Source organism: Scomber japonicus, chromosome 12 (assembly GCF_027409825.1).
Source record: "Scomber japonicus isolate fScoJap1 chromosome 12, fScoJap1.pri, whole genome shotgun sequence".
In the NCBI taxonomy this organism is placed as follows: domain Eukaryota; kingdom Metazoa; phylum Chordata; class Actinopteri; order Scombriformes; family Scombridae; genus Scomber; species Scomber japonicus.
In genome coordinates this window covers 15,925,638-16,173,062 of record NC_070589.1, presented here as the reverse complement: position 1 = coordinate 16,173,062, position 247,425 = coordinate 15,925,638, and the positions used below count along the sequence as shown (strand labels likewise).

General features: G+C 40.2%; 12 protein-coding genes across 15 annotated transcripts; 8 read left to right on the top strand and 4 right to left on the bottom strand.

Annotated features, from left to right (window-relative positions):
* The first annotated feature begins 11,460 nt into the window (after positions 1-11,460).
* On the top strand, positions 11,461-41,647 carry kcnab1b (potassium voltage-gated channel subfamily A regulatory beta subunit 1b). The gene is made up of 14 exons (XM_053329338.1): positions 11,461-11,675; positions 20,105-20,148; positions 24,447-24,484; positions 25,198-25,277; positions 25,757-25,801; positions 27,335-27,379; positions 30,178-30,221; positions 34,043-34,129; positions 39,369-39,454; positions 40,475-40,595; positions 40,673-40,767; positions 40,888-41,008; positions 41,179-41,267; positions 41,380-41,647. Exons 1-14 carry the CDS (start codon positions 11,461-11,463, stop codon positions 41,467-41,469), a joined length of 1,200 nt encoding a protein of 399 aa, XP_053185313.1. The 3' UTR covers positions 41,470-41,647.
* Positions 41,648-46,190: 4,543 nt separating this feature from the next.
* pask (PAS domain containing serine/threonine kinase) lies at positions 46,191-57,022 on the top strand. The gene is made up of 20 exons (XM_053330707.1): positions 46,191-46,389; positions 46,612-46,841; positions 46,946-47,116; positions 47,279-47,413; positions 47,577-47,711; positions 47,893-48,145; positions 49,023-49,204; positions 49,288-49,417; positions 49,612-49,783; positions 51,399-51,586; positions 51,772-51,922; positions 53,592-54,106; positions 54,277-54,419; positions 54,631-54,798; positions 54,926-55,051; positions 55,187-55,321; positions 55,427-55,626; positions 55,930-56,063; positions 56,192-56,341; positions 56,716-57,022. Exons 1-20 carry the CDS (start codon positions 46,191-46,193, stop codon positions 56,877-56,879), a joined length of 3,681 nt encoding a protein of 1,226 aa, XP_053186682.1. The 3' UTR covers positions 56,880-57,022.
* Positions 57,023-57,941: 919 nt separating this feature from the next.
* On the top strand, positions 57,942-61,596 carry mterf4 (mitochondrial transcription termination factor 4). The gene is made up of 4 exons (XM_053329334.1): positions 57,942-57,974; positions 58,241-58,649; positions 59,158-59,342; positions 60,701-61,596. The coding sequence occupies exons 1-4, from the start codon at positions 57,948-57,950 to the stop codon at positions 61,088-61,090; spliced, it is 1,011 nt and encodes a 336-aa protein (XP_053185309.1). The 5' UTR covers positions 57,942-57,947; the 3' UTR covers positions 61,091-61,596.
* A 1,394-nt stretch (positions 61,597-62,990) lies between these two features.
* Positions 62,991-63,944, top strand: LOC128368505 (probable G-protein coupled receptor 148). Its single transcript, XM_053329335.1, has one exon. It carries the CDS (start codon positions 62,991-62,993, stop codon positions 63,942-63,944), a length of 954 nt encoding a protein of 317 aa, XP_053185310.1.
* A 2,310-nt stretch (positions 63,945-66,254) lies between these two features.
* Positions 66,255-85,561, top strand: klhl24a (kelch-like family member 24a). The gene is made up of 8 exons (XM_053329333.1): positions 66,255-66,481; positions 67,975-68,093; positions 68,208-69,052; positions 70,935-71,119; positions 75,713-75,831; positions 82,240-82,428; positions 84,584-84,772; positions 84,859-85,561. The coding sequence occupies exons 2-8, from the start codon at positions 68,019-68,021 to the stop codon at positions 85,057-85,059; spliced, it is 1,803 nt and encodes a 600-aa protein (XP_053185308.1). The 5' UTR covers positions 66,255-66,481; positions 67,975-68,018; the 3' UTR covers positions 85,060-85,561.
* Positions 85,562-90,965: 5,404 nt separating this feature from the next.
* yeats2 (YEATS domain containing 2) lies at positions 90,966-115,462 on the top strand. Of its 3 annotated transcripts, none has more exons than XM_053329332.1 (30): positions 90,966-91,072; positions 91,486-91,591; positions 91,698-91,795; positions 91,971-92,063; positions 92,157-92,387; positions 92,505-92,623; positions 95,722-95,883; positions 97,300-97,411; positions 97,772-97,816; positions 97,901-98,066; positions 98,681-98,923; positions 100,234-100,401; positions 101,413-101,504; positions 102,245-102,430; positions 102,554-102,782; positions 103,951-104,109; positions 105,651-105,775; positions 106,644-106,790; positions 107,089-107,277; positions 108,610-108,982; positions 109,103-109,237; positions 109,731-109,871; positions 110,191-110,341; positions 110,584-110,660; positions 110,788-110,867; positions 112,742-112,946; positions 113,566-113,801; positions 114,012-114,086; positions 114,242-114,315; positions 114,725-115,462. In XM_053329332.1, the coding sequence occupies exons 2-30, from the start codon at positions 91,492-91,494 to the stop codon at positions 114,831-114,833; spliced, it is 4,320 nt and encodes a 1,439-aa protein (XP_053185307.1). In that variant the 5' UTR covers positions 90,966-91,072; positions 91,486-91,491; the 3' UTR covers positions 114,834-115,462. The 3 variants fall into 3 exon arrangements, 2 of the variants coding, with proteins under 2 accessions (XP_053185307.1, XP_053185306.1); XM_053329331.1 differs by having other exon boundaries at positions 92,154-92,387; XR_008321967.1 differs by lacking the exons at positions 113,566-113,801; positions 114,012-114,086; positions 114,242-114,315; positions 114,725-115,462 and having other exon boundaries at positions 92,154-92,387; positions 110,598-110,660; positions 112,742-112,794.
* A 2,834-nt stretch (positions 115,463-118,296) lies between these two features.
* Positions 118,297-125,057, bottom strand: map6d1 (MAP6 domain containing 1). Its single transcript, XM_053330706.1, has 3 exons — positions 124,504-125,057; positions 123,298-123,625; positions 118,297-118,374 (listed from the first exon to the last, which is right to left on the bottom strand). The coding sequence occupies exons 1-3, from the start codon at positions 125,055-125,057 to the stop codon at positions 118,297-118,299; spliced, it is 960 nt and encodes a 319-aa protein (XP_053186681.1).
* Positions 125,058-132,194: 7,137 nt separating this feature from the next.
* On the top strand, positions 132,195-201,568 carry ece2a (endothelin converting enzyme 2a). Its single transcript, XM_053329336.1, has 4 exons — positions 132,195-132,400; positions 134,225-134,387; positions 167,199-167,482; positions 200,997-201,568. Exons 2-4 carry the CDS (start codon positions 134,228-134,230, stop codon positions 201,285-201,287), a joined length of 735 nt encoding a protein of 244 aa, XP_053185311.1. The 5' UTR covers positions 132,195-132,400; positions 134,225-134,227; the 3' UTR covers positions 201,288-201,568.
* An 8,770-nt stretch (positions 201,569-210,338) lies between these two features.
* Positions 210,339-211,483, bottom strand: camk2n1a (calcium/calmodulin-dependent protein kinase II inhibitor 1a). Its single transcript, XM_053330200.1, has 2 exons — positions 211,315-211,483; positions 210,339-210,557 (listed from the first exon to the last, which is right to left on the bottom strand). The coding sequence occupies exons 1-2, from the start codon at positions 211,481-211,483 to the stop codon at positions 210,487-210,489; spliced, it is 240 nt and encodes a 79-aa protein (XP_053186175.1). The 3' UTR covers positions 210,339-210,486.
* A 7,473-nt stretch (positions 211,484-218,956) lies between these two features.
* mul1a (mitochondrial E3 ubiquitin protein ligase 1a) lies at positions 218,957-222,679 on the bottom strand. 2 transcript variants are annotated; one of them, XM_053329840.1, is made up of 6 exons: positions 222,626-222,679; positions 221,571-221,724; positions 221,349-221,436; positions 221,115-221,235; positions 220,255-220,486; positions 218,957-220,148 (listed from the first exon to the last, which is right to left on the bottom strand). In XM_053329840.1, exons 2-6 carry the CDS (start codon positions 221,685-221,687, stop codon positions 219,639-219,641), a joined length of 1,068 nt encoding a protein of 355 aa, XP_053185815.1. In that variant the 5' UTR covers positions 221,688-221,724; positions 222,626-222,679; the 3' UTR covers positions 218,957-219,638. The 2 variants fall into 2 exon arrangements, with proteins under 2 accessions (XP_053185815.1, XP_053185817.1); XM_053329842.1 differs by having other exon boundaries at positions 221,571-221,712; positions 222,626-222,663.
* A 90-nt stretch (positions 222,680-222,769) lies between these two features.
* Positions 222,770-227,116, top strand: alg3 (ALG3 alpha-1,3- mannosyltransferase). Its single transcript, XM_053330317.1, has 9 exons — positions 222,770-222,959; positions 223,753-223,852; positions 223,957-224,104; positions 224,342-224,502; positions 224,610-224,730; positions 224,825-225,030; positions 225,635-225,712; positions 225,897-226,040; positions 226,138-227,116. Exons 1-9 carry the CDS (start codon positions 222,776-222,778, stop codon positions 226,316-226,318), a joined length of 1,323 nt encoding a protein of 440 aa, XP_053186292.1. The 5' UTR covers positions 222,770-222,775; the 3' UTR covers positions 226,319-227,116.
* Positions 227,117-227,588: 472 nt separating this feature from the next.
* On the bottom strand, positions 227,589-237,691 carry vwa5b2 (von Willebrand factor A domain containing 5B2). Its single transcript, XM_053330310.1, has 21 exons — positions 237,553-237,691; positions 236,502-236,714; positions 235,481-235,706; positions 235,164-235,321; positions 234,855-234,986; positions 234,639-234,763; positions 234,337-234,513; positions 234,116-234,226; positions 233,242-233,444; positions 232,092-232,206; positions 231,732-231,917; positions 231,423-231,636; positions 231,004-231,341; positions 230,599-230,836; positions 230,172-230,510; positions 229,928-230,065; positions 229,624-229,752; positions 229,496-229,546; positions 228,928-229,039; positions 228,422-228,545; positions 227,589-228,341 (listed from the first exon to the last, which is right to left on the bottom strand). The coding sequence occupies exons 1-21, from the start codon at positions 237,689-237,691 to the stop codon at positions 227,589-227,591; spliced, it is 4,221 nt and encodes a 1,406-aa protein (XP_053186285.1).
* Between the last annotated feature and the right edge of the window lie 9,734 nt (positions 237,692-247,425).

Sequence of the window (247,425 nt, the reverse complement as noted above, 5' to 3'; positions counted from 1 at the left end):
CATTTATACATCTATTCTACATCATAGGGGATGAATGGTAGAGATGGAAGATGTCTGATGTGAGGCTTCCATACTTGTTTGGTTTTCAGGCACATTCACATTATTAACTGCCAAGATATATCAGAGCTTTCAGACAAGTTTGGCTGTTCTGGCTGTAGTTATAACTAAGCCAATTTGGATTATATTGGGGCTGAATCCATTTCTGACAAAATGGTCATTTAAGACAGAAGTGGCCATGATTCTACTTGCGTTGGGGTTATTTTGATGAATTTTGAGTCAATTTAGAGGTTTTAAAGAATGCTAAATCAATTTGATTTATTTGAATTTTAAATTAAATTTTGCACATGCATTTGTTGGGATTTTTCCCCTCTGCGTTTAAGGACCTGTATTGCACTGAGTTGCATTCAGACCCTCTAAAGTTGTGTAGATAAACTGAGGGGATAAATACTCACTTAAAATGTTTAGTTTTTTCTTCTGACATCTTCAAAGTGAATGTTTAGGTTATTCCTTTGTGACAATACACAATAATCATCTCATTTTCTCCATCGGCTCCAGTCCCATTGATCTAGAGTAGTGGTCACCAACCATGCTCCATTGCTCCTGGAAAACTACTGCCCTGAATGTTTTGGTTATCTCTAACACAACTGACTCCATTTATCAAGTTCTCGACAAGCTTCCACTGCTTGTGTTAGAGCCTTGTGATAAAAAATGCACTTGTACTTTCCTCATATATGGGGATATATTCAAAAGTAGGCCATAAAATGCAATGACTTACACACACCACTACAGTAATATTTTACATGAGTCACCAGTTGACAAAATGGAATACACATATATATGTGAAATATGAACCACAGTCAAACTGTTGTCAGTGTTTTTCTTCCAGGCCTCCAGTTTTCTTATTCTGTTTGTACAACCCTAGGCTGGGTTGCTGCTAGACACCTCAGCCACAGGCCAGTGGAATAGACATAAAGCCACCAAGGCCTTCATCTTTGAATCTCTTCTGTTCATCTTGATCAGCTAATTCTCTATTGAATCAAGACTGTATGTAACTGTATTTCTCAATTCAGTTACATACTCCATTTTTACGGGGACTGATCCCATTGGCGCAGTTGACAAGGATATGTCTTTCAGACACATCACTACAGTACATGGCCCACGCATGTTGTATATAAAGCCCAGGTGTGCATGTCACTGAGTAACATTAATTGGAATGGAGCCTTGCCCTGTAAAGATAGTCTCTTCACTCAGGGAACCAAGGGCACAGTGTAATCAAATCTTCAAAGCCATACACAACCACAATGAAGAAACGCCCTTGACAGTGAGAAAATTAAAAACCTGTTTTTCCTGAATAAACAATCCAAAATATTATTATAACAACTTATTATACTTATTATAAGTTAACATGCCAATGAATTTCTTAGTTGCTGTTTCACTTTTACGTCTACTAAACCTTGATAATTTAACCTATTAAATAGTGATTTATGATGGCTTCAACAACATAAAAAGGAATACCAACATTTGAGGAAAGGAACATAAGACTGCACATGGATACAGATAAATGTTTAATGCAAACCAAGAGTAAATGTCAATTGTGGAGAGGAAGTCAAGGCATTTACAAGGCATTGATCAGCTGCAGTGGCATTAGACTTTAAGCGTCTGATTTTTCTAGCAGTGTTGCCTTGCTGGCTGCAGGAGTTATATTGTGTATAAGTGTGGTTGAGTCACTCTGGTCATACAGGAAACAGTGGAAGAAAAGACCTCACATATCCAGGTACTGAAATAAACTACATGCTCTGCGTCTGCCTCTCACACTGCACACTGAGTCAGAGGACATAGCAGACACACAGAGGTGCTCTCAGCTCCCCCACATTCATCCAATATCTTATCTCCATTTTAAGCTTATACTCTCAAATGTTTAGGCCTCTGAGAGGGAGAGAGAGAGAGAGAGAGAGAGAGAGAGAGAGAGAGAGAGAGAGAGAGAGAGAGAGAGAGAGAGTGAGAGAGAGATAGCCTGTGTGTGTGTGTGTGTGTGTGTGTGTGTGTGTGTGTGTGTGTGTGTGTGTGTGTGTGTGTATGTGTACATATATATTATATATATATATATATATATATATATATATATATATATATATATATATAAATATATGTAAAACAGAATTTATTTTGGAAATGGTTGCTACATCCTCTCTGTCCACATGAGGGCAGACCGGTTCCAAGATAGAGGAGGGTATGAATAAGACAGTAAGATGCAGGTTATGTACAGCCTATTTATTCTACATATTTAGGTAACACTTTACTTTACTTAGCAGATATTTTATTTTTTAGAACATTTTACTGAAAGGACTAGGCAATTTAGTAGGAATTATAAGAAAAAGTTTGTCAAGTTGTAATTTCACATGTAGTTTTCCTAAAGCTAGTTGCTGTGTAACTGTTTATTCTTAAAACGCTTGATTTATATAATTCAATATGGGAAATGTGAGAGTTTTTAAGAAACAATCTAATATGACACAAATGTGTTAATTTCTTGTTTTACTTTTGTGATCAAATAAACACTGAAATGCTACAAGAGAGGCTAAAGTAGCAGAAATAAATGTAGAGTCATAAATTCAGTGAACTGATCAAGTAATCTCTCTACAGTTTACTGACATTCATTAACATTAGCCACCAAATGCACCAAAGTGTAAATCAGGCTGTAGCAGTAGAACCTCTGAATGTATTGAACTGATTGAAGGTTTGTCTTATTGCTCACAAATTGTACTTCTCATTTGTAGAAGGAAAATTGTACTATTTCTTTTTTCAAAGGTTGCATGGTTTAATAACTCCTGACATGCTCAAAAAAAAGTTTCCTCTTCAAATGTGGAGTTCCCTCCAGAAAAACACAAGTATCTGTGCATTCACCATTTACTAAAAATCTTGTTCATGTTCTTGTTCTTGTGTGCACTTCTGTTGTCATTTAATCGTTAGCTTTAAGGAAATGTCGCCAGAGCAGACTACGTGGATCATATTTTGTTCTGAGCTGCAACTTGAATCGGCTGTGCTGCATACAACAGATGTATTTCTGACAAGTAGACAGAAATATCCCTCTGGCTTTGTTTGGCTTCCCTCTCAGACAAGCAGGCTTCTCTCGCCGGAGTCACCAGGAGCTCAAACAAAAAGCTGCCTTTGTCATTTAATTTGTCAATCATCTAAGAATAAAGTTGACATCACAGGTATGGCACAGGGATGTTTCCACCCTCCTTTCTGTTATCTCCTTTGATGCTGTAAATAATAGCTTGTTAACTTTATTTGTGTGTGTCTGTTTGTCCGGCTGCCTTGGCTTTGTCTATGCACATATGCACTTTGTTTGATATATCTATGGAAACTGTGTCAGGGTATTGCTCTGAATCATTCTGTTGGCCCAAGACATGGCAAAACCTCTCCAGCCAACAAATACAGATAAGCCCTGTGGTCCCGCATGACCAGCATTGCATTGTACTTACATGGAAATGTTTTTAGGCCAGATTCTCTCCGCAGGACAAGTAAATATATTGAAAAGGATTTGCTAACAAAAGAAACTGTCCTGTCAGCCCGTAACAGACAAGGTTGATTCAAACATGTATCTCAAGGCAGCCTGCAGTGAGATCCCTGTGTCTAGGCAGAGAGGGGGGCCAAGGCTGGAACGTGGCTCCAGTCTCATCCAGCAGAGGCAGGGGGCAGGAACCAGGGTATACCCCTCAAGCCCCACCAGCTGCCTTCCAGGAAGCTTCGATGCCAGCAAAGTTCGAGAGCAGCACAGTTTGGAGGAGCTTCTTCATGTACAGAGCCATTTTTTCCAGGCGTCTCCCCAGCCTTGTGTCAGCATGGTCTACAGGTATGTTCTGAAGAGGGGTGCATGCACTCAAAAATACAAAGCACATTCAGAAAAGTGCTATAAATTCAGCTCATAATCTTGTATAGTCATGAAGAGCTTGTAGATTTAGAGCTACAGTGCACATGTTTTGCATTGCTTACATTTGACATCATTTTGGAGTATTTTTCATGCCAGCTTTGCACATCATGCTGTATTCCGTATGCTGCATGTTTTTGTGCAACTTTTAATCTGTTCAAGGGTAAATTTGAGCCTAAGCCTGAGCCTAATCAGGGCACATAGCGGCTGTTTGCCAATTCACTCCAATGTCTACCATTTATAAACCACTGAAAGTTAGGATTAAAGTTTAACTCTGCTCAGTGGGGTCCCTGTCCTGTTAAATACCTAATGCTTTTCATCATCTCTTGATAAGGAAGAGTCCTCAGCACAGTGACACCCAGCACTAATTCCCCTCCGTAATTAGACTTGAAGTGAAAGGCACATGAGGCCACCATCAGACATATTGCAGTTTTATGTGTTTTTGGCAGGTTTCAGTGTACTGTGAAAAGATTGAGGATTTGAATAAGTAGCGAGGCAGGCTTCACATTAGAGCTGCAAAGCAGGAGATGTGAGCAATACTAATCAGATCTGATATTATTAATTATTAATTTTACAGAACTGAAGAATTGTTGTTTCTGAAATGCTAAAAACAGGAAGGATATGTGGCTGGGGTATTCAATTAGACCCACTTACTAAAGTCCAATTATCGTTCTCTCTTTCTCTGTGAACAATATATTATATGTCTCCAAATCCTCAGTATACTTACCAGCAGATGTGATTGTAATTGATTGTGTGAAGATGAGCAGTTATAATCCTATGAGTGTACATCTGGACTCATTCTTTAGATTGATACCACCACCACTTTTGGCTAAATATGAAGGTCCAGCTTGGAGATGGTTAGCTTAACTCAGTATAAAGACTGGGAGCTAAGGGGGAAAAGGCAAATTAGCTCTGTTTTAGAAAATCAACTTCTCTCTCTAAACTTAACTCATTAGTGCATTATATCTTGTTCATTTAAAGTTCACAAAAACCAAAGTGTAAATTGTAGTATTATAGGAGTTTGCCTGCTAGGTTACTTTTTGACCAGGCACTGTGACTACCATACATTTTTTATATGTATAGCTATAGTGAGTTAATTAGAGCTTTATATATTAGTGTTTTATAGTAAATCCGTAAATGAAATCCTGTCCCCAGAGCATTTAAGATGAGCTGTTAGCAATAGGCTAAACCTCCAAATGTAGCTTGTGAACCATTTCTCATACTGTCAATACTGTGCAGGTGGACTAACATCTCATCAATATTGAATCTATGAACCCCTGAGTGCTTTACCATTAGATATAAATGATTACCATAATTCAATATCACTGCTCTAAAGCCATTTGCCTGCTAGGCAGACATGTATGCATGTGTAGAGGCCGTCACAATAAAGACGTCACCATACATCAGTGTCAACATTTGCAGGGGATTCAAACCTGCGGTAGATAAGGTTGTGGCAAAGAATGGACCAATAATGACTCTGATGGTGATAATGAAAAAATATTATGATGATGGTGGTCAAAATGATGATGATGATAATTGGAATAATAGTAATGACATGATTAAGATGAGGAGGAAGATGATGATGCGGTGGTGATAATATCAGTTGATTACAAAATGGAAGGTTTTTGTGCTGTTGATGAAATATGGATGTGGTAGTGGTTATGGTGATGATGGTGATTAGGCATTTTCACTCATATTTTCAGCTTGAGAGCTTCATCATCAGTATTTCATGCATGTTTGCTGGCCCGTAGTGAAATTTGTAGCGCTTAACAACTGTGACCATTATGTCTGCACAGAGTCACTGCCACCCTATTAGGGCAGATTAAGCAACCGATTCTTCCTCTGTGGTGTTGTATGCGCAGTGCATCACAATGACTTGGGCTCCTGGTCTAATCTGTAGCACAGGGGAAAGACTTAGGACTTGAAATGAGAGAGAGGGTGTTAAATGGTGAATGTGAGTCGAGAGAGGAGAGGGGGATGAGAGAGGAGATAACAGATGGACAGAGGATGCGAGCAAAAGGTCGAATGCAGAAGAAAATACATAGAGAAAGAAGTGATCGAGCAGAGAGAGAGAGAGGGACTGCAGCAGCAGTGATGTCACAGGCAGCTTGGAAAGGTTTTCCCCCTCATTATCTATCATTTTCTCAACAGGAGGTTAGTGTTGATAAGGAAAACTATCTATTAGACACTGAATAGCCTTTTGAGGACACAAATAAAATGTGGAACAAGGAAATCTTTTAGTCAAGCAGCAGACTGTTTACAAGGCTGTAATTATGTGACAGAGAATCTGATGTTACTCAGAGCTTTACTAGGAAAGGCAATAATTGCTCTCTGTTAAAATGGATGTTGTATTTTAGTAAAACACAGGCAGTGCTATCAAGCTACACTAACAGATGTTTCAAACTGTAGGGAATTAAGTGTTAGATTAGAGGGATTTATCAGTCTCTTCATTGCAGTGTCATGGTCTCTTGTCTATTTCAACATGTACGTACTCACCGTACAGAGGTTTTTGTCATAAGTTTCAGAAGTCTATTATAGAGTCTTACTGGAGCAATTAAGGCAGAGCGGTTTGCCTCAGGGTAACAGCGATATCGCCCACTGGGGATTCCAGCCGACAGTGTGTAACAGTTCTAGTTGACGCTTTTGACTGACACACTTTTAAATTGGATCGACGAGGAGGAAGTTGTAGCCTTGGAGGTGCTGAGATTAGAAGGATGTTTGCAACTTAGTCCTACCGTGCCATTAGCTCTCCAGAGCATCGCTCAGAAACATGATCAAGCCCAAAGCTTTTGGGCAGGCATAGGGGCTGAAGAAGCTGTAGAAATAGCAAAACACCAGAGCTATGGCAGCTTAGTATTTCTAAAAGGGAGAGTGGTTTTAAAGGGACATTCCGCCTATTTCCTGGATCAAGTTTTCCTAAATCTGTAAAAAAAAAAAAAAAAAAAAAAAAAAAAAAAAAGATTTCATCAGGGTTATTCTGGCTTGGAATTGTAGACATCATAAGCTTTATATGAAGATGGATGTAACTAGGTATGATGTCACCCATTGGTTTGGCTACCAAGTCTCATGCTCCAACCATGAGACTCACACAATTGACACAGATTTGAAGATCTCACACCACACATGCTTTTTCTCATGGTTTCTTTTCATCTTTATTTCCTCTGATATAGGATTTGTGATTTTTAAACAAATGAACAGCATTTTCTTTTCCAAGTTCAGATGGGCTGGGGAGTGGAGGGTTTAACAGGGTTAAGGCAGAACTTTTCAGAGGTTGTCTTTGAATGCACCAATCATTATTTCTTTGAACCAAAAGTATGCAACAACAAGTCATTGCAATGCACGTTCCAGTTCATTACAGTATTTGGATAGACTTGAGAGACTAAAGAGGGGAGTGTCGGATTGTGGGAGCAACTTGGTGAGAGGTAGCCAATAGATCTTTCTTATCCTCTCTTTGAGAGGGAGTTAAATTATTTTGACATTTATTTAAATCTAACTCTAGTCAGACATGCAATTTTATTCTATATATTAATATTAACTAATACTAAATTACTGGAATGCCCCTCTCAGGACTATGTAACTTCTTTCAATAATTACAATAGATTGAAAAGATGGGCAAACTATAACACAGGTTATAGACACAGTTTTAGAGTGTAACTTCCCATCAATTACCATGTCATTTCACAGAACTTATGATGTAACTTCCTTGTATGAATGCATACAGATTAAATACTTACCTGCTGGTACTTAAATATAGGTACAGCAGAAGAAAAGAATAAGGGAGTAACATTTATCATGTAATATCGCAGAACCTATGGTGTAACTTCCTTTTATGAATCAGTATATATGTGTATAAATGAAGTGGAAGAAAAACAAATGTTTTTGCTCTTAGCTCATGGCAGTAGTGACAATCATTTCTAATGCATGTGAGTTTGGCAGGCAAGCTTCACCGACACTGCAGGGATTTATTATGCTTATATATTTTAATTCAATGTATGGATTTGAATAAGAACAAGTGGAGAAATTGCTCTATACTTATGTCTAAAATTAGCTCCTAGCAGGCATGTTGGTCCAACACTGCAGCAGCTCAAAACAGGCAGGCTGGTGTCGCAAATGTATTTCACTCCAGTGCACAGCTATGGCAGGCTTGTTTTTATCATATTTTACTGTTATCTAACATAACAGTAAAATAATAATATACACTGTATATCTTTAATTGCAGCATAATGAGGGACGCAGGAAGTTATAAAAAAACTGAATTTATTCTTTAATTACACAAAAACCACAATGTATGCTCTGGTCTCCCATTCTTACACTGTGAGGACAAACTACTTTCTCTATAAACTGTTATAATATATATTTGCAGTGTAAGAAAGTGAAAACAGTGTAAACTTCATAATCCAGCCCACTCACTGTAGTAAGTCTGTACCTACAGAATAAGAACAGGGACAACAGCATATACATTGTTGTTTCTGTGTAAATAAAACAATTATATAATGTCCTGCATACCTTATTATTGTGTATTTAAAGATAAACTATATATTACATGACTGCATGTTAGTTTTTTATCTTCTGATGATAAAACAAGCCTGACATAGCTGTGCACTGGAGAGAGGCAAGTTTGCTTTCGACTCCAGCCTGCCTGTTATGAACTGCTGCAGTGTTGGACCAACATGCCTGCTAGGAGCTAATTTTAGACCCATAAGTATAGAGCCATTTCTCCACTTGTTCTTATTCAAATTTGTACAATGAAGCAGAAGACATAAGTATAATAATTCCCTGGAGTGTGGGTGAAGCTTGCCTGCCAAACTCACATGCATAAAAAATAATTGCCACAACTTTTATGAGCAAAGGGCAAAAGTATTTGTTTTGATTGAACTTCATCTATATACATATGTACTGATTCATATGAGGACATTCTGGGAAATTACTTGGTAAGTGACACAAGGTTACACTCTAAAATGCGGGCTGTATTATAAAGTGTTAAGAAAGACAAAATCATGATTTGGTGTCAAAATTCACAAATGTTTGTATCAACCAAAGATCACTTGCCAATAAAGTTTGAGCAGAATTTTATTGGATTGAAATCTGTCACGTTCATGTGCATTACAAGCACATGAAAGGGACCTTATATCAGACATTTCATCACACAACATCTTGTTTCTCAACATGTTTTAATATGTTACCAGCCATCCCCAGCCCGCAGGGTGAACTCAGGATGGCCCTGCTGAACTGATTTTTCCATGATAACCCATTATCAAATGCAATCACAAGGATATAAATAAGAACTGTATTGGCCTCAAGGTTTGTGGATGTTCAATGAAGCATGAAATCCTGCATTGTCACATTACTACCCGGTGGGGGAGGAAAGTAAGATGCTTGCCTGAATACTGCCTGGTTTATGCTTTATTTCACTGTGCCACTTCAGCCAGTCTTTGCTTAACATCAGCTTTGAGAAGCCATTGTCAGGAAGGTCTCCCTTGGTCCTTTTCTAGCCTGAAATAAAGGGTTTGTACAAGGGTCATAGACTGGAAGTGACTGCTCGTTACATAATTGCAATGGTAACTGCAGTGTAAAGAGGGCATTGACTGTAATGGCAGACAGCATAAAGAGGGGGTAGCAGCAAGTAAAATGCCTCATATGTCACCCACAGTGAAATGAAGCAAGCCTGTAATGTTCACGTATAGGTTACTGTAATCAGTCACAATATGCCAGCATAACATACTGCCTGAGGCATTTTTCCGTAAATAAATGAACACAAACACACCAACTCAGCTCAGCTCTCTAGATTTCCATTCAGACTGTAGCACTATCTCTCTTCCTCTCTCTCTCTGAGTGTGTGGCGCCATAGCGAAAAACGCTGCAGATCTTTCAGCCAGTCAGTCAGAGCCAGTAGCCTATACACACTATCTCTCTCCATTCAGCCTCTGGCTCCCTCTCCACGCTCAACACGCGCTGCTCCTCGCCTCCTCACTGCATCTGTCCTCTTTTCTCTGAAGTGAGGTGCACCATGCATCCTCCTTTCTCCTCCTCTTTGCTTGTCCATTACCATTCTATGGTCAATTTATCAAACAGAGCATTTTTGCTGCACAGCCGAGGACCATAAAAGCTGTGTTACTTGCTAAGGGACTTTGGAGACGGGACAAGGCTTGTTGCCAGGTCTGAGGACAGCAGCTGGAAACGCTGCTGCTGCTGCTTCTGTTGGGATGTGGATCTGTCTGGGACCTCTGCTTGCTGTGTAACACCGCTGGATTCATCTCAAAGTTGCAGCAGGGCACATATCAATCAAGAATCATCTTGCCTCATCTCTTTTCTAACGGACCACTGACAGCTCACTTTGCGTAAGAGCACTTTGATCAGTGAAGACCTGGCATTAGTGTGTGTATTATGAGTGTGTTGTAAGTGGACGCAAATCCAGCTGTTTGCCAGAGAAGATTTGTGAGTGCACAGTACATATTTTAAGTGCATGCTTTTCTGTGAAAGCATGACTGTAATTTTTAGATGTGTGACTAGAGAGTGTCTGTGTGTGTCAGTCTGTGTGTGTGTGTGTGTGTGTGTGTGTGTGTGTGTGTGTGTGTGTGTGTGTGTGTGTGTGTGTGTGTGTGTGTGTATGTGTGAATGTGTGTGCAGTGTCAAAAGCACTGTGTGGTGGTGCAGTGTTATTTCTCCTCACTCCAGGTGTTTGACTAAAAGGCTTAGCCAGTTGGAGAGCGAGAAAGACTCCCCAGACACCTACAACTCCAGGCAACCTGGAGAACACACACTCGAAACAGGAATATGTTAAAGAAGGCTTTAGAGAAAGACATTGTAAGCAGAAACTTACTAATCAGATGAGAAATGAATTGAATTTTAGTTTGAATATGAAAATCACATAACATGAATGAGGTGAGGAAGATAAAACAGGATAGAAAGAGAAAGAGTTAAAAAAGACAAGCCAAACTAGGGCAGAATCGCCCTCATTCTTCATATTGTCAGGTCAAAGGAGCTTAGAAATGTGAGCAGAAGAACTTAAACTGGAGAAAACTGTACGGAAAAAGAAAATACAAAGAAGTTTCAAGGGTTTTTCTCAAAGTTTTAACCCTCACCCTTTTAACCTCTGCGACATACATGCTTTCTAGTGTATTCCTTCTCCCTTCTTAAATTGGCAACTCTTTAAGCGACTCATTCAGTACCTCCTCTCCTCCATTCCTCTCTCTCCATCTCCACCCCCTCTCATAATTTCAGGTGGAGTCAGACCTTCGAAGGATCCCAGCCTCAACTCCTCACACACTGACCAGGACCGTACTGCTGCTATGTTTGATTTTGACATAACATCAGCTTGAGATTCTTCATGCAAAACAAACCGAGTAATCTCATGCTCCCTCATTCCTGCTTTTGACTGCCATATGAGATTCAGCAGCACCAGGCAGAGCTCTTCTGGACCACTGACTTTCAACTTCACATAAGAACATCTGAATTCCCGGGAGAGATAAAAAGGACACAAAGCTTTGCTTGTCTTGGAGCTGTTTTGGTGGCTTTTGTTTCTTCCAACAGCCATGCAGGTGTCTTTTGCATGCACGGACCACGGGCTTAAAGCCCCACGTAACGGTGAGCACAGTAAGCAGAACGCTACCAGCCCCAACACAGCCAGCCAGGCCCGTGCACGCTTCCGCACTGTGGCCCTGATAGCTCGCAGCCTGGGTTCCTTCACCCACCGCTACCATCACAACCTCAAGGAGTCCACGGCCAAGCTCACTGGCATGAAGTACCGGTACGTAGACTGATGATGATGATGATGATGATGATGGAGACTGTGTAAGCAGGCAGAGTGAGGAAGAAGGAGGTGTGCTTAGTTTAATGTTTTCTCCTCTTCCCAGTGCATGCTGGGGAAAAACAACCCTGCCACAACTTTGAATGTGAAGCAAAGAAAATGAATCAAACAACATGAATGACAACATAACACAATATAGGAAAACATGGTAGAAAAACAAGACAACTAAAAATGAGAAGAGAGATTCATAAATTGAAAGACCCCGGATAGAGACAATGAAGATATATGGGCAGTAACAGGTGATGAGTGGGAGGGTGTTTGTGCATGTGAGTATCTGTGTGTTGAGAGACATTTTTCCAAGATGGAGATTTATTGGCAAACATATATAATTATTCAATAGCTGGTAGTGTCTGTAGCAAATTACAATCTAGTAATTCTGGTGCACTCTAGTATCTAAGTAAGACATTTTGGTTGGGGACCAGTGCTTAAACACACAGAAAACACGATTTCCTTCAGTCACACAGAAAACTTATCAAAAACCTTTATTTAGTCAAGCATACTGGTTTAAAATGTAGACAGGGGACCTATAAGGTCTTGATCATGGTTGAAATGGTAGTACTGACATTAAGCCATTATCATGAAATTGCTAACAAATACAAACAAAACACCTGTCACATTGATACCACTGTCAGGAAAGTAAAATAATAAATTATCATAGGCAGTTCAATGCACCATATAACACAAGTACAGATTTGAGATGCTGACAATGAAGCTGGAAAACTGCACAACATCATTGCTAGTTATTTGCAATGACAAAATCTTGTCTTTTAAGTGTTGCAGAGTTTGGTGACGGATAGGGAAGTACATTCATTAATTTATTCATTCATTATCACATTCCATGACTGAAAAGAAAAGTAAGAACATCTTACTTTATACAGATAAATATGTATATATTTGGTTAAATTTGAATTCTCCATAATCACCTGATACATGCTGGGCATCAAAAGTGTCTTCTCACTATCAGAGCAGAGTTTGATCTTTATGGTCTCTCATGAGCTTGTTCAGCAGCTTGTTGATCCTGACCATACCATAGGCACATCTCAGTAACTGTCCGCAACCATACAGTACAAAGTGTGACAGAGGCGTGCAGAAGAGCTCTCCATGTGTGTCTGTGTGGGAGTTGCAACGAGGCTGGGCCAAGTAAACAATGCTCTCTTATCTCAGTGAGTGGGCTCTTAACCTAGACCACAAGAGCAAAACAGTAGCTTTCACCTCACACTGTTAACTCGCTGGAGAGGGTGACATCATCGTTTGCAGTGTGGGGATCAAGTGAGAAACAGAGAATGAGAGTAAGAGGGGATGAGAGGAAGGGATGAAGCTAGAAAGAAGAAATGAAGGAAAGAATGAACAGAAAACTGAGAGACAGAATGAGAGACTAAATGAAATGGATAAATTGGGGCACATGGGTTAGCTCACAAGAAATGAGGCAATTAGTAGAATCTGGGCAGATTGGATGCAAAGCAGCAAAAAGTGATAAGTGTCTGCTTGTCACACAATAATATCTCGTTTCCATAACAACATTGACATGGCTAACATCAATCTGTTCCCATCTCCAAACAAGCTTGGTGACGCCATTGTGTTAACTGTTTCATATATCCTATATATAGTTGAACTCAATTGTTTCACCTTCTCAAAAAAAGTAATCTAAAGTCAACGATTTCAAGAGGATTTGTTCATTCTTGTTGCTGCTTCTATAAACAGATGGAGGATGTTAACAATAAAGCTCCTTACAAGCCCTTAGCAAATCGCCCATTTTCACCACAGACAAGCATATATTGGATGAAATCTTCATCTGTCACATCCCCTCCCTGCTCCCTGTTTGACAAATATTTTCTGTTTCTTACTCACTCTCCCTGCTTTTAAAAACTCTGACTCAAAGCTGTTTGCTTTAAGATGATACTAAATTGCTTTGGATGCTTTGGATGCCATCAAAGTGGGAATCTCTGTCTCCTGATGCGAAGCCAAGTCCACAACTAAATCTGTGTTTTACAGATTGAAGTTTTCTTGAAAGTTGGCACTTTCTCTCCAATATAAATTGTGTGTGTGTGTGTGTGTGTGTGTGTGTGTGTGTGTGTGTGTGTTAGTAGGCGTATCCATTGGCACATTTCATTACATACATGAGTGCATGTATGTGCATTAGATGTGTGGTGCATCGAGGCACATTGGGAGCATCTGAAGGAGTAGTAAGTTGAAGCAGAAGATGTGGTATGCAGAGCGAGTGAGCATAAACTAATAATACCACCATCTGCAGCATTTTCAGTTGTCATGGAGATCCAAAAATAGTGTAGTTCTAATTGCAGTGTACCCTAGTTGCAACCTTCCGAGGCTATTTGACCTTTTCTTACTCCTTAAATGGCATACACAAGGAAAAAATAGGTGATGGAACCAAACAAGTAGCACAGATTAGTTCTGGTTGCTGGTGGGGGTCATCTCCATTGAAGTCCATAATGGTCATTAGACAGCAGAAGGTCTTTTGACAGTCCAGGAGTTTTGGGGAAGATTCCGCTTGGTTGGTTCAGGGCTGCACTGCAGATGGACATGCAAAAATCCCTTCTGTCGGTTGTTTCAGATGGAGGCTTATCAGTGGACAGCAGAGAGAGAGGCACCCTCTGCTGTGTATGCATCTGTGTGTGTAGAGTGAGTGAGTGAGTAATGTATAAAGCAAGCATGTAATGTGTTTGTTTGTGTGTGTGTGTGTGTGTGTGTGTGTGTGTGTGTGTGTGGTGGTCATCATGCACACAGGATAGTCAGAAATCATTTCAACGCTCCTCACTATTTTGTACACACATTTATCTCAGTGAAGTTTTGGAGGAAACTGTCCTATTTGTTTGTTTGAGGCAGCCCCACAGCAAATGTCACTTTTGCATTCATGGATGACTCTGCTGTGCCTCTAACTTGATCCTTTTAATTAAAAATCTCTCACTCTGTTGAATCCCTCTATTTCATAAACCAGCTATCAGACCTTAAAGGAAAAATACTTGTTAGTGAGTTTTTGATTAACACTTTAATTTCTCCTGAGTCAGAAATTGATCGCAGAGGATTCCAGCACATTGTCTATGTTGCTCAGATCTCCAAAGTCTTAAATTTAGTGATGGCATGCAGAATTATTGTAGAAAGAACTTCCTTCTTCAACATTTATTTGAAGGTGTTAACTTATTAAACCTGGTCAGAGAGACGTTCAGTACAATAGCTCTATTGCTGCAGATTATTTCATATCAAACAGACAAGAAACCGACATCTTTCTTTGGACTACAAATATTCCTGTGGGCTTAGACAAGATGTATGGAGGCTCATGTGATTGAAAAGTACTCAAAGGCCTGCAGTTTTTCACAGCTACAGTGAAATCTGTCTCTGTCTGCTTGTCCACAGAAAGCTAACATATATTCTGCTGCTGTGTGTGTGCACCATAATTCATCATTTGTTTAGGTGTTGCTCTCTGTTTGTTTTTGTGATGAACTTCCAGTATGTGTGTGCATGCATGTGTGTGCTTGCATGGCTTCATGCATGTCTGCATGCCTGGAGGCCATCTTGCCGCTTTTGCTCTGATGCACAGCTGGCCGCTGTGTATCCAGCTGTCTGAGTTGCTGTTTTTGCCCAGTTTTACGTCATATATCAGGAGTCCTCATCACTCTTTGACAAAATAGATTTGCTTTATGTTCCGACGCCATTTACTTAAGACCTCATCTCGGCCATTCTGCTGTGATGTGCAGTTCTAATAACATGAGCTAGGGTGTTGCACAATGGAAGCCCTGTAGTGTGGAGCTCCATTCTGCCTAAGACCAAACTAGCCCCCAAGGATAAGAACAGGCCAATCTCTCAGTTAAACAAGCAGGAAGTTTGCATGGGTTCTGCATTTTAATTAAAGGTCAAAACTAAAATGGTTTTCTGTAAGTATAATGGTTTTATAATAGCAGCACCTTGCAAACACAATTTAGTCTTTTTCTCCTTTCTGGTAAACTAATCACAAAGACTATTAGAGCTGATAAAATAGGAACAACACACTGCAGTGTGTGTGGAAGTGATACCAATTGAATATAATGACTGTAAATTGCACAAATAGGGTTGTTGATGGGACTGAATAAGGAAAACATAGATCTCACCTCTCTTTATTCCTGTTGTAAGATTGCACAACACCAAAGTAACTGACCTTACAGAAGTTACTGAAGAAGAAGATACCGTATCTATATTTGAGTTTGTCTATAATTGTAATGTCACTAGTAATTGCATTATTGCAAACCATTGTGCACAGGTTTGTTGTTTACATTAACGCTAGTCATGATTTGTGAGGCATTTTTTCACTGTGACTTCTATTGATGCCTTCGAGTGGACAGATAATTTCACCTGAAGTGATATTGTGATTGTATGAGTGCTGTGCAAAGGTTTTTGTAGTTATCATGATAGGCTCTTTTTTTCTCTCCCTACTTTGCCAAGCTCGCTTTGAAATTCACAATGCACTGATTCAACCACTTCAGATCTGCCCACATGTTTTCCAATACAGTATCAACCCACAGGCCACTGGCTTCAATCATGTGTCTCTGCCTAAAATACAGCTACTCTGTGAGAGATTCTCGGGTTTTCTCACATACGATGGTCAAATCACAGTTTGGGAAAAAAATAGGGTCAGAATATTTCGAATAGACTGCCAGATCACAGAAAAAAAATTAAATTTAGAATCAGGGTCTGAGTATACTGCATAAATAGTGTCAACTTTGGCCCTTTGGAAAAAGAAAGCAAAAAGTCCCATCCACCCACACACAGACACAGACACACAGACACACACACACGTGCACACATTACACAAACATTCACACTGTGCAGGACCCTGTAGGGAGCTGTCATTTCATATTTCCCATTCTTTGCCATATAGAATACTTTATCTGTAGAGGGCGTTTGATCTGCTTAGACTTGGGGCTTGGATTTGCAACATGTCCAAGCCTCAGTTTATTGCTGGTGTCTCTTGGTTACTGCCTGCATACCTCTCTCTCTCTTCATAACACTCCAACCATGCTTTTCTCCTTCCTCCGCCGTTACTGAAGATTCATCCATAAGGCCTGTTAGATTCATCACTGATTTTTCTCTCCCCAGCAACTCTTCTGCAGCTTTTCCTTCATACTTACAATTTTTTTTCCCTCAAATTGCTTGATTTCACTTCCCTACTTTCTTCCCACCCACACAGGCCCTGGCTTGATATATTTAGACTATATTCCCCCACTCCCCACCCCGCACTGAATTATTTTGATAACAACATTACGGTTGCCATCAGGGGAGCGATGGGAACCAAGGAGGTGGGTGTTGTCTAATCCCTCCGCCCATCAAGGTTGGTTTGTGTGGGTTTGCTTAGTCTACATTAATCCCCAGTGAGTAAGGAGTTTTATCTGTTTACTTTCAACTTTGACAAAAGTCCTAGCACATAAATAGTGATTTGCACAATCTGTTATCAGGAAATAAATCTGAAGAAATGCACCAGTGTGACTTAAGAACCATATACGTGCTTTCCAAGACAAAAGAAATCCTCCTACAATATGAGGTAATTCCTCACAAGATTTTAGCACAATAACTCTAGATGTTCATTTGATGTTTTAGACTGGGGATCCACTAAGAATAGAACAAGCTACATACAGTAGAAGCACGCAGGATGTTCATAAGTGGTGACAGGTTTGTGTGAGGGGGCGTTTTCAAATGACTCATTTGTCATTTTACTTCAAGGCCTCTTTTGGGCATCATCCAAGCATGAGGGACCAAGCCACACTAACTGGCTTGCAAAGTGGCTTATGTGCAAGTTTGTAAAGACAAGGTGTCCTTTCATTAGCGTGCTTATTTTGCCATTTAAAATGTAAGATAAGAAGTACTCTCTTTCTTTTGTGCCTCTGCATCCTCACACACCCGCATTGCTTTTCTCTGTCTTATACAAATGCACAAGCACCCATTTTCCAAGTTATTTCTTTTCTTTTCTTTGTTGCAAATTGCATGCTGTAATCTTCTGAATCATTAGCTTCTTTAGCATTGTGCCTCTGGTGGCACCCACTTCCCAGACCTAGACAGATCTATTAATACACTATAGCAAGGCTGTGTGGTTAATAATCACTTATGGCCAATGCTGCTGCTTCCCAGCTCTCCAAAACACTGGGGAAAACAATGCAGGGGCGAGGCGGCTTCTTCAGTTAGTGAACACAAGCTTTGTTTTTCTCCTCTCACTACGACAGCCTGTATGTGTTTATAACAGCACAAGGACACTGTAAATGTAGCTTTATGGAGGATTTCGAAAAAAAGAAAGGATTTTTGCAAAGACAGCCAGCTTTTTCTTTTGGAAATGCAAAGTGCCTTTGAGCTTAATTGTTTATTGTGGAGATGGTGTGCATGAGCTGGATGAGCGGCTGTAAACATGAGAACAGTATCAATGAAGACCCAAGGCAAATGTATGTACAATTTACAACCATTGCAAATGTTTAGCGGCTGCTTTACTGACACTACCTCGATTTACAGTAAATACACCAAGAAACATTCCTCAACATCAACACAGTTTGTCCTCATTAACCCTCAACCGAACACACACTGATTCAGTCAATATCACACTTCTGACCTGCAGTACAGCCCCTCTGTTCCGACACAATTTCATGGATCAGAGCTCTAACTCTATAATACATCAGAGATACGGTGCATACAATATTGAAACTCCTCCACCATATCAGAGATAAAAAACGCAACCCACAATTTGTGACTGCAGTTACATCTGTCACCTAGTTTTCTCCTCATGTGGTTATCAGCACAGCTTTCGATCCAAAAGATTATATAGATATTCAGATGTAAATATTTACATTACAGTATGTGTGTTTAGCTTTATTGCCTGTGCAGCTTGGCTGGACAGCTGATTCGATGACTGATGCTTCCCCATGTTGGATTCCTAACTGAATAGGCTGAGGGCATGGTTAGATTGCACAGGCTTGGATTAGTCCACCTTCATCTCGGCAGCCCATCACTTGTCAGGCATGAGAAAACCCACACATAATTGTAGGTTGTTTCTGTGTCAGGAAACATGTATTCAGACATATTCTTCTCTCAAAATACATTGTGTGTGTGTGTGTGTGTGTGTGTGTGTGTGTGTGTGTGTGTGTGTGTGTGTGTGTGTGTGTGTGAGAGTGTGAGTGAGATGGAGACTTTGATGGTTCTGTAACAACCAATATGTCTCAATTTCACAGTGCTTGCTTCAAATCATTCCCTTTTTCAGACAACCATGACTGCCTTTGCAAGGTTGTTGATTCCCCTGTCACAGTTTCCTTTAACTTACAGTCCACATATGTCACACTGTGGGAAGACACCTGTGGTGACTGGAGGGAGAACAATCTGCTCTTGCTGTTAAAAGTCAGTGTTAGTCATTAAATGCTTGTGCCACATGAGTTCACCTCTCAGTTGGATTTCATGCGGCACAGATTGTAAAACTAGATGTGAATTGGAGATCAGTGACTCTGAGTCAAGGGATGTCTTAGTCTATCTTCTGTGGTGTTAATGAGCGTGGAAAGTTCTGTACTAGATTGCTGCAGATCAGCTCAACTAGATGTACATTAACTGTTATCAAGGAAGCATACATCAAGAGGTGTGGCACTGCACAGTTAATAGGTAGAGGGATATATTGAGCAAGGAGAGAAATAAAGACTGAGTGAGATAAACCGGGAGCTATCTTGAGAAATGCTGATAAGAGAGAACCACAGTGCTCGAGAGCGAGCAGGGTTGTCTGCATTTTGTGGGGAGGACAATAACAGTAAAAAGCCTGAGGACTGAAGTGCTCCCTGCTGTAAGAGGATGTCAAAGGCTCTGAGTATAAGAAGAGGTAATTGAATAAAGAATAAAGGGGAGAAACAAAGGGCACTTGTCAAAAAAAAGTAGTGAACCACAATTCTCCACTGCTGCAGTACAAACCAATATTGGATTATGAGTAGAATATTTTTCAGGGTCTTTAGTGGGCCTCTATCTTTTCCCAGAGATCCATATTGATGGAATAAATCAACTCTCCTCCCCCCTGTAATCTCCCAGTTCTGACTCATGATTGCAGATGTGATGAAGGTGACCCTCACTCTCAGGGATTCTCCTCTCAATCAAACATCAGAAGCTACCAGCCATCATTATTAAACTCTGTATCATGCAATTACAATTGATTTTTTTGCTGCACAGCAGTAGAATTGCTGAGTTCTTTTGATTTCAGTCTCTTGAATTATGGTGCAAAAACAACATAGATTTTGGTTTTGTGTAGGCAGAAACTCTGTGTTCGCCCTGAGCAAAAAACAGGAGAATGGTCACTTAAATCACATTTGAGTGATGATGTCTTGAGCCTAAACAACACTGGTTATGTTAATTATATTCTTTTTTTTTCATAGGAATCTGGGGAAATCTGGGTTGCGGGTTTCCTGTCTGGGGCTTGGTGAGTACATTTAATTAGCATTAGGGGCAAGTGTCTAATGATTTCATAAGCATCCAAGTGCAATTGAGCTCTGTGTGTGTGTGTCAGAGAGAGAGAGAGAGAGAGAGAGAGAGAGAGAGAGAGAGAGAGAGAGAGAGAGAGAGAGAGAGAGAGAGAGAGAGAGAGAGAGAGAGAGAGAGAGAAAGAAAGAAAGAGAGAGAGAGAGAGAGAGAGAGAGAGAGAGAGAGAGAGAGAGAGAGAGAGAATCTGCAAAAGAGCGAAGCAGAAGGGAATAGTCTTTTTAAATTTAATTATATAATTTCATCCTGTGCATCTGTGTAGTGTGTTAATATTTTCCCTGTTAATGTTTAATCAGTCGCACTGGTTTCAGCAAACAAGTAGCTCAATTATCGCACATACTCAATGCACACAGAGGGTAAACACTCTCAGTCATCCTGGCAGATTCACTTAGTAAATCTCTCTTCTAAATGATATGGATAAATTGGGGCACAAGAAAAGAGGCAAGAATCTGGGCAGATTGGATGCAAAGCAGCAAAAAGTGATAAGTGTCTGCTTGTCACACAATATTATCTTGTTTCCATAACAACATTGACATGGCTAACATCAATCTGTTCCCAGCTCCAAACAAGCTTGGTGACGCCATTGTGTTAACTGTTTCATATATCCTATATATAGTTGAACTCACCTTCTCAAAAAAAGTAATCTAAAGTCAACGATTTCAAGAGGATTTGTTCATTCTTGTTGCTGCTTCTATAAACAGATGGAGGATGTTAACAATAAAGCTCCTTACAAGCCCTTAGCAAATCGCCCATTTTCACCACAGACAAGCATATATTGGATGAAATCTTCATCTGTCACATCCCCTCCCTGCTCCCTGTTTGACAAATATTTTCTGTTTCTTACTCACTCTCCCTGCTTTTAAAAACTCTGACTCAAAGCTGTTTGCTTTAAGATGATACTAAAATGCTTTGGATGCCATCCACAACTAGTCCACAACTAAATCTGTGTTTTACAGATTGAAGTTTTCTTGAAAGTTGGCACTTTCTCTCAAATATAAATTGTGTGTGTGTGTGTGTGTGTGTGTGTGTGTGTGTGTGTGTGTGTGTGTGTGTGTGTGTGTGTGTGTGTGTGTGTGTGTGTGTGTGCGTGCGTGCGTGCGTGCGTGTGCCAAGTAGCTTGAAGGTAGTGTGTCTCTGAACACAAAAAAACTTGACACAGCAAAAGAAGAATGCAGTCATTTCTCAGACCAATGCAGAAACTGAAGCACGCCTAATGATAGAAAATAAAGTGAATGAGTTAGGTAATCATCTCTGTAGTGATTTCTTTAAAGACTTAGCCACAGCAGATTGAGCAGCAGGGTGGAATAGTGAAGAGGAAGGCCATCCTGCGACTTCAGGGATTAGCTTCAAGCCTCGATATTGGCAAGCCTGAGCCATGAAGTACTACCCTTGAGCAAAACATTGATTCCCTCCTCCTGTGCTGATTTTCCATAGAAGGGAGCAAGGAAAAAGATAATTTCACAGTCAGCAATAAATCTGTCAGATTGTCTGTTTCAGTGTCTTAACTGTGCAATTTCACTTTTAAACCAAGACAGTAAATAAAAGTAATTGATGAGTACTTGTTTTTTGTTTTACCGTAGAAGAATCAGGCTGAGCCTCGGCTAAATGCTGCTACTTCTGGTGCTGTTGGCTCCAGATTTTACACCGGCCTCTGTATTACGTTTTATTAGTGAATGAGAGATGACAGAAGATTGGCTGAAAAAAGAGGGAGAACAGAGCTTGGCATGGCTTCTTTACACTAGCACACAAGACATCATTGCAGTGTTTATATGTGTGTATATGTGTGCATTCGCTTGTGTGTGGCAACTCTAAGTATGAGGATCTCACATGACCTCATGAAATCTGACACCTGGGTGTTTATTGATAGCGTACTACTAATACTGCTATTACTTATTAAACTTCTTTTTTTAGCTTAGTGACAGGTGCTGTCTGCATGTTTGCACCAACCCATTTAAGACTAGAAGGAAAGAATGAGGAAAAGAAAGGTTAAACTAAGGAATACAATGTTAATTCTTAGATGCTTTTAACAGTTGACAGTTGCTGTTTGACAGTATGCACCAAGACATTAGATGCTATAAGAATGAGGAAAAGTAAGGTCAAGCCAAAGATTAAACAGGTTTCTGACACGAAAGTCAATTTCCCCAGTCAGTTCTTCTGAAATAAAGCTGTTGAAAGGTTGAGGAAGTGAAGAATAAATCATAAACATAAACCGGAACATCTGCCATCTGAGAAGTTTCAGTAATTTTCCGCCCTAGTTGCATACTTGGGCAGCAGATAGTATAATAATAAAAACTGATAGTTTTGTTCTATTTGAGCATTGCCAGCTTAGAAAAAATCAGGCTGAGCCTACACCGATCTGCTGCTGTACCTCTGGTACAGTTGGCTACACCAACTCCTGCATTATTCCTAATTAGTCAGAGATAACAACACGCTGCATGTGACAGGATCAGGTAACAGAAGATTGGGAGAAGAATGAAAAATTCTAACAAAAACTGTTCAACTCATACTGATGAAGGAGGCTGAAAGTATTTCTCTCCACATTCGTTGATACCTCACATCAATGCAATCTGTGCATGTTTATTTGACAGGAACAGTGCTCATTAACTTAGTTTAATATTCAACATTCAAAATACAAACCTATTATGCGCGTGAACCATTTGAGTGATTGATGTCAAACCAGCTGTATAACATACAGACTAATATCCCTCATGTGCCTCAAGGATTCTTTTTTAAATATATATTTTCGTCAATTTAAAAATATGAATAACATGCTGCTTTTCTGCACTTTTGGAGCGATTACTCTCAAGATGTTCTTGAGCTCAGGAGCTTATTTTTATTCACAGATTTTCTCAATGGCTTACACACTATAACTGGGCCTATTACCTAAACATCCCTAACCATGACACAGTCTACCAAAAGACAGACCCATTCCCCAAAACTATAAACACCATTCCCCTGTCTTCATGTGCTCATTTAGAAAACAAATGCATTCAGTATAATTAACTCAAGGAACACAATTAACACACCAGTCCCCACAGGTGGAAACACTGAGAGCCAAACTTGTTCACACCTATCAGAACCTCAGAATAGATGACAGGGCTGTGGGTCAGTTCACTAGAGATTGAATTGATCTCACCAGTGTGTCATGGCTGTTTTGATGACAAAGTTTGGTTGAGATGTAAGATTACTTGGTTTTGACATGGAAGTTTGAAGTTTGTGAAGATGAGTGTGTAGTTATGCATTTGTGTTAACAGATACTTACACTCAGACATTGCATCTTTTGCCCTGATATCAGAATATCTGGTTCAGGAGTGGCTGTTTTGAGAAGAAAATACTGTTTTGGTGCTTTTGATTTAAGTTGGCCAGTTTACGGTAGTAAACGTTAGTAAGTTTGGGAGCAGCGCACTCTTTTTCAAAAATGATGTTTTGTGTTAATTCACAGATGCACAACTATTATAAATAGCCAAACCTCTCAGCTTTTGACAGTTGACAGGTGCTGTTTGTCTATCTGCACCAACACATTTGAAGCTATACAAATAAGGAATAGTAAGTTTAAGTCAAACAATAAAACAGGTTTGGTTTCTGATATGAAACTGAATATCAGTTCTTCTGCAATGGAACAACTGTAAAGGATAAAAATCTGAAAATAAACCAATGCACCTGTCATTCCAGATCTTTGCAGCTGCTTTGCAGATTAATAACAAGTGGTTTTGATAAAGACCTGGGCAGAACAATGGTTGGGCCAACATACATTTTCTCAAAAAGACACAAACATAATGTATACACATGCAAGAATCCCTTCACTGGGAGAAACACTAACATGTAAATGTTGAAAATTTCCAATGCTGGCACCCTCTAGTGGTAGTATCTAAAAAGACACCATGGCACACAGCGATGCTGTACCTCTTCAGCACATTTTTTGTAGTACTGTCTCACCTTTCTACAAACAAATGTCACTGTAATTACTTAAAATACACATATTCTACACATATTGGCTTTAACACAACAATCTCATACTGCAGTGAACATTTGCACTTTAAACCAATCAACACTCAACTTTGACATTTGGCTGTGACGGTTTTAGGACAGGGATGTTCTGTCATGTGTCCATGCCAAAATGTCAAAGTATTAATTAATGCACGATTAAATATCGGTTGCCCGAGTGTGGTTTTACAAGCAGAGGTTGCTGTATGTTTCTTTTTTTCCCCAAAGCATTTAATTTGACATTTCCTTCAACAGGCACGTGGGTGACATTTGGAGGTCAGATCTCTGATGAGGTAAGATGTTCTATCAAATCTATCATTCAGTCATCACAGCTCACAGCAGACGTTGTCCTTCATTATTAAAACCACCATTTACAATTAGTGACAGTTGTGACAAACAACCCTCAATTTGCACACTTCATGTGAGCCAATTGTAAAGTGCTCTGAGTGAGAGGAGATCACAAGATTTGTTCCAGTATCTTTTCCAAATATCACTGCAGGCTGCTAGGTCCCTGTTGGTTCTACCAAGGCTAAGTGCTCAGGTCCTATTCCTCCCTGTCACACATCAGTGCGTTGATCAGGCCTTGAAAGAGGGGAAACACTGAACTGGAGCCAACTCATCACTGTCTGATGGCCAGTGGGACTAACTAACAGACATAGAGAAACAAACTTACCTACCAAGACAAAACAGGAGCTGGGTACAGAAGGAGAAAGTTATCTTGATAAAATTGGCCTTTCTATGGACAGCTCTAAATAAACTGTAGGCCCTGCAGTAACTAGGCCTAAATAGACTTGGAAATATATTGAGCAGTAAACAACTTTAATCAACAAGCAGCCAGTACAGTTTTTCTAGTGATTTGTATCTCAGCAGCAAAAAGATTTACACTCCTTCAGGTTCTTCAGGGAATTTCCTGGCACATCCTTTTTCAAGAGTGTGTTGGGTAATATTTATAGTGTATTATACCACACTGAGGTCCATAAGGGGAAATTTTTCTTGTCTATGTCAGGTGGCAGAGCAATTGATGACTATCGCCTATGAAAGCGGGGTCAACCTTTTCGACACGGCTGAAGTGTACTCCGGGGGGAAGTAAGTGAAGTATCTGATTTGTTATCTATGTCACCTTCACACAGCACTTTTCTGGTCCTGTCAGCTCTTTTCCCTATAGGACACAAGATGTTAACAAGGTTTAGCCCGAAACTAGGAATTACTCACCTGCAATGCCAAAAATGAAAGGAAGTCGTGACTTAAAAGCGATTTACATAATCTAATTCATCACTGGAGGCTCAGCATTATTTTCACAACTCAATCTAACTTGATAGGCCTTGGAGTTGTGTTGAGGAATAATGCAGGACACGCCATAGCTGCATGGAGATGAATATTAATTTCATGGTTACTGCTGAAACCCAAAACAGGCGTTTATCCTTTATCTTGTACTCCTCCTGATTTTTAATAAGGAATTCATGCTGCAGATGTGTGGAAGATAACAGTCAGGCATACGAGCTCTTATGTAATGACAACCTGAGATCTAATCACATCATATCTGTGGGTTGTTTCTTTCTTCACAGGGCAGAGATCATCCTAGGAAACATCATCAAGAAAAAGTGCTGGAGGTAAAGCCTTTAAACAAAGCAAAGGATTTTAAATATGTTCCAAGATTATGTTTTAGATTTTAGTATGTGTGTATACTATACATACCAACACCTACACCACAGGCCAAAATATTTAACCATATAGGTGCATCTTATTCAGAAATGCCCCTGCCTCTGCTTTTCTGCACGATTACTGTACGATTTTAGAATAGCAGCATTTAGCCACAAAAGTACTCACAGTGAGGCTGTGCTGTAATGTCGACCTTGCTCACAGTCTGCATATTCCAATTTATCCCAAATGCGTTGGATGAGGTTGAGGTTCTTTCACACCAAAGTGTGAATCCCATTTGCTTTGTGCCTGGCGACATGTTAAAGCAGGAACAGAGCTGTCCTGAAACTATTGCCACAATGGTGAAAACAGTAGTTACCAATGTTTCCAGCTTGTGACCCTTTAAAATGAAGCATTGTCTACTTGGGACCTCTCAATACAGGCTGGCCTCAGTCTGGAAAAGGTTAAGTTACATAGTGACTTTTCTTTCTAAGATTGTGTCTTTCAATGTTTTTTTTACTTTTGTCCAAAGGGGTAAAAGTATATGAAAGTTTAAAAAAAGAAAGAAAAAAAAGTAACTTAAAAAGTCCCAAAAATATATTCCTTTTTCTTATTCCTTCCCTCTTCTATCTGGTGACCACTTAGGGGTTAACAAACACTTGAGGGCTCTAAAATATGATTGTATAGTATAGCATTAATATGTTTCTTCAAGATATTGGCCATATATTATGTAGTGTACAGTGTCTGTGTGCAAGATTGAGGTTTTTAAGCTTTTGCTAAATATATGCTGTGACAGGATACATTTATGAACAGATGGGTGACCCATGTGTAGCCTTTTGGCAACTTCATTTAATTTCCTGTTTTTTCCAATGCATATGTTGAATTGAGGCGATGGATTATAAATAAGCGCTAACTCAAACATCTCAAAACCTATCCATGAAATACAGTTTACCCATTTCCATGTCTTTACCACTGAACCAGTGAGCTGGTACTGGTGTGAGCAAACCAGCACCCCTGCACCACTGGAAATATCAGTATCAGACAGCTATACTGCATGCACTGCCACACTGCAAGAATCACTCATGAACCTTCTCAACAATTCATGCTAGCTCTCTGCCTGTCTTCACCTCAAGTCTGGGTACAGTTAAATAATTGATATTAAAGCATAGGGGATTTCATAGTTAGGGAGCTATCTTGTTAAACTTCAGAGAAAAGAGACCCTGTGTGATTCTTCATACTAGATAAGTTACACGCTTGAAAAAGGAGTTCAGCCCATCTGCCACTTCACACTGCAGCATGTAAGGTCACTGGAGGATACTTTTATCTTTATTAACAAAAGTAAATATGATAGGTACACTTGAAAGTGCACACACATGTAGTCGTGCACACATGGAGGACATGATGGCATACACGCACGCACACACACACACACAGACGTCTTTTTGAGGACAACTTTAAAGTCCTTTTTCATGGTCTTTTGATGTGTCTGTTTTTTCTTCCCTCAGGAGATCCAGCCTGGTGATCACCACGAAGCTCTACTGGGGGGGAAAGTAAGTGTATGTGCATGCAAGTGAGTGTGTGTCTGTCCAGCATGTACATTTGTCACTTCAGATGTTTGGAGTATCTCACCAACAACAGGCTACACATTGAAACGTTTGCCTCCAGTCACAGAGCATGACATGGGATCGAACATCTTCAAAAACTCACAGGCGCACAGGCAAGGAGAGACACACTCAATATATGACTGACACACACACACACACACACACATACATACAGTGCCTATAAAAAAGTATTCAACCCCTTGGATGTTTTCCCCATTTATTGCTTTTATAAATTGAATCCTGGTCAATATTATTTGGCTTTTTAAAAAAAGAATTTACAAGAATTCAAGTCAGTATCTAGCAGATGCCCCTTGGGCTGCAATCATAGCATTGAGTCTGTGTGGATAGGTCTCAATCAGATTTGCACATCTGGACACTGCAATTTGTCTCCATTCTTCTTTGCTAAACTGCTCAAGCTCTGTCACGTTGCAAGAGGATCAGACGTGAACAGCGTTTTTCAAGTCCAGCCACAAATTCTGCATTGGACTGAGGTCTGGGCTTTGACTGTACATTCACATTCTTGTCTTCAAACCATTTCTATGTAGGTTTCGCTGTATGCTTCAGGTCATGGTCTTTCTAGAAAATAAATCTTCTCCCACGCCGCAGTTCTCTTGCAGACTGAATCAGATTGTCCTCCAGGATTTTGCGATATTTTGCTGTATTCATTTTACCTTCTACCTTCACAAGCGTTCCAGGGCCTGCTGCCAAGAAGCATACCCACAGCATGATTCTGCCACCACCATGCTTCACAGTGGGGATGGTGTTTTTGTGGTGATGTGCAGTGTTTGGTGTCCGCCAAATATAGCGTCCAGTCTGATGGCAAAAAAGCTCAATTTAATTTAATTGACATTACTTTGTAGAAATCTGTTTTCACTTTGACATTAAAAATTAGTAAATTATTTTTTTAAAGCCAAATTATATTGACCATGATTCAATTAATAAAAGCAATAAAAGGGGAAAAAATCCAAGGAGGTGAATACTTTTTATAGGCACTGTACATATGTATTACAGCATGACCACGTCCCCACCCCCTCTTCCATCCCTTCATAGTCTTCCTCAGCCTCCTTGCCAAACTGCCACAAGTCATATCTGCATCTACTGTCATGCTGGAGTATTTTGCTCTCAATCTACATTAGTAACATTCCCTAGGCCTCCAAAAGTCTTACTGAGGCAAGTGGAAGCTCCACCAGTACATCCACATACTTCTGGAACTCCATCAAAGTAACTGATGTAGATCAGTAGAGTAGGGCATGGGTGTCATTGTGTAAATTTAATTTAAGCTCACCCTCTCAGTCTATCGTCACGGTATCAAATCGGCCTCCATGCCGAATGGATTTAGATAAGAACTACTTAACCCCTCTGATAAGCAAGCTGTGAGAGTGCCTGAAGGGCTTGTCAAGCATCTCACTGTCCAAACATAGGGCCTGATTTACTAAAGGTCTGCGTGTGTAAAAACGTGTGCAAACTTGACATCACCCGCAAAAAATGTGCAAGCTGATCTACTAACGCAGCACACTGAGGTTTGTGTCTTTCAACTGTGTAAGATAATACGCACTGTCCATTTAGCACGGTTGCTATAATGAATATGTAATGTGGGGCGTTTCAACCCCAGTGTGCAAAATACAGGGAGGAGAAAATGCAAATATGTTATTTAGCACACGCATTGTGATTTACCAAACCTGAAGATAATTTTACTGACGGAAACTACGTCTATAAATAATATCTTTGAAGGGCAGGTATTAACCAGCTACGCACTGAGCTCAGATGACTTCTGTTACTGTGGAGAGGAGGAGAATGAGGCACAATGACAGAATACACACAGGATGGAGTTTTTCCACCTGTGTTTATAATTTTGGAGTGGAATATTTTTGGTTTTACTAACAGCATTGACTTTGTCACAAATACTCTCCCATATGTCAGTTTTTCTGTTAATATTAGTTTTTGTTATAATTCAATATATTTGTTAACCTCTTCCACTAGAGCCTGATCACATTTCATTGTGTGCTTGCAGGCTTAAACCCTAATTTAAATACTGATGTCTCCACCCTGTTGCACCTGTTTTCATTTACACAGTTACATGTATTCTTAGTAGATCACCCAACGCACGCAAACGAAAGGTGCACCTATTGCACTGTGCACGCAGTTTAGTACCCTTTATTTGGGATCTTAGTAAATCAGGCTCTTATTTGGCAGTAAGACATGATTACATGGAGGAGAGATGGTATGATATTGTGATTGTAATGGATTACAGTTACCTAAACAAGCTGGAAGAAAAGAACTGTTGAAAGATTGCAATTTATTATTCCTCAGCTATGCATATAGGTAGGCCATGACCACACAACATTTGGTTGAAACATTTCATATGTTCTCCCACATAAGCATTTTTAAAAGTATTAAAACGACAAGTAACCTTGTCAACCAAATGTTTAAAGTATTTTGCCCAGTTTTTGCCCATATTTCACCTGCAAATCATCAAATTAAAGCAATGTTCAGTGAAGTCAATGAACAGTGACAATAAGCCTTGTGTTGGCCCACTGCACATACACACTGTGCAGTTTGTTCTGTAGCAGCAGGCACACTACAGACCAATGAGTTGTTGTATGTCTCCTTTGCTGGCAGTTACTTATGTAGGCTCTTGTTTCACATGTTTAATAATCTGTTTCCATTCATGGGAGTTGTATGAATATGCATGATCGTGCATGTATTGTCACCCTTAACATGTATATCTTTCCTTCCTTTTCCAGAGCAGAGACAGAGAGAGGCCTCAACAGAAAACACATCATTGAAGGTAACAAGTTGATATCTTCTGCTCCGCTCTGTCCTTCGCATCATCCCATCACTCGGAGCCCGTCTACACTCCTATATCCTCCTTCTTTTATCTTTTCCACCCCCATCTTTCCTACTCTCTACGTCTCTTCTCTTGTCTTTGATATTGCTCTGCATGTGCACCCAGCTGAATTTGTTGAAAGTTGTATTAGCCAGTGGTACATCAAACTTCAACAGATGATTTGTCTGCTTGCTTGTAAATGTTTTCACAGGTGTCTTTCTAAGAAACTATTACTAACTCGTATCCTTGAATGCTCCTATCTTCTGCTCTTATGGCCTCATACTTGTTTATAATGACATACCTTTCACTTACCCTTGGCCTGATCCATCCCACTCTCCAGCGAACTCGCCATCCGATCCACAGCGCAATGCACCTCTTGCAGTGACTCAGCTCTCTCCCATGTTATTAGCATTCACGGCAGCCTCTGCAACCCCCCCCCCCCCCCCCAAACAAGACTAGGGGAATAGACTATTAGAGAGGGCTCGAGGCGAAGGACAAAGAGAGAGACAGAATAGAAGATATAGAGGGGGTAGGAAAGGTGGCAATTAACTAAACCCAGTGTACCCATCTGGATGATAGGTAGCATCAGTGAGAGAAAGGTACAGTGCTCCTGTCACCTCTGGTATGGTGTATGTCACTACAGATTAATGAACAGGCTGAGTATAGTGTGCTCTGACACCATCTTTCTTAGCACTGGTTGCAGGCACCGTCACAGGCCAGTCAGTAAATCGTTTTGGTTAGTTAAGTGATGTGGTGTCAAAACCTAACAATCAATGTCAGAGATCAGCACTGATGGCCTCTGAGGAGACGGTTCAAGTAAATGTCTTTCCAATAACAAGCAAGCATTTAGCCACAGGACAAAGAAATTACTTGATAATTGGATCATTTCAAAGAGACTTTAGTAGAACATATAATTAAATGCATTATTCATTGCGGACACCAGTAGAATAGCTTTGTTGTTCAACATCTCTTCTCATTTCCAAAAATAGACTCTCTTAGCAGCCTGTTAACTCCATCTAATCCACGACACAGCGGAAACTGCTTGTGATGACGGTGCAGCCTCAGTTTAAGATCCATGTAATGGGTGTTTTTAAGATCATGGTAGTGCAGATGACAGAAGAAGGAATAAGTGCTCTCAACTGGGATTAACAGGCAATGATGAAGCCTCTGGCAGTAATCTGCCACACACACTCACATACACTCAAGAGCACATCTTTTGCCTTGTCTCTCTATTACTCTGCTGTCCTCCTTTGTGACAGTCTACTGTGCTCGCCTTTCATCTTTCATCTGGTCTTCTCTGTGTGTGTGATTGGGGATTCTCAATACTTTGTTGCCATCTCTTATCCCCTCCTCAGTATATAGTGTGTCATTTCGAATAAATATTGAAAGAAAAAGAAACAAATGAGTGCGACCTTTCCTCCAATCATCCGTCTTTCATCTCATCCTCTCGGCTTTGAATTGTGCAGCTTCTCCACCAACTGTCAAAACAGCATTCACTTGCGTAACAAGGATAAAGGCTTGCACAGGTGGAAATCCCACCCCACCCACCCTCCTAAACACTCATCTTTCATATCAGGAGATGTAGGTGTGAGCTAAGTTTGATTCTGATTAATCCTGAAATTACTTTTAAATTCTCATGTTGACCTTTTAAATTCTTACTCTGAATCAAATCCAAGGGCTATTTCTGCTTTGAAAAAGATGACACTGAAGCTGAGTAATGGACAACTAACTAGTTTTGAAAATAGCTTTAAATGAAAACAATAGGCTCTTTGTCAAACAAAAAAGTATATTTCCCTTTTCAGTTGATCATTTTGGAATTCTTACTTTAAGCCACTTCTTGAGCCGCTTCTTGTTTAGTGGGTCAGCCATGAAAAAAGAGTTGAAGTTGAACAAATAATTTGTTTAATCAAAACAGACTATAGAATAGATTCTGATGTTTGAAGTATTACATTTATCTGAGGTACTGAAATGTGTCATAGCATGAAAAGCACATGACTGCAGCCATAATTAACTCTATTTTTTACAATTGCTCTTTTCTATTACCAGAATCAGCTTCATCTCATTGAACCGTGTCTCTCAGCTTAATAACAGCTTTTCCATTCCTGGCCATAAAGCCCATGAAAAAAAATCAGTGACTAAACTGGAAAAGATATTCTGAGATTTTGGATTAACCTGTCAAACTCTGGTTGCGAATTAGCAACTCTGAATATTTAGAGTCATCACACAATATAGTATAAGACACTGGGAGTATCATCCTTCTTAAACATCCAGTGAATTATCTCTGATTAGATTATACTGTCAGAAGCTGGGCATTACTTTCTATTTGCTGACGGTACACTAGGTTGTATTTGAGGGGATCAAGTCTGCATTTATTCTGTAAACAAATCTAGCATTCCATTATTTCAAACAGTCCCATAACCATGACTCCTACTAGGTAATCCTGACTAAATATGACAACACAGATTCATGTATGAGCTGGATCAAAAGATGTGGCAGGTCAGAGCTGGCCTTGAGGACATTAGTTCAACTGTCACTTTGCCATGTTTATGATCATGTTGACTTTAAAATCCCCCAGGATCCAGTTCACCCTGTTTTGCCTTTTACCTGATGCTGTGGTTTAAGTGTAAAAAGAAAACTAAACCTCTTGAATCACATATTTTTGTGGGCCCCACAATGAAACCTTTTGTGGAATGCTTCAAGGAATCCTTTTTTAGTGTTACGTTGTTACTTCTGTATATCTTGCCTATGTGGCAGTGGTAGATAAATACCAAAAACTAAGTGAGGGGATTTACATGTGCAAGGTGATTATCACTCTTCCCTGCAGATTCAGGCCAACATGTCCATTTCCCAAGGTGTCAAGAGACAGGATTTCTTACTTGCCTGCATGTCTGAATAATACTTTAATAAGGCTCCTAAATCCACTGGTATTAGTACAAGTTTATATGAATGGAGGATGATACTCCAGGCTCATAGGCTCTGCTGAGTTCTTATTCCTTGTATGTTAAAGCTGGGGTAGGCAATGTTGTGGAAAAGGAAAAGAAAAATTGAAAATGTAGCTGTCCTCCTGCAGCTTTCCCCCCTCTCCCCTCTGTCCTAAGCCCCTCACACCAGATGAGCATGTGCATATGTACACACTTTACACATATGGTACACAACACAACGGTGTTTACTACTGCACTCCTCCACACACACAACTTCATTTCAAGGCACAACAATTTTAGTGAACAGTAAACCATAAACAGGACCATCTCACACCTGGTCGAGGTCTGCCGCAAAAGTTATGAATATGCCATGTTCTTACCTAAAATCAAGTGATATTACATTTCATATCTGGGAGCCTTCCATTGAAAGTATCTGACTGCAGCATTGTTGATAAGCGTTCAGTTCAGTTTCCCCTGCACTACAAGCAATAGTCCAATTATTGCATGTTGCTTTTCATTCTGCTTTCTATTGATGTTCCAACTTTTTCCTTTTCTCCTTCTGCAATTAATTCACAGATATTTGATTTTTTTTCTTTTTATTGTTAGAGCATTTGATTTATTGATTGCTGTCACGGTGTACAGAGAATTTTAACAAATAATATAAAAAAATGCTTTTAAAATTGATGACCTAACCTAGCTTTAAAAGAAATTGGAAATACTGACTGATGCATAGACATTATGCATGTCTATTCCAGCACTATAACAAATATGATCAGCACTCGTAATTCAGTGTGTTTTCTTTATCTTTGATTCATTCAGCCTATGTCTCTCACACAACCCTTCCATATGATGTCACTGTAGGTTTAAGGGGGTCCCTCCAGAGGATGCAACTTGAGTACGTGGATGTGGTTTTTGCTAATCGGCCAGACAGCAACACTCCCATGGAGGGTGAGTGATCAGTGAAGTGGCTCTGGTGGGATGGTGGAGGGTCGAGGATGGGACAATGCATGTTGTTCTGCAACATGAGAAGGTGAGAAATAGTGGCGGGACTGCTGCCCTCAGTGGACCTGCGACCTTTGCCTTCCACCAAAGGGGTTTGTCTTTGAGTGTGTGTCTTCCTTTGACACACATTCATACACTACATTTGAAGTAATCTGACAATCTTGCCTCATCTCTTGTCCTCTATTTTTGTCTACCAGTCACCCTCTCTTTCTCTGCGCCCACTCCCAGCCCTCCCTGTTCTTCAGAAGCAGGATTATCTGGCCCCCCCGGAGGAAGCTGGTGTATTTTTGGGCTGGTCTCACTAGATACAAGCCCTACTGCGCTTTCTATTCCTTAAAAACTCCGTGCAGCCTTTCCCACACATCTACCTTATGTCACCATTTATTTCTTTTACACATTTCCAGTTTCTTCCTCAACAACATCTCTCATGTGATGTGGCCACCAAAAATACTTGGGCACCCTCTTCTATTTTTTCAACCCCTATCCCCAGGAAGTATTTGGCTGAAAATATTAAGTCCCACTGGGCTCACTAAAATATTTTCCAGTCTTTCCCCTTTGCCCGCTATGCTTCCTCCCCCATGGACCAGCAGACTGTGGGAGGCCAATCTGTCACTTATCATTCCTGAGGCCGTTGCTGTCACTGGTAATACTAGTGACTGGCAGGCAGACCCTGCAGCCCGCTCTGTCAAACCTTCTATAAACTGACTCTCCACATAAAGTCACTTCACTATTGACAACTGATGTAGAGTCTAATCTGATTGATAGACTGACTGATAGAGAGTCTCGCGGGCTGATGGAAACTGAACAGAGAGAGATGCTAATTAAAACCAGACACTGATAAATATAAAGACAGATAGGCTGAGTATGCTCTGCTTTCAGCACCTCTACTTCACAGTTGGACAATTAATCAGTGAAAAACACTGTCCACATTTTATTCATTCTTCATTACAATGGAGTACGGCCACTGTCATAAATCATTGTGTAGACAGTCAGTCACCTTTAACAAATTTACAATGACCGGAACCACATGTCCACACACACACACACACACACACACACAAACAAATGTGTGCCCTCATGCATTAGCACTGTAATGTTTCAGTAGCTTCTCCTGAGGATGGAATAGCAGTGCTAACATGTAATACAGTAAGTGTAATAAGGGATTTTTACATCTCTGTGGGCGTTTGCAGTACGTAAGACTTGTTATGTATATGTCTATGGTATAGATTAACACACAACACTTGTTCTGAAACTAAAACAGGATTAAAAGTATCAATGTAATGACCAAAAAATAGCACTTGAGCACCAAATGTCTTATTAAAATGAGAATGTTACTAGTGTTAAGCAGTATAGCAGGTGTACGTTCACGGATGTGGGATTTGTATTTTGTGTTTGTTCTCGTGACTTTAACTGCCTCCGACTTAGTGTGAGACAACTCATGTCCCCTTGGGGGAAAAAAATGTGATGTCATAGCCACAAAGTCTTCTTTTGTTACTGTCACAGCCTTTCTTCACCCATCCACTCATCCCTTCCCTTTTCTCCTGTTTATCCGTTCCTCCCTGCTTCTTGACTTGGTCTGTGTTTTGGCTTATATCAACTTGTTTCACCAAAATCCTCCTTCCTCCTTGTTTGCCAAGCTCTGACTCCCCTTTCATTTCCTCTGCTGTTCTTTACTGTTGCAGCTGCAGGGCTTTAAGCCGGCTTTTTATCTAATTTGACACCAAATTATGTAGTTCGTAAAATACTCACGTTATTGCAAATATGATGAGATGGTGCTTGAAGGAGGGGTAGGAAGAAGAGCCTGAACATCTGTGCTATACTCAATTCATTGTGTTAATAGGCATACCATATAGCCTGCAGAGTAAACTGTCCAAGTCTCAGCACAATGTCACTATCTAGCCACTCAACATCATTGTTTTTATTTGACAGAGCAATATGCAGCAAATTGGATCCATTCAATCAACTGAATATGAAAAAAAAGTTGAGTGAATAAAGAGTGAATAAAGAGTAGGAAGCAATAGAGGCAGAGGAAAAAAGCAGACTTGCATCAATAAACCATAACAACAATCCCTCTAGGCACAAGTTTTTCACTGAAGAGTAAATAAAGTGGTACTGCCACAGAAAGCAGAACACCAACCTAACACCATCCAGTCAGGATGTTCCTTTGCATGCCAGAATATCACCTCTTTCGTCTAAAATGTACAACAATAAAGAAAACCATAGTGTCCTTTTAAGCATACAGGATGATCTCACCCACTCATTTCCTCAATACTTATCTTATGTTTGGCTGCACATTCAAAACCCTCTTTTCCTGTGACCATTGAACCAAGAAACAGCATTCAGACTTTCAATGGCAGCCATGCAGCCATTGAAAGTCTCCTCTGGTGTGACATATTGATTACTGCCCCGTATACAGGAGGAAAATAAACATTGGTTTCAGAAGGAGAAGCACTTCCCACTAACAGAAAAACTCACAAAGACAGTTAGACCTCCACACCTGCCCAGAGTAATATAGATATCAGTATGTGTTGTACGCCTTCTTCCACATCCTCGCTGCACTCTACAGATGTAGATTGCGATACCTGCTGGCTGATTGACTTACTGTTCCTGACTCAGTGGCATCTTGCTGCTGTGAGAAGGCTCAAGGACAGGCTGATATTGGCCAGCAGCCAGGCAGTTTGCAAATGTCTAATATACACTTAACACAGATAAAGAATTTTACCCATATGTCATGCATCTACAAATACAGAGCACATATAGTGTAACAACTTCACTATGACAGTGTGAAAAATAGTGATACCTGCTGGCTGATGTTGACTTAATGACCCTGACTCAGTGGTGTCTTGCTGATGTGAGAAGGCTCAAGGACAGGCTGATATTGGCCAGCAGCCAGGCAGTTTGCAAATGTCTAATATACACTTAACACAGATACAGAATTTTACCCATATGTCATGCATCTACAAATACAGAGCACATATAGTGTAAGAACTTCACTATGACATTGTGAAAAATATAAATAATAATAATATATTAGCACAAAGGAAATAGTGGTAAACAGCTAGCATGGCCCTGTCTAAATGTAGCAAAATCCACCTACCAGCACCTCTAAAACTCCCTAACATATGTTATATCTCCTGGGATGTAGTTCAGGAAGTTACAGAACCAGGCCAAGAAATAGTCTGGCACCCTGTAAAACCACAATGTGTCATTTTTACACTTCTGTATTTTAAACATGTTAATTAGTCAGCTTTAGAGATGCTGGTAGGCAGATTTTATCTTATCTTTGAACAGAGGCAGGCTAACTGTTTCCTTCTGTTTACAGCCTTCTGACTTAGTTAAACTTAGCAGCTGCTAACTGCATTAATTTTATTATCTAACTCTTGGCAAGAACGTGAATGAGCATATGTCTCTAAACTAACTATTCATTTAATTCAGTATTCGTTATTAACTTCCAAACAAGTCTTAGTAAGGTTATATGTTTTCCTGGCAAGAGACAGAGAAGGAAATAGCAAGCCTGGCACTGTCCTTTGGCCAGGCACTGTAACTTCCTGAGGTCTTGTCGGATCCCAACTATAAAACTTATTAAGTTAGTTTTAGTGCCTGTTGTTGGATTTTGTTAACATTGGGCAGAGCCAGTATAGCTGTGCAACCCCTATTTCCTTTGCGCTAAGCTAACCAGCTGCTAGTTGTATCCTATAGCTTCATAGTCAGTGTACAGACATGATTGTCAATTGCCTCATCACACTGTCAGCAAGAAAGCTAATAAGTATTCCAAAAATTCTGAACAATTTTATAATTTGGGTTATGCTCTAACAATATCATTAATTCAAGAGCATTATAATACAGTACACGCTGTTCATTTGTGCATGTGCCCACAACTTCACCCACAGCATCCTTGAAAAGTTGCAGTGGGCTTGTGTGAGTGGGGTGCTGATTGTGCACACTGGATATTTTGTGTGGCATCTGTTGTTGGAGTTGATGACTCATTGTGGCCTCATGAAAATAAACTTCATGATAAGACTGGCCAGTAGGTAAGCAAGGGTGTTGCTGTGAATCAAATTGCCATCCTCCCCTCCTGGCAAAAAGGTGGATTATTCATATATTCACCAACTCCTGAGCTTTGCGTGCCTCCAAGGTTCCTACTTCGTTCACAATTTTTCACTCTGTCTTTACATCCTTCCAAATTCCTCACTCCCTCCCTTCCTCTTGGGGTAGATGTACTGTTATTCCTCTACCCTCCCACCTGCTTCACCCACACATACACTTGCTTTCTGTCTCTCACTGAGCTACATTTTGGTCCAGAGAGAGAACTACTGATGAAAAGAAATCACTCTTTTTTTTATCACACTCATTCTGCTTCATATTTTGCATCCACAATTCGCATTATGCTAATTTTGCAGATGCTTCATTAATGCCTTTTAAGAGCAATTACAGACAACAAATATTCACTTAGTTTACTTTATCACCTTGCTGTTGTTCCAGCAATTAGAGGATTTGTGCACTGCATACAACAGACATTTTATATAATAGCTTTATTACCTCATTTGGATTTTTCCCTTTTGCTCCTTTGAGAAATAATTTCACACTAGTTTTGATTAATTTTATTTTTTCTTATCCATTACTTTGTATATCATTGGTTTTCTGCTGCGTGCTCAACTACAAATACACAAACCACTAAAGGCTGCTATGACTTCAGCCTCTTTCATTGTAAAGTTTACTTCCTTTGATTTGTTCAACTACACAAGCAACATTCATGGTTGGCTGACTCTTTTCATTTAACCCCTGTAGCATGTGGCCACACTAAGGAGTTAGACCCCAGCAACTAATATCTGCTTATACATGGGTTTTGAAAGGAGAGAAGCCTCACAGAGAGGCTGGATATATTTAACTTATTTCCTCTGTTTTTGCCTGTCCTGGAAGTGCCGGTTTGGCCCAGTTTTTTTACTGTTATCTTTTTGTTAGTATTTTGTATTTCTCTGATGAAAAATAACACCTGAACCTAATTTTTCTGTGATATGAAAATGTGAAAATAATGTAAGTTAAAGTATTTTAAAAGATATACAGTAAATCAACATCAGTATAAGTAGAGTTTTAAAAATGGTTTTCTTCCAGGTTATGTATAAGTGGCGCCACCCACTGTTCAATTATTGATAATGAACTATTTTTTTTATTTCTGCCTGTGCAGAGATCGTGAGAGCGATGACACATGTGATCAACCAGGGGATGGCCATGTACTGGGGGACGTCACGGTGGTCTGCCATGGAGATCATGGTGAGTGATGTAAAAATAATTGTATGCTTTGAACAAGCAACATGACATAATAAGTAAATCCCATGATATTTATTATGTATTGTCACTCTTTCCAGTCATAATGAGGAATTGTGGGGGGGGGGGAAACCAATAGATGTCTTTTTCTAAATTACCAGACATCATCCAATCATTTAAGAAATATTTGAAAAAAGCAGCTGAAGGTTACAGTCACAGTTTAGCCTCACATTACATGCAGTGTAACATCATCCAGACAACTTAAAGACTGTGTAAAGTGAATTCAGACATTTTCTTCTAAACACATTAAATAGGTCATAAATGTATTTCTAAAAAGGTGTAAAAAGCATTTCAACCATTTAGATTTGAATTGTGGAGCTAGGCTTCACAAACTGTGTTTCAAGATTTCTGTGTTCAGGATTTAGTGGGCGGGTCTGAAAATCACTGCTGCATAAACCCGCCCCTGGTGCTGTAGAGGTATAACTACATTCAGCACACACTACTACTACTAGTACAGTCCACAGTTAGCCAGTTCGCCGAGCTAGCCGCTGAGCTAGCCACTGAGTTAGCAGCAGAAAGCGGTGGTGACTTTGATTGACAGGTGACACTTGGTAGTGGCCGGGGTTTCAGCTAACTCGGCAGGCATGCCCACAGCGTTTGGGAGCAGAGAAAGAGGCTGATTTTGACTTTGAAGCCTAATTTCATATATATATATCATTCAAATTTGGCAGGATGGTTAACAACACAATTTTCTGTGGTATGTCAAACTCAGAACACATATTTATTCCTACTTTACATGGACTTTAACATTCAATTTTAATTGGCTAAACAGATATTATAGTACATAGTGATATAGAGTGGCAAGTCCTCTGGTCATCACTAACAAAGCTGTCAGCACTGCAACAAACTAGCAGTCTTTGCAAGGCTAGAAATCCTTTAACATGAAGGTTTGTGTTTGTATACATTTTCCTCATCTTGTAACCATTGTCTCCTCTTTCTTGTAATTCTTTCTTCATGCTACATTAGGAAGCATACTCGGTGGCCAGACAGTTTAATCTGATTCCACCAGTGTGTGAGCAGGCTGAGTATCACTTCTTCCAGAGGGATAAAGTGGAAACCCAGCTACCAGAACTCTACCACAAGATAGGCAAGTCACATCATCCAACTTTGGAGAATAGATTTAAGGCTTCACATCATCATATCCTTATCATTGCTCCATCTCAGGTGTAGGTGTGGTCTCTTGGTCCCCTTTGGCTTGTGGAATCATCACTGGAAAATATGAGAATGGAGTCCCAGAATCTTCCAGGGCCGCAATGAAGGTACAGATTGAATTTAATGTTTCACTTACACTACAACCATATAAGATAATCATGTTTTTTCTGCCTAATTTTGCTGGGGGAAATTCTAACATTTTCAATTCACATTTGCTGCTGCTCTAGCCGTACCAGTGGCTGAGGGAGAAAATAATGAGTGAAGATGGAAGAAAACAGCAAGCCAAGCTTAAAGAACTGGCTCATATCGCAGAGAAGCTCAGCTGTACTTTACCACAGCTAGCCATAGGTAAGGGACAATATGAACAGACCCTCAACTTTTCATTCCTTTTAAAGAGAACAAAGAAACAAAACAACAAAGCAACACTTTCTAATTTAATTTTTTCTCTATGTGTTTTCTAATACCTTTATACCTTAATGCCAACTGTCAAAAACCTATATTTTGTCTGTAATCTTTAGCCTGGTGCCTGAGGAATGAAGGAGTCAGCTCAGTACTGTTGGGATCCTCGAATCCAACCCAGTTAACAGAGAACCTGGGAGCCATTCAGGTGCAAAGATCATTTTCTGAGAATTAGTAATACTGAATTTTCAATTAGTTGGTCTTACAGGACAGCTTTGCCAGTATTTGATTGTGTTCTATTTATGTTTTGTGAACCACAGGTAATTCCAAAGATGACAGCAGGCATTGCCACAGAAGTGGATCATTTACTGGGCAATCGTCCACACAATAAAAAGGACTACCACCATTAGGATGGACCCCCTTTTAGCAAACTATGCTCCAAAAGCTTATCAAAGCTAACTCTCACAGCCATAGCACAATAAGTCCGTGCCCAACTTTGCTCGTGTGCGCGTATGACTGTGTGTGTGTGACTGTGTAAAGTGCTCTGCTTGGCTCCTTGTGTGTATGAAGATCAACCAGTACTCATTGTCGTGAAAGTTAGCTACTTGACAAAGCATGCATGCTCAGTCTGAACAACAGCTAGAAGATCCAATGAGATGATTTATTGTGTGAAGTTATTTTCTGCTCCAACAAATTGTGCAGAAACTGCTGAGCTATTTATTCCAAGAAGCAAAATATTAGATTGTTGGAGAATAAATCTTAGTTTAAGCATGGGCCGGTTACTAATTATAACAAGAATGATTTTCTGTGAATATAGGTGTCAGTATATTAAGTTTAAAGGCACTTATTGTCCCAAAAAAGCATCATATAAGCTCATGGCAGCACAGTAATATACAACAAAAAGATGAGGTGTATCAAATTGTACCTGATGTTCGAGAAATATAATTTACTAGATGGTTGTGATGTGTTGAAAAAAATCAGTGATGACTTGTGTAATTGGGCCTGGTCTCAGCAGACTGGATGCTATGCTAATACTTCCCATTGCAGCTGGAGCTGATCTGTCAACGTGATGAATTGTTTTAGTACTGAATGAAATGAAATTCTGCACACTATGTTGTTGCAAATACCAAGAGAGCTAAGTTCAACTAAAATATGTTTCAAAAACATCTGTACTGACTGTTATATATGTTCCTTGATAAGCTGTTCTGTAAAAAAAAAACACTTTTCATCTCCTCATGTTTCTTTTTTCCTCTGTACTTATGATGCAAAAGTACGGTAGTGTACTTTCCTATTGTGCCCCTTAACTTCTGTATAATTTAAACTCTGCCAGACTTCCTGTCAGTGGTGATAATGTCTGATTCATTTAATTTGCATCCATGTTGTGGCTAAAACATTTGTTGAGTTAAAAGGGGGAGATGATCTCCCTGAGGGGAGCTTATGGATTTAACAAACAAAGCCATGTAGCTAACGAAGAGACTCAGTAATGAATAACACCATATGGACCCCTGGAGTCATTACACCATGAACACACTAAAATCTTACTCAACTCCTCTCAGATGCCAGTTTTACATAATAGGATTGTTATGTCCTGTCTGTTCAGACATGTATTTTGGTGTTGTTCTTCAGGTTTGTACATACAAATAAAGAGCTTATAATTCTCATGTGATATGTTTTTAAGATCTATAGTATTTTTTAATAGTTTTATGAAAGCTTTTTTTTTTTTTAGCCGAGTAAAATAGATTAAATGAAATAGCCTTGCTAAAGTAGACTTTTTTTTAGCAGACTGTTAACCCCAGTCAAAGCCTGTGACTTGAAACTTTCTGAAGTAGTTATTGCTGTTTGTTTGCTGATTATTGGGTTTCCTCTGTGTTTCCCTGTTTGATAATAAAATAATGCGTGAATTATTTATTAGACTTGTGAAAAGTACATATGCTGTTGAGAAGGTATCTTTTGGTTATTCAGTTTTCTTTTCAGAAATTGAGTAGCCTATTTAAAAACAAAAAATGAGTGGTTATTTGATTTTTGTTTTAAAATACAAAAGATGAAATTGAAATGTGAGTTGTTTTTATTTTTCCTTGTTTTTTATGTTTTTTGTTTTTCAGTACTCATTCCTAAAAAGCATATCCGGTAGTAAGTTGGACTTGTTTCCAGTGAGGGTTGGACTCCGCCAGGGCTGCCCTCTGTCACCGATTCTGTTCATAATCTTTTTGGACAGGATTTCTAGGCGCAGTCAGAGCGTTGAGGGGGTCTGGTTTGGTGACCTCAGGATTGGGTCATTGCTTTTTGCAGATGATGTGGTCCTGTTGGCTTCATCAGACCGTGACCTCCAACTCTCACTGAATCGGTTCGCCGAGTATGAAGCGGCCGGGATGAGAATCAGCACCTCCAAATCCGAGTCCATGGTCCTCAGCCAGAAAAGGGTGGAATGCACTCTCCGGGTCGGGGATGAGATCCTGCCCCAAGTGGAGAAGTTCAAGTACCTCGGGGTACCTTGTTCACGAGTGAGGGAAGGATGGAGCGGGAGATCGACAGGCGGATCGGTAATTGGTAATGCGGGCTCTGCACAGATCCGTCGTGGTGAAGAGAGAGCTGAGCCGAAAGGCGAAGCTCACGATTTACCAGTCGATCTTCGTTCCTACCCTCTCCTATGGTCATGAGCTTTGGGTAGTGACCGAAAGAACAAGATCGCAGGTACAAGCGGCCGAAATGAGTTTCCTCCGTAGGGTGGCTGGGCTCTCCATTAGAGATAGGGTGAAAAGCTCGGTCATCCGGGATAGGAGGAGCTCGGAGTAGACCCGCTACTCCTCCGCGTTGAGAGGAGCCAGATGAGGTGGCTTGGGCATCTAGTCAGGATGCCTCCCAGACACCTCCCTGGTGATTTGTTCAGGGCACGTCCCACCGGTAGGAGACCCCGCGGGAGACCCAGGACATGCTGGAGATACTCTGTCTCTCGGCTGGCCTGGGAACTCCTCGGGATCCCCCGGAAAGAGCTGGACGAAGTGGCTGGGGAGAAGAAAGTCTGGGTTTCCCTGCTTAGGCTGCTGCCCCCACAACCCGACCCCAGATAAAGCGGCAAGAAGATGGATGGGGATGGATGGCATTCCTAAAAAGAAAATACTATGACCAAAAGCTACACGGGTCCTTGTATCATTTGTTCATTTGATATTCATTTGAGAATCCAAAATCAAAGAATCAAAAAATGGCTTGTTATTTCATTAGCCTATTTGTTTGTGAATGTGATACAAAAAAGGAACTGCATGACACATTCAGGTGCGCACAGTGGAGCATGCACAGACTCACACTCTCATTAACACCTGATCGATCAGGATATGATGGTGATTAATATTCTGTCTTCTGCTGCACATCTACACGGATCAGCTGTTACACATAGACTCAGGTTTGTACGTGGGATTGTTTCTAATAAAGCAGAACTTATAGATGAACCCTGAGCTCCATCAGAGCTGTCAGGACATTTTTATATTTAAGTAGCCCAGAGTCTGACTGAAGATAACATCCATTACATCATTTAATATCAATTCGATATCATTCAAGCCTTTGAGAGAGAGAGAGAGAGAGAGAGAGAGATTCTGAGCACAGCGCCAACTATCTGGACACTTTACCATCTCCACCCTAACTGCGCTTTGTCAAATAGATTTCTACAGGGCGGTCGTGTTAATACATTCATATTTGTTGAAATGTGGTGATTATTGTATATAATGAGTCCCAAAAATTACAGCCGACAGAGGGAGGACGGTTGATAAAAGAATACAAAATGCTAAATATGTAAAGCAGCTAATAGTCTGGGCAGCACTGTTCTGTGAGACCAAGGGAATAATGTCATATATTAAAATGCTACACATTAGAATTAGCAGTAAATCACCAAAGAGTTGCCCAGATCGGTTCATTGGATCAGCTTCTCTCTCAGATGACCGGTTCGTCATCTCGAGATCAGAGCAGAGGTTGCTATCAGGTGAGATGACCGAACGGACGGTTTCACATGTCGGTCTGAAACATAGACTGTAGCTATATAAGAAAACGTTGCAACAGATTTGCAAACAGGAGTTATTTTTGATAAACTGACCACATATTTGAAATCTACAAAGTTGCTTTCTTGCCTAAAAAACATTAAATATTGATATTGGTCTTTTGGTCTGGTCTCCGATCTCTCAGCCCATCACACATCCGAAGAAGAAATCAATAAATAACTTCCGGGCCACGGAAATTGGAAAAATTAAATATCGAAACAAATTCGGCCCTGGGGCCGTTTTGTTAATTTTCTTTTTTTGACCTGACCCTAAAATCAAAACTTTCAAACTCAAAGCTTAAGTTCCTTTTTTTGTATCACAGTCATAAACAAATCATGAAATAACAAGTCATTTTTTATTTTTTTATTTTGGATTATCAAATGATTATCAAATGAACGAATGATACACGCACATGATTTACACGCAACTGAGACATTTTTCCTAAATTGTTGTTTACTTTATTGCAAATTGTTGCTTTTGGGGCACTGTTTCCATGGAAGCAAAGGCGGGTGTTTCCGGTGTATTATCCAATGGAATTTTCCTGTTTGGAAACGTGACATTTGATTGGCTGCAAGGGACTTCCTCAAGTCATCTGCTCAGCTGACGCTCGAAGCCCGCCGTTTACAAAACAATGCTACACGATGAAGTGAAATAAGAGCAATAAAGTGTTCTTTCAAGAAAGGGTAAACTTGCTCATGGTGTGGAGACCGTCAACGGAATAAAGTCGTTCAAATTGCGGCGACAGTCTGCTATTTCAAAACCAATCAGCAGCTCGACTAGTGTTGTTTATGTTAGCAGTAGCAGAGAGCTAACATTAGCTAGCAGGATAACATAGGGGGAGGTAACGTTACCTTGTCAACTGTTGTCAACTAACTGTGGCCATTATCTTCTTTGCTTCCGACTTGAAGTGAGTACAGTTTCTTTTGTTTCTTATTACGTCGATCCAAACATTTCTAACTTAGCAAATCAAATATTATCTATAAATTGTTACTCTCAAAACTACCTCAATAAGCTGACTATCATCGTACACTATCATAATGCTGTAATCCATTAATTATCTCTTCATGGGTCATTTATGGCCAACCCCAGCTGGACAACCTAAAGCAATGTCGCTGTCGACTGAGGCTCGTTTTATAGCAAGCGTCAGGGGTAAAGGAGCAACTATTTGTGTGGTACCCGATCTCTCCTCTGATCTCCTGGACGATGACTTCGACCTGAATAAATCCTACCCATGTGCTCAGAGACTTCTGCAAAAGAAGAGCCTTTTGGCACTGCAACGTCGTTATTATTCTGGTTCCTTGACAAGTGAGTATAAGGTGCCACATTAGATCACTGTCCATGCAAGACAAGTTACTCTTTAGGTTGTCATTGTAAGCAGAGCTGAAATCTTCTGGGCCCGACTTCTTCAGATGACAACATTTGCTGTTTTTCTTGTTTATCTTAATCAATAATAAAAAATATTATTTTAATTATTAAGGTGGAAAAGATTATATTCTAATAATATGCATCATCAATTGTTCTTTACAGGTGAACGTTTGAATATATGCAGTTCTGTCGCAGCCAGAAACCATGAAATCTCAAGCTTGCATCCTTGCTCCCGCATATCCGTTAACACCCTGCCACACCCGTCCACAGTATCAGAGACAGAGGAAAGCCTGTTCAGTCAGCTTATCTCTGGAGATTTTGGGCTGCCGGTACCTCCGTCTGTCCTCAACCCAAACAAAGCAATTCTTACCATAGAGGACAGAACCAGAGAGGTAATGTATGTGCAGTCTCTTGACATGACCAGTGTGGCCTGAGCTACATTAGTCAGACAGTGCTGTATCATGACTGTACCCTGAAAATTATGTTTGTTTTTCAGATTTTGTCAGCTAATGAACAGGCCTGCAAACTGTTTGAGTGCACTGCTAATAAGTTGACAGGAAAAAAGCTGTCATGTGTCTTGAAGAAAACCACTCAGGTCTTGGAAGAAGCATTGGATGAAGACTTTCTGTTAGTGGATGGATCTGTTGCAGCTGTGTCTGGAAAAGTGGTATGAAAACTGGAAATTATGTGGATTTTTGCATTGCAGAGTCTGAATATGTTTATCTTAACCACTGTTCAATCAAGTGTCCCTACACCACTAGTTTTTGCTTTTATATTTTTTAAGAGTATTAGTGTGTTTTGTGTCTTTAATATGCTACTATTCCTCAAGGTGGACGTTGTGACATTGTCTGGAGAGGTGCCAGTTTCAGTGTGTACCCACAGACTGTCAGAAAACGGAGAACGCTGGCTTGTTATGATTGAGAATGTGGAAAGGGTTTCTGCTTTTCTGTCCTTCTCACAAGATGTAAGTGCATTATACTATACTATATACACGTGTGATGTTTCTGTCAAGTACTTTCTTGTTTTTTAAAGTAATTACTCTGATCACTCCAATTATGTACTAGTAGGTCAAATACAATAATTGTTAACCTATTGCTTTTGTTGCACATTTTTGATGTTATCTCTAGGGCAGTATCCTAACTTGTGACCTTGCGTTCGCTCATCTCCATGGATACCACCATCCTGATGAGTTAAAGGGGGTGTCTGTTAAGGAGCTAATCCCTACTTTACAAATCCCCCTACACAGTCATGCATTGCCCAAAGTAAGCACACTTTACAACAAAAACTGTCTCACTCAGCTGAGGAAAGCTCCCTTTCATAAGCTCTGCTTTCAAGTTTCCAGTGTGCTTAAGTAGCATACAGAAAATAAATCATATCCCAACATTTTTAAGCTCAAATATTTCTTTAAGTATGTCATATCTGACTTTTCTTATCTCTTCTCAGATGCTGAGGGTTCAGAGAGTGTACGGTAAAAGCATAGAGGGTGCATCTGTCCCGCTCTGTATTAAACTTCAGGGAGCGGTCATGTGTGGAAGAACCCAACAGCAAAACAATGGGACTGGATACACCTGCTCAACAGAGAGTCTCCAAGAAACGGATGCACAGGACAAGCAGCCATGCTCTCCTCTTAACTCCCCTGTTTGCAAGCCTGAAGACTCACAATGTCAGCAGCCTTGTGGAAAAGAGGCATCCTCTGGTAATGTGTTTAGTTTGATGTTTTTAAGACTAGGCTGGCACCTAAAGCTAGGTCACAAAGAGATTAAAAAGACACTCAAAATTATTCTGGAAAAACTGGTACATAATTTACTGTGTATGTTATACTCCCCATGCATTTTAATAGGAAAACTATACAAAGGGTAGGCAAAATAAGGTAAAACCCTGATGGAAAATGAATCAAAACTGAAGTAACTGACAAGGATTGCTAAAAGTTGAATGTAAGTTATCAAAGTTATTTGGTTTCCCAAGAAATGGTCCCCAACCATGATAATATATGCTAAAAACCTAGAAGCTGTGTCGAAAGATAGACAGCCGAGGCAGTATGTATTTGAGCAGTTTTTTCACCGTTTTAAATAATAATGGATACTACATTAAAGTGCCAAGCCTTAATTTAAGGTTTAGTTTTACATCAATATTGAAAGAGCTGTGTGGGAGATGTAGCCCTTTTATCACATAGTGCCATAATTAAAACTGAGACATGGCACTTTAATGTAGTATCCATTTTTTCATTTCACATTGAATGTGCTGTGAGGCACAGAGCCAAAAGAACAAAAACACGTGTAACTGTCTAAATACTTACTGCCTGGACTGTATACAATAGAAGGTGACAGTTTCTTATTTATTTTTTTTTTTTCATGGGGGGCTTTATCGGGCCAATGTTTACATGCTTATGTAGCCAATAGCCAATAGTATCCTCAAATTAAGTTGAAAATTTGCTTGATTAACCTATTCAGTGTGCAGAAAAATCTATATGGGGGAAACACAAGACATTATTTGTCCAATCAAGTGTTGAGTAGAAGAAGTAGTTTTACAGATTACAGTACCCTTTGTTTATTATCAATGTGTGTCTCTCACAGGCATCAAGATGGACAGCAGTGTCCTCTTGCCCAGCCCTGCACTGGAGTACTCTGGAACAGTTTGGTTTTTTGCTCCTTTGGGCGGTCTCCTCCTGCTTCGACCTGATGGCTCAATTGACAGCATCCACAACCAAATGGCTCTCAGTCTGTTTGGCTACAGCAAGGACGAGCTGCTTGGAAAGGTTAGACAACACGACCAGCTGAACAAGGCCGTTTTGAATTAATGCCCAACCCTAATTTCTCTCTGCTGCTTTGTCATCAACAGTGTGTCACTTTCCTGATGCCTGGTTTCTATGGATGGATGTCAGACTCAGACAGAAAGGCCAGCCCCTTCCCTGATTCTCAAGTAGAGGCTAGTAAAAGTACAGCTTTGTCCAAAATATCCAGGAAGTCTGGTAAGTGTTTGGACATATTTGTGATGTGCCATACATAGCTGTGTTTCACAAATGACTAGTCATGTGTCTGTCTAACAGACATTTTTTATTTTAGTTTTTTCCCCATTTGTGTTCTTATTTTGACGTGTCATGCAATACTAGTTGTCTGCACCATGTGTGATTTATTCATCCCTTTCTTTATCTCATCAACTTAGACCCTTCCTCACTGGTGGCTGGAGACATGGTCATGGTGCAACAGGCCATCCTGGGAAGAACCCCAACAGGAAGAGGCAGGATCTTCACCGGAACCAGCATCGGACTAGAGAATCAGGGTAGCGCTCTGTCTACTCTTTCTCCTCCAGCTGTCACCTCCACACGTGTGGTTGTGTAAGTCCATGTGTGCTTGTTTTTCTATATGCTCAAGAGCTCAAAGACTTCATATTCCAAAAAGATGATGAACGTTTTCAATATTGCAGACAAATGTTATATGCCAGTAGACCAAGGCAACAGACTGCATGTATTAATGTGGGAATACAGCAGCTTTATGGCCAAGCCTGGTGCACTCTCTGTGTCAATAAGCCAACTGAGACACTAATTAAGTCTTTAAATCAAATCTTTCCCTTTTCAAATAAGGTGTTTCGACTGCTTATTTCTGTCTTTCAGTCTGCACTGGAATTTTCTAAAATTTTAGTCAGGACCATAATTGTTTAGATGTTGGAATTCAAGATCAAATTGGTTTATTAGTCATTTATTACATAGTCAAGATCAAATTATCCTGATTGTGTTATAGGGAGGTGATTGTTGACCTGTTGGACAAATAATGTCAGCACATGTTTGGTCAAAAAAGATTGATTTACAGAGGATAATGAATTGTCCAATTTTCAGGTTTGGTGAAGGAGATAAATGCGACACACAGAGGGCTTAAGGGAAACTTTATGTCTAAAGAAATATTACCACTGCATTGCTGTTGTGTTGTTTATGTCAGTTAATTTACTACCAAGACAAACTAATAGTCCTCTAGTGTTTCACTGTTTTTAATAATGTAGTTCTTGCAGTGACATTAATCATTACAATGTTCCTCAGACAGCTATTGTTAGAGAATTTTCTTTATGCAGCCCATACATCAATGGAGAGAGTAGACAGGAGTCCAGGATTGGAAGGTTTATTTACTTGGCCAAGGAGAAGTGAATGAATGATCAGTACACATTATGTTCTGATGCTCCCTTCAATTCTGAAGTTTCTGTCCTCCTGGGATAGACTTTAAACCACACAGATAATGCCACAGGTTGAGCCATGCCCAAATATGGGCAGATTCAACACATCTACTGTACAATATACAGAATTTAGTCTACTGGTCTATGACAAAACATTGCTTAGACGACACTGAGGCCCTTTGTCCTACTTCCAACACGATATCAAACCTCTGACTCCAGTTACCTCTACCCCATTCAGGGAAAAAAGTCAAAGACATATCTGACCTTGACTGCTAATCATAATTGAATGTGAACAATTGATTATTTGGCTGTTGATATACATTTACTCACCCTGCAAGGCAAAATAAATCCTCAGTGATTTGGTCACATCAAATTTAACCAAAAGAATCAGTTGGAAATCTTGTAATGCAATAATAATGAGCAGCAAGACATTATTAAATATTACTTATTTAAGTTACCTGGTTGTATAGCAATATAGCAAACATTTAGTACACTTTTGAGACTGCTGAGGTTTTTCACAGGTGGTCATTATCTAGTAATACGTAAGCCTGAATCCTCTGGACATCTAGAAATATAGAATTATTTTTTTCGTGGACACAATGTTTTATATTATCACTGTGCCAGACAGACCTTTACAAACAAAGTCATGCTTCAAACTCAAACCACCTGAAGCACATAAGTGAAAGATTAATTTCTTATTAGGCAAATAGATTTCCATTATTTGTTTTAATTTTTACAGAAATGTTGTTTGAGAATAATTATCTTAAACCCAGCATTTGTTTCTACAGAGCTGATGACACTACAGAACTGATGGAGGAAGCAGCCCAGGTAGCCCCCTGCAGTGCCCACTTGGACAGTGCAGATACCACCGAGGCACTCCTAAAGACATTTACCTTGGTGGACCCTTCAGACGGAGACACCTGCTGTCTTACTTACACTGAACCACCACAGCATTTCCGGGAACAGCAGCTTGGCAGCGAGGTTCAGAAAAAAAATCTTATTGATGTTATATCAGGTATAAGGTGATATCTATGTTTTCTTTACATTAGTTTGTCTGTAGTTATTCACTGCAACTCAGAAACTGATCAATAATGTGTAAAGATTACTGTGTGTTGTAAGTATATGAGCAGTCTTTGAAACTTTATTGAGCATTCTCAACAGGGTGTTATTTTCCCTCTTCAGACGCTCCCACTCAGAACGGATATGCAGTCGTCAAGGTGGCTGGCACCTCCCCTGATGTAGGCAAAGACCACCGTTCATATGCCTCTGTCCTCCCAGATTCCAGCTTTGAGGTCATCTCACTGGAGAGCAGGTGAGAGGAGAGGTTGCCATTGTCACATTTCTTCACCCCACATTTAGCAGTAAGACAATATTTTATTGACCTTTTCATCATCTTATACATTTTTGTCAAGTTAACTCATCTGTTACTGTAAGTTAAAGGGTAAGGAGAAATTAATAGTTTTGTGTAGTTTTCAAGTATTTTTTTTATCTGTTTTATTCTTTCTTTTACCTTACAGTTTAGGCTCACCTCATGTGGGTTGAAGTTTCACTGAGGACAGGGACTTAAATGAACTATACACACAAATACACACACGTATATTTATTAATGTGTATATATATGTATGTGTGTATAGAAGGAAGAATTAAAGTCTGTAATTGGTCTTAAAGAGGTACTGCACTAACTAAATTATACGACAAATTCTGATGGTTAATATTAACAGTGACACTAAATTTATAAAAATCAGCATTTCATGGTCTCAGGTTGGTTCAACCTGTCATCTGCTGTTTAAAATCAGCCCTGAGAAGGCGGTGCCAACGCTGACTTAGAGTCGACCGTTTGGGTGTTCTCTACATCATGACATTTATATAATGGTTAAATGATAACACCCATCTCTGTCAGCCCTGTGCTCATTTTCATTTTTATACTCATCGGTCGGTAGCTACAGCGGCACTGGCCTGCTGGAGGGGGTCTGTCCATAGGAGGAGCTGCTGGCAGCCACAAAAACAGAAATCCTCCTTGCATCTTGCCATGCAGCTTTTCTATGCGCTGGCTGTCTGTTCCTGTGGTTATAAGCTGGTTAATCGTGTTATAAAGCAATAAATCGCACCGTAACCGGAGCTCCACTAGAACAACCTCTCCTGTCTGTCAGCTGAATCCTCAGAGCAGAGCTGCATAGTTGTGGTCGGAAAGGTTCAGGAATGCTTTGTGTTGTTTTTGTGGCTGCCAGCTCTGACTTCTGGCTTGTTTAACTGTCGTTGAACTGTTTGTCTTCTTTTCATTATTATTGTTACATGTCACTGAGCAGATCCTGCCCGACTGCCTCACACAGCCACGCTCCCCTCTCCTCTCCTCAGCCCCTCCCTGCCCCCTCTCAGCTTCTTATCCACTTTAGCTTTTTTCACAATTATACAGTGGGTGAAATTAAGTTATGGGTGCAATTACACTTTAAGTTTAATTTACAAAAGTCATAGACATTTTTCTTGTTTATGATAGGCAGTAATATTAGTTATAGAATCCCTATCATAAAGAAGGAGTAAGGAGTCTGCATCGATTTATAATTATTATATAAATGCAACAAAACACCACATTACCTGCTGCTTGCATACCATGAGAAGTTAATTTTAAATTATTTTTATTGAATAATCAGATGTCTAATTGTTAAATTAGCTAATGTATTTTGGCTGGTACAACAGGTATTAAATTAGATTCTGTGTAATATTAATGAGTCTAAAATGTAACTTTAAATGCTGCAGAAACTTTTCAATTACATCATTTAAAAACAAATAACCCTTAGATGAGCTTCAAAGCTTCAAACTTCAAGGACATTCCAGTTTGACATCAGGCAGACAACAGGGAACACTCTTCAGTAATCTCCATATTTACCTACCTCAATATCTTAAAATAATTTGATCTGGATATATTTATGTCTGAAAAGATATGCTAGTCTAGTGCCATAATCAATTGAAACTCCATTTCTCAGGTCTTCCTCTGGATTCTGTGAAAATTTTGCCGGCCATGGTGGTTCTGGTCCATTCCAGGCAGATGATTCTCCTTCAGCACACATAGTCGACTCAGCCAGCTGTTTCCTGGACCTCAACAGCAATGGTGATCTAGTGACCCGAGCCCTGGCCGACCTAGATCTGAGTGGTAGTACGGAAATCCTCAGTGGCAGAAGTTACAATGATGATAACCAACACTCCATGACCTCCTGCGATACAGCTGAGCTCCTGCGTACACCCTCCCCATGTGTAGTAGGTTCTGATCAGGAAACTGAGCCCGTTGAGACTGCCGATGCTAATGTAGAGGCTGATAAAGAAAAGAGCCAGGAATTCTCTGTGCAAATTAACGGTGCCATTCAGTCACTGATAGACATTCCTGCTACATCTACTCCAAAGAAACAGAAGGTAAATGGACACACACTGTCCTCAGACTCTACACAGATACTCGAGGGGCGATATGAAGGAAGTGGATACCACAGAGATGGCACGAGAGTAGGTTGGTACTAGCAGTGTTCGCTGTTATTCTAATTTCCTGATAAAATCAACAAATATTGTTAAGATAAATCTTTATTGTCATTGCACAATCATACCAAGTACAATAGGACAACAAAATTGGACTGTTACATAAAGCAACACTATTGAGAATCCTCTTTTTTATCTTTTCAGATGTGCAGTGTGATGTTTGCAGGACTGATCTTCCTGATGGACACTCTATGTTCTGTGTGTGGATAAGCAGGCCTGGTCAGCAGAGGACACTGTTGCAAACAGATGCATCACTGCACAACGGATCAGGAGTAAGTCTAGGAGAGGTCAGTAGTGGTAGTGGCAGTAAAGCTTTATAGTGAAAAGTCAGTATAGCACATTATATCTCTTTATCTAAACATAAAATGGTTGTTCTCCTAATCTCCTGCTTTCACAATTTTATTTTACAATTGAATTCTTTGTAGTTGTTCACAGCCGTCTATCTACATATGAAGTGTGTATTTATATGCCTCGTTTATCCATTGATCCCTTCTTCAGAGGATTGGAGAGGCCAACCATGGAGAGGTATTGCGCTCCACCATGGACTTGGATCACTCTCGAGCCTGTGATGGGCAGTTTGAAGAAGAGTACCAGCCACTTAAGGCTGTTGGTAAAGGAGCCTTTGGTTTTGTCTGGAAGGCAGTAAGACACAGTGATGGACAAGAAGTAAGAAAACACTTACTTCAATGCAGAAACATACCATTTCTGTATAAACAGTGTTTATCAATTTTTAGGTATTTGAAATTATTCTGGTAAGATTGTGATGATATGACCAAATTGTTGAAATTTACAGGTGGTGGTGAAATTCATTAGCAAGGCCAGGATTGTGAGTGACTGCTGGGTAGATGACCCCATGTTGGGAAGAGTTAGCCAGGAAATTGCCATACTGACACGAGTGCAGCACCACAACATTGTCAAGGTAACTTCACATTAAAACACTTAATATTTGTCAAAACACTTAATTTTAAAGGTTTTAGGAACTGGCGTTAATGATGTTAGATGCCTTTGTTCTACAGCGATATATCTGTATGTGTGTGTGTGTGTGTGTCACTAGGTGTTGGAGGTGTTTGAGAATGGGTATTACTTCCAGATGGTGATGGAGAGACATGGAGATGGTTTGGACCTTTTTGAATTCATAGACATGCAGCCAAGGCTGGATGAGCCGCTGGCCAGCTACATCTTTAGACAGGTATGTGAAGGGATAGTTGGAAATGGCATCTGACAGGGGAATGGACACTGTAATATGAGAGGTAATTTGTTACTTGTTAAACTGCTGGTTCTCTCTCTTTCCCAGCTGGTGGCAGCTGTCTTCTATCTGAGGAATAAAAACATCCTTCACAGGGACATAAAAGATGAGAACATAATCATTGACAAGTGTTTCCACATCCGACTGATAGACTTTGGCTCTGCTACCATGATGGCTCCAGGGAAGCTCTTTTACAATTTCTGTGGAACTCTGGAGTACTGCTCCCCAGAGGTGCTTCAAGGAAATCCGTATGTACACAATACCAGAGAATCACAAGTGATGTTTGCTCCTTTATTTTTAGAAACAGCCCTGTTTTATTGACAATGGAGGTTAAAGAGGGAATAGCCCTGTATTTTAACAGCTCACTCAGAGCATTAAACCTGCAGTTGACCTGTTAATCTTTATGATATACGTTTAAATTGTATTTAGCCTCAAAAAACACCAGTCATGAAACTATTCACAGAGCATCCAGTTTTGCCATGTTTGCTTTTTGCCAGATAGGAGCTTGTTTTGATAATTTGGTGCAATTAATCTTTGCCTTCTTTCTGTAGATATGAAGGTCCAGAGCTGGAGATGTGGTCTCTGGGGGTTTTGCTCTACACTCTGCTGTTCAGTGAGAACCCCTTCTGTGGTGTGGAAGAGATCCTGCAAGCCAAACTCAAGCCCCCATTTCCCCTCTCTCCAGGTATACTGCTGTGCTACTGGCTGGAAATAGTTTCTATTTCACCTTATCATTGGCTGCCACAGAAAAAGCACCATTTCTGTTTTCTTTTACAACTCAGTGCTGAAATCTCTCTCTGTCTACAAACTCAGAGCTGCATGGTGTGCTACGTGGGCTCCTGCACCTTGATCCCACCCAGAGGATGACACTAGACCAGCTGCTGCTGCAGTCGTGGATCAGTCAGCAGATTTCGCTATCAGAGTACACCTGGACAGAGGTGGTCCTAGATAATCAGAATTATTGTGAGTACACTTTAACACTAAGGTTAGACCAAAAATAGCCAGGTTTGTTTTCCACTTCAGTGTAATTTTCACCTCTGACCCGTGCAATGAAATATTTGTTTCTTTGTGCATTTCATTTATTCATTTAATTTGCAATTAATTTGTTGACATCCAAAGATTGTAAATCCATCCCAAAGTTTACAATCAAGCTTTAACAAGCTGCTTAACTCATCTAAAGTAATTCAGTGTGAGGCTCTCCATGACAGCTACTGGTGGCATTAATTTAGCAACATCAAAACTGTAGCAGCAGTTTAACCATTTTTAAAATCTGCAGCATAATCTGTATTCACAGCAGTCCAAATGAATGAAACTCAGAACCTTTTCTTATTAAACAGGCTCTCCACAGCAACAGTTCAGTCCCAAAGCGTGCATCGGGCAAGGCTTGTTTCCTGATCACGGTGATGAAACTCTTCCTGATGAAGAGGAGGAAGACGAGGATGAGCGGTTGTCAATGGTGGCCCTAGAAACAGAGCTTCAGAAGTACCTCCATGATGATTAAAGACTGAATGAAAACTAGGAGGAACCTAACTGTCTGTCCAGCTTTTAGTCTGCAGCGATTCTTAGAGGACACAAAGTGCAAAATGAGAAAATGGAAGCTTGTTTTAGTCCATGGCAATAATTAAACAGGGCTCTGTCTAGTGTAAGTCTTTTGGAGAAAAATAACCCCTTTTTTTCATGTGTAAGGTGCCTTGCTATCATGTATAATGAATATAATTGCCAAGCTGTTAGGTTGGTCAAATGTGCTGGTTGACACATTTGTGATTGCAACTCAATGCAAAAGTATAATAATGTAGCAGCAGTTTTTTTGCATGTTCATTTAATCTATTGTATTTATTCTCTCACATTTGGGAAGATTTGAAGCATCAAAATCATAGTAATAGTACACAGGGATCCAGCTTTGCCACCAAAGTGACCACAACGTTGAGTTGTTTACCTCACAGAAACCATATAGAGAACTGGAATAGTTTTCCTGATCCAGCTTTTGCTGCTGATTGTAATATTGATTTTTTAAATTAAAACTGTAAGTATATTTACAATATTTTATCTATTTATTTTATACATCAATAAATATTTGACCACAAAAAAATGCTTGATTTATTTATTTTTTCTGTGTAATGAGGACTGTGGGATGTTTTTTTTTTCCAATGAAAACCTTGTACTTCCTTTTATGTAGTGTGTAAACAATAAATCAAGGTGTTTTTTGTTAATTTGTTTTTTTATTTTCTAAATAAGGTGACAACATCCAAGATTTATTTCCAAGTCAATTTACCATACAAACTGCAAATACTCATATAAATGAGGATGTAGATTTATAAACAAACAATAAGCTATTTTGCCTTTTTCAGCTTAAAAGTAGATGTACCCAGGTATTAGGAGGACTTGAGTAAAACTCTCAGGTGTTCCACCCATATACAGTATAATATACCGTCATCCTCAAAGCGTGACTACTATGGTGAACAAAATACTGTACATGGGCTATATAAAAGAGCTTTTTCGTCAGGCACGTAGCGGAACTATTGTTGTCAAACCCTGTTTAAAGGCGGAATTATATCTACGACGGACAAGCATGGGCACCAGCGTTGCTGCACGTCAGGTACATATGAATGCCACAAAACAACAGTTTTATAAGTTCATTTTTAATGCAATTATTTGCGGTTGTAAAAACGTTTTAAATGGTCCGCTTACTTAAAACGTGTAGTAGAAATTACAGCCGAAGTTTTCCACAAACTGCTATAACCTTGATGTTTGCTAACTCAGGCTAATCATAACAGAGCTGGTTTATTAGCATCTCTTCTGCTTACTTTCCCTCTATAATTGTTCTTTGGTCATAATAACGTAACATATTTGACTGTTCCATAGGTTTTTCGGTGGACTGTGAGAAATGCCACCTCCTCTGTATGCAGTCCACTCCAGTTTTGGATTTACCCCCTGCAGCCACTGTGCACCCAGTGTAGATTGTTCTGTTCCTCCAGCAGCACTCTGCCGTCAGCTCAACGCAGCAAGCCAGTCACAGAGCTGTCCCTGCGCTCTTTAGCTGATCTGGGATTCACAGACATCCAAGCAGAGCAGATATATGACTCTGTGTCCAAAGCCAGAGGGGGAAGTGCTCCCAAACATGTTCTGTCAACTCTCACATCTCTGTTTGCCATGGGCCTCAACCCCTCCAGTGTGCTGAAGCTGCTGGAGAAATGTCCCGAACTTTACACTGTCAAGGAGCCACAGCTTCAGCAGCGCATAGACAACCTGCGGAAACTAGGTTTAGTTGAAGGTGAGATCATGAACTGTATGCAGCAGTGAGTCAGAACTTTGTTGAAGGACTGCTTTAACCCTTACAGTTTATACTCCGATCCTTCACAGTATTCATTCATAAGTTGTCTCTATACCAAATTTCTAAACCACAAATCAATATAATTAATTCATAAATACATCATCATTCATTAATATATGGGTGATTAACCCCTAATGAACCTGTTTACTGTCCAGTGTTACTTAAAACAGCCATAAATATTTTAATGTGAAGAGAGAAAAGGCATTTTTAATGGTAATTTTTTAATAACTATGGGTCAAATTTAACCCAGATCACCCTGTATATACAAACATATCTTAAAAGTCTTAACATTATCAGGTTAAAAGAATGGTGTCCATGGTGTTTTTACTGCTCTCAAATGTAAAGACAGATCAAAATTGGCCCAAATAGTATGTAAGGAATAAAGCTATATGTATTGGGTTGTCTGAATGACTATTACTGAAATATTCCACCTTATATCTCCTTACAGGCAGTCTACAGAGAACAGTGTCTCATCACCCTCAGATCCTGACTCTGCCTGTGAAGACAATAAAAAATGTGGTGGTGTTCCTCAGAGAGAAGTGCCTGTTTACAACACAGCAGATCACAGACATCCTCAGAGATAGTCCGGCCACACTTCAAGAAAACCTGGATCAGCTGGAGTACAAGTTTCAGGTCAGCATTTAGACCAATTGAGAGAGAAATTAGACATATATATGTGTGTGTGTGTGTGTGTGTGTGTGTGTGTGTGTGTGTGTGTGTGTGTGTGTGTGTGTGTGTGTGTGTGTGTGTGTGTGTGTGTGTGTGTGTGTGTGTGTGTGTGTGTGTGTGTGTGTGTGTGTGTGTGTGTGTGTGTTATAATTGCATTTTAGGGTCGTTTTATTTAATTTTTAATTTTATTGTTGTATACATTTGTTTTTATTCTATATCAGTATTTTTTTTTAGCTGCTGTAGCAATGAATCCCCACTGTGGGATCAATTAATTTATCTTTATACACTTTAGATCAATTTATTAAGAATTAACAAGAAAATTAATAATTAGTTTCTGGCCTCATTGAAACACACAATTTAGTTGAACTTGCCACTTTGAGGCAGGCTACAGTGTCCATTGTCATTGCTGTTCTCATGGTAGACAGCAGATTTATTGACTTCCTCAAAACTCCTTCAAATATTATGGCCAAGCACACCGTAGCCGTAAAAGTCAACAAGCCTGTAAAAGGCTTTATGGTCAAATGGGCTGTGTCCCAATTCCGAGTAGATACCAATTTTAATAGATACGTTCATGTTTTTTTTCCCAGTCAAGTTGAGTACAAGAAATAAATGTACTCAACCACCTGCAGCAATGTATGCCAATCAGACTACAACTTTGGGATGTCATGATTCATTCAACTTAAAAAACAGATAGGAAAATGTGTTTCCATTGTTTTAGGAGTTGTATTTTTCCTATGAATTGTTGCTCAATCAGCAACAATTGCCTTACATTTTTCCCACTGTGAAGATCCACTTTATTTCCTTTGTGCATTGCATTCTGGGACAATTCAAAATCAACTGTGTTTATCGTGCATGCTGAGTTTCTTGAGTTATTGAGTCACTTTTCCAGTGTGAACATCTCATAATCAACACATGCGTAAAGGCAGTGTGTAGTATAGAAGAGGTACAGCTGTAGTACTCCCTCTGGTGGCCATAATTGAACTCCACAGCTCTTAGGCAATACTTGTTGTGAACAGACTACAGCATTATGTCCTCAGTTGCATGACTTGGCCACAGAGTAGTGCAAAAACTATTTATTTCAGGTTATGATATAATTTTATTGAGCTGATCTAGCAGCCACCTGATCAGTTCAGATAACAGATCATCTGATTTTGTGTCCAGAGAATATTATGTCATATCTGCTGAGTTACTTATTATCTATTTGAGTATATTGTATTTGTGTACCATCTTAAATTCTAATGAAATATTTGTCAATATCTTATAATTGGAGTTTTTTCTTGTTTGATGCTTTTAACAATGTATATTAATCCATCTCTCTACAGTACGTCTACTTCAGAATGGGAATCAAACAGACAGAGATGGTGAAAACCAGGTTATTCCGTTTCACTCTGGATGAGGTGCGCTGTCGACACACTTTTCTGGAGCGCAGGGGCTTGTATCAAACCCCAGACAAGAAAGGACAGACAGCCATCATCAACCCCAAACTGGACAGTGTCCTTAACATTGACCTGGACACCTTCCTCTCAAATGTTGCCATGGCGTCAGCGGAGGAGTATGATGTGTTTCAGAGATTGATGGCGAGAGAATGGCAGGAACAGGAGCATTATGGCAAAATCGAAGCTGATAATGATGACAAAGAAGAAGAGGATGATGATGATGAGGAAGAGGAGACTAGAGGCAAGAGTGGCTACAGCAAGAGAAGAAAGAAATGACAGTGAAGGAAGGACAAATACACATACATACAAATAATATAAAGAGGAAGTGATATGATAACAGAACTGACAAAGGTATCAATTGATTGTTTGTTGAACTAAGGTTTGTCATTGGGAACCATAGACATAGATTATCTAAAACACACATGGGAACAAAATTATTACCTGGTTTGTCCTTTCATGAACGTACCCATGATAACGGCAGACTGTGTTGAACCCTCTGGTCTGAAGTTGTTTTCTATGTTTATGTAAATGGCCTCATGTGGATGTGAGATGCACTAACGTCTGTGTTAGGTCAGGCCAATTGATGACATCTCTGTACTAATGTGTTACAGCTCACAGGTGTGAACATGGTGAATAATATATCCCACATATTCTCTTAACAGCCCAAAAAACACTTTCCTTTAAGTGATCTGGACCTTAAAGTAATTTCATGGACTTAACTGTGTTGATGCTTGATGTATTGGCATTAAAAGGAAATGTGAAACTAATCAGTGTAACCTAGATGATTTTCAAATGAATTCTTACAGCAAAGTCAGATTTCAAACATCGAGGGTAGTTGATATTGGAAAAGCAACAGCATGTGGAGCGCGAAGGGGACGGAAGCTCCACCCTGTTACTACGTGACGGCCAAGTGGTTGTAGCTTTCTGCATCCCTATGTCATCTGTGTGAGTCAACAAAGAGTACATTAGATAAGACCAGTGGATGACTCAAGTCGAACAAAACACCCATCGATTTTATAGAAGCATTAAGCCTAATGGATGTGCGATGCTGACAGGTTTTTCTGCTCTGGACATCAGGTAAGAAAACTCACCTTTGGTCAATCAATAATTAGTCAAAAGGTGTGTCTAGGCAAAGTTTGAATTGAACCAAGTGATTTTTTGTTCGTCCCGAGTGTTTGACCATTGAACATTAAATATATTCCTGTTCATGAAGGGGATAGTGGTGTGAAAAGTAATCAAAAATGAAATCCTGGTGCGCTACTGGATACCTTAAAGTCTAATTTGTGTGTAATTTGTGAATGATACAATTAACTAAAGTTTTCTTGCATTGAGTTGATGATTTCCATTTTTTTATGAATTTGCATTGATTTGAATTTGTTTTGCTTTAGTATATGACACTCATGGGGCAGAGTACATGGTTTCATGCTGTTCATATTTGAATATTACCACAAACATGCAGTTGCTTTACAGTATTATACAGTCAAGCCCGAAATTATTCATACCCCTTTTGGACATGCCACTTTTTGTTCAAATGTAAATAAAAGCTGACTGAAATATTTTTTTTACCACAATGATGCCTTTTGTACATCGTCTTTTTATCTTCTTGGAGACGCCAGTGTCACTTCCGGTCAAAAAACAACTTGCTGGTTGAATAAAAGTAACTTTAAGTCAAAATTTGCCAGGGGTATGAATAATTTCGGGCTTGACTGTAACTGTTATTAAATGCTGTACGAAGGCCTTTACAAAAGTCATATAAATGCATTTTTGATGAAGACTGAATCACCTAAAGCATAGCTTGATAGTTATAAATACATGTTTGTCCAGCTGGCAATAAATCAAGATGATTGACACAGTAGCCTATATGGTATATTGTTTACAGTCCATAGTTCATAATGCAGATTTACTGCTTTTATTGTCCCTCCTGAGAAGACCCATGTTTGCTTGTAGCTGTTAAAAGGTTGCAATACCTTGCAGCTTATATAAAGTAGTTCCCCACCCAAGTATAATACTGCATATTTGTATGCATTTACATAGATGCATTTTTAAGGTGGTCCACTCTACTTGTTGATCATTTGACTGCATTTTCATCCACAGGAATCTGCTGAAGGAAGTAGTCTACACCACAAAATACACCTCAGTCAAAGCATCTGTGTCTTCTTAACTCCTCAAAGACAACATGGCATCAGAAGTTTACATTTCAAATCTCACACAGACATGGGTGGAGAGCCTGCAGAGGTGGCACCTCGAATTATTTTTCATCCCTACCTCTGTGATCACACTTGCCACTTTGCTAACCAACCCTGTTCTCTTGGTATGCATCTTTCTGTCCCGTGCCTTGCGTCAGGAGACGCGTTACCTGCTGGTGGCCAACACATTGACAGCAGACATGCTCTTCCTCATCCTCAACCTGGCCACAATGATTTGCAACGCTGCGAGAGCTGAGGTATCCTGGCTAGTTTGTGAGGTGGTCACAGCTGTCACTGTCACTGCCTACTGCTGTGCCATCCTCACCGTCACACTCATGGTGGTCGACACCTACACTGCTGTTCGTTGGCCACTCCGTTACCATGACCTTCTTCCACCTGCCCGTGCCCACTGCATCCTGGTTGGGGTGTGGGTTCTGGCAGCTATTTGCCCATTCACCCTGGTGATCATGGTTGAGATGAAGAGGGGAAACCCCCACGAAAAGGTGGCTGTATGTCTAGCCCTCATCTCCCTCGGCTTTATTGAGATCAACGTGATAGGGATTCACATCTACTTCTTTGTAGCAGCACTCATCTGCACCTTTCTCATTTTTTACTGCTACATTCGGCTCTACATGGTGACGAGGGCCCAGGGTATCTGGCAGAGCCGCTTCTCCAGAGCCCGTGTCACACTGCTGGCCCACGGGGTTCTACTCCTACTCTACTTTGCCCCCGGCTTTGTTTTCACCCTGGAGCTCTACCTGTTCCACCGGACAGACATAAGTCAAGATGTCCGTGTATGGGTCAGCACAGTCAATATGTGCGTTTTTATGTTACTGCCCAGGGCGTTTGCTCCATACCTGTATGGGCTGAGGTACAGAGAGATCTCTGATACTCTTGTGCATCTGTTGAATCGGCACAGACTCAGTCAGATCACAGTAGCATAAATGATTCTTCAGAACTGTGAAGTATACATAGCATATGATTATTTCAAAGAATTTCCTGTTTTGATTAACTTAAGTGTCTGTCTCATGTGAAACATTAGGGCACAATGGTCATTGTTCCCTGTCCCTGGCAAATGTGTTAAGCCTCTCTTCAAAGTGCCCACCAACAAACAAGCTATAACCTCAAGGATTTTTGAAATACTGAGAGTCGGGATTCCTCCTATGCAACCCCCATCCCCTAAGTAAGTGAGTGAGTAGCCACTAAAATGTCTATCATTTTGTTTTCACATTTTCTGTATTTATTATTTTTTTCTGTAAATGTCAATATGATTGTCTAAATGCAGTTTCAACACACTCTCCACAACACAAAGAATTTAATTCTGATGGAGAAAGACTGCAGTTCTCTCACTTTAAATAAAAAAACTGTAAAATTTAAGAACAGTGAGTCTTGTTCAAAATAACATATCAGCTTTTGTGAAATGTAAATGAATAATTCAACATCCCTGACAACTATCTTCACTCTTGTGTGATTTTATATGTTTAAAGCACTTGACACCTAAATATGCTGAACTCTAAATTATGAAAAATGTATGTCTCATTATTGAGGCATCATTAAAGCAGTATTTTAAAGATAAATCATTCATGCCAAATATGTACTTTATCATCATTTAGTAATGTAAAAGCCAACACTAACTTGCCTTCTGCACTGTGTTTTCTGACCAGAGTCACAAAGCACTTAACTCCATTTTCCTTCAAGGCCTTGTTTGTCTTTAACTGGATATTCAGGGAGATCATTAACAAATGGCTAATTGACTCAGGACTAGCGAAAAGGAAAGAGCCCCTTCCCTCCTTAATGAAGGTCTGGTAAATAATGGTGAACTTGTGCAAATTAACAGCAGAGGCTCTGTTGAGCAGAGGCTGAGATATCAAGTGTTGTTTTGAGTATCGATAGAAGAACCAAAAAGGTTTCATCTCATGTAAAATCCCACTCTGGACATGAGCACGCTGCTTAGTGTATGCACTAAGCAGTACTGTACTGCTGTTGTCTGTCATCAACTTGTTAATTCAGGGAATTAACAGAATAAAAATGTGTATTTATCACTAAAAACTGTGTTGTGTTTAACTGTATCTGTTCAAGTGACATAGGAAAATGGAAGGAAATTTATGTTTGGAGATTAATTTATTAATAGTTACATATGTAGTCAGAAGCAAATGATTAATAATACACACACTCTATAAATCATAGTATTATTTACTTCTAAATAATTTATTAGCCTGGTGATTCTGAACTTGGTGTTGCTAGGCATTGAAGCCAAATTGTATGGTATTGCTCAGCCCTCATTTTTACATCTGCAGGCAGAAAATAAATCACAATAATTTGACAGATTTGCACATACGTGTTTAGTCTTGGGAGCAGTGGTTAACCTCTTAATTTTTTACATCTACTCTCGTTTGCTGTAACATGGTTTCGTATTGCTTAACTCCTACAGCAGACACGTGCACACCAGCAGCCCCCCTATATAAAAGGGCTACGCAAAAAGAGCACTGTGTGTATCTGATCAGTATTCTAGATGCCTTTGTGTCCTAAATACAGAGTAATATTTAAGAGTAATATGATGATATGATGTGTAAAGGGGACAGTTTTCTTCAGTGCTGGTAATAACAACTCACTGTGTAAAACTGGATAGTGGTGTGTCTGTTTCCCGGAACTCAGTCGGGAACTCTCAGAAATATTTTGCAACTAGGTAAGAACGTTGTGACATCCTTTGTTCCTCCAAAACTCCTCCTTCTTTCTCACCTGAAAAAAGCTTGCCGATCATCTTGTTTTCACGTCTATAGGATCACATTATACTTACTTTAACTTTAAAATGAACACAATTATGTCTCATGTTTTCGTTTTTAATCGTATCTCTATGTATGTCTATGTGCCCATCGTTGAAATCCTAAAGTTTGTATTTTATAGAGGTCAGAAAGTGTTTTTTAATGGCAGTAATTTACGATTAATATTGTAGTATGAACTGTTCATACAAATAAAGCTATAACCGATGTTTCCTTGGGTGTATTGCTCAACTGCTGTCACAGCTTGTTATGAACTTTTTCTCCCCTAAAAGTTGCGTTTGTTTGCAAACAAAGGACAGCCACGTGGAGAACTGCAGGTGCTTGGGAAGTGATGTTTTTCATTGAGCTAAAAGTTAAACGGAGACCTGTTGACTGAACTACGTTACCCAGAATGCACCAGTAACTCCAGCAGAGAGGGCGCAGTGATGTTTTTTTTCTCTCCTGACAAGTATATATGGCTTCAGTGTTTACAGTTAGCTAGTTAGAGCTCTTTGTTTTTGTCATCACCCCAAAGTCAAAATGTCCTGGCTGTGTAACAGTCTACGTTGTGTCCCATAGCTATTCGAGGATAGATATTGTAAAGGATAGCCTACTGATAAACTTTTTCAGACAACAGATTTATTTTCCTCAGTACTTTTTTTTTGTTTTTGTTTTTTTCCCCCTCCGCTTGTAACTGAAGAGGAAGGAGACTTCTGCCTAAGGTAACATTTTTTCCTCTCTAAACAAGGATGTTGACAATGCGTATGGGTGTTGAATCTTTATTAATAACTTACTTTTTCGTGTAAAATTGTGTGATAGTTATAACTTACGGAGTAAAGCCAACGTTGTCTAGAACTAACGGTGGACACTTCAAGTCGTCTAACAAAACAAAGCTAACTATCTTTTCTGCTTTGTGAAAGTTAACCACCGGTTCACATAACGTTATATTAATCATTATTACTTGATTAATACATTTCTCTCTTGGTATTTGCAGTATTTAGTATTAGTATTTTTATTTAATATGTTATTGTTAGTATCATTTTGTATTGAAAGCAATCAATAAGACCATTTAAACAGAAAACAATCAAATTACTTTTATTTATTTTGTTTTGCGTTTGTGTGTGTGTGTGTGTGTGTGTTATTGTACATTATTTTTTAATTATTTAATTTTATTGAATTCCCAATTGTTTGTGAGTCACAGAGTAGGCTAAACATGCTTTGATAATTATTTCACGCATAAGGACACCTCTGACTAAACCTGTCCTCCAGTCTACAGAACCTCAAGGAGGTGCTGCGCATGAATAGGTTGAATCTGTTGTGCTTGAGCCAAAGTTAAAAATAACTTGTAATAAGTGATCTCACTGGAGTAAAGGCCAAGCACTGCTAGATTTAACACGGCCAATGGCCATAGATAAGAGATACTAGTGTTATGATGAAATATGTAAGGTTTTTTGAATTTGCATATTCAGCATGCAAGGACTGCGAATCCTACAGTCTTTGTGGATGTGAACAAAGCTCAACTCATGGGGCAGCTTTGTAGTACTATGAGTAACCGATTTCTTCTTCTATGAGTAACCGAGATGTTGAAATGCTTCAGGTGCATTTGAAACACAAAATATGCCTCGAGGTTATCAGAAGCCAGGTCTTCACACATGTTGTTCAAACAATGATTGTATAGTGTCTCAAAGCATCCCTGCCCCCACTCTCTTTCAAAACAAACCTGACTGACATGTAGGTTGGCTCACCAACCGTTGCTCAACCTCTCTCCCGCCCGTGTGTCTTTTCTTCTGACTCCATTGTGTGGTAGAGCACGACTGTTTAGTGGCAGTAATGAGCAAGAGGAGGTGTCATGCAAATTTTTGTGGCACTCAGATTTCATTCCTTGAAAACTAGTTTTCCTCAACCCTGATGCAAGAAATTTTAGCATTGCCCCATGGGGTTTGAGAAAAAAGTGTTTGGGACTCACATGTTTTTGCCAACTTCTGTACACATGCTTTGTGGCTTTGCTGTGGGAGTGCTTTGTTTGCCTGTTCTCAATTTGTACGACAGAGATCCAATTAGGTTTCTATTTATGACTCCATGACCTTTACCAGGAAGCCCCCTGATGCCACATTTGAAAGGATGCAACTGATGATATTAGTAAATAATACCATCTAATATGTCATGGAAACACACTCTTTATAATACCACTGTACTACTTTCTCATGATCTTCAGGTCGTCCTAAAGTTAAGAGAAGGTCTACATTGAAGGTAGCAGCCATGGTGTTGATTCTGGGCAGACGGATGAACAGGGAGGACTCTGGGATCAGAGACTCACCAGCTGTCAAACGCAAGGTGCAGCTAAACAAACATATATTTTGTTTTTGATATGTTTTATATTTCACAACATTTGTGATAACTGGTGAAACTTCCACATTTGACATATCTTTATACATGTTGTCTCCTAAGGTGTTTGAGGTGGACTCCAAAACTTTAGCCACCCAGGATGTGTTGGACTTTTGTTCTGGCTCATCCCACTCAGAGGGCATCCTGCAGGTATTCAATGAGTTTCGTGACTGCCGCCTGTTCACTGACGTGGTCATCAGTGTGCAGGGCCGCGAGTTCCCCTGCCATCGTGCTGTGCTCTCTGCCTGCTCTTCCTACTTCAGAGCCATGTTCTGCAATGATCACCGCGAGAGCCGCGAGATGCTGGTGGAGATCAACGGCATCCTGGCTGAGGCGATGGAATCCTTCCTCTCTTATGTTTACACCGGCCGCGCTAAGATCACCACTGAGAATGTCCAGTTCCTCTTCGAGACCTCCAGCCTTTTCCAGATCACCACACTGCGTGACGCCTGTGCAAAGTTCCTGGAGGACCAGCTTGACCCTTGCAACTGCCTGGGCATCCAACGCTTCGCCGATGCCCATTCCCTTAAGCAGCTAGCCAGCCGCTGCCGCAGTTATGCCCTGGCCAATTTCTCAGAGGTGGGTCAGCATGAGGAGTTCCTTGACCTACGCAGGGAAGAGCTGGAAGAGTACATCTGCAGCGATGAGCTATCCGTAGGTAAGGAAGAGGTGGTGTTTGAGGCGGTGATGCGATGGGTGTACCACAGTGTGGAGCACAGGAAGCCCTTGCTGAAAGCCCTGCTGCACCATGTGCGCCTGCCCCTTCTGCACCCCAACTACTTTGTCCAGACGGTGGAGGGAGACCTGCTAATCCAGAATGCTCCAGAGTGCTACCAGCTCCTCCATGAGGCCAGGCGTTACCATGTGCTAGGAAATGAAATGATGTCACCCAGGACCCGTCCACGCAGGTAACTGAAATGTTGGTTTACTGGTTCTACCTTCTGTGAGGAAGGTGACAGATAATCTCTCCAAGATGTTATCTCTAAGAAGAAACAGACACTAGATAATCAGTCAGTTTATCATGTCCAGCATACTTGGCTCATGGAAGAGGTAGTGACCGGTAGTCTGATTAAAGACTGACAGTATGTACTGTGCTGCAGTCACATGGGTTATGAATGACTTATTTCTGCTGCCTTCCAACAATTATTTTATATTGGGGAAGAAAACAGATTTTGTTTGATCTTTTTATTCAATCTTAATCATGTTGTGTTCAAACACTCATTTCCACTGTGATGACATTAGAGGTTAGAGTGAGGTAAGAAAACTTGCCTTTATCTAGTCGCTTTATGCCTTACATTTACAACTTGAGGTTACAACTTACGCATGAACTTGATCTGGTGACCTGGCAGTGTTGTTGTTGTATGTCTGTGTGCGTGTGAGTGTGTGAGACACAAGGAGTGTTATTGTGCTTAACAGTGTGTGTCGTTGACTGAGCTTTGTTTTGTGGTTCTATTTTGAAATGGAAATGATAATGAAGGAGGCAGGACATGTTCGTACACAGACTGGTTGGTTGGGAAGAAAAAAAAAAAAAGATGTGACGCGAGAAACAGCAATCAGGAAATGTTGAGTCTTGTTATCATACCAGCAGTTTAACTCACCTGAAGTGTTTGAGTTGTTAATGTCCTGCGATTTCACTTTATGCCTATACACTGTTACTATTATAAATGCCATTATTTCTGCTGTGTTTTGTTTGATGTCATAATGTATTATTTGTTAAAGGACAAAGGCTGCTGCTGATTGAACCTCATGAATGAGATACAAAAAAGACCATATGGTAGCCTGCTGTACCGCAAACAAGAGTGCAGCTGCTCTTCTGAGTTAAACCTGATTTTAGGGTAAACTGGAACAGCGCCAGGTGTCAGTTATTATGGCTGTGATGTGACGTGTATTTCAGGTGTATTTTGTCAGTATCCAGGCAGATCTGTTCAGATGCACAAGCCAAGCAGGCAGTTTGTACCCGCACTGTTGGCTTCGTTTGCCCTCAGGGCCAGATCCTCTCCTGCTCAAAACAGATGCCAGATTCTCTCCCTTCTGGGTCTACACCAGTGCCTCTGTTCTCTTGGGAAGCCACTAAAATCTAATCAATCACATATATGCGTGCATAGACTTGTAAAGCTAAATAGCTCCTGGGATAAAGTACCTCATAGATGTATATGTGAAATAGTCTCACTTTCCTACCTATATGACCTACATTCTATCACGTGCCAAGTAAAGAACAGGGAAATGTGGGGGAAAGTGCACACTTTGAAAACATTGTGCTACATTTAAAATGACAGTGTGGCCTAGAACATACATGATTAGGATTTCTTTATATGGAAAAAAACACAAGTAGTTTTTATTTGGTATCAGTATTTCAGAATGGTGCAATAAGAAAAAACTGTAGTTTGCTCCACTGTAGGAAATGTGGTCATATCAACGGCATGTGTTTTAAGCGGCCAAATAGGAAAGCTTTGTGATCATGGAAATTCAGTTAAAAGGAAACCTCAAGTGTGTTTTTGTTGTACCTTAGATTGACACCTCTTTACCACATCTAAGATAAATGAAGCTGTTCCTATTCAAACCACACACAAATATCTACCCTCAAATGATGTGTTGACATGTGTATGTTTATATGTCTTCATGGCACTGTGTATGTCTACAACTATAAAGTACTTTAATTATATGACATTACCTTTTAATTACCTTTTTGATTTGATTACCTTTCAATTTCCAGTTATGTTGTTACTCTCCCTCCATCTCTGATGTTTTGTCACTCCGTTTGGCTGACCATCCTCATTTCCCTCTGTGCAGGTCAACCGGCTACTCTGAAGTGATTGTGGTGGTGGGGGGTTGTGAGAGGGTGGGCGGCTTCAACCTGCCCTACACTGAATGCTATGATCCAGTAACTGGAGAGTGGAAATCACTGGCCAAACTGCCTGAGTTCACCAAGTCAGAGTATGCCGTCTGCGCCCTCCGCAACGACATCCTGGTGTCAGGTAAGAAAGACTCTGCTTACATTATTATGTTATGGCCCTAATTAACACCTGGAAGCTGCCAAATATAGGTATCCATTAATTACGGTAGATAATAATAAATATTATTATATTATTAACCAATTTAGACCTATTTCCTAAATGTCTCAAATTATTTCTGTAGTTCTTTTTTCATCATAGAAATGGATCAGTGACTCACAGATAGTGTCATTTCAGAAAACTTTCACTTTAAAATCCTCAAGTCAATTTCAAGCTATGGTCCAATCCTCATGTACAAAAGTTCAATTTCTCTCATTTACTATACGATTGTACCTCCCCCAAAAAATCACATGCATACACGTGCATTCTTAAGGGACATATTCAGTGTCTCTCTTTGCTTGACTTGCCATGTAATCCCCCAGTGGAGTGGCAGGAAAGGCTGTAGTGGCGGTTTGCCTGGTGTTATTTTTACAGCCACAGTCTGTTTGAGTTGAAGGAAAATATGAGAGCAACATCTGGATGCACTCTCCAGGCTCAGTGCTGGAAGAGCCCTTTATTGGCCAACTGGAGCTTTCTTTCTCTTCCTATTGGCCAGTCATCGGGGTCACCACCTTTCCCATTGGCTCAGTAGCTTTCTAAGATGCCCCGTGTATGAGTATTTGATTTTAAAATGGGCCAATAAGTTGCGGTAGGATTAGTTTTAAAATGAACCCAAATATGAGACATTATCGCTATCATGTCCTCCTATCATGGCAGCTGCATTTTTTTTAAGTTAATGTGTGCCAAGTGTGGTGTAATCCTCCTTTTGGTGAAAAACAGACCTAAATTAAACAATTATTACATCATTCATCTTGACTAATGAGCTCAGGATAAAGGTAGGTGCTGTGTATAGGATGCTACTCTGTATCAGTGTTGGATTTGGGGCATTGAGGCTGTTTTTGTTTTTTTCTTTCTGTTTTATTTCCAAGAATATGTATTTTCCAGAAGTTCAAATGTGCCTTCTAGGATAGTTCATGCTCAGACAAGCTGCAAAAAAATGACCGGACAGAAATGGCAGTTGAAAAATGTACAGAAGGGAGAAAAAAAAAGGAAACGTATAGAAAAAAAAGAATGTTCTTCCCTCTCAGCCAAGAGTGTGCAGTGTTTATTCTCTTACTGGGCCAAGTCCTCACGTGTGTGCTATCAATCTACTCTCAAGCACTGCCTGGAAAAGTCAACACACCCCTCCTCCCGTGTCTCTGTCTCACACATATACACAGACATTGCGTTATTGCATACTTTGATCCTCATTGAGTTATTTTCCTTTTTTTGTTACCCTGTCAGTCTTGATATATTTAACCTTCTTTAATTAACTTTATTTTTCACTTGCACTCTCTACATTACATTCCCAAATCTGTCTGTCTGTCTCTGTCTGTCTGTCTGTCTGTCTGTCTCTGTCTGTCTCTCTCACTGGGAACAAGTGTGAATACCTTTGTGGGCCTCCAGTCTCAAGCTTCGCTGCAGTAAGCTGTGGTCTTAAATAGGATGTACCTCAGATGGATATACATAACCTCTTAGGTCTGTCCGTCCCAGCATGGAGACTTGGGCTGCTGCTGTCTCACATCTTAAGCATTGTAAGCACCCACTTTTTTGAGTGGGTATGCTGGATAAACAGTACATCAGGTTACTGTCAGAATGATCAATTTAGTAGCATAACATAAAAAGCCAAAAAAGTTTTAGCATTCATTTGAAAAGGTACTGGTTGATTAAGTATTGAGCAATGATCTAAGGAAATGTCTCAGTCTTTACCTTTTGGAAGAAATTACATACACACTCAAATACAAAAAATATAGATTTCAAGTTGTGGGGGACATTATAAACTATGTTAGGGACAAGGGTATGTCTCATATGTTGGGTATAAGTCTGGGGGAAAATAATACCCTCTATAATAAAGGTTATTTAAGCAGCTGTTGAGCTGATGATTGCAGCACATTTAACTGATGGTGAATATTTTTATATATATTTGAATTCATACAATATTGTTTGTCCATTAGTATGATATACAATATACCTTTTTTATAAAATATTGAAAATTCAAACATATTGCTAAAAAATATCACAAGATAAATTTGGTTTAATGTTACAACATGAAATAAATCTGTCTCTTCTGTAGGTAATTATAGACATTTGGGTAATGTGTTACAGAAGCTTGCATGCCATAGTCACATGTGGCTTGACTTCTCTAATTTCTTCCTTAGACAACAGGGATTGTATAACACACTGAACTGGATCATTAGCATTAGTAGTATTAAAGCTGCAAGCAGCGTTGGGCAGGACCTCGCACCCTTGCGCACATCGGGCTGTGGCGAAGCGGAAAGGTTTGTGTTAGGGGCATTTAGATGCCTTCAGACCCGGGCATTTATCGGACACTGCAATAAGTAGATATACATTACATACACACACACTCACACATATACACACACAAAGACATACACAGACACACACACACACACACACACACAAACACACTCTGTCTGTGTAGACATTTAGACTGAGCAACTGAAATGAACTGCCAATACTTTCAAAGTCAAGCAGGAGAGGAACTTATTTCCAGTGAAACCTGTAGATATGTCTGTAGGTCATGCTCTTGTACTTTGGTTTGATCTAGACTTTGGCAGCAATGTCAGTGAAGTAGTTGACAGACTGCACAGATATCTAAAAACATAATACGGTAATAATCAATAAACTGTGGCCGTTTTACTATTTCTAGGTGGCGCTAGAGAGTTTGACGTTGTCTGTTTTTCCATTTTATCAAATTTTTCGCCAGACCTGATGTGCCTACAAAATTTGGTGAGTTTTCGGACATGTTTAGGGGGTCAAATTGAGACTCAAAAGTGTCAATAGAATAATAATAAAAAACAATACAATAACAATGGGGTCCCTGGAGGCCCTCTCGCCTTTCAACTCGGTCCCTAAAAACTACACATAACTATAAGCAATGAAAACGTGTCAGGGAGTTGTCACATAAATCATATTGGGACCTCCTCAAGTCGCTGCCTCTGGTTCCTAAGAACAGTGATTAGCAGCAGTGGACCTCCCCATCTGAGCTGGTTGGACCTGACCAACTGATTGTTTGGTGAGATAAGACCACGTCTCTGCAGGTAGTTTTAAAGTAGAGCTCTAGGTTCACAAGGCTCTCTTTGAAGTAGCACCTCCTCTCTGTCATCTCGTTCCTTTCATGCAAATCTCTTAAAACGGAAGTCACAAGAGTAGCAGACAGTCTGGCTCTTTCAATATCCATCAGATAATCCAATACATGTTGGAACTAACTTCCCTTCCTTCAAGGATTAATATCTTTGTCTATCTTAATACTTGTCTCCTTTCATCTGTGTGCCATGGTGCAGGGCTGTAGCTAACCATTCTTTTAATTATCCAGCAATCTGTTGATTATTTTCTCAAATATTTGAGTAGTCATTTGGTCTAAAAAATGTGCAACCATCACTCCATTAACCAAATATATTCACTTTACTGTCATAGAAAGCCTAAGAAACTCTTTTTTTATGACCCTAAAATGGTTTCTGATTCAATTTCTACCGTTCAACTAATCAATTAATCGACTAACTGTTGCATCTCCACTACAGTGTGATTTAAAATAACTGAATTACTGAACATTAATTACCTCATATTTCCCCCAGCAACAAAAAGCAGTAGAGGCAAACCGGTAATTAGAGCTGATTTATATTGAGATGAAACACAATCCTGACAGCTCTCTGTCTGTCTAGACTGTTTGTCAGCTTTCTTACAATACTGAAAAAAACTCTTGTACAGGAATATAGAACAGACTTAGACACCTTTTGTTTACACTGGCAGGTTTTCTTTATAACTTAGCATTGTTCCATGTTACCACCCACATGTCTTTGAAGCAAAGAATACACCCAACAGCAACTTGCAAACACTGACAGAGGTGTGATTTAAATGCAGTTGTTATTCATTTTCATAATCTTCATTAACTGATATAACCGCCATGTGACCGGGTTTGTTTATGTGCTTGTTGGTATCCGTGCTACACCTGTGCTCCAACATATATATACTTCTCCTGAACTTTTTTTATGAGGGGAAAAAAGCCATAAGACAGAACTACAGTGGTGAAGAGATTGTGTAGGTGGTAGGTAGGAGTGTAGGTATCACACACAGCTTGATAAAAACATGTCTGGGTCACACTGTAACTCAGTCTGGTGAATGCTAAATTTCTATAGCTCTTTAGAGTGCATGTTTGCTCAGGGACAATTGGCAAGGAATGTAGACATATGCCAGCGCTCTGTTTGCAGCAAAAGATCCTGATTGTGTATGTGTTCACCTTTTATAAGAAGAAAATCAGATAATCAGATAAGACTCATGCAACTGCTCCAGTTAGGAGATAAATCATTGCCCTGACATAAACACACCATCTAAAGCTGGCTTTTCCCCAAGAGCAACTCAGATTTATTTTTAAACTTCATACTTATATCAAATCTAATACCTGTAGTAGTAATAATGATCTGGCTTATTTAGTACTTATGTGCTCTTCCACTTAAACTGAATACCCATAGTTTTAACCATTGACAACAACTGAAATGTTTAAATGTTGGTGTTTTTCAGGTGGTCGTATCAACAGCAGGGACGTGTGGATGTATAACTCTCAACTCAACCTGTGGATCAGAGTGGCTTCTCTTAACAAAGGCCGCTGGAGACACAAGATGGGCGTCCTACTGGGAAAGGTAAGGATGGACCTCAAGCTGGATTTATGCTTCCGCTCCAGGGTGCATAAGATCCTCACCATAGAGGAGATTATTTATAATCCAGTGTCAGATTTTACCGCTTAATAGCACCATCGCACCATTAGATAGTTGTGGCACAAATGATTTGGCCAGTTATAGTTCAGACAACCTCCACAAAGTATCTCATAGCCAGCATGACCCTGACATGTCACGTTTATTTAAAGATATACTCATCAATGTTTGTGTAACCTACAATACGGCCACGGAGATCTACAAGTGTATTAACAGAGCTACGGTGTAACCCTCCATCACACAAGTATAAATCCAGCACATACACCTCCAATAAAGCAATGGTTGAGATTTTAAGGAAAATGTAAGGCACGCTTGTAGAAACTGCAGTCAGGGGAGCTTTGGAGGATTAAGATAACGATGCATTGCATAATCATTCTCTTAATTACCGGTTGCTACCTGTCCTGAGGCAAACCACAAATGTGGGTATTTTCACATTTAGTTTTTTCTCACTGAACAGCAAGCTGTTGTACCATGTACCATGTCAGTCTCCATTTTTTAAACATCTTGTTTCCCCATGAGATAATGTGAGGTGGTGCTTTGCTCCCTCTGGCATGATAATCTTAATATCGTGTAGTGTGTGATTTTTCAAATCTTATAGTGTGTGCATGTTACAGATTAGAAAGAAGAATGTCTGTGAAGTTTCTGCTTATGTGTGTAATGCAACTCAATTTCAAAATCGTTTAGGGTTTTAAAACTACTGTAATCTGAGCTGGTTTCACCTGTAGGCCTGTTTTTAGACATAACAAAGGTTTTGCATACTCAGGGATGATTGACATTAAGTATCTAGTCAAAGACTTCAGTAACTCACACGTGGCAGAAAAGCTACTTCATAGAATTCACATTTGACTATAGTCTGCTGTCGGCTTGTCATTGATCATCCACATTGGTCTGTGAGGTCACCTTGTAACAAGAAATGACACTATACATGTTTAGTGTGTGACACATCCGTTTGTTGCTCCAGGGTTTGTAAACAATGGGTGGCAACTCGTCCCACATCCTGGATAAGCAAAATTGAACAGAGAGCAGGAAGTTTGCCTTCATTTAAAACTGACTCACTGAAGCAGTGCAGGTGATATATTACTTACCCCACACATAGAAATTAATTAAACATTAAACCGTCACTTCTATTAATTCTATATTAATTTAAACATTTTCATTTCAACATTTTGTCATATATCAGTTGAATCATCATATATATAATTATTTCACATTGCACATTTGTGATCTTTGATCATCTTGATGTGATTATTAGAAATATTAATTGCACACCGCATATGCTGTTTACATCTGGTCAATATTTTGTACATGGCATCTCATTCTCTTTTATTTAATGTTTAAAATGTACAACTGTAACACTCTTCTCTCTTAGAATATCTTTTACATATTCAGACATTATTTAGGATTATTTACTATTGTGTAAGCTTTTGAATGTCATGCACCACAAAAACACCAAGGCAAATTCCTTGTGTGTGCAAATCTACTTAATAAAGTTGGTTCTGATTCAGATATATATGATATGTCAAGTGTCACATTATAACCAAAGGATGGGCACCAGTAATGAAATCTGAGCAAAGTTTCTATCTACTCGTGACCTGGTTACTGATCCTCGATTGCTGCTTCTGCTCTTGAGCTGTTTTATTTAGAGTGTAGTAGAGGGTCAGGTGGACATTCTTGTTTCAGGGCATTGGGAGATTAGTGGACGTGTGCCAGTACCTCACACTTCCAAGTTCAGGACTAGCTCACTCCAACATCCTGTATCATGCTTCATGTGTCTCTGCTGTGCTGGGTTTGCACACGCAGGCATAACACAGCACACTTAAATGAATACAGTGCAAGGCTGTTCAATGCTCCTGTGGGAAGCTGGGTCCTGTTTTTTTAGTTTACAGCGATACTCTAACATTTCATGTGTTTTAAACTACAGGGTCAAGTAGCAGCATGATGAAAAAAGAAGAATGGCCATTAATTGTGTTGGTTGAAACAGGCAGAACATTAAACAGACATGACTCAGACTAACAAACAGTCATGTGTATGCTTTAGTCATCATGTGTACAAGTGCACACACTTGTATTCAACATGGACACAAGTATTTTTGGAAAACTTTAGGCTGAAACAGGACTTTATTTACAAACTCAGAAAGTGTACAAGTCAGGAGAGGTTGCTGTCATCTGCAGGGACTGAGAGAACATCTTTTTCTTATTTTTGGAGGACTCACTGTAACCAATCAGTATTGGATTTTCTGTGACTTCTAAACAACACCCAAAATGCTAAACTGCCTTACCACACAAACCACAAACACAATAGTGTGTGTGTGTACAGTCAAACTACACACTAGCTCTCCACAACAATGAGGTAATCTGCTGGACAGTTACTGTGGTTATTAAAGTCAATAATGGACTCCAACTTGAGTCATGTATCAAGATACAATGAAAACAAATCGGACTGATAATGCTGCCAATTAACTTCTCTCCATGTTATAGTTACAGATCATTACAGGAAACCAAGTTTAAAGTTCTTTAAATCTGCAGCTAACTTAAAAACACTATCATGCAAAAAATATTTGATGCTAAAATTAGGCAAACGCATAGTAGAAATTGTTGTTGCAACTTAGAAGTTTAAATTGGACAAGCAGCACTGACAAATGTATAGTGCCTACACAGTATATATGCACTCAGAAACACACACACACACACACACACACACACACACACACACACACACACACACACACACACACACACACACACACACACACACTTTATGCCCTCTCTCGAAAAAACACATTCCTTGTAGATGGTTAAATCCCCATAGAGGCTCTTGTCTCCGACCACTTCCTGTGTCTGTCACACACATGTAGTTTTTTCCTCTTCTTCTTCTTTCCTCCATCTTCTTCTCTCTGTCTCTCACTTTCTTTAACAAACTCTTGAGAGTTGAGAGTGAAATGGTTTCATCCTTGTTAGTGTCTTAAGCCAGGTACTGTCCATTCTCCTGACTGGAGATAAATGACATCCTCTATCTGAGGGAAAACTTTGATTTGTTTATTTGTAGATGGTCTTAGATTGTATCATCCTATCTCTAGTGTTTATTTGTTGTCATTTTTCCACAGTACTCTGCTCTTGTCTGTGGTATTTATCTCATTTCATTTCTGTCTTTTTTTTTTTTTTTTTTTTAACAGATAGTTTAGGAAAGACTTTTCATCTTGTTTTCATTCCAGTTTATATCTCTCCTCTTATCTCAGAAACGTATGGTATGTGTCTCTTTACGACATGTGTCAGTGTTGGGTTTTTTTTCTCAGAGTTCCTCCTCTTGAGTTTGAACCCAGTAATTTCCTCATTTAGTCTGTAATTTCCCCCTCTGATGTACAACACTGATGCTCCAGTTGAGTGTATGAGTGTGTAAACATGCCTGTATAATGAGCATGTACTCATATTCACAAAGGCCTCTGCACTGTTTCCACCAAACTTATCATTTCAAATATTTGCATATTAGTTGAGAAACTCAAATATTTTCTAACCTGCACACATAAGCAGGTCAGTCTTACTACACTTGTGGAGACTATTACATTCATTCACTTATACCTCCTTCCTGTAACTGTAAGTTCAATCTTCTGGATTTGTACTGCTCTTGTTTCCATAGAGCAAAAATAGGTCACCACTTGTTTTCCTCTCCCTGTTATGTCTGCACTAGGTGACGGCTGTTCTCATCTATCATAAATATCTCGCTCTTTCTTTCTTTCTCTCTATCTTTCTTTGTCTTCCTATCAGTCTCCCCCTCTCTCTTTCTCTCTTTTTCTGTCTGTTATTAGAGTCTCAAGTGGTTATGACTTCTCACTGTTTAGGAAAACTTTTAATCTTTCAGTCAGTGTTGGTGTTTAAACATGCTCATATAATAAGCTGTGAACGTTCTTGTTCTGTGGCTGTGGAGAGTTTGTCCACAGAGAGCCATGAATCATGTTCAGCTTGGTATTCAAGTGACAGCCACATGTCTCAAATGGGTATGGAGTATTTGCTGCCATCATCGAGCTCACGCGAAAAGTATCTATATTGACATACCATATAGGTTGTTTTATTGGGTGAGTGCAGAGTGGTGAGGTCACCATCCTCAAACAAGCTAGTGTCTGGATATCCTCACTGGAAGGTTAAAGGGTCTGTTCCCCCCAAATATGGAAAGTTTATTTCATTTACCTTTTTGTCCTCAGCTTTTTTGGCCTAAATATCAACAGATTTCACAGTGGCTGTTTTCCAATAGAAAGTAGTTTCAGTGGAAAATGTTTACAGTGACGTCTATAAAATATCCTGCATAACCAGGACATTGTGTCAAGAGAGACAGTGCTTTAAGCATCACCATGCATTAGTCCCCATTGGATTGGGGAAGAGGCAGATTCTCACAAGATGAGCAATTGTGATGAATAAGAAATGTGTTTTGTAATTTTACATGAACGTTTTGTTCATTTTAGCCAAATTTTAACTGCTGGGCACGAGATCCACTATAAAGGCCATTCTCAGTGTATGTGCACTGGAGGGTTTCCACATAACTTGTGTAAGTTGAATACTGGACCAGAACTGATTTCAAAACTAGTTTTGATTCCAGAAATCAATCATATGCTATCAATCATAGGCCCACACCTTAAAATCAGATTTTGAGTGAGCACAGAGAAACTTTCCAGCAGATCAATGTGAAAAGTGTCAAACTCTGCTCAGTGAAGCACAAACATCCAACTGTAGGAACAACAAGAGAAAAAAAATGTAAGTGGAGGGGGACTTTAATGTTAGTTAAAAAAAATCTTTTTAAACACTTTGATTTTGTGCTTGATTAACTTTATCTGTCAGTGCCACATAACTTTCTTATCTCTCTATTGTTTTCTCTCATTTATGTGTGGCAACAAAGAACCCACATATAACGTTCTTTATCAGCAGTATCAAAAACATGGAGTAAAAGAGAAAAACAATTTCCATCTGATCTATGTGCCCATAATCACAGTGTGGCAACTGCCACCACCAAATGTGTGCAAGACTCGCATGTTGTTGTGATTCATGGAGATTGATTGTGCTTTTCTCTCTCTGTTTCAAACTTTTCAGTTGGAAAAAGCGGTAGTACTATCAATAAGGTCAGGTGCTGAATGCAAATATCCATGTACCCCATGCACTTCCCTCTTTTTGTTCCCTCTTTTTCCCTTAATCTCTCTTTGTATTTTGTTTCTTTCGTCATTGTACTTGTTTACGCTCAAGATTTTGTTGAGAGACAGGAACAGCCTGAAGGTTTTCTCTTGCATAAGATCAGCCTGTTGATGCAGTGCTATGCCCGACACGTGATCTAAAGAAATCTCAACCTTTATACCTGCTTACATTTTTTTTAAACTGTGTTTCATTTAAATAACATTTTTCACAATTCTTTACGCCATGCTTTTACCAATTCTACTTATTTTGACATTCTTTGCTCTACAGGAGAACAATATGTGTAACCACAAGGCACTTGTTAGAGTGCATGTGTCATATGCTTATGTCAACAAAAACAATTCTCCACCTTGTAATGCTGCAGCCTCCAATGGTTTATGTTTGTTTATTGTTGCTGGCTCAAATTGGATTATCCAGAAAATGGCTTGCAACAGCACTTCATCAGCCACTTTGAAAATTTGAGCTGCTAACCCTAACCCTAACATCTTAGATCTACAAAATGTGGCCAACTAACCCTACTGCCAGGGGGGGGGGGGGGGGGGGGGGGGGGGGGGACTTTACTCTTGCTTACACCCTGTAAGCAAGAGTAAAGATAGTTGAGATATCTTGCTAAAAGATATGTAAATGACAACATTATATTCCTACAACTACACAAAGCAAATATCCTTTATTATATTTTGAAATGTAGATTATAATAGGAATGAAAACATTATAATGACAACACATTGCAACACAAATTCACAACCTGTTCATCTGAAAGGCCCAATTTGAAGCTTCAATCTTAAAATGAGCCTATGGTAATGAAAGCAATGTTGAAGTTCAAGGTTATCAAATGCACTGGTGCCTGCAGGGATTCAGAGCAGTGTTTATACATATAAGAGCGCTGAGGGCAGGGACAATTGTGCTTTTACTGGAGCAGAACCTCATCCTTCAACCTGATAAACTAGTTTTCTTTGTGCTGACACAGAAACTATTATTCGTATTTGTGAGTAAGCTTGAATTCAAACATACTTCCTAAAAGGAATCATGACATGTTTTTATGTGCATAGTGTATGTATAAAAGTAAACACAACTAAGTCATAACTAATTCTCACTTTGATTGATCTTGCCTTATGTAAAGCAATTACAACTCCTCTAATCCAAATACATTTGTGTGTGTCCTCAGGTCTATGCTGTAGGTGGCTATGATGGCCAGAGCCGCCTGAGCAGCGTGGAGTGTTACGACTCCTTCTCAAACCGCTGGACAGAGGTGGCTCCAATGAAAGAGGCGGTCAGCTCTCCAGCTGTGGCCAGCTGTGCCGGCAAGCTCTTTGTCATAGGAGGAGGGCCAGACGACGACACTTGTTCAGACAAGGTGAGAAACAGATGTGTGCTCCCCCCAACCACACACTTAAGTACATAGTGATGACAGTTGAGGTGCTTTTTGTCTCCGATATCCTGTTTTCAGAGATTATACCTTTTTTAAAGGAAAAAAGGATGTGCAAAAACCCATTTTTCTCAGGGTATACATGTCAGTGGGTTGTGTGAACTCCATTCATTGTAGTCTAGAAACATATATGCAAAATGTTATGTGACCTAGTTCACAGACTCAGCTTGTTTATATATTTAAGATGAATGATGAAACATTAATAGGGCATACTCATGGTACCTTTTACAGGCAACTTCAGACTACCAATACATAAATCAATACGCCTAGTCGACTACTGTGGCCTTTTTCCAAAACATAACATTTTCCTAAATAAAATCAAGTTTCAGAATTAAAATTTAGTTTCACTGTCTGATTACTGAGCATTTATAGCCCCTGAAATAAAACTGGTGTGATACAAAAACATGACCTGCATCTTTTCGTGTTTACCATCCCTGATTAACCGTTTATATAGCAGGGTTGTCTGGTTGATCCAGATTAATCTAGTTTTACTGCATTAATTGCATGCTCATCATTATCTCTGTGCCAATTTTTTTAAACTGTGCAGTATTAATGTTTAATTACATATCAGTGAGTCATTCATAGAAACGCATTGACTTAATGAGATGACAATAATGTGCTGTGACATTATTCTGATGGAAATAGGGAACGGTACAGGAAGAAAACAATAGTAGTATTTAAATAGTTTATATATATATATATACATATATATATATATATAGAGAGAGAGAGATTTGTAAAATATTACTTTTATGAGGGTCAAAGTCACAGACAATAAACTTAGCATTTCATAATTGTGGTAGCAGCTGGGCAGCAGATGTAATGAAGTCAACGCTGGATGCAAACTAATATTAAAGTAGCTGTATGTAACAAATATATTCCAAGTAATCATAAAATGGCCCTAAAATGGCACCAGACATTAAGGAATCATGTTAATTTCAAACGCTGATATCACTGACAGTAGTAGTCCAGTCAGAATATTCACATTTAAAAACTCAGTTGCAGCCCTCAAGTAATGTTTATGTTGTCATTCTATGTTTTGGCCTGATGCGCCACCCACCACCAGCCAGGCTATTAAAATGCATGAGTAATGCCCCAAAGACCAGGAGGGGTGCCACTGTATAATACTTTGTTTAAAGAACCTCAGATGTCAGGAAATTACATGCTACCCTGGAATAGTTTTGTTTTGACTGACTGTTGTGCTGCTGGTGGTAAACAGGAAAATGGTGGCATTCGCTGGAATACAAACTTCAGTAGAAATGATTTTCCGTCTTGATTTCTGTCCTTGATTGATCCCAAAGGCCCTCATCTGTTTGAGTGAAATCATACACGTGTGCTATTCACGTGAGTTGTAGTTAGAGATAACCTTGTGTGGAAGGAGGCTATTGTAAAGAGCAGTTTGAGAATAAAACACAAGTCAAGACACTGAATAGTCAGTCAAACCACAGAAGAAGAAGAATTTTCAGACCTTTACTTTTCTCTGTTTTTATTAATGAATTTCCAAAAATGTGTTTCTAATTGTTTTATTCAATGATATGAAGATGACATGATTATATATTTAGCTCATTGTGATATGAGTAAAAATCAAAGGTTTTTGCAATCAGAATTGTCAAGCAGAAGTCTTGTAGTATGTTGTTTGGTACTACAGTAGTAATAATCTTAACAATTCATCTGCTCAGTTGGCTGTTTATTTTAGTGATGGGCGGCCTCTTATTAAAGTTGATCAGTATATAAAGTAATATAAAGTTATATTTTTTATACTTTCCCCTTAAAGCTACTCTTACATTTCTTGCATTTCACACAGCACATTGAAAAAACTAGAACAGCGACAACCCTTCCTCCCTCCTATGTCCCACCACCGCACTCCCTTCCCCTCATCAATCATATCATTCGGACCGAATGATATCAGTTTTCACAGAACCATATGAGAATGGAATAATGATGAGTTTCTATGCCTGGTGGTTAAGTGCCATTATCTTATTAATAGCATTTTAACCTAAACAAAAAAATGTGTGAAAATGTAACAAAGGTAAGGGTCGCTTTAAGTCAAACACATTTAATTACATGTTACTGTATGTCACAGGTCCAGTGCTATGATCCAGAGACTGACACTTGGTTACTACGGGCCAACATCCCCATTGCCAAGCGCTGTATCACAGCAGTGTCCCTCAACAACATGATATATGTGTGTGGAGGTCTCACCAAATCCATATTCTGCTACGACCCCGCAGAGGATTACTGGATGCATGTGGTACAAACCTTTAGCAAACAGGTAAGACATTAAATGCAAAAAACTGAGCACTGAGCACTGAAGCTCTGAAGCTGCTGTCTCTAATGTCTGTCTGTTACTCCCTGCAGGAGAGCTGTGGCATGTCAGTGTGTAATGGTAAGATCTTCATCCTTGGTGGCAGAGGGGAAAATGGCGAAGCAACAGACACCATCTTGTGTTATGACCCGTCAACAGGCATCATCACAGGAGTAGCAGCCATGCCACGGCCTATCTCCTACCATGGCTGTGTAACCATCCATCGCTACAATGACAAGTACCACAGGCTGTGACCATAAACCAACAAACATATATACACACACACACACACACACACACACACACACACACACACACACACATATGAGTGCACACAATAAAGAACTCTTTGAAGCTTGGGCTATTCAAGTTCACCCCATGCACAGCACAAACACAGTGATTTATTTTCTCACAGCATCATGTAGCAATACTTGTGATGCTGTGAATCTGTTGCATCCATATTTTAGTCCTAATGTGGAAGTGCTCAGTTGTTGATGACACTAATAACATGGAGTCAGATGGCAGATGTGCCTTGCATTAGTTAGGAACTTCACAATGTTGGGAAGTAATGAATCATTAGAAAATTTGCAGGTCATGCAAAGAAAATGAATAATTCTGACTATAGAGGATGGAGATCCTTTTGAACACTTAATTCAAGTTTCTATATGATAATTGTTTGCTTTTCTAACTACATGTTTAATTTTTCGATAACACCACTTTCAAACAAACTAAAAAAGCTGTTACATGCAGGTGATCAGTAACTTCCCAATATTGTGCAGTAAGTAACATCATTCTGAGATATAGGTCACAGATGAGCTCACGTGATTACACAGTGCTAATGAACAATAAAAAACAAAGCCCTGAGGCAAAGAGAAAAAATATATGGATTTATTTTTGACTGACAGATGAGGTCAGAGGCCAGGTCAGATGTCTAACCCTGTGTACTTCATGCAGATACTGTATGTATATTCAGCACTACATAGCCCAGCACAGGTAAAGAATATCACCCTCTGTTTTTTAACTCTTAAACTCTCTCTTGATACTAAAAATGACCTGATTAAAATGTGGTGAACAGTCTGCAAGCTGCTCTCTCACAGTATCAGTAGTCATAAAAAAATAGTTGGTCTCACCTGTTGACCCAGAGAAGAGAAGAGATAAATAGCAGAGACTGAGTCAACATACTGGAACATATCCACTATTAGCTTTGTCCTCATTTCCTTTTTTCCCCTCACATCACTCCACTTATCACCTAGCTGCACTTCCCATGTGTGTTTCCATTTCCCTATTCCAGCAGTGTCATCACCTCATATTTTCTGATCCACAATGACATCCCCTTTAAAGCTTTATTTTGCTACATTATCAATAATATTATTACACTCATTACTACATTTTCTTTTTACATTTTTTTAAGTTATACTTTTATGTTTGTTTAATTTTTGTATAATGTTTGTGTTATTGTATTATACGTGCAGTAGCTTTAGCTAAGTGTGTCTGTTTCATATCAATGCTAGTTCATTGGTGTAGTGGGCTTGTGGGTGGTTTTGTAGATTTGAGAAGCCTTTGTAGATCAAACTCGAAGACTGCTCTGAATATGTGGTGTGCATGTATAGTGTGTGTGTATGTTTGTATGTGACTTTTACAACTTGGTTTGGATGTATTGGAGCCACGGAGGTTCATCAATGACTTCTAGTGTAAGCATTGCACGACTGCGCTCTGTTAACACAACTGCTCACCAACGCTGGCACCTCTCACCTGTACACTTACATGTAAAGATGTAACTCGGGGTAACCATAGATACCTTCAGGTGTGTATGTGGGTATGAGTGTTTACTAGTCAGCTAAGGTGGTGTGTGTAGCAGTGCTATACCTCACACACGGGGGGGGGAGGGGGGATTGAGAGCTATGAACGACAATGGTTTTGGTCAGTAAAAGTCACCTTTTACTACAATAGGTGTTGATAGACTAGATATATTGCTGTGAATATAACTTTAATATGTTTTTTTCTTTGTTTAACTTGTATTTAAATATATCTTTTTCTTGGTTGCATATTGGTTTTTTTCTGTAACTGAGAGCCCCAATTGTGCACTTTGACAGAACCCTTTTTAAATGTCGAATTATATGATGATGAATTTTTTTTTTCCTTTTTTTTTTTTTTTTTTACTGTATCAGTAAATGTTCTTTGCTTTTATGTGAGGTATGGAATAGATAGTGGAAGGGCCTGTCAGCTCCTCCTGTTGGCCGCACCCTGCTATGATCCTGATACACCAACAATACAACAAAGACCCACAAGAGAACAATGTTCGTATGTTCAAGTAGGAGAGTCATGTTTCTATTTAAGGATCAAAAATGGAGGTTAGTATGTTTGTTGCTGTCTTACCATGTGAAACCTGAGTACAGCAGGATGTGCTTCCGTCTGTCAGTCACAATGACAAAAACAGGTAGGGTAGGTAGTATTTCGGCTTAAATCATCCTCCAAGCTATTTCTTAGAAGTGTGAGTTTAGCATGAGGTCATCAACAGTAATACCAGGTAAAAAGAAGGCCCACCTACAGTGCATTGCAGAGTAACTCAGGAGGCCAACAAGGGGAGACTGATGGACCAGAAAGTGGTAAAGAAACAGAGAGGGAGTTAGATAAATAGTGAGAGAGAGAATCTGAGTGTGTGTGCGACTTTGTGAGTATTTATTCAAAATGGAACACAAACACTATCTTATGTTGATTTGTAGCTATGTAGAGGCTTTCATACATTGTTTTACTTTGATAAGAGTATTCATTGTTGTTGATTTTTGTGTTTAGTTTGCTTGTTGTGGTGAGTTGTGGGACTGTGTGTTGCTGAAATATTTTGACTGTCACATGTAAATGGTATGCCCTGAACTAAATTGGAGCGTTAAAAGTTCATTGATGGATTTGAATAGGAATGCCGTTATAAGCCAAAGTGGGTTTCATTTAATCCCAAAGGTGACTTTGTTGAATATGTCCATGGTTGAATTGAGCATGTAAGATGGGCTGTGGGGGGGCTTTATTGAAGAATGTCCTGTGTGCCTTAATGAAAGAATAAACCAGCAGGGGAATTAAATTGGATCATTTTGATATCAGCTTTTATAATCATGTGTATGATGTGGTATTCTAACAGCGCTTTCTACTGCCAGAAAGCTTTGTTTCTGTTTTTGTAAACTGCAGTATGTTGACTTGTAATGGTTGACAAGAGAAACATCAATAAAGTTTTTCTTTCTGTAACAAATTTTGTGTACTGTCTCCTTTCATCACAAAAAATGGTTTAGGAGTGGAATAATGTATGAAACATTTATAGGGACGTTTATAGAGCTAAGGGTGATAAACATTTTTTAAATTGTAGACACGGTTTAGCTGTGTTTATAGACATTCAAGTGAATGGAAAGGTGTGGCCAAACTTTTGACTAGTACTGTTATTTTTTTTATTAATTTTTGCCATTATCCTTTTAAACAAGGGCTTTATTTTAAAAAGCTGTTGTACTGGATGTGACAGATGGTCTTCACATCATAAATGTTACAAAAATGTATTTATTCTAGCTATATGATTATATGGGCAAGATTGAAACTGTTACTGTTGTCACCACAACAGATTTTTAGTAAACAACCAGCACCAAGATATATAGTATAATGTTATCAAAATTACTACAATCTGCTCCATGTGGCTGTTGAATCTCCTTTTTCATCAAGGAATGAATCAATCATGTAGACGATCTTTTAATAAGCCATTGTGTTAAACTACGTTACTTGAAACAGGCCACATTACGCTTGAGCAACTTGTGCTGCAATGAACATTCATGGCCTTTTTGTCTTGTCATATGGAATGATTTATACACTCAATATTATGGTTTGGTTTCATCAAAAAACCACAAACATTCTTACAGATATTATATGGGTACAGTGTCTAGTCTGCACTGACACTGAACAATGCAGAAGGAATTTTGAGTTTGTCAAGTTACCCATACTCCCAGACAAGAAAACACAATATATCAAAGTTCATGTCAAAAACAAAAGATAGACTTTTAGGCACGCCTGGAATGAAGATGAAACTAGATGAAACTCCACTCTACTTTAACAGAGGCCTTAAAACATGGATGAAGGTTGGTTGAAAAAGGCATGGGTCCTTGCTTGAGTTTAAGAAAATACCAATTATGCTCCCTGCATCATTAAGTGATATCTGAATTAAGTGATTGGGTTACTGGTTTCTAAGTAATAGTTACATAATCCTTGTGGAAAATGGTCAGATTAATTCACAGTTCTGAGCAGTCCTGAGGAAACGTATTAAAAACCTGCCATTGTTTAATTGTGTGCATAACAAAAAGTCAACTACTGTTAATATGGATTCATTTGGAGCAGAGCTGAAGCCTGATGAACTGTGGAGATTTAAGAAACCTAGATGACGTTAGAGACTGATCCCATTCCTGATCATATTCTAATCAGAAACGTGTTCCCCTGCTTGTCTCATGTTGGCTTCAGTTTGTGGTATACTATCTAACCCAATGATCTCGATGCTGTTAGTTCCTGTCACGTCAAGATCAAACTCATAATACTTTTGGGTTTTAAGATATACAATAGGACTTTTCTTCCTGAAGCAACAGACAATACTGAAAAACAGGTTCAAATTATTTATTTTAACAGATGTGTAATGTAGATGTCAGGATGCTTAAACCTTTTTTTCTCTTATCACAGACTGTCAAACACCTTATGCAGGTTATTAGACGTCTTTCAAGGTAACTGGTCTTAATTTGTCTTAATCGGGTATTCAATCTGTTTTTTCGGCTAGTTGACAAGAAACAAGTCTGAAAAGTAGAGTGCACAGTTATCGTCCTTCATTCGTCCTTCCACTCTATGATGAAAAAACAAGATTGCTTTGCTTATCTCAAATACCACATCACAACTAAAGTGTTTGAAGATTCCTGAAGTGACCCAATTTGAAAGGTAGGCCCTGGTAGCCTACTGGTTAAAATATATGCCACAACTGATAATAAACTGAGGTGAGTTAAAAGACAAATAATAGTTTTAAATCAATCTAATTACTTATAAGCAGACTCAAACATAATTTTCAGACTTTTTCAGAGTTTCTTTCAGAGAGTCTGGTGATCCAGAATGAAAATCTGTGGGATGTTTTTTTTTGCTTGTAATGTGATAGACAATATTCATTTAAAATGAGAAAGATGGTTTTCAGTGTGAGAGAGCTCAGCCACATTGTTCTGGGAATGAGAACAACATTTTTGCCCACTGATATCAAAACACATCCCTTCCTCTCTCTCTCCATACTACTCTGATAGCTACAATGACTCACAACTAGACATGTGATTGTATATGTCCAGTGTAGCCAGCTACTTACATAAAGTCACATTTGATTGGGTGAACTCTTGTAAATGCCTCTGAGCACATTATGAACAAACATTTGAAACTATTTTATAGGAAAAGATGTAATGTAAAACTTTTTTATGACATATTTGGCATATAACAAGAGATAAGCAATTAACACAGGGACACGGGATTAAAAGTGGGGGGAAAGTAATTTTCATTTCACTGGATAACTTAACATTTTGAGTTTTACAAGCAGCATCTTAATTGGGGGAAAATCTGCAGAAAATCTGCAGAAGTGTCACCAGAATTCTGTGGGCACACATTCCGTGTCAGTCTATTAATTGTAATAGTTTTAAAGCTGGATCGAAATGCTAATTTGAAGAAAACTTTTTGTACCAAATTGGCAGGTTTTCTGGAGTTTTTGCAGTGTGAAGCCTACATTGTTGCTCTAAAAGACCAGACCAATCTTAATTGTCAATATTCTGTCATACTCATGTGATGCCTCTGAAAATAAATAAAAACCTCTCAAGAAGTTTTGATGGAGGAGATATACTCTAATCTACTTGTTTACATGCAGGTTGAATGATGTGATATTTTTGGACAGGGTGCAATCTTTAAATTCTTGTGAAACTGGGTGCCACTTTTTGTAACTCTCAATATATCCTGTTTCCAAAGAACTAAACCAAACAAAGACGTATGCTGTTGTTTAAATAGTGCTCCTGAATGGCATCATCTATTTTTGCAGAATAGCGGCCCCTGCTGATTGTTTTACTGAATTGCAAGTCCAACTATCCACAATTTAGCTTACTTATCCACCTCGAGATTTAGCAATTTACTAAACACTAGTGTGTAAAATGAAAATAGCATAATGCAACGGACATGCTGTCACTGAATTAAAACACACGCATCACAAAGAAACGTTGCTCCACATCACAGGGCTCTCCAGTAAGTCTGTATTTCAAAATAGACTTGAGTCGGTGTTTGGAAATGTGTGCTAACGTTAGCTAACTTAGCAGGGCAGGCTAGCGGTTGCTAACGTTAAAGTGCTGCTGCCGGCTGCATGAACGACAAGCATATGTGAGGCACAATAGTCGGGGCTAAGCTTTAGTATGTGTCGTCAAGTTAGCTTTACTGAATGCTTTCATTTTCTTAAACATTGGGCTAGCAGTATGAAACAGTGTTAGGGTGTTAGACAGTCTGCTATCCGACATTAGCCTAACTAGCCGTGGGTATTAGCTACTCTGCCAGCCGGCTAATTCAATGCTAAGTACCATCCCAACAGGGCAGTACTAGCATAGGTGTTGGTTACCTAGCCTGTTTTCATTTACACTTTCCTACTATATTTGTCTTACTTGTAGGCAACCATGTCAGGAATTAAAAGGAAAATAGAAGGCAGTGATCCCGACTATGATGACATTTCGCTGGTCCAAAATAGTAAGAGGAACAAAGCAGATGAACATAATGGTAAGTTCACGCTCTGCAGCCTGAAACACTACACCTGCTTTGCATGTTGTGACTGCGCTCAAGTAGTCTGTAATATGTGTTTCTCCTGTGTCTCTACTTTTAACAGCACGAGATGCAGCCGTACAGAAGATGGAAACCATCATCAGAGAGCAGTTTTCTTTGGAGATGAAGAACAAAGAGCACGAGATAGATGTGATAAGTCAGGTAAGTCTATAATACTTTTGTCTAATCAAGTTTTCATCATATTATGTCTCACTTTTATTGTATAAGTAATGCAGTAATGTTGTGACATGGAATATACATAACCTATTATCAAATTTAATAAAAGAGGTAACAAAGTAGAGCAATTTGGTTTATTGTTTCTCTTGTTGTTTTGCAGCGACTCAATGAAGCTCGGAGGATGATGGACAAGTTGAGGGCATGCATAGTGGCCAATTACTACGCCAACGCTGGGTTGTCTAAGCTCCCAGAGGTAATTTCCATATATTCACACTCAAGACAGCTCTAAGTCATTGATTTGGTTTGGTATGTCAGCAGAAACCGCTTTTGGTGTGTGTCCCAGCAGGCGTCCAAAAGTGACCTTGCAGTACTGAACCATCCAGCTATCCGGCGATTTCTGGAGTCCCCATCCCGCTCCTCTTCCCCTCTCAACCACGGCTCTGAAACTCCTTCTCTGGCCCACTCAGAGCCCGAGTCCCTCTCACAGCATGGGGAAGGAGCTGAGAGGGATGGAGAGGGTGCATGGAGGGAGGACAGCAGCGGGCAGGAACGTAGACCTGGACGCAACACAGGGAAAGTGAGTTGAACTGACAAAGATGACAGGGTTATTGATTATTTGATGAGTGGGAAGTGGGTGTCAACCTTAATTTTTGTCTTTCATAAAGCTTTTTATGCTCTTCATTATTTGTCATAGGATACATTTGGTGTGCCATCGATCTTAGGAGCGGAGCAGAGGGTGACCTACCACACCACAGGGGATGAAGCATCCAGACTCTATGCTAAAAAGACAATAGTCGTGGGGAACGTGTCCAAGTATGTGACTTCTCAGCCTAAAATTTTACATACTTGCATACTTGTTGAGCAGTTATTTCCAGTTTAGATATTTAGAGTTTTATAATTTCCTTGGAGCCTCTCAGGAAGTCATGAGACTGTTTATGAGATAGAAGAAGATAGAAGAACACAGATATTAGTCCTTTTTGGGGATTTATCATGTGCCATATAGCAATTGTCAGACAAACGAACAGACCGCTGCGACCAACAAAAAAACAACAGAGCATCTCCGCTTAATTACAGACCTATTCACAACATATCACCAAAGTGCTCTACATGTTCAAGGTGCAGCATCCTCATACACAGAGAGATTCAGTTATCAGTTATTTTTGTGTCACATTTTGTTTAGCAGTGCAGCACTGATTGTTACGAATGATTTGCGAGTCCGATTACCCAATGCTAACAGCTCATATACTATAAATAGCGGATGTGATACATCTATCTATCTCTATTCACTCTTAACTGTCTCAGTGTACACATAAAATATAGATGCTGCAGACCCTTCCTATAGATAACATCTGTGTTAGAATTCCATGACGGCTTAGCATATATTATTATTCCTCACTATTTGTAGTAATCAACCACTTCAATAATCACCCCATCAATATTAGTTTTTTGGTGGGTGTTGTCACCATTCCTAAAATTGAAAAAAATATTTTAGTTTTCTTTTGTTTCAATGAAGAAAACCAACCAACAAACTGATCTACCCACACCTGGTAGTTGGTTTCATCATCCTAATGGATCAAACCCACGGTTTCTGCATCATGACATGATCAGATGTGTTGTTTCTACATTCAGTTGTGTAGAGAGTAAATAAAATTGGGGAAATAGTGCTCCCCTGTGTAACCTGTCTTTGTAATAAAAGGAGAAGACATTGCCCCATTTACTCTAATACACTGTGATCAGTTACTCAGTAAGGCATCTATCCTTCTGATGATGACCATTTACACCTGACCGCAGTAATCTCTCCATCATGATATGAGGTCCGATGGTATTAAATGCGTTATGCATCCAAGACACATTGAGGTCGCATTGAGATCAGATTCCTGTGACCACATTTGGAGGTGATCTGGGCCACATGTGGTCACATTCTTTTAGCAGTGTGTACACAAATGTGTCCTGAGCTACACTGAACGACAGCCTATTCAACTGGCATCCTCTGTGTTCCAGCAGACTAGGCACGAGAAGTGCATTACTGCCTCTGTGTACCCTCCATCCAAATCTGTGTTCAACTTGTTCTATAGCAGAATAAAAAATGCGGTATTTTGTTCTTCTGTTTTTCAGGTTCAAGTCAGGTTCGGGTTATTTTATTGATAACCGTAGGTAAATTTGTTTTGCAGTGAGATGATTTAAACAATAAACAAAACAAGTGTACAGTAGAGACAACAAATTTAACCAAGATGTACCCAAGGCACCACCAATTAGGACACAGAAAAGAGAAAAGGCATCAATGCTGGGAAACGGGTTAGGGTTAGGTAACTGTCTCAATGAAATAAATAAAAAAACAATTAAGAGCTCTCTTACTAAAACCGAGGTAAAAAAATCAGTAAATTTATAAAGTTGCTGTAATATGTGTCTTTTTATGTGCAACGTGTCGCTACAGCTTGTTCAGTTCAATAGTAGCAACAGGAACAAAGCTGTTTCTGTAGCGTCTGTTTTTTCCTTTAGGTACTAAAAACCTATGCCTGGAGGGAAGAAGCTGGAACTTGCTGTATTAGGGGTGTGGGGTGGGGGGGGGTTGCTGCATAAATAATTCTATATTTATTTTTTTGTCCAGACCTAGTGCTAGAGGCCACCTTAAAGGTGGGCATTTGACTTTAGTGAGGGGGCACACAATGCTTTATTTATTTGTTTATCTTGTTATCAAATAAGATGAACACTGCTTTAGATGGACGATGCACAGACCTGGTCCTCCCGCTGGTTGAAAACTACGGCTCTTGTCTTTTGCAAAAGGAAATAATGTGCGTGTTTATTTTCATATAGAGCAGGCAAGTGAGATCCAATCAGAAGTGGTTACTTGACACGTATTCTCATGCCAGGTGTGAATAGACGTACAAAGAGCTGTCCACTTGTGATTGCATCACCCAAGACACATGTTAATGTCACGTGTAAACAGAGCTAATGAGTTGTAAGCCACAGAATGACGTGATCTCTGGGCAGCTATAGTTGCCCTAGTGTTGTTGTAGTTGTAAATGAAGCTTTGGCAGCTTAGTTCTGTGTTTGTGTCCTCACAGCCAAATTTATTTTTATCTTCACAGCCAAATCATTTGAATCATCAAAACTCTTTTGACAGTATCGCACAAATTACTCAAGCTCAAAGTGGTTGTTCAGTATATTGCCTGAAGTCAATCAAATTACAAGAAGAAACTCATGAAGAAATGTTGAAAAGGTTACCTACAAAACTTTATGTGAACTTTGAACAAGATGTGTTATTGTTGTTTTGAGTCAAAGCTTCTCCAGAACAGGTAGGTCCCTCCCTCAAAAGTTTTGCACCTGTGTGTCTCAGTGTTTTTAAAGCCGGGCCTCCCAGTTGACTTTGTCATGTTTTTGCATGACTGCAATGAAGAGCTGAGCTGTAATCGGGGTATGCAACAAGCCCAGTCTTGATGCAGATTGAAAACGACTTTTTACCTAATTTATTTTCTTCTTTGCCTGAGTTGATCAGGATAACTGACACATTCTTTCAGACAGCTTCATTTGACGTACTACAAATAACCTTATTTCTAGGAAGCTTGGTTGACATGGTCCATGTATCTCGTGCACACCAAATATGTCTGAGGGCTTAATGGGAAAGTCATTTATCTTGTTCTGCAATGCATCGTTATACATAAAAAGAAGGCTTTAAACTTGACACAGTTGCAGTCATGAACAATTAATGCAAAATAAAGGTGATTAGATCAAGTTTAAGTTCACCTTGACTGCCAAAAGAACTTGATTTTTCCTTTTTTTCCCCCTTTAAAAGATGTTTTAGTTAGTTGTTTTTAACTTGTCCACTAAGTCCTAGTACATTATTCTTATGTTTACTTTTGTTAATTCTTTACTGTCTCTGCCTGTTCTTTCTCTTTGTCTCTCACCCTTAGGTATATTCCCCCAGATAAACGGGAAGAGAATGACCAGTCAACTCACAAATGGATGGTGTACGTCAGAGGCTCCAGAAGAGAACCCAGTATAAATCACTTTGTGAAGAAAATCTGGTTCTTCTTGCATCCCAGCTACAAACCCAATGACCTAGTGGAAGTCAGGTTTGTACCAGTCTGGTGTTCTGCACATTTGAGACACACTCTCTGTCAATGCCTATTTTCTGATATAGGTACAGCTCGTCACATAAAAAAACAAAACAATTTTATCTGCTAACCCCAGGCAACAATAGAAGTTAGACAGACAAGGACAAACTTGTTCCAATAAGATCTGCTGTCACGCTGTTATGTTGCCCATAGACACAATGTTTACTTCTAACCTCATATTATTATTCTAGGCCAGCAGTTTGCCCTACCTTTTTTTCACACATTGTTTGCCAAACTGAAGGTAGTAAAGAAGCAGGGAAACAATTTTGGATAATAAAACCATGATATGTTATGTTCAATTTTAGGACAACATGCATATCAATGTTGTTGCGCAAAACCTTTCTGCTGTCACTCATATTGTGCAACATACTGTCATACTCAGCACTAAACAGACTTTGAAGATCCTCTACTAAACACTGCCACCTTGTGGTTATTTAATGATCCTCCAGTGTTGTCCCTATTAATCATAGCTGAAAGTGAAAAACAATGTTTGTCACTTTGAGTGATACTTAGTCCAGCTAAATCCAGCAAGTGGTTAGAGATTCATTATGCAGACTGTGCACACACATTTTTAGGTGGGGTCTGTGACCTCTTTTAGCACATAATGAGTACGACTAGAGGTCTACATCAACATGTTTAATAGTCGGCACACCTAAATTATACACACTGCGTAGATGTTCAGAAAAACTTGCACCATAAGTACTGAGGTGCATAGTTGGTGTTGCACAGGTAATTTAGGAGTCATATAGAAGGCATAGAGCTTTTTGGACTAAAGTTCTTTGGTTAAGATGTCTCATTTTATCCTCTAAAAGTGGCAGAGGATTTAAGTTTGCCCATGGCTTTTAAATAAATGATCTCTTTCATCAGTCAGCAATCCTTATCCTGAGCCATAGCCTCCTGGCTGTTTTAGCTGACAAGGCGCTTACGTTGCCGCGGCACCAGCACATAAGCTCCCCCTGACTGACTCAAGTCTTCATTCCCAGTGAACTCAACACAGACCTGCTGCTCTCTGCTGACTCTCGACACATCCAGAATGTTGATGTAGGAATGGTTGAAAGTAAGAAAAAGCGAATGTGCCACTCATAGAGTACACTTGAATAGACACATAATGCACATAAACGCACTCTTGTAAGTGCAGGCAGTCAGATCAGTGTCTCTTGTGAGGGAATAAAGACCTCAAGCTTCAAAGGAGGAGAAGACGAGGAACCTTCTAGTCATTGATTTTAAGAGATTATTAGCTCAGTCTGAGTCAGAAACCAGGGTGGGAGCTTAGTATTTTTCTCCAAAGTCATTGTGATGCCTCCTCTATACATTTCTTTCCTCCAGATTTGTATTTTAATGAAGTTACATAAGGCTTTTTGTGTCTATTTTCAGCGAGCCTCCCTTTCATTTAACACGTCGTGGTTGGGGTGAGTTTCCTGTGAGGATTCAGATCCACTTCAAAGACCCTCGCAACAAACGTATTGACATCATCCATCAACTAAAGGTCAGACCACATCATCTATCAGCTTGTTTCCCTCTTGAGAATGACACAGTATTTTTCCACATGCAGTTTTCAACAAGCCTCTTACAGATGTCCTGATGTGTATATGATATATTTGTCATTATAATCAAGTTAATCAACACAGGATCCAGAATAGACAGAATGTTATAGGATCATATATGAAGGTGTTGTATAACAAAAATAAAGCACAAGACAAGAAAGTACAAGTGTATATTAAAAGCCCAAATAGTTAGCATAGTTTATAGTTTATTGCACTTAACAAATATTAATAGTTTTCTTAACACATTTATTCAGTTCACTACCTCAAGTAAGTTCATTGATCTCTCCTTTCTTTTGCTACAGCTGGACAGAACATACACTGGGCTGCAGACACTGGGGGCAGAAACTGTAAGTTATATGTTTTCCCACTCTTTATCCTGCAGTAACAACTTCACAGAGATTTGGTCTGATGATGAGCTATATTTGTTCCAGGTGGTGGATGTGGAGCTCCATAGGAACTCTCTGGGGGATGACTACATCCCTCAGCCCTCCTCATCCAAGGTGACTCACAGAGCAGCCAGCCCCATGTCTGCCTCCCTGGCCCAGACTTATGGATGCTCTAGTTCTCCCATCTCACATGATTCTGGTTTAGAAAAAGGTACACACACACACACAAACGTGTTATTTCAAATACAATCAATACAGAAATATTTATGTTGTAGGCACCTCGCTGTTGGTGTATATAGGACTGGTGAGGAACTGCTTCCTCAGTTATAATTGAATAATTAGTGGATGATAAGCAGGGTAATGATTTACAAAACCAGTTGATTGAAAGGGGCTTTTGTAGGCAGGTATCATATTCATGAAGATAACCCTTTAATACTGAGTTTTAATTCGGAAACATGAATTGTATTGAATTGAATCCACTCGGGTGTTAGACACATGGACCAGAGACCTGTGGCAGTAAAACAAGATCCTACCCAATCTGATTAGATGGAGTATAATTTGGCCCAGGTCTGACTCAGATCCTGGATCAGGTCTTGGTTCTTCAGTCCTGTGAAGAACCCCAGGAGTTATAGGAGAAATAAACAGTGGCTATTTTTCTACTCCTGGAACTAAATTGGGCTCAGTTTTCAGTTGTTTTGCTGTTTTTCTGGATTTAAAAGCTTTTTGCTGAAAGTTAGAATTGTATTCTGTGTGACAAAATGTGAATCTCAACTCTGAGGTTGAAATTGATTACTGGTGATTTATACTCTCACTATCTCCTTCCAGGTTTCATCAAAGCAGAGATGGGGAGGTCTGCAGGGGGTCAGAGCTCAGGCCTAACTGCTGGTGAACGCACCCCAACCAGACCTAAAGCCAGTGACAGAATCACTCTGGGTTCCCATGGCAACTCTGCCTTTCAGCCTATCACAGCGAGCTGCAAGATTGTTCCCCAAGGACAGCCACCTAGCCCTGCTGAGTCTCCTGGGAAATCGTTCCAACCAATCACCATGAGCTGTAAAATAGTTTCAGGTAACTGTCTTCACCCAGTGGCCATGTCACAGCGTTTATTGGACATTTTTCTTGCCATTATTTGTTATTCTTTCCTCAGGCATAATAATATATTTTATGAAATCATATTGAATAAGTTGGTGATTGAATAAGTAACTGTCTTGATATTAAACTTTACCATAGTTGGAATACTTGTTCTGTTGTTCTGTCTCATTCGTTTTTCACATTTTGTTCCCTCGTTCTGATGCTTATTCTTTACTGGCTGTGGTTATTTGGAACGCAGTCATTTTCAGAAACATGTGCTTTAGGAGTGATGAAATGAGCAGAATTGTAAGGCACACATTTGCATTATGGATGGTTTAATTTGGGCCAAATCACCAAAAATAGAACCTTCAGTGAAGATCGACTTGACCAGCAATGATGCGTGTGGCATCATTGGTCAGGTGTGTGTGTGTGTGTGCGTGTGTGTGTGTGTGTGTGTGTGTGTGTGTGTGTGTGTGTGCGTGTGTGTGTGTGTGTGTGTGTGTGTGTGTGTGTAAAAATTGTTGGGTCTCTCAGTCAAAACAATATCAAAAGAAGTTGTTTGATGATGTTATGAAGTAGCATGCGATAATGTGAGTTGTTGTCTTCACTGTTTAACAACCACCATTGCCATGATTGCAGTGAGTTTCTCCTAGTTAGGATTACTTTAGTGGTCATCGTTCATGAGGTTTTCACTTTAGCTGAATTATCCCCAGAGGTTAAATCAGTGTTTCTTTGACTCTGTTTGGCAGACACAGGATGCCTGAAAGGCATCTCCAAAATATATATACACAGAGATTAAAACCATTAAAAAACACTGAATAGCAGTTTCACATTAAAATTCAGTGTTTCTACTAGGCTGTCCCAAGTGCTGCTAATATTTGCTCAGCTTGTTTCTCTGATAACTTTCTCTGACATCCGATGACTGAAATCCTTCATCTTGTTAAAAGAGATACTCATCAACGACCAAGATCTAAAAGTTCATCATAAAAATGTGACTTTAAACAGAATAAATTCATGACAGTTTTTGGCTGACAACCACAAAGCTGATGTATTATCTTGTACATGTATACTCTTTGGAAGAGGTGGCATAACACTATTGACAGGTGAACAAATGGACTGTTGATTAAAATTTGAGTTTGAAAATTGTTTAAAACATTTGGGATAAACTATGTACACAACTGAACAAAATATGTAATGTCGGCCTAGTTGTGTTAGACATTTTAATGCCATATAGTTACATATTACAGCTTTAAAGAGAATTATTCATCTAACAGCTGAGCCCATGTACTTTGTTTTTCTCCCCACAGGGTCACCCATCTCTACCCCGAGCCACTCACCGCTTCCTCGCACACCCACCACCTCCACCCCCGTCCACAGCAAGCAGAGCTCTTCCTCAGTGCTTAACAACCCTTATATCATTGTTGACAAGCCAGGCCAGGTGATTGGCATGGCTTCATCATCCACCGCCTCCACAGGTACACATCTCCTACTTACTGTCAAAGTGGCGCTTGAAATCGGAAGTGGACCTGCAGTAAAATCGAGAAGCAGTGTCTGAGCCGCCCACATAGAATATAAAAATGGCTGTGAAGAATGTAGTCTATAGCAGAGCAGATGATGAACAATACTCCCTAGACTCCCCCTTTCTCCCTCTCTCTTTTTTTGTACTTTTTCTCTTGTTTGTCCTCCTTTTACCCCCTTGTACTTTCTTATCTAGCTCATTGCACTCCCTCACTTCTATTTTTTTCTATCCCATTGTCTCTCTTGTGTCCCTGTTTTGCACTCATAAAGTATGACGTGTGGTGAGCCAGCAGGATGGTTGCTGGATGTGAGGTTGTCATGGCGACTGAGCTGCTGTGTTTCATGGCCAGATTAGGAGGATGGTGGAAATTGAATGAGACCCCATACTCACATCAAATTTTGTGTGTGTATTTACCCATATTTAACTGTCAATCAGAGCAAGTTTGCACCCTTATTTGTTAGCATCTCCCCAACATGGAGCAGCAGCGTCATCTCACATCACCAAGGCTGTTGCGTTTACTTCCTCACAACAGCAGCGTCAATTCAAATTACACTTTGGTGCTCTTTCCCCAAGATTGCTCACACTTTCTCGCCCACTCAGCCACTCCCACACTTCTTCCACAAATGCACTGCTCAACTAGATCTGGCAGCAAAGTTGGAGTGCTGCTAAGTAATGTTTTATCAAGCTGGATGAGGTTGGATGTGGGTGTCGTGGCTGATTTGCCAATTTTGGGTTAAAACAAATTTTGATGCAGTAGGTAAAGAACAAAACTGTAGCACTGCTCAGCTCTGTGAGGAGCCAAGCAGTGCAGAGGAAAAGCAGATGGAGTAACCCTGACAAGAAACTGCTCCTTTCACCACAGTGGCCTTGATGTTTTTTGAAAAGATAACTGCAGTGAGCCATCACCAATGCAGTAATTTCTTCCATGACTGATTGTGTGTGTGTTTATGTGCATATCACTCCACAGGAAGCCCCTCAGCCAAACAGTCTGCTGCTCAAGGCACTCGATCCCCAGCCCCCAAAGTTCACACGGGAACCTTCCTCTCATCAGGGGTGAAGGTGAGTTAAGTTGATGGTGTCACTAAAAACATGAATTCATATTAAAACATTAATTTTTACTGATCTTTCACCCTCAATGTGAAGATAGTCTGTCCCTGTAGTATCTGTGTCTTTAACAAAGCAGTGTGATATTAATAGTAGGCCTGGGTGCTATCTTCAGCAGTTGTGAGTACCTTGGCAAGCTGTTTAAATAGGACAACACTGATGGGGGGGGGGGCTTTGCAGGGAGAATTGCATGGTTCTGTTTCACTCTTGCACACAAAGTGTCAATACATTGCTGTAATATCCTCCTACTCCCCCACATGCTCATCATCTCATCAGCATCCACAAAGAATTAGATACAACTTCACTCAAAATCTCTGTTTTATCACAGTGACGCGCGTCATTGGCTTATATTCTACAGTTTTCTCTGTTGCTGCCGGCTGGCATCTGCTGTCGTACTAAAAGCCTGGGCACAGGAGACAGATGGGGAATATAAAAACATTTCCTTGATGAATAAATGATGATGCTGACTTCAAAAATCTGTTTTAAGTAACAAATCACTTAACACTTCCCTGCTATCTTATAGCATGACCGAAAATTAATAAGGTACATTGTTTTAGAGTCAAGATATTAACCAGAGAGAGTAACATTTACACCAAATACAAACAGCTGCAGTATCTACAACCTGTTGAGATTTCAAGGCACTGTGGCCTTCCTGTTACCATATTTCTCCTTATGTGCACTCATTTCTTGTGCAGGTTATTATCAAGCAGGAGCCAGGGGAAGTTTCAACACAGCAGCAGCAGATGGTTTCCACAGTAACCAACCAGCAGCAACCTGCCGCGACAGCATCACACCAGTTTGTCGCAGTGAAGGGAGGTCACATGATTTCCATGTCGGCCCAGAAACAGGCAGGAGGGGCCGCAGGGGCCACAACTAGCAAGGTCACCTGCAAATAAACACGCTTGCACGGAAGCACATCAGTCTGTTACATGTCAGTAGTGATACATATGTATTGTCAAACATTACTCATCCAAACACTGTATTGGAACTGTTCCTATTTCTAGATGTTGGGCATCCCTGTCAGCTCAACACTTCAGTCTGCAGTCAAACAGGTGGCTATCAGCAGTGGACAGATTCTGGTCGCCAAGGGCAACCCCTCCACCTCTAAGGTGATGGGTGGGAAACAGGTTTTGGCTCAGGGAGTTGCAAAAGCTATCGTCAGTGGGGCCAGCAGCATCTCTGGTCAGCAGGCTGCTGCCAAAGCGGCTGGTGGTTCAAGTGGCAAGAGTGGAGGTCAGGGTTTACACACACACATACACACACACACACTTATTTTAATATTTACTTTATTATTTGAAAAAGTGATTGGGTCTGATGCAAATTAAGAGAAAATGTTCTCACATTCTTATACTGAATTTCTTACTTTTTTCTGTGAGGTTTGCTTTCCAGTAAGATTCACCAAACTCTTAACTGCACAAACTTGTTATCAATCACTTGTGTCAGCCTAAAACTGAACTGTTATGGGATATAATTGTGATCAACACTTCTATATTGCTATATGAGGTCACATGTTTCACTCTATTTGTGGGATGTTTCATTTACAAAAATGCCCAAGTTGCCCAAGAGCAAAAAAAGACAACAAACAACACTTTGCTGAGCTTCATGCCCTACTGTTAGAAATCAACAGACAGACAGACAAAAAGATTATTTATTTAGCAGTGTCAGTTTATTAGGGAGCCCTGAAACAAAACTGAAAATATTAACACAACTGTCAAAGAATTGTTGAGCTGTGCTGTACTGTGCCAGAAATAAAGAGTGATATTTGACAAGTTAGATCACTAAATGTCTTGCTAAAGCAAAGCTGTCCACAACTTGAAGGTCAACAGGACATGATAGTCATCGTGTTATAAAGATGTTCCCTTGTACAACAACCTGTTTACAGACACTGAAGCAGCTGACAGAGGGAGAGAATTTTCTCCTAAACTATAGAAGTTGGCATACCGAAATATGAAGATAAAATCATAGGAAGTCAGAAAATCTGAGTATACTTTAGTCCATAGTTATTTTAGTTAATCTGGGGACCATATTTACACCTTAAATTCATTCAGATTAAGGCGTTGTAGTTCACTCTGACAGGTTTAGAATGCTTGTAAATGTTGTTTGTCCCAAAGAGAGTTTGAGAAAAATTGATGATGCCATAGATTCTGTGAAATCACTTATATGTGCGATTAAAGAGCCAATCACCTTGTTCGAGTAGTTCTTACACAAGGCCATTATTATCTGATTAAAAGGCATATAGCTTGTAGAATACATACGCTTTTAATACAACAACTCTACACTAAGGTCCAGGCAAGAAAACATATCACTCTTTTATATCAGAAACAGTTTTTTCCTCCAACATTTGCAGTACATTTTCAGGTGTGGATGAATAATTATTTTTTCTTTCTGTTTATGTTGTTAGTGATGGCTACACTACAGCTGCCTGCCAACAACCTGGCTAATCTGGCCAACTTGCCTCCGGGCACCAAGCTCTACCTGACCACCAACAGTAAGAACCCCTCAGGGAAGGGCAAGCTGCTTCTCATCCCACAGGGAGCAATCCTCAGAGCCTCCAGTGCAGGTAAGACATGTTGAGGACCATTTACTCCATTTGAAACAGAAGATCTGAGACTCAGTGTCTCAGTTAATAGGAATTTAGCCATGCCCCCCTTTCCCTTTCTTCCTTCATTCTGTTTCCCAATCTCAAATCTTCTTGCAAGACAAGAACTTTTAATATGACACTATGTGACATTGTACATCTCTGTCTTTTAGGAGTTGACGATGAGTTTGATTTTTGCAGTAAAGTCACAAGACAATTTCCTGTGTAACAGCAAAGCATGTAAACTGTTGTGCATGTGCTGTTCCTACAGGGTGAGTTGGGCTCACGTCCTCTCATGCTACAGACAGAAAGGTAGTAATTTAGCTACATTAAGATTACAAACAGTCCTGTAACGATGACAGCTACTCATTCAATTCAAGCATTTATCTGCTGTTGTAGATACACAAATGTAAAAATCTAATTTTCTAGAAAATGGTCTTAAAAGGGAGTGTGGACATTATCTCTTTTGTGGAAGTTTGAGATTGGTAGCTTTGGGAACTGTTTTGGTATAAAGTAAAACTAGTACATGATTGTGTAGGTGACTCAGAATCCAGGGTTAGTGTCCCAGCTGAGAGCCTTTTGCCCTGACATTTTCTTCCTCCCCTCAAGTTAAAGACAGTTGTGTTAAAAATGCTATTGATCCCTGCTAACGTTTAGAAACAGCAATTTTATAAAACCCACTTCTGAAGTGACTCTATGACTCAAAGGCATATAGAGATTGTGACTGCTACTCTATCCTCTGGACAATGAGTCAGTCATCTGTTTTTGTCTGCAGTATACTTTCAGTGCACTGCAAGCTAGAATCCCACATCACTGCACATTTCCTGTCCAACTGTATTGAGCTTCAAGGGACAGTTCAACCCAAAAAATAAAAATACATATTTTTCCTCTGGTTGCTGGGTATTGGCGATATCGGCCAAATACAATACAATCTCAAATACAATAAAACTGGAAGGAACTTGTTGTGAGCAGTTTCATGTAAGAACTATTTTTTTTACACCAAACTACACCAATTGAGTCAAGTAGATGCATGCTTCCTTCTGCATGGTGAGATGTTTGGTGAGTGTAGTTTGGTAGAAAGAAAATAGTTCCAACATGAAACTGTTCACAAGGTATGCTGATTATCTTGAGTAACCAGGTCATGGTTTTTGGAAAGAGACATTGCTGTTTTTCAAATGTATCTTTTTTGTACTTTGAGCATCACAAACCCAAGTGTCATCCAGTTTGATTGTCTTCAGGGGAACACACACATCTCTTTGAACCAAATCTCCAAAGCTCCAAAGCTCCACAAGTCACACCAAAGTAATGTAGATGTAGAAATAGCACTGTAGGTATAAAAAAAAAACAAAAAAACAGTATTATTCTGCTCCAAAAACCATATGTCAAAGTAGAATATGTGTTTATTTGAAATTACTGAAATGAGTAAATGAGTGAATGAGAGATAATCTGTAATTTGGAAGAGAGAATAACAAGGTTGTTGATCAGATTTGAGACTGATGTGTATGTGGCTGTCTGTAATTTAGGTCAGCAGTCTCAGAGCAGCTCGTCAGCAGGCGCCGGGGGATCTCAGACCTCCTCCTCTTCCTCTTCAAGCAGTCTGCCATCCAACCTCTCCTACACGTCCTATATCCTTAAACAGACCCCGCAGGTGGGTAGAAACACATTTAGATCCTAATACAAACCTCACAGACATACTTTAATGTAATATGGTCCTTTCTTATGTCTTTTTATGTCTGTGTATTCTCATTTTTGCTTGTTAGAGCATCACTATTTGGTTGCCATTGCGAGTTTTAAGGAGTGTTTGAAGTCTTTTCATCAAAGTCTGTGGGGAAACATAGATGCTCTGCACATCAACCATCCAGTTTTCATGGCCACAATTAATTTAAAACCACCTTTTGGATTTTATGTCCTTACGGCATTATGGGACTTGTATGCATGGTTACAAATAGGATTTCTTTCCTTGGTGGATCTCAGATTTTTGTATTCTAGTACACAGCTAGAGCTTGGCGTGTCCTTAATTAGACACATTCATTTCAGCAGCATTGATCTTGCAGCCAGTTTTAGACCAGTGATGTATGTGCATTTTGTCAGCAGCATGTAATGAAGCTTGCTCAAGAAGTTTTCGCCTACATTTAATGTAACTATCTGGGCCTAACTATCTCGTTTCCTAATAACTATCAGTCAAGTGTGACTGCTACTGATGCTCTTAAACTAGTTCATCACCCTCCCTAACAGCTTCATTTTTAAAGAAGACTGATTAAATATTCTGTATGCTTATGTAAAAAGATGAAACATTTGACACAATAAAGTTATCACACCGTGTACATTATAAAATGAATCCTAATGTAGAGCACTGCATTATACAGGTTTTATCATCATCTTAGCACAGAAATCAAGCTCAGAGCTGCACCCTGCTTTCAATTGAGCTGGATTTACAGGATGATGATCATTTTATCACCGTAATGTGTTGTGGTATCCTGATCCCAGGCTCTAACCCTTCTGTCCATTTTACCCAGGGCACCTTTCTGGTTGGCCAGCCAGCGCAGGGCTCGGGGAAGCAGGGGGGTTCTAGTTCGACAGGTCATGCAGCATCATCTCAAGCAACTGTTACCCAGCAGGCCATCCGGGTGACCGCTGGACAGAAGGCGGCTATTCTGGCTCAGGTCAGTATAAGAAACAAGACTGAGGGCAGAAGTTTACTGTGACCTCTGCAGTGCCTGATACTAGTAGAAGCTGCTGTGTTCACCACTCTTTTCACTAGTCCAGGTTTGATAGAGTCAAGAGCTGCAAGCCCAGTTTGATATTAACTGGCAGGTCTTTGAAGTGTAGTGCACAACAGATGTCAATGTCTGGTCTCTGGATATAAAAATAAAATTTGAATTTGGTGTTGATTCACTGTGCTTTGATTTTCTAGCAGTTTTAGTTTGTTCATGTGTAATGCTCTTTTTCTATTATTGACAGGTGGTGGGAGGCTCCCAGGGTGCACAGGTGAAGTTGTCTGATGGCTCTGTCAAGACGGTAACAGCAGCGGCAGCCGGACACTTGTCCAAGCCAGGGACAACCACATTGAGGATGACAGGAGGAGTCATCACTGCCGCCAGCTCCACCCCCAGTTCTGTCAGCGCTGTGACAGCAGCCGGCCAGCAGCAGGCCAGTTTTACAGCCCTCATATTTTTCTCCTTTATTCTGCCTGACAGCTGCCATGTCAAGCAGCAGTTATCTAGAAACTGATTTAAAATATTTCTTGGAAACTGTGTTCAAACATCCCAAGTTTCCAAACTATTCAGATTTCTACGAAACTCAGTAAATACTGTTTTAAAAAGAAATCTGATTCTCCATTTAGAATTAGTACTTGGTGTCATTTAATTATTGTTTTTTATTGTGAAATGAAGTACATACAGTTCAACAGGTCTTGACATGACAAACTGTACAATGCTTTTGAATAAGGAATAATCTTGGTTGAATTTTCACTGTACATTTAAATGCTCCCTGTGATGCAGAATTTGCTGTTGCAGTATGAATACTGAGTGTAGTGTGAGTGCAGTAGCAACGCCACTGGTCTATTTGTCAGAAAGAGCAGAATTTAAATGGTGTGTGAAGAGCCCTGAGCAGTCCATCATCAGTGGTCTGGGTTGGGGTGATTACAGTTTCAGAGTCAATGGCGAGGGGCTAATTAACTTGAAAAATGGAACAAAAACACAAGAAGGCTTCCAAAAGGATCCAACACACAAAAGCTAATATGTAAACAGTATGTAACAAACTCAGAAAAACAAACTCACTGATTTTGAGGACATAAAAGAGCAAGACATAGTGGCTTTTCTTGTTTCAGAAAAACTGCTTTTTCTAGATTGTTAATTGAATGATGAGGACTTCCTTTGAAGGGAAATGGACTCTTTGTCTTTGAGAATTCCATAAAACCAGTGACCTGATCGGCACAGCTCTCTCTGGGAGTTGCACGACACTGGAAAACAAACATGAACAGAGCAAAGAGTAAACAAAGTCCAATTACTGAGAATTTCATTTGGCAGCACCCCCTCTCTCACTTCTAAGCACCAGGGTGAATTTGTAAATACTGTTGTCACATAAATAATTGATGTGTCCATGTGAGGAAGAGAAGGTGAGATGTGCAGCCCCATAAAATGTCTTGCCTTCACAAAGTGTATAAGAAGAAAATAATTGGTAGATTAATATAGTTGTCAATCATAAATAGTTTTTTAATTAATTTGCACAGACATTTTTTACTTGATCACTGGTGATGGTACATGAGAAAATTGTATACACACTATAGTAGCAGTTTTTTATCAGAGTAGTATCACAGATTAGGACTCCATGCTGGAGTTGACTGACCTACACATTATGCAAAATGTTATCCAGATATTACACCCAGCTGTAAAAGTTGAAGGCACATCTAATTATACTACACATATTATATGATCCTGTTTATTTCCTCATTAACAGCTGGGTTTTTATTTGTTCATGCAGGCTGCTGATGGCGGGAAGTCTGCCTCTCAGCACCACTCGCTCCTGGTGGCAGCCAACCAAGCAGCAGTAATCAGTGCAGCAAAGAGTGCCAGTGCTGCTGCTGGCGGCAGCCTGTCTAAGACTGCTGTGGCCACCTTGGTCAAGGGTGCTGGTAACTCTGCCACAATGACAAAAAGTGCTGCTGCTTCAGCTGGTGCTGTAGTAACAGTTGCCAAAGGCATCACCAACATGCCTGTCCTCAGCATGTCCAAGGGTGCAGGGGTGGGGACTGTGGTGGGTGCGCCCAAAAGCAGTGGCACGTCATTGGTCACTGCAGCCTCACTGATCAGCGGGATGGCAGCAGGAGGAGGGAAGACAGGTGCAACTCTCTCAGGTAGGCAGAGAGAAAACAACTGCATGTGTTAATTGGTTTGAAAATATGTACAAGTTTAATTATTTGAAGAAATATAGTATAGGTCCAGCCAAAACTGCCTTCCATCCTGCCTTTGTCCAGGTATGCTGAAGATCCACTCTGGAGGTTCCAGCTCTCAGCAGACAGTCTTGACTATCCCTGCCAACCAGCTCAAGCAGCTGGGGGTTGGCGCTGGGTCTGGAGGGCTGCAGACCATACTAATGCCTGTTGGAAAAGGTAAGGTATCTTTTGTGACAAAAAAAGACAACGTGTGTATTCTAGATAGAAAACCTGGGTTCTCACCCTCAAAATACGAATCAGTTCTCACTCAAAGTGGATACAAGCAGCAACAGTGATATTTGAATAAAACATGAATCTGCACTGAGACAGATTCACTTCGTTGGTGTGTTATATTTTTATAGCAAGTTTCTGAAGAACAAATGTAAAAAACGAAACACATTGTTCTCCCAGATGATCTCTCAAATCATTCTAACAGTGTTAGCGTATAGTAGCGTAACAGCGGCTCTACTCAGTTTGTCCTTGTACACAGTTCATTTTGACAATACATGTGACTACAGAGGTACTGAAACACACCAATCTCCTCTCTCTGTAGTCAACCGTTTCAGTAAGGCTCATCTTCTTCCTTCTCATGTTTCATCCAACTATAAAGCCCAGTTATCTAATGGGCTATTGATCCATCCTGTGCGTGTGTGTTTTTTTCTATGTAAAGTGGTGTCTAAAGGCCCAGTCTCCAGTACTCCTTCCTCCTCCTCCTCCTCCTCCTCCACCACTCCTGGAGCAGCTGGAGCTGGAGCCTCTCCAAGTCCTGCCAGCCAGGCCTCCCCCTCCCTTGCCCTGCCTCTGGCACAAGGTGAGAGGGGTCCATCCCCACTCCATCCAGTCTCCCACCTTCTCTGATTCCTTCAATCTTGTATTCACAATCTCAGTTTTCTTTCATTCTGTCATATTCAGGGTTGGGTATTGAAAACAATAAAGATAAAGGAAAATAAAGATAAGATAAAGGTGCCAATATGGTACCCATGTTTTGTAATTGATTCAGTACCTTATTTTGCTAACTCCTTTTTATACAGTACCAGTACTTCTTCACCCCAAAATAATAATCTTGCTTAAATGTAAGGAATATTTCTCTCATACTTGGTTTTCTGCTGTTTCTCTCTCTGCTGCCTCAGTGAAGACAGAGCCAGGTGCTGGCACAGCTGTCACAGCTGGTCCATCACCCCCAGTGACTGCTCCTGTCCCCACGTCTGTCCATGTTTCTACTGCAGCTACCATAGTCAAGCAGGAGCAAGGGGCAGATAATTCATCACATGACCTCATCAAGTAAGAATGAGTAATAACGCTCCTTTGACTTACGTTGATTCTCAGATAGAAAAATAACATATCGTCTGTTAGGAGGAAAGTGAAGAGAAACTTTTTTTTCCTTTTTTTTTTACACTACTTCAGTGCTAACGTTTTCATTTTTAACTTGCTGAACTAACTTCTCTCTGACAATTACTGGAGATTAATTTTTTAAAGCCAACTCATAAGCACTTATGAATGAATATGAATTGCTTTCTCCTCAGCACGGAGCACATAGAGACCATGATGCAGCTGCTGACAGCTGTGGTGAAGAAGTTCCCTCTAATTGTGCCAGATAAAAGTGAGTTTTTCCTAAACTTCCAGTTGGCAAGTTTAAAAAAACAACTCCAAATATAAAAACAAGTGAAAGCAAATGGGCTGAATTTGTCAAGCTGTTTAATTTTTTTTTTGTTTGGTTGTTTGTGTAGCTGAAGACTCTCATCCATTCTGCGCCACTTCGACAGAACAGTATTATTCTTGGACTATTGGAAAGCGCAGGGCATCAGAGGTAACTTCTTGCTGTGTGTGTGTGTGTGTGTGTTTGTGTGCCTGTGACAGAGTATATATATATATATAGTGAAAATGTAATTAGTTGTGGAAATTACGTAGTTGGGTAATACAGCTCTTTAATGGTTCAAATTAGGGATGGGCATGATTAATCGATGATCGATAATTGATTGTTAAGAATTTTGTCAAACACGTGAAATTTTTACCGATCAAACACTGGTATCGAGTAGAGGTTGTGTTGCGTTGTGTGAGTCTTGAAGCAATGCAGTGATTTTCACTGTGTCAGTAATGAGATATCTTACCAACAAGGGCGATATTTGACAGAGGAAATGGCTCAGCTACCTACGAGCTGCCGTAGATACCAAACGTAAACATGAAGAGGTCAAAGTGAAGTTTGGCGTGGGACCTTTTCAAACTAAAAAAGAACCATAGCCAGACTATCCAGGCTGGCCAAGTTAGCGCCCGGTCCCCTCAGACTGGCTGTTTGTAGCTGCTGGACTGACTGTTACTAGGCTGCACTAACTGATCCCTGAGCATGCTAAAATGCTAACATGCTAATCTTCCTTAACAAGAATCAGTAGGATGGAGTTACTTTACTTTGTTAGAACTAGACAGTCACTACCGCTGCAGCCTTTAGGTGAGTCACTCTGGTTGTTTTATGAGGCTCTAGTTAAATAGGCAGAATTGTGAAGTAACACCAGCTCTCTCACTCACTCTCCCTTTTTCTCTCTTGGCTCGGCTGGGTGCATTTTGGAGTCGTTCAACATTATATTTTGACAAAAACTGTCAGTCCGGAGTGATATTCAGCTTTTTGATTAAGCTGTTATAGGATTTAATTGTTTTTTGGAAGTGTTTCTAAGAGAGGCTCAATAGTGTTTAAGAGCGCCGTAGTGATTGATATGAGAAGAGGTTTGGCTCAGAGCCTCAGACTTTTTTATACAAGTGCCGAGTATATTTTTTGTTAAACAGTTGAACTTTAACTGCCTTGTCTAAGAGGATTGTTGTTGGACTATAAGTTATTGGAATAAAGATTTCATTGAGGAGAAACATGTGTTTTTGTATATTCATGGCATTTTTAAGATAAAAACAATGATTAATCGATAATTGATCGTTGATTTTCCTGATGATCGATCAAGGATGTTATTCAAATGCCCATCCCTAGTTCAAATAACTTTACAGTTTCTCACCATATCATCCAAATATTGTGATGCACTCATCAACTTGTGTCTTTACTGTGCTGACAAAAAGAAAAAGCAGAGTCTTGTGTTTTCCCAGGATAAAGTGTTCTGTTTCCTGAGATAAACGTTTAATTTAATCCCATTCATATCTCCGAGTGAGAGGACCTGCTTACAAGTTCTTACACTCCCGTTCCAGGGTGAGGGCCTCTGTAATGTCAGTAATAATTTGCATTGTTTGCAGTTTCGTTGTCTGTCTAATCTTTCTTGAGGCTCAGTGCTCAACCGCTGACTGAGCGAGCTTTCTGCCTGCCTCATGTCGTCCTATCTATCTGGTCAGATGTGTATCTGTTGCCGGTTGTTTCCTCTCATCTCTCCCTAATGCGTTGATCTCTTTCTGTACTGCTATAAAAGGCTCTCAGACGAGCACAGGTGTGGATTTTTACATCTGTGGGTCAGTACTTTAATTATGGAGCAGGACTGGAGGGAAGGTTGGCTTCTTGTAGCTTAAACTGCACTGTACAGAGATTGTGTATGTGTGTGTATGTATATATATATGTGTGTGTGTGTGTGTGTGTGTGTGTTACACATATGTGTGTGTGTGTGTGTGTGTGTGTGTGTGTGTGTGTGTGTGTGTGTGTGTGTGTGTGTGTGTGTGTTGATCAAAGCTTTGCAGTCCCAAATCTTATGTACTGTTTAGCTTCAGCGAGCGGTGGCAGTGAAGCGGCTTGTCCAGGATGTGTTGGACCACTCGCCTCGCCTACAGGCCCTTACTCCCCCAAAGACCAGAGAGGTGGTGCAGTGGTGCCGACAGAGGGGCTACACGCCACCTGATCCCGAACCCCAACGCAAGAATGACGATGAGTCTATTGAGGACATTCTCACACAGATTGACAATGAGCCTGGTGAGTTTCTGTGTACGTTTAGGTACGTTACTGATACAGGGGCATATTTTACTTCAGCTTGGTTTTGCGATTTCACTGTCGACTCTTTTCTGTTTTCAGCAGCTCAGAATGAATCAATATTTTGCCTTCAGTGTTCCAGGCTGTGCAGAGTGTGGGTGTAGTGCTTCTACAGTTACCAGTTGGTCCTGTATTTGTTGCCGTCCACCAGTGTGTGAGGGCAGCTAGTGCACAGCCTCTGTGTTTTTGTTCAACCATGTTATTTACAGGGAGTTCTCATTAATTCAGTCTTTTGTCTGTAAAGGGGTGAGAGACAAAGCTGCTTAGCTGAATGAGTCACACACTTGCCTGAGCCAGACAATACAATAATTTGTGTTGTGTTTGTATTCTCGTCTCCCTCCCTCTCACACAAATATCTTGATTTATAATTGTCAGATTACTGGAACTGGTAAAATGAGCCAACATTGTACCAAAGTAATCTCTTTTAAACACACAGCCACATATCATGCAGCTTTTTCAATTTGAGGGAAATACTGCTGCAGTTACTGTTTCTGCTGCTCCTGCTGCTGCTGCTGCTGTGTGTGAAATGATGTGTTAAATGTACATGTGAATCTTTCCACAGAGTGCCCGACAACTCTGAGTAGCTGCGATGAGCTGATGGTGCGGCTGGAGCAGATGCAAGCTCTGCTGAAGACTGAACCAGAGGAGGCCAATGACGAAATAGTGGACATCATCACTGTGACTCCACCCTGCCAGAAACTAAAGGTCAAAGAGGAGGAGCAGGAGGCCGACGCAGAGCCCAAGTTCTTCCTGGGTCCCTGCGTGTCCGCCCAGTTTGTCGGTGAAACAGCTCAGCAGGTCGGGAACCTCCTAAAGAATGAACTTCATTGTTGTAATTACTAGTATATTACGTTTGTTTTACATTACTGTATTGAAAACATCCTGTAAATTGATCAATAGCGTTGATCAATTTAACAAACTAAAAACGTCTAGAATGCTGCTTTTATTAACCAGGAAAACTGTGCTAGTTTCTCCAGGTTTAAATGACGGCTTCTTTGTGTCTTTCAGATCGGGGTAACGTTCCAACCGGTTGAGGTGGAGAAGAATCTGTTCGCTCCAGTAGTTGAAGCCATGATTCTGAAGGTCAGTCGCTATATAGGCCGAAAAAAAAAAATGCAGTATGCATGAGATGAACACCCTCACATTATTGCATTTTTTACCTTGTACTGTATGTGAGAGTGAAGAGAGTGGGTTTCTCTGTGACTAATGGTGTGTGTGTGTGCGTGTGCGTACTGCAGGCTACAGAGCAGTTTGCCAGTGACATCCTGAGAGAAGCTCTGGCTGGGGCCTATGCCAAATCCCCTCAGAACAGGTCAGCCTCTGTTTTTTGTTTTTTTTTTCTCTGACATGCAACCTGCTTAGTGCTCCATTTTTACATTCATGCGTCACATCTAGAGCTCATCTAAACTACTCATCTTATACTGAACAACAAAAACATCAATAAACTACTTACTGAATATGTATTTTAGAATAAGTCTTTCATTTAATTTAATTATTTCTCCTGTTTTTACAACATATGGAACATAGTCAAATCAGGTGGTTTAAATATATGTGTTTAAACAGTTAGTTTGTTTTGTATCATTGAAAACCAAACTCAACAATGAATTGACAAACATTGTTAAGACAGCAGAGTGCAGATGTCCCAGGATGTCTGAAACATATTTCTCATGTGTCGAGCCTTCCTCAGTTTCTTAATGGTGTTACATTGGTGGGGTTTGCAGGGCTCCAAGAGAGATCACAGCCACGAACATCCACCAGGCGGTGTGTAGTGTCCCCACCTGTGACTTCCTCACCAACGCAAACATGGGTTACCTAGCGAAGGACAACTGAGGCAGACCAAGACTGACTTTGACTGGTAACTGACACACATAGAGTGCTGAGAACTGTCTGAACTCCTGGCTGTGACAACAGATGACGAGAGAAACTCTACTGGAACTGACATCTCATCTGTGTGAAAAACTCACACCAGGGTGTTGTCTTGTTGCCTCAGGATGTGCAGTTATTACTAATGTACTGTATTCATTAACTTGATCATAGAAGGGCTCAGCTTGCTTCTAATAGCAGCCGCACAGCAGCGGAATAACAAATGTTTCTAATACTCTGGGTATATTGTAACATTTTAGTCCTACTGCATGGAGAGAAGTGGCACTGTGGGACTCGTATCATTTGATTTGGAGACGCAGTTGTGCTCTCGCTTACCTCATAACAAGATTATTTTAATGATGGAGTGTTTCCTGTCAGACAGCCAGCTAGGCGTTGGGGAAATGAAGCCTGAGTGACTTACAGGGCTAAATAATAACAAAAGACAGCTGTCCCACTGCACCAGTCTTCATCCTGCTGTCTCGTCTCCTGAACTGGGAACAAGATTCAGTTTACCAGCAGAGATAAATCACTGATTTGAGAAACACTAACAAACATCTGTGATGATAGTAATGTCTGGAGGGTACTTTTGGCTAACATTCTGATTCCTCCAAAAATGTCATTGCCATGGTAACCAATGATCCATCATTATGATCCATCATATTTTAGTTTACCTGGCAGACAAGAAAATGCAGGTAGCCGTTGTTATCTAAGGCTCCTCAGAAAAGGAAACTGATTTGTGTTTTTAAGTTCAGGGCACAAAATTAGTTTCAGCCACCAGCCAAATGCTGAAAAAATATTCAAATGACAGGTTGCTTCACTCACTAACCAACAAAAAACAATGGTAATCTACTGAGAGGCTGGTAAACATTTGAACATGTAGAAACCATTTGGCCTGTGGATTAAAAAAAAAATCTTGCATCATGTTTAAGTTGCAAACCTGAGTCTTTCAGATCAGATCATCGAATCTAGTGAGGGAGCCTGTGTCTAACTATAATAAGATACAGGTAGACATATTCAGTATACTGAAGTCATAGTTTTTCATCAAGAAATCAAGACACCAGTTTCAATATTTATATCCTCTCCTTTATGAACCAGGTAAGCCAGTCGGCAAGTGCTTTTAAGTGATCTGTTAAACAACAATTATGTGTGTCATGTAATGTACACAGTGTATATGACCAATATGAAACAGATGGTGTTTTCAAATCCTGTTTTATTTTTTTATCCAATATCAATACCTGAACACGGAAATGCCCTAACAGTAGTGTGTATGTATGTGTGTGTTTGAACTAATTTGTGTGCATACTGGATGTAGTCATCGCACAAGTTAATGAATTTGGTCACATGTGAATACTTGTTTGTGTTCTGTCGGCTGATGTGTCGGTAATTCTGTTAAATGTGGAGTTTTGCATTATGTTAATGTGTGGATTACTGGATGAGTGAATGTGTTTGGGCTGAGTGGTTGTGATGCCAGTTCAACCAAATTAGTGTAAAAGACACCCCAACATTGTATTTTCATGTTTCAGTGCAAACCAAAAATATAATCAATATTCTTGTAATAAACAAAAAAAAAGTCTGGTTGAACTATAGCTGTCCCTTTCTCACATGTTGTCAGTTTCTCACACACACACACTCTTGTTGAGTATGATTGGTTTGTTTTTTGATAAAACTCAAAGTGAGGAAAAAGTTATGGACAGGGAAATTGAGAATCAGCAACATCCTCTCTGGAAAAATATGTTGCTGCTGAATTGTTAATGATGCTAGTTGCATGGTTCTAGTAATGCCTATGTTGGCCACTCGGTCCACCACTTTGGTAATGAGTAAATGATCAAAATAATTATTAGATGCATTGCAATGAGAATTATTACAAATTGTCATGGTCGTAGATGATGATGATGATTGCTACTGACCATAGTAGTCCTCAAACTTTTCCTCAAGTGCCACAGTGAGTTTGGTTTTTCGTGAAATATTTCATCCAGTATTTAATGGATTGCCATTAAGTTTGGTACATATGTTCATGTTCTCCTCAGGATGAATTGACTCTTGACTCTTTCATCTAGCACATATACATAAGGTCCAAATACTTTTCTGACTAAATGCTTGCAAGACTGACATTCCCATCGGCTGTACTTTGTGTTTACTGATAATTAACGAATGTTAGCATGCTAACAAATTAAACTAAGGTGGTGAACATGGTAAATGTGAGCATTTTTGGACTGTGACATTATGAGCATGTTAGTATGTTGACATCAACTTTTAGCTTAAATGTGCAGTGTGTAGAATTTGGTGGTATCTAGTGGAACACACCTAGCAGAAATGGAATATAATATTCATAAGTATGTTTTAATTACTGTATAATCACCTGAAAATAAGAATAATGTTTTCATTACTTTAGAATGAGCACTTCTACACAGAATATCTACTCAGGGAGTGGGCCATCTTCTGCGTGGCCCACCATGTTTCTGCAGTAGCTCAGAACAGACAAACCAAACACTGGTTCTTTGGAGGACCGTTTACACACTTGTCCTTTTTTAAACCTTCAAAGCTGCTTGCATGACTGTTGATTATAGTCTTTATTTAATGAGACTTTTCAATGCTGTTGTCTCATAATTTGAGTGTACTGAGCCATTAAGCACTGTCTTTAAAAAGAGAACATAAGTTTCTTGTTATGACCTTAATTACATTTGTCAAGCTGGCTTTAACTAAAACTAACTGAAAAAAAGGATGATACTCAACAGCTTTTTTAAATACCCACTTTTGCATTACCAGTGATTAAAGGCAGTCATCGCTCCTCTTGTATGATCCTGTAAATGTAGAATAACATCCAGAACAGTTCCCAAAAAGAGCTGAGAGACATCTGAGCCGAAAGCACTAAAAACATTTATATTGTTTTATTGTAATTTCACTTACATGATATATTTTCTCTTCTTGAACAATAGATTTACAAAATAATAGACTGAACAACACTTTCCCAAACTAATCCAATACAGCAGAAATAAATAACTTATTTTCATTTTTTGATCAATAAAAGTCAAGCAAATGTCTAGCAACACCAAAGGGCAACAAATTACTCTAAGCTTACACACTTCTGGGAGCAGGCTCAACATTATCAACAGTAAAATGACTCACACACACACGGCAGCCAGTTTCTTGTGTGTCTATAACCTCAAAAACAAAACAAGCTTGCTTTAGAACTATTTTGTTACATGCATATTCATTTCCATAGCAACAGGGGTTGTAAAAGGAGGGGGGGGGGCTCTCTATGTGACTTCTGGGATGTCCACTTGGGATACTGATGCTGCAGCTCCGCAGCACAATAATACATTCCCTTGCATAGATTCTGGTGTTGTGGAATGGACGGAAAACATTCCCCTGTTGATTCCTTCAACTGAACCTGCCAACGTGAAACGGTTGGTGGTGATCCGAGCGGTCATCAGACGTTTAAGACCCTCGATCCACTTTGAAAGACAGCAGAAGGGTTTGGAGGGAGCTTGGTCCTAACCAGATGTTCCTGAGACAAGACAGAAAGAGGGAGAGAGATGGGTATAAGACAAGCTTTTAAGGTGATCGCAGAGATGAAACCAGAGTGAGCAGCAGCTGTGGTGCTCACGCTGGACCCATGAAATGAGAGGAGACTGGTTGGACTGTGCTGTCAAAAAGCATCAGGCCTGCTGTCACAGTGCTGGCAGCCAGACTGTATGTCTGGTTCCTACTTAGCACTTCTCTGTTCTGCTGATGGCAGCCTTTCTAAAACCATGACCAGAGTCTAACCGGGCTATGCCAAATAAATGGCCTGTGACACTGAGAAGTCATTGGTATTGTAGTTGCAGTAAGCACCAACTGGGATTTCAACTTTGATTTGTAGTTGAAAACTGGTTGATACTCAGTAAAGGTGGAGCCAAATCCAAGTACGGTATTTGGAAAAGCACAATGGAACTTTTCATCCTCTACAATGTGCAGATAATAGGCTATTGTCATTTTGGAACCTAACTAAGAAATCACATCCAAATATCTCAGTTGAAAGCTGGTATTGCAAATCCCAGTAGAATGTTTTCTAAATCTGGTCAAATACTTGGTGAAAATTTTTGTATCCTGTTTTGAACATTTGAAATGGTTCAAAGCTGTTTTTAAGTGTCTTTTGAACAGAAAATCTTCATTGCAATGATTGCTTGAGGGTCACTCCATAGAAACTGTTAAGTTTGGACCTCAGAATTTAATCATAACCAAATGTAGAATTCTATATTTTATAGCATGAAGAATATATTAGACCTGTAGTAAAACATATTTTGCTATGTGACGGGGTGGGAAGATTCAAAGTAATGTTGCAGAAATTACCTGTTGTCAAAGCTAACACCACACTTAGCATACAGCTACATAAAAAAAGTTTTATACAACTAAATATTGAAAATGTCATTAAAACATGTTTATCTATGTGTTTTGAGTGATGAGGTGCATTTGTTATGCCTAAGAGAGAAGGTTTTGAAAGAAAAATGTACCAACAAAAGTTCTAAAAGTAAATCTTCATCTTCAAACTTTTAGTGATTTCAGTAGACAATACAGTATTTTAGTGCAGAAATACATGGTGTGACGGGTCGGAACATGAAACTCATGGATAAACATAAATCATGTTATTTTAAGTTAAACATTTTAAAAGATTTTGATCAACACATTTCCCATGAAGAGAGAAACAATGCTCCTAAAAACAAAAAGGTCTGGGATTTGATTGTTACCACACATGAATATGAGAAATGGTCAGAGTAGACATAACAAAATGACTATAGTTTGACAGGAAACAATAAGTAATTTTACTACTTAATTTTATTGTACTTAATACTAATAACTACACATGAATTAGTGTCTTATGCCATTGAAACCAATATTGACAGTTATATACTGCCTTATTTTTACCATAAAATGTTGGGTACTCAAACTTAACAGTTTTCATGGAATCGTGTCTCGTGTCATTAAAAATGGGCCAGACTATTTCCGTTTCTCTGCATAGCTGTGGAGTGTGGGAGCCTACATCAGACAATCAGAGGAGCACAAGTCTTTGGAGAGGGTGTAAGCTTGCTGTCCCAGCAGCTCTTTGAGTGTGACTGTACAGCACCGTGGTTGGCAAGGAAGGCTGTACATGTTGTTCAGCAAGTCAGTCACCTCCCCTTTCCCTCCCTCTTCTCCCTCTTCTCCCACACAAACACACACACACACACACACACACACACAAACTCTATCTTTTCTGCTCTGTGCAGCAGCCAGGTCTGCCTCTCTCCTAAATTAGATTGGTGCCAAAGAAGACTGCAACCCTGTGCAACATCGCACTTTAACAGATAATCCATCAAATGATGTGCTCTAGCTCCACCCTTCTCTCTCACCTACAATGTCAATCACACACTGTATCTCATTCCTCTCTGTCCTCATCTGGCTCCCTTTCTTTTTCTCTTTACCTAAACCCTTCTTATTCCTTTCCCCCTTGTTATTAATGCAGTCTGCTTCTCGCTGGCAGACCCCTGCCAGTTTGGCACCGGACACTCCTCTGTAGTCCTGGGCAGCGTGGGAAAAGGGAAGAGGTCCAAGTGAAAGGAACGGGGAGAAAGTCTGGCTTGGGGGATGTAGATTTAAGGGGGAAGGAAAGAGGAAAGGGGAGAAAGCAAAACAATGGATGAAGGAATGAAGGAGGCGACCAGAGAAAAAAGCATAAATGTAAAAAAAGAGGCAACAGGAAAGTGAATTTTTAGGATGCATGGTCCCTGCAGGCTGTCTAAAGCTTTTTATGCAGTCTAAAGCATTTGTGAGCAGCATTTCTATTGCTCTACTGTGAATCTGCCTTCACGAAAACAGGGCAGTTTCACACATAGTACCGAGATGTAAAGTGTGGTTATCTAAGAGCACAGTCCCAAACCGCTAAGCTGACAATGAAACAACCAAGAATTTGTCGTAACAAGAGTCTCCTGCTGAGGTTTCCACTCAGCATGCTAAATGTGCTCCCCATTCAATGCTTTTTTGTCTTGTTCATCCCTGATACACACTGTGGATTATACAGGCCATCCTCACAAATCTGTTTGCCTTGTGTTGCGGTCAGTCGCCGGGCTCTGCTGAGAGTTCAGAGCTGCGGTTTGCCTCAATCATTTAAGCCAGGACAAGCCAGGTTTAACAAAGGTTTATTCCCTCATCTGACAGCTCCCAATAACCTCTCGCCAGGATGTTTTTAAGCAAGAGGTTCAGTGAGTTCAAGGAAACACGTCTCTCTCATCACCAAAAGCATCAGCATGTTCTAATCGGACAATTGTCTGCCGCATGTCATAAAATTAGAGATGGCTTTTATCTATGAAAATGGATTTTCTCTGTCATAGGTGGGGGGAGCACACAATTTGACAAATTGATCTGAACAATAATGAGATTTTCACGGTTGCCCGACTCCTTTATCATCAAGAGCAGATTGATTTTGATTTCAGCCGCTTATTCGGGACTTAACCGTTAAATCTTTTAATGAATAGATACAGTCTGTCTTTTTGATTCATCTTTAAACTTCGTCTGCTGGTTTTGTTCATATATTTTACAGAATGGCTACAAAAACTGAGCATGCCCTCACAGACAAATACCAGCAAAGTGCCATGTAATACATACTGGAGTGGGATGTGTAATGCTTGGTCAGACACCTCAATAGGGGGGCCGGTGAGTCAATAATGAGTTGGCAGTGAGTGGGTCGGCTGTTGGATTATCTAAGATCAACTTGATTTTGTGCCAGGTTGGTTTGTGTCATACTGGCTGATTGGGGTATGACTGATGAAACTGCACAAAAACCATATACTGTATTTATGTGCATTTCATAGTAAATATAATCCCACAGTCAAACGTACTGCCAGCAGCACCTTCCTATTTAATGTGCTGTGATGTCTCACTCCAACTGGGCCAATGATATTAATAGTCTGTGTCCTGCAATTGACATCTCTCATTTCGACCTCAATCACCATCACACAGCTCACTGAGGTACATTACAGCTTCATAGAGCAGTCATTAATAATAGAGGTATGCAAATAAGCAGAAGTTTGTCTTGTTTTTTTAATTAAAGAATGAATGTCCTTCTGTTTCTTGTTCCTACTGTTGAATGTTTGAGCTTCCCTGTGCAGAATGATGCATGTGCAGAGTTTGACACTGGAAGGCTGTTTTCACATTCATCAGCTGAAGGGAGGAATTTTCTCTGCGTATTGAAAATCCAATTTTTTGGGGTGGGTGTATGAACAGGATTCTCGACATGACAACTTGCTTGGAAGTCAACCTGGTCCAGTACTAACTAAGCAACTCACACAAATGTGATGTGGCAACACAAAGCCTCCAAACTTTTTCAGTGAAGTAGGAGACATCGTCATTCCCTACATAGCTCCTCATGTAGCTTTATGTTGCTACACACATTCAGACAAACTAGCCTGACCTGGCCCAGCTCAGAGCAACCCCAGCTCTCCACTGGCAGATGGCACAGAGTGGTGTGGAGGAGGAGAAGAGGGATGGCATTAAACCTCTGGAGATTCCCAAAAACGGCCTTATTTACTGTCACGCAGCAGCTGACCCGAGCAACAGCATCCAAAGAGCAGAGAGAGGAAAAGGGAAAATGTCCCCTCACCCAGTTTATCCTACGATAATCTGGAACAACCTGACCGAACTGATGACAGCAAATCCTCTCGTCTTGTTGCAGTTAGTTTGGTTTCGCCTGGTTTTCAAATGTCAATCTGAGTGTACATCTGTCTCTTTGTATGCTTGTCTTTATGTCCCATATGTCTAGAAGCTCAAATCTGGGACAAAGTGTACAATTGTCAGACTATTTTGGTCAGTTTCAACTGCTGTCAGTCTGCTGCTGGACAATATGGATAATAAGGTCACATGTTTCATTGTATGATAAACGTCTGTTGTAGCTGAGTTTTTGAAGGTTTTTACTCTTTTTTTCCATGGTCATGTGACAGAAGAGCACATGAAGTGAGTTTGATGAAAGATGAAAAATGTTTGGTGTCATTTCCAAAAACATCTGTTTACAGGTTTGTTTTTGTTTTCTGACCAAAATGTACCACAGTTAAATAATTATTACATTTACTTGTTTTTGGGCTCATCCAGCCTTTTCTATCCAGGTCAAAGTAATGAGTGTAGCACCAGCAGAGTGTTACCTAATACAGTACGTGGCCTGTTTTAAACAGCTGGGTCACTTTGAGCCGTTTTAGGACAGAATGCTGTATCACTTTTCTGAAGCGCCTCAACAGCAACAGGGCACCTGGGAGATGACTTTTGAAGAGGAGCATGCTGCAATTCAGACCTGTAGCTCTTTCACTGAACTCTTTGACACTGTTTGGCACTTCAGGCTTTTTTAAAAAAAATAGTGTGATAGGAGATTTTTAGCCTTGCACTTAAAAATATGCTGTTTCAAAATGACAGCACTCTCTGTACTCACCTCTCCCTTGCTTGTTCCACTAAGCTTGGTACTCTCAGGCAGGATGCTCTGCTGGAGGCTCGAGGGGCTGTGTGTAGTGCCGGCTTGTAGGGCAGAAGGGATGGGCTGGGGGACAGAGGCAGGCTGTATGTTGGTGCTAGCAGAGGGGATTAGGTTCTCTCCCTGATGCAGCCCTATAGACCTGTGGACCTCCCCACTGTAGGCAGCCTGGTAGCTGGTCTCACAGTGGGAATGGGTAGCCTCTGTCCTAGGGCTGGAATATTGAGCTGGTGGATTTCTTCTTGCACTTTTGGCTGGTCTCACCCCTGTCCATGGCCTGTATTCTTGCCTGGAGGGAGAGAGATGCATCAGATTGGGACAGATGGGGGGAGGAGAGGGGATTACAGTCAGTACAGTATAATGTTTTATCACCAGGTTTGGTTTTGAAGTGATGCTTTGGAGAAAATATGGATGGAAAACTATATGCTACTGATGATCTTGACTTGTTGCCTACTTTGTTAAGCATGCAAAATTACCAAAGACTTACATAAAGGGGCACTCCACCAAAAATAGTTATATAATGTCTTCTGTGTCTGTGGAGGGAGTCTCTTAAATTCTGATAAAATGGACCGGATGGGAGACATTTTACAGATTTTAACTATGAATGTAGAGTTTGAAAGACAAATGTATTTACCAGGCCAATGGGATCTAATCAAAGATGCTATTAAGTTACATTTTTGAAGTACAGGATCCAGTCTTTTTTACAGCTTGACCCAGTGTCTAAAAGTCCAGATAACTCCGCCACTGGTCTTTTAACTTTAAGAAAGTTAAATCATCAGAATAACCCTTTAATTTCCAGATATTATAATAGTAACTGGAAACCTGTGACAGGGAGTTGTACATAAGCATAGCCTCTCTTTCAAGTGTCACAAAAAGCTGAGAACCACCGCTCTGAGTCATATGATAAAATGCAAATATATATATATATTAAATATTGATATTTGAGACCTCCCATATATAAATGTGAAATGTGTAAGAGAATTATTGATGACCCTTATTTTCATAGAGGCTTGGTAGGTCGACCTTGGAAGTCAATAAACTATTAATAAAATCCTATTAAGCATCAAAGCACACAGTCACCCCCCAGTTTTCCTCACAGGTCCAATATTCAGATGGAGTGGACAGCGACAGGTGCTGAAAAAGTCTACTATCTTTGATGTGTTTTACCTGTAGGAGCTGGTTTTGCTCTCCTCCATCACCTGCTGCTGCTCCCCCCATCTCTGCCCCCTGCCCCGCTCCTCTCTCTCCCCTCGGCTCTCCCCCTGCTGAGCCTGGCTGTGGTGATAACTGTTCGCCGGGCTGTCCGACACACTGTCCCTCCTGCTACCCCCATTACTAATCCAAGGGAAATTATCCTTCCTGGGAATGGGCCAGGGTTTGAAATCCTGCTTGTACTGAGTGACGCTGGGGAAAGGCACGCCGGGTGGGTGGTAGTCCTCCCGGGGCTTGTAACTGGGCTCTTTCCGTACCCTGAAAGATCCCCGGGTCCCCGGGCCATCTGCGGGCGCCTGTGGGAAGCCGGCAGCGCGCGGCTCCGGGGTTGAGTAGTTATTCCCGGGTGCGCGCTCCGAGGCAGAGACCTGTTTGGTCACTGATCGCACCTCCTGCTCGGCGATGTCCGAGTAGTTCTGGATGGTGAGCGGGACTGAGAGGTCCGATTTGTCGAACTGGTTCCAAAACCGAGCCAGGCAGCACACTCTGCTGATGCACGGCCAAGCCATACCCCCCCGCCCCCCTCACTGTTTGACTTGTGGAGGAGAAGAAAGAAAGAAAAGAAAAGAAACAATCAAAGAAAAAGAAGAGAAAATAGATCAAAGGTTACATTCAGACTTAGTGTCGCCCTCCATCTGCGTCCGTTTGAGGGAAGCTGATAGTGTACAGAGTCCCAGAGTCCATGTCAGCAGCAGAGGAGCAATAGCAGAGACGAACCGGTCTGTCGGGGACCGTCATTGAATATTCCTCTCACGTGGTCTGTGATAGTGCCTCCACTATGCAGAGGAATCTGTGGCAAATGATTCTCCGCATCTCCACTCGGATCCCGAGAGTCCGCATCGCTCTCATCGGATTCAAAACTTAAGTAGCCTCATTTTTTGACCCCTTCAACAAACGCATGCGATTAAATATCGAGAGCCAGAGATGTGTCATTGCTTTTCCACTTAACATCAGTGAGATGAACGCACCTTAATTGTTGCCGGTATGCTGAGGTTACATAATTATGATGCAGCGTCAAAATGTACAGTGCAGACTGGTACACATTATACAACATAGACAAACTAATTCGCCAAAACCAGCTGGAGAACGTGTGCAGAATATTTTTTTAAATGGCGCACAAAAATGTCTTAAGGTTTGCCGATTCTTGCATCAACCATTTTATGGCCATGAAGTTCAAAGAAAACATACTTTACCGACTTGCTCTCAAAATTATAGTCACATACTTTAAAAAATTTTTTTAACACTAAATCCCATTTAGCTGCTTCAGTTTCAGAGTCCTGTATTGTGCATGCTGGTTCACTATCACACTGTGATGGTTTACTGGGACACTTGAACACAACAGGTAACAAGCTGAAAGATCCACAGGTCCCCAGTCCATCTGTGGTCGCCTGATGGCCCCCTCTCTGTGTATTGGAGATGATGTGGGGCCTGTTCTGTTTGATCTGTTTGCTCGTATAAGGCCCTCCGTGACATTCCTCGTTAGGGCCTACAATATATTTTCAGACAGCACTGCAGGCTAATTCAGCCCGGTGGATAGGTGTACAAAGTGTTTGTTTCTGACAAATAGTCAAGTTGTTGTGACTGAGGTTTGCATTCATTGTCCTATATGGCCATCAATGTATGTTTCCTCTAACCATGACAGCAATCTCAACCTGAACCACCTATAGTACCTATAGTTTAGTTGCATAAATTAACAATTAGGCTATACAGATCAAGACAATTGAGGTAGCAGCATATAAATCTTAAGCATTATTTCAGAACAAACTGACAAGTGACCTCTATTCCAACCTATTATGCTGTTAAGGTATAAAACCTTTAGATTTTCACCTATGGCTCCAGGTATGTTCTCTGTTGTTCAGCAACACTTGGCTTGCCCCAATTAACCCTTCTGGGTCCCGTCATGTATCAGCCCACTTGGTGCCTGGTCAACAACATCCTGACATAAAAGGTGAATAGCAGACTCCTATAGTCATCCACAGCATCATAGTGGTGTCTGCTTCTTCTGAGATAACTGATTGTTTGTCCATAATTGTAGTTTAGCAATAAACATGAAAGCCTCAAAGAGACTGTACATGAGAAAAACTCTTAATGGCAAAGGTACAGAGAATTACAGCTGATTATAGTTTAGTGAGTATGAAATGGAAGGATGTACAATACGGGTGACAAATTGAAGGAAAAACCAACATAAAGTGTCTTAGTAAGGTGTTGAACCACCAAGTGCCACCAGAACAGCTTCAGTGTATCTTGGCATTGATTCCACAGTCTTTGTATGTTACTGAAACAATGAACATCATTCTTCTAAACGATATTCACTCATTTGTTGTTTTGATGATAACACATCGGTCCAAAATCTCCCATAGGTGTTTAACTGGATTAAGAGCTGGTGACTGTGAAGGCCACAGCATATGCCACATTGTTTTCATACTCACCAAACTATTCAGTGGCCCCTCATGCTCTATGGATCATCAGCACTGCCATCCTGGAAGAGACCACTCCCATCAGGATAGTAAGGTTTTATTACAGGATAGAATTGATTACTTAGAAAAACTTTGCATGGATTTGCAGAGAGCCTTCCCTCTATGGGGACACGTGGACCCAAACCATGCCAGAAAAATACCCCCCACAGCATAACAGAGCCACCAGATCCATTCACTGTAGGGGTCAAGCATTCAGACCTGTCCCAGTTTTTCCTTTAATTTGTCACCCATCTGTACATACATTTGACAGAGTGGCAATTGATGCACTGAAGGCATAACATCTGGCATAATGATGAGCTGTTCTCAGAGAAGGAGTGCTTGGTCTCTTGCATGAGGCAGCACAACACTTCTGACACAGAAAGAAGCAACTCTCATTGACAAAAATGAATAGGTGCCTGCTACCTGTAAATAATTTAAACCAAAAGTTCAGGTTCCTTCTGCTCTTGATCACACCAGCAGTTTCTTCATCACTGTACTTCCAATGATAGATGGTGAAGCCAAACAGTGTAGTGTGAGCCAAATGGATAGCTGTAGTTGACTTTTCAACAACAACAAATGAAAGAAATAAGTTGACCATGGTTAGGTTAGCAGTGAATTTGTTGTAGCAGGTAATGAGTATTTGCCAGTAAGTAGAAACATTTGAAAAAAAACAGTGTGACACTACCATCTGCTGGAGGGATATGAGACTACCCTGCATCAGAGTGTATATTTTAATGGACTAGGGTTGTGCCTATTTCTTTTGGATTATCTCCCAAAAAACTGAAACATTTATGATTTTGTGGTGTGATTTCGTAATACAGCTGAGACCAATACTGTCTCTACAACCCCAATAAATAGTTGCTGCATTAGAGCCCAGATTAAGTGAAAGAGCACAACTGGAAGTAATTAAAGTCCAGTTGCTAAGAATCGTCTATTGACATCTGGAGTGAAGCAGCAATTCTTAAAGTGTGGGTGAGCCCTGCAATCCCCTGACTTCAGCCCCTGTCCCATTCTCCATGTCAACATGTCAAATCAAAATGAATGCCGTACATTTCTAATTTTTTTCTATCGCTATAGTTGTAACCAATGCTACAGCTTACTATTATTTAATTTTCGATTTATTTAGAATATTTATTCCTCTCTTATTTCATTGATGTTATCAATTCTCCTATATTGTATTGTGTACATTCTTTGCCAGATGTAATATGTATGTATTTGTATTTTTATAAAAACAACAACTCTTCTTTAGGTAAATGCCTGTGATTGGCTGATGGCCATTTAATCAAGTTAACTTGACTAACTGGTCAAACTCAGTTTAGTTTTATTAGTGACCATCTCAGGAAAAAGTGGGGGATGGAAACATGTTTCTGTGAAAGTGTAATAAAGTAGACGATGATGCTGTAGGTTAATGGGAAGTGACACCTTTTTCTAACAAATGGAGCTGAAATACATTATTTATATCCGTATGGAGTACTGAAGAGACTCATATAACAACACACAGCTATTATTTAGTTGTACTGCCTGCACTCTAAAGTAAAATTATACATCTTTACATTAAGTTGAGAACTTCACTGAAGGTCAGCAAAACCAAGGTAGTATCGGTGTAAGTAGGACCTCAGTCAGTGAATGCAGTTAGGTGAGATGTTAAACTAAAATAAAGTGTTGTCTACTACATGCACAATAACCAGGCTTCAGGTTTTCCATTTGACCAACTGAATTCTAAATAGGTTTCTGTACTGTAACTTTAGAGTGGCTGCAGGAAGGGGAGGTGAGTTCAACGGGGCCATCCCAGGTGACAAGGCTGTTAGCCTCAAAACATCACAAGCTAAGGAAGACAAGGGGAAGCAGACCTGAAGTGCGAAAAAAATAATTTGACCTGTCCACTGTAAAAACTTTTTTTTGAGATATGGGAAATTTAGGACTAAAGTTTGTCAATCAAATTAAAATAAACAGGCAGAGTCAAGCAGATTATGTGTCTGTTATTTAGGAAGATTATGGTAGAAATTGTCTGAAGCGCATCAAGGACTGGCTCCCAGTGGAGTACAGGAATGGAATAATTCCTTCACTCAAACTAGCAGGACCTGTGGTTCTTCCTAGTCCTTATTATTCCACTTTTTTGTGTTGTTATGGTTTATCCTCCATACTGCCAAAACATTTGTTGAACATTTAACAGTACGTTTTCTTATTGTGTAATTCGTGTACTAACAAAACTAAGACCATATCTTTTTCCTTGATCTAAGAGGATTCAATGGACTATTGTATTATTGTGTTTACATTTGGTTTTTATTGGGTATGGTCTCTATTTAATGGACGTTCAATGGACATAATGCATGTTAGAGCTTTGTGTTGTCCCAAATAGTGATGGTGACAACTGAAACACCAAGAACATGAATATAATGATGTCCAGATTTAGAATTAAAAGCATTTTTGAGAAATTGTCGAAACAAAATAGCTGGACTGAAGTGTGGACAAGGTTTTACAGGTGTGGCAGTTCATTCTCAATTACACTAATGTAAAGGAAGGCTACATGTTTGGATACTTACTCAAACCCAATTTTGCTGTGATTTAATACTCATTTATCATGATGAAGACAGAGAGAGAAAATGTGTTTTCCACCCTTTGTGTTTCAGTTGATTTCGCAGCTGATGATCTTGAGATAAGAAACCACCTGTTTGCACTGGCAGCTAGTTTTTCATCCTATTTAACTCTGAACTTATGCATTTATCTGTGTTTTGTAATTAACCTATTTTTTTTCTAATGGTGACTTTGTGTTTTTGCTTTTGGATGCAGGTTAAGGTATTTCAGTTGCCACTTGTTTGGCAGCAGCCTGTCATACACTTATATCTCAGGTACATTCTTAGTCTCGTTTTCAATTCAAAGTCTTATCCATTACTGTTCTGCATAGACAATATTCTTTTGTTTTGTGTTTTTGTGTTCTCTTTGATTGTGGGGATTATTCAAGAAAATAAATCAGAACCCCAGTGGGCCTGTACAGGATATGAAGTCTAACATATATAAAATAATGATGTAACAATTACGGAACTTGAACTTAACCACTGCATTTGCAGGAATATTTTAATCATTAAAGAAATAAATCTAATACATCAACAATACTTTTACTCTCAGTGATATAATGTCAAGTTCATGCCTTGTCCTTTCCTCATGTTGGCACATGGGGATGTGATCATATGAATGACAATAAAGTCAATAAGGGACAGTTTGTGTTCATGGATAGGATATATCATGTCATATATACAGTCTACATATACCCAAACATGAATGAGGCAGCAGAAATCACTATCTCCACTGGAGATAAAAAAAAATAACTCAGCAGAGGCAGGGATATATAGACCAGAGGTGTGAAGAAAAATACAGAATAACACCTGTTTTAAAAAAATTTTTTTTTTTAATTACAATTGGTGAGACTGAGGAAAGTTGCATAATTTGCCCTTTTTTAAAACAAAAAAAACAAAACAGTGGTCTATTCAATTCTCTATGTGAGGCAGATAGTCTGAGACGAGAGTCAATGATCAGTCAATGAGTCTGCAGCCAACACAGTTCTTCATGAGATTGGTGGTGGATATCCCTCCATCTTTCTTTATGCTGGCTGCGCTCCTGCAGTGCTTTTCAAGCCACTGCAGAGGTGGTGAGATATTTTTACACTGGTTACCTGTATGTACACTGCTGAAATTGAGGGAGTGGAGGGAGGGTCTGATGAAAGACACATTAGTGTAGGATCCATTGCTTTTAGCATGTAAAAGTGAAGATGTCTATTGTTCTGATTTTGACCATTCTTTTAAATTTGCCTCTGCCACGCTTAGATTACATAGATAATGATACTCTAATATTACTTAGAGATTTTGATGAAACTTTGTTGTTGTTGAAAAAAAGAAGGTGAAAAAAGAGAACGTGAAGTGAATATGCATGAATAGAATCAAGCTAAATAAAAATAAAACTGCAGGAAATGATTCGGAATCTTTTTCAACAGATTAAAATCATCCATGTAAAATCCATTGCTCAGATTTGTTAACAGCTGCCATCTGTCTTCCAATATTTGATACAGTTGCAGTCACATGCTTGATGGGAATTACTCTTGGATTATGTAAAGATATGATTGATTACATATGTAGCCTACATCTGAAAAGTGAGTATATTATTTTTCAATGTCTCTGATAGTAACTGTCAAATGTCACATTAGTCACCTTTAATGGCCAGTGAAGCGGGAAGGAAAGCCACACATCACACACACAGTCCTGTCCTGCAATTCAAAATGTATTATGGCAAATCTTATACTATCTTAAATCTTTTTATATCTTTGTTTGCATCTTTTAGAGAAATTGTTCAGCGGGTTGCTGATATCATGATCATATATGTATTTTTCTATCCTGCAGATGCCGTTGCGGTAAGGGAGTTGTGTGTATTATTACTATTTATGGCAATGCTAAGTACAGTAGACAGAGACTGACAGCTGTTTGTTCTGTGTAGGGTGTGACGGGGGAAGAACAGGGAGGAACAGGGACTCTGAAAATTGGGGCCATATGTAACATGCTGGGATATTACTGCATTGGCATTCCTGTCGGAGTGTCCCTGATGTTTGCTGAGAAAATGGGCATTGTAGGTGAGGACTTTAAGGTCTTTTGTAAGTTTGAGAGATTTTTCTTCTGTGTTGCAGGACTGTGGTTGGGGCTTTTCATTTGTGTCACTCTACAATCCATATTCTTTATCATTTTCCTGTGTAAACTAAATTGGACAAAGGCATCAGAAGAGGTTAGTTGTGTTGTTATAGGTTGTTTTCCTTGAATCCACACTTAATATGAAAATCGATAACATTTTTCATAAACTATAATAGGATGACTATTTTCATTTTCAATTGTTCTGATTATTTTGTATTTTTTTCAAAATCCAGAAGATATGTGATAACAGTCCTTAATCCTTAATGAATTAATCAATTACTTAATTCAGCAATAAAAATATCATGTCCAATACGTTTTTCACATATTATTGTTCCAAACTGTATTTTTTTTATAAGTCTTAATAAATGTCTGGAAGGGATCTTGAAAAGCCAATTGAGTCGTCGTTTTTACAAGCTGTACCTGAAAGCAGCATAACTATACTGCTCCGCCTTCGACCAAACATTTAGGAAATGTGTATCTCTACAAGTTAACCGTCAATATACATTAAGCTGTTACATTGCGGTTCACTAGCTTTCCCATTAAGATTGTCTGGTCGGTTGTAGCTATATCTGCAGTACCTGTATGTGTACCCATAGTAACGCCTGGTCCACTACAGCTTTAATGCAGTAAAACTACAACACGTGGATTCACAGTTCCGAGCTTGTCACTCACTGCAGAGCCGTAACAACACATCCATGAGCCACAGGCCTTAACGGGGAATACGTGAGTATCCAAATGAAGAATATGTGATTTAAAGTTCATTCTGTGTTTATGTTGGTGTGAAATGAATTGAACTAGCAGTGGAGAGGGTCTTGTCTAAATGGTAACCTTAGATTTGTGACGTCTCGCGAGATGTGTGCGCATCCTTTGCCACTATAAATATTTGTACACAGTTTTATGATGTGACAAAGCCGGGGTTCTTGTCTGGGTTGGTTTGGGCCGGTTTGGGCCGGTTCGGGCACAAACAACGACTGGTGAGGGGAAGGGAAACATAATGGTTTAGGTTAAAATAACTACTCCCGCGAGATCTGTGGTGAGGTTTCTACGGTTACCTTGTAGACACCTACGAGTTTGTTAAACCTCGCACAAACTGGCATGTATATCGTATAAACCTGTATAAAGTGAGAGAGTGTAACCCTAAAAACATGGTTTCAGTGTTGAGGTTAGTAGATAAGTAAACATGACCCTGTGCTGGTCTCTAGCACAACTTCACTCCATAGACTGTATAAAAGCTTCACTCATAAAGCACCAGAGCATAGAACCCGCTTCAGGCATTTAAAGGTTAAAGTTATTTAACAGAATTATAAATTAGCTTTGATCTTTCAGGAGAAAGACAATTCAATTTCAGGATGTTTTAAATTAATTAAAATATAATTTAATACTACCCCAATTGGGCACGTGCTGTCTAAATGTTAGCTATGGCTATGTCAGCAGATAAACTGCCACCGTCACCAACACCGACACTGACAGTAAACGCATCATGTCAATTACTGACGAAGTGAATTCAGAAAAATATTGTTGTAGGCTATTACTAAAAATGAATACATAAAAAAAAAATAGCATAATGTGTGGTCAACCTTCTCATATTATTTACAAGTGTTTTTTTTGTTTTTTTATCCATATACTAAAATTCCTGAAAGCTAGTCTAAAAATGTATTTTTCATTGATGATAAATTCTCATACAGTCTATGAGATCCATTTAAACAGCAAAAACACTTGTTTTTTATGTTTTGATGGTGGTTATTTTTCTTTGGGTTAGGGTTAGGGTTGCAATACGTTGTTATTTGTTCTTCTTAATGTGTTCCCTGCTATTTTTTTAAAATCAATTTGGTTGTATTCAATTTTTACTTTTTATTACTGATGATTTAATGTTAATTAATTTATCATGTAAATACATTAAGATGTGGTGTTATGTTTATTACTATTCTGTGAATGCTACAGCAAATATTATGTAGCATATTTAGGTAATTAAAATAACATCATTGATTAGCCTGAGAAAGAGAAACATTAGAGATATCAATGTAAACAGAGATACAAAATTGAATCTGGCAGGAGAGGAAATTTGCTTTGCATTCAAATAATCCCTCAAACACACAAGATACATAAAACATCATAAAATAAATATAACAGTAGAACATACAGTACACTTTAAACCAACGAAGACTGAATAGATATCATGTACATGTATCAATTGAAAGCAATTTACGGTTGTGAGGCCGTTTCACTTGAAGCTTTATGGATGGATGTTTGATTTGGAGAAAGCATAGTTGAAACCCTGCTTGAAGAATTCTGCAAAATATGTAAATTGTGCAGATGCATGGTACTCTGGCAGCACTGACAATAAAAACATGTGACCCAAGTTTTAAAATGCCAGAAGAAAATCATAAAAAAGAGCCCTCTCATTTCATTTATCCTAAGGCTCAGTGAATGAATGTGTATGTGAACTGACTGTGCTGATCCTGGATGAGAGCTTTTGAAAAATATAATCACCGTTAAAGCAGTTTAAATGTTTGAATCTGTACTTATAATTTGCCACATGTCACACAGAATATGGACCACCTGCCAGATGACAACTGTCGGTACAAAGATGTTGACTACTGGGACGAAAGATACAAGACGGAGAAGTGTTACGACTGGCTGGGCAGCTTCTCCCGATTCCAGCATCTTATAGAAAAACACATCAAGAAAGAAGACTCCATTCTGGTACTCGGTTAGTAGTTTGAAGCTATTCCACTTTGAATCTGCATTTTGACCTCTTCTTTTAATCTTGTTGCCACATAATGCTGCATAAACAATAACAGGACACATAGAGTTTAATATTCAGCTTCACTCTGAGTCCAGCTGGGGACTTTAGTGAGGACTCTCTCTTACTCCTTCACTGTCTGCTGTCACCATATATCATCATAACTGTCATATCATCATCTTGGTTGGCAGTTCTGTTGTTATTATCACTGCGTAGAATCACAGCGATACCTGAGTTTCTGCACCAAAGCCTGAGTTTGATATCATGCCTGGACAGAATTTTTTTTTTCTGGCACCATTATTCACCAGTAGACAGACAGGAAACATGGGAGGGGGATGGGGGGTGTAACATGCAGCAAAGGACCTCCGGCCGGGTTTCGAACCGGGGTCGGCTGCGTACGTGGCATAACCACTAACCACTCGACCACCTGCGCGCCCAGGATTTAAAAAAAAAAAAATCCTTTTCATTCAACAAACAGCCATGAATGTAAATCCCTTAATGATGATTTAAATCAGGAACTATCATCGCCAACTTTCTGTCAGTATGTTACAGACACATTTCAGTCCATACCAAAAACGTCCATATACCAATAACCATCCCTATCTTCATCACTTTACTGAGGTGCGGCCATGAAAAACCCTGTTGGCTTTGTGTTTGGTGTTATTTCTATACTAAACATAGTGTATTCTGTCTGTGAATAATATAACATAGAGTTAGTCATTTATTATTGATAGAAGCAACACTTTGGCTTTAGAGTGAAACTTTCATAAATGTCCACAAGATGTCACCTTTCCATTAAAAATAAATTCACATCTCTTGCACTCTCACACTACCTGCAGTACCTGTTTTTCAATGCCCTGCAGCTTCTCTAAAACATGCTACAAAAACATTTGAAGCATGTACAAGGTGTTCTGACTGCTGAACACTGATTTAAAATATGAAGCAGACCATTTAAGGTATTAATGAATGACTGAGGGAAGTGTTCTCACTGAAAGCACTAATTCTTCAGTGATCTCTCCTGGGTTGTTACTTGTTTTAAGACTGAGTAAGAATTTGTCAGTTTATCATTTGCATTTCCAATCAATATTATAGACCTGTGTATTACATACAGCCCTGCCTCTTCATTGGACTGTTTTATCATGGTGATCAAATCGCAAAGCATCTGTGGCAAACACTGATTTATGACATTGTAAATAAGTAGTTTTAATGATCGGCTATCTTGTGCATCATTAGATAGAATAGTAGGCTGAAATGTCTGCTGTGAAGTCATATGTTGTTAGACTGTTATACCTCCACAGAAGCCTAGAGGGCTATGGTGGTCTACATCTTTTTCTCATGTGAACCTTGTTTATGCATGCACCGTGTGTATGCGTGTGTGCATGTGTGCTTGTGTGTGTGTGTCAGGGGGTTTGTTAAATTTGTGTCAGGGAGTGACAGGGGCTTTCTGCTGTTTGTGTGTGTGTCTGTCTGTGTCAGTGTGTGTGGGGGTAAAAGTGGGAGGGGACTTGCAAGGTTGTCAGAAGTTGGGTATTCTTTACCCAACAGAAAGTTCTCCACTGCTGTCTTAATTCCTACAAGACTACAATGCCAGTTTATACACAGCTTCATTATACCTGTAGGTCTTTCCCTTAATGTGGATGACGATGGTGCGGTGACCTGCAGGCTTCAAATCATGTCCCTATAGTAAGTGAGGTCACTGACAGACAGGTGGGCGCACATCGTATGCAGCCTCACTTTTTTAATGTGCGTCACAGGCACACTTAGAGCAGAGGTTTGAGTGGGCTCAGAGACTCTGGAGTCTGATATATGAAATATCCTCTCTGCATTACACTGCAGCAAGGCAACACCAGGGCAGACCACTTCCTGCACACTGATTTATATCCAAAGGAGAGCCATTATATTGCTTGAGAGCTCTCATCTCGGAGGGCATCTCTCTCTCTCTCTCTCTCTCTCTCTCTCTCTCTCTCTACTCACCAAATCATGGAATCACACGTTTCTGTCACCCGCACGTGTTGCGGTCTTCTTCAACAACACACAGATAGGGCTGTATAGGGCTATATAGGGAAGCCTACTGTAAAGATGTGTGAACCCTCACGTGTTGCAGACATGAAGCGCTCTTAAAAGCACTTAAATATCATCACGCTCGGACAAATGCCTGCCACGGTCGCACACATTTCCCAGCTACTCTCACTTGTCAAGTCTGTAAATCCAGAGAGACTATTGGCTCGTATAAAATGACACAGTGAATTACTGTCACTATAGGGCGAGCGGGGCATAACTTGGCAGGGAGATGGGAGAGGAGGGAAGACGTAGAGAGAGGTTTGAAGTGCCACAGTTCTGTTTTGTGTGTGTGATGAGTGGAAAAAGGGAAGGGAGAGGGAAGAGAGGTAAATAACTAATCAGGTTTGGGCTTCTTCGTTGTCTCAGATGGAGGTCATTTCCATTAAGATCATCTGTACAGGAATGAAAGGAAGAGAGATAGGAAGGAGGGAAGTGTGGATGAGGAGAACCAGAACACTTTGCTACATGCTGATGACAGTTTCATTTTCTTTCTTCTGTCTCAGTTTGTTCTGCCATTTCATATATTTTCATGTTTTACCCCCACAACACTTCTTTCCTCACTGCTTTTCTAACATTTGAAGTGACCAGCTTCCTCATCATCTTGTTTTTCCCTCCCCAACTTCTTACTAACCTAGTTCTGACTTCAGATATCACTCTTTCTTTGCTGTGATCTATCACTCAGCAGCATTAATCCTTCCATCCAGACTGAAGTTAGGTATTCTTGAAAAACTTCTCCCACATACACGCTACTCAAGTGGTAACAATCGCTTCTGGGGTTTCCCTTTTGTACACTTACCTTGTGAGGTAGCTGCATTCACAAAATTGCATCATCACAAGATCACGAGAGAATCCGTCTTATCAGGCTACACTTTTGTCCAAACCTCTGGTGGTTTGGGCCAGTTGGTGTTGCAAATCCAGCTGCCTCGCAAGGTAAGATGGTGATTGACAGTGATACACAGGTGGCTCATCTAATCACCTGCCAAATATTTTCTGAAAGTGTCTGCCCTTTTCAGTTTCCATTCAAGACTTCTCAGATGGTTTGGTGTAATAAACCATCTGGCCCATCAGGTTACATGTATACACTATTTTTAGAGATGCACAGATACCTCTATTGGTCCAATACTGACTCAGATAGCTGGACCAGGTATCAGTGATAATGGGCTGGTCTGGTATTGGATACCATTATTTTAGTAAATAACAATTCAGTATATTTGTATTTATGTGTTACATTTTGTTCTACAAAGTTAGTAAAACAACCTGATGTTGCCTCACACAAGAGTGATCCCAGTCTCTTGCACACAGAGAGGCATACAGGTTATTAATTAAACACTGGAATCTGAAAAAGTCAGATTGTTGCATACCTAACTATTTACCGGCATTTGAGTTAGGTTTGCTAAAAACCACAATGTCCAGCTGTTTTTAGGAAATGATTTGGCCTTTATAACAAGTATGTATTTGTGATCTGTTTTGAAAGATTTACATGTTTTAGTCGGTCTTTTACTGTTATTTTTAAATCTTATTTTAGTATGTAACTATAGTAATAGTATAGTATTGTGTAGTATTGCATTTTATTTCCCTGCTGGTCATATATCGCCTCCTCTGATATTGTTGTGTAGGAACGTGTTGTTGAATTGCTGTTAGTTTATGAGAGGTTGGGCCTGTAGAAACTGAATTGCCCCTCTGGGATAAATAAAGCTGAATCTGAATGTTTGGTTGGAACAAATGGACTCGGTACTGAGTGCCATGGAAGGTTAGGGTTAATCACTAAACTTAAGTTCTAACAGGATATACATATCATAACAAAGTAGCAGTGTAGCTGTGTTCACTTCATCTTGTTGTGTAATTCTTGACTTTTACAGTTCACCTTCTTACATTCACAAAAAGTACAAAAACAAACCCTAGCAGTATTTTTACGTGAGGATCAATTCTTAAAAGGATATACAGTATTGATCCTCCCATCCCTTGTGATAAGGTGGTGAAGTCATACACAATAGATGCAGTGCTGCCTACTCAGACACCCACTTTAACCACTGAGACATGAGGTCACTGTTGTTTCAGCTTTAAAATCATGCATCATGATGAATTTAAGGCTGACTTTGGTTCTTACTTACAAAGTACTGTAACATGTCTTTGAATAATTTATATAGATAAGTAAAGTAGAAGGAAAAGTCCACATGCACTGAAAATGAACACAAAATTGAACTATTATTAATATTATTATATAATATTGAAAGCGCTCTGTGTCCAGTAAGGATCCATAATATGAGATAACTGCTCTTTACTGGCTGGACTGACTGCATGGTAAGCTGAAGGCCTGAGGTGGTGTGTGTCACAGCATTGCATCAAGCAGACCCTGACCCTCCACCTGACCTGTATGTGTGTTCGCAACATTACCGAGCATTAGCAATGATCAGCTCGCACACGGTCCAGTTCCCGCCTGCCACACAGCCACGGCTCCTTCTTTTATGGTCTGCTCCGGGCTGCTGCCAATGATGTAATGACCCCATGTCTCTCCGTGGTCAGCGCTCATGCCTCGCTCCCTAAGGCGATGGGGTGATGATGTAATGGCTCTTGGTGTGTGTGTGTGTGTGTGTGTGTGTGTGTGTGTGTGTGTGTGTGTGTGTGTGTGTGTGTGTGTGTGTGTGTGTCACCATCAGTGCACCTGAGAGCATGATACACAGTCTGGACAGACAGATGAAGAATATCTCTGGTCTTCAGCATTCAGGGCTGCTTAAATATATGTGTTGTAGCATCAGTGCTGATATTTCTGTAATGGTAGACTTGTCTGAAGTGCTCAGTGATAAATAAAGGAAAATGGCTGTTACTGAAGCTTTCTCAGAACAAAACACATGCATATTTTTTTAGATTTGTATTTTCTCTTGAACAGTAGATTACCTTGTTTTGAAATTTATTAGTTCGCTTATCTATTGGTGTGTGTGTATGGATGTTAAAGTTGATCTGTCTGACAGTCTGTATACTGCCTGAACATCAAATATTCAATGGATAGCCATGAGATTTTGCACTAAAATGTCGATTCACGCAGGGTGAAAAACTCAAGACTTTGAACACCTGACTTTTTATGCCTCTGTGTGGGTGACAGCTGTGTCTGGATTGCGTTGCATTGAACTGCTTTGTGTTTTCGGGTGATCCATCCATCTCATTCTCGTGAATGTGATATCTCAGGAATTTCTGAAAATTTGGCGCAAACATCCACTGATTTAGATTTCAGTCAAGGTCAAGGTCACTGTGAACTCACACGTCTGGCACAAAAGTTTGGATTCAATTATAAACTCATTACATTTTTTTGGTGGTCAAAGGTCAAGGTTACTGTGATTTCATGTCCTTTCCATTCTTCTGAATGTCATAGCTCAGGAACACCCTGAAGGAATTTCTTAAACGCCCACTTGGACTCAAGGATGAACTTATTAGAATTTAGTGATCAAAGGTCAAAGGTCACTGACCTCACAAAACACATTTTTGCCATAACCCAAGACACTAAATACCCTTTTATTATATTCCCTCAAAGTCATCTCTACAAATATTATGAGTTTGGACAGACATGGATGTAAACTGCAACTTGACTCAATAGGTTATTTTTTGAAATACAACATGTAATGTTTTGCTGGTTACAGATTAACCTTGTGACTTCCGATAGAAAATGTAACATTTTTGAGTGTGAAGGATAATTTTTGACCTTGGAAATTATTTTTAAAAAACCAATCTCAAGGAAGATTTGACTGTTTTTTTCTGGGCCTTAACTGTACTTCATGGTCTTCAGTAGCAGAGGGTATCTTCATCTACTCATGGTGACTGTGAGATGTAGTTGAAAGTTCCAGAAAAATAGTAAGTGTTAAGATTGTTTTGTCTTTGGGAATTTCTTTGGGTTTTGTTTTTGGACTAAAAAGACAATTTGAAAAAGTCAGTTTGGTTATCTTGTGATTGGTAGTTTCCACTATTTTCTGACATATTATAGACCAAATAATTACTTGATTAATCAGAAATATAATTTGCAGGTTAAACAATGAAGAAAATAATTGCAGCCCTACTGTGCATGTACAGTAATAGACTTTAGGGAATGTTTGACCCTCCTTAAATGTCCTGCATTGCTCTCTCTTTTGAGTTCACCCACTGACGACATCGGCCTGTCACTTCCTTCGTCTCCTGAGGGTGATGTAAGCAGTGTTCATTGCCGAAGGAATAGCAAAGGCCCCTCAGTGTGACTGTTCAGCCAGCTGTTGTAACTATGTATGGGCCAGTGTCTCGACTACAATGACATTATGTGTTTTATAAAGAACATTACTGCATACTGGCAACAATTTAACCCCTCTAACACCTTCCTTCCATCACCCACTCTGTCAGCTCGGCCAGTCTTACTCATTCATTCTTCACACACCTGCTTTTCTCTCCCCCCTCCATCACATCCTTCTATCACCTCATGATAACCCCACACTTCCTCCATTTCCTCCTCGTTGTCTCACCTCTCCTTTACTTCATTATCCATTGCTTCACTTTTGCCTCTTCTGCCCTCTCCCTTTGCTTGTCAGTATTTGATATTAAAGACCACCTGGGTGCCCGGAGCCAGTCCAGTTATATATAGCTGGAGCAGAGGTGTTTAGTAGCTGCACTTTTCACTAGCTGTTGGAGAGCTAATACCTTGAGCTACGGCACATTCAGATATTGGCATCTCACACGAGAAGTGCACCTTTTTTATTGAGTAGCTATCTGTCATTTCTGCTGTTTGATCTTTATATACATGCATCTCTCTCTGTCTCTGTCTCTGTCTGTCTGTCTGTCTGTGTCTGTCTCTCTATGTATATATATAATATACTGTAATGTTTTATGCTATTTTTAAATGTGAGAAAAACCACTGTTATTTAGATAGCTGTGCTGCTGAATAAAATCAATCCTGAAATGGTTTTGCAGGTCAGTGTGTGTGTTTATGTGCTTGTGTATAATAGGATGAAGTTTACCTATATAAAGAAGTGTCCACTGGTTGGGTGGAAATCTGTGCAGTGCATGTCATGTAAGGGGATTTGATTTCACTGTTTATAGGGAGATCTTAGGTGGTGATCCTCTCACGTCCATTTTTCTGCAGTGTTAGAAATATACACACACACACACACTCAGATACAAAATGCTGATGGGATGGAAAGTCACTGGCAACACGGGGAGGATAGTGAGTGAGAGAGATTTGAAGTCAGGAGATATGTCTTAGCAGCTGTCAGAAGATCCCGCTGACATCAGATCCACTGCTGCTCATGGAAGTTTCCTCCTTTCCAAACTGGAGTTTCTCCATTTTCCCATTTTTAACCTTCCCTCGTTTTTTCCCCCTCCTTTCCCCCTCACTGTCCATTTTATCTTCTTCACTTCTCCCCTCTAGTTTCACATTTCATTTTCTTCCTTCCCTCATGCCTCTCACTCTTTACACAGACAAGCACAATCATGCACACACCTCCCTCCCCACACTTGGAACAGCAGCAGCGAGGTTGTGAGGTACAGGCAGTTTTCAGAGGAATAATAGAACTGAGAGACGGGCCTCGGCCATTTCACGCTTGCCCTTCCTCTTATTGATTGCAGCCCTTCCTTTCTGTGGCGGCTGAAGGCGGAGCATGTCTGATCAGATAGCCTTGTATCTGTCCTCCCTCTGTCACTGCTCTAGTTTGTGCTGGCGGCTTATTCACGGTGGCGTTTAAGCAATCTGTTAGTTTTATGTATTTAACAGTGGCCTAATTCTACAGTAATTACCTGGTTTTAACGGTCAGATAAGCAGATAACTTTACATATTAATCAGACTGATGTCAAGGTCCTTGCATTGATAATACAGCAGGGTTCGCATGTATTGTTCGGCCACCAGTCAAAATAATGAGAAGGGAGGAGGTAGTGATGCTGTGTTGTTTTTAGATGAAATGGTTTGTCATAGCACAGTAATGCAGTGATAAATGGAGCTGCTCAACAAACAAAGGTAGTAGAGGTTGTTTTGTCTGCAGTGTCCTCTGGCCTCAACTAGAGGGAAATTAGTCCTACACACACACACACACACACACACACACAGTGTCGTTGCACACGCTCAAGTCACCGCAGTCATCTGCCTTCACCCAGATGTGCTGAAACATCTGCAGCAGATACAAAACTGCAGCAGGTGAGGTGAGTTGTATGGAGAGTGGGTTGAATACATGAATGGCTATAGGGGTGAATGAATGAAAGAAAGAAGAACAGAGGAGGTGGAAGTGGGTGTAGTTTGAAGCACATTGATCCATACCCCCCCCCCCCCCCAATCTACTGTCTTCCTCGCTTCCTGCCTCTTTCTTACCCTCCCCTCTTTTCAGCATCCGGATTGGCTGTTTTCAGTTTTTCAGGGAGCCCTCACCATGCGGCAGTCAGTAAGTCAGTAGGGGCAACCCTCTTTGCATCCCGCCTGCTCCTCCTCTTGGCTCTCCCCTCTCCCCTCCCGTTCCCCCTCCACTTTTTGCCGCTGTAAGGAGTGGTGCTGTTTATGAATGAGCCTCAGAGCCGCAGAAAGTGAATGGAAAATAAGAGGGGGAGCGAGCAGATAGGGGTCCAGGCTGAATGAAATGCAGAAAAACAGGGAAGAAAAATGGAGAAAGGATGCTGAATGAAAATCGCAAGGGCGGGAGGGAGCGAAGGAGGGGAGGGGAGGTGTGGTGGTGGTGGTGGTGGGGGGGGGGTTGAAATGAAGAAGATTTCAAATTTTATTTCGAGATATCCATGCTCCAATTGCTGTATCCTGTCAGAGGTGTGTGTGTGTGTGTGTGTGTGTGTGTGTGTGACTGACTGAGTGATAATGTCCATCCTCATAGGTATGCAGATCAGGGAGGATGCCGGTACCAGTGACTGCTTTGCCTATGAGCCAATGGGAATCTCCACTACCTAACTAACACACACATTCGCACACACATATACACAGCTTTCTCTGCAAGCTGGTGCTCCGTGCTTTGAATAATAACGGGGTTACCCGGGCAACCAGGCTAGGATGATCGATGGGCCTGGCCCTGATAAACAGAGCACAGAGCGAGAGCGCTTGTGTGTGTCTGTGTGTCACAGGGTTTCTGATGTCGCAGTGGGAGTTTCTTTGTTCTGGGACAATTAGGAGATATCTTATTATCAAATCTCTTCCAACCTGTGATTATAAGTGTGAGGGTGTGTGTTTGTGTGTGTGGGTCTGTGTGTAGGCTGCACACAGGCTTACAGGATGTGTGTATTTGTCTTAGTGTGTTTTTAGTTTGTGTGTAGACGTGGAGGGTTTTTTTTTTCCCCAGTGAATGACTCGCTTTCTCAATGACACCGAACGCCCTTGGTGAGAGGGCTTGTGTAGGCGGACTGTGGGGGTGACCACACAACACCACACACACACTACCCTGACTCATTCACTTACTGTAATAATATGACCATTGGAAGGGGAGAGGTAGCGTGGCTGTAACTCACTCCCACACAGAGTGCAAATTATACAGCAAACCAATGAGTCTGACCCAATGCTTGATTTGATTACATGCATGCTGCATGTTTGTTTGTTTGTTTGTTTTTATACAACTGTTGTTGTTGTGAGGTTAACCCAGTTTGTTGGAAAGTGTTTAATGCTTTGGGTGAGGGTGAAGAGCAAAGATGTAAAAGATGTTAAGGCGGTAAAGGGTTTAGCCAGGAAAGACTACAGTGAAGCTTTAGCCTTTATAAGAAGAGACATGCATAGAAAACACAATCTAACCAAATCATAGCTGCTTCAGAAAGTGTCTATTTGAGGCTTCAGACTTAGTTTTAATGTTAAGATTAGATTTGGGTTTAGGATCACTTTCAGCGTTAGTAATGATGGTTCAGGAACGGGTCTAGGGAATGCATTATATCAATTAATGTCTAAGATAGCTATACAAATTGTGTTTGTTAACGGGGTAGGTTTTTAAAAATCACCTCTATTACTGTATACTGGAATGGGGGTGATTTTTATAAACCTACCCTACGTAATTGAGTTTTTTTGTAGGGGCTTAAACTAATAATTATTTTCATTATCAATGAATCTGTCGATTTATGGTAAAAGTTGACCAATGTTTCCCAAAGCCTAAGATGACCTCCTCAAATGTCTTATTCTGACCTGACCAACAGTCTACAACCCAAAGATAACTAAAAAAATATATCAATTTTTCTATAAAAATGTATGGAATGATTAATTGATGATCAAAATAGTAGGTGATTAATCACCCGTTGATCATCTAATTGTTGCAGCTCTTGAATTTAGTTTGAGTTAACAGGATTGAAACATTGTATTTAAGATTTTAACAGCCGAGTCCCTTTCCAGAAATAATGTCCCCATTAAGTGCTTTTAATCTGATTATTTGAAAGCTTTAGACCACAATTGAGTGCACATCATCTTTTCCCCAACCAGTCCACATACAACAGTCGCATTTCAATTGCATGAGTGCCTGCAGATGTGTTTGGAGTGTCTGTTGCTGTGTGTGTGTGTGTGTACGTGTGTGTGTCTGTACGTACGTGTGTGTGTGTATATAGACACTATCGTCATGTAGGCTTTCATGAATCTGGAAAGTCCATTTGTTTTATGTTTATAAGCACAAGATCGTAACACAACTGTGTGTGTCTGTTGAGTCGAAGGAGTGTATTGGTGATTTGAATTCACACAGCCACCTCTGTTTGCACTGCACCCTCCTGCATCACATTACCCTCCCTCCCCTCTCTAACACCTCTTCTCCCTTCCTCCCTGTCCCTGGCAGAGAGGAGGCGGAGGAGTAGGAAGGAAGAGTAGCTGGTGAGAGGGGCATCTGCAGCCAAAGTCAGCTCTCAAGAGCTGAAGTGTCATCCTGTAGCTCGCTGTGCATTTCTCACAAAGACATTATGTCGACCTCAAAGAAGGGTCATGTAAGTGCATTCAGAGTTGCACTGCTGGTATGTCATGAATACAAAGAGACAAGCTTCCCTTGCTGCGACAATCACTGCACAAAAAGAAACTTTTCAGTGACCTTTGAACATTTGGATCTGTGATTCTTGCGACAGACTTTGTCCTAAACAATCATCATGTAAGATGTGAAAATAAGGCAATTACTGTGTAAAGACTTGAAGAAGCTTTGAGACTGACCTGATTTCATGGTGCTCTTACAGGGTTAACAAATGACTAAATGAGCAATACATATATGCATGATGCAGGGATACTGGAGCACTTATGGACCTGTTATTAAGCCAAGAGTGGTGTAGCCTGATAGCTTCAGTTATGTTTAAAGTGGATCAAAATGATCCACTTCAATCTTCAATGCCTTGAGTATAAAACAGCATATTTTTCCCTTCCTCAATTTGATAATTGGAGTATCAAGATTGCACAAAATGTTATGAGGACACACTTGGATCCAATTGCTCAGCCTATTCAGACGTGGTCATGGATGCATGTGTGTAGATTTGTAGTGTAACATGAGTAAAATTCACTCCTGACCCTGAAGGACTAGTAAACTTTGTGCATATACCAGAATAAACCTCAGAAATATGTGCTAATGTAATACTGCATACTCATGAACACACACACAATTGACCAAATATGCTCACACACAGGCATTTATACTGTTAACTTAATGTGTAGAACTGTACAGAGGCAGTGCTTATATCCAAAGGTTTTAGTGCCTGTTTGTGTCAGGAAAGAGTGAGTGTGTGAGAGAGAGAGAGAGAGAGAGAAAGAGAGAGAGAGAGAGAGCAGGGAAAGCCCTGTCAGCGAGGTAATGGCACACTGTGTGCGTCATTGATGTCCCAGTGCATTTAGCTCTCTGCAGTGACGCACTGTTGCTGCAAGCCTGCGGTAGTAAGGAAGAGTGATGTACTTCCACCACCTGTGGGGAGGTGTGATGATGTGCATATTTGGAGGTCTGGATGTGAACCCCCCTATAGACTGAAGACACAGTGACCGGTTTCAATTAATTTACAGAGCGTTTATTAAAATGTAAATCGTGCACTGAATAGACCAATGCTTGATTATGAAGTCTTCTTTATATGTGCTCTGCTGCTGGCCGATATAGTAGACATCAAACACAATACAACTGTTTCTTCATTTCTTAGTTTCTTAACAGCTTGTACTACATGCTAAGAAATCACATACAAGAAATTAGTACAAACAGAAAAGAGCACAGCCTTTTTAATCAAGTAGTGACTTAAGAATAATACTGACACCAAACTTAAAAAAAGAAAGAAAGTAGCTTTTCCAAATACTTGAAGCAGTTCTAATCAATAGTTTGACATTAACAATGGATCACATGATTCTGTGTAAGTCAGAGTCACTCACAGTGATGACCCTACAGACAATTATCACCCTACTTTACAGTCCTGAAACCTCTGCTGAGCATTTTATTGTCTTTCAGCTCAGTGTTTCAGTTTTATAGCCTGCTGCTTTATTGTATTTACTCTACTTTACATTACCTGCATAGCACCCAACTGTCGACACACAAAGTTGACAACTAGTTGTTGAACATTGTGGAGGATGTAGCTGGTTAAGAGGCAGATTTTTCCACTCAGGAGTTAGTCAAGTCTAAACAGTTAAAAGAGAGAGTAGACATTGGACTTACTTTGGTCAGGTGGACACACACACCACTCTAAATGATATTGTTACTGTTGCTCCGTATCAGATGAATCCAGAAATAATGGACATGTTTGCTATGTTAACTTAAAAGGTGATAAAATCTCAATATCATGATTACAGCTTGTTTCTGCTGTACCCAAGTTGCCAAAAATCTGTTAAAACATGTTTTGATTCATCATTTTTAGTTTCTTCTAAATGTTTCCTGGAGCCTTGTCACCACTCATCATTTATTTTCAGCTGTGAGTTGCTCCTCTTGAAGTGACTCTGGTATTAACAGCCTCCAAATCCCCTTGTCATCCTCCCCTGTAAGACCATTTTTGCAGCAATAAATACACTGATGCCTCTTTCTTTGTGTTTGTGTGTGTGTGTGTGTGTGTGTGTGTGTGCCCGTGTGTGTGTGTGTGTGTGTGTGTCCAATAGGATTTTTTTAGGCGAGTGCTGGCTTTGTATGAGGCACTCTTACATAATGCTGGTTGTAATGCTGCAGGCACAGACTAACAGACCTGCACCTCCACCTCTGCATCTTAATGTCAGCCTGCATTTGTCTGTCTCTCACAGCCTGACGGTCTGTCTTTCTGTCCATCTCTTTACATTGTAGTCTGAATATCCATCCACATATCTGCCAACATTTTTGTCTGTCTATCTTTATGAGTCTCCGTTTGAATGTTTGTGGATCCAACTCTGTCCAAACCTAAATCTTTGCCTCATTTTCTGGCTGGCTGTACATATTTTCTCTCCATCTCTCATTTCTGATACACTGTAGCATGCATAACAGAGTTAGTTCGGCTTGGTTATGATATTCTTATGTAATACTCTATTTGCCTTTGCTCTCTTCCCTGTGTCAAAGAAACACACACATACATCAGGGATGCACAGTTCTGGATAAAAAAAAGGGATTCACTATTTTATTGATGTAGAATTTACATTACCATTCGCTCTCAATTTTGAACAGAATCCATGTTTTAATAAAATGACTGCCTCTGTAATCTCTGTGGGTTTATGGGAGACTTGTCTGGTGTGATGACATGCCATTTACGGTTCCTTTTTATGTTTGTATAGATTGACAGCAGAGATTTTCTGGTTATTTATTTGTGGCTTTCATAACACATATTCTATTATGTGATGACTTTTCAGGAGCTTGCATACTGTACAATTGTGGTGATGTGCAGTTTTGTAATAATCTTGCACACACAGCCTGGTCTAGTATGTGTTGACCCAACTCAGTAGTGAGAGGAACACTTGGTTTAAAGCAAAAGACCTCACTGCTAATTCAAGTATTGCAGGATCACTGTCATGTAAGAATGAAATTACATTAAAGTAAGAATCATAATTGGCTTTTTTTTTTTGTAATTAATCGTGCAGCCCTTGCACATACATTTAGGAGACACACATTTGAACATCCTGAGATCACCAAAGTGACATGAGGAGTCGGAGAGGAATCTACGTCCTACCAACCCCCCAACCAATGAGTCTGTAAGTGTTTATATGAGAGATTAGCTTTTCTTGAGCTAATCTAATAAACACGTATTTTAATCTTATTCAGATTAAAATATTATAGATTATAGATTAGATTATAATATTAATTTAACCTCTGAAGTGTTTATAGGCCAGCGTGACAATACACAAAATCTCCAGACTGATATGAAGTTGGAAGACCTCGGAGAAGAAAGACAATGTGAATGTGAATCTTCAATTGTAGTATGCTGTCCAGAGTATTTGTATGATTCAGCAAGAGTAATATAGGTGTCATTTAAAGTTTTAATGGATAGTTTGGGGTGACTGGTGGAGGAACAGAATACCATGTACTTACTCTTTGATGCATTTAAAACGAGTCTGTGATTAAGAAATGATATGGAATACAAAGGTCAAACAAACAGACCTGGCTTCAGCTACGTGAGCCAAAGTTTTACCCACAGAAATCTGAATACTGATACCAGGTAAAGTGTTTACATGGTGGTGTCCTGTTTTATATGCTCTGCAGACAGTTCTCAGAAAGAAAATCGTGTTACTATTTGTGTATGCATACTCTGTCTCTCACTAGCTATGCAATCTTCATTCTTGTTTATTTATTGTACTAATGCACTTTGTAGTCACATTCATATTTATTCTTTATTCTTGCACTAAATGTCACCTCATTTATATTGTTTGATGTACTGTTGTTATATGTGCCTTGTAAGGTGACCTTGAGTGCTTTGAAAGGCGCCTTTAAATAAAATGCATTATTATTATTATTATCATTATTATTATTGTTAACAACCAATCTGACATTCCATCACATTGCTATGGCGCTGTTTCTAGTTTCCTACTGTGATTTCTACTGATTTAACAATTTCATTCACCCTACAGTTATTTAAAAAAGAGGTCAATTACTTCCAGATTTCCAGAACCTACTTAACATTATGTTGGTGGGCATGCACAGATGTAATAAAAATAGTAGGGTAATTGTAAGTATTAGATTGAAGTTGCCCAGTTATTAATTTTACATGAGTCATTATGTAGTATATTATGTAGTCATTATGTAGGCTTCATGTAAATGTAGCGATGCACTGACCTGTGACCCACGCCACGCTGCATAAGAATGAAACTAATCCCTCTGATTCTTTTCTCTCGAGGACAGTTTGCTCTCAGTGCTTCTCTGCATTGCCTGTATATATTACTGTGACTATGGGTGCTTGAATGAACTGACCAGAAAGCAAATGAGGGTGTTCAGTGAGACAAGTCAAAGAGTACAGGAAGGGCTAAAGGTGGGATGTGTGTGTGTGCGTGTGTGTGTGTGTGTGTGTGTGTGTGTGAGAGAGAGAGAGAGAGAATGAATTGATTAGGAGGGGAAGCACTCTAGCTCGCTGAAAGCCTCCTGTCCCCCCAGTTTCATCACCGCACATCACTGACTTCGACTGGCCCGAGCCTCCTCTGGTGTCTGTGCCACTGGGCCCGCAGTGCGCTGTTGTTGCCGTCATCAACAGAAAAGGCTGCGTTATACTTACTTAATAGAGTTTTCTGAGCATATTTGAGTTTTCCAGCCTTTAAAAAAAAAAAAAAGAATAAGCTGACTTTACAAACCCTACATAAATACCGAACCCCACATTATGCTGTTATACTGACATACTTTTTGGGTTTGGTCAGGCAAATTAAAAAGTATTCTTTTAGGAAAACATGATTGGCATCGGATCAACATTTTATATGCTAAATTATTAGTATATATGATTGCAAAGATATGATTTCAGATTAATTGATCATAAAAAATGATCATTACTTGCTGCCCTATGCAATGTAAAACGAATAAAGACATGCTGCAGTTGGAGTGGCCCACCACTTTAATTAGATGTCAGAGTCACAGACAACACATAAACAAAAGTTAATAACTGGAGCTTGAAGTATTGACATTTCCCTGTTGGAGTGGAACATAATAATCGGAGCAGACGTGGAATGGCGCTCACACTGCTTGTCATGGTCAAACTACATTGAGCTTTCGGCTTCCTGTGCCATTTTAAGCTATCTCACAAAAGCATTCACTGCTGTAAAGGTATTCTGAGGAAGAGTCTCAGGTTTGCATAGACGGGGTTATCGTGTCCGATGGTGCCAGGATTAACTAGTGTCGTTAGAGCATAACAAACAAATGTGCGCATGCATGGCCTATATTAGCCTGTACAGGGAATCAGAGAGCAGATGGTTCTGCCACGGTTTGTAATGCTTCGTTCATTTAACCTGAGAACTGGGGCCTTGCATACCCACTACCATCCCCAACACACACACACACACACACACACACACACACACACACACACACACACACACACACACACACACACACACACACACACACACACACACACACAGATAAATAAAAGGAAGAAACTGAAAGAAAAAGTAGTTAGTCAGAGATGAGTCTGAGATGGAGAGCAACAAACCCACGAGATTTGAGTCCAGTGTTTAGTTTAATGCAACACACTCTATCAAGACAAACCCCTCCCATCCATACTGTATTAAATCATGTTGGAGTCGCTGAGAGTATTGGGAGACAAACCCAAACCACCACTGCAGAGTCAGTTCCTCTGACTGTTGCCATGGCTACCTGCTCCCCAAGACAATATTTATTTAATTACACATTGTTATGCATTCATTTAACTGTTGGGCTGTAATAAGAAGGTGGTGCTATTGTTTCTGTGTGTGTGAGTTTAATGAGTTGGAGAGACAGCAAGGACCGCAGCATACAGTATGTCATAAAATATATGGTATATGCGAGTATTGTAATGACACCACTGGGAGACGAAATGCTTTACATATCACTTTATAAAGCATATATCAGCTTTCAAATGACTGTTCACTAAGTCCTGTTAGTTCCTGTTGCTAAACCAGCAACACTGAACAGACACAAGCAGACAAAATCAGATTTCTAGCCACCGACTGTCAACTTTGTTAACTGAAATGACTGTCACTAGCAGATTTTGTTAGCAGAAGAAGGCTAGCTAATTAGGGTGGGGGATCGGTGTGATGTCTACCTCCGGCTGACCTTTAAATGTTTCCAGCTGACTCATTACAAAAGTGATTCTCGTCAAAGGGGTCTTAAATATTTGCTTGATGTCAAGGAGAGCTGTGGATTCTGTCCCCAGTCACTTACACTGAAAGTCTATTAGGAAGGGTCAGTATGAACAGGAGGAATGATTACAGCAAGAAAAATAAATGTACCAATGTGTCATATGGGCATCAGACTGTGAACTTATACTACAACTCATCAAACTTAATTGATCCTTCAAAGCCAAAAAAGTAAAGTAATATAGTTATAGATCATTCTGGACTGGTCATGCTAATGATTACATCTTATGTTAGAGCTCAAACTGCTAGCAGATTAACCCACAGTTGAATTAATTGCTAAAATGTTTGGTTTTGTGAGTTTGGTCAAGAAAAACAAAACCAGACAGGACCTTCTAAACTCTTTGAATGCAGAGCTTTCACTAGAGAACACGGCTTCGGCATGTGGAGAAAGCTTGACAGGCCTGCTGTGCCTAGTTACGGTTGCTAAACTACGATTGGACAGTCACTGACAGTTTACCTGCTAATGGCTTCATGAAAAAGAGAGAGAGGGGGAAAAAAAGAAGGACTGGAAGGAAAAACGGAAGATTGGGAGAAAAAAGAGAGTTGAGCTGCAGATTTTCACAAATCCCACTGTTGGGAGACCTTCCAGACTGCGTGTTCCCATGCAGATTAAATCCAACACACACACACACACACACACACACACACACACACAGAGAGAGAGAGAGAGAGAATACACTTATTTAAACTATGTCACTCATCACACATAAACCCAAGCCAGCTGAGAGTGTGGTGGATGCTGTCACACTCTCCCTCAGGTTGTGCCCATACTTGTCCCAGCCAATGAGGTTTCCACAGTCCCTTTAACAAGATATAGCTCTTAGTTTAAGGAGCCCAGGTCCCATTGGCCTGCTGTGCTGTGCATTATGCTTGGATGATAAATGTGCTTCATGTCACGGTATGCTGCTTATGAAGCTTGATGAGTGCTCAGTCCATGACTATTTGATGACGAGAGAATGTGAGAGTCTTTAGTTTTTTACACTGTGCAACATTGACACATTCACCACGTCAGCGCTCGTCTTTTTGAATCTTTGTTTTTCTTATTGTTCTCAGCATTTTCTTTGTTCTCTTCCAGTTTACTCCTCCATGTAGATAATTTAATCTTGTTGTACACGTCTCTCTTCCTTTCTTTTCTAAATGACCCGTAAAATGTCTCGCTTTTCTCTTTCCTTTATAACTGCTTTTTGACTCTTTCTCCTTTGCACTCTCTGCTCCTGCCTTCTTGTTTTTTCTTTTAAGAGGCTCGTCACGAATCATGGCAACCACTCTCACACCTCTGCATCTCTGTCTCTGCCTCTCTCTCTCTGTGCATGCTCTGGTCTGTTTCTATGCCCGTCTATATGTATGTATGTCTTTCTGTTTCTACCTTTAGCACACTGTCTATGCTCTTTATCCCTGGCACCCTCCGCTCCTCTGGAGTCTGTATCTCAGGTTACATAATGCATAGAGAGAGGTGGAGGAGGGCAGTTGGGGGGGTTGGGGGGGTGGAAGTAAGGAAGAGATGATGGAGGAGGGGAAGAAGATACACCGCAACTCTACTGTGAAGGCTGATGTTGTCATCTGTCTGAGCAACTGATGCTTGACATGACACAATCAGGTTCTTTATATTTTGAAAATCTGTATGTGTATCTTCGGACTTTGTGGTTATATATTTTATTTTATTATTGTTTTATTACCACATTTGTCTTACTTTTATGATTCATCTTTTCTCCCTCATAAGGCATGTGCTGTTTGTGTAAGAGTGTAGCTTTTGCTGTGGGTCTGGCTTATTTTCATCTTCAGGAGCAGACATCTGGACTACCCGTCCTCTCCTCCCCCTTCTCCTCCTCCCTCTCTCAGCCCCTCATCATCTCATCTCTATCATGATTACACTTTGCCTCGTTGACCTGCGATGATGTAACTACTTTTTGGCAGCAGACTTTACCCTCGACCAGCATTATATTCTTTCTGAGAACTGCCCCCTCTCTGTCTCTGTCTCTGCCTCTGTCTCGCTCTCTGACCATTTTTAAGGACTTAATCTTGTCCTAATGCATTTCAATGGGGGTGAGGGGAGGAGTGAACGAGATTGAAGGGGGGAGAGAATTTGGGAATGTTCCCAGATGATTTGGTGCTCCGGGTATGTAACTAAAAGACTTAAAAAAATAAATAAATAAAAGAAGAAGAAGAGAAAACAGTGGCAAGAATGTTGCTCCTGTTAATAACAAGAGATGATGATTAATGGCATTTAGCCATAATTTTCCTTTTTTTTTAAATTATTTATCTTTTACTTATTGTTCCAAAAGCTCAGGTCGATTGAACAACAGAGAATACCTCTTTTTGTGTAGCATACATGTGTATGTTATTTTGTTAAAGCTATCAGACATTAACATTTAGTTGTTTTGTTTAAATTATTATTTATAATTTAATATTACTTTAACAACTCAGGGACGTCCAAGCAGCAACATGTTGTTTGACCAAACAATATTTTACCGAGTACTGTTGCATCCCTAATATATAAATATATATACATATCATTTTACTAGACTGTCAAGGATGTAGTTGCAAGACACTCAAAGTCCTAAGTACCACTGTAAGTGAAGATCAGTGTAAGATTGACAGGTTAAGAGACCGTTTGCAGGACGCTGTAATTGCCGCTGAAGTGGAATATCACAAATGAGATCTGAGATGTATTTTGACACTAATCTTAAGAACTGGTCTCCAAGTCACCCATCAAATAAGCATGAATTATACATGATGTATCAAATGTTGGATTTATACATGATAGTGACACCATTAAGCCCAAAATGGGAGAAAGGTGTATATAGTGTACTTTAATAAACTGGACCATATCAAAATCATATACTATGTACTACTTTTTTATTCACTGCAACGTCACAAAGAAACACATACAATGATCTGTGAACACCCTCCTTTGCGCTACTGTAATCTTACCCCCAGCAGTCAAAACCTAAACCTGACACAGTTCCTGCAGTGGTGTTGAGCTCTGTCACAGATCAGCTAGGAAATGAGGTCCCATGTCATCAGAGGACTCTCAGCGTGTTGACCTCCACACAGGGACACAGCAGTGTGACATCACCCTCTGCTCTGCTCACACATGCTGGCTCGGTTTACTATTTAGCTTTGAATCTGATTGTCACTGACTGCTAGACAGCTCTCGGCCTTGGCAACTCATAGTCTTTGCCCACGTATTCATGAATGAATTTGATTGCAGAGAGAAGAGTGGCTGTTCAGCTGTTTATCCACAAACGCTGGTTTTAATCTGCAATCTGCATCCATTTTTGTGTGCCTGTGTGAGTGTGTTTTGTATTACAAGCTTGTTGAGGACAGGATGGGACAGATGAGGAAGCAATGCTGTTATGCTCTATTGTGAAAGAGACAGGTTATTATAAAGCAAAGCTCTTTAATCTACCGACTCTCCAGCCTCTTTTTTTTTGGACTTTTCAGGGCCAGTGAGCATTCATGTTTGTATTTCAGTTGGCAGACAGTCTCTCCAGGGATGGTATTGTCCGTCCACGTCTTTCGTCAAGACTGAAATATCTTAGCAAATATTGCATGGATTAGGTACAGACATTAGTAGAATCTTAATAACTTTGATGATTTCTGGATGTTCATAGGCTTAATACTGACAAAACCAGTGACATTCCCATCAGTCTCAGCTGTACTTGGTGTTTAGTACAAATGTTAGCATGCTGACATACTGGTAAACATGGTAAGTGTACCTGCTAAAGGCCACCATGGTAGCATTATTGTGAACAGGTTAGCACGTAGCTCAAAGCACTGGGAATAATGTGCCTCTTTTTAACAGCACATATTCAATAGTTCAGCAAATTTTTCATAGCCTGAAAACAGTGGAACTCCTCTTGCATCCTGCTGTCCCTGGGTTGTGAGTGTGTGTCGATGCACGTGTGTGTGTGTGTGTGTGTGTGTGTGTGTGTGTGTGTGTGTGTGTGTGTGTGTGTGTGTGAGAGAGAGAGAGGGTTAGGCAGTAGGTTCAGGATCGGTGCCAGGCTCTTAGCCTTAGCCTGGCATTGCCTTATCAGCACTCTCAAACAAGTGTGTGTGTTGAGATTTGGGACCTGTGCTGGCTCTCTCATGAAGTATGCAGTTGGAGTCAACGCTGCAGCAAAGATGCCTAATAGAGAAAGCAAGAGAGAGTTAGAGAAAGACTGTGAATACGTCACACCAGCGGCTCACTTCCAGCCTCTTCTCTCTCCTCTTTATCATTGCAATTACTCCTTTTCATGCTCGTCTATCTCAGCCTGCTCTTCTTCCGGATCTCTTCCCTTTCACTCTTTACCCCACCCATTAAATTTCTCCGCTCTTATCCTCATTCATTCGCCCAGCCATTCACATCCCTCGCACTCCCAAAATTTGAAAGTCATTAATACCTCTCTCAGTCCCCTGCAGCCTGGAACACAGAAAGAGTTGTTCAGAGTGTCAGCAGCTCTCGTCACACTGCAGGTAGCCTGAGAGCATCGCGGATATTACTACAGTGACATTCACTCCTTCTCCTTGCAGTTCCTGTTCCTATGACCATATAAGTACTTCCTCTTCTCTGTGTGAGTGACATCATAGTGTTGGTGACTTAAGCAGTTGCAAGAGGCACCAGGGAAAGGTCACAAACATTTTTTCCCCCCTTGAAAGACAGAGATTAGATGGTGTTTAGTCTGTTGGGAGATACCAACCATATAACTTCTGTGTCACTCACACACAATCTGACTTCTCCTCATGTCCTCCCTCTCACCTCCTCCACTTCTTGTTTCTGTTTTTTCTCATGGATGAAGAACATCCAGTTACTGCCAAACAGGAAGTGGTCCTGATTCAGTGAGAACAGACCATCGTATGTGTATCTCACACTACACAGTCCAGTCGGGTCCGGTCCAGTTCTCAGTCACTGGGGCAGCAGGTGCTTGCAACACGACCTTACTTCCACTGCCCTCCATAACCAAACTATAACCAAATAGTTTCCTTATGAAGTATCAGATGAGCTAGAAGACTGTGTGTCTGTCAAATAGAGATGGAGAGTAGCAAATCAGAGAAGAGGATGAAGCATGCAGCATTAATCACCATCTTGATATACCAGTCTGTCTCAGAGGCTGACTCACTCTTCATTAGCAACTTCACTGCTGTCACTGGTGGCCTGAAAGCAGACCACAACCGCAATATTGTGTCAGTACAAACTGCAGTAACTATTTTGGAGCACCTGCTGGAAACACAGTCAGATAAACTACAATTTTAAAAGGACTTGTAGGGCAGTGTGGAATCTGCATAAAGTTGCCATTGTGTTTTATTGTTGTATCATAAATTGTTAACACCTGTACCTTTTCAATATAGATGCAGACAGCAGGTGAAGCCATTTAGCTAGCTGGCACAGATGTTAACAGGCTATCAATGAATGTCATTTAACGACTTAGTTTATGCACTGCCACACTGTGTAAACAAGAAAGGTGGTGTTTAATGGAGCTGGCGGTTAAAACATTAGCATAAAATGTTTTTTGCAGTTAAATTTGTATTAAAGGAAACTGTCAAGCCTATCAAAGTTGGTATTCACCAGCTGGTTGATCAAGAGCCCAGTATCCTGTTACTGCCAGGAAGTTAGTCTGGCACACAGTGTGACCATGTCGTTATGAAGTTTGGATTTGGGTTTATGGCTTGCCCCCGTTTTTGGTGTTTATTAGAGCCAGAAAATCCTAATGTAAGGCAAGGAGGGGTGAGCCTTGGTGGAATTGGGGGGGGGGGGGGGGCGGTTAACAGCTTACTATATGAATTTGACCCTCATCAGTAAGCAAACCTGCGTCTCATTTATATTATGATGTAGTAAAGGTATTTCCGGTGCAAACAGTGTAGCGTGTTAACATTATTTTAGCCATAACTAGATTTTATAGTAGTGTTTGTATATATTAATTCAACTAAGAGTTTATTAGGCTATAACCTATATTTATTATTAACAATATCTTAACAACAAATGCAATTTAAATCACATTTACAGTACCAAAAATCATGTATACTATCTTCAAGTTGTTCTTCCTGTACCACACTACAGTCTACTCTTTAGTTGACTGTATTCCAGCAAAATCATTTAATGATAATGTGCAGCGCATCCATCTAGAATCAATTCAAAGCTTATACAAACTAAAAGTGATGCTGAATGATTGAGGGGAAACATGTGAGCTCTCATCAGAGGACTCTAGCAGCGCCTCTGATTCAGACTTCAGAAACAGATCAGATTGTGACACAATGACACTGCAGAGAGACATGCCATTTCCTCCTGCAAGGATCAATATGCTTGGTCAGCTATAACGCTCCCACAGTGGGCCTGCCCTCATCTGTAAAACTGGATCCATACTGCATAATCACACCAAGGTCAGACAACAGAGCCATTTACATATAGACGCAGGCACCTTGAACTGACAAACTCGCCTGCCAACCAGGCAGAAAATTAACCAGTCAAGTTTGAGCCACTCTGTGTGTGTGTGTGTGTGTGTGTGTGTGTGTGTGTGTGTGTGTGTGTGTGTGTAAAACTTTAGAATACCTGTGCTTTTTCGGCCATTTCATCTTGTCACAGACGTGGTCTTGGTAGGTGGCTAATTGAAAATGCCTACTGCTGTTACCTTCTCTTTCTCCTCCACACAATACCTTGTACTTGTGCATGTCTGTGTGCACGTTTATTTGTGTTCTTGTTCGCAGCGTGTGTCAGACTATCTACCAACATTAAACTCACTGAGAGACAGATTTTGCCAAGTTTTGGCCTAATTTAAATCTTACCTCAAACTATTGTGTAAGAAAAGTCATTTTAACATCTCTTATTATGCTAGTTATCATATATTATATATTATATTATATATTATTATCATATATTTATCATATACTCAGCCTCCCTGACTTTGCTTAATCAATACTGTTATAATGTTCTGTGTTTTCAAGCTGAGGTTGTCTACATTAAATCCATGCAGCTGCAAGCCTTCCACAGCTTCTTACAGTGTGTTACTCTAGGGTGTAAAAGAGACACGCTTTTTTCCCTAACTTGATATGTACTGTATGTGTGGACAGCGTTAAACATAGTGGATTAATAGGAGCTGAGAAATGATTCCTTAATTGCACACACTTCAGTTTCTTGCTAAATCACAACCTTCCTCTCAGCTGCTACACCACTGACTGACTGACAGGTTAAAGCACTGCCATTCAAGGAGAACAAACCGTACAGGAGGAGTGTGGTATTACACACACGTACACACTCACACACACTCACAGGCACATGTTTTCTTGCTAGAATAGCCTGATGGAAAAATAAATATTGGTACCTCTGCTACTGACTCAGCGTGGCTATAATGAATATCAAGTGAGAGGGGAAAGCTGTTGACAGACGCAGCTGTTAACACAACTGTGCAAGCAAACATCCCCGGACACGCGTCTCCAGTGCTCTGTAACTCATGTAGGTAGTATGACCTGAATAGAGCTGTGACTATATAGATTTTTTCCACTGAAGTGATTAGACAGCATGTTATTGAAACTGATTGAGGGAGCTGGTAATGGGTTTGACCTTGGGGTGAAATACCAGTTTATTTTCATCATGTGCACCCCTCATGTGCCAAATTTATCATACAGTTTGGGTATGTGTGCTGCATCCTACCCTGAGAAACTGCAAGCACGTTGCTGGTGATTTTCCATATGACGGGTGGGGCACGGTGAAAAGTTTCAGTTTCCTTGGAGATATGTTGGTGGAGGATTGGTGTGTGTTCATTCATACTGTAATAAAAGGCTGTAATTAAGCTACAGATATACAGACCTGAGACAAATTAAAGAAAAAGCTGAATAACTGGAGAAGTAATGTAAACAACCAGAAGTTGGAGTGCTTCGAAGGCTCAGATGGGCATGAAACTTTCCTGGTTGATTCAGTGTTAGAAAATATCTGTTTCTTTGATTAAAAAGTCAAAGTTACAACCCTGTGCACATAAAAACATGAGTAGAAAAGTTAACTACAACTCTCAAGATGCATTACATTAAGAAACATCCACTCCATAAGCCTAAAACCATGGGTATGGTAGTGTTTTGGTTTGGTGAATCATGCTATGACAGGTCTGCGACCAGATCGTAACTCTATTAACTACCTGCGGGGAGGTTTTGGTGCGAGATTCAACGCCAAAAAGCATGGAAGCTGTCCTGTCAGCCAAACACCTCACAGTTATAATGGTAGATCTACTGATGCTAAGCTCGGGCACAACCTCACTGATGTATCCTCAACTCATTGGGTGTTTTGGGTCTTTCGAACATCAGACACCCTCACCTAGGTGACCCAGCTGCGGTGGATCAAACCTCAGCTTGTGCTCTAGCAGCACTTTCCCATGGACCCGCTCTCTTGGTCCAGAGCCACCTGGAGGCTTTCTGATCAGCCTCCGTGTTGTTGTACATGGCTCCTCCTCCTCTCGCCTGTGATGCTGAGTGCACTGTAAGCCCTACAGAGGGATTGTCCTCCAAAGCCTCCGCACCTTACCTCCACTTGCACTTGAAATCCTCCTCCATTCGATCCTCCCATGGCGCGGTCAGCTCCAACATGACAATGTTCTTAATCCTTCATTACTAAGACACATTATGTTATGTTTGTTTTTGGTTTGTCATCCATCTGTATATGTGGCTGAGGATGCCAGGATGTTTCAAGGAGTGTACTTTGATATGCTTTGTTGGGTGTTGATGGATCTAAGACAGTTTTGTGCAGCCACTTCAGTGGGATGAAAACTGGGAGTGAGAGAGATGAGCACAATGGGGCTCCTAGATGTGCTGTATAAATAGTTAATTGTGATCACAGTTACTGATCTGCTTTTTTAAATCATATCATAATTCATTGTCAATTCATTGTAAGAGAGGAGATCTGTTGTTATTGTTCCTGGAACTACAGCAACCCACAGCATCCTCAACAAGGGCGGTGTGTGTGTGTGTGTGTGTGTGTGTGTGTGTGTGTGTGTGTGTGTGTGTGTGTGTGTGTGTGTGTGTGTGTGTGTGTGTGTGTGTGTGTGTGTGTGTGTGTGTGTGTGTGTGTGTGTGTGTGTGTGTGTGTGTGTGTGTGTGTGTCCCTCTTAGTTCTTCAGTTACAAAGCAAGGGCAGATTAAATAACATAATTTAGGCACTGCACAACACACTCCTTCTGTCAGTTTCACTCTCTCTACTACTCACGAACTCACCCACTTAGTCTGACAGCTGCCCACCCTTCATGAATTGAGCACTTTTTAGTGATCTTTCCATTGCACTTGATCTCTAGACTTTCACCATAGCACCATAGTTTTTTTTTTACCTTGCTGAGGATGAAGAGGGCTGAAACACAGACATCAGTTTTGCAGCTTCCACAGTTGAGTGTTTTTATTTTATTTTTGCTGAGCAGAGGTTGAAGTGTAAAGCGCTCAGCTTTCCATATATGTGCAGCAAATGCTTGACTCGTGGTATTGTATGAAATCTGGCAGGGAAGGTAACAAGGCATAAATAGTATTATAAAGAGGGTGGTGGGTGGCTTTCAATAACTGTTAGTTCTGGCTAAAAAGAGAGAAAAGATGGCTCTCTCGTACCGTTGCTGTTTACTAAGCCCCCGTTCCTGGTGCCTGTTGGTGTTTTGGATGCGAGAGAAGCTTTAGGCTCGATGCCACAATAAAGAGGCAGATTCATACAATGGAGTCCTTCCAAAAGTCCTCCATCACTCACACACACACACACACACACACACACACACATATATGCACACAGGCTCACACTCCATCAAACAGTCACACTGTCACAGGCACACGCTTAATTATTCAGTCACTAATTATCTCGTATACCCGGTTATGTAACTGAGGTTGCTTTGTGAGCGGAGGGGGAGAAGAGACTCGTGAGGAGAAGTTGCCGGAAGAGCCGAGCTTTTGAGAGAATTTCATCTGGCCTCGCTGCTGATGCAACTTCACCGGAGCATCTGAAACTGCTTGAAAAACATAAAAATAGCGAATATCTAGTGTAGACGTAAAGATGGTGACAGAGAGAGCAAAATGCACACTGAAACACACAGTGGTTTGTGTGTTTACATACATACCTTCATCTCAAGTGGATCCTGGTTGATGATATATGTGCAAAATATAAAGATACTGAGATTAGGAGACAGTGTTTAGGTGTAAATCGAAGTAAGAGATTCTCAGCTGCACCGAGGCAAGGCATGGTTTTCTCTCTCTCCTTTTCTCCTTTTCTCCTTCATCTCCCCTTTTCATTCCCTTATCAGTCTCTAATAGTATGTCGACTCTCCTGTCACTTTTTTGCCTCTTTTTTTTTTTGGTTCACATTTGTTCTGTTCTCAAATTATTCTTCATTTTGCTACTTTTGTCATTGCTTTCTTTGACTCTCCATTACTTTTTGACCTCTTTCCCTTTTCATGACTTCTTTTCAATCCTCCCTGTTACTTATTTTTTTTATTACACTGTGTGTCCTCTCTACTGCCTCATCTTATTCCATCCCTTCCACCTCTAATCTACTGTACTCTCTCCCACCCTCATTCCTTTGCCTGTGTGTTAAGATGACTATGCTGTGCAAGATTGTACATTTTTATTGGGAAACTTAGCTGAAAGGTCCTAAACAGATCAATGAATGTGTCAGTATCCTTCAAATCAACCCACCCCCCTTCAGCTTTCTGATTAGGGGCTTCGTCAGACAGTTTTAGTTACTTCCAACAATCTAACATCAACCAGTCGGGCACAACAGCACCCCCTACAGGCCCACACGTAACAGCTATATATACCTTTTGCTTCATATACTATATGATCTGCTTGTTTTAAGCACACCGCAGACTTCATATACTATAGGTCAAATACATTTAAAATATTTAATTTGCGTGTGCTAGGTGTAAATATCAACAATTGCTTGTCTTGTAAACAGTTCTGCTTAATTAATGAGATAACAGGGTTCTATAACTTAGAGGGAAGATAACAAGATGTAATTGGTTAAAACAAGGCCCAGCATGACACTGTCTCCTGTCATCATTGTCATGGTGCACACACACAAACACTGACACACGTGCAGGCTTCCTGTGACCTGAGAGAACCACAGTCACACTTAATCACACTTTCATGCATCAACATCCGTGGAGAAATTCTTCTGTTTCTCTTAGAAGAAACATGATGGTCTGCTTTGGGCTTGACTATACTTGGAGTGGAGTTGCTGCCATTTTTGTAGCAGCTGAATAGAAGTTTTTTTGTTTTGTTTTTAGAGGTAACACATAGACACATTCACCAATAGAAGCATACTCTGACTTACAGCCACATGATTAATGCATGTAAACACACAAACAGAGACAAAAACAACCCGGCTCTACTTGGGCACATTTGTTGACATTTACAGTTGTTGACGCTGAACTTTGTGAAGTGTCACCGTGGCATCAGGTTACTTCGGGCTAGCCCGGAGCTCGCAGGGTGAACGGGGGCGGCGACCTCCGGGTTGTTGCTAGAGCCCATGTACACATCACCTTTCATCAGCACTGGCCACAGTCCCGATCCTTAATGTGTCTAAATCAATCCGGGATATGAATGCATACCCTGCGTGCCTCTGACATCATGGAGTTTCCACTGCTGTGTCTGGCTCTCCTCAGAGATAGCAGGCTTGATATATCACCCTGCTGGCTCCCCCACAGGGGTTCCCCACCCACCACCCCTCTTGACCATAAATGGACTGCAGAGAGTTGCTGTTTATGTGGAAAGAGGTCATTAGATAGCTCAAAGGTCAAATCCTCAACAGTTAACGTAAGAGTCAAGGAACTGCACTGTAAAGTAATGAAATGACCATAAAGGAAACTTTAATCTTACCTGGCATTTTTGGTGTGAAGATGGGCTGGTTTTGCATTCTAAATTGGGATACAAGATTTTAATTTTGGACACCTTTTTGAAGACAGTATGATTATCCAGATATTTTAGGAGCAGTCTCTTTATGGAAAATAACATTATGCAATAATTTTATATCATGATCAACATATGAGCAGTATAATTGTGACTTAACATTCACTAGTGCAGACTCTCTAGTAATACAACCCCATACACTTGTGCTATAAATGAGGTGAACACCCATGTAGACAGCCAGCTTGATGATTTACTGCAGCAAACTGTTGAATGGCAGTATTCACTGTGGAAAGCAGGTGTCAGTTATACTTTGAAAACTCTGATCTGATTTTTCCCTCAGGAGTTCTGCTATTTGCAAGACTGTCTTTTCTATTTTAATCTTTGTACAACTAAAACTTTATGAACAAACTCTTGAGTTTGCTCTTGAGTGTCATTCAGGAGGACTTTTTCCCTGGTGTTTGGTAGGCTGACCATGTAGCAGCAGAGGAATGCCATGTTATTCCAGTGGATTACCACAGAGGTTTCCTTTCTCTGTGGGGTAGTAGTCTCCACACTGTGAGAGTCACATGTTGAGGTTTTTCTTGAATATCAAAGTGTTCAGTCATGCAACTTGATACCATTGTTGGATCAAGCATCTCTCAGACAGCAGGAAGGAACCATGTCCATGTTTGGCCAACAGTCCTCTCTCTACTGTTTGTTCCGAGTAAGAAAGTAACTTTAATTATATGGAACCTTTTGAGAGCAGGGACGTCATGAAGTTCTTCAGAGGAAAGAAAGCATAAGCAAACATACAGACATAAACACAAAGGAAAACTTGAGTGAATAGAAAATAGAAAAAAAACACAAAGGCAAGTCTGAACAAATCGGTCTTCTTTTTAAAGGTGTTCACAGATCTAAAGTCCAACGGGAGAGAGGAGCCACAACCTCAAAAGCACAGACTACTTTAGTTTTAAACTTAGATCGAGGAACAACCAGCAAACCTTGATCAGAAGCCGTGCTGCATTTGATCTCTAGTGTAGGGAGGTGCCTGACCACGCAGAGCTCTATAGGGAATTACATTAACTTTGAATTTAATTCTGAATTTGATGGGGAGCCAGTGAAGAGCAATCAGAATCTATGTCACATGAGAACTTTCTGGAGGACCTGGTCAAGAGTTTAGCAACAACATGTTGGACCACTTGTAGGAATGTTTTTCTGATGCTGCTGAAAAGGAAGTTAGAGTAGTCAAGATGGGATGAGATAAAAGCATGAATTAACATGTCCACTTTAGGCACAATGGGCTTGAACGCTGCTGCAAAAAACAAGAGGGAGTCAGACACTTCTTATGTAGGATTTAACTGACGAGGTAAGAGACCCAAGATCCCTTCATCTCTTATCCCAGGGACAAGACTAGGAGGGGCAGAGTGGTAGGATACGTTTTAAGACTGGGACTCAAATTTTCCATCACACACATAAACACATGCACACTCACACAGCCAGCAGAACGAGGTGATATGACACCTCTAACTTTAGTCTGCCACTCTGGATAATCCAGTTAGGATGTGCTCTCTGGCTATCAGGAAATTTTTAGCTTCCTCTGTTTCCAGCTGGAGGGGGAAAAACAGACTCCAGGCTCCAGACTGGCCTGGACTGGCCTCAGTCACGTAAACACACAAGGTTTATACACACTGGAACCTCCCCACATACATGCAATCATGAAGCACGCTCTATCTGCTTAGGAGTCCCAGCAATGTAGACCTGTTTCTTTGTCAGTGTGTGTGTGAGTGCACAGGTAGGTTGGTGTGTGCATAAAGATCAGAGGTTGTGGGGGGCACTCGAGACAAAAATGGAGTAGTGTCTTTGATGACAGCCTGGCAACTATAATTATAGTGACAACCCCTAGGAATGAACCATCATGTGACACTCTTTCCTCAGAACTGAATGCATGGAAAAAGAAAACACACTGACACATGGCTGTGTCAGCGGGGAGAACCCTTCGGAAACATTGTCTGGCATGCTTGGGGGTTTGAGAGGTTTATGGTCATTTTGACCATAAACTGAACAGTTATGCCATCATTTTTCATGAAGTCTCTGACCCCTTTTGAGATAGAAGGAATATTCAGTGTTCCTATGATTCATGCCTTTTTTGTCAAGTTGCCTCCATTCTGCACAACATGTATTTCCAAAGCTGCGACTTGTTTTTGGCACCTATAATGGAAGTTTGAAGATATCTAAAATAACCTGTTGATCCAGTGTTATTTAACTCTGACACTTTCTCTCATATTCCAGCCATCCATAAAGAAAGTGTTCAACTGTTTGAGAGTGTCAAGCAGCACTTACATATTTCCTCCCTTGTTTTGAAGCCAGCGTTATGGGGAGAGCCATCGGGGGACGGCATGGCTCCAGTCCTCTTATGTCTGACACACATATTCACAAGCTGCTAACTGATATCACTGATGGAGTGTATTCAGGAAAATAGGAGTCTACCACTTTATTTGGCACATGCTTTTCTTTTTGCATAATGTTTTTATGTAAAAGCGGCTACGCTTTCTCCTCTCCTTATCATTTTACAGTCTTTATCTAACAGCTGCTGCCTTTGCATCTGAGAATGAATGCCTGCTGTGATTGTGCAACATAATATGAAATGCACACATGCACATGCACGCATCCAAACAGGTTACAAACGTGTTGTTTAGTGTGTGAGGCAGCTCTTACACGCTCACTCACACATACATGGAGGCTGGTAATTATGGAAGCAGTGAGGTGATAACAAGCGCCAGCCACACGTTTGCAGCAGAGGTGTCAATGCCAACGTGCTGCCGGAAGTCACAGCCCTAGCTATCACATGCTCTCCTTCCCCTGGTGGATACCTTTACCATTAAACACAGATGTACACGCACACACGCTGACTTTAATAAGTACAAGATAATATGACCGTTTCTTGCACTAAGATACATGAACTTTACTTCTTGCACTAAGATCCATGAACTTTACTTCTTGCATCAAGATCATGCATATGTCTCCCTCTTCTTCTTCTTCCTCCTCCTCCTCCTCCTCATCTCTTTCCCTCTTTTCTTTTCCCTGTCGACATCCTCCTACTCCTCCTCGGCCCACTCCTCCTCTTCCATCTACACAATCTATGAGTCATCTGATCTGAAAGGTGAGATTCTGCGTTCAGTAGATTATTTTCATCTTGTCTTGCCACGTGAGGCTATCTTCACTTTTCTTTTGTCCTCTTTTCTTTTTTTCCTGTCTGGGCTATCATCCACCTGTCACCCAGTGACAAGCTACAAGTTGAAACCTTGTTGCTCATGACAGATTTTTTTGCAGTCTAGCATCATGTGGGAATAGGCTGCATACTTCGTGTGAGGCTCGTATGGTCCTCTGGAGTGGGAGGTGTCCATCCCTGCTTGGTGCTCATGATTGAACACTAGCTTGATCAAATTGAGCGTGCGTACGTGTGTGTGTGTGTCCCATCAATCACAGGAGGTGGTCCCAGTCATAGCAGTCTTTGTTGTCATGATAGCAACTAGCAGCAACTCATACCAGAAAACATACTGGGGATTTAAGGCATCAGAAACATATTCCATCCTCTCTGTTCTTCTTCTCCTGTTTCCCCAATCCCTTATTTCTTCATCTTGTCCTCTTCTCTCTCCCAACTTGCCTCCTGTCCTTTCCTGCTCTAGAATCAGCTCACTCTTCTTTTTCTCTTATTTTGTTTTTTCTTCCAGGTTGTGGAAACAGCAGTATGAGTGGTGACATGTACAGCGCTGGCTACCGCTCCATCACCAACATAGATTACTCCTCCGTGTGCATCAGTGCCATGAGCGCCAGACACAGCGACTGCCCAGGTATGACCTGGCATCAAATGGACGTGCGCCAGCTCTCCTTCCCTGATGCGTCCTTTGATGTCATCCTAGAGAAGGCCACGCTGGATGCCATCATGGTGGAAGAGAAAACCCCCTGGGAGGTGTCCCCTGAGACTGCCGCTTTCATTCACAAGGCTATCACAGAGGTACTGTTAAAAATCTGTGTATCTTTACTGGGGTTGAATAACAAAAACTAAGATCTTGTATTTACCAGAATAGATTTCCTTTTCCTGGAAGAAATACTTTCGGGAACTGTGTAGTTTGAGGACATGTGTGCATGTCTGCACTACAATTCAACTGTAACTAAAGTTGATCAACGTTTCAGCTGTAGCATTGTATTTGGAATTAGCTTTCATGCTACAAAGAAGTTCAGCTGGGAGCAAAGTAGATCACCAGATCTCTAAATGAAAACTACACAGGTGGTGTGGAGTACAGAGTGACATTCAACAGATGTGCACAAGAGAACAAACAGGGAACCCCCACCTCAAATCACTGAAAACACTCACAACCTGTTGCAAGCGACAAACAGTATTTTCTCTCCCTACCACAATACACAGTAATGAGCTGATAGATAGATGGATAGATAGATAGATAGATAGATAGATAGATCTTTATTGTTATTGCAAGTACAATGAAACTCCGTTTGAGCAGTTCAATTGCAGCATAAAAATATCGGATGTATGTATGGATGGATGGAATCAAACTTCATTTATGGTGATAAATCCTGTTTACTTGTTAAGAGTGATGTATTTCAAGAAAATGATAATTATAGAATCAAGGGAAAACGTTCAACTCCCATCTTCCCCTTAATTCTACCTCACATTTTTATATACAGTATTTAATATGGGTGAGGAAATTTCTCGATTATACGATGCATCGCGATGCAGACGTAGACGACCCTGCATCGATTAACAAAAGTCAAGAATCGATTATTTAAACGTTAGTTATTTAACTTGATGTTGACGGACAACAAAGGCGGAACCAAACAGTGAGGGCAGCGCAGCAGCCGGACAGTCTTATAACGCGCACACATGAGAGCTCATCTGTAGTTCATCTTTAAAAAGAAGCGACTGTAGCATTATGTGATAAAATGATGATCCAATGTGGCCTGTGGAGAGGCTGCTCTGCACTGCTGGAGACATGATAACCAACCGCACTGCACTCCGCCCTCAGTTTGGTACTAGGTCTGTTGGCTTATTTTGGTTAACTTATTTTAATATGAAGACACTTTAACATGTGTGTTGAATGTTGACATTCAGATTTTTCAAATACTTAAAAAACAAACAAACCCAGAGTTCATATTCTTATATTTATATATCATGAGGTGCCACCCCTAATATTTAACATTGTATATTTTCATTGATCTAAACCTTATCTGTCCAGTAACTCTCAAGTCCATTTAAACTCAGGTCTGTGATTAGGTTTAGATGGGTGGCTCATAGTCAGTTTGGACACTAAGGAAATGGCACCTAATTCCTAAAGAACATGCGGTTAATTCAACCTAGTTTTGTTCAGTTTTAAATATATGTAGGTGACAATAACTAGTTAAATTCCTTCTATTTGCAGGAAGCATTGTATTCAATATGTTGCAACAGTCTCTGGTAAAAAAACAAGGACACCCTAGTTCTTAACATGTCAACATGTTAACATTTATATGATATACATTTTTTGAATATGTTATTCTTTTCCCTTGTTTTCTTATGTGGTAGTATTGCACATTACAAAAAACCCACTTGAAATGCATCCATTTCACTGATCTGTCTACCTGTCAGTACTGTACAATCCAAGAGTCTCTACACACCTACAGCATGATGTGTGTTACAATAGGAGTTTATCTGTAAATGACTTCTTACTGACAGTGAAATTGGTAATAGTGGCACTTTACATTTCCACTCCATCTCCACAGCCAATCAGTTGACTTGCATGACGTTGAGTGCCCTTCAGCCGCTGACTGCAGCACTAACCGCCTCTGTGTCAATGTGACAGTGACAATGTTTTGGCCATTAGCCGTGCTTGACCTTGACACACTAAGACAAGAGAACACTACTGTCAACTGAAGTACAGCAGGTGATTCAGAGCTATGAATGAGAAAGAATTACTCATCATGCACTCCTACTGCACTGATAAATTACTTACAATTCAAAGTTTAGTTTGTAATTACAGGTGTAGTCCAGGCATTTTGCTAACTCCGGAACACAGACTGAATGCATAATTATAGTCAATGCAACAGAGGAAAAGGTCAGAACGTGTGAATCATCTTAATGGAAGCATCTAGAGAGGACTAAGTGCAACAATATTAATGCAAATTTATACAGAAAATATGATGGCCTTTTTACTGGACATTTTAAAATTGTTCTTAACTGAAAATGCAATAGTAGTTTTCAGTACAATATCTCGCTAAAATTTTAAACCAGTAGGCTACCAGCCTCATCTTTATGATAATGATGTTGATGATTATGATTTGGCATTCAGTAACTAAGTATGTTAGTGCTTAAACTATATTTTGATAACTACTTTTATCAAGCCAAAATCTTGGTTCTCTTTTCTAAAATGTGATGATTTGCTACTTTTCTTTAAAAAAAAAAAAAAAAAAAGGTAGGATTTTGGACTGTTAGGCAGACAAAACAAGCAATATGAAGGTATCCCCTAGGATCTGGGAAATTGTGGTATTTTTACTATTTTTTATGTATTAGAGACGAAACTAGGGATGCTCAATATTGACTTTTCTGCCGATATCCAATATTCTGATATTGTCCAACTCCGATAACTACCGATATATGCAACATGGCTTTCCAAAGTGCAAGACATTCCTGCCACAGGTTTAATGTCACTCCACTGATGCTCATGGTTTATGGTGGTAACGCTCAAAGAAATGTAGCAATGTGTCCGCAAGGGCAGTGAAGAAGACTGCAAGCTAGCAATGATGAATGTAAACAATGCATAACTTCTATATCTTTAAAAAAATATGAGGAAGAAAATAAATTTAGCTTAGGGATACACACTATGCATTTTGTGAAGTAGCACAAGGTACCTTTAATGAATAATAATGATACAATTGTGTTCTTTGTAGCCCTATAATCAATATAATTTCCATTATTGAGACATCACTGTGCAGTCAAAATACAGTTTTGATGATACATTGCATTTATGACTTGGTTCATTTTGATAAATGGTCATTGCTGAAGCCTGGGAAAGAAAAATCATATTTAAAGTGTCTTTTAATCTTCCCTAAAAACTCAGGTTTTAATGTTATAAGCCTAACCAGGAACAAGCTTGACTCAGGAAGAAAACAAATGTATAAACTGTCATATTGGCCAAGTTCTGAGGACAAAAGCAACACGCACAGAGCAGTAGACTTGGGTGTTTTCCTCTACCAGACGAAAGTATTAAAGAAGGATCAGTGTGTTTGGGGGACAGATGGGAGGATTTGACATCACTTCAAGAAGAAGTGAAGCAGAACTCACGAAGCAGGCCTGTTCAAAATCCATAACAGTAAGAGAGTCGAGTTCTTTCTCACTTGTTGTCACCTGCTTCACTTCACACCATTCCTTCTTCTCACTTCTTCCTCTCACTTTCTTTTCCCCTCATTTCCACTTTTGTTTCTCTCACCTGTGCGATGCTCGGGGATGTGCAGAGATGATAATGTGTGACTGTGTTCATGTTTTCTTGACTGCTTGTGTTGTACAGATACTGGTATGTACGAGGCGTATGTGATAACAGAGAAGCCACTCTTCTGCGCTGGTGTATTTTTGCTCTCTCACTGTGGCTTGTACGGGAACAGCAGTCACGATTTCAGTATATGTATGTGTGTGTTTTGCAGGAATGTGGGAGGTGGGTTCAAAACCCACTTTCATTTCTTTAAAAAAAAGAACATTTTCACGAAATGAAAAGGGGGGTGCAGACAGAAAGAGATAACAAAAGAGAAAGAAAGGTGAGAACTGCTCAGGAGATGCAGGAAAATGGCTGGAGTGGAGGAGAGAGTGATAAGAAGGGAGGAGATCCCTAAAGACCCATCTTTTGTAAAACACACACACAAGGAAGGAGGGATGGAGGAGAAAATGAGAAAGAGGAGGGCGAGGGAAATGGGGAAAGTGCATGACAGCAAAGAGGCAAGAAAAAAAAAGGAGACAGAAAACGAGACTGACAGAAAGCTAATGAGCAGTGCGCCAGTGTGAGACCGATAGAAAGAATGTAGCAAAGGAAAAAAAGGAAGAGAGGAGAGGGAGGAGAAAAGATTGAGCACAGTTTAATCAAAAACCTGATTTTCCTAACAGAAGCAATCCTGCTTAAAAAACAAAACAAAAACAAAGCAAATATACTTGTAACAATCAATGCCACTTCATGTCAGTAGATTGTTATTACGTGAGTGTAACATAATGATAAACTTTGCACACATGTATTTTTAGTATGCCAACATAATAAGGTTCAAAGGCAACAACCTGCATATTGATCCAAAAGAGTGAATGCAGCTAAAAAACATGCTCACACAGTTGCTGGTCTCTATTGAGGACACGCATGCTGTTAATAGAATCATGGTACAATAGGTAACAACAAATACAGTTTTATTATTGTTGCTGACATGCACACACACACACACGCACACACACACAAACAAAATCTCACAGTCGAGGCCGTTGCTGCACTGAGTTGTGAAATTTATTTCACAGCCTGACACGCGCTGTGAATCACTCTTACTGTTGCTATGGAGACTCTTTAGTTGGATATCATCTCAGACTAACACTTTTAATTGCTAACGTTAAGTCCCACAGGGATTAAAGTTCTCCATTGCTACGACAGATTTCGGTCATTTGAAGTCCATAGAGGCCGTTTATGAGATGAGTGGAGATCCGAGGAGAAAAAAAGAGAGCGAGATAGAGGGAAAAAGAGAATTTCCTATTCATTCATTCATCTTGTTTCCAAAAACAAAGTGGCAAAACAGATATTTTTCTGTGCAAATGATCACATTCATTAGTTAATGGGATTGTTTACAGACCAGCACAGAGTAGCTTTGCTCAACTTTAGCGAATAGTTTGAAGGGACAGGTCAAACTTTGGAATTCCACACGATAAAATAACAACAGTAAGATGTGTATTATTGTTGTTAAATGTTCAGTCAGTGAAAACAAATGAACATAAACATCTGTATTGTTTTCTGTTATATGACCAAGAGCCATTGACTCTACTCATGGATTCTCATTAATCCTCATAAGGCTACTAAAAGCAATGTGCTATTGATTGTTGTAACCTAGCCAGCAAACCATGCAACCTATGCAAAGTTCACTTTTAGCCTACAGTACCTGTCATCACGGTGATTGAAACAGCTGCAGAGAACTTTATAGGCTTCATGTAACAGCCTCTGTGGCACCAGCCCATCCTCTGATTATAACAGCCATACCTCTCGCATAGCTAGGTTTGTTTTTTTGACCCCATAATGCAACGTTTAGAAGGGCCTATGGAATAGGATCATTGTTTCATGTCTTGGAAATTAGCCTTCCTCTATATTTACCATCAAACAGGTATCAGGTATAGCCAAGCTTCAGGCATGTGGCTTCACTACAAAGTAGAAAAAGAGAAACCGACTCTAGAGACTTTTTTAAAGACAAAAACATTGTTTTCTCTTGGTATCACAATAAGATTTTAAAAAAAGTATGTGTGTACCTTTAAATGGTTGATCATTTAAAAGAGTAAAAACAGACAAGCTTTGCAAAAAAGAAAAAGTATCAGTTTCATTTCACACATTGAAAAATGGATTGCAACTGGAAAGGAAAGCTGTTAAAAAGTATCTTCACTTAAAACACTATTGGTGCTGAGTATTTAAATGTGATGGCTGCATTAGAGAAGAACAGCAATGGTTATCTGTGGAGTGGTGCTGAAATCTGATCATTTACATATTGTGGTATTTGTTTATCAGGTATCAGTAATATAAAATGTAATATGTTTCACAAATTGCAGATGGGGAATAAGACTTGGCTTGAAAAGACCAGTCCGCATGCTTGTTCAACGAGGAAATGGCTACTTTTTAATTGTCTTATACAGTAAATGTTAAAGCTTAATTTTCAGTTCTGATTAAAAAAGTAAATTAAAAAACTGGTTAATGTGAGTTTTATGGATGTACGTACATGGAGATTTTATCTCTTCCCTCATCCACTGTGTGGTCAAAGTGCAGAGTCAGCTAATGAACAGTGTCCCTGGAGGAGGTAGGGATTCAGTTTTTTAGCTCAAGGGCATTGAAGTGAAAATTTGTGATCATGCAAGGTCTGGAATTTTAGCCTAGTTTACAAGTATGGTAATTCTGCACAGTGTCAGTATATTAATGAGAGTATTTGAACTAAATCCAAGCTATTATTGTGTGCAACAGGTATAAGAATAACTTCGCCTGATTAGATAAAGCTAGGTATTTAAAACTTTGTGAGGAAGAGGATTATGAGCATTGTGGTACAGACGTTTTGTAAGGAATTAATAACGGCTTTGTTTGGGAAAATGTAAATGGAGGAGAGCTATTTCAGTCCACCACTTTAAGATAAGCCGGCTGCTGGCTTCATGGTGACCTGACCTGCCAGACCTATTCAGACTCTTTGTGGTCTGAAATCAGTCATCAGGCTTTAAATCATGGTTGAGGGGATGCTACTTTCAAAATAAACTTCATTATCAACAGGGCGTGTTAAGATGTTCGATAGTATAGATAACAGTAAGCATTGTTGTTCCACTCACAGAAGATATGTTAAAACTTGATTTCTGAGAAGTAATGAGAGAATTTGAGGTGAGATATTTAGTGATTAGATTTAAATACTTGATGTCTGATTGTTCTGATGTTTAATATATGATATGTTTTACTTTGCTGTCATTGCACTGTCAATGAGCACCTGTAGCAAACCTTTCGGTCGATGGGTCCTAGATATAGCTTCATGCACTCCACTGAGCTAATGTATTGTAAAACATATTACTGTGAACCGACCCACCCGTCATGGTGGAGAGGCTCATGTCATGACATCATCTTGAGCTAGTTTAATGCAGAGAAAGAGAGACAATCATTGACATTGATTGGTTGTCCCTGGCTCGTGCTGTGGAGAGTTCTCCCCAGCTCCATTACCGGGAAGCTTGGAAGCCTGCCGGGAAGACGACCCCAGGGGAACATTCATATTGAGACACACACATAGATGGCATAACAATCACGCACACATACATACACAAGCTTGGGTTTTTTTTCTCCGAGTTTGTGATATGTTTTATTCTATTTCTTATACTGCAGATATAACATTGAACATTCACTATGTGTGCATGTCTGCGTTTTTGTCTTCTTGTCTATCTGTGTCTGTGTTTCCATGTCGATATGTTTTCATTGCCGTTTGAACCTTTTGTGCCAGGATAAAGTGGATTACACCAATCCACTTAATTCTCTCTCTTTTCACACTCACACTCACACGCTCTCGCTCTCTCTCTCTCTCTCTCTCTCTCTCTCTCTCTCTCTCTCTCTCTCTCTCTCTCTCTCTCTCTCTCTCTCTCTCTCTCTCTCTCTCTGTCATTCTTTCCATCTCACCCTTTCTTACTTGTAAAAGTTGAAGTTTTCCGCCTTCTTAAATTCTTGACATTTTTATCATGGATTCAGTTCAATCTGCAATTTTAGTTTCAGCCTAAATCCCGCTTTAGTATACCTGTAAATGTATGTAGGGCTACAATTCAGTACATATGTTCATGTATATCTCAGGATGAATTGCTATAACTTTTGTGACTTCTCATCTGGAAGCAGGTCTTACTTTGGCTATAGCTATACTTTGCATTTACTGCTAGTAATGGATGTATAACTGGATATAGCATTGCAGGAGGGGCCCCACTCATTGCTATGAAAGTTGCTTAGTGGCACATGAAGCCAAAAAAGCTGTAAAGAAATTTCCTGGATGAAAGGATGAAGCATGCAGACACAAGAGAATAACAAATTGACACCTCAAACATATCTTTTGTATTTCTTTGCTGCAGTTTCTTGTTGTTAATCGGCCAACGTCCATGGTAATACCAATATATCTGTGACTAACTGACATCAGAGAATAATGCCAATATATCTTTACTAGTGATACTCTGATTGGATACAACTTTATTTGGATTGTCTATGTCTGAGAAAGTATCGGAAGGAAGAAGCCATCAATCCCAGCAGCCAAAGTGATGCAGCCAGTGAGTCAATAAACGTAAAAACCTGATTAATGTTGTTCGATGAAGTATATTTTTTAGTGCATATGTGTCTGTGGTTACTTTTATTAGCCATATTCCCTCCCTGTCTGGGATTTTATGAGCGTGTGCAAATGCATGCTGATTAATTTTGTATGCTTCCTTGTGTGCGTATCCCCAACTGCAGATTTGTGCATGTGTGTGTGTGTGTGTGTGTGTGTGTGTGTGTGTGCGCAGCAGAAAAGTAGAGCAGTGGAGCACACGTGATGGAGAGCGAGCATGGGTGGTTGCGCATGTGTAGGAACTTGGTGATGGGATCAAAGACGGGGTGTGCGAGTGGATCTGAGTATGCTTTCTGAGCATCTTTTTATTTTTCATGTGCACGTTTGCTTCTTGTGATGTTTTTGTGTTCAAGCACCTCTTGAACACGCCTGTGGTCTTACAAAATGCAGATGTGTTTTGTGTGTGTGCATGTGTTTACATGCACTGCATGTGTCTTTACATGTATTTTTTTGTGTATATGCATACATGCATATATGTGTGTGTGTGTTTGTGTGTGTCAGGGGATGGACTGCTGAGCAGAGGCCTCCCAGCTCTCTAGAGATTTTCCACACAGCTCTGCCTCTGGCATGATTCTCTGCACGTGCTCAGTCATACATACTCTTCCTTGCTCACATTGGCTGTTGTCCGGCCACACACACTCACACACATAACACAACCACAGTAATGCATACATGCATACTTTATATTTATTAATTTTGTGTATATCATTCACCATAGATTAGTTATGCAAAAGGTGTTGGTGTACGAGCGTTACTGTGTGCTGATGTTCCCCTAGTAGTATATGAAAATTCAAGTCGTTAGCTTGACCAAGTCTGCTTCTTTTTTGGTTTTTGGCAGGTGTGAAATGATGCATCAGTTTTTAAAAGGCATTTGTGAATAAGTAATTTTACTTTTTCACCTGTTAATGAAGACTTTAATGAGGAAAAGTGGATTTGCAAGGGAAAACTGATGTACTCTTGATCTCAGGATATGTGCATCACTAATGTAGTATTTCAAATAAAGGTTTTTTCACTCTACTACTCTTTGTCTACACATTCGTACTTGTCCTCTGTCCCAGTCTCATCCCTTGAATCTTCTTTGGACTCGTGCTCGCTCTTCTGTCTGTGGATACTTATGTTAATCCAGCGTTAAGGTTTGTCCCAGCTGTGAACGGGGATGCCCCCAGAGCCAAGCGCAATCCCTCTGTTCCCTTTTACACACTTACCCCCCTCCTCTTCCCCACTCGCTTTCAATCCCTCTTGCTTACTGTCACTCCATTAATCAGACACACACACAAACACATACAGTTTCAAGTTTACAAGACTGTCCACATGGACATAAATTATCCAGTGATGTCCTGACATGGGTTGGCAGATGCTTTTGTGTTGAACATGAGTCATTGCTAAATCTGGTAAATGTGGCTGCATGCTGTAATGCACAGATCTCATGCATTAATACGCACATGCATACACACACATTTAGTGCATAGACACACACACACTTCTCTGTGTTGCCTGTGCACCTGATTGCAGTGTCACAGATTTTCTCCCTCCTTTCACAACACATACAATAGAATCTGTAGCCAGGACAGAGATTATAATCTACAGGGACTGCCCTTAAATAGTGTGTGTGCGTGTGCGTGTGCGTGTGCGTGTGCGTGTGCGTGTGCGTGTGCGTGTGCGTGTGCGTGCAACCAATAATACCAGAGAGAGATTTAGAACATGATGGCACGGTACATATGTGAACAATACGGAGGGATATAGTTTAAAGGAGAATTTGACAGCAACAACATGACCCACACTGTAGCAGAAGTGAGGAGGAAAGTGAGGTAAATGACTGTGCAGGCTAGTCAAATATAATTTTGTATGAACCAAAATAACTGTAACTCACATAATATAAGAAAAGTTAGAACGTATTTGACAGAAACTCATAAACAGTGAACATATGATTTTCATGTACCTGAGTCGTCGCAAGAGGGCAAGCCCAAATCAAGTAAACATGTGACATGGGCACACGCACTCAGACAGAAACACACATGCAGAATGTCCTGCCCATGTCTCACCGTTGCCTAGACAACCGGTATCGACTACAGAGCACTGTTCCTATGGAAACAACGGATGCCTAAAGGAGGAAGATCATTAATTGGAATAAGAGAGTATAGGAGAACGGGATGAGGAAGACTAGAGACAAGGGACAGGGAAAGAGACAGGAGGATAATGAGGAGGGAGAGTGGAGCTGAGCAAAGGTGTGGTCAGAAGACCTGCAAAAGACAAAGCTCGTACATTTCGGGGGGGCGAGGGGGGTTACTTTATCAGTTTTTCCTTTTAGTGTATCATCTTCTTTGTCTTTCTGTTAATTGTGGCTGCCCATACAGTAGGTCTGTTTTTGTATATCCAGTTGACATCAGTTAATCACAAATTGGCAGTGAGTGAAAAGCTGGAAATCTGTTTTAAATAATAAATGAATAAATAAATGTCTGCCTCAGTAAAGTGGAGTGTAGCCCTTGAAAAAGATTGTAGACTACACAAACTTCCCAGGATGGAGGGTGATTGTGTGTTCAAGGATATTTTATTATACCTTTTTATGTTGTACAGTACAGTGGAGTACATGGACGGGAGCATAATCAGCTCCGTCTTGACTAATGAAACTAACTAACTAATGAAAGGCTTCAAAAGGTATGAGTTGTCATGCTAAGTATTCCTGTTATTTTGTCTGCACCTGCAGTTTCTGTTCTGTCATGCAGTCCTGGAGGTCATCCAAAAAAAGGGAAAAATAAGGCAGATAAGGAAAGATGGTGACCTTTCAGGTGAACTGCATCTCTGTTGTTTGTTCAGCCTTGAGTTTTGTCTCTATTTTACAGACAAAAAGCTGCCCACACTGTAAACTTTTAAAATTTGTTCATTTATATTACAGGGTGCACTGTTTTTCTTCTCTGTTTGGCTGCAGCATCTGGAAACTTCTTCGATGGATGCACACGCTCTCTCCCTCTCTGCCTCCATCCGTATCTTCCCTCGCTTTTGTTCTTCGATCACAGTGTTAGAATACAGGAGAATCGATACAGACACTTTTCTCTCATTAAGGCCTTTCAAAGTCAGAGCAGAGGGAGGGAGGCAAACTGCAATGCTTCGTGTTTATCGGTTACTGTTAAAGTTATCATTCCAGTTGGGGAGAGTTGAGGAGGTCAAGTCCACACCCCTGCAAAATCTGCCTACTGTTAAGTATGTGCTGCCTTACAGCGTCATTGTCTGACTGTGACCAGTTTAATCTGCAGTATCAGCATGCAGGGTGTCATGCACTGCGTTTGTCTGTAATTACACATTATGGAGAATGTATTCTGTCGTGCATTGTACATTAAAAGATCAACGACTGAAGCAAACATGTGGGCTTATGCTCATGAAAGTGCTATTAGTGCAGAGTGGATAGTAGAGGCAGCATTGAGGGGAGGTCATGGAAAACCGGGGGGGGGGCAGAAAAAGCATCAGTCTGACATAACAGGGTCAACCCCAGACCTGGATTTTTTTCTTTTTTCTTTTTTTCTTTTTTTCTTTACTACATTATCTGAATCTGAGAGTTGTGCATGTGGGAGAAAGCATATGTTTGTGTGTGTGTGTGTGTGTGTGCATCAGCATGTGTTCATGCATGTGCTGGCAGAGTGAAGCTTTGGTGTGTGTTTGTATGTTTCTGGACAGATAACCCAGCCAACTGTGAAATCAACCTCCCTGCACACAGCAGATCAATCGAGCCTGCAGTTGGGTCACTTTCTGTCCTCTACTGCACTGACAGTTTTCTCACTGTCCAATGAAAGCTGCTCCAGGTGGATGACTGAGACTTGTGATCTTCTGTCCTTCTGCACTCCAGTCCTAACAGACATACCTAAGACTTGTAAAAAACAGCTTCTTTTTGCTGGCAAAAGTCTGCACAACATAAAGCTAGTTCGAGTGATCTCAAGTGACCAAAATGACCTCCTCACTTTCGATCTAATGGACAGAGCAAACCGCTAAGGTAATAGCTATTTGCTGCTTAACAGAGTAGATGAAGCAGGAACAGGGCACTGATTTGGACTCTCGAGGCTTAACCCTCTTGCCAGAAATAGACCTGCTTCCTGTAGGTACAAACAGATCATGTAACTCATGACAAGGCCGTGGAGAAATCCCCTCCAGGCTCTGATATCTGACTTATTACATTTATTACTGTTCCTGGTATCACATATTGTTAGTTATACAAGGTTGTTGTTTTTCTCAACTTAGATGAATAATGTTTCCTCTAGGTTTGTTGTGTGTGGTTGTGGAGGTGGAGTTAATTTTGATTCACATTTCATTCAAGGGCACCAGGATCACTTTTAGTAGGTGTTGCAGAGGATTTTTGGGGGATATTTAATCCACAAAATATGTACATTGGGTAGAGTGGCAGGTCTCCATCTGTTGTCATGTTTTCATGTTTGTAGCTAGTGAGAGAAGGAGAGAAAGTGAAAGCAAGGAAGAGACCCTCTGGCCACTCCTACTCTCCGTAATCATCTACAGTACACTGTGTTTTGATGCAGCTGAATTTGCAATATAGTTGCTCTCATGTATTCCCTTTTCTCTGCTTCTGTTGTCAGATGTTATACTGCCAACGAGCAGTTATAAAAAGCATCATTTACGATCATGGCTTTATTGACATTTAGTATGAGTAATCGCAGATAATGTTAGAGGCAACAAAAGGTTGTCATATTTCGTTACAGACAATAAGCATCTGTAGCCACATCTTAATCATCTATTTGTGCTTTACGAGCCCAAAAACAATGTTGGCAGGAAAAGTCTAAATCATGTTCTGAATGTGACTGCTGAAGAACGGACACACTGCCTCTGAAACCTTTCCAGTTAATACTGAAGCCATTACGGAGCTGTCCTCTGAACTACCTCTAACTTCTCTCAGACTTAAGAGCTACTTTTATCACTAAAGTCCTCTCATGATTCTGCCAGTTAGGAACTCCTTTTAGCATAAGGATGTTTTTGTGAATATGGCCCCTAAGTTTGTGCCAGGAACTGCCTCATGGGATCATGAATTATGACCTTTTATTATACTTCCTACTAATAAATTTACATCCCAACCGATAGTGCCTGATTGTATGCACAAGCTGAAACTGTGTAATCTGCTCCAGGGAACAGGGGGAAATTTGAATACCTTAAGAGAAGTGGCAATGGTAAGATGAGGCCAAATATAATCCATGATCATATTTGTTCACCTTTGCTCTATCTGGGCCAGACAGGAAAAGCTTTTGATGTGTTTTTGTTTAACCTAAATGTGTAGACCGACATTCCAGCACAGTGTGTCACTGATTTCTGCTCTTTTGGGCTCAATAATCCGACCTGAACCCTTTAACCTCTAAACACTGCCTGCTTACATATGATGGCGTTGTTACTAAAATAAGTGCAGCCCTTGCTTCACTTTTCCACATTCCTCATAATTAAAATTCTCTTCTTGTTAGTGTATTCAAATTCTCTCCTCATCTGTTTCAAACATGGCTCATAGCTCATCTCCAGGTTTCTCGCTGTGTATCTTTTCATTTTCATCTCATTTATTGAGGTTAAATCCATCATCTTTTCTTTTTTTGAAGCTTTCTATCACCTCTCATTTGCCTTTAATCTTATCCATCTTCCCTTCTGTCTTCTCTTTCTCCCATCCCCCTCACCATTGCTGTATGGCATGTACCCTCCACTCCAGGCCAAAGCACACTGCCAGATGTGCAGGGATCCCACCACTGAACAGCTGGCTACTACTGCTGGAGACACACACAAATCCACATGTGCTTGATCAGACATACATTAAAACATTGCACAGACATAAATGAACATGTTCAGGCACACTCATGACATGGATGTAACCCTGTGCAATCCAGGGTCACAGCTCCAGATGTGTAGACAGTTGTTTGCTGGATGTCCTCGCAGTTTTTTTTGTGTCGAGAGGACTCTGGTCTGAGGAGCTTGTCTTTGAGTCTGACAATGCAGCTTCACACTAAACTGCTTCCTGACAACCTCCAGATAATTATACATTTATTTAACTGACACCTCCTAACACGGTAGCTGCCAGCGGCTGTCAGCAGGCTTTTAGCAGACACTGTACTTCACACACACATATTGTATATGTGAAAAAAATGCTATTATAGTTTCTGTCTGCCAACAGTGAATAAATGCGTAAATGTTGTAATGTCTGCTATCATCAACAGTCTTCATTTGAACAAAGAAAAGTGATGTATCTGTATTGGTCATTCAAATGATTTTGCTATTAATTTCATATTTTAAATTTATTGTATGCCAAGGTGTCATTAACTCATCTCAATGTCTCCTTGTACAGATGTCTGGCTTACACTTTTACATCATAAAAATCACTTCACTTTAATGAGGTTATCACTACTTTATGAACACTTTTTATAGACATTTAATGTAGATAAGAATATAAAACCACAGTGTCATCAGATCACAAAGGTGAAGATAGATCTGTTTGCTATAACCTGCACACAGAGATGTTCAGTGTTACTCCGGTTTTCTGTTTCAGGGGTACAGTAGTTGTGGGTTGTGTGTTTCATGGAACAGAAGTTGAGTTGTGTAATACTCACAATCAGTTAATTAAATCGCCTCCTTCTGCACCGTCAGACTGATGTCATTGCAAACCTTTTATCCAGTTTGGAACTGTTATGCCTGAAGCAAATTGTGACAATTCATAGGGTACATTTACCTCATTTCCCTTTCTTACTCATCAGGTTTGGCCAAGACCAACAGAATGATGAGTCTTCTATAGTGAAACAGCCACGCTGATCACATCAATGTCAGGAGAATCTCACAGTTTGCAAACTTCAGTTATTCTGAATCAGGAACTCCAAAGTTAAAAGGCTGCAACTGTTCAGTGTCACATTTTTCAGGTTGTATCTATGGGCTGTAAACATCAATTAGGCTGCCACTAAAAACTTAAGAGTGTCTGGTTTCTCTGGCACCAAAAGCAGATCTAAATTGAATCTGATATACAGTCATTCAGAACTTTTGTTACTCACATAAATCGATCAATCAAAATCAATAAACTTGTTGTGATGAGCTTTGAAAATGATACATTAGGTAACTGTCCTCACAGCATTTTTGCTTTAACGTTAAATATGTATGTGTTGCTTCAAATTTAATGAATAGCAACTGTACCAAAATGAAGAAGGCAACATTACGTAAATGTTTTTTGTTGGGTTTTTTAAGTGAGGGGGTGTATGTTTCTGCTTTGTGTGTATAAAGTGAATTACTTGCTTCCTGTTTGCACATATTTCCGATCAGCTTTGTTTATGTTTCAAACACTTGTGTTTGTGTAGCAGCCATAATGTAGAAAGTTCAACTGAGCTCTGTGGTGCAGTTTGTCAGAGTGTTTAAGTGAATAAAACGGAGTCTTTTTGAATAAGTATACATCTGAATGTGTATGTGTGCATGTATCCATCTGTCCTATAGTGCTCCCTGCCAGTTGCTGCCCATATTGTCTGTCAGTGACTGTAGTACACAACATGCTCCAAGGCTCTCTCTGTGACAGCAGTTAAATAGACTAACCCAGCAGGCTGCAGTCCAACTTCAGCCAGGGAAAGATTAGAGAGCTGAGATGGAGATGAGTAGGGGGTGGGTGGTTGTACGTGAGGAGACATTACGGGAAATCAAATATAGTCCAAAGGCTGGCTAGCCTGTAATTTCTGGGAAACAGCTTTTTTAGGGGACATCTGCAAATGAGTGTGTTACAGGCTTTGGATTTACCTGCCGGCAGTCAGGTTATGCCTGGTTATTTTCTCAGTAACAAACAAATTAAGTTGTTTGCCACTTTCTTCTCTTACTCATATTATTTGTGACTGAGTGCGTGTTTGTGTTTGAATGACCATTGGTTATTTCCTTGAAAAAGGTTATATAACCTCCCACGGTGAACTGACACTTGATTCACACATCAAAACATGCATGAAAGCACACACACAAACTCTTGTTCTTTTCTTACGAGGACTCATTTTTATTCTTTTGCTGACCTTAAACCGTCAGACCTGCATGCACAACACTACAGCTACACTAATCGTGATTCTCACCTAGACCCTCAGTCCTTAAATATTCCCATGAACAAATGCGTCAAATGAAAAATGTTCTCTGAAACTCTGAAATTCAAATTGGTCCACACAAAGATGAAAGACTAGAACACACAAAGAGGGAGTGTAAGTCTGTGTTTGGCTGTGGTGCCAGCCGTCAGCCATTACAGTTGTTATGTAATGTTTGCTATATACAGCCAACAAACAAGGAAGATGAATGTCAATGAGGCGGATCCCTCCTTTTTTCCAGTGTTCATGATCATCTTTATTATAACACACTTGAATGCCCAAAAATCCCACACTTTTAATACAGGCTTTAACCAGCCAGCATCAGAGGAGGTAGTTTAGAGTTACTTAAGTTCTGATGACAAGTGTTAGCATGTAGGTACTGTATGAATGCTTGGATAGTAATTGAGGGGTACACTTGAATCACATTCGAGCCCCTCTTCATTACTTTCTTTCCAATTTCTTCATATTTTCTCTTTCCTCTTTCCCCCTGTTTTTTTATTTTTTACTCCTCTCCCTTCTATCTTCACCTCCCTCTGCCTCTCCGGCAACAAAATCTCCACCACCCTAACTCCTGAGTCTGTTCCAGGGCCTGTTTCCATAGCAACAAGTTACCATGGAAACTAGGTGACAGTGCAGTGCATCCCATCCTCCTAGCGCCGGAGAGAGGTGTTTGAGATGGGAAAGTTGCTTTTTTTTTTAATTTTTTGGTCTGTCTGTCTCCACTTACTTAACTCTATTCTCTTTGTGAAATATGTTAATTAATTACATTCATGCAATTTTTGAATAAGCTCTAACAGAGTATTTCAGACATTTTAAGCAGCCTCCATCCTCCATCCTATTAAGAGGCTTCACATGTTTAGGTTGCAGCTTTAAATCCAATAGCTTTAACATACATCCTAAATCTGGATTAAAACAGTGTTAGTGGCAACGTGATTCAGTTTTGTTGCTTGACCTGAAACTCAAATACTGTATATTGACCCACTTGGAGGATGTGTTTATGTATAATCTGATATTTTCATTTTTTCCTCCTCTCTGTCTCTCTCTCCCATCCTATGAAATCTTCAATTTTACATCCCCCTGAGCCTTTGCATTGTGTACAAAGAGATATTCAAAGGCTTGAAATAACTGTACCACTTTCCAAATGATGCAATTATACAGAAACAGCAAAAAATGGACCCGGCTTTTATGTCGTTTCAAATTTAGAAATAGATGAGAAGAAAGAGATAACAGCAGAGTGCTCAGAAGACAAAGCTACTCACGTGTAAAGGGAGGGAGGGAGGGAGGGGGCTGTTTTTGGTGTCTTACATATACAGAACAGTTAAAACACAGAAGAGTGCCTCCACTTGGCGGACACCCCTTGAGGACTACTGTATGTGGTCAGTTTGTTCTGACCCATACAGTATGGAGATGAATATGTGGCATATTTTGGAACAGCTCAGCAGTTTGAGTGTCCCTCTCTGTCTGTCTGTGGGTTTTATGTGTTGCCAGATTGTTGCTTCAGTACTTAATTATAAAAAACAACAGCCTGGGGGCACGTTGAATTTTCACAAAACAATCACAGCTTCTTGAGTGCTCATCCAGCACTCGATCAGATGAAGAGAAATGTGGAAGAGTGTGGAAGGAATGACACATAAGCTAGAAACAGCAAACAGAAGGTGTGACAGAGTGATGGAGTGACTAGAATACACCTGCTGCTGAGGTGATACGAGTCGCTGCTACTACCAAAATCATGTTTTTATGTTGATGTATTTAAATGTACTATCTTGCAAAATTATGCACACCAATCCTGACAAATGAGTCACCTGACTATTCAGTCAAACACATGTCAGAACTGCATGAAAATCCTGCATAAGACATAGCATGAAAAGTTTATCTAATTTTTCTCAGTTAAAGTTGTACTTAATTGAGGATCTGAGGGGACCTAAGTGGGCGAGCTTCTGCCCACTCCAATGCTGTAGCCGACCTGGTTTGGAGCACATGATTAGATGCTGCTATTGCATATTCTGCCTGCAGGATCGACTGCTGCCACAAAAATAGCTCACAAATAATAGCAACCGTTCACCAGTACTAAGCGCAATGCAGGAGACTACTGAATTGAGTTGAATTGGATGTAACATTTTAAGGTTGGACAAGCAGGTCACAGCAGTGAGCATTTGACTGTTTATTCACTGGATGGGCCAGAAACACTCAAAAGAATTAGTTGGATTTAGTTTTTCGAGGCATTTTTAGACAGTCAGCTCGTCAGCTCTTGATGATTTTTAGAGTAGGTACAGGCTTTGATGTACAACGTTACACTCTCGAGCTTTGATGCTGGTGGCAAGATGCAAAGGGATTTGTTCAGTCCCCTTTGGGATTAGCTCAGGGGAAAGCACTCTTGATGTTGTTTGTCATTACTGTCCATAGAAATCAGGCTATCATGCAAACTGTGAAAATATGTAGTCAACTTTACTGAAGTCAAATGTACTCAAAACATATATATGACAACGTGATACAAGCGTTCTTCTCCTGAAGGATCTGACTAGTGGTTTTGTTTAAGCACGTTAACTGCAGTGTATGCATGCTTTATGTTCATGCTGTTCCTCAAAGTGTAATATAACTGTAATATCATTCATTGTTTTACTTTCTAGACACAATTCCCATTCATATTAATCAAATATCATGATGGCCAGACAGACATTAAGTAGTCATTGGATGGTAGTAGAGGTGGGAGCTAATGCAATATACTGTAATCTCTGTTATCACATTATACCCTTAGACAAGCCCCGTCATCTGTACATAATCAGAATACTTCTTCTCACAAACATTGCTCACCTAACTCAAATCAACCAACATCTTGCACCGTCAGTCCTGATGCTGAACAACAGTTGAGGACTTCCTCTGGCTGTTAAATTTGGATTAAAGCCTCATTGCTGGTGACTCAGTCCCACTTCATTCACTTCAACATCAACTACAGTTACTGCTACTCTCTTCACTGTGGGAGTCCAGTCAAAAAAAGGTGGAAGTAAGAAAACACTTCAGAGCTGTGATAGCCCAACAGTCTGTCAGTCGATCAGTGTAGGCACGATATGAATAATCATCCCAGACTCCCTCAATGACACCAGCACAGTGTGATTTGTACTAAAGCTGCCCCGCTGTCCCTTGAACCATAAGAATTTGGGTTGTACTGTATGGTTTGACATTGCCAGGAGAGCTATCAGTAAGAGGTGTCAGAATGGAGCCAACTCTCTTTTGGAGTCTCTCACCCTCCAGGAAATGTTGTTTGCCTCGGGGCAGACTCTGTTTGCTGACTTGCTCATTGGCCACACGCCAGGTACAGTACATCTCACTACAACAACAGTATTGACAGAGAGTACCTGCTAATTGGTATTATATGGTTTTGTTGGCTTTTGCATTGTCGGGGGTAGGGGGTGGGGGGGGGGATTTCAGTGCAAATTTCTATAGCCTGTGAACTAGTGTGTTAAATGGGGTACATATCTTAACATCTAATTGAAATCACATGAATCATTCTTGTTTGCAGTCAAAAATTATCCTTTGGGGAGATGTCAGAAATGCTCCTTTTTGTCTTAGCTAGCTGTGTGGCATGTTGGAGGCTTGTTTGATTGACATTAGCTGGCAGGCTAGCATTGTACAGAACAGAATCAATTTAAGCAAACTGTGTTGGCTACAAGACAGGTGATGTGTTGTTAACAGTGATTTTGAAGAGCAATTACCAAACCAGCATCTAATATAGAACCAAAGTGACATTTGTTGGTACATAAAGTCCTCTTTGATGTGCTGCAGCTGAGCAGCTAATTAGCTATCTAGCCTGATGTTAGCACTACACTTTTCCCCGATGAATGTTCGTTTGGTGGCTCATTCAACAAGCTACGATGCAGTACAAGACAGGCATTCATGGTTGTAGGTTAGATAAGAAGGAGGCTAATCTAGGTTGTTGTGTAGCAGGATGTTATCAGGCTCAGTGTGACCATCTGCTCTGCCTATTAACAAATGCCACGTTATTGCTGTATGCAAGATTTGATTTGCTGTATTGAAATAAGGACTTCCCGCTTGCAGTGGATTGCGGAACAATATTTAAACAAAATAATGTAGAACTAAGGGGCACCATCATGACATCCAATATTGACTTCTTTTTCTCATATGAGAACACAAGAAACGTGATTTATAGCGCAGTTCGTATGCTGTAGTAAACAAAACTTATTTTCACTTGGACAAGCTACAAGGAAATAATCACTGTGAGGAAAATAAAATGAAATATTAAATAACACTCCCATTTAGCTGACTGATTAGAGCTCCACACAGGTTGAAGTTGGGTGGAACTCTGCTGACAATTAAGTGAAAAAAAAAATCGCATATACCAATAAGAATGATAATAAAGCAGTTGTCTTGCCATACTAAGTTTAACAGAAGTAAAAGGCGATAGAGAAAGGGAAGAGGTCTAATGAGGAAACAACTGTGTGGGTGCAGTGTGAAGTAACGTTTAAAATAAAAATCAGTGGCCTATCTCTTCAGCTCTACATTTAAAAAAAGATTATTTCCAACATACACAAATATGCACTTAAACAGACAAGCACAAAACATAATCACACATCACAGTTAAAACTCTCCACCTATGCCAACCACCATTTTCTGCTCCTCTTCCTCTCTCTCTCTCTCTCTGCAGTCATCAAAGCTTTAATGTGGATCCAGTAGTTCCTCTCCTCCCTCACACACAGTACAGTCACAGTACACTGGGCTCGAACCCATCACTTGTTCCCCTGAGTCTGCAGCTATGACTGCCTGACTGTGAAGGCTCTAACACTTGCCTGGTGTTCTTACTGTATAATGAGATGGTAGCAGCGTAGTTAAAGAACAGTCTTATGATCGGGTATTTAATGAGTCTTGGTCTGGCTTTGTGTGAAGAGCTGCTAGCTCTAGAATACATTTTAAAAAATATATATAGTTCTGTCAATTGTAGCATTAAAAAAGCACTACTGTCTTTTTCTTGGTCCAGACAGAGTTGAGACATTATTGCAGTGTCAGGGACAATTTTGAGATTTAAAGACAACCTGAGACTTACCCTAGACCGTTATACAGTTTGGGCGGTTAGGGTACAGTATATTCTATGGTATTGCTAAATGTTAACAATTGAATGTACATTTTTCCTTAATTGAGAGATACCAGCAACTTGCTTGTTTTAAATTAAATCATGAATATTTTACATAACTGTCTTGCAAACTATATTGTAGTGTTTTAGATGTTACAATGCCACTCTCCAGGTAATCACTGCTTTCCATTTATTTCAGTTCAGCATCAAAATCAAATTGAGACTTTTAAAATTGGTCTGCCTTTTCAGCTGCATTATCATGCAACAGTAAAGGAAAACATCAGAAATCAAGCCCACATGAAATTTAAATGCTATTATGGCATATTAAAGCCACAGATATGGTTTTTCCTGTATGATGATTTTTGTTTTAATGCTTAAATATTTAAACAATTACTTCAATTATAGTTATTGATTGAAATTTGTCGAGTTCTCATTACTGTAAAGGTCAAATGTCATGAAAAATAGTCACAGCCACTAGCAAATAGTCCTTGTAAGTACAACCATCTCTTGTCATGTAGTTTTCTGTACACAACAAGTCATCAAGCACTGAAACATTTATTTCTTAAAGTTTAGTTTACAGAACATTGCACAGGTCATTGCCTTTATCATTCTGTTATGAATAGAGCCTGTGGTACAGTAAGTCCCAAATGACTCCGTGCTGTTCAAAGAAAAGCTTGACACTAATTGCCTCCTTCTGTCTTCCAACGCACACAGGTCTCTGCCACAGAAATATGCACTGGTAAAAAATATTTGGGGTCTGCTCCAAACATTTACTGTAGGGTTTAAGTTTCCATAGAGGACTCAAACTACCCAGATTAATGTGGTCAAAGGTTTGTGTGTTTATTTCTTTGGTCCTGATTTTGTAGCAGACAGCTGATGTTACAATACTTGTGAATGGAGGAGCTGTCCACAGGCTCTTTACTTTAACAGTACTGATGAGGAGGCAACAAATTTAGGCCATTGTGTGAACATGCAGATAGTGACAAAAGTTGGCAACATTTTTTGCTGCTTTAGGAACAATTAACTTAGGCTGCAGATATGTGTTATGTATATCAATAGCTCAAAGACATGAGCAGACTCCCAAACTTCAAGAATAAATTGAACAAAGTTGTGTCAGGGCTTTTCATATATATATTTTAAAAACATTCCAATTTTTTTTTCCTTTCTTTTTTCGGGTTGTTATGAAAACCGGCCTGCCTATGTCTGCAGCATTCCTGTGCTGTACACAAGTGTTTTCTTTCTCTTTTTTTCTAAAATCACTGACTGTACAACTTGCATACGGAACAAACTGACACTAAAGAACGAACCATCTGTCTACTCTCTCTTTTCATCTTGAGGATTCACATTGTGCTCTGTGAGGTTTAAAATGACACCGGTACTATGCATGAACCAGTGTAGGACAGAGTAAATGCACCACTGTCCTCTAGAAAAACATGATACATTGACCCATATCTGTTATTTCTCTGACAGGCACCATGTTAAATGAATTGGTTTCCCACAGCGTGCTCATTGGATCAGAGTCAGCTATTGCTCTTCCAGTCTCTCCCCTAATCAGAGGTAACTACAATTTACTGGCTGCACTCATGAGTGAATGGGCTTCTCCATAATGCCACACTGGATCAAAAGCTTCTAAGTTATTTGTTGTCAAGTCAGAGAGGAAAAGCAAAAAGATGCACTTCTACTTTTTAGTAGAGTGAGTCACTAAAAGTTTTCTAGTGGGGTCACACCTTTTGGGGAAGAGCCTTTAAGGGCCAAGAATATTGGCTGATACATTTTCTATCACCAAGTAGCACCGAAGTGACTGGGAGGGATGGAAAACTGAAACTTGTCTTACAAGGTTGTCAAACAGATGAACAATAATGTTTAATTTGAACAGATGCTTACAGAACAAAGTATTTTTTACCCCCAAGTTGAAATGATAATTTTAGTGTGGAAACATGTATAGTTTTAATTTTATTCAAGCCCTGGGAGCCGTTAGAATCAATAATATAACAAGTGTGGGAGTTTTCATGTATAGTTTACTGATGCAGAAAACAAAGTGTAGGCTAAAAAGCTAAAGAGATATTAATATAGGCCATCAAGCACCATCAGAGTAAGCTTTGATTGTTTGTTCAGTGCTTCCTCAGAAGTATTGAAGTGACACAGGTTCCAATATTGTTTTTAAATGGCTTTTTTAATAGCTTTTCTGTTCTACTGGCCTACTGAACAGGCTGGATTATGTTAGTGTGCTGCTGGAAACTCCACCGGGCTGTCCTGTCCCCCCTTCCCTGTCCTGTGGGAGACCCCTTCAGCAGCCAGACACACTGGCCCATTTTACTTCTCTGCCTCTCTTGCTGCGTCTCCCTGCTTCTCCTGTTGCTGCCAAACTCTTTATCTGTGGCTCACCGTTAAAAAGACAGAAACACACTTGAAATTATAAGACCTAATTGAGGTAGTTGTTTCTGTTTTGGCTTTTGATATCTCTCTCTGTTGATTGGTGTGCTAAAATAAAGATTACTTTTTAATTCATGTCCACGGAGAAAGGAGAAGATGTGTGACAGTTTATGCTGTAGTAACCTAATACATTAGCTGCTGTTTAGATAGTAAACTGCAAGTGTTGCTAAAAAGAGAATGGCTACAATAAACTAATTACCCAGCCACTGCTGATGCAAGTCTACCCACAAGAACTTAATGGATAATTACATATAAGTGCAAGTGAGGGCTTGATAAGTGTAATAAGTGTCCCAGGCTTTAAAATGTAGCGTCAGATTTACAGACTGAGAAACCAGACGCTCAGAATGAGAGAGAGGGTGTGAGCAAAAAAGGGGGGAACACCCTCCCTCCTTTTTATGCTGCCTGCTTCTAAGCCAAACGTGTCACTGTACCAGCCACTCACGTTTTGCTCTACTTTCTCCGCGGCTTATATTCCTCTGAGTTTTAACGATTTTTTGAACTGCTCTGAAAGCCAGATGAGTTTATTAATTACACATTCGCTGACTCTGTGCCTTCCCAACCAAGTTTTTCACAAAGTCTGCATCATTTTTTCATCATACTGCATCTAGAATAGCAAATGTAGCTTAATTCATTTTGCATTATTTTGGACCAAAGTCGCACACTGGTTTATGTCATTGACTGCTATTAAGTATTGACCATGGATACGCACACACATTTAGAGAAGCCTTAACAGAATTAAACACAAGTTAACACACACACACACACATACACACACATGCTTGGGAGTACAGGCTTGAAAGGCAGTGCAGGGATGCTGGGAGCGTGACAGTGGGCGGGTGTGTATGTCTGAAGTGTGTCTGTCTTTCTGTGCTGGTATGAAAAGTAGTTCAGTAGTTAAAGCAAGCCTCACCCTGGTCCCCAATGGAAAGGGAAGGCAGAGAGGGTGAGTAGGCAGTAAGGGGGAGTGGGAGAGATAAAGAAGAAAGGAGAGATAAAAGCCAGAGACGGTTATTTTTGTTGAAAAGAGAAGAAAGGGAGGTTTTAATTTTAGCTCGGCGTGCCAGATTGCCATGAGGGGAGAATGTGGTGGCTGTATGCGAAGATGCTGATCGGTTTGACAGGGGTTCACGCACATGCATGGGCACACAGCACACACACTCGCATGCTAACATTACTTCTGACAGTATTGGCACGCTTTTGAGAATTTGCCTCAAGACAAGAGTTTCCCTCATTTTAAGGGAAATGTCCAAGCCGAAGCTTTTAGTTTTCTTTATGTTGGAAAAAACTCTTTTTAAATGCATCCACAGTGATACACTTCTGAGGTGCATTTAATGTCACAAAGTAGTCATTCATGTTCTTCACTCAACTCTTACCTTCACCTCAAGTCAACTATTAATTAGGCTGCTGAGAAAGACTTTTCTGACACTCTGGCCACACTGAAAAAGCCTCAAATCCCAGTGAAGTGTTATATTTGCATGTCAGCATTGCTGGTTGCAAACTTTCTTGGGTCTCCTTGGCAAAGAAAGGCACAAGTTGCACTGGTCTGCTGCCTGGTGTTTTCGTTTTGAGCGGTGTCCTGTTCTGACCTACATACGTTACCGTGACCACTGCTAAACTTTTGTCTCCATGGCAACATGCAGTGCAAGAGGGAGAGATGCACCTTGAAAGGCTGGATATTGTTGTCTTCCCACAGCTACCCGAGCCTTTCACAGCACACATTACAGAAAAGCTTACATAGGTTTCACTCAGATTTACATCAGAACAAATGAGAAGGAGACTAGAAATCTTGATTTTTAAAATCAGTGTCAGCTTTTTAGCAATGCAGAGATGATCACAATCTACATGTGCACACACACGTACAAGCAATATTTTTGTCCTAGAAAAGCAAGGGTGCATAGATGTTGAGGGAGAAGAGAGAAAAGGAGGGAAGGTCTCTGATGTATAATTTATCTGTGCAGTGGGTGGGCGGAGGAGATGGGGTGTGAGCTGGGTGAGGAGAAGGGAGGACAGGAGGGCAGTGGAGAGGAAATTCGGGGGAGGAAAGGTGGGTGGGCAGAGTGGAGGAGGCAGGGGTTGGGAGGGTGGAGAGGCAATCCAACACTGCGCTCCTCTCACGTTCCCACCATTAACCATCACTGTGCCACTGTAAGTCTTCCAATGGGAATGTGGGCCTGAATAAATAAATATGTGCTATCAAAATGATGCATGCATATGGTATTGTTTAGTTATTTTTGCATTTTGCATATGGTGCACATCATCATATAAAAGCTTGCTATTATCTGAAATCAATTTTGGAACGTACTGTATTTTAGTTTTTGTGTCACTTTTAAATTTGGTTTGATCCTGAGGAATATCCCTCACTCAGGCAAATTCATACTTGCGCATGCACAAAATCAAACGTCTTCAAGGCAGATGGTGCTCTATAGCGTTCACATCTTGCTCTTCGAGGCAGAAGCTTCGAGAAATAAGAAAAGAAAGACAGGAGATAAAACAGGGATGGAAGGATGAAGTAAACAAAGCAGGCTGTTGCACCCCTGGAGGGAAGAGCAGATCTGCTTTGTAAGGAGACCAACGTTGAGACCTCATTCGCTCAACCCCCTCCCTCCCCCCATCTCTCCCCTCTCCTCTATCCCACCATGCTCCTCATACCCACTCTCTCTTTTTTCTTTTTTTTTTTTCCTCAAGTCGTTTACACGTTTTTGCCATCCACATGCCTGGCTGCAGGCTATGGGTGAGGTAAAATGCAAAGGAAGAGAGGCTGTGGATTTCAAATGCACATTCCTTCAGGGAAGGTGGGGGTCTGCAGAGCTACATGAGACCAGTAAACAACCACAGAGAGGATGGGAGGGAATTTATAAAATATGATATGAAAATATGACCTAAATAAAACGTGCACCTCCTCCCTGCTTTTTCTCTCTGTCCCAGTTCAAGTATGTGTGTGTCTGTGCACGATTGAGAGCTGTACGGACATACCTACCTTCTCATGCGTGACCATTTGTATGCTAAGGTGTTAGTGTGCATGTATGTTTTGTCTGTGTTTGTGTGTGTGTGTGTGTGTGTGTGTGTGTGTGTGTGTGTGTGTGTGTGTGTGTGCTTGCAGTATCTCAAAAAGAGACAGTAGCTTTTTGTCCGTGAATGTCTGTTGTCCAGAGATAGTACTCTGTTGTTGTCTCTACCCACTGATCACCTCTGCTTAACCCACACACACACACACACACACACACACACACACACACACACACACACACACACACACCTACATAGATACACAAATGCACTCTAAGGATCCACCCCTTCTTGCCCCTCACTAATCCTCCCCATACCATAGCCTCCTTCATCAGTTCAGTGTAGACAAACAAAGACATTTAAAACTTTTTAGTAGGTGATCCTCTTGTGTCCACCAAGTTTTGGATTGACTGTATTTAATGCCAGGATTACACTACACAATACTTTTTTTTTTCATTGTTGTTTGAGATTTGTCAGATTAGATCATCGTCATGAATTTGTCATGATGTGACTTGACTGAGGGACATGGCAGACTAATGGGTAACATAATGGTTCTACCTGACTTGACATAGTGAGGTGTACCAGATGCTTCCCTGTCTTTCGCAATGAAACTACACAGGATAAACTGTTATTGAACCCAATGCTGATTTTTGGGTTCATTGTGTTGGGTCATTATTAGGTTAATATTGCGTGGTCTCATAGACTGATGCATTTGAATGTAATTAGTTTTCTCCTATAGATTTGTGGCTTTTTGTAACTAAATTGCAGCTTCTGGGATCATCTTTGCTTAACTCAAGATCTCCACAGTTGCTCCCCTGCATCTCTCAGTTGTGTATTAGTGGCCAATAAGTCAGACCATTATACAAATATGTGACATTATTGCTGACCCTCCAATCTGTTCCTACACAGAATAACAATAAGCAACTCAAATATAGTTGTGAAGTTTGTGAAGGAGGTACAAGATAAAGATCATTTCACAACTGCAACCACAAACAACTCAACTCCAGTTTTGTTTCTCCTACTTAGATAATTCATGTATTGGGTTTTTATAGTTTGGACATTTCAACTCTAAACTGTCTAACATGTGGAAAAACCATCACGAATCATCTGACAGATTGGTTTTGATGTAAGAGAATTGGACTAAGGCCTGCTGACTATGCACACTGATTTTTGCACTTTTGCATTTGCACGTTTGCACACAGCTGCCAACTCTTCTTCTTTCTTCTGTGTTTTTATGTTGTTATTTATGTGTACGACTATGTTGTGGCGCGAGCTGTCAAATAGAATTGCTCTCCAAGGGATTAATAAAGTTGTCTTGAATCTTGAATCTTGAATCTTGAATCTTGAAAAGATGACAGTGACATACCTTTTCAATCTCAGATGAAGCCCAATTATGTAACCTGAAGGTCCTGCAGAGTGAAATCACAGTGGCAGATGATCTAGCCACACGCCACCCTGTCCTCATCTGACCACCACAGAGAATCCGTTATCTCATGTACAGTATCTTTAGGCAACCCAGAGCTCAGAGAGGAAGGAATGAATGGATATAACAAAGGATGAGCTGTAATACTGGGGCTCAGTGAGGACAGGAAGACAAAGCAATGAATGGGAATGGGAGAAATTGAGGATACACACCTGGAGAAAGAGAGGCTACAGAGTAGATGAAATGTCATTCTTCTTGGATCGACAGCTTATCTTCTCACAGGCTAATGCGGAAAGGTCAGGCAGGGACCTGAATTGACATATACAAAGTTAATATTTCAAAGGGATTTTGTAGGGATGTTGTTTGGGGCAGGTCTACCAAACTAAGTCTTATTGACGTGATCACATAAGGGCCAGACAGTGTTCTGATCATTCTCAGAAAAGCTGCATGGAGAAAGATAAAACATTTAAACTTTAGATAAATGGTTCCCAACAGAGTTTTAATAACCCAAGTAAGCCTGAAATTAACTTTGGTGGAAGCGCACAAAAGTGTTTTCTATTTTTTGTTTTTTTTTAAGACCCCTTTGCACTTTATAAGCGTTTTAATTTTGTGTAATAAAATTGAATGGTGCCACAGTAAGCACCGTTTCCTCCTCTTCCTAAATTTGAATCCGCTGGCAGGTGGAATAGATCGATGGACATAAACTGAATAAGTGATAAGTGATAACTAATGTCTGAGGGAGCTTGGACCGTGAGGATAGACAAGTTAGGAACCACTGCTCTACATGTTTATTTCTGTTTCTGGTGAACACAGTAAATTGAAAGGAAGAACACTGGTCAGTCATTGGACGCAGGTTCAGGTCTCTGTGTTAGCAGTACATTCACCCTGTGGAGTTTTGTTTGAACAAGACACTGAATTTACCTCCAAGGATAAAACTGTATATCTGATATTAGACTGCTGCTTTATCTCCCTGTAGAGAGAAATTAGGGAAAGAAAGATTTTCTCCAGTATAATAATTTTTGGATATTTGTATTATGATCGATGTTACAATATTGGAACATCTTTACATGCAATTCCTCATGGGGAATTTAACTCCAGGCATCATATTACCTCATTGTTGCATTACACTCAGGTCAGGTCACTGACACAAGCTTCTACCATCACACTGAATAAGTCAGGAGAGGCCGTGTGTGTGTGTGTGTGTGTGTGTGTGTGTGTGTGTGTGTGTGTGTGTGTGTGTGTGTGTGTGTGTGTGTGTGTGTGTGTGTGTGTGTGTGTGTGTGTGTGTGTGTGTGTGTGTGTGTGTGTGTGTGTGTGTAGTGCGAAGATGGGTGCCAAGAGAGTGGTTTCCTCTCTCTTCCTAGAGAAGCCCTCTGGCCCACTTAGGATCAGCTTACAGATGTCTGACTGTGAGTCGTTGGGCTGAAAACTGACTCAGTGTTTTTCGGGGATGCTGGTTCCTTACTCCAGTGTTTGGGTGTAACATCCAGTGAATGAGCTCTCACCCACCTGTTGCTTCAGAAGATAACCACAAACATAATGTGTGTATTATGTGTGGCTGTATTGCAGCATATCTGCATGTCCTGATAAATGACGTCTGTATTTTTTAACTAATACACTTGTTTATCTACAGACTCCTGAGCACTACATCACATCTTAACAGACCTGCCACTGTGGAGCCTTTATCATAATAATACCACTACTCTGATGTGTGGGTGGATGATTTACAGTGTATACTGCCAGAGTGGTTGTCATTGTGCACGTGTTGTTATACGTACAGAATGTGTATAAATATGACTCACCATACTCACTATATCATCCTCCTCCTCATAAGGATTTCCTGTCTATGCAAACATCCCCATGCTGAGTGTGAGAATCTGGGTCAGTAATGTATCCTCCAAACACATACAGTGAATGGGGGTAATACGATGTGTGATTATGTGTCAATTTGTATGAAATGACCCAAAAGAGCTCTGAATTTATTTATCATTCAACCCATCCTCCAACTGCACAAAGGTGTCAAGCGAGTCATGGTTATTGGTGACTCGTTTGCTATACAATAGTTGAATGTCGTCTTGGGTTGCAGTGACGTCAGTCCTCCAGTCACCTGTGACATAAGGCTCTGGAGTTACACAGCTGAGGCACAGTGTGTGCACCCATACATCTTAGTATCATGAATAATGGCTGAAGGGGTGAGGTAAGGAGGTTGACTCATTCTCTAAAGGCTCTGGAGGGCTTCACCTGAACTTCAACTTTTAGTTCCAGTAATCTGACTGGTGCAGAATATGTCACCTTTTACATAATTGCTATGCTAGTTTCAAACCTGCACTAACCAATATTTACCGTAACATGTATCGCACAGAAATAACAGAGAATTAAGACCCATCTCTGCTTGAAATTGTTTAGACCTAACCAGAACTAACAGGAGAGTGATTCCTGGGTGTACTTTCATCAGGTGGCCAGAAACATGCTTCCAAATTAATGATAATGTCGCTCCATGTCTGCTGGTTGCACAAAGTCAAGCGAGGGAAATGTATGCAGCTTTAATGAACACTGTAATATTTTGAGAAAGATTGCACGCCTTTGCAGTCTTATCCAGTAGGACTACAGAATCCCATGTAGCACAGGACATTTGCCTGCAAACATATTGTGGACTGAATCTCTGCACTGGACACAACATCTTAGTATTTTTGGAAATATGTCGTCTTAGCATATGGAGTGTTCCATAAAATAGACAATTTGCAAATGTACTTCTGCACTCATCACATGTACATAAGCATTACATTTCTTCCCAGTAACTGTTTGTTTTCACACAGCATCCAAGACGGGCAAATGCAGGAATCATTTCAGTCTGTTGATGTTGTATGTACAGTCCAGTGTATATACTCTAACACTGTAAAAATATATTCCCCCGTGTCTTTATTGTGGCCTCTCTGACATTTTCTATCAGATCCTTCCTAAACTACGTCCCCCTTTCCCTTCTCGCTCTCTTATCTGTGCATTATATCACTAATTTTAACCCATATGGAAGGACCCATCCAGCCTTCCTCTCGCTTTTTCTCCATGTCACAGTGGAGAGTGAATAATTCATGTTCAGGCTGCTTGCTGGTGGAGATGAATCATGTTAGAAGAGCAGGATACACGTGCTCTTCTCAGTGACTCTTCTCTCCAAGGACCCCAGGACAGTGTGAGGGGGGAGCCACAGTGCCCTGTCACAGCTTACTTTAGAGACCACAACTACTCCGACCTGGCTGCATGACATTACCATCCACGCTTTAACCACAGTCACACGTGAGCCTGCATTAGCTCCTACAGTATATGCCTTCAAATCCAGGGCATGGATCCATCCACAGAGACCATGCAAAAGCTTCTCACTGTGCACCCATGTACTGTGTGTATATATGGTAAATGACATACAGCTTCATGAATCAGCCGAGCGAAAGAGTATTACATTAATAATGATTTTGTCAATTCTGTATGTCTCAAGATCAGTTTTGTAAATGTTTGTAGTTGCCTTAAAATGCCTTAAAATACTTGATTATTTATATACTTAGTATACTTATTTTATATGTTATTTTGATTTAAATTATTCTTCAGAAGCTTCTTCAAGAGCTAACATGCTAATGGTCTTCAGCAGTGAATGGCTTAACATTTTAGCTTGTAGCTTATGTTAGCTTAATCCACAGTTGGCAAAGAACATCATTAGTTTCAAATGTTCCTCAAATGTCAAAAGAAGTTGGGGAAGAAGTTTTTTGTACACAGCATGCCATTGATCATTGGACTAGTTATTTGGTCTATGCAGTGTCCGAAAATGGTGAAAAATGTTGATCACTGTCTTGTTTTGTTCACAATTTCAATTTACTATCACAGAGGACTACAGAAACCAGAAAAACATAAATTTATTTATTTATTTGTTCTGGACTTGTTTTCTAAAAAATGAATTAAAACAAGTAATCAGGTGTGTTGGCAACTAATTGATTAATCGACTAATCATTGCAGCTCTATAAAATTATTTTTAATATTTTGGCATCAAGGATATCAGGTCATGAAGTGATGTCAAAATCAGTGTTGAAGTCAAATTTCAAATATTTTTCTAAAGTCACCAGATTGTTGCTTTGAGGCTGACTAGTTCTATGTCTCAAGTCCACACCTCTAAAAATGAGTTATTAGCATGTTTATACCAACTTCTTCCCTTTAATCTACTGTATCCCTGTAATTACTATCTAGCAATGTATTTGTACAATGTGTGTTGACCCCGTTTCATGCTTGTTGTATCAAAGAGTCAAAAAGTTTGTTGCTCACTGCTCACTTCTGCAGATTCTCTCTCTTCACTCCCACACACACACTTGTGTCTCTGGAGATCCTCCCAGCACGTCTAGCTAAATGTGTCTGTGCATGCCTGTGATCTGTGTGTGTGTGTGTGTGTGTGTGTGTGTGTGTGTGTGTGTGTGTGTGTGTGTGTGTGTGTGTGTGTGTGTGTGTGTGTGTGTGTGTGTGTGTGTGTGTGTCTACTCTTGTTTGCTTGAGCTCTGCTCTACTGTTGTTTAACTTGCAGTGTCCTGATGCACATGTTCTGTATCTCACACGAACAATCAACACACTATGCATGTTGATGGACGCAGAACAACAATTATTCATATGGAGGGAGCCTCAGCGTTTTCGTGCTGTCACACCATGTTAGCAGACTGCATGGATGAACAGACAGCACTGTGGACTGAAAAGCTTGGTGCTTATGGTCTACTCCAACTAACAGCAATGTGATGCATATGTGCCTGTGTGTATGATGCAGATTTGAGGGATTTAGGTTTTTGACAGATGCACAGAAATGGCCAGCTATGACGTAAATGGAATTTAATCTAAAGGTATTCAATGAAAAAGTACTTCTTTTTGGATTTATTTTAGAAGCTTCTCAGCTTCTTTAGGGAAAACTAAGATTAATCACAACTTTTTCTTTGGTTATGATAATGTTCTTTCCTAAGTAACCCCATCTGTTTCATAACAGATGGAGCATAAAAGCGTGGTCATTCTGTTATATAGGTGTTAAACAAACCCCTAGGTTGGTCTTAGTCTGCTCTTCCAAACCTTAATAATAATAATAATAATAATGATAGTCTTGACTGCTGGTGCTTGTTGCCCTGTTAGGCCTGTTCCTAATATTGTTGCCACATTTCGAGATGTCAGCAATTAACTCCATAAGAGCAATTTTATCATAACCGACAGAGCCAATACAGCCACAAAACTGAAAACTCAAATTATAACGAAGCAGTTTTGGTTCTGAAAATATAGCTTAACAACACTTAGTATCAACATTTTCACTGATTTTGGCTGCTCAGGTTGCTGGTAATGATGGTGGTTGTAGGAATTATAATGCTGTGGGTCCTTAATAATGTTTTCTAATACTCCATCCTTCTTCTCTTCTTATTTGTTTTTCTCTCAGATCAGCCGCTGCTTGAAACCTGGAGGACTGTTTGTTTCCGTTACCTTTGCCCAGCCTTTCTTCAGGAAACGTCTCTATGCTCGCGCTGAGTACAACTGGTCTATTAAACAGTACAGTTACGGTGAAGGCTTTGAATACTTTGTGTATGTGATGACCAAAGGAGAGAAGCTGAGCCCAGAAGATGCAGCTCTGGAGAAGAAGTTACTGGAGGACAGCAAATCCCAACCTCCAAGAATCACCACAACACAGACAGAAGATAAAGAAGACTTCCTGTCTAATATTAACTTGTAAGATGAGGTATTTTAGCAACATGGTTATATTTACTGTGTCTATGGCTGGCATAATTATTTGTTTCAGGCGTCATGTTATACATGAAGTATGATCAAGAAAAACAAAGACTTTGCAAGACCTGCAGTTATTGTGTGATGTATTTTTAACTGTGTTCTGGTTCATGTGATCATATGGACATCAGTGTTGAATAAATACATTTGTAACACTATATAATGTATCATGACAGAGCAATCCAATCCAAGAGGTATTTTTTTGTATAGAGGATTGTTTTATTTGAGGAGCCTGACCCCTCACACAATTACAACACATCTTTATCTTCTCCTACCCTGACCATGAAGAGATGTGAAAATAATGAAGCTGTACTTAAAAACCTGCTGAGAAACTCAATTGAGAAACCATTTTGTCTGCATTGCCTACAGCCACAGTATTTACAATATGTGTTGCCATATCACCTTATATCATGGAAATTGTAATAAAACTTTTTATATATGTATTGTTTTAAATAATTGTGAATTAATAGATTTGACTCGTTCTCGATGTATTCTGATGGCCAGTGTTATGATTTGTTGCTGTGCCATGACACTCTTTTTCTTTTTATCTTGTTTATTTCCTGATAGAAACTTTTATCAGTAATAAGACAATTATATATTGCAGTGTCCTTAACACCTCTGTCTCACTATATATTAAAAAGATTGTGTAGTGTCTCACTCTGTAGTGCAGACCAAGCCTGTCAGTGTTATGCAATTTGCAAGACAAACCAGCATGTCTAGACACTACATAAGAGCAGCTCTGCATGCAGGCCTGCATGTAAAGTCAGTGTTAAAGTCTATTAAAATGTCAGTCAGTGTCTCCCATTCTGTTGCTTTTGTCTGCATCTTTCCCATGTCTGCAGACAAAGAGCTGCTAATGGAGCTATGCTGTGTTGGACGCACCTGTCAAGCACACTGACGCTGCATGTGGGCACATACACACATACACAGAGGTAGCAGTTTACCCTGCGTGTTATTTGTTAAGGAAACGAGATGAGTCTTGGGTGCTGTGCTCTCTGCTGCTTAAATATAGACCAGAAAGGGAGAGAGATTCAGGCGTGCAGACAGGCAGGAAGGCTGGTGACTGGAGGGGGGACCACATTAATAAAGTAGAAATCATTTATTTTTAATTCTCCACTGAGATCTAATTACTGCCTATTTTTAAGACTTGGGGGCTGAGGGGGGGAGAAAAAAGGTGTGTGATTTTTCAGATGGCTCTTCTTTCCTCTCCATGATTTTCTGCTGGTGTGACACGGTAGTTTGTTTAACTTTGATGTTGACAAAACAGTCTCACCACATCTATGTAGCAGCTGTTGTGGAGCTGTCAATAATATCCTGCTATCTTCCTGAGCAGATGGAATTTGCACAGTTGTCATGGAATTGACTGTTGCTAAGCCCCCCTATTGTTACTGTTGTTATGCCTTTCAGTCTTTCCGTTCCTGTACAGTTTACAGTGTTAACAGTGGCAAATCTCTCAAAACTGAAATCTTTTAAACAGCAAAGTGCTTTTGATGTCAGACTGAATAAGACAAAAGCAGACGTCTAGCTGGTGAACTTGTTGGTTGACATAACAACAGCCGGTGGTCTTTGGTTCTCAAACTTTTTCATGTCAAGGACCCCTAAACTGACAAAAGTTTGCTTTTAGATGTTTTATTACAGAAAGCATATGAAACCCATTACCAATCTGTCACTGTGTTACTTATGTATGCAATTACAGTGAAAATAAATTCAATTCCTTTTTGATGGGGACCCCCTTTTAACTCTCTGAAGGACCCCTGGGTGTGCCCACACTCCACTTTGGCAACCAGTGCTCTAGTTAGATAATTCAGCTTACCTTCATGAGTTGATTGAAAAGTCTGTCTCCTATTAACTTTTTAATGTTTCCAGCTGACTTGTTTTAAAAAGAGAAACTTCAACTTAAAAGGGGCTCATATGCACATGATATATACACACATGAAGTCATTCAGGATTCTCATCAGTTGACTGAAAAGACAAGACTTCTTTTTATATGGCATTGTAGAGCCAATTAGAGCTAACATTACATAGAAGTATGCGGAGGAGAAAAGTAAGATCAGACTTGTCTTTGTGTTTGGCTGCTTAGCTTTACTACATCCTTGTTCATATTTTCAAACCGTATCTTTGACTGTTAACATTTGAAGACAAAAAACCTTCAGGATGAGGACTGACTGATGTGTTTGGCAAATGTAACTCTAATTTGGAGAACATTTTTTGAGGTTTGCTGGAGTGTAAATTTCCCCCAGTCAAAACAAATGTTACCTTAAACCCTGACAGCATCCTGCTCCCACACAGACACAAAATACTACATGCACAGATAAACATTATGCTTTTCTTGGAAAGAAAAGATAATAGAGACACCGCCCTCCACAATCTTTAAATGCTGAGTATCTCTTTTACTAGATCTCTGTGCTGACCACTTAAAAACGTTTTGTCAAGTATAGTTTTCCAGGTGAAGACTTTCATTTCAATCTTAAAATTCACACTTATTGATTTGGTTGCACTTCAGTTCACTTGTTCTGTGTTTGGAAGGAATAAAATCCTCTGAATTGTAGTCTTTTTGTGTCCTTTATTCTTGAGCTGCCTAATGCCTAAGACTACACTCTCATTCCCTTAAATTACATTGGCCTATTCTCATGTTATGCACAGTCACATGTTAAGATGCATCATTATCAGACAGCGATGGTCTCAATCTCACACACTCTTTATCTTCCAGCACAACAATGTATTGTCTCTGTGTAAACCCCATTGGAGAGTTTGGCTATTGTCTGGTTTCCATGGCGACGAAATGGGTGCAATTCCCTAACCATCCGAATAGGAGGGTTGTTTTTTTTAAAGTCCCTGGCATATATTCGACCTGGCAGGATGACAGGAGGGTGCTTATGTAAGTCTTAAGTGGCAGTCGGTTTGATATTGACAATCAGTGTGGGGGGGGGAGGTCAGTCACACTGCAGCATTGGGATATCAAACATTTGATGGATTCAGCTGTCTGTGTAGATGGATGTATGTGTTGCAGCATGCAGACATTCAGGGTTCAAGTATGATGCAATTTCCAACACTTTCTCCCTCACATGAACTTAGTCTTACTTCAATATCTATTCTGTCAATATACGACTGTATTGAAATTCAGCACTTTTTTTTCCTGCTTCCTTTGTTGGACTGACTGATGTGCAATGGCAGGGGGCCCGACAGTGAGATTTAACTTGACTGGACTTAAGTTATATAACCACAGAGCAGGTCGCAGGCCCCACAAAGGAGAATTTTAGTCATCATTTTCTCCTAAACCTATCCAAAACCTTTTCCTCTTCTGTGAATTGTTGTCCTGTTTCTTCAGCTGATCACCTGTTATCAAAGTATCTGAGGTATGATTTAATATGAAGTGCTTTGTGTTTATGTGTGTATGTGTGTATGTATGTGTGTGTGCGATAGAAGAGCCAGAATTCTTTCTCTCTCCTGCTGCTAATTGTCCTCCATGCTCTGTTGCCCAAGGGCAGCAACAACACTAATCTACTGCATGCTCAATGCCTTTTTCTCTCTCTCTTGTCTCTCTGTCTGCCTCTCCCTTTCACTCTCTCAATCACTCTTCTTCTCACCACGCCGCCCTCTCTGTCTGCATAGGCCGCCCTCTCTGTCTGCATAGATTGACTTGAGTGCTTTTGGTGTGTGTGTGTGTGTGTGTGTGTGATAACTCATGCAAGTCAAAAGGTCTATTGCATGCTTTACCAAACATCTCTGAGTTTTCTCTGCCGGTTTGTCTGCAGCTGAAATTCAGAGCTTTTTTGGTGATTCTTAAAGGGTACATTTTAAATTATTATGGTCATCATTCCTAACTATATGATAATGTTGCAATCACTAAATTAATCACTTAAATCTAGAAATATGGCAACATCCCTAAAAACAAGTCAGGTAGAGTAAAAAAAAGTTATTTAAACTTAGTAAGAGCCAACAAATGTAAACAGTTAAATTATAACCCAAACTGTCTACTCTAAACATTCCTAAAATTAGAGACTCTAAATGGGCATGAATCAGGTGATCGACTGAGACAGGCTAGTTGTTGGTAGTGCGCTTATATTGTACGAACATAATCAGTGTTGAGGAACATAACACTACCACTGTAGTGAGTTATTTTGGTGAGTACAATTTTATTATAACGGATAATAATTATGTCCAAGACAATAAAGATGAAGATAAGCTGTAATAAACTGGAATTTCCCAAACACAGCCATTATAACCAGACATTGTAGACTTGTGTAGATAACATTGAGGGAACCACCAATGGAAACCAATCTGCATTCAGTGTGGGCAAAGAGAGTGCGCTGTTGCTACTTTCAACAGCACTGTATATCTGGCCATCTTCCCTGAGGCAGCATAATGGAATAATATACTGTATGGCAGGCTTATGTAACTGGAGGAGCAATATTAATGGACGTCCTCTCAGGATGGGGCAAAAGTGGAATCATATCAAAGCTCTCTGTCCAAACTGAGTACATGCTCAGTTTCAGCCTAAAGCAGCATTGCTCTTAGCTGTGTGTGAGATAGCAACAGAGGGTACAATGGCACTCAAAATGTACAGTGGTCTTCCTGTGCTGCTGCTTTAGCATTGTGTTTGTTATGCTTGTATTTCCAGTGTCTGTCCATTGGGAAGGCATGTGGAGCATGTATGTGTTGACCCCAACAAGGCCTGCACTCCCAGTCCATCTGCCAGGTCAACACACAGGAGCCACAAAGACCCCGTGTTACGTCTACTGCTCCAACTAACAGTCAAATAACCCCTGACCCTCACAGCTAAAATATGATGACTACATTTAAACCTAATCAGAGGGAGCAGCTCATTAGTTGTTGCTTTAGATGTCCCACTTTACAATTCAAGTGATAAATCTGGCATTGTATTCTTTTTATTATCATCAACAAATCCTATTAAAAGAATAAACCAACAATAATTCCATCCTACTCAAAAGGAATTGTCTCTTGCCAAAGCCTGATGTACTGATAGATGAAAAATAAAATAAAAGCCTGAATACAAGAGTGTAGAAACAAAACAATTGCAGATATTTTCAGTCAGGAAGGATTTGGTGAGGAGGATGAATAATCATGTTAATCATATTCTGTGACCTTTGCTGTCACCACATCTCATCCAACAGAGCTCTACATCAACCACCTTAATAAAAACACCACAACAGGAAACATCTTTTTAGAAGAATGGTCTCTCACCCCCCCCCCCCCCCCCCCCCCCAGCAAAAATTAAGAGAAGATGACAATCTGCTAATCTTCTAATTTATATCACCCATCTGTTGCCAGTGTTTATTTTTCATAACTCTTCAAATACTGGAAAAAAGTGTTAACATACAACTCTGCTCTTGAACATACTCAAAGGTGAGCCTGCCAAGAAGTCATTCTTCAGAGAATGCAGTGATGGGATTTAATTTAAATAGAGCCCAACCAATGCTGTCATTTTGAGGCATAAACCAATATCAACATTATAGAGTTTAAAAATGTCATTTTCATTTTTGCGGTTTTCACTTTTTCTATAAAAGCATAACATAACAATTTTGATATAAATCTTTCTTCAGTGTTTGTTAAAGAACTGAGCAGGACATTTTAAGTTGAATAATGAACTTGTTTCTCTCAGGTGGACAAACTGTAATAGATGTTGTTTGTAAGTTACCTCAAACATATCGATGGCACTTCTGAACTACTTACAGCCAACTTACAGTATAAGCAGAGACAATATATATCTGGAATAAACTAATATCTACTGATTGCTACAATAATTTGCAAATTTTAAATGTTTTTTGGATGACAATGGCACAGACACACTTTGGTTACACAGACTATACTGGTTTGTGGGATAAAGTCATTGATGGTTTTGATATCCAAAAATCAGTGTTAGCCTTTAAGTCTGTTGTCTTTTAAATAGTTCAGACATATTTAGGCTTAAAATATTTGGAGGATTTTTCAACCTCAAAAGTGCATAAAATGTATAAAACAGTAAAAAGAGAACAATAGTGCCACCTTATTAGTTGTAGGACTTTAATGAATTACTATAAAAGCCACATTCACACTCATAACAGAGAGAAGGAGGCGTGTGGCAGGGCTCACGCAATAAAACATCTGCCCAAATATGTCCATCCGGTTCTGGCCTTCCTGAGATACACATTACTGTGAAAAGTGTAATTGTCCATGGCCTCAGACAGCCACACACACACACACACTCACATACACACACACGCGACATCAACAACAACGTGATCGATAGCACTATGTGTTCATTCAGCACAGTGCTGATGTTATCAAGACAGTCAATAATCTCACTGACGGGAATGTGGTCGCTTACACTGATGACACTTTGTTGATGTTGCGTTATTAGAGTGAAGTGCAATTCAGACTGAGGTTCAGTGTTCATGTATTGTTGTCAGAACATGTGCCTTTTTATAGACGCAGCCTGGTACTCTAGATGTTTTTTTTACAAATGCTACAACAAATGAGAGAGAAAAATGTGTCACTCCTGCAGCGGGATTTACAGGAAGATTTGTAGCATAATTACAAGTCATTTATCTGAGTTATGGAGGCTGTCCACTATCTATACATCTGTAGAAAGGAGTGATATCAACTGACACAATTTCCTGACTTACATGTTTGCAAACAATATAGTACAGTGTTCTTCCCCTTTTACTGAATGTTTCACCTTATTTCACAGATTTAGGTTTTTCTTGTAGCAGCAACTGTAGCAATGTTGTTTTAGACTTAGCGTGAGAGCCTCTGTAGTGTAAGCCCAGAATTCGATAGATGATCATGTGGCCAGTTGTGGCTCCCCAAGGGTCTGTGATTTAATGGATTCACTATTCTAGGCCAGCACAGAGCTGTTTAACAGCTTAACAGATATATCACTGTTCTTTCCCCTCTCTTTAATTAAGGATCAGTATTTACTGTCAAAGAGGTGAAGGCTGTGGAAGTGTAGTCCAGCCAAAGATGTAATACACAGGAGGCCTTTTGCTTTCCAGTACTGCAGCCATGTTAACATTCTGTTTCTCCAAAAAATCTTAAAGATATGTCTTTGGGAATTTTTTGCCTTTAATGTATAAAGGCAGTGTAGAGGCAGACAGGAAAGAAGGGGAGAGAGACGGGGGGGATATGACATGCGACAAGGGTCCCAAGCCAGAGTCAAACCAGTTTAAAGAGTACAGTCATATAGCATGCACTGTGTCCACTCAGGGCACTCCTCTATAAACTCTTAAGTATATGTTTCATAGTTAATGTGGCATGTGCTCTTATGTTTCAATAAAGAACAACCTGAACTTTTGTTTGTCATTTTCCACTGAATGCTTAGTAAGAATGTCTCGGGACAAAAGCCATACCAAACAATCACATTTCCGTTTTCTTTCACCATTTATTAATTCACCAAATACAGTGAAAATGGCATCATAATATACAATGACTCATTCTTAGAATGTCATGACATTTTTGTTGCTTTTTTGCTTCATAAAACGATGTTTCGTTATTGAAAATATTAAGGTTTCATGCACAACAAACCATATCCAGTTTCTTTAAAATAATGGTACAAAATAAACAAAATTAAAAAAACAAAAACTGTAATGTCCAAAATCAGTCAAATAACAACTTGTTATTTGAGGATACTCGTAAACAGTGCAATATACTCTAAAACTGCCATTTTCTAACAAATTCATCAACGAAGCTCAAGTCACAGTATACGATTTCTTAATAATAGTTTAACATTGATGTGTGCAAAAACCCCAGACACATTCAGTTAGTCTTTAAAAAACGTCCAACCTCTGATATAGAATGAGACCAGTCCACTAAAATCTTAGATTCGCCTCCATGAAGCTTAGTCTCACTCTGTATATCCTCTCTGAAGTAGAAATATTTTTGTTGATGAATTGTAAGACGATTGACTAGCATATCATTTAAATAACAAATATTTAGATATAAAAATACAAATATGACTTTTGTTAAAAAGAAGCGTGCCAGGGTAAGAGTGGTGGCACCTGTGTTGGCACCGGAGTGAATATTCATGCAAATAGATGGAGAAAAAACGTTAAATGTATAGAAGACGAAACACGAATAATCGCAAAAAATTAAAATACCCAAATCATAGAAAGAATATTTTTTCCCATCAATTTCATGACTATTATTTTAAATATTTACTATAATCTCCACATCTCTGCTGGCCTCTGTAGATATTTAAGTATTTAAAAATGCAAAAAAAAAAAAAAAAGAAAGGGGGGGGGGGAGATATGTGCAGGTGTAAATCATCTACATGAAGGTGCCAACCTGCACCTTTAATCACTGATGAGTAATGTAAGAAGAATGTAACCTGTGGTTCAGTTCAGCCTAAATACTGTTTAAAATATAGGGCCAAAACAAACAGGGTTTCTACTACAGAAAATATTAACATTGCACCTTCCTCGGATATATGTTTTTTTGTTTTTTGTATTTTTTTTTTTCTTTGCTTTTTTACATACAATGGGTCTCCTTTATTGAGTAGACTCGAGAGTTTGGTTGGTCTGTCTTTAAAAAGCGATAGCAGCAACAGGAATGCATTGGACCAGTGCTGAAAGGACAGCTCCCTTGAATGCACCGTCGCTGACTGAATCAACAAAGCAAAGCCTACAGGAAAGAGGGGAGGAGGAGGAGGAGGAGAAGGGGGGGGGGGGGGGGGGGTTGTCTGAAAGCTTAGCCTATCTACTGTACAACTTATTGAAATAGGGCTGGAATTTAGCTTCAGCCTCCAGTTGCAGTATTTTGTTGCTTACAGCGCTTTTGGAAAGGAACAAAAAGAAAGATGAGCGTGAAGTAATGACAAGTTCATCCATCATTAAAGTCAGCAGAGGTTGAGATACAGAGCAGTGTCCGCCATCTCAACATCTTGCTGCGCAGCAGTAGTTAAAATCGGGATTCGTTTGGAGAATTGCCAGCAATCCCATGATAATCTTGGTATTTTCCAGAGTCTCTCTCTCTTCCTTTACACCTCTTTCTTCAGCCTTCCCGTTCTTTGCCTTTTCATCTTTTCCTTTTCTCATACACAGCCTCACTTCGTGCCGTCGTTTTCTCCCGCAATCCTCGAACATGCACAGCCGACAAGTGCTTCAAATCGGTGATCATTAAATTAAATAAGTCTGCAAGGCATTGTTCATGTTTTACACGCCAGGTGAAGACTTGTCTGTCATCCCCTTCAGGACCTCATCTATTCGGTCGTCCTCGATGACCACTGTGGAGACAAAAAAAAGGAGGGGGGGGGGGATGTTTACTGAAGCCATGACAGCTCAGACACATGATGAGATTTCCCGAACATCCCTATAGGGTGTTTAATTTACAGCTCACGACTTATTGCACATTTCAGTGACGCTCCATATAATTAACTATTATTGATGGCCTGCAGTAAAGGGGGATATGGCGCACTTCATAACCAAAGACAGTGAGGGAAGTGTGAGTGGAGCGCGGTTGCAGGTGAATAAATTAATAAATAAACAGCACCATTGCAAATGCTCAACCTCGACGCGCGCACTTGGCGAAAACAACACATTTCCCCTCAATGGCGACGAGCCAGGCTTTCTCCTGTACAGTATGTGTAACTCTCATGTTTGACGGGTGCAGCATGGGGTGTGTCCTTGCACGAGGATCATTTCTCGTGCTTGCATGTCAACAGTTAATATGTCGTCGATAACCAACAAGCCATGCAATAAAGAAGTATATTAATCCTGTGGTGCATTTTTCAAAGCAACAAATATCTAGTAGTATTAAAGAGACGACACAATAAATGAAAAGAGAATTCATTGATTACAGTAAAATCACTGAACTCATACTAAGAGTGCACTCAAATCCCTGGATACACTGCAGGCTTGTAAAATATATATTTGGGGACAGTTTAAACAATTCTTAAATTTGGGGACAGTTTAAACAATTCTGGTCATGTAATAGTGACGGGTTTTTTTTTGTTTTAAAAAATATATATAACCATCATTTACCTCGTTTGGCTCTGCCGATCTGTCCAAGCTTTGGGGGTCTTTTCGCCTGCGACGCAGCGAAAAAGGCGCTTGTGTCCTGCAGTCCGCAGCTAAAGGACATCTGACTGACCTCGCTGTCCGCCCCGTAGCCGCTCATTTTCCCCTCGTTGTATGGCAACACCTCGGACATTGTGGCACGACGGGGTTTAGAGTAACACCAGCGTCTGGAGGTTTTAAAAAAGTAGATAAAAGTTTTCCTCAGTGGCTATATCTTCAATACAGCCGTAGATCCCGTCTTGTGCACAAGTTGCGGTGGTTGGTGTTTGTCCTGCTGGGATCCTTTTCAGAATATAGGCTATAACTCGGGGTGTAGATGTCGATGAGGGGCCAGCGTCTAAAGTCCAGGACCTGGTGAGGTCTCTCTGTGGTCTCTGGATGCGTTGCAGCTGCAGGGAGAGAGCGTGATTGTGTGTGTGTGAGAGAGAGTGAGAGAGTGAGAGTTGTGTTCGCCTGTGCTGCTGGCTGATGTCTGGTGAGGGAAGTGGGAGATCCCGGGATCATAAAGGAAACCCAGGCAGAACGGTGAAGTCATCCATCCGGGTTTGAGTGTGTGTGTGTGTGTGTGTGTGTGTGTGGCAGGGGACTCCGAGTGGTAGAGGAGCAAGAGTGACATCAACAGGCGAGAGATGTAATTGCTTTAGTGAAGGAGGATTGCAGCAGGTCTGGGGCTTGGATATGTAGACTTTTACCTCAGTATTCAAAACCATAGCTGATATACTGTGTCTGATTAAATTAATATGTACCTCAGCATCATATTTTCTAGGAAAAAATACATAATGGTCGCATTACGGGTTGTTATTTCGCTCCTTCCATGATTCACTGTAGGATCATTAGAGCAGCAAGTGTCATAAACAAGCATTTCTTTGCATTGTAGCACAGTATCCTGACTATAACTGAAAGAGTCTGGGATGAAGACTGCAGTTATTATCTACTTTATAAGATGAGACATGAAAGGATAAAATAAGACGAGAGTTAAACTGATAACATTTAAATCATCATGCAGGGACATTAAAGGGACAGTCCACTGATTATGCACCATAAAGGTCAATTTACTACTATTCATCCTGTGAAAACAGTTGTATAATCATCTGTGGCTCTAGTGGAGCTGTGTCCAGTCTGAGGAACTAACCCTGATGATGTCTTCAAAGTCCATAACAATCTTGGGTATGGAGTGAAGAGGGGAAAAAAGACTAGGAGTGAAGAAAGATGCAGACCTTTACCAGACCTTTTCAGTGTATTATGGGAAATACAGGATCTCTCTATTTTTTTTAAAGATTGACCCAAAAGTCATAAAGTAGTCCAAAAACCTTTCATTCAGTCTATACATTATGAATATCTACCATGTATAATAAGAACAAAAACAAACATAATTCATTTTACATGACACAATTATATATCATAGACTTCCTAAAAAATACACAAAATAAACAGAAATATGTATGTCAGATATCAGCACCAAGGACAGCACCACCATTATTTCTACATTAGCTAAATTATGCAATTCTTCACTGCTTTCTTTTTGTCACAGCCTGTGCTACATTCTGTCTACACAGCATATGATGTCTCATAAAAAGCTAAAATAATGCACTGACAGAAAATCTACTATTGGACCAAACCTGTTTTAACAACTTGGGCCAGCTGAGCTGTCTATAAACATGTAATAAACTTTTCATTGAAGCCCACTGCTTCAGCAGTCAGTCTGCATAGCTGACTGGTGAAGGGTACCAGCTGACATTCTTGAGATCAGTAGCATTGGAAAGACTCTTGGATATCCTGCGGGGATAAGACGAGGAGCGGATGCAGAGTCAAAGTGAGCTGGCTGTGAGGTCTGGCTGCCCACAGAAGTTTGGCCCATATATATACCCCTCTGTAAAACATGTTACTGAGTTCAGAGAGCATCTCTGTTAGAAAACATACAGCCAACATTTTTAAAGGAATAAAAACAACTCAAATGTCAATTACCATAATCTATGCAACAGTCTAATCAAAGAATTTAACTAAGATGAGAGGGTCACATTTGATCAGACAAGTGCTAGTAATTAGCTTTTCTCTAATTGTGATTTTTTTTTTTCATATTTACTGAAACACGGTTCCACAGTCAGGCTTTCAAATTCCAAAATATGAAAGGCTACACAATGTACTAGAGATTGTAAATCTGCCACTGTATCCCAATGTAATTCCCCCAAGGATGACACACAAAGCTCCTCCCGCCCAATAAACTTCAACCTCCAGCTGTCAACAAGCGTAGCACTCGATTCATGCAGAAGGGTTCAGGCGAGGGCCAGGGATTTCACATGTTGTCATCAGTCAGCAAAAGAGATTGAGGCTGTGGGGGGAAGATCCGACCTGCTGCCCCCACATGCTACCAGGTGCTTCCTCAAGCTCACTATTTAGGGCAGAAACATGCATGTGTTTTACCAACTGGTACCCTTCTTTTACTTAATGCACTGCCTCCCTGCATGCCTCCATCACTTGAGCATGCTTGAGTGCAATGACTCCTCATTTGTTCTGCCACTGTTTAGTTCAATTGATCTTTCTCAGTCCACATGCTGTGATTTATCCTCCTCCATCTCCCTCTCTTTCTCTTTCTCCCTCTCTGCCTCTTTAACAGGCAGCAGATCTTACTGATCAGGCTCACTCAATCAGTCCCATCATCTCTGACAAGGGCACCCACCCTTAATAAATGTGTGTGTGCGCATATGTGCGTATGCTCTTGAAGCACTACCTCGAATTACAAATGAATCAACGTGCTGAGTCACTCACCCCCTCCCCATCTCTCCCCCTCGAGCAGACCAAGCACCACTGAACCTACAAGCACACACACATCATATATACACACTATGTTCCTCCTTGAGGAACACGAGCTGGGGAAAAACAACAATAACAAGCCCAGAGCTCAGAGCAAGGATCAATTTTCTGAGAATCAGCTCTCAGGATTTGTGTATGTGAGCAGGTATATATTTCAGGGAAACTAAAAATGTAAGTGAGTGGAAAAGGATAAAGCGAGAGATACCATCTGCACTCATGGACCAAATGAAAGTCCTGTGTGTCCTGTGTGTGTGTGTGTGTGTGTGTGTGTGTGTGTGTGTGTGTGTGTGTGTGTGTGTGTGTGTGTGTGTGTGTGTGTGTGTGTGTGTGTGTGTGTGTATCTGCTCTCCTCGTCATGAAGATGGATGCTGTTTGTTTTTCAGCATAAACATCCTCCAAAAGACTGTGGGAACGTTGGCAGGGCTCCTGCCCTTGGATCAGTGAGCACACAGATGAGATAGAAATGCTCACAGCTGTAGTCTGCAGCATACTGAACCTACACAGATGCAGCTGTGTGCTCCGCCTTCAGCACCACGTTCACAGGGGAGGCCAAACTGTGATCAAAGGTGTATGTTTCATGTTGTTAAGTAGTATACTGGTTAAAGTTCATAGAGAGATTTTACAGTCTGTTTCTAAGGTATAATAGGAGCATTTCTTAATTTATTGTATGCAGACAGAGCAGATATGAGGAGTTTTGAAGAGCTGCTTCCACCCCAGAAAATTAATTTCTCATTTACCTCATGTATAGTGCAGTGATCCCCAAACTTAATAAATTCATGACCTCTTAAAATAAAACACTGTCCTACCCCTCGACTGTGGTTGCAATTGTGCACTAAGCAGTATTTTTAGCATGGCTCTGTGGATGGCAATGTCAGTCAGTCAACCAATTTGGTCCAGAATAAAAGATGTCAGCAACTATTGGATGGATTGAAATTTAGTACAGATATGCATAATCCCCAGAGGATGAATCCTAGTGATGTTGGGGTTCTCCTGACTTTTCATTTTGCTCTACCATGACGTTAACATTTGTGTTTAAGTTGTATCACAAAAATCGTTTCGTTTGATTGACATGAAATTTGACATTCCTGTCCTATATGATGAATTGCTTTAACTTCCCTTACTTTTCAGCCTCTTTTTTTTTTTGCTCAAACATTTTTATTTCTCCAAAATTTTGGGTTATGACTAAATATCTACAAAATGAGGTAATCTCTTGTACTTCAGTCCCTCCACAGGCGGAGGTTGGTGTTTTCAGAATAGGACAAATTATGAGAAACATTTGGATGGGCCACCTCTCCAGGATAGTACCCAAAGAAGATACTGGAGCACACAATCTACAAAATGAATGACTTTCCCATCAGTCTCTACTTTGTGCTCAGTGCTAATTATCACATTTTAGTTTAGTATGTTAACATACTAACATACTAAACTAAAATTTGCATGCTAATATACTAACATACTGAACTGAAAACAAAACATCTACTTGTGACCCCTCATCATTGGTTTCAGTTTTCAGTAGTTCAACAAGTAAAGTGTTTTTAAAAAAAAAATATTAACAATGTATCAAATTACTATGTGTACTGTGAAATGTGTTGATTGCACTGACACACCCACCAAGAATGATAAACTGACTGAGTTCCCTATGGAACTTTAGTGTTTTTTAGCACATTGTTTTGTTTTATGGTTTTACCGTTTTGGTACCCTCTCACCGAAGGCATCAATCTTGTTTTCAGTCACAGGGAGGAGCTGTTTTCATGAATTAATAAGAATGGGATTTTAAAAAAGTTTAGATATATGCATTTTTTCTGTCTTTGTTGGCATGGTATCTAATCATGCAGATAGCTTCAGAGTTTTTTGCCCAAGTTTTGAAAAGCTCACACTTCAATGCATCTAGTGTAGCCTACTTCATTTGTAATGTTCACACTGCAAAATTACTTAAAAAAAAAAAAAATTCAACAGCAACATTTTTGCAGAAATACTCAACAGACCTCACTGTCTTGAAACTACTGACTGACTGGAGAAACAGTCCCTCTGAAAACAGTATGTTCAGTGGATTATCCAGAGTAACAAAGACACTGATGCTGGAAAGAAAAATATAATTTTCCAACAGTGTGTGAACCACAATTGAAATTCCTTTTACTTGCATTATATTGGGACGGTAATTGAAATCCCAGAGGTTTATATGTCAGATTATGAACACATAAACCTAGATAAGGGAAGAAATGTTTTGTTATTTTTTGTTTTTGTTATTTGGGGATCGGTGCAAAGTAGGCTGGTTAAAAAAAGTGAATTTCTTTGTCCATTGGAAATTCATTCTTTGTGCATTCAGAGCCCTGTGAGCACTGTAAAAACGGTGACATCTGCTCACACTGAAGGGCCAAATTTAAAAAGTCTTTGTATCTGACCAGTGTAAACTTCCCAATGATAGCAATCTCCCTCTCCTTAGGGAGGGAGCGGTTGGTTTGTTGACAAGTGGAGAAGCGCTGCAGTCACACTACTGTTAGAAAGTAGGTCACTTATCCCACGTTTCACTGCGTGCCCAAAGCAGATGGGTGACAGCGGTAATTGGCATCAGGGACTATAGCATGCTGTGGTGGCTCTCTCTCCTGAGATACTGCATCTCTACCTTTCCTCTGTCAGTGTCGGCTAAGTTAAAAAAGACACACACACACCCCCATCCCCTCCAACCCCTTCCTGTCAGAAACACAAGCACATAAGGTCATGGTGTGTCAGGATTTCAAAGACTTATTGAAACTTGTACTGCAGAGCTGGAACTATTCCAGTTCCAGTTTCCATCCCATTGTTTGCTGCATTTGGATTAATCTGCTTTGGTTTGGCTGTAATCTGACATCACTTAGACACACAATGGTTGAAAGTAATTAAATACATTTACTGAAATAATACCCTTTTGTTACTTTTATGGTTCTTTCTGCATTGTAGAATTTAATGCTACATTATAATGCTACTTCATTAATTTGAGAAAATATGGTGCAGTTTTTACTCCCTCTTAATTCATAACTGGGCCTATTTTTCAAAATCGTAAAGATCTACAGATTAACACATTAAGGCTTTACATTTAAAAAAAACAACGACATACATTAAGCTTATAAAATACATGTGTTGCATTGTAAAAGATTAAAAAGCCAGACATATTGTTGTACTGGCACATTCTAGTATCTCATCAGGATAATATCATATTATGTAGCACAAAACTCACAGCGACGTGATCACAATACTACACAATGTGACTTAATAATGCTATTTAGAAGTTACTAAAATTCCCAATAGTCTCTCTGACCAAGCCATATTTTCAACCATTGCCCCTAGTAAGTAAAGTTTCACCCAACTCAACCACTACTGTTACTGCTACACCCTCATCATCACAAATCAAGGTCTACAACCGTGAAACACAGCCCATTAGAGAATAATCATATCATCCAAATTGTTTGTCAGCTATCAGAGTGGATTAAACAGGATTTCACAGCCTAGATTAATTGCATGTGACTTGGAAAGCAGCCATCAGAGTCACTGTCAGCCAGTTTGCATCTTACTCTGTCTTGCGAAGAAAGATGGACACCTACTGGTAGCAGCACAAACACATTTTCATCATTCAGAGAGGCTTAAATGACTGTTCTGAAGCTTTGATCTGATCTGTTTTCTATTAGTAATTGTGACAGTGAAGTCAGAGATTGATGACAGAGGGAAAAAAATCATTACTTATTATTTCAGGGCTTTTATCTCTATATGAACTGTGCATACATCACAGAATGTGTATACAGATTTGTCTAATTTTTATAGCATTCAGTCTTTCCAAAAGTAATATTCCTATCACTGTTTTGCTCTGATGTCTTTTTATCCGCTCAACATGAACAAATCAGACATTACAGTTTCTTCCATACCATGAGAGGTCTGGGGGTGCTTCAATAATAGTCTGTTCCTTGAGAGCCACAGCTGTTGTTCTGCTGAGAGAGCTCATGAAGAATTTGTTGAAGTGAACCCTTACGACCGCTGAGGAAGATTTATGGGATCTTGTGTTGCCCACCTGCTCCTTTTTTCATCCCCACTCAGCCCCAATGCTGCACTCTTCACCTTGCCTGCCTCCCCAAACACATACACACACAAGCCTATTAGTTTTTCTCTTTACTGTGCTACTGCTCAAAAATACATCTATGTGGAGGTGGCTTTTCATCTATCTGCTATTCTCTACAGCTTCTCATGGTTTGTTAAGGATGACAGAAATAGTAAGCTTGATGACTCACTGCACCCAAGTCTTTTCAGACACCAGGTGCTGTCAACAAGCATGTGTGCCTATAGAAAAAGAAAAGAAAAAAAAGCCTCATGAATTCATCCTATCTCGAGAGTCATGTGAAACACTTAACGTATCTATTCAGTCATGAACTGCTCTCCTAATGGTTTAAAACGGAGCAGCAGCCATTTGATGTTACAGATGTTGTTCAGAAGTCTGTGGATCATTCGGAGATGCAGGCAATCGGTACACCTAGTCTTAAACTAGATATAAGATGATTTATTGTTTGTTGTATGCCTGAAAGAGGAAAGTAAGAAATGGGAAGAAGAGAATGGGGGAAAAAAGAAGAAAGGGAGGAAGGAAGGAAAAAATGTATGTATGTATATGTATGTGTATATGTATATATGTTGTTTTTTTGTTGCTGTTTTTTTTCTCCTATAATTTCTATTTTGCCGTAAACCACTGCCTATTTGTTTTGTTTTGCTATTTTAACATGTTCGAAATAAACTAAAAGAAAAAAATATATATATAGATATAAGATGATCTGTACATCCAGAAAGGGCATTATACAGTATAACATGTTACTCCCCCACAGATCTGTAACAAGACATGATTGAGTTTTATCATCACTCCATAGCTCAAATAACTTGAAGTGGTTGAAGGATTTAGCATCAGGAACTATTAGTAGAGAGTATGAAGTGAAATACAATATTTAATGACTGAGGTTTTATTGAATTTGTTTCAACAAGCCACCATTTTACAGTCTATAGTGGACCTTAACACTAAAGCGGCTGGATTTCCCTCTAAGTATCTGGCCACTAAACGTGTCTTTGTTTCAATAACTTCCAGTGACTCAAAAATGTAACTGACATTGGCTGAAACAAAAAGCTTAGCACTTCACGAGCAGGCTTAAGTTAATCAGATATGTATAATCATTGTGGGATAGCAGCACTCATATAAATTAACAATGTTAAGGCACATGACTTGAACATGTAGGAAAATAAATTTACAAAATATTTCATTTCCCCCATATAAAAGTACCTCACTTGACTTCTGTGAACAAAGGGTTTGACAGCAGTTTGATATTTCACATTTTGTCAATAGGTACAATACAGTATGTTCCTCAAAACCGTCTTTACCCTCTCTCAAGTGCAGAAGTTCGGACTGTTTATGTCTAAAGCTTGAACAGTTTGATGATGAAGCTCCACTGAGCTCATATAATCATGCAAGTGCCTCAGGCGTGATAGAGAGGCAATACTCTGGTGATGGGCTGTCTGCATATGGGGCATAGGTGTTGTGGAAGGGCCTGGTAGCAGCTGTGGCAGCAGCATATATGCCCACAGTCCAACAGAATACAGTTACGTGGCTGACTGAGGCAAATCAAACAGGCATTCTCTATATTGTCCTCATCATCATCTAGACCATCCTCCAGGCCTCCTGCTCCATTGCGCATTCTTTCAGCCTGCAGTCTCTCAAATTCTCTTCTTTCTTTTTCCCGCTGCCAGTGAAGTTTTCTGTGTTTGTAATAACGTCGACCAACCCAGAGGAGGGCCGCTGCGCCTGCTAGTGCAAAGACAATAGCAAACACCTTCCACGTCACGGCTGTGTCTTCCAGCTCTCCTCGCAGGGTGTCAAAGTCTGTGATGCTCAGGAAGTACTTTGATCCATTGGATGGTGGTTGAAGTTTCAGGGTGCCATCTGTGTCCAGGACCAGCTCACCTACACCTGTGAGAATTGTACCCACCTGGAAAAAGAAGGATTGGGATCAGTTTATGTTTACATGCACCGTAGAGCTTCGTCAGCTAAATATAAATTCATTTTAGTGTTTCAAAATGTATATAACAACTGACTTTGAGCATTTCCTCTGTCTCCAGTTGTCCTTTAAGCTTTTCCCCGCTGAGGAATTGTCCTACGATGTCGCCCAAGCCATAATTGACCTGGTGGAACTTCTCATGTGTGATCTCCATCTGCACTCCATCTGCCTGCAGAGGGCACATGACTTTGATTGCCGTCTCATCTGATCCCACTAACATAAACGGCACTGAATTCACTCTTTGGTGTAAGAGTCGCTCACTGTCCGTCCTGCAACAGGAAGAGAGAAGGACACATGATGATACAGACGACAATGATCAAATAAACTGGAACTTTGGGGTAACCTCATTGTGATACATGCATTTGTGACCTCAGATTAGGCTACGAGAAAGTTTGCATTACAAATTGGGGCTGTATAGTTAAAAGGGCATCTTCGTTTACCAGTCAATAAAGGATCTAATGCTACATTCATGTTATAAGAGAGTTACTGTAATTAGCAGTTTCTGACTTGAAGTTGTAATTACGACGGAGAAAATCATATGTTTCAAAAAGTTCCAATATATCTGACTTGCCAAAAAAGGCAAACAAATTATCAATGCTTTTTAAAGAACTTTTAAAGAATCTGTAGAGTGTGCAGTATGTAGAGATTACATTGTCATATTTTACACACTATAGCATTGCATTTCCAAACTGCACTAGTGCAAAATGGCTTTAAAATAGGAATAAAATTGTGGTTTTATCAGTTTTGGTTTAACGCTGAATTGTGGTTAAATGAGGTTATGTGTATATGACTGGCTCAGTGTATCAAATAAGAGTAAAAACTGTAACTACACAACACTACAAAACAAGTATAATATCATAGTGCTGCACTTTATTATTGTCTTAATATCGTGCTCACCAAGTGCGTGAAAAGCCGTTCCACACCAGCCTGTGTTCTCTCAAACTGAATTTCTGCAAAACTCCGACAGTTTCTTTTTGGAAGTGACTGTTCAGAGAGTCCCCCACCGGTTGCACAGCACCTAAACATTCAAGCATGCACACATACAGTAATGAAGAATAAAAGGTGAGAACATTTTTCAGTGAAATATGGATCAGCTCTTGTCTGCATCAGAAAATGTGAAACCCTGATTACCTTCAATGACAGCATACTGTAGACACACTCCTGGAGTAACTTTCAAGACGTCTGTTAGTTTTTTATCTATATTGAAGTGTGGAGCATCCTGACAACACAAGAAACAGACCATATGGATGTACAGTATTCATAGTGTAGAGGACAGAAAAAAATGAACATTTGCAAAATATTACAATATACATTTATATAAATTATTTTAATTATACATAAAACACAACTAACATTGAGTGTATTCACTGTCGACCGACTCTTCCTGTACAGGTAGTAGCAGATGCCTGAGAGGGCAAAGCTGGCCCCAAGACACACTGCCTCAGAAACCTTCACAGCAAATCCATCCATCCCCTCTGGGTCTGCTGTCACAGCCCTGCGATCAGACCTACAGTGTATAAGGCAAACATAGGATATGTGAGAAAATCAATAAACCCACCCCAGGTTCAAGACTTAACCCTAACAATGACTCCTAGAATAGTCTGAAAAGAGGACATGCCTTTTTATTTGTGTTTACAAAGCCTGGCCAATCTTGCAATACATATTTGGACTTGGCTAAGAAGGCAAGTGGGCTGTTACTTTTAAGCTATACATACAAATAAAATAAGAAACAAGCCCTAAAGTAAGACAACAAGAGTAACTCTTAACCACTATGACAGTTTTTAAAATGTAACAATATGAATACTTTTTTTTTTCGTTGAATAACTATGAACTTGTAATAATTATAACTTAGCATTAAGTTTTCTGGCAAAATCAGTAAGTTGAGATGAGACGTATCTTTACTGATACCCCTTGGGAGAAATTCAAATTAACATAGGTGTACAGTGGGGGGAAGTAGCTGTGTAAGGGTGAAAGTGATAAATAAAATAAAATAAAATAAAATAAAATACTACATACAGTCAACAATCTCTGTGTAAATAAATCTGCAGTATGCAGAAGTTCCTGAGATTATGTGTACAATGTTCCTGGGATCTATATAGTTAGGTGCCATGGGTAACGTAAGCTTTTAATAACACATGATGAGCGTGTCACATGTGTCATAACGTATATCATTGAAATGATTATTATTATTTTCATCATTATTATTATTATTATTTAATATGGTTGGCTAAAATTAGGTGCTAGCCAGCTAACGTTGCTAGGGTAGCATTGGGACCAGCAGTGACCTCTACTAAACGTTGTTAACCTAAAACCTAAGGTTAGCTAACCATATGAGGAACATCGTTTAATGTATAATAGCATACGTGTCTTAATCAACAACTACATGCGATAATAAAGCTGTCATTTACCTGTTAACGAGGACTAATCTCAAGTTGACATTCTTCGGTTAAAGTACCGTTCAGGTCACGTGACGTAGGCTTTGAATATTTTTGTCACGTGACGTAATACAATATCGCATGCGCATTGAGGCCTCTCTCCACGTCGCCGAAGCCGCCGAGATGGCAGGAGGAGTATTGCGGAAAAAACCTCCCGGCTCCCCGTCTCCTCTTTGGGGGACGCTTCACACACTGTGGCAGGACAAACATTTGGTCCTGTTTAAGACGGAATACACATTACTGGTCGTTTCAGTGTTGTGGTTGCTGGAAATCTTGATCAATGTGTGGGTGATACAGAAAGTAGCGTGTAAGTAGCTGCATGGCTAGTTAGCATGCTACGGTGTTTCCTCTTTTATCTGAACGCCTTTGAACGCTAAGTGGCTAGCGTTAGCCAACCCCTTTAAGTTCCAGCCACCTGTCAAAGGAATTTACTGCCCTTGCATGTCGTAACTTACAGTCATTTGTTCATTCATAACTTTCATCAGCTGTTAGTCCCAATGTTTTATTTCGCTAAAGGTTGAATGATTAATAACGCCACTGTATATCTTCAGAGGCAGGGAAATAACTTCTCACTGTAACATCACCAATAGTATTTCAGGCAGTTTATGTAATCTATCAATGGCTATTTTAATCCTCCATCTATTTCAGGGCTGTTGGGGTTATTAATATTAATTTAGCTATGAATTCCACTTTATATACGATTAATTATCCAGTCCAGAAATATTGTGGAAAAAAAGTCCAATGAGAGATTTTGAATTTTATTGAGTTGTCCAACAAACCGTAAAAAAAGCCCCGTAGGTTCAACGATATAAATATGACAAGAAGAGGGGCGGGCGGGGGTTGAGATTGGGGGTATTGAGTGTTAATAGTCAGTTTGATATAAAATAAATCGCCTTGGTGAGAATTTGTGTTGGGTTTTTGTCCTTTTCATGCATAGAAAAAGATCAGGAAACTTATTAATAAGTTAACTAATAACTACCCAATTAATTGGCCGATTATTGCAGCTCTAATATTGATAATGAAATAAGAGTACTGACGTGAAATTTCCAAAATCAACTTCCTCACCATGTAGGATTATTTATTTATGTCCTGTACTGCAGACACTGAGATAGACTGGAAAGCCTACATGGATGAAGTGGAGGGGGTCATCAACGGCACCTATGACTACACCCAGCTTAAAGGAGACACGGGCCCCTTGGTGTGAGTTTCAGTAGCCTACAGTTGGTGTTCGTGTCTCTGTATAATACTTAGACACAAATTTAAGTGCCAGAACTGCAGGATAAAGTGGCACCTTTTTGTTGCAGGTACCCGGCTGGCTTTGTCTACATCTTCACAGCTCTATACTACATCACCAGTCATGGGGTGAACATCCGTCTGGGCCAGTACATTTTTGCTGTTTTCTACCTCATCACACTGCTGTTGGTCTTCAGAATATACTATCGCACTAAGAAGGTCAGTCTGTAGTTGGGTGAAATGCCTTTTTATTACACAACATTATGAATTGGTAACAATATACCACCGATCAGCAGTGTTTTATTTTTTAAAAACTATAAAAGAAAAATGGAAAAAGAACTATATACAATTTTTTTTTGCTTTTAAAGTTAGATATATTTGTGTGCACAATATATGATATTAGGTATCGATTGACCTAATTTCTCTAACTATGTTAACTTCCTAAAATGTTTCCAGGTTCCTCCCTACGTGTTTTTCTTTGTGTGTTGTGCCTCCTATCGGATCCACTCCATCTTTGTCTTGCGACTCTTTAATGATCCAGTTGCCATGATGCTGCTGTTTGCGGCTATCAACCTCTTCATGGATGGACACTGGACCCTGGGCTGTGGACTTTACAGGCAAGTGTTGACTGGTATATGTATGCAGATGTCATGTTTGGGGTTAGGGTTTTGTGCTATCTGTGACATGAAGAAATAACAATTAAGTCTTTTTCTCTTTCTGACAGTTTAGCAGTATCGGTGAAAATGAACGTCCTTCTTTTTGCCCCTGGGCTACTTTTCCTCCTCCTGACTGAGTTTGGTCTCATCAGGACAATCCCGAAACTTTCTCTGTGTGCAGGCATACAGGTAAATGATGCCTACTGGCATATAAAAAATATTTTTGGGCATGGTTCAGGATTGCCAAGCTTTATCTTTAAATTCATCTGTCTCTATACCACAGCTACTGCTTGGTCTGCCTTTCCTCCTGGAGAATCCTGTTGGTTACATGAGTCGGGCCTTTGATCTTGGACGTCAGTTTATGTTCAAGTGGACAGTCAACTGGCGCTTCCTACCAGAGTGGCTCTTCTTAAATCGCTACTTCCATTTGCTCCTGCTGTCAGTCCACCTACTCACCCTGCTCCTCTTTGCCCTCCGCCGATGGAAGAGGTGAGCCAGACTTTGGCTGCGTCAAGGTCGCTGTTGATATTATAGTTGGAGATGAGCGGGAGCAAATCTGGGGTTGAAATTGTACCCGTTTTTGTTCTACCACACACTACAGGATGGATGATGGGCTCTGGTGCAGGGTTTCCAGATTTTTAGATAAAGTATAACCACAACAACAATGAGGGCTGTTACGGTCAAGGAATTTTTCCCTGCAGTGATTTAGGATGTTTTAGCACAGTATTGCTGCAGTAATGCATGAGTATTGATTGTTTACCCCAGAGGGTAAACATTCAATACACACACATACAAGTGTAAAACAAAAAGGGCCTAGCCTCTTGAACATTTTAGTCAGATTTAGTTCTTTTTAGTCTTTATCAGTGATTGAAGGGTAAACTTCACTTAATCATCCCAACACGTGTCATTTAAATGAGCATTTTAGTTGGCACTAAGCCAGTGAATACTTTATCACAAAATATGATCTGAGGAACATTTACATATATATATGTAATGAATCACAGGACATCTGCTTCATTGTTTACATTTTAGTCATTCACCTTGAAGTAACACTTTTTAAAAATGAAATGTTACTCTTTTTTTTTCTATTTAGACCCGGAGAAAACATCCTCGAAATCCTGAGGGAACCAAGCAAGAGGACAGTTCCTGCTCAGAAAAACACTGTGGATCATATCCTTTTGTTTCACTTGAATCTACCTACTGATGTTGATCAGCTTCAGTCTGAACAGTTACAGTTACTGCTTGGTGTCAAATATAAATGAGCTAAATATACCTGCAGGATATTTGTCAGGAAGTAAATGAATATTTTTTTGGTATTCTCTGGCTTTCACATGAGACCTTAATGGACAGTCACAGATTGTGCTGATTCTATTTACTTCTAACTTCATTGGCATGTGCTTCAGTCGTTCGTTGCACTACCAATTTTATGTCTGGTACTTCCACACACTGCCTTACCTGCTCTGGAGTGGGGGAGTCAAAAAGCTGGCACACCTGCTCAGGTGAGAGGAAAGCTGAATAGTAGACTACAAGTTCCACTTTTGATTAATTTTAATTCCATCACATATTAATACTGTACTGTTTTGTCCTTGTGTTCAGGGTACTGATTCTGGGTCTTATCGAGCTATCGTGGAACACCTACCCCTCTACTAATAGCAGCTCAGCCGCCCTTCATGTCTGTCACCTTATCATCCTCCTCTGTCTGTGGCTGGCTCCACCCCTGCTTTCAGCACCTGCTGAAACACAAGGAGATGCACCTGTCAAGGACAAACGCCAGTGAGCCACAGCCTGAGTAGGCCGTACATTGTATTCGGTCTAATCGGCTGCCAAACAGCCTCCATCCTTTGATCCCGCAACACCGGCGCAGAGGGAGATCACTGGGATACACTGTTTTTAAGTGAATAAAAGGAGCCATTTGATGCTTCTCATCACCGCTCAGTGCAAGAGAAGGAATTTAGCATGTGGGTGAACACTTACATGGCATGTCCCTTGAAGAGATCAAGAGAAAGGAAATATATGGATTCTCAGGTTATTGGTTTTCAGATACATAATAGGAAGAGTGTAGTACAGTGCTGAGAGAACATTTTGAATGTTTGCTAGTTTCGATAGAAATTGTTACATAGACTTTATTTCTATTTAAGTTAAAACTGCCCTCTGCTCATGATTCATCCAGCCAAATCAATTTTCCTTGTTTGATATTATCCAAAACTGTCATACACTGGCGTCCAAATGATGATGTACTTACGTGCTCTACGAAAAGAGTATATTGATGAATGTCCCTAATATCCCAAAGTTTTAAATTAAGTGTGTTTCAGAAAGAAGCTTGTGGCATTTCCACTTGCCACAATAAATGCAGTATTCTCCAGTACGAAGCCAAAACTCTTCCACAAACAAGTAAAACTAAGCTATAGACAATCATAGCTATTTGTCTGTCTGGTTTGTTATGTCATTGATTCATCCTCTGTTCTGAGTGGCTTACACCACTCATCAGCACATGAGTAGATTTAATGTGAAAAATATGCAGTTGAGTCAAACTGTGAAAGTTTGACATTTTATATTAAATATAGATGCCACTTAACCTTTTATGTGTTTCTTTTTCTTGCATGCACATTACAACAAATGGCTGAATTCCAACATTATTTTTTATTTTCCCCCACATTAATTCCATTATTTAAAGTAATCTTTGATTAGTTTATCAAATAATCAGCAAAATCATTAATTGTTATTTCACTGACTGTGATTATACATTTGGCAAAAGCAAGCTAAAAACCTATACTACAAAAAGCTCATTCAGGTGGTCAAGGCATTCTTGTGATTGCATAAAACATACTTATAATAAAAGGCCACTTGGTCTATGTTATGTAATGGGTATTTTTGTCACATAAATATAAAGTCTTACATCAAAGATTTTGTAATGTGCAACTTAATAATAGAATGAACTTGGCACTGGGTTGTGACATTAGTTGACCCTGCAGATAAAATACAGGATTTACTAGTAAGAAGTCAATATGCTAATCAGATCTGGCTCAGTTTCCTCAGAGATTGTTGTCTCACATATTATTGGGGTTATAACACAGCATGTTCAGTTTGATGTTCTCATCCCAGTGGCGCAGCAGCATGAACAGCTGTCTGGCAGCTCCTTTCAACCCTGCCAGGTCCACTCCCTCAGGAAGCTCCTGACATCGCAGCCAGAAGTCTGCTTTTGCTGCCACCAGCTCCCACTCCATAAAGTATCCGGCACAACGGTGCTCGAGCCAGGCTAGAGCCACAGCTGTGGCCCAGCTTGAACCCTCCAGGTCCTCTTGAGCTGAGTGGCTGCTCCCCTGGAGGTCAGCAGGCTCTGCCAAAGATCCTTCACATACATCTGTCTCCGATCCACGGCCACTATCTGCCTGGCCGTGGCTCTGGCTCTGAGAGTGGCCAACAGATAGCTCTAGGGAACCTTCTTCAGAGCTGGGGAGGTCAGGGGGTGAGGTGATGGGGTCTCGGTCAGAGAGGTGTCTTCGGCGGAGCCTCGGTTCCAGCATCAAGGGGGTGTCATCTGGAGTGTGGTGAAAAGGAGGTGCGGCTGGTTTGGCAAGGGAGCAGGCAGAAGGAGAAAAGGTAACATGGTGACTAGTGGGAGGTTTGGCAGAGGAGGATAAAGATGGAGCACTGGGAGATATGCAGCGGAAGGGCGGACTGAGGCTGCGGCGGTGGAGGCTGTAGGGTGAAGCCCTCTTCAGGCGGTCCAAGGAGATCTGGACACAGTCGGAGTAGATCTCTGTCAGAAGAAAAGCTCCTGACGCCAGCTGTAGATGCACCTGAGGAGACACCGTGGATATGTGAATTAATTAACACATGCTTGCTAGATTAATGTGTATGTTGTGTCTTCACAGCTCACCAGGGGCAGGTAGTCTGGAGCTTCAGTTTCAGGTTGTTTTTCAGTCTCTGCAGACAGACAGTGGGACTTCAGAGGAACCTGCTTTCCTGATGAAATAGAGGACCTGAGTCTGCCAAGTGGGAACCTGGAATATATTCAAAAGGGTTTTGGTGGGTTTTGAATAAATATATACAGTATATTAATAATAATGCCCACATTGCAGGCCATGAAAAAAATATTAATAAATAAATTAAACAATAAATCAGGGGAACAGTCTTGAAAATGATTAATACAAAATGTAACTATTCTAATGGGGTATGATAGACACAAGTTCTGCTATGGCCTAATAGGACCCACCTATATTGCAGGTTCTTAGGGGTAATTTAGTTATTTAAGAGGTTTAAGACCTTTTCTATTTAGTCTTTTGTTTTATTTTGGGTTTTTTTGGCAATTGCCTTCACATTGTTATGTCACAGTTACCAGTTATGTTTGACTAGAAATCTTTTATATTGATACGTCAGTCTCACCTGGTGCTAAAGAAGCTCTCCATCGACTTGCTCTCTATAGACCGATGTGATCGAGTGCATGCGGAGCTGGTTATTGCTGAGGCAGTAGCAGAGTAGGCGCTGCCTCCTACACCTGAGATAGCAGTGTGGAATAAAACATCAAACATTATTGTTTCATCAGCACAGGGGTAAAGTGAGGTTTCCTAACTGTGTTTAAAGCCTCATTTTACCCAAAATAGAAAAAATAATACCTTAGTGACACACCTTGCTGTATACAATTTTCAGTGGAACTGTTTCCGAAGATATTTAAAGTGTGTTATTTGGATTATCCAGAGTACCAACAGTGGTAGAGGAAGAAAATATGTTTTGGTTTGGGGTTTTTTTGTAATTTGGGTGAATAAATACTTTTAAAACTACCACAGGGTTTATTGGTGTTTATAATGAAGTCAGATGAGAGCAGTTCTGCATTTTTTATCCTTCTATACAGACTCACCTTCAATTATGAACCGTCAGTCTGGTAAGAAACCTAACCTTGAGACTACACTGACACTAGAGTGTTTTCACTGAGCGAGTGGACAGCAGTACTTACTAGAGTCCCAGGATGTTAGGCTACAGGGTGAGGCAGGAGTGTCATCTCTGTCTGAGAGATACAAAGATTGTTGATGACCTAAAGTCTTGACAACAGAAGTGGGTGTTGGCATTAGTCAGTCTGTCTACCTGTAGATTTCCAGCTGTCCTCAACCTCTTCGCTGTCTCGACTGGTGCGCCGTCTGCCCAGACCCACAGAATAGGCCCTCTGCCTGCGGCTACCGGACTGGGAGCTCCGCCTGTTCCCCAATTGCATCCCTATGCACAACACACAAACACACACACACAGCATAAATACAGAAAAACGTGTTTTAAAACAGTAACTTAATCCACATAGGTTTACCCATGCCATAAATGGAATTAAATCTGTGCACATATTTTAGACACTGGATGCTACAGTGGGATGTGGGATGTAGTTTAGTATTATGAACACCTGTAGTTTGGATGTTCATGCCATCTGGCAAGCCTTTGTTGGGGTTGCTGTCAGTAGTAGTGAAGGCAGTGTACATGCAGATGATGTTACAATGCTTACTGGTCTGGATAGCCTTCACACGGTATCGCTTAGCTGAACCTAAGACACCATCAAAAGCAACATCAAGTACATTTTAAGAGGTATACAGTATTTATATTGCTTAAGATAACTTAAATCAATCATGTTTGAAGCAGTTACACCTCACCGTGTCCAATATCGTTCTCCTTCTCTGCCATTTTCTCAAAGTCTCTTATAACTGACCGAGCAGTCAGCTGGTGAATGATCTCATCCCATGATTCTCCTCCTCCAACTTCCCCTCCTCCCCCACATCCTTCAGCCACTGTTGTCTCCTGGCCCTCAGGGATCCAGAGGTGCTCTAGGTCCACAGAGACCTCCCAGGACACAGGCCTGCCACTCAGCAGGCCATGAATGAGCGAGCGGCACTGACCCGGTGCGGGATCTTCTTGGGGTACGGCAGTGAAGAGATACTCTGGGTCTGTGAAGCTGTCCCAATCCATAGGAGAGGCAGGGAACAGGAGTCCATCTGATGGTCAGATTAAGAAATAGAGGGACTGTAATTGGATGGAGTGAAAACAGGACAGACAATAATGCTTTTCTCAACAATAGCTTACTGGAGTCAGTCAGGCTTCTGCAGGACAGGGTCCCTCTTGATGGGGGCTTCATCTCTCCATCACTTTCATCCAGCCTCCCTCCCAGCGCTTGGTCAAAGGAGACCCTCTCCAGAGCTCTCCTCAGGCGATGCATCTCCAGCTCACCCTGGGGGGACGAGAAACTTCGCGCTGCCATGGTTGAACGAGCCAGGGCCTTTTGTCTCCTACGAGATTCCTCACCTCCATCCAGACGCCCATGCTGGTTGTACAAGAAGGGAAATCAAACAAAAGGTAGGCAGACAAACAACAAACAGCATCTGTGAACATTTGATAGTTACTCTGTAAGGAACTCCTAAAGAACTCTGAAAATTTCTCTCACAGTGTTCATCTGCAGGAATGTTATCAGACTGTTATCATTAATTGTACCTTTTTTGCCCCGTTACCAGGGGCTTCAGCCGAGAGGTTTTGTTGCCATGATGAGTCTGCCCAACGAGACAGGGATGATCTCTGTTCTGGAGGGGGCATCTTCTCAAGGCCTTGGGGTAAAGACCCTGTATCCAGCACTGAACCAGAGGAGTGCGGGTCAGTCAGAAAGGCCCCGCCTGCAGAGTCAGAGTTTGACGAGGCATGTATGTGCGAGTGGGACTGAGTTTGTAGACTCCGCTCACTACTGAGGGAGCAACGAGTAAGGACATACTGCTCCTGGATGTAAGAGCTCTCCTGGATCCTCCTCCTCACATCACTGGACCAGTCTAGCTCCACACCTAAAGTGGACAAACGCCAAGTATTAACCACTGTGGTATGAGGTGTTGCTAATGTAAGTCTTCCATTAATGACCGACTGACCTGGACTGGTGCCAGGGTCTGTGTCTCTGGCACAGGAGAACTCAGAGGAGATTTCTCTGGAGATCTCTCTCAGTGCCTCCTCTAAGTCGGTGCCATCTGCACACGTCACCACCGGCATTAGCTCAGAGGTAGGTGGTGAAAGTTCATCATTTGACTGGCAAAAATCAGAACCCGTGGAGCCACGATGTACACTTTTATAGCCTTGTCCTTGAGACTAAAAGAAATGTGTAAAAAAATGTGTTTTATTTCTCTCTGCAGACACAAGCACACATACAATGAGGTTTACTTAATGAATACACTGAAGTTTACCTCTGCCTTTTTGGTTTTGAAATGTGTCATATCAAACAGAGTACAGTATCCAATGAGGCGATTCCCAGGGTAGAGCGGAGGGATTTCATTGGGTGAAAGAAGAGCCTCCATGTTTTCAGGGAGGTACCAGTCAATCCGTACATCAGTCAGTACAGGTTCAAAGGCCTTTTTCAGGGACTTGATTAACTGGAGAGTAAGATTAGTCACAATATTTTAAAATTTAAATTTAAAATGAGTTTATACAAACACTAGTGACAAGTAACTGCTTTATGTTTTCATCATTCAAAGTAAATTTATGCCTATAATTGTTCTGCAGATCTTATTTTCTCCAATAGGTGGCATTGCTGCAGTGCTGCTGACCTTGGGCTGGAGTCTCTCCTCATCATCCAAGAACTCTGTCGTACCTCCTGTCAGTTTGGCAACGCCCTGCAGGAGTCGTCTGCAGGCTCGGGGACCCAGGCCCAGGCCAAAGCATCTGCAGAGGTGTATAGATGTTATCATGTGTATTATCTTCTATTATTTCTCAGTGGTTCTTGATGCTATACGCTATACATACTGTGCAGTATATGTCTTTTTGTCATTTGGTTTTACCATCTGAGCACCTGTCTTTTGCAGAAGCTAAGATTTACATAAGCATCTCTTTTTAAAACCTAATGTCATACATGGGCTTCCTTGTGTTCACAGGAAATAGAAAAAAATTGGAGTCATCACACAGACAGAACTGTTAGTTAGGCACTCAGAGGGATCACAAGCTATTTGGCTAATTGAGAGTTTGAAAAGAGCAGGGGGGACAATAATTGAAAAGGCTGAGATCTTGGGTGATCTCAGCCTTTTATAGAGATGAATAAGAGTACAGAAAATGATAATGATGTAAAAACAAGACAATAAATCCTATTTTGGGACTATGGATATAGATTGTAGTTGTTGTCATTTACATTTATTGAAGTTAATGAATTACTTGAGTGACAAAGAAAAAAGAAACATGTAGATAGTTTGTACATGGGCAGCAAAATTACAGTGGAGAAAGTCAGTCCAACAGGGGAATACTGATGAGGGATTAAAGGAGTTATTGTGCATTGCTGAAGGGCCTAGGGAAAACTACAGGGCCGTAACTCTTATTGCAGAGGAGAGCACTTAACGGGATTACTGGGCGGGACTGAGAATTACCTCAGCCCTTTCTTTACTGCCTTTCACAGTGCTTTGGTCTCACTTCTTCAAGATGGCTGTTAGCTTCTGTCCTTCTCTCCTCCTCTCTTCCCTGCCCCATATTGTTTTTGTGTTATACTTATTACCTCATTATATGCTTCCTTGTTTCCAACAGTGATACTTCCTATGTTTCCTACCACATGTCTGCTAAAGAATAAATTGTTGTTGTTCAGATTAATAGGCTATACATTTTGTATGTCTTTGCCTCATATTGGGCATCCTGCTGACATTTCTGTATAACCTGTGTGTGTGTGTATATATATATATATATTTATATATGTAATAGATCATTTTGTCTCCATACCTGCCAGAACATGTGTTTCTGCGGACCAGTTCTAGCACTTTGGCCACATTGCTGATGGATCCGTCTGTGACAATGAAGACCTGGCGAGGATATGAGCGCTGCATAGGCTGTTGGTACACCCAGGACAGTGCCCCAAGCAGGTTGGTGCCTCGCATGTCAGCTCTCATCCTCTGGACATACTCATATGCCTGCATTAGAGTGACCTGTATAAATATATATATACAGTATATATATGTATAAGGTAGGGGTAAAGAGAGAGGGTGAGAGAGAGAGTGAGAAAAAGCAAAGGTCACAACAGTGGAAGCAAGCATCAGAAAACAACACCTGCCCCACTGCATGATGTCGCCTATGCAAACATCATCTATGTTGTCAAGATAAATTCACTGTTTGATATCAGATGCCCCAATTACCCTGTGAGGGCAGAGAAGAATTGAATCAGACCTTCTCTAATAAAGAGAGAGCAAACATACATACACATTAGCACCTGCCTTAAAACCACCTCAAATCACACTGTGAACAAACACGCCTGACAAGGTGATGGAAGGACATCTCCTTCCTTACTGAAAATGCATGAAAGGTCACCATATGGTCGGGAGTAATGTGCAAAGGCTGTTTGTCCTTGCAGCCCCTGGTCTGGATAAACCTGATACTCTGCTACTAAGGCAACCCAAGAACCTGACCTATTGCCTGATTAACGATGGACAGAGAACAGAGAAACTAGAACTGATTGTCCTACATGGTTGAAAAACACCTACTTTCAAGAAACATGATGCAAATGCTCCATGTACTCTGTTTTATTGGTATTTAATATATCATTTCTTTCACTGGGATCTTTAACTATCTAAGTGTAGATTCAAATTATGTGTAAACCAACATCAGTGCAGAGCCTGCTGGAGGTGAACAGGGGCTTGATGGTGGTGCCAAAGCCAACAATGTTGAGCATGGTGCCGGACGGGACACTCTTCAATGCTACCACCATGGCGTCCTGTAGAAACAAGAAGAGATAGACTGGATGGAGCAACATTGATGCACACAATTACAGCCTTACTTATGTACACTAACCTCCTCTTCATTGGTTTTTTTATTGCAACTTACCTTTACACGACGGATGTTGGTTCCACTCATACTGCCACTACGGTCAACAAGGAACAGCAGCTCTCTGGTGGCTTTGTTCAGCTCCAGAGGTTCACACAGCAAGTCAGGACAAAAGTTGAGCATCAAGACGGGGCTGTTCAGGATGTCTTTGTGATACCGCTTCCTCACAAACTCCAGCTGCAAGCCGAGAGGAGCATCAACATGTTATCTTTTAGGGCTCAGGATAAGGATAAATGCATATCAAAGGGAATGAGATATCAAAGGCAAATGGAGGTAATAAAGCAGTGTGGCATACCACCGACCTTCCTCTCAGGTTCAGAATCTTTGCGGGTGCAGCGGATGAAATCACGGCGGGAACAGATCTGCTGTTCATATTGGCTGAAGGAGAGCCTGCCTCTCTCTATAATGACCAATGGGCTGTGAGGTTCTGTGACAAAGTTGTTTGAATGAAAGTCAAAAATCTGAAAAATAGCATGACAGGAAGAATATTTTGGGGAGATAGTTTTGAAATTGCTCACCACTGAGGTGCAGAATGATCTCTATGTGTCTGTCATATGGATGCTCCTGAGCCAAGGTGATGTAGGTGGCAGAGGCACTTTGGGCACTCGGGTCTGCATCTGCCCTCAGGGCGTGAGTGGGGCTCTCCAGTCCTAAGAATTGATTTAGGATAAGATAATAAAATGGAAAAAAAGAGAGGAGATTACTTTTTACTGTTGACTCCGTATGGATTTGGTGGTCTGATTGTGTTTGGATTCAGGCCCTCTCTGTTTCCTGATGAAACTGCCCACACAGGTTGAATCAAACTGATTTGAGAGGAGAGGAAGTACCGGCCAGTAGGCAGGCCCCCCTGACCAGCAGCTGGAAGTTGAGTTCATAGGGTGCTAAATTGGCAGCTGGACTGGTGAAGATGGCATGGGCACACTGCTGCTCTGAATCAAGGACCCGGTCTTGTTTTCCTGAGGTTGCACCAAAACAACTGGTTGGTCTGAGGGGGATAGCAATGTAGATTATTTGAGAAATCCAATACATGTTGAACAAGTCAATTTAGCCATTAGTCTAAATTACATACATTGTGTTACATGTGAGACAGATAAAACATTTTAAAGTATTTTTAGTTAGTTGTGATATGAATATTGTGTTGTACCCAGTCTCCTCTGATTTTCCCCCATTTTCACTCCTACTCGCCGACATCTGGCCTGTGACAATCGGGGTAAGCAATGTTGGGTAGACAATGCGTATCGCTCCATTTTCTAAAGTGGGGAGCTCAAGTGTGGTGCTTATGACAACGGACACTATATCCATGGGGCCAATGACTCCTGTACCCACGATGAAGGTAGTTCTTTCCAGGTCTTCGTCCAGGATTAGATGCCCTGGATATAAAATACAGCAGGTACTCTCATGTTAATCACACCTTCGTTAAATTATAAATAACCAATGACTTCAAAAGAATTCCTTATTTTGTGAGCTACAGTTGGAAAATTATTGCATGTTCATGATACCACTGTTTCCGATAAAATACCATCCACTTCAAGATGATTTATGTTTGTACTAAGTGAACGCCATTTCACCATTAGGCAGGCAGCCAAATCTATTCGCCTCTGTCTGTCCTTTCTTTCCTCAGTGAGGCTAATACAGGACAGAGAAGGGACACGCTGTAGCTATATTTGTATTCATGTTGAGTATGGATCATTACAACTGCAGACAACAGTCCTAAGTGGATGAAATGATTTGTGGTATTACTACAGTATAGTACAAATGTTTCTCTTCAGTCTTACCCAATTTATTTTCTGAGCTCAAAGCTAATTGTATCATGTTTTATGGGCATTTCAAGTAAGTATTTCATTAGTATACAGATATTGATACATTTGTTGATGCTGAGATAGTTCTCATCAGGTTTGGGTTTTGTAAAGTGTCTGCAGACCACAGTAGTGGTATCTGTAAATGAATTAAGTTCATTACAACTCATCTACTGATGAGCTTTATTATTAGAGGGCTAATTGATAATAATGTGTAGCCCCAAAAGCATGGGTAATGTGAATGCTAGACATAAATGCATACTTAATTTATTACTTGTGAAAGCCTAAGAAATCATGTCAAATAAATCTATGTGCACATTAAATTCAGATCTTCTCCTTCACTGCATTCCTCCACCCTGCATCACTCACCATTGGTGCATTGCATGTCCATGTTGGAGCTCCCACAGCAGCCCCACTCCTGGCCATTTCCACAGTGGCCTTCAAAACCAGATCCTGTGCAATCCAAACAGCAATCCTGCAGCTTCCCCCGGTTCTGGATTTGCACCCCTACTAGCCGGCCCGCAATCACAGCTTCAAAGCCCACCACAACCTCCTTCTCCCCAAGTGGGTACACAAACACACCTGGATAAAAGAATCAACAGTATTTAAAAGTGCAGCAGATATATTGTATATATTTTAAGGTTGTTTTTTTAGGATTGCTTTTTATTATTTATTTTAGCTCTTGTACATTTCTTCTTGTGACTACGGTATGATAGACTACTCACTGTTGGTTATTTTAATAGATACTGTTGTCATTCTCATTTCTTTAAAGCAAAGAAAAATACCAACCTGGCCCTTGAATGAAAAAAGCTGATTTCTAAAGGAAAGCAAATGCTGCAATATTCAAGTCACCTTCTTCAGATTGATTGATACTTTAGACTATCCTAAATCAAACGTGTTATTTAGGATAATTATAAAATGGATGGATTATTAAATCTGAATCTAAATTATAATTAAACTCTCTTTCAACTAATCATCAGTTTTAGATAAAACTTTATTCCAAAAGAAATTCTCCTCTTGGCACAGAATATTACTGTTACATTTTTAAAATATTTACTACTATCTTTGTATCTCTAAACATCCCTCGGAAAAAAATTATTGTGGTCCATCACATGAAGATTCACAAAATGTTTCTTGCTGGGTTAGTAACGTAGTCCACATTAAAGAATTTACTCTCAGATGTCAAGAAATGACAAGATTTAATAGTGGTAAATCTAAGTTCAATACATTTGCTATGCTAAATTAGAGTTTTTGCTGAATAACCACCATCTTTTCAAACATCATTTGATGCAGAAAACAGTTTTGTCAAGTCATTTTTCCAGCCCCTAAGTAGTTGAGGCTTTCTAAACTAATTGTGAATGCAGTTGCTAGAAATGTACTGGTTTTACAAGAATATATCCCCTTTGCACCCAGCACTCACCTTCAACAGATTCTATATCAGCGTTGGCATAGGTAAGGTGTGCAGTGATGCCCAGGGAGCAGCCGTTAGCACAGGATTTGATGCATGAGGCCTTGAGTAGCAATGGTTCCCATGTGGAGCGGTTTCTTAGTCCCACCATCTTTTTAGGGTACCAACAAGCCTCTACTCTGCTGGTTGCATGGGAACACAGGTACACAGACCAGGGAAATGGTCTGAGCAGACGGGAAGGGAAATATGTGAGTATGCATTTTAATTCTTTCATTTTCCATTCAGTGTGCAATGACAATGATCTTTATAAATCAAGTGTTACGCCAAATGAGTAAACTTGATTAAATTAGCTCAGATTTTTGCTGCATTGATTAAAAGCATCTATAGCTACTGCTCATATATGCTTGCCTGGTACCTCAGATACAGTGGGGAGAATAAGTATTTGATACACTGCCGATTTTGCAGGTTTTCCCACTTACAAAGCATGTAGAGGTGTGTAATTTTTATCACAGGTACTCTACAATTGTGAGAGATGGAATCTAAAATAAAAATCCAGAAAATCACATAGTATGATTTAGTAAGTCATTTGCATTTTATTGCATGACATAAGTATTTGATACATCAGAAAAACAGAACTTAGTATTTGGTACAGAAACCGTTGTTTGCCATTACAGACGTCAGATGTTTCCTGTAGTTCTTGACCAGGTTTGCACACACTGCAGCAGGGATTTTGGCCCACTCCTCCATACAGATCTTCTCCAGATCCTTCAGGTTTCGGGGCTGTTGCTGGGCAATATAAATTTCAGCTCCCTCCAAAGATTTTCTATTGTTCAGGTCTGGAGACTGGCTAGGCCACTCCAGGACCTTGAGATGCTTCTTACGGAGCCACTCCTTAGTTGCCCTGGCTGTGTGTTTCAGGTCGTTGTCATGCTGGAAGACCCAGCCACGACCCATCTTCAATGCTCTTACTGAGGGAAGGAGGTTGTTAGCCAAGATCTGGCGATACATGGCCCCATCCATCCTCCCCTCAATACGGTGCAGTCGTCCTGTCCCCTGTGCAGAAAAGCATCCCCAAAGAATGATGTTTCCACCTCCATGCTTCATGGTTGGGATGGTGTTCTTGGGGTTGTATTCATCCTTCTTCTTCCTCCAAACACGGCGAGTGGAGTTTAGAACAAAAAGCTCTATTTTTGTCTCATCAGACCACATCACCTTCTCCCATTCCTCCTCTGGATCATCCAGATGGTCATTGGCAAACTTCAGATGGGCCTGGACATGCGCTGGCTTGAGCAGGGGGACCTTGCGTGCGCTGCAGGATTTTAATCCATGACGGCGTGGTGTGTTACTAATGGTTTTCTTTGAGACTGTGGTCCTAGCTCTCTTCAGGTCATTGACCAGGTCCTGCCATGTAGTTCTGGGCTGATCCCTCACCTATCTCATGATCATTGATGCCCCACGAGGTGAGATCTTGCATGGAGCCTCAGACCGAGGGAGATTGGCCGTCATCTTGACCTTCTTCCATTTTCTAATAATTGCGCCAACAGTTGTTGCCTTCTCATCAAGTGTCCTGTAGCCCATCCCAGCCTTGTGCAGGTCTACAATTTTATCCCTGATGTCCTTACACAGCTCTCTGGTCTTGGCCATTGTGGAGAGGTTGGAGTGTGTGGACAGGTGTGTTTTATACAGGTAACGTGTTCAAACAGGTGCAGTTAATACAGGTAATGAGTGGAGAACAGGAGGGCTTCTTAAGAAAAACTAACAGGTCTGTGAGAGCCGGAATTCTTACTGGTTGGTAGGTGATCAAATACTTAAGTCATGCAATAAAATGCAAATTAATTATCTAAAAATCATACCAATGTGATTTTCTGGATTTTTGTTTTAGATTCCGTCTCTCGCAGTTGAAGTGTACCGACTTCTACAGACTTCTACATGCTTTGTAAGTGGGAAAACCTGCAATGTGTATCAAATACTTGTTCTCCCCACTGGATATCCAGTATCAGCTCTTGGACATGTAAGCTATCTCCTCTCCTTAGGCTCTTAGCAACCAACTGTGATAGTTTGAGTGTAAGAGGGTTGGTCAATCATTAACTCTGCAGGTCAACATTTACTACTCCATGCATCATGTCTTGCATGTGCAATCAGTGGCCAATCTCTATGCAAATCCATGTGGACTTACAACTACTCTCATACCTTCTCTCACTAAACTGCACTTAACAGTAGCTGGGTGGTAAGAAATGGTTGACTATACTCTTCTTTTTATCGGGTGACAGAAACTATTACTTAGTAAACTAATCATCCAATTTCGGACCATGTAACTCAAGCTGTACGCAATAATTTTACCGCTTAATGACAGCAGGTGCAGAGGCCAATGTGCAGATCACAGCTTGGTAGACTGCACAAATTTGTGTGTGTATGTACACATGCGAGTTTGTGTACACACACACACGCGCATGTCTGTGTGTTTGCTGTGATCCAGGTAATGGTCCTTTCACATCTACCGTTCTAAAAAGATCAACAGCCTCCATCTGGCTACTGTGCTCTAAGCTCATAACAGGCAAATAAATGCCTGGTTTGGCAAAGTAGGGCAAACTGGTGCTTTCAGAATACACACAAAAGGAAAAAGTACACCACACACATCTTATTCATCAGCATTGCCACAACTATGGTAATGCTGATGAATAACCCTGATAGAGTGTCTGATGATCTTTATCACTGTGGGAGAAGAGATGTGCTGCATAGTATAATTACTTCTTTAAAATTGTACCAGTCAAAAGTTTGGACACACTTTCTCATTCAAATGAATGGGAAGGTGTGTCCAAACTTTTGACTAGTACTGGATGTGTATGTGCGTGTGCAACTGTGTGCACGCTTTTAATTATAGTATATTATCACTCAGCACACAATGAATGATGGAAACAGTACACATACACACATCAACCTTAGAAAGTTCTTCCTGAAACTGCACAAAATTGCTAATTTACAAAAAATAATACAACACTCAGTAATACATTTGGTAATATAAATGGCAAAGTTGTCATAGCAGTTTGATAAAACAAACAGACATTAAGAGTGAACCCAAATCTTACAAGTGCATTCATTCTGTGGGGTTTCATTATTCTGTCTGGGTGTTTGCAGCGGCATAGCTTGCCAAGAGTTAGCTCTGAGCCACACTGCAGTCCCCTTTTGTCAGTTACAAGCTGCAGATAATAAGCAAAATAATCATCCAGGAACACTTACTGTACTGCTCAGTGCGGTGTCTGATAATTTGCCTGTGTGTCCAGTCTCTGCATCAGTCCACCATCACATCTGTTCGCGGGTTTCCCAGTGACACAGCGGTAGGAGTTTTCCTGGTACAAGATTCTGCTCTCTCTGTTCTCTCTCCCTCTCTCCCTCTCTCTCACTGTCTCTCTCTCCTTCCACAAATCCACCAGTTGCCCTATAAGGAACAATCACTCCACAGAATACAGTCATATATTAGAATATGACTTTACAAATATGGCATAAAACAATTGTATAAAAATAATCTGCATGTACAAACAGACTGTTTTACCAGTTATTAAGTACATTAAGCTATATCTTCAAAGAGTAACTACATGTATTTTATATATGAAGAAATTGATATGTAAGAATCAAACATCCCTTTCAGCCTCACTACTTGCAATGAATTACCAACATGCAGCTGTGCACTAACCTACATTCTCTGCTAATTGAAATGTAATTTGCTTACCTGCTCTGACCTAAACCACAGAGCTGATCAGAAACTATGATCATGAACCTACTATTCAGGCACAAGCTAACACACAACGGTAAGTGAGGCAGAGCCTGCTTTTCATCCAGACAATTGGTCGTGATGGTAGCAGCACCATAATTCATGGCTAATAGCTCGACCAGAAAAAGGAAAAAGGGGGGGTGGGGTGGGGGGGGGGGGGTGCTTTGCCTCTCTCAACAGGTCAGTTAGACAGCAGCAGCAGGCATGGGTAGGTGAGACCAGCAGGTTTTTTGTTTTCTATTCTCCATCTGGGTTCAGTGCTGCAAACTTTAATGAAGGAAAAAACGGTATAACAAATTTTAAAAAGGAAGGAGTATATGACACATTTTGTGTCTTGATTTTGTATATATATATATATATATATATATATATATATATATATATATTATATTATTTATTTGTGAATAATTATTTCACTTTATGCAGTAATTACTTTTCTTGTGTTGTTGTTCACCAAATACATGACTAACACTAAATGATCCAGTATGCTATTTCCAATTAATTTCCCTATATCCTCTTGAGAAATTCTTTTAATGAATGAGTAAATGTAAAAAATGCCTGTTAATTCACTCAGTAAGTATAAAGAGCAACAAAATAAAAGGACCATTTGACAGCAATATGTGTCTTCCATGTTTGCTATGCAGCACAGAAAAAAAGTAACAGGCTAATTTATAGGTTATAATAATTAGTAACCAGTATTGAAATAATTGCCTCGCAAAAAATAATTCTTTTATACCATTTCTTTTGAACTACTGTGGGGGGAAAAAGTGAGTTCTGACTTTTTTCTCAGAATTCTGAGATTAAAGTCAGAATTCTGACTTTTTTTCCCCACAGTGGCCCTAATCCTCTTCCATAGAACTGAATACCAAGCTACTTATTATTAAAATTAAAAAGTATAACACATAAAAAGGGTCAGTAGGTATCAAGGATAGATTTACTGTTGAATAATTGTGTGTGTGTGCGCGCGCATGCATGCATGCGTACGTGCGTGTGTATGCATGCGTGTATGTGCATGTGTGTGTGTGCGTGTGTGTGTGTGTCTGTGTGTGTGTGTGTGTGTGCGTGTGAGACAGAAAAAGTGAGACAAAGAGAAAAAGGGCAAGTAAGGGTCAGAATACTTCCTTTTGATATTTCAGATAGGAAACACTGCTGTTAGTCTTGATGTTCATGTGGCGACTTACTGTGCCAACAGCAATCCATCATTCTTCACACAACACAATGAATTTCCCTAGAAATAACACCCCAACACTCTCCTTAAACACATCCTCAGGCTGCCTCTGTGAGGATTGGCCCGTCCTATTCCCTAAATCAAACACGCCTACACGTTGTTATTCAGAGTCAGTTCAGTTGTTCCTCCATCTAGCTATATGAGGTTCTAGACTGAGATTGTGATAATTTCATATGATGTCGTTTGTCTGTGTGTGTGCCCACATATAAAGGCTGGATGGCTGCACTGATTGAGTTTTCTCAATTAAGTGCCAATGTGTTGTGTGTAACTTATGTTAAGAAGTTCTCTCAAAGTTCCAATCTCACAGTACCAATGTTTGCCAATAAAAACATTTGAATTTGATATGAATAGAGAGAGGGGGAGAGAGTGAGAGAGAAAACTAGGTATACAGTGAGGGGAATAGAGGAGGGCTTCACTACGCTTGCACATGCAATTTGAAACCCAGAATAATGCAGGCCTTTAATGTTTCTACTAACAGGATAAGGCCATTATATCACTAGTTTGATTTGTTTTTATTTTCTCCTTGATGTGAGTAATTGGGATGTCTTGGTATCCTTGATTAGGGTTAGGGTTAGGGTTAGGGTTAGGGTTGATATCATTAGGTGACATCAGATTTATTATAGTGATATTAATTTAAAATCGTAATTTCGTAATCGTAATTTCTTTATTGTCATTTAGCATGGTATTTACAAAAAATATACTGGCTGAAATGAAATGTTGTTTCTCACCAGCTTCTGACACTGCAAATAATAATGTAATACAAATAGAAGATAGCAAGTTAAAAAGATTAGATCAAAACAAACAAATTTAAAGTTAAAAACAACACACAGTAGTTTAAAGTGCCTAAAAATAGACACACTCATTTAGCAGCAGTCCTCTCATGCAGAGGGGTTGATGTGAGTGTGTGTTCTTAGTGCGTGGGGATGTGGAGGGGGCGAAGTCCGTTTATCAGTCTTACAGCTTGTGCAAAGAAGCTTTTAAGCATCCTGGTGGACCTGCAGCTGATGCTCCTGTATCTCCTGCCAGATGGCAGGAGTGAGAACAGGCCACGAGAGGGGTGGTGAGGGTCCCTGATGATGGAGATTGCTCTGCATATACAGCGCTGCTGGTAGATCTCCTTCAGGAACGGGAGAGGGGAACCAGCAATCTGGCTGGCAGTCTTAACAATCCTGTTGAGCTGCCGTTGCTCCTGAACCCTGCAGCTGCTAAACCAGGACGTGAAGCTGTGTGTCCGGATGTTTTCGATGTCGCCCCTGTAAAATGTGATGGGGAGTCCTGCCTTTTTGAGTCTCCGGAGGGGGTGGAGATGCTTTTGTGCTTTTTTGATGACTACTGTAGTGTTGATGGAGAAGGACAGGTCATCAGCTAGGTGCACACCCAGGAACTTAACACTAACCTAACCTCTCCACAGCAGCACCATTTATGGTGAGATGTGTGTGGTGATTTCTTCCAGACTTCGTGAAATCAATCACCATTTCTCTTGTTTTGTCCACATTGATGGCAAGGTTGTGGGATCCGCACCACACTGTGAGCTGCTCCACCTCCATCCTGTAAGCGGACTCATCATTGTCAGTGATGAGACCAACCACTGTTGTGTCATCCGCAAACTTAACAATGTGGTTGGTTGCTGGATCTGGCCGTTCAGTCATGTGTGGGCAGGCTAAACAGCAGCGGGATCAGGAAAATAATTGCTATTTTTATCTTGAAGTTTGTTATAGTATAGTTCAACTGTTCTGTTCCAAAGTACAAATATACCAACATTCCTAATGCATTGAAATAAGGACGATGCAGATACTGTCTTAATGGAAACAACTGGTGTGGTTTAATCATATTTACTCAGAGGTCATTATTATGAGAAAACATCTTAGTTTTTATTTGCTGAATGCAATGGTGTTCTTTATTAAGTGCATATAAGCTTTACTTACTACACTTAATTTCTTGCATGCTTCTCTGTTACTACATTTTAGGTATAAACCCTGAGAGGGAAACAAAGGCAAGTGTCCAAGCAGACAGTTCTGGCACTTGAAAAAGGCACTGCAGTGTGATACATCATTACAGCACTGTTATAATAACCCAGAGCTGAATCATGAGCCAGAGTCTTAAAGCTTTAAAAAACAGTTTAGCATTGAATTGGTTTGTATCACATTGAATTGCTTAAAACTTGTAACTATGTGTCATAACATTACCAAAGCTAAATACATACAGTATAAATCCAAAAGCATGACAGACAAGATGCTACAAATCTTTGTTTTATTGCTTATTATAGAGATAATTACATCTAGATGTCGGCTATCTATATGAAAGAATTACCAACCACAACCATGACAAATAAGATGTCAAACTTTAAAATAAAGTATCCTGTTTAAGTAGTGTCCATCTCCTATCAAGGTTATCATTTAATTGGCCAGGTTGAGTGGAAGGCTGCTTTTCTGGTTGACTGCTGGAGATTATCGTGGTACCTGTGGTGTCAAAAACAACAACACGCCCAGTCAGTGTCTGTAAGATAATGTTGTACTAATTTAGAGTTTTCCAGATCTAGGAGGTAATTTGACTGTCTAGTCAGAGTATGTTTTATTTCGACAGGTAAGATTAGTGCATCCAGGAAGGTTTTTATTTTGTTTATCTCAGCTGTTTTTCAGCTGTGAGCCAATGGTCTGTTGGTTTAGGAAGCATGTTTTGTTTTGTGTGTTCATGATTTGGCGCCACCTGCAGCCCTTCTCTTTGATAGATCCATATGACGGTCTGTGGGTTAGTGTTAAACTACTTTCCTGGACAGACAGGATCATTTTTCATCTTTATTGCGCTCTTGCCTTGATTACAACATTCGGTCTCAGAATATGAGAAAACAGGTATTTTTTGTGTTTCTGTTTGCCAGTGATTTCATTTTTTATTTATTCTAAATATGTAAAGAAAATCAAACCCTTTTTTTAAAAATTTCTGCTTGTCTCTCTCAGTTTTTGGTACATTTCTCAGATCAGAATTGAAATTCTCAAAACTACTATCTACTATCTTCACATCATTGTGTCACATCAAAAAAGCAGTTTCTCATTTCTTTGAACAAGTTGCAAATGCTTTGGTACATCCATGCAATTGATTATGAACAATTCTCTGCTCTTTCCTACATTATCAATTGCTTATGTCATGTTGACCAAAATGTATTATAATGGGTCTCTGTTGAATAGTCTCACCCCCCACAACATTTAGGCATTAGTTAATCGCATAAGTCTTTACATGCAAAATGGTTGAACAAGTTGTCATAATATGTCAAGCATATTTCTATACATTTCCATTAGACTTTTTTTCTAAATCTGTCCTGAATTGGTAAATTTCTCCCAGGTGAATCTTGACTTTCTCTAACTAAGGGAAATGTGTGACGCATTAGATCAACCAACGATCAACCAGTTTTCTGAAATAGCTCAAAGGTGCATCTCATGAACCATCAACTGGCAAGTATATAGCTGGAGCACAACACAATGTTACAATGGAAGGACAATGGAAGGACAAGGAATTGGACGGGGTCAACAGCCAGAGAGAAGAAGAGGATGAGGAGTGTGGCTGTGTGGCGGAGGGGTTGGGAGGTAAAACAGAGGAAGAGGCAGAAGAGGCCGAGTACATATGTGTGTTCCTGATGACATAAGAGCCACACTTGTAGACCACATTCTCAATCATGGGCTTACAATGGCCGAGGCTGGGCGAAGGGTACAACCAAATGTTGGGAGAACAACTCTGTCCTCAATCATTCGGACTTTTCGTCGACAGAACAGGTATGTAATCTAACAATAGGCACTGTATATTTTTTCCACATAGGACTGCAAGACAACTTCACAGGGGTGGCAGAGGGCCCCTTTTCACACCTGAACAGGAAGAGGCTATTTGCACCTTGGTTTTAGAAAACAATGCCATAAGACTAAGAGAGATAAAGTGTAATTATAGAGTACAACAACATCTTTGAAAACATCCAAACAGTCAGCATTTCAACCATTGACAGGGTGCTGAAAAGACACCAAATGAATATGAAGCAACTGTATACTGTTCCATTTGAAAGAAATAGATAGATTAGATTAGATTAAAATAAAATAGATGAGCAAAAGAAAAGTTGTTGATGTTGCTTGTGACTAATGGGAGCAACTAGACCAGACCTTTAGGCATCAATATGGCTAAAACATTTACTTTGCCAGTTTTTACAATAAAGTGACTGCGATTAGCCAACTAACTGAGCTACTTAGCATTACTTATCAAGTCCCCACCAAAACCTAAATACACCAACATTTAATTTAATTTAATTAGCCAACACAACTGATTTATGCAGTACAAATAGCTGAGCATGTATATACCCGTCTCAGACATGGCAGTACAGCATGGACTACATTTTTATTAAAAGAAGTTCCAATGTTCTGACACTAGATGTCAGACTTCTCATATCAGCTGCAGGTTGGAGGCACCTGATGTAGTTTCTTCTTTTTCTCCCATTTCAGCTGTCTGCTAGTCTCAGCAGAGTCTATTTTCAACTGCCACTACTTGAAACAATGTGCAATTACCCTTGTTAGGACAAAGTGATATCTGAAGTGTGTTTGCTGTTTTTCACAGCTTTAAAAACATTTCATTCGCCAACTTGGTGGTAAAGATTACATGATGTAACTTCCTGGATTTGCATCATAATTAACATTTTCCACACTTTTTCTATTATCCTACCCATCTTAACCTTTACTTCTCAGGTTGCCCCACACTCAGTTCATCTGATGGAGCACTCGTAGCCAGTCAGTGTAAGGCACTTGAAGGGTTTGTTGAGCAGGTTGATGTATGCAAATGCAAGCTGGACAAGTGCAAGCAACAATTACAATCTATCACTCTACAGGACAATGCAACACTACAAGACATATTAGACATG

Coding starts and splice junctions, on each gene's coding strand:
- camk2n1a (XM_053330200.1), bottom strand. CDS start 211,483: ATGTCCGAGGTGTTGCCATACAACGAGGGGAAAATGAGCGGCTACGGG. Junction 210,558..211,314: donor GATCGGCAGAGCCAAACGAG/GTAAATGATGGT, acceptor TTGTCTCCACAG/TGGTCATCGAGGACGACCGA.
- mterf4 (XM_053329334.1), top strand. CDS start 57,948: ATGGGCACCAGCGTTGCTGCACGTCAG. Junction 57,975..58,240: donor CCAGCGTTGCTGCACGTCAG/GTACATATGAAT, acceptor ACTGTTCCATAG/GTTTTTCGGTGGACTGTGAG. Junction 58,650..59,157: donor GAAACTAGGTTTAGTTGAAG/GTGAGATCATGA, acceptor ATCTCCTTACAG/GCAGTCTACAGAGAACAGTG.
- pask (XM_053330707.1), top strand. CDS start 46,191: ATGTCGCTGTCGACTGAGGCTCGTTTTATAGCAAGCGTCAGGGGTAAA. Junction 49,205..49,287: donor AGGACGAGCTGCTTGGAAAG/GTTAGACAACAC, acceptor TGTCATCAACAG/TGTGTCACTTTCCTGATGCC. Junction 55,322..55,426: donor CCAGCTACATCTTTAGACAG/GTATGTGAAGGG, acceptor TCTCTTTCCCAG/CTGGTGGCAGCTGTCTTCTA.
- mul1a (XM_053329840.1), bottom strand. CDS start 221,687: ATGGATGGATTTGCTGTGAAGGTTTCTGAGGCAGTGTGTCTTGGGGCC. Junction 221,236..221,348: donor ACAGTATGCTGTCATTGAAG/GTAATCAGGGTT, acceptor TTGAATGTTTAG/GTGCTGTGCAACCGGTGGGG. Junction 220,149..220,254: donor AGACAGAGGAAATGCTCAAA/GTCAGTTGTTAT, acceptor TTCTTTTTCCAG/GTGGGTACAATTCTCACAGG.
- yeats2 (XM_053329331.1), top strand. CDS start 91,492: ATGTCAGGAATTAAAAGGAAAATAGAAGGCAGTGATCCCGACTATGAT. Junction 92,064..92,153: donor GGTTGTCTAAGCTCCCAGAG/GTAATTTCCATA, acceptor TGTGTGTCCCAG/CAGGCGTCCAAAAGTGACCT. Junction 114,316..114,724: donor GCCAAATCCCCTCAGAACAG/GTCAGCCTCTGT, acceptor TGGGGTTTGCAG/GGCTCCAAGAGAGATCACAG.
- map6d1 (XM_053330706.1), bottom strand. CDS start 125,057: ATGGCTTGGCCGTGCATCAGCAGAGTGTGCTGCCTGGCTCGGTTTTGG. Junction 123,626..124,503: donor AGCAAAACCAGCTCCTACAG/GTAAAACACATC, acceptor CTCTCCCTCCAG/GCAAGAATACAGGCCATGGA. Junction 118,375..123,297: donor GTGGAACAAGCAAGGGAGAG/GTGAGTACAGAG, acceptor GTCTTGTCTCAG/GAACATCTGGTTAGGACCAA.
- ece2a (XM_053329336.1), top strand. CDS start 134,228: ATGGACCACCTGCCAGATGACAACTGTCGGTACAAAGATGTTGACTAC. Junction 134,388..167,198: donor AGACTCCATTCTGGTACTCG/GTTAGTAGTTTG, acceptor TTTTTCTTCCAG/GTTGTGGAAACAGCAGTATG. Junction 167,483..200,996: donor TTCACAAGGCTATCACAGAG/GTACTGTTAAAA, acceptor TTTTTCTCTCAG/ATCAGCCGCTGCTTGAAACC.
- klhl24a (XM_053329333.1), top strand. CDS start 68,019: ATGGTGTTGATTCTGGGCAGACGGATGAACAGGGAGGACTCTGGGATC. Junction 75,832..82,239: donor TGGGCGTCCTACTGGGAAAG/GTAAGGATGGAC, acceptor GTGTGTCCTCAG/GTCTATGCTGTAGGTGGCTA. Junction 84,773..84,858: donor TACAAACCTTTAGCAAACAG/GTAAGACATTAA, acceptor TACTCCCTGCAG/GAGAGCTGTGGCATGTCAGT.
- kcnab1b (XM_053329338.1), top strand. CDS start 11,461: ATGCAGGTGTCTTTTGCATGCACGGACCACGGGCTTAAAGCCCCACGT. Junction 20,149..24,446: donor GGTTTCCTGTCTGGGGCTTG/GTGAGTACATTT, acceptor TTCCTTCAACAG/GCACGTGGGTGACATTTGGA. Junction 25,802..27,334: donor ATCAAGAAAAAGTGCTGGAG/GTAAAGCCTTTA, acceptor TTCTTCCCTCAG/GAGATCCAGCCTGGTGATCA.
- LOC128368505 (XM_053329335.1), top strand. CDS start 62,991: ATGGCATCAGAAGTTTACATTTCAAATCTCACACAGACATGGGTGGAG.
- vwa5b2 (XM_053330310.1), bottom strand. CDS start 237,691: ATGGTGGGACTAAGAAACCGCTCCACATGGGAACCATTGCTACTCAAG. Junction 234,514..234,638: donor ATTCTGAACCTGAGAGGAAG/GTCGGTGGTATG, acceptor CTCGGCTTGCAG/CTGGAGTTTGTGAGGAAGCG. Junction 229,547..229,623: donor GGACAGCTGGAAATCTACAG/GTAGACAGACTG, acceptor TGTATCTCTCAG/ACAGAGATGACACTCCTGCC.
- alg3 (XM_053330317.1), top strand. CDS start 222,776: ATGGCAGGAGGAGTATTGCGGAAAAAACCTCCCGGCTCCCCGTCTCCT. Junction 224,105..224,341: donor TATACTATCGCACTAAGAAG/GTCAGTCTGTAG, acceptor AAATGTTTCCAG/GTTCCTCCCTACGTGTTTTT. Junction 226,041..226,137: donor AAGCTGGCACACCTGCTCAG/GTGAGAGGAAAG, acceptor CCTTGTGTTCAG/GGTACTGATTCTGGGTCTTA.